The sequence below is a fragment of the Schistocerca piceifrons genome, chromosome 3, assembly GCF_021461385.2.
Source record: "Schistocerca piceifrons isolate TAMUIC-IGC-003096 chromosome 3, iqSchPice1.1, whole genome shotgun sequence".
NCBI lineage: Eukaryota > Metazoa > Arthropoda > Insecta > Orthoptera > Acrididae > Schistocerca > Schistocerca piceifrons.
Genome location: NC_060140.1, coordinates 957,271,006 through 957,559,363, shown reverse-complemented (window position 1 = coordinate 957,559,363; position 288,358 = coordinate 957,271,006). Strand labels below are relative to the sequence as shown.

The following is a 288,358-nucleotide window of genomic DNA, read 5'->3' as shown; positions in this document are numbered from 1 at the left end:
GAATGTGGCTCTCCAGCAGGGATACGACTTCCTCAAATCCTGCCCTGAAATGAGATCCATCCTTCATGAAATCCTCCCCACTCCGCCAAGCGTGTCTTTCCGCCGTCCACCTAACCTTCGTAACCTGTTAGTCCATCCCTATGAAATCCCCAAACCACCTTCCCTACCCTCTGGCTCCTATCCTTGTAACCGCCCCCGATGCAAAACCTGTCCCATGCATCCTCCCACCACCACCTACTCCAGTCCTGTAACCCGGAAGGTGTACGCGATCAAAGGCAGAGCCACATGTGAAAGCACCCACGTGATTTACCAACTGACCTGCCTACACTGTGATGCATTCTATGTGGGAATGACCAGCAACAAACTGTCCATTCGCATGAATGGACACAGGCAGACAGTGTTTGTTGGTAATGAGGATCACCCTGTGGCTAAACATGCCTTGGTGCACAGCCAGCACATCTTGGCACAGTGTTACACCGTCCGGGTTATCTGGATACTTCCCACCAACACCAACCTATCCGAACTCCGGAGATGGGAACTTGCCCTTCAGTATATCCTCTCTTCTCGTCATCCGCCAGGCCTCAATTTGCGCTAATCTCAAGTTGCCGCCACTCATACCTCACCTGTCTTTCAACAACTTCTTTGCCTCTACACTTATGCCTCGACTGACATCTCTGTCCAAACTCTTTGTCTTTAAATATGTCTGCTTGTGTCTGTATGTGTGGATGGATATGTGCGTGTGTGCGAGTGTATACCTGTCCTTTTTTCCCCCAAAGGTAAGTCTTTCCGCTCCCGGGATTGGAATGACTCCTTACCCTCTCCCTTAAAACCCACTTCCTTTCGTCTTCCCCTCTCCTTCCCTCTTTCCTGATGAGGCAACAGTGTGTTGCGAAAGCTTGAATTTAGTGTGTATGTTTGTGTTTGTTTGTGTGTCTATCGACCTGCCAGCGCTTTTGTTCGGTAAGTCACCTCATCTTTGTTTTTTTACTAAATTCTTTGCTTTGTGAGTCAACTTTGGTAAAAACAGACCTACATTTGCCGCTTGACTCCTTAGGGTTTCACTCTGGTTATTTAACTGAGAATGTACTCAGTCTAGTTTTTCACTTAGTCGCATTTTGAGCATTTAAAGCTGTACTCTGGGCATTTGTTTGAGAATGTACTGAACCTGGTTTTTCACTTAGTCGCATTTAAAGCTGCTCTTTGGTCTTTGATTAAGTTTACTACCTCAGCCCAGTCTGGCACGTCTTTACTAACTCTCATGGCCATAGCTGGTTCTTGAGTTTCCTCGGCTTGTTGTATGTTATCCATATTATTGCAAGCTTTAGATCTTGTAAGCATGTAACTAACTGTAAGTATGGTAACTACCCTAATAAAGTTCACTGAACAGTTTGTACCACTTTGAACTAAAACAATAAAGTTCTGTTTTATGCTCACCCTGCGGAGAATAAGCGCTGCGTTGGTGAGCGGATGTGGAGGCAGGTCAACACTGGTGAACAGCAGCTGGTGTCGGCAGCGTGAGAAACACACTGGAATCTTCTTCTCTGTTTCTCAATTCAGAATTTTGCCCCTTTAAATACTTGAGCATGTTCCCTTGTTTCGGAGTAAATTCTTTGTTGTATTTGGTTTAGTAACTATGGCAACATACAACAGCTTCTTTCCTCATTTTTTGGTCAAAGAATTCCTGGTTTTTCAGTCCTGTTTCACTGGTCGCCATGTTCTAACGTTTTGTGATAACTTTCTTAATAGGAATTCTCTTCTAAAACTTTGCTCTTTTGGCAACACTGTTGGTATAGTTGCCTTTCAAGCAGAATAAAATTCTTACTTTCAATATGCATATATAACTTTCTGTAAGTACCTCATACTGTCGAACATTAGAAACAAACTAATTTACAAGGCTAAGACAAAAGTTTTTCTCAAGAGTACCTTCTCAGCTGTTCTCGTTATTACAACAACAGTAACTGACACTATTATCACAGAGTTACGTAAATACTCCATGGTACTCTTGTATGCACTTTCACTAAGACTTCCATGGATCGCCCGACAGGTAATCGTTGGTGCCGTTCGACTGCCGCGTCTACATTCTCTTCCTGCGACTGAATTTAAATGTGCACACACAGACATGTGACACACAGTAGGTAGGATTCTATAATCCCACACTCACGTCTAAAACACTGCGTGTTCGAGATGGTAGGAGGCTGAGTGGTTTTAGAAGTTAAACAGAAATTCTCGAAAAACTAAAAGACCAAGAGATGAATACAGTAAGCATGCTCAAAAGGATGTAGGTTGCAGACAAAGAGATGAATACATAAACAGATTCAGAAGGATGTAGGTTGCAGTAGGTACTGGGAGATGAAGCAGCTTGCACAGGGTTGAGTAGCATGGAGAGCTGCATCAAACCAGTCTCTGGACTGAAGACCACAACAACAACAGCATGAAAAGATTGGATTCAGAATACAGCTTTCTCCTCCAGTTACTTGCACAACAGAGCCTTGTCTGAGCAATGACATCATACAGGGTACAAGATGTTATGTCATCTGTACAGAGTCACCACAGGCAGCTAGTCAAGTTGCAAAATCCCAATACACCACACACTAGCCAGTGAAGATATTCACACACAGGTCAAAACCAGACAGAGCTACTACTAAATCTGCAGTCAAATGTTGCATTAACAGTTGTAAATAAATCAGAGCTGCAGTTACAGAATAAACATTTGCTAGTACATAAATGAAAATAGTGAATTCTCGAAAATGTATTTGGATAGATGAAAACGCAAGGTGCCGGGTGAATTTTCTATAACTCTCCTTATTTCCTAAACCTCACCAGTCCTTTTACTTCATATTTAGTAAAATATGAGTCTTCATGTATCAAGTCTCAAAGGTTACTTGAATAAAAGAAATATCTTTACACCCTGGAGAAAAGAATGAAATAGAAAGAAGTAAGAATTGTTTAGGAACAGAATCGTAATCCTTGTAAATACTTTTTTAAAAGAGAAATAAATGACATTAATGGTGTAAATCAAAAAATTTACTCACCAAGCGTTGGCAGGAGAAGACAAACATGAAAGGAGGTTATACTTATGCAAGCTTTTGGAGCCAGTGGCTCCTCCTCCTGGCTGAAGGGTTCAAGGGGAAGGAAGAGGACTGGGGTGGATTAGAAAGAGGGGTAGATTTGAGAAGTGTCACTCGGAACTGTGGGTCAGGGGAGACTTACCAGATGGGATAAGGAAAGACTGTTGGGGACTCCACCGGACAAGTTGAAAACCTGAGACCTTAAAGGTGGAAGACAGGGTAATATGCTAAACAGAGATTACTGCTAAAACATCATGCATAGACTAATAAGAGTGAAAAGCTAAGTGCATTGTATGTAACAGAAGTTGGAGGGGGATGATGAAAAATAGACAGGTCATAAAATGCAAGAGGTAGAAAGCTAAAATGGAGTTAAGAAACGAGAAGTTCCTGTGAAGAAATGGTTATACAGAAGAAATTATCGTAAATTAAGGTCAGGTGGATAGCGAGAACCAAGGACACGTGTTAGTGCCAATTACCACCTGCAGAGCCCTGAGAAACTGGTGCTGGGGGAAGATTCCAGATGTCACGGTGATGAAACAGGCACCAAGGTTGCCGGTAAATGTCCCCCACCTATGCCCATTCATCCTAACTTCACCCCTCTTCCTTCCTTTTCAACCCTTCTGCCGGAAGAAGGAGCTACTGGCTCTAAACGCTTGCATAAGTATAACCTTTTTTTTATGTCTGTGTTCTCCTGTCACCGCTTCCTTAGTGCTTTCTTTCGTTTTCAGTCCAGTTACATTATATTGTCAAAAATTATTTTCATTGTTATACTGTTATAAATTGTAACACCAATGACAGCTATGCATCCTCACTGGAAGCAGGAGCAGTGGTGAAAGTCTGAAACTTTTTAGGATCAGATGTCCTTGCTAAACAGTTCAAGCGTACTATGTTGTTATACACAGGCTGAATCGGAGATATGTAAACCATTGTATTTAATTTATTGTTGTTTGTTGTAATCTTCAGTCCAGAGACTGGTTTGATGCAGCTCTCCATGCTACCCTATCCTGTGCAAGCTTCTTCATTTCCAAGTACCTACTGCAACCTACATCCTTCTGAATCTGCTTAATGTAGTCATCTCTTGGTCCTCCCCCCCCCCCCCCCCCCCACGATTTTTACCCTTCTTGCTGCCCTCCAGTACTAAATTGTTGATCCCTTGATGCCTCAGATTGTGTCCTACCATCCGATCCTTTCTTCTAGTCAAGTTGTACCACAAATTCCTCTTCTCCCCAATTCTATTTAATACCTCTTCATTTGTTATGTGATCTATCTATCTATCTAATCTACAGCAGTCTTCTGTAGCACCACATTTCGAAAGCTTCAATTCTCTTCTTGTCTAAACAGTTTATCGTCCATGTTTCACTTCCATACATAGCCACACTCCATACAAATACTTTTAGAAAAGACTTCCTGACATTTAAATTTATACTCGATGTTAACAAATTTCTCTTCTTCAGAAACACTTTTCTTGCCATTGACAGTCTACATTTTATATCCTCTCTACTTCGACCATCATCAGTTATTTTGCTCCCCAAATAACAAAACTCATCTACTACTTTAAGTGTCTCATTTCCTAATCTAATTCCTTCAGCATCACTTAATTTAATTCAACTACATTCCATTATCCTCACTTTGCTTTTCTTGTTGTTCATCTTCCTCCTTTCAAGACACTATTCATTCTGTTCAACTGCTCTTCCAGGTCCTTTGCTGCCTCTGACAGAATTACAATGTCATCGGCGAACCTCCTCAAAGTTTTTATTTCTTCTCCATGGATTTTAGTTCCTACTTCAAATTTTGCTTTTGTTTCCTTTAGTGCTTGCTCATTTTACAGATTGAATAACATCGGGGATAGGCTACAACCCTGCCTCACTCCCTTCTCAACCACTGCTTCCCTTTCGTGCCCCTCAACTCTTATAACTGCAGTCTGGTTTCTTTACAAATTGTAAATAGCCTTTCATTCCCTGTATTTGACACCTGGCACCTTCATGAATTTTAAAGAGAGTACTCCAGTCAACATTGTCAAAAGCTTTCTCTGACTCTACAAATGCTAGAAAAGTGAGTTTGCCTTTCCCTAATCTATCTTCTAACATAATTCATAGGGTCAGTATTGCCTCATGTGTTCCAACATTTCTATGGAATCCAAACTAATCTTCCCCAAGGTCAGCTTCTACCAGTTTTTCCATTTGTCTGTAAAGAATTCTTGTTAGTATTTTGCAGCCATGACTTATTAAACTGATAGTTCAGTTGACACCTGCAACACCTGCTTTCTGTCTGATTGGAATTATTATATTCTTCTTGAGGTCTGAGGGAGGGTATTTCGCCTGTCCCATACATCTTGCTCACCATATGGTAGCGTTTTGTCAGGCACGGCTCTCCAAAGGCTATCAGTAGTTCTGATGGAATGTTGTCTACTCCCAGGGCCTTGTTTCAGCTCAGGTCATTTAGTGGCCCTGTCAAACTCTTACATGCAGTATCATATCTCCCATTTCATTTTCACCTAAGTCCTCTCCCATTTCCATTATATTGCCCTCCAGTTCACCACCCTTGTATAGACCCCTCGATATACTCCTTCCACCGTTCTGATTTCGCTTCATTGCTTAGAACTGGTTTTTCCATCTATGCTCTTGATGTTCATTCAAGGGTGTCTCTTTTCTCCAAAGGTCTCTCTAATTTTCCTGTAGGCAGTGCCTATCTTACCCTCTAATAGTATATACCCCATCCTCTTTAAATTTGTCCCTAGCCATCGCTGCTTAGCCATTTGGCACCTCCTGTCGATCTTATTTTTTGAGACGCTTGTATTCCTTTTTGCCTGCTTCATTTACTGCGTTTTTATATTTTCTCCTTTCATCAATTAAATTCAATATCTCTTCTGTTACCCAAGGATTTCTTCTAGCCCTTGCCTTTTTACCTACCTGATCATCTGCTGCCTTGACATTTTCATCTCTCAAAGCTACGCATCCTTCTTCTACTGTCTTTCTTTCCCCCGTTCTTGTCAGTCGTTCCTTAATGCTCTCAATGCTCTCACTGAAACGCTCTACAACCTCTGGCTCTTTCAGTTTATCTAGGTTCCAGCTCCTTAAATTCTATCTTTTTGCAGTTTCTTCAGTTTTAGTATACAGTTCGTAACCAATAAATTGTGGTCAGAGTCCACATCTGCCCCAGGAAAACGTCTTACAATTTAAAACTTGGTTCATAAATCTTTGTCTTACCATTATATAATCTGTCTGAAACTTTCCAGTGTCTCCAGGCCTCCTCTACATCTGGCATAATCCGTATCACTTCAGGCGGTGGGGGGGTTCCTTCGTAGTCTTGGATGTTATTGAATTTAGCATATGTTAAAATTCAGGGTAGGTAAGAAACGTGTATTTTTTTTGTTTTCTCCAAAAAAAATTCCTGCCCTGTGATATAGGCCTCCAAAGATAAAACTGCGAACACCATTTTGAAGATGCGGATATCAGAAAAAAACTGATTGACTGATCTGGCCGTGTAACACTAACCAAAACGGTCTTGCTGTGCTGGTACTGCAAATGGCTGAAAGCAAGGGGAAACTATAGCCGTAATTTTTCCCAAGGGCTTGCAGCTTACCTGTATGGTGAAATGATGATGGTGTCCTTTTGGGTAAAATATTCCGGAGTTGAAATAGTCCCCCATCTGGATCTCCAAATGGGGACTACTCAGGAGGACGTCGTTATCAGGAGAAAGAAAACTGGTGTTCTACTGATCGGAGCATGGAATGTCAGATCCCTTAATCGGACAGGTAGGTTAGAAAATTTAAAAAGGGAAATGGATAGGTTAAAGTTAGATATAGTGGGAATTAGTGAATTTCAGTGGCAGGAGGAACAAGACTTTTGGTCAGGTGATTACTGGGTTATAAATACAAAATCAAATAGGGGTAATGCAGGAGTAGGTTTAATAATGAATAGGAAAATAGGAGTGCGGGTAAGCTACTAAAAACAGCATAGTGAACGCATTATTGTGGCTAAGATAGATACGAAGCCCACACCTACCACAATAGTACAAGTTTATATGCCAACTAGCTCCGCGGATGACAACAAGATTGATGAAATGAATGATGAGATAAAAGAAATCATTCAGATAGTGAAGGGAGAGGAAAATTTAATAGTCATGGCTGACTGGAACTCGATAGTAGGGAAAGGAAGAGAAGGAAACATAGTAGGTGAATATGGAATGGGAGTAAGGAATGAAAGAAGAAGCTGCCTGGTAGGATTTTGCACAGAGCATAACTTAATCGTAGCTAACACTTGGTTCAAGAATCATAAAAGAAGGTTGTATACACGGAAGAAGCCTGGAGATACTGGAAGGTCTCAGATAGATTATATAACGGTAAGACAGAGATTCGGGAACCAGGTTTTAAATTGTAAGACAGGGAGCGAAAGGCTATTTACAATTTGTACAGAAACCAGATGGCAGTTACAAGAGCCGAGGGACATGAAAGGGAAGGAGTGGTTGGGAAGGGAGTGAGACAGGGTTGTAGCCTCTCCCCGATGTTATTCAATCTGTATATTGAGCAGGCAATAAAAGAAAGAAAAGAAAAATTCAGAATAGGTATTAAAATCCATGGAGAAGAAATAAAAACTTTGAGGTTCGCCGATGACATTGTAATTCTGTCAGAGGCAGCTAAGGACCTGTAGGAGCAGTTGAACAGAATGGATAGTGTCTTGAAAGGAGGATATAAGATGAACAACAACAAAAGCAAAACGAAGATAATGGAATGTAGTTGAATTAAATTAAGTGATGCTGAAGGAATTAGATTAGGAAATGAGACACTTAAAGTAGTAGATGAGTTTTGCTATTTGGGGAGCAATATAACTGATGATGGTCGAAGTAGAGAGGATATAAAATGTAGACTGGCAATGGCAAGGAAAGCGTTTCTGAAGAAGAGAAATTTGTTAACATCGAGTATAGATTTAAGTGTCAGGAAGTCATTTCTGAAAGTATTTGTATGGAGTGTAGCCATGTATGGAAGTGAAACATGGACGATAAATAGTTTGGACAAGAAGAGAATAGAAGGTTTCAAAATGTGGTTCTACAGAAGAATGCTGAAGATTAGATGGGTAGATCACATAAATAATGAGGAGGTATTGAATAGAATTGGAGAGAAGAGGAGCTTGTGGCACAACTTGACTAGAAGAAGGGATCGGTTGGTAGGACATGTTCTGAGACATCAAGGGATCACCAATTTAGTACTGGAGGGCAGTATGGAGGGTAAAAATCGTAGAGGGAGACCGAGAGATGAATACACTAAACAGATTCAGAAGGATGTGGGTTGCAGTAGGTACTGGGAAATGAAGAAGCTTGCACAGGATAGAGTAGCGTGGAGAGCTGCATCAACCCTGTCTCTGGCTGAAGACAACAACAACAACAACATCTCTGTAACAGTTTTAGATACTTTGTTAGAATTGTTTTATTTTAAAGATAATTGCAATGATTACAACAGTATCCTTCCTATGGACATATCTGTCAAAGTTCTTTTACTGTCGCCTTTTGAGTTTTTTTATAATTTACGGAAAAAATTTTCTTTTGAGATACGTCAATCCAGAAAGTTAGATTTTTTTTCTGTTGATTAGTACCATGTAGTGCTATATCCTCTGTAAAGAAGAGCTTCCACTTTTACATTTTATAGGTTTTATTTTTAAAATATCATTTTTTTTAAACTTTCAGCGGTAATGTATGTCTTCGCTGAAGTCGTTTCTTACTAATTTCTTTGTTACAATATTTATTTTTATTGTCTTTGTTGCAGTTATTTCTTTTCACTTTCATTGTTGCAGTTATTTCTTACAATTTGTTTCTTGTCTCTTTTTTTGTTGTGGTCGTTCATTGCAGCTTTCTGTATTGTAGTTGTTCAGTGCTAATTTGTTTACTGAAGAGGCTTCTAAGGAATCTGAGACCGTCCAGTAAGTTGTGTGTTTTCGTGAGGAATTTGTCAGTTGACACAGTTGCAGTATGTTTGGTGAAAAGGACCGTTTGAAATGTCTTCTGACTGGGGCCACTGGAGTGTGAAGTGTGCTGACTATTTGCATATCCATGAAAGAGTGACATATAAGACAAAGGGAAAAAAATAGACTTTGTTCAGGTTGAGAATAAGTGTTCTCATTTGAAGACTCTGTTTCAAAGTGTAGATGTTTCCAGTGATGATTTTCTGTGTTCCAAATGTTTTGACAGAATAACGACTGTGATAGTATCTGAACGAGGTGAAGCCTCTTGTGGTGCAGATGATATAGATTTTGCATCAATAGAGGAAGAATTAAATACCCTGAATCAGTTAACTACGGAGGTAGGTATTAGTCCTGTTAAGAAACCGTGATCAGTGAAGTCAAGTCATAAGCTCTGTGCATCAAGAAAGCACAGAGAAATTGCTAAATCTATGGATGAATACACTACAGCAAAACTGACAACACTCTTCAAAGTAGAAATTTCCACTTCAGAAGAAAATGAACCATAGCACTCTTGCACCTCTTGCCGGGAATTTTTCATGAATATTGATTAAGCTGTTAAACTTTCTGCAGCTTACAGTGAAAAGGTGCAAGTTTTAACTATTATTCCAGAGACATTTTCAAAGAAAACAATTTTTAATCACGTTTCATCAGTATCAAAGTACATTGTAGACAAATCAAGAAATGTGAGTTCTGTAAAAGGAGTCTTCGGAAGACCAAATCCCAATTATGGTCATCCTGTAGAAGCAGCTCAAGTTCAAATAGTGCAGTCATTTTATCCAGCAGATCAATGGGACTGTTTTCACCAGAGTGCCAATAAAAAAAGACACTATAACTGTAACAGTTGAAGGTCAAAAAGTTGTGAAAGTGAAGAGGTACACGACTCACAATATTAAAGAAACTTTTGCAATTTATAAGAGCAACTATACAATTTCACGTATTGGAAGATCAAAATTTTACGCACTACGACCCAAGTTGGTTGTTCCAAACCCACCTAGAGATGTCTGTTTATTTGCGTACTGCACGAATCTTGAACTTTGTGTGGTAACTTTGAAGAACTTACTGGAGCACGTGACATATGACATCATGGTTGGGTGTGTGAAGCCATTAGTAGTCTGTGACATAAAGTGAGAGACTTGTTTGTTTCAAGAATGTGGTGACTGCCCTGGAAAGGGAGGATTGTGTGAAACTACTGGATAATCTTTTCGACGAAGACACAGTGGAATTATTCCACCATGCACTCATAACCACGTGTTACCAGTGAGGGGACAAGTTTTACCAACAGGTGGATGGAATCGCTATGGGGTCCCCATTGGCACCATGTATTGCCAATCTGTGCATGGAATACTTCGAAGATATCGCCTTGGAAACAGCACGCCTTAAATCCAAGGCCTTTTATCGGTACTTGGGAGATACTTTTGTGGTCTGCCCACATGGCGAGGACACTCTTAACGGAATTTCTCAGCCATCTGAACAGCATACATGAGAACATCAAGTTCGCAGTGGAATTGGAAGAAAGTGGGTGCCTACCCTTCCTCAATATCTTGATAAAGAAGAAAACGGACGGCACACTGGGACACTCGGTCTACCGAAAGAAAACACACACAGACCTGTACCTCAACGCTAACAGCTGCCATCACCCAGCACAACGGAAATCTGTACTCACTACTCTTGTCCGCAGAGCTCATGACATATGCGACAAGGACGGTTTATCTACTGAGATTCAGCACCTGAAGAAAACCTTCCAGAAGAATGGATACACCAAAACGCAGATGAGATGCGCCCTCAAGATGGGCAAGAAGAAGAAGAAGAACAAGAAGAAGGAGAAGGACCTTCAGGAAGAAGAGAACAAAAAAGGTCTGGTGTTCCTCCCGTGTGCAGGGCCGCCCATGGCCAAGATTGCTAGGATACTGGAGAAGAACAAGATAAAAACTACCTTCCATCCTCCATCAAAAATCAGAAATATGCTGGGCTCAATGAAGGACAATTTGGGTCGACAGTATTTCCTGTGAATGTGGGAAACAATATATCGGACAGACTCAGCGTTGCATAACACAACGCATCTCTGAACATCTGAAAATCATCCGCCTTGGACAAAAAGAAAAATCCGCTGTAGCGGACCACAGCCTCAGTGAAGAACACACATTTCAATTTGAAGAAACCAAGAGACTGTGTCGAGTGAAAGGTTTCTGGGACTCTATTATTAAAGAGGCAGTGGAGATACGGGTCAGTGACAACCCGGTCAATCGGGATAGTGGCTTCCAACTCAGCAGTGCGTGGAACACAATATTATCAAGAATCAGACGAGAGCGCACCAATGGAGGCAGGTCGGTGGCGGAGGATGGAATAAACAGGCTGCATTGGGACGAGACGGCAGGATCCAACGCCCACCCCCTCCCCACCACCACCACCACCACGCGCTGCCGCGCCAATTCTGCTCGGGCCGGATTGGCCCGACTGCCGGCGAGGATGCAGAGAAGCCTGTGGTCCAGCGGCTATAAAGATCTGGACTTTGCCTGAGGATAGCAAGTAAGAAACTTGATGAAATGTTGCTGGAGAACAGCACACTGACTCCGCTGTCAACCTGAGAAGATTCTGTCATCAAGATTTGGTGAGAAAGTCTGCATTCTCATATAAAATTATGTTAAATAATTCTAGATTTTGATTTTTATGAGCCTGTTATGTGATAATGTGTTAGTGAAACAGGTTTTATGTGTGGCAGAAATTTCAGTTATTTATAAAACCTGTTCAACCTAAAAGTGGAAGCTCTCTTTTTCAGGGAATGTAGAACTATTTGGTACGAACGAACAGAAAAAAAATCAAAATTTTATGTATTGGCATTTTTGGATAGAAAATTTTTTTTTCCTGTACATTATAAAGAACGTTCAGAATGTTATAGTAAAAGAACAAAAAAATACTTGTTCCTTATGTAGTCCTTCATATTAACACATGCTAAATCCAGTAACATCAGAGACTATGAAGGTAAGATTTTTTCCTAGCCTGCCTGAATTGATATGGACCATGCTGTATACAACCTTCTTTCATGATTCTTAAACCAAGTGTTAGCTATGATTAAATTATGCTCTGTGCAAAATTCTACCAGGTGGCATCCTCTTTCATTCCTTACCCCCACTCCATATTCACCTGCTACTTTTCCTTCCTCTTCTTTCTCCTACTATCGAATTCCAATCCCCCATGACTATTAAATGTTCATCTCCCCTCACTGTCTGAATGATTTCTTTTATCTCGTCATATGTTTCTTCGACCTCTTCGTCATCTGTGGAGCTAGTTGGCATATAAACTTGCACTACTGTGGTAGGCGTGGGCTTCGTGTCTATCTTGGCTACAACAATGCGTTCACTATCCTGTTCATAGTAGCTTACCCATGCTCTTATTTTTTTTATTCATCATTAAACGTATTCCTGCCATTATCCCTATTTGATTTTATATCCATTTCCCTTTTTAAATTTTCTTACATACCTGCCTGATTAAGTGATCTGACTTTACGTGCTCCGATCTGTAGAACGCCAGTTTTGTTTTTCCTGATAATGACGCCCTTCTGAGTAGTCCCCGCCGTGAGACCCGAATGGGGGATTATTTGACATCCAGAATATTTTATCCCCCATTCGGACCTCCGGGCGGGGACTACTCAAGAGGACGTCGTTATCAGGAGAAAGAGAACTGGCGTTCTACGGATCGGAGCGTGGAATGTCAGATCACTTAATCGGGCAGGTGGGTTAGAAAATTTAAAAAGGGAAATGGATAGGTTAAAGTTAGATATAGTGGAAATTAGTGAAGTTCGGTGGCAGGAGGAACAAGACTTTTGGTCAGGTGATTACAGGGTTATAAACACAAAATCAAATAGGGGTAATGCAGGAGTAGGTTTAATAATGAATAAAAAAATAGGAGTGCGGGTTAGCTACTACAAACAGCATAGCTACTACAAACAGCGTAGTGAACGCATTATTGTGGCCAAGATAGACACAAAGCCCATGCCTACTACAGTAGTACAAGTTTATATGCCAACTAGCTCTGCAGATGATGAAGAAATTGATGAAATGTATGATGAGATAAAAGAAATTATTCAGGTAGTGAAGGGAGACGAAAATTTAATAGTCATGGGTGACTGGAATTCGTCAGTAGGAAAAGGGAGAGAAGGAAACATAGTAGGTGAATATGGATTGGGGGTAAGAAATGAAAGAGGAAGCCGTTGGTAGAGTTTTGCACAGAGCATAAGTTAATCATAGCTAACACTTGGTTCAAGAATCATAAAAGAAGGTTGTATACCTGGAAGAATCCTGGAGATACTAAAAGGTATCAGATAGATTATATAATGGTAAGACAGAGATTTAGGAACCAGGTTTTAAATTGTAAGACATTTCCAGGGTCAGATGTGGATTCTGACCACAATCTATGGGTTATGAACTGCAGATTGAAACTGAAGAAGCTGCAAAAAGGTGGGAATTTAAGGAGATGGGACCTGGATAAACTGAAAGAACCAGAGGTTGTAGAGAGTTTCAGGAAGAGCATAAGGGAACAATTGACAAGAATGGGGGAAAGAAAAACAGTAGAAGAAGAATGGGTAGCTCTGAGGGATGAAGTAGTGAAGGCAGCAGACGATCAAGTAGGTAAAAAGACGAGGGCTAGTAGAAATCCTTGGGTAACAGAAGAAATATTGAATTTAATTGATGAAAGGAGAAAATATAAAAACGCAGTAAATGAAGCAGGCAAAAAGGAATACAAATGTCTCAAAAATGAGATCGACAGGAAGTGCAAAATGGCTAAACAGGGATGGCTGGAGGACAAATGTAAGGATGTAGCGGCTTCTCTCACGAGGATAGATACTGCCTACAGGAAAATTAAAGAGACCTTTGGAGAGAAGAGAACCACTTGTATGAATATCAAGAACTCAGATGGCAACCCAGTTCTAAGCAAAGAAGGGAAGGCAGAAAGGTGGAAGGAGTATATAGAGGGTTTATACAAGGGCGATGTACTTGAGGACAATATTATGGAAATGGAAGAGGATGTAGATGAAGACGAAATGGGAGATAAGATACTGCGTGAAGAGTTTGACAGAGCACTGAAAGACCTGAGTCGAAACAAGGCCCCGGGAGTAGACAACATTCCATTAGAACTACTGATGGCCTTGGGAGAGCCAATCATGACAAAACTCTACCATCTGGTGAGCAAGATGTATGAGACAGGCGAAATACCCTCAGACTTCAAGAAGAATATATTATTCCAATCCCAAAGAAAGCAGGTGTTGACAGATGTGAAAATTACCGAACTATCAGTTTAATAAGTTACAGCTGCAAAATACTAACACGAATTCTTTACAGACGAATGGAAAAACTGGTAGAAGCGGACCTCGGGGAAGATCAGTTTGGATTCCGTAGAAATGTTGGAACACGTGAGGCAATACTAACCTTACGACTTATCTTAGAAGAAAGATTAAGAAAAGGCAAACCTACGTTTCTAGCATTTGTAGACTTAGAGAAAGCTTTTGACAATGTTAACTGGAATACTCTCTTTCAAATTCTGAAGGTGGCAGGGGTAAAATACAGGGAGCGAAAGGCTATTTACAATTTGTACAGAAACCAGATGGCAGTTATAAGAGTCGAGGGGCATGAAAGGGAAGCAGTGGTTGGGAAAGGAGTGAGACAGGGTTGTAGCCTGTCCCCGATGTTATTCAATCTGTATACTGAGCAAGCAGTAAAGGAAACAAAAGAAAAATTCGGAGTAGGTATTAAAGTTCATGGAGAAGAAGTAAAAACTTTGAGGTTCGCCGATGACATTGTAATTCTGTCAGAGACAGCAAAGGACTCGGAAGAGCAGTTGAACGGAATGGACAGTGTCTTGAAAGGAGGATATAAGATGAACATCAACAAAAGCAAAGCGAGGATAATGGAATGTAGTCATATTAAATCGGGTGATGCTGAGGGAATTAGATTAGGAAATGAGGCACTTAAAGTAGTAAAGGAGTTTTGCTATTTAGGGAGTAAAATAACTGATGATGGTCGAAGTAGAGAGGATATAAAATGTAGACTGGCAATGGCAAGGAAATCGTTTCTGAAGAAGAGAAATTTGTTAACATCGAGCATAGATTTAAGTGTCAGGAAGTCGTTTCTGAAAGTATTTGTATGGAGTGTAGCCATGTATGGAAATGAAACATGGACGATAACTAGTTTGGACAAGAAGAGAATAGAAGCTTTCGAAATGTGGTGCTACAGAAGAATGCTGAAGATAAGGTGGATAGATCACGTAACTAATGAGGAGGTATTGAATAGGATTGGGGAGAAGAGAAGTTTGTGGCACAACTTGACTAGAAGAAGGGATCGGTTGGTAGGACACGTTTTGAGGCATCAAGGGATCACAAATTTAGCATTGGAGGGCAGCGTGGAGGGTAAAAATCGTAGAGGGAGACCAAGAGATGAATACACTAAGCAGATTCAGAAGGATGTAGGTTGCAGTAGGTACTGGGAGATGAAGAAGCTTGCACAGGATAGAGTAGCATGGAGAGCTGCATCAGACCAGTCTCAGGACTGAAGACCACAACAACAAAAAATTGGAAACAACAACTCGGCAGAAAACGCGGAAGCACAAGGTTACAAGGTTAATGCTTATAATATAAACTTTGTTTTATTGAATGTAGATGCTACTGCAGTAAAATGGTGGCAAAAGTCTGATATGATGTGTTGTTGTAAAGTAATATAATCTTTACTTTGTGTAACTTCATTTAAATCTTGAATGTTCATATTAATACAAAACTTGAGACCTAATGTTTATATGCTTTTGAAAAAAAATATTTTATAGCCCGAGTGAAATATACTTGTGACTTGGCAATGTATGGGGCAATGTTGCCAGGCAATATATAATATTCCGTGTTCTCCAAAGGTTCCTAATAATGCAAACATGGTGATAATAGAAAGAATGTTGTGCTTGCAGATTGTTCTCACCACAGCCTGTCGGCAGTGGGGGTAACAGCAACAGCAGTAGCTGTAGTGATTGTGATGCATATATATCAGTAGTGAAACGATTTGTTGAAAGAGAAGTATCAATTTCACATACTAAATATCTTGAAATAACAAATAGCCTATCTAGAACTGTAGCCAGAGTGTAATGAAATAACATGTAGCTCAATGTCATTTTCAAATACATAACAATTCCCTCACATTTTCATTACATCTTACTATGTGTTGAACAATTTTATGCCACTAAGATAAAGCTTCTCAGTTGTTTGAGTTTTCCAACATATGCTTTGTAGTATTCTTTCTTTCGTAGCCCTCAATTTTATCCCATTCAAGGTCTGTGCAGTTAAAATGGTGTGACACAGTTGCAGTCTCAGAAACCTGTGACCAAAATTTGTGCCACTTCATGTGTTACATATAGAGGCGACTGTCGGCTATTCAGAGCTAGGAGGCCCAATCATTTGCCCTTCGTATAGTTGTTTGGTATGGGAGGGCTTTTTAGTTTTAACCAGCCAATAATTTCCATTTTCTAGAGGCAGCTGTAGATGTCTTTCAGGGATGGTCAGATTTTATGAGTCATTATTCCTCACAGTTATGGAAGGGGAAAAAGGGAGATTTGGATTTACGGTGATGAAAGGCATGGATGTTCTGATGATTCTCATTTCAAAACTCCTTTTTTTGCTTAGCACTCCTGTGGACGGGTGTATTATCCTGAAGGCATATAATACTGAAAAAAAAAATTCATTGAGCATTTTCATACAATGTTCAGAATTTACAGTAACTGGACTTTGATTGTGGTGATGTTAACCATTTCAGGTAACGCAGTGCAAAATTTCATTACCAAAGGGAAACTGCTTTGAAAACTAAAGTAATAGATTTTTGTAACAGCTGTTTTATCTTAATTTTAAATATGTGGACAGTTCTGATTCCCAACTGCTAAAGTGCTGATGGATGAGTAATACACCCCCCACCCCTCTCTCTTCGTGTCGTGTGTGTGTGTGTGTGTGTGTGTGTGTGTGTGTGCACTTTATAGTGAAAGTAGGCACTGTGATTTATGATTCTTGCTTTCAGATGTGTCAACTGTGCGGTTTCTGCGACTACACTGCACCGTCTGTGATACCCATTTAGGATGTAAACCAGGTTCTGTGCTCATGAGGCATGTTCGCTTGGGAACACTCTTGTGTAAGGACTGCTTTACATTTTATGGTGCAGGTGAATTTCCAGTTGCAGAAGATGGAAGTGAATCATTCTGTTGCTGGTGTGGCCAAGGTGGAAGTGTAATTTGTTGTAGCAGTTGCTCAGCTGTCTTTTGCAAGGTTTGTTGTATGATCTGATTCAGTGTATGTTGTGCTTGTGTGGGACCTGTGTCTGTGGGGTCAATTTATTGACTTGTTTTACTCAAGCTATTCATTTGTAATCATTATTTATATGTTGCTCGCATAATGTCAAACTAAAAGGAGTAAAAGGACTGGAAACTGTTAGCAATGCCCTCAGATTCATGTTGTATACTTACCAGTATCTATCTTTGGGTATTTTATTATATTTTTTGTGTACTTTATTATAGACTTCTATATCGATTTTTAAATTGTTAGGAATTTTTAGACTTGTTCATTATGAGTGCATAACAAATACAGACAGTAAGTTTGTTAATCACTTGTTTGGTTTAAACCACAACTTTGATAGTATACAGTAAGCTCTAATTCTACTTCTCATTTAATATAAAATTTTGAATCATTCACAGGCATCTAAAAGAGCAAGACATCAATAATTGAACCTTATAAAACATTCTTTGTGATTTCTTGCCATATAGGCCGGCTGTATGGCCGAGCAGTTCTACATCCATACTCCGCAAGCCGCCTGACGGTGTGTGGCGGAGGGTACCTTGAGTACCTCTATTGGTTCTCCCTTCTATTCCAGTCTCGTATTGTTCGTGGAAAGGAGGATTGTCGGTATGCTTATGTGTGGGCTCTAATCTCTCTGATTTTATCCTCATGGTCTCTTCGCGAGATATACGTAGGAGGGAGCAATATACTGCTACACTCTTCTGTGAAGGTATGTTCTCGAAACTTTAACAAAAGCCCGTACCGAGCTACTGAGCGTCTCTCCTGCAGAGTCTTCCACTGGAGTTTATCTATCATCTCCGTAACGCTTTCGCGATTACTAAAGGATCCTGTAACGAAGCGCGCTGCTGTCCGTTGGATCTTCTCTATCTCTTCTATCAACTCTATCTGGTACGGATCCCACACTGCTGAGCAGTATTCAAGCAGTGGGCGAACAAGTGTACTGTAACCTACTTCCTTTGTCTTCGGATTGCATTTCCTTAGGATTTTTCCAATGAATCTGTCTGGCATCTGCTTTACCAACGATTAATTTTATATGGTCATTCCATTTTAAATCACTCCTGATGTCTACTCCCAGATAATTTATGGAATTAACTGCTTCCAGTTGCTGACCTGCTATTTTGTAGCTATATGATCTATCTTTCTAGTATTCGCAGCACATTACACTTGTCTACATTGAGATTCAATTGCCATTCCCTGCACCATGTGTCAATTCGCTGCAGATCCTCCTGCATTTCAGTACAATTTTCCATTGTTACAACCTCTCGATATACCACAGCATCATCCGCAAAAAGCCTCTGTGAACTTCCGATGTCATCCATAAGGTCATTTATGTGTATTGTGAATAGCAACGGTCCTACGACACTCCCCTGTGGCACACCTGAAATCACACTTACTTTGGAAGACTTCTCTCCATTGAGAATGACATGCTGTGTTCTGTTATCTAGGAACTCTTCAATCCAATTACACAATTGGTCTGATAGTCCATAAGCTCTTACTTTGTTCATTAAACGACTGTGGGGAACAGTATCGAACGCCTTGCGGAAGTCAAGAAACACGGCATCTACCTGTGAACCCGTGTCTATGGCCCTCTGAGTCTCGTGGACGAATAGCGCGAGCTGGGTTTCACACGATCGCCTTTTTCGAAACCCATGCTGATTCCTACCGAGTAGATTTCTAGTCTCCAGAAAAGTCATTATACTCAAACACAATACGTGTTCCAAAATTCTGCAACTGATCGACGTTAGAGATATAGGTGTATAGTTTTGCACATCTGTTCGACGTCCCTTCTTGAAAACGGGGATGACCTGTGCCGTTTTCCAATCCTTTGGAACGCTACGCTCTTCTAGAGACCTACGGTACACTGCTGCAAGAAGGGGGGCAAGTTCCTTCGCATACTCTGTGTAAAATCGAACTGGTATCCCATCAGGTCCAGCGGCCTTTTCTCTTTTGAGCGATTTTAATTGTTTTTCTATCCCTCTGTCGTCTATTTCGATATCTACCATTTTGTCATCTGTGCGACAATCTAGAGAAGGAACTACAGTGCAGTCTTCCTCTGTGAAACAGCTTTGGAAAAAGACATTTAGTATTTCGGCCTTTAGTCTGTCATCCTCTGTTTCAGTACCATTTTGGTCACAGAGTGTCTGGACATTTTGTTTTGATCCACCTACTGCTTTGACATAAGACCAAAATTTCTTAGGATTTTCTGCCAAGTCAGTACATAGAACTTTACTTTCGAATTCATTGAACGCCTCTCGCATAGCCCTCCTCACACTACATTTCGCTTTGCGTAATTTTTGTTTGTCTGCAAGGCTTTGGCTATGTTTATGTTTGCTGTGAAGTTCCCTTTGTTTCCGCAGTAGTTTTCTAACTCGGTTGTTGTACCATGGCCGCTCTTTTCCATCTCTTATGACCTTGCTTGGCACATACTCATCTAACACATATTGTACGATGGTTTTGAACTTTGTCCACTGATCGTCAACACTATCTGTACTTGAGACAAAACTTTTGTGTTGAGCCATCAGGTACTCTGAAATCTGCTTTTTGTCACTTTTGCTAAACAGAAAAATCTTCCCACCTTTCTTAATATCTCTATTTACAGCTGAAATCATTGATGCAGTAACCGCTTTATGATCGCTGATTCCCTGTTCTGCGTTAACTGTTTCAAATAGTTCGAGTCTGTTTGTCACCAGGAGGTCTAATATGTTATCGCCACGAGTCGGTTCTCTGTTTAACTGCTGAAGGTAGTTTTCAGATAAAGCACTTAAAAAAATTTCACTGGGTTCTTTGTCCCTGCCACCCGTTATGAACGTTTTAGTCTCCCAGTGTATATCCGGCAAATTAAAATCTCCACCCAGAACTATAACATGGTGGGGAAATCTACTCGAAATATTTTCCAAATTATCCTTCAGGTGCTCAGCCACAACAGCTGCTGAGCCAGGGGGCCTATAGAGACATCCAATTACCATGTCTGAGCCTACTTTAACCGTGACCTTCACCCAAATTATTTCACATTTCGGATCTCCGTCAATTTCCTTCGATACTGTTGCACTTCTTATCACTATAAACACGCCTCCCCCTTCAACGTCCAGCCTGTCTCTGCAGTATACATTCCAATATGAGTTCAGGATTTCCTTACTGTTTACGCCTGGTTTCAGCCAACTTTCTGTCCCTAGTACTATATGGGCATTGTGACCGTTTATTAATGAGAGCAGTTCTGGGACCTTTCTATAGATGCTCCTGCAGTTTACTATTAGTACATTAATATTGTTATTCCCTGTTGCATTTTGCCTACTCCTACCTTGCCGCGTCTCAGGAGGCGTCTTGCCGGGCCTAGGGAGGGAATTGTCTAACCTAAAAAACCCACATGTGCAGCTTCAGTCCAGAACCGCGCTGCTGCTACGGTCACAGGTTTGAATCCTGCCTCGGGCATGGATGTGTGTGATGTCCTTAGGTTAGTTAGGTTTAAGTAGTTCTAAGTCTAGGGGACTGATGACCTCGGATGTTAAGTCCCATAGAGCTTAGAGCCATTTGAACATTCTTGCCATATAGAGGATGCTTAGTCCATTTATGAAGTATGAAAACAACATAACTTCCTAGGAATCAGTAAAGAATGCAGTACAGTGCCAACAGACCATTAACATAGTGGAGATATGAGCCTCAAGAAGCTACAGACAGATGACATTGTTCACAACATGAAAACACAAGGAAAACAAAATACTAATGGGACCTTCACATTAATAGGGGTTTTCGGTTGGGAATGTTGTTATTAGTACCTTGAAACACATTAATAGCTTGAAAATACCAGACCACAGTGGAAAAATGGAGATTTTTGGTGGAATGTGATTGTAAGTATTGAATACTCATTGTATTTATGTATTTAAAAAATGTTGTGACTCATGAGTTTGGTTTGCCAACTCTCAACCAATGTATCACGTAGCTGCCCAACGTAGACCTCAGGCTACGCGATAAACCAATCTGTCACCACAAGTGACAAAAAAAAAAAAAGGGTAGAGAACAGAACAGCACTGTCGATATCTTCAGTAAACAATACACCCGCCATCCGTGCTAGAGTACGTATGTATAGTATGCAACATGGTCTAAGCTGCACCTGCAATAAATAAGTGACATCAAAACATTGCATGTGATTTTGAAGTTTTCTAATTGTAATGAATATTCCTGGAGGTTTTGAGGTGTCTGACCTAAAAAGTGCAGGGTGTCTCGCATAAAACCAGTACTCCTAACGTCCCGCTTACCCACCTCTAGTCGAATTGCTTGTGAAGTGGCCTGGATGCCTATATGGTGAGTAGCAATCTGTCCTTTTCATAATATTGTCATTATTCCATCCTGGATTTTTCATAGTTTAAGCAGATAACTACACGTTTTTGAACATTACTGTTATCTATCCTTTTTTTGGTTGTTCATTGTTGCTTGAATCTCGGGCTTGAGGTGTACCGGTTTTATGTGGGACATACTGTATAATAACAAAGGCTTGTTTTGTTCACCAGAGCGATTTCCTGTATTACTTTCCGTAAAAAAAGAAGTAAATCACAGATGAACTGAATAATTAATATGGTAAAATGTAATGTTTCCAATACAGTGTTATTACTGACATTAATTTCTGGGATAAGTATTAGGAGATTTCAACTGGTGTTATTTTGTCTTACTGGAATTTTATAATATGGTCAGTGTTTGTATGAATAGATGACTCACACGCTCTTGAAACCAAACTATGACAGCTATGTATTCCATTATTTAAGCAATGAGTTTATCAACCCATCTCACTTTGTTTAAACAGTGTAAGTAGAATGACAAACTGATAGTTAACATTTGTGAAAGCTATAAAAGCACTCTTCTTGTAGCTTTATGTGTTCTTATTAATGAGATCTGAGAGGTTTTAAAAATTTCATAAATTATAATTTATCATCTACTTTTGACTCATTACAAACTATTGCTTCGGCATCGTAATTGACATATGCCTGCTTCCCTCTCTGATGGGTTGAATATTGATGGCACATTAAATTCAGTTGCTGGTTAAATATGTTTAAGTCTGATTATTCATACATGTTTTCGGAGTTGAATGATTCAGCAATTTCTTTCTAAATTATGCTACAAAATGTGACTTATGCTAACAGTCATACAGGTATGCACTAATTTATGATGTCATGTCTCCTGAACCATGCATCATAAAATGATATAATTTTGCACTTAAATTCAGCGCCATACGTATGTACATACTGTCTGTGAAAATAGTACAGTTGGTAGTAAAGGAGTAATACATTTAACATCATGCGTCATGAAGTGCCTTTACTTCATGAACAGGGGAAAAGAAGTAAGTCCTTGTTACATATTGCACTACTAATAACAGAATAATTCAGCCACAGTACATTTCAGTCTGAAACATCAGACCATTGTCTTTATATAAAAAATATATTTAATTTTCCAACTACAGGGTGTATGTTGAATTTGGTTCTCACTGTACATTTAGTGACACATAATTATATTTGTATTACAAAGTAGTTACATTTTTCATCAGAGGATTTAGAACCACAAACTACTCATCAAAGACTTTCTGTTAACTATAATTAGATGAATACATGTATTTTTATTTTCATCTTACTGATTTAAAGAGATAGAGGGGCTGGCCAGTACTTACCTCAGCTCAGTACAGCTGATAGATACACAAAACAGAACAGAAAATTTACATTCCTAGCTTTCGGAACTTTATTCCTTCATCAGGGAGGAGAGAGGGGGAAAAAAGGGAAGAAGGGAAAGTGGATTCAGTTGCTCACAACCCAGGTTATGGAGCAATAGGGAAAGGTAAACAGGGAGGGTAGTAAGGATGGAGGCATGGCCGTCAGAGGGAAGCCAAAGATATTCTACTGCAAGTACTGTGCCTGCTTCAAACCAAAGAGGATGCATACAGAAGTAAAGAGGTATATAGTATAAAGATAAACACAACTATGTAGGAAGAAAAGATGCGTGAATGGCTAAAGAGGAGAGGGAAAAAGGAGAAGACTGAAGAGTAAATGGGAGTGAGGTTCGTTAACGGAGGTTCAGTCCAGGGCGATGGCGGGATGAAAGGATGTGTTGGAGTGCAGGTTCCCATCTCCACAGTTCCGAGGGACTGGTGTTGGGTGGGAGAAGCCAAATGGCACGTATGGTGTTGCAGGTTCCTAGGTCCCTAGAATTATGCTGGAGGGCATGCTCTGCTACTGGGTATTGGACATCTCCTAGGCGGACAGTTTGTCTGTGCCCGTTCATGCGCTCAGCCAGTTTAGTTGCCGTCATACCGATGTAAAAGGCTGTGCAGTGCAGGCATGTCAGCTGATAAATGACATGTGTTGTTTCACATGTGGCCCTGCCTTGAATTGTGTGTTTTACCAGTAGCGGGGCTGGAGTAGGTGGTTGTGGGGGGATGCATGGGGCAGGTTTTGCAGCGGGGTCGGTTACAGGGGTAGGAACCGCTGGGTAGAGAGGATGCCTCTTTATCTACATTATTCCGTGATTTATTCAGTTTTCAAATTTATACTGACTTTTTGATCACCCGGTACTTACAGTAGAATATCTTTGACTTCCCTCTGATGACCATGCCTCCATCCTTATTATCCTCCCTGTTTACCTTTCCCTGTTGCTTCATAACCTGGGTTGTGAGTAACTGAATCCACTTTCCCTTTTTTCCTTTTTTCCCCTCTCCTCCCTGATGAAGGAACAAAGTTCCAAAAGCTAGGAATGTAAATTTTCTGTTCTGTTTTGTGTATCTATCGGCTGTACTGAGCTATGTACTGGCCAGCCCCTCTCTCTCTTTATTAATATTTGTATTACGATAGTTTATGAAGTGGTATGATGAGTATAACATACAGTTAAGAAAATGGTGGTGTTTCTGACAAGCACTCTGGAAATACTTGTATATGTATTCAATTTATTAGTTCGCTATTGAAGGACCACAATAAGATTACAATTATTATGACAGTTATTGTCATTTTTTCCTGTTTAAGCCAAATGTTTTGAATTTCATTGTGTTCAGTGCATCGTTCACCCTTGCATTTGGCATCAGTTGTCCATTTACTATCTCGTAAAGTCCAAAATGTCTGTTCTGAAAATATTTCAGTTTTGTGCCTTCTGGTGAAATACGCAATTATTCTAGATATATCTTTGCTGTCGATATACCAAGGAAACTTGTTTTAAGTCAAAGATGTTGAAGATGTGTTTTGTCCATGTGGAGTCATTCATTCTTCATATGTTGACATAAATCCGAAGACTACATTTGTGTTTTTCTCCCTCCCCCCCCCCCCCTTTTTTTTTTTTAGGAGTAATTAACATTCACATACACAAGACTGGAAACTTCGCTAACTTTTGACAGACTCTCTCTCTCTCTCTCTCTCTCTCTCTCTCTCTCTCTGTGTGTGTGTGTGTGTGTGTGTGTGTGTGTGTGTGTGTGTTTTCTTCCCCCCCCTCCCCCCTCCACACACACCTCTGTATGGTAACAGCGTGTCGGCAGAATACACTGTGCTGTGCAATTTTACTGATAGACTGTGTTGATGGAGTGTGTGTAGGGAGAAAGAGGGGTCCATGAGGGAGGATTGGAAGGGTTGGGGAAGGATGGCTCATGGCTGGGAGGAAGATGCAAATAAATGTGAGGGAGGCAGAGGCAGCTGGTGCATGGGATATGAATGTAACACGGCTACTAGCCCTGATGAGCTTCTGCAGCTTGATGTGTGGAGGAGCAGATTGGGAGGAGATGACAGAGCAGTGTATTAGAGATCTCAGGGAAGAGGGTTAGGGTGTGCAGGATGAGTGAAGCTAAAATACTGGGGTAGGGTTGAGTGGATGTGAGGCAGGGGGCTAGCAGAGATTGAAGCCAGGATGATTACATGAATGATGTGTTGCAAAGATGGAGAGGGGGGCTGGGGGGGTTGGAGGCAGATGGCATGGGTTGTGAAGCAGCCATTGAAATCGAGCATGTTGTATTCAGCAGTGTGATCTGCCACTAGTTGTGTATACTGCTCTCGGCCGTAGTTAAGCTATGGTCATTAATTTGGGTGGGTAGTTCCCTCCCTTATCGCAAGGGTTGAAGAGTGGGTGTTGCATAGATTTCAGGGAGGGGTGGGGGGGGGGGGGCAGCAGCAGAACTCCACTTTTAGAGAAGTAGGAAGGTTTGCGTGAAGTATGTTTCTTGTTTCCAGGCAAGACAATAAATAGTCAAAGCACTGACAAAGGAAATGATTCAGTTACACAGTCCAGGATGAAATCAGCCGAGAGATGGAGCACTCCTGGGCAGTAGTTTCTTGAGGGGAGTAGAAGGATTAGGGTTGACTGGGGATATGGTCTGGGAAATTGCACTTCATGGGGATGCCCTGGTGCTGCTATGATAAACATACACTTTATTATGATAGAAAAAGCAGACTATACTTGTGATGATATATTATTTTGTAATTACTATTCCACCTGCTTTACGTAATGTACACAAAAGAACCAGTGATTCTTACGGAAAGCCAAAGAAAAGTAAAGTGAGTCTCAGATCGATGAAAAAGCAACTTATAACCAGCAAAAGAAACAGTATTACTTCTTCCAGTAACTACTGAATTCAAGCATTGCTCAAATGGTACAATTTTGTCAATCTGACATTTCTTTATGGGTTAACTGATATTTTAGCATATTTCCTGATAACTTTGAATAATATTTTTTAATTTCACTCAGTCTTACATTTAGCGTCTATAAACATCTTCTCTTTGGTATATTAGTTAATATTTCATTATTCCGTATGTTACGGATAAATTGTGCTTTTCCACTTCTCAACCTTCATTTATCAGTTAAACTTATGCAACAAATCGACAATATAATTTTCTTCAGAGATAACTCGCTCTGTATCATGTTGTATCCAATAATTTTATTTGTTAATTTACAAGACAGTGTTCCTCCATCATGAAAGAAATTCCTTTACATAATGATTTCCATCACACAGTTGACTTAGTAACTAACTTTCCCAGAATACTGGAATTCAAATTAGTCTTTCTATAATTCTCCTTCAAACAAATAAATTTCTTTTGATACTTCAAATAAGAAATCAAATATATAACATTCATTTATTATCAAAATCTAATATTAAATCTATTTTTGGGGTAAATAACAAATCGTGTTTCATGCTGTAATGCAATATTAATTTTCTTTTTCTTTCAGTAGTTCATAAGTTTTGACCTTTCATGAAAATAAAAAATTAGTTGCTACTGCCACAGGCGTTTTACTTTTTAAACATTGAAGGGGAAGAAAGAAAACAACTATGCACTTCAAACATTGGCATATCATTACTAGTAAATATCCCAAATAACTGCTTATAAATAGTGGTTGATATTTGAAGCAGCCTATTCTTTAAGTGGTAAGTAATGCTGTTCCTTGATTCATAATGGAATGAGCATGAATGAACTGTAGTAGAGGAGGCGAATGATTGAGTTTGATTTATTGGGAATATTTTAGGAAAGTGTCGGTTGTCCCTAAAGAGACAGCGTATAGAATGCTAGTGTGAGTCATTCTAGGGTACTGCTCTAGTGTTTGGGAGTTTGCCAGGTTAATTTGAAGGAAAACATCGAAGCGGTTCAGAGACGAAGATTTGTTATTGATAGGTTTTAACAAAGTACAATTACTATGGAGATGCTGTCGAAACTCAAATGAGATCCCTGCAGAGAAAGCAATGTTCTTTCAGAGGAACACTTGAGAAAATTTAGAGCGCCTGCATTGTAAGCTGAAGGCAGTACGAATCTACTGCCACCGACGTACATTTCATGGTCCACAAAGGTAAACGAGAGAAATTAAGGGCTTTCACGAAGACATATAGACAGCTTATTTTTCCCTCATTATATTTAGACACGAAACAGGAAAGGAAATGCCTACTATTGGTACAAGGTACCCTCCACCATGCACCATACGGTGGCTTGCAGAGTGTATATGTAGATGTAGATGTTCAACCATGAGAAATTTTGAGGACCTTCGAGAAATGAAAAATACTGAATAACAAGACATGGTTTGTGGTTGCGTTTGAACTGGGAACCCACAGCACGCCACTGACACTAACCACTAGGTCACACTGCATGCGGCACAGCTCGCAGCATCAGTATCAGTGTTAAAAGTAACCATTTGTCTCTTCTCTCCTAAACTTAGAGAAACCGGAAAACCAAAAACTATATTAACACTTTGACTGCTGTGGAAGAGTTAACTTGCCATGCTCCACTGGTCTCCATTGCGTTGAAACTCAGCCTCTGGCTTTTCTTTGATGTCAATTGACGATGTCAGTTGACATGTTTATGCACTTTTTACAGTGACCCTCTCACCGCTCTGTATGAGTTGTTTACATATCTCGAAGAATAAAAAAGTTTTGATTGTTTATCATGCAACATTCATGCCTCTTTGCATGCTCTCATTTCCAAAAAACCTCGTTTCGATATCTTGAATTGTTTATGAAATATGGTGATAGTTACGGCCACACGATTCCTGATGCCCTGGGATGGATTGGGCAAGCAAGGCGTGACTGTCTGCCAGATATAAAAACTAAGAAGTTGAACAAAGTGAGATATTGTTCTGGTTTCTGTTTTAAATAAAATTTTGACATGTTATCTACATTTCATACACAGAAATGTTTGAGCTAAATCACATGCAAAGTTTGTACAATGCGTTTTTACCTCTTGCAACTCTTCACAATTTCGTGCTGTGCTTTATTTAATTTGATGCAGCACAGTAAATAATATGAATAATGAAAAGAGATTGTCAATTATCGAGTGAAGGTAACAGACTGTAGGAAGTGCAGACATCAAATTTTTACACTGAGTAGGTTTCTTAAAACTGGGTAAGTAGTTTGTAGCAGCCAGAATGCTGTCTCTTGGCACAGATAGGACCATAAGGCAAGCACCAAAGTTTTCAGTCTTGTGTATTTGTCTGTTGAAGTCTTTACTATTCAGTGCACTGTTACCGTTACAGGTAAATAATTTATATTCTGCAAGAACTTTTGATTACCAAAATTCGTCACAAAGACTGTGTGCTAATGGACCAGAGTGTTTTATCAGCTCTTGAGACATGTTTAGTAAAAAAGTTAAAATGAAAAGAGAGAGAGAGATCTTACACAGTATTCTATGTCTAATTTATAGAACTGGTTCTACACAAAAATCATTCTTAAAAGACTGAAGGGGTGACATCTTTAGCCTAAAACTGAAAACCGGTTTCCTTGCTATATGAACATCAGAACATAATGTTTAGGAGAATAAATTTTTATTCAACCAGGAGATACAAAAACCGGGTGGCGCTTGTTATGGAGTACCTGAAATTCTCAGGGAGTTACATTTTACCTAGAAAAATCAGGGAAATCTCGGGGAATTTCAGTCATTTCATAAAATGTCAGGGAATGCTGTGTTTTTTAACCCAGCATTGGAATTTAATTTTGTTTAGTTTTATAAATCACAAATTTAAAAAAAAAATAATCTTCCAGCGTGTGTTAATTATAGGAATATGCATATAAAGTATCGATGTTTAAAAATTGTGCTCAAGCTGCTGGTAATGACCAGTATATCTCAGCCGAGAGGAAACAAAAGTCGTTATTGTGAGATGCCCGCTCCCTTCCTCCTTTCCCCTCTATCCAATGTATAAGGACCTTCTTATGACACTATCTTGCTCCTCATACCTGGAATTCTTGTGTTTCTTTTCCAAGTTTGAATAGCCACCCTGCAAAACTGAACAATTTTCCGAACAGTTACAGTGACATTTGCAGCTTTATGAGATATTAAATGGACAACTGGTGCCACACTCCCTGCATATGGTGAATTGCGGAGTTTGTATGTAAATCATGACCAGATAAACACAGTGCTGGACACAATGAAACAATGGAAAAACCATGTGGCTTAAATGGGGGGGAAATGAGAATAATTTCATAATTGTAATTTTATCATGAGTTTTAGATAGCCAACTAATGAAATAAATATTCAGGCACTTCCAGAGTGCTTGTCAGAAACACTCCGATTTTCTTAACTGTATTTTGCCCCAGTCATACTACTATTCTATTGTAATATAAATATTGGGAGTAAACATGGTTTGTTCATGTTCTGTGGTAACATTATTAATGCTCAACTTTCTTTGTAAAGAAAATTCTTATGAAGAAAATGAAAATTCTTGTGCTCATACGTCAGCTGTTAGCTGGAAATCTTTGATGAAAATTCTGTGGCTCTAAATAATTTCGTGGGAGGTGTAACTTCTTTTGCAGTGGAAACATAAAACTCTCTCTCTTCAGATACATTCAGGACCATTGGCGATTTTTCACATCTGAGTGCTCATGTTCATTAAGTGTGTGTGTGTGTGTGTGTGTGTGTGTGTGTGTGTGTGTGTGTGTGTGTGTGTGTGTGTGTGTGTGTGTGTGTGATTTTGATGGTTACACTATCATTATCAAGTAGAAAACCTATTTCACATATCTATTGTTACATGACAAACAGTTGTCTTGATTGATGTGCCATGTGTACAAATTGTGTGGCCAAATTAATTTATTAGATGGAGTGCAAGACATGACATAACCTCGTGCCCATTTCATATGCTACTGCAAGATATAGTTAATGCTTTCCTCTAGCAACATTATGTAAAATAGGTTTTGCACTACATAGCAATGTTTTAACAATCAAAACTCATAGAGAATAAAATCAAAATGCTTGTGACTGTAATGACAGAATGATGAAAAGTTGCCAAGAATAAAAAGAAAAGAAGGAAGGAAAAATCATCTAAGCATGAATATTAGGTGTAAGCCTTGTAACTTAAGTTGATGCACACAGTGCATGCCGTTTTTATCCCCCATTAAGATGTCACGAGTACTGGGAAACTGCACTGATTTCACACTCACTGGTTATGAATTGAAAGTAAAAAGTGATACAAATCGTGTCATCTATGAGCAAACGGCCACAAACACTCTATATAGAGACCCTCAAATGCCAAGCAAGGTAGAGTTAGAATTCAAGAGTTCCAGCAGATGACAGCAGCCTGGAATGAATGAGCCTGCAGCAGATATATGTAAGTGAGCATCGGACTCGATTAACTTTTTGCACAAAAAGAAGGGCTTGAAAAAACTTGCCTGTATGTACCACTGGACTTCGGTTACTGCTTTACATCATAACATTTGCCTACATGTACCTATGTCTTTGTGTCACTTTTATTGTGACAAGCACTTGAGCCTAAGGGTTCAATTGAAACAATAGGATGTGGCATTCATAGCTCGTGATCAGTTACTGCGTCTTGACAAAGGGATCAGTTGCTTTTCACCATATAGTGGAGGTATTGAGTCACAGACAGGAACAACGAAAGGACTGCTAAACAAGTAATCATTCGGTCAAAAGGCCTTCTTTTGACTTAGATAACATAAACATGTGCCCCGCCACCCATCTGTGTCAACTGCGGAGAGCACCATTCGCCTTGCTCACCAGACTACAGGATTCTCCAGAAAGAAAGAAAATCGTGGAGTACAAGACCCTGGACTGAGTGAGCTCCAATGAGGCTAAGAGAAAATTTGAACGCCTGCATCCTGTATGTATGACATCGTCTTATGCCACTGCTACAACAGTTCTGGCACCATCAGCTCCGCCAACCCCAGTCACCTCTCAGAGTCGGAAGACTACACCTGTCTCCTTGATGGTGGGGGGCATTTCCCTCCATGTTTCTCCCGCACCACCTACTTACCATCAGGGACATCTGTCCCCACTTCTAAGCCAGAGAAGCGTAATTCTTCTTCGGCTTCTCTCACTAGGAAGGGGTCCCTTGGGTCATTCCCTTCCCAGGTTTCTGCTAGTAGGAAAGATGACACCCGCCAGTGGCTGAAGAGCCCAAAAGCAGCTGGTCACAGGGCTTCACACTCATCCTCAGTCCCTGAGACTGAGACTGAGCCAGTGAAGTCCTCCCAGCTAGGGAAACCCAAGGAGCAGTGAGAGAAATCAAAAAAGAAGACCCCCAAGACCAAGGAAATAGCAGCGGCACCCACACCACCGCTACCTACAAACTCTGCATCTGAGGATGGGGTGGAGATTCTGGCGTTCGCCATACCCTTAAGACACAATGGATGTAGACTGCTCAGGCAATAAGTCTGTGGCAGCAGGTGACTCCGAGGTGTAAACTGCTGCATTAAATGTCCCATGACTTACCAGTCCCACGATGACTTCATCTTTCAGTGGAATTGTGGCGGTTTTTTCATCGCCTGGCTGATCTACGCAACTGTTAAGCTTTACACCTGCTATCTGCATTAATCTCCAGGAAACCTGGTTCCCAGCAATGCGGACCCCTGCCCTCCGTGGCTATAGGGGATATTACAGTAACCGTAGCGACTATAATCGAGAGTCAGGTGGTGTTTGCGTTTATGTCCTAAACTCAGTCTGTAGTGATGCTGTGCCCCTTCAAACCCATCTTGAGGCTGTGGCTGTCAGAATATGGACTACACAGGAAATAACTGACTGCAATGTATATCTTCCTCCAGATGGTGCAATATCCCTGAACGTATTAGCTGCACTGATTGATCAACTCCCTAAACCTTTTCTACTTTTTGATCAACTCCCTAAACCTTTTCTACTTTTGGGAGATTTTAATGCCTATAACCCCCTTGTGGTGTAGTACTGTGCTTACCAGCCGAGGCAGAGATGTCGAAACTTTACTGTCTCAGTTCGACCTCTGCCTCTTAAATACTGGAGCCGCCACACATTTCAGTGTGGCTCATGGTAGTTACTCGGCCATTGATTTACCAATTTGCAGCCCAGGACTTCTCCCATCTATCCACTGGAGAGCACATGATGACCTGTGTTGTAGTGGCCACTTCCCCATCTTTCTGTCACTGCCCCGGCATCAAGCCCATGGACGCCTGCCCAGATGGGCTTGAAACAAGGCTGACTGGGAAACTTTCACCTCTGCTGTCACCATTGAATCTCCCCCGCACGGTGACATCAGTGTGATGGTTGAGCAGATGACCACAACAATTGGTTTCTGCGGCAGAAAACGCGATCCCTCACTCGCTAGGGTGCCCCCGGTGTAAGGCAGTCCCTTGGTGGTCGCTGGAAGTCGCTGAAGCAATTGAGGAGTGTCGGTGAGCCCTACAGTGGCAGTGCACATCATAGCCTTTAAACGACTCCGTGCCCGCATTCGCCAACTTACCAAATGACGCTAGCAGGAGTGAAGAGGTACGTCTCGACCATTGGGTGCCATGTGTCACCTTCCCAAGTGTGAGCAAAGATCAAACGTCTCTTCGGGTACCAGACCCCAACAGTTGTCCCTGGCGTTACCATCAGTGGTGTGCCATGTACCAATGCAAACGTGGCCGAGCACTTTGCTCGAGCCTCTGCGTCGGAGAATTATCCCCCAGCCTTTTTGCACTCTCAGATGATGGCTGGAAGGGAAAGTCCTCTCATTCACTACACGCCACAGTGAATCCTATAATGCGCTGTTTACAGAGAGGGAGCTCCTCAGTGCCCTTGCACGTTGCCCCGAGACAGCTCCTGGGCCTGATCAGATCCACAGCCAGATGATTAAACATCTCTCATCTGTCTACAAGCAACATATCCTCGTCATCTTCAACTGGATCTGGTGCGATGGCGTCTTTCCATCGCAATGACGGGAGAGCACCATCATTGCGGTGCTCAAACCGGGTAAAAACCCGATTGATGTAGATAGCTATCAACCCATCAGTCTCACCAACGTTCTTTGTAAGCTGCCGGAACGTATGGTGCAGCAGCGGTTGGGTTGGGTCCTGGAGTCACGTGGCCTACTGGCTCCACGTCAGGGTGGCACCCACCAGGGTCGCTCTACCACTGATAATCTTGTGTCCCTCGAGTCTGCCATCCGAACAGCCTTTACCAGTCGCCAGCACCTGGTTGCCGTCTTTTTTGACGTACATAAAGCTTCCAACACGACCTGGCGACATCATATCCTTGCCACATTGTATGAGTGGGGTCTCCGGGCCTCGCTCCCGATTTTTATCCAGAACTTCCTGTCGCTCCGTACTTTTCATGTCTAAGTTGGTGCTTCCCATAGTTCCATCCATACCCAGGAGAGTGGAGTACTGCAGGGCTCTGCACTGAGTGCCTCTCTATTTTTAGTGGCCATTAACGGTCTAACAGCAGCTGTCAGGCCCTCTGTCTCACGTTCTCTGATGCAGACGACTTCTGCATTTCGTATTGCTGCTCCTGTACTGGTGTTTCTGAGTGTTGCCTACAGGGAGCCATCCACAAGGCGCAGTCATGGGCTCCTTTCCACGGCTTCCAGTTTTCCGCCATGAAGACGTGTGTCATGCATTTCTGTCGGTGTCGTACCGTTCATCCGGAACCAGCACTTTACCTTCATGATGATCCACTCACTGTAGTGGAGCCATTTTGATTCTAGTCTGGTTTTTGATGCTCGTTTGACTTGGCTTCCTCATCTTCGTCAGCTTAAACGGAAGTGTTGGCAGCACCTCAATGCCCTCCGCTGCCTGAGCAACACCAACTGGGGTGCAGATCGCTCCACACTGCTGCAACTGTACAGAGCCCTTGTTCAATCCCGCCTTGACTATGGGAGTTTGGTTTATGGTTCGGCGGCGCCCTCAGCATTGCGTTTACTCGACCCATTGCACCATTGCTGAGTTCGACTAGCGAGAGGGACTTTTAGGACGAGTCCAGTGACAAGCGTACTGGTGGAGGCTGGAGTCCCTCTGTTGAAGATCAGACGAGCACAACTGCTTGCCATTTACATTGGACACATTCATAGCTCTCCTGAACATCCTAATTACCGTCTTCTTTTCCAAACCACGACGGTTCACCTCCTGCGTAGGTGGCCCAGGTCAGGGCTAACGATTGCAGTTCATGTGCGATCGCTTCTGTCTTGAACTGGAGTCCTTCCCTTCACCACTTCTCCTCGGGGTCAATTCACATACACCTCTGTGGTGTAGCTGTAGGCTAAAGCTGTGCCTGGACCTTTCGCATGGCCCTCAGGACTCCGTTAACCCTGCCACTCTCCACTGTCACTTCCTCTTGATTGTTGATGTGTTCCGGGGCTCTAAAGTGGTTTACACCGACGGCTCGATATCTGATGGTAATGTTGGCTTCACCTTTGTCCACAGAGGCCATATTGAACAGCATTCCATGCTCGATGGCTGCAGTGTATTCACTGCAGAGCTGGTAACCATATCTCGTGTACTTCAGTATATCCGTTCATGATCCGAGGAATCGTTTCTTCTGTGTACTGACTCCTTGAGCAGCCTACAAGCTATCGACCTGTGCTTCCCTTGCCATGCTTTGGTAGTGTCCATACAGGAGTCCATCTATGCCCTGGACCGGTCCCATTGTTCAGTGGTGTGTGTGTGTGTGTGTGTGTGTGTGTGTGTGTGTGTGTGTGTGTGTGTGTGTGTGTGTGTGGACCCCAGGACACGTCGGCATCCCAGGCAACGAACTTGCCGACAGGCTGGCCAAACAGGCTACGCAGAAGCTGCTTCTGCAGATGGGCATCTCTGAACCTGACCTGCGTTCTGACTTACACCATAGGGTTTTTCGGCGTTGGGAGATGGAATGGCGTAACAGTATGCGCAACAAACTGCGTGTCATTAAGGAGATTACGAATGTGGGGAAGTCTTACATGCAGGCTTCTTGCAGGGAATCTGTTGTCCTCTGCCGGCTCTGCATTGGCCATGCTTGGGCGACCCACGGTTACCTCTTGCGCCATCAAGACCCGCCTCAGTGTCGGTGCGGTGCCCGGTTGACAGTGGCCCATATTCTGGTGCACTGTCCCACTTTGACTGCCCAGCGATGAAATCTTGGGTTACCGGACTCGTTGCCACTCATTTTATCTGACAGTGCCTCACTGGCTAATTTAGTTTTATGTTTTATTTGTGAGGGTGGGTTTTATCATTTGATCTGAGTTTTAATGCGTGTCGTTTGTCCCTCTGTCCGCCACCCAGTGCTTTTAGGGTGGAGGTTTTAATGTGTTGCGGAGTGGCTGGCTTTTCCTTTTTATTCTCGTGATCAGCCAGCCACATTAATGTGCTTTCTTGTTTTACTCACTTCTGTTTCTAGCGTCTCTGTTGTTTTCTTGTCCTCTTTTGTTACTTTTAGTGTTCGTTGCTTTTCCTTCGTTCTTGTGGTTTTCCTTTCTTTACATTTTGTGTTACATGTCTCGTCTGTTTTATTCTCACACTTGTGGCTTTGTTTTATTAGGACAAGGGACCGATGACCCCGTAGTATGGCCCCTTCCCCCCTCTTTTAAATCAACCGACCAACATGCACAGTTGCTTGCAGTCTGCTCTTGGCAGCAAAAGACACTGGCCATCTGTATGAGAGTTATGTTTAAAATAGAGGGACACATTCCACGTGGGAGTAAAAAATATATATATATATATATATATATATAAACAAAGATGCTGTAACTTACCAAACGAGAAAGCGCAGTTTTGTAAGGTTTTTGGCCATTTAAGATTTCTATTACTAGTTCAGAGTCCAGGATATGCACTGGATGCTGTACTTAACAGCAAAATAAAATTGATTTTAATATGTTCCCATTTGAATACCCTTCATAACAAAAATGGTACTCACTTTGAAATTTTAAGAATTAGAGAAAGAATTGGTTTCAGGAAAATTCAGCATTTTTATGAATTAGGTCAAGTAGTAAAAAGTGCCAATAATTGCACAATTTACACAAATTAAAAAAGCAAGAACTCAAAAACGAAAGACCCAAAAAAAAGTTAGAGATTTTTCATAGAAACAGCAATTACTATCATTGTACAAAAAAATTGACCCACTCTGAGCTGTCGACAACCAGAGTACTGGCTGACTTCACATCGACTTACCAACATGCATGTCAAAAAACACCCACGAAGACAAGGAAATGTTAAATCGAAACGTTCAGGTTTGGATGTTATGTGCAACATTATTGTTGATCTTCTTGTATTCTTGTACACTGATTAGTATTTTTATTAATTAATTGTTGAATATGTCATTATTGTGGCATCAGTGAAAGTGAATGAAAATACAATTAAGATTTGTGTTCCGTAAGAGTATTAGTGGTCGATAAATACAGAACCACAATTCTATTTATCTTAAACCTTTCACTGCCGTGTGCTGCTACACTATTCCTCAGGAGCTGTGGATGTGTCTATGCGTGCAATTTTAAAATTCATTCACTGTAGTGTATGGACTAAAATCAACCATACACAAAGTGCAATCCATTTTTACCTCTGCAAAATCTTTAAAATTACGTGCAATGTTGTACTTAATTTGATGCAGTGCAGTAACTATGGCTTACAATGAAACAAAATTCAGTTCTTTGTCGAGTGAAGATATTACGCTGTAAGATGTGCAAAAATCAAATTCCTTTCACCGAAAAATTGGGTGGTAAATACTTCATATTGGCTGGAATACCATCCCTCAGTTCAGCCACCAGTGTTTCGTTAGCAGAACAGCCGTAACATAAGCTGCCCTCAGCATGGAATGCAGAGAGCACATCTGCAGCAGCGAAAGTGTTAAGGTCTAGAACCATGAAATGTGCGAGAAATGCCAGTGTGTTGTAGTCAGTAAAGTGGGCATGGGCTGTGTCATTTTGGGTTTGCTCCTCAAGCTGTGTGCTGCGGTTCTGTGCCAGTGGGATTTTAATGTGTACCAAGGCTGCACATATGTACCTGCAAACAAACAAAAACTTAACCGCATATCTTTGTTTTCAGGGTGGTAAAATTGGATTACTGCCCCTCATATGTTACTATTCTTAATAGGAAACTGTCCAATAGAGTAAAATGTTACTACACCTGGTGTGGTCAAAGGAAGACAATCATAAGACATTGTTTCTGTGTAGAATAAATTAAACAGTGTAAATAAGCCACCAACAGAGATTCATCAGCAGTGGCACAAGTTTTGAAACGTGATCAGTTATTTTAAAAATGCTAAGTTATTAGTACTATATTCATTCAAAGTGCTGGCATACACCTGTGTTCCATATGACAATTTGTTGTGAAAACAGATGTCTTGCTTCTCGTGTTACTGAGGTGGTTTAGTCTTCTCGGATGCAATTCTCAATGCACTGTTAGGGCAATCGTTTGTCTCTTGTCTACATAATTTTAGTTGTTGTAACATAAAATATTATGCATTGTTTGTGGTAGATAAAACCCCATGTTACTGTAGATGAACGGTGTATGTAATATAGGATTACTTGAACATCTGATATTTAAGTGTGCCCGTGGACCTCTTTGCCACCATATCATTTCTCTGCTCGTGAGTTGCTCCCTGTCCTCATTACTTGTTTGTTATTGCCCTCCTATAATTTCCACTGTTGTAATAGGTATTATGTTCTCTTCACAGAAATGCATCAAACTAAATTATACCAAGAGTACTATAAAAGAAATTGAAACGAGCCCTGAATGGATGTGCTTCGTTTGTAATTATCGTTCGTTGTGGGAACACCGTGCAGTTTGTCGTGCAGCGATTACATATGAATCCTCAGATCATGTCTCCTTGTAAGTTGCCATTTATAATATTTTACTTCTGTAATTTTTATTCTGATATGCTGATTGCTAAATTAACTCTGTAACTGCTGTGCAGAGCCAACTTTGTGTGTGTGCGTGTGTGTGTGGGTGCGCGGGCGCATGCATGCGTGTGTGGGCGCGCGTGTGTGGGCGCACGTGTGTGCGCCCGCAATGGGACATTTTATTGTATTACCAAAAGTATTTCACACATTTTATTACACTGTACACATAGTGGAGACAGTAAGACGTTAAGCTCTCATTATAATTTTACACTGTTGTGTCGACAGTTTCACTGCTGGCACAGAATGATGAGTGCTTGTAACCACCAGTGTCAGGAAAATTCAGGAGCCGGGTTGACGTGTAGGTTGTTGATATGCTAAGAATGAAATTGATTTAGGGCTCAGCTTGGCATTTGTTTGTTGTTGCAGTGACCTACTCATGTCATAGCATTTGGCTGTTCAGCATCTAGGGGAAAGTTGGTGTTTCGTGATTGCAGGGTGAAGGAAAATTTATTTGGGAATGCAGGGAAGAAATAAGGCATTGGTGGCGGCAAGCCAGACGAGTCAAGCAACAGTCTGCCGTGACACGTTGAACGGGAAGGCATTTTTAGTCCAAGAAATCGACATTAGAAGTGAATCTAGCATATGCTGTAGGTTTTTCTGCAAGTTAGCTGCATGGCACCTAGCTTTAAATGTAGAAAAATGTAAGTTAATGCATATGAATAGGTAAAACAAACCTTTAATGTTGTACGTGGCGGTCATGACGTGTAAGTGGGCATCCAGGGCTGCCTTTAAATGACAGAATAGAAAATTGGGTGGAAGAAAGAGGATATATTTCGATGTATGGTATACAAGGGGCATGCCTAGGGTTGGAAGTTGCCAGGTTTAGGCCACTCTGGGAGATTGAACAACTAATTGAAACCGGCAATGGAAGGGGAGGCAGTTCATGTTGATCGATGTCAGTGGCCAGTCGTGGAACACACAGCCATAGGCTCTGCCTCGTAAGAATGTGTCTGTTCTGCTCGAGGTGTGAATCACAAGAGAGAGAAGAAACTGTGTTCTGCACTGCAGAATCTTCCTGCGTCCACACACGTGACCTGTATCTCGTGCACGCTTTCTGCTAAAACTGATGGTGTGAATTTGCTAGTGATATCAGCAGAGGGCTGAGGGCTTCTCTTGTTAGCAGCTTTAACTGGACAGAACTGCCTCGGTTCTGACAGGCAGGCAGCTTTGTCACATCGGCATAGCAGAAGTTGCCCTGAGAGTTGACTGGGCCTATGAAATAAAGTTTTGTAAACCAATTCCCTGAAATATTCCTTGACTGGCTGCCACCATGTACATTTCTTCCCCCTTCCAGATGAGTGGTGACTCACATTTTCACAAAAGGATGTAAGTCACTCCCCGGAAAGACAGTTTGCCCTAGTAGGGGCCTTAATGCTGCGGGAGGGATCTGTTACAATATTTCATTTAGTGTAAGTGGGAGGGGACTTAGACCTTTTCAAGTTTATCAAATTTCATGAGTTAAGAAAATAGTAAAATATTAACAGTTCAGATTTTGTGCAGAAATACAGTAACTTCTGGAATAATTGAAATCATTGTTATCCAGATATCATCAGATCTTATGATAAATGAAGTAAAAATTGTGCCAGAGTGTTTCACAAAAGAGGAGTGAACTATTACGGTTTCTGTTAGGTTGAGGTAAAAAAATCTATTATTAATTTGCAGTAGCAGTGCTAAACTCAGTGCCATAGAAAGTAGATGCTGGCTGAACTGAATCAGCACTGATTGTGCAATGGTTTCCAGGTGTTGTTAGTATTGTCTGGCAAATATTAATCTTGTTGCTACATAGTGGAACTAATACAAAAATAAAAATTTCAACATCAACATAACAAAATACAATGGAAAATCCAAAATTATAAAAGAAAAAAAAATTCTATGATGATCAAAATATTTGGGTAAAAACGTAATAAATCAGCTTACTGCAGAACATTAACATCTGTCTTGGGTTAGAATTGGATTAAGTACATTTGAAAAGCAGTGATAACCTAAGTAAAATCTTGCTGCTTATTCTGGCTATATTTTTGCAGATACTAGTTGCACAGATTCCGCAGGTTACAAAATATTAACGCTGTTATAGTTACAAGTGGAATTCAGTTATGAAGACTGATAGATGATGTACCGTAAAACATAAAGACATTTAACCATATTAACCCATATTAATATACAAGTACAGAACTTTTCTTATACTGATAAAATACTGGAATTATGGATGAAATCGGGGGATAGCAAAGGCTACACATCAAAACCCATGAATTTCTAATATTAACATTCTACCCACTTAATTTAAAATACCTTAAATTACTTCATAGAGCAATCGTCCTTCAAAACATGGCATACTACAATACGTACTCAGTAGTTTAATCGAAACTGGGTAGCTGTAATCGATATTTTTTGTAAGTTAGTGCTCAAGATCCCACAATATTGTCCAATTTGCCAAATGAGTATCTGGTATGACCTCAGGTATTTGTGGGGTGAATGCACCTAGTATAAGGGCTTGCTAGTCATAATACAGTTTTGACATTACTCATTACTTGCAGAAACTACATGAACTTTTAAATGGTTATCCATGGTGTATACAACCCGGGAGATCTGGGAAAAACACGGGAATTTTTTCATCTGGGAGAAAACCGGGAAGAACCCGGGAATTTTTTAGAATTCCGGGAATTTTTCATTGTTTTAGTTTTCTGATAAATTTTTGTAATTTTGACTGGGATGAACAGATACTCTAAAACAAGGATATTACTTTATCCGCTACTGCAGAATAATATTCAACAATAAAACATAAAAGAGAGAAAAAACGAAACTAACTTAAATTGCAAAGGAAATGCGCCATATACAGCAACGACACACAGTGCTCATGCAAGCGTCTGCCAACCTCAAAATGTGTCAAAGGTTTTAGGAAGACTATGGAATGCTTCGTAACAACAAATTGCCTCCGATGAGCGTGAAGTCACAAATGTTTACATTAGATTCATTTTAGCAGTTACGAGTGGGCTCATGCACATGCGCAGTTGAGTCGCATTTGAATAGTAGATTCTCCCACTTCTGTCTACAGGAATATGGCTGTTAGCTGTGCAAGCAATCACAACAAGCAGCTAGATGATACCGGGAAAAGGTGGTGCCAAATTCATATTATTGAGGAAAAAAAACTTGTTTCACAAAGTGCCTAGCATCCAGCGGACGTTGTTCTATTGGTTATTCATATTATTTTGAAATACATCCCTGTTGGTTTTTGAACATTTTTGAATACATTTTAAGTTAATTTCTGAATGAATCATTAGTTGATTTTTGAATGAATCATAAGTTGATTTTTGAATGCGTGCATAGCGTACGTGATGTGTCTTGTCAGGAGAATACTCGTCGCATCTAGAAATAAACTTTTCGAAGACAGACGAGGACGGGGCTATATGAGCTGAGCGGAATAAAGCCTAACGGATGGAATGCCAATCGCTATCTGATTATGTGGTTGATTGGGTTTGTGACTGATCAGCGTTGTTATAATTATTAGTGAAATCCATAGATTCAGACTCCAGAATGGAAATAAATGACTAACAGGAATAACAGGTGAGAAAGATTACGTATTATCTTCTCGGTGTACCCAAGAAGATGAAATTTTGACAAAATTTTTGGCCAGATCGCTACACTAGTAAGGACCAGTTGTACAGTCCCTGGCTAGCAGCAGCATAAGTTATATTCTGGAAGTAATGTGGACAACAGGTTGTACGAACACGTAATAACGCCTAACCGGAGAATAATCGTGGAATAGTTAAACCTGTGATTCCTGCAGGGTTAGTGAAGTCAATCGGCGAACAAATTTTGAAAATGGCAGGAACAGCTACAGAATTGGTGGTGATTGTTTGTTAAAACGAGGAAGGAGAAGAAACAGGGACATCACTCAAATTATGGAAGAATAAGACGATTGCAAATTTATATAAAAATTTCGTAACACTACTTTTCGATCTCATGCTTGAGAAACTGGTGCGTATGAATGAAATGTGAAACTATTTCCTAACATACAACTTTTTGCTTGTAGTATGCCTAAGAGGCATTTGATATTGGTACTTTGTGAATTATATTCTGTCGTATTATAAAAATGACCATTTGTGCCAAAACAGTATCGTTTATTTGTTATGTGTTACAAATATTAGAGAGGCCTATTTTGTTTTATCTAGCAGATAGTGATAAAATAGACGTAATCAGATTGAGAAACCACACCAGTCTTGGGTATTATTTGTATTAAGAGCTTTTTCAATATTAAATAACGATATTTCGATTTTTCAGGTAGCAAAACGTTGGACGATCTTTGATGAGGTAATAGATTCTTTCGCAGAAAGGAAAGCACGCCATTTAAAGCTGTAGCAAGATTAGGGGGGGGGGGGGGGGGGGCGATGCTAGGATCTAAGGATTGAAGAAATGTGTACTTTCTGTTGTCTGTATTGGTTTTATGTATCCTGTATTTAACTTTGTCACACAAAACAGCAAGTTATTACCTAATAGGCAATAAAAAGTGCAAATTTCTTTGAAGAGTTCTTTTTCTCCTGATTAGAAATAATCCAATCCGCTATTAATTGCTAGATTTTTTTTTAAAGAGGGGCAGGCTGTCATACCGGCCGACTGGGAGCAAAAGAGGCACCACACGACATTTCAATTTCCACTGTCCTGAATATAGTTTGATGGCATCCATTACAAGGTATACATATTTCAATTCCACAGGGCGAAATACAGTGATGTGCGATAGAAGAATGCTGTATGAAGAGGCATAGCACTGCATTTTGTCACACTTAAGACCAAATAACATGTCTTACATTTCCTCAAACACGCATGTTTAATGCTTCAGACTTTTCAGAAAGATGTGCACTACAAAATGAACATATTTTTGAAAATTCGATTTTTTTTTTTTTTTTTTTTTTTTTTAGTATTGACCTGTTTAGCAAATATCGTAGATCCGGGGTTGATGCGCAGAGCATTATGAGTTATAGGGGGTTAATCTCCATGTGACCCGTTAAACACATTTAGTGATTTTGCTGTTTCCCCTTTGTTTACTCTCAGATCAAATGAAAACAAAATGGATTTCTGTGGCTAGGAGCTATCAAGTGAATTAAAATACATTCACATAATTATGGAAGGGTAATATATGTTATTAGTTTCAGATTTTACTTTGTTTCCACCTTTCTGACAGTCAAGCATTAATCGCCTTGCAGAACAATGAAGTTAATTTTGTCTGTTTGCTAAAGAAATTTGACTTTTATAACCTTTTCCACAGAGGCGGTCAATGTATTTGAAACAAAATGTTCAATTCCACAGTACTGTCTAGTTTCCACTGTTCCCTGCATTTCAAGTGCACGTTTTCATCTTCTAGCACGTATGGCATTATGCCATAATAAAGAACCAGACATGGTATAATACAGTACTGCTGCTCCAAGAAAATTTACATCACGAAAACCACACTGCAAAGCTTTATATCTGGTCGAGGTCTACTTCATTGGGAATCTGGCCATATGAATGTGCACTTTAAGTATGCATTTTAAATGTGCACAATTTCGTATGGTTCACGAAACTCCGATGCCCTTGGAGTATCCTCTGATGTCTTGTTTCTTTTATGACATAATATATGATCTTTCAATGTTTTACATGTACATATATACATACATACAAGCCTCCTACGTCATGGTAGCTGCGTAAGCACGGTGTCGTCTGTTATCCGCGCTCTGTGACAACTGCGGAAACAAACCTATTTCTAACAGGTCGCAGGAAAATATTGCGAATGGTGGTTTGAAAAGCGTTACTTTCAAAGTAAATATCCTCTTGCGTAAGTTGAACTATGTGCGAGAATGTACCATGGATTTCTTAAATCACAGAGTGTTTGACTCTCATTTAAAAATCAACTCTTTGATGACGAGCCATTTAGAATAATTTTGAACCCTGAAGATCAGACATTTATGTCATTATTAAAAATTTTACTGGCACATTTGTGTGCTATATCTTAAAGTGTAACACGCACGAAAAAGATCAACATATGCGAAAGCTTAGCTTCTCTTGCAGCTTATTAACCTGAGAGACCAATATTATATTTTCTTGTAGCAACACTATGTATACTAATTTAAACTATTAACTTTCCATGTTTGTGTGTTCGTACTGCTTAATAATGATGTTGCTGTTGGCTGACTGCATCACATGTCCTATGCTCGGAATATCCGCTGTCATCGGCTGGCGAGACCACGTGACATGAGCTATGACTGGCTTACAAAAACGCATCGAAATCTGATTTCAATGATTTGGAAGGTAACATTCGGTGTTTGGTGGAATTCCAATGTATACTTCCATAATACGAAAATATGCAGCGTACATGTTGCTGCAGATCAAAGATATTTCCAAGAGTTTCGTTTTCTAAAGTGGCGGGAAATTCTATGCCTGTGTATAAAACCGTATCCATTCAAAGGATTGATAGCTTTGCAGTTCTCAGGGAAAATATGCTGTCACTTAAAACGGAAAAAATGTATTTTCACCCGGGAGAAAGTGGATTTTTAACCAGGAAATCTGGGATTTTTTTTTCCCTTGTCTGCGTATACACCCTGTTATCTAATTCCCAGACCCACAAAATAAAATCATCAGCGTGTGTCACATCATTACATCACAATTATAAAAAGAACATAAGGCAAAAAGTAGAGGTAACAGATATGTGATAAATTGTTAATATCCATTATGTTGTGTAAAAATACTACTCATTAAGGGGCTCCGGAACGCCCTATACTTGCAATGTTAAAATAACGCTTATAAATTACATCTTCCCTCACAAAGTATTTGAGGTAGGAAGTTGAACTTTTTACAGATTCTTTATTGGAATATGGGCTACAACTTAACACAAGGATTTTACAAAATTTTAGTTTAGTTATTAAAGATGATTTTTTTCAATTGTAATGAAAATTCACAACATTTTTTTTGCAATTTTTTATTTATATATTCAAAAATATACAGTTTTTTGGAAAAAGGCTGTGTTAAATTATGCAGAACGTACTGTGTAACATTTACTGAAAGTTTGAAACAAATATGTTTGGAAGATCCTTAGAAAACATGTAATTAGTATGAGAAAATAAAAGTTTTGGGTATCGAGTGACAAAGATTGGATTAACTTTTTAGTGCATTCCAGGTCCATAGGATGGATTATCTTCATCCTCTGCAAACTCCTCCTCCAGCTTCCTCTTGTTCCTCCTCCTGTGTACTCTTGCTTGTATTTCTAGACTCTTTACAGCCCTGTCTGCAGCCCGAAGGCGTTCCTTGTCTAAAGCAAGCATCGCTCGTTGTTGTGTTCGTAGATTTTGCTACCATTTTCTTCAGTTGCAGTTACTGCAACACTGTTCCAAAAGGTGGTCATGTATGAACACTTATCACATTTCAGTTGTATTTCACTAGCAAGTCCTACGTGTTTTATTATGGAGAGTTCCAGACCAACTTCACTACAATGAATACATCTTACACAGTTTGAAAAAATTCCTTTGAGAACCGACATATCAAATATTTCATTCACATCCGATTCGCCCATAAAACATTCATAGTTTTCACTCATTGAACCAAGCTGCTTCTGTGAAGTATTTTCTTTCCCACTTTGACTGCTATGGGCAGGTGTACTTGAGAGGTTAGGTTCACTCACTTGGTTATCGTCTTTATTGTTTACAGTAATAACACATACCTTTGGCTTTCCAACATTTCTCCTTTTCTTAAAAGCCTTCAGAGGATTTCTAATAACTTTACTTTTACTCATTATTATACTTCAACAAAACAGAGACTCAAGAAACAGAATTAATTACGAATATTTTCGAGATAACAACAGAGTAAATAAACATGAAACAATCGACAATCACACCAGCGATATATATTGAACCATCACAGGTTAGCCACAACACATACTTTATCTCACATCACTAAAATGTACCTGATGAACACGGACGTTAATAATAACACCATTTGACAGCAGTTTAACAGCGCCACAGTGGGTCACGCCCATGTAGAACACATTTCAAAAAAAATTTAAAAATAGTTGTAGTCTTCGGAATTGAATAAATTATATATCTATTAAAAGGTAATAGTCTGCAGATTCAGAAAACGCAAAAAAGTAAAAATTGAACTTTTCATGATTTTGAGCCTTTCCGGAGCCCCTTAACTCATCAAGACCATGGTCCACTCTAAGTCCCTTTTGCATGAAACACGTGAAAAATTAATAGTCCCCAGTATCTAAGAAGGTAAAATATGAAAATGCTCCAAGAAAGTACAAGATCTAATGTTCTGGATAAAACACAAGTTTAAAGTTTTTCCCAGTAGTGTCAGTCAACCACTATGTTCTGCAAATACGTTACAATAATTATTAACAAACTGTCTTCTATAACTAAACCTACAACTAGAAATTCAGGAGGACAAGACCAGAAACAGCACTTGGATTGTCAGTTGAAAATGAGGATCGATTACAACCTTATTTTTTCCTTTAAAATGGCAGATTTCAAGAAAAATGGCTATCCTGTCAACTGTGTTAGAGTTTACAGTTTTCAGATTATCGGAGGACCTTCATTGGCGTAATATAAGCTTGTAAAATAAAGTTACAGGCATGGAGAGACAGAAGGCAAAAATCTAGAAAAGATAATTAAAATGTGTGTCCCCAGTGACAAAACAGTTAACAATATCCTCGTTCTGTTGGTAAAATTTCATATAAAAGAAGTGAAAGAAAGCAGTGAGTTTATAATCAGTTCATTAAGTATGAAAATATTCACAGCCAGAATGTGGTTCTGCATGACAGAAGCACACACTCTTTTTGTAAACAAACTTCCAATTGATGGAGCACGACGGGGAAGAAAATATACACGTGTGACGTCGACAAATTTTAATGGCGCTTCTCTCTCGTAGGGTGATGGAGGGGGGTATTTTCTGCGGTGTAATGGATGTCTTACAGAGGGTGAAGGAGTGGAGAGGTAGGCAGAAGGGAGGAGGGAGGGCGAGAGTGGTGAGGGGGAGGTGGCACTTTCAGCACTCAGCACAGCACACATATGCTTGCTAAAGCGATCTTGAAGAAAACGTTTTTTGAAGCACAGCTTGTGGCATGTACTGGCGGTATAAAACTAAGAACGCGCAAAAACAGAGTAAGACAATGCCGTTTGACAGCAGGTTAAACAGCAAGTATAGAGTGACACCAAATTTGTGCATGAAAGGCTCTTAACTTCTGTATGACAAAGAGAGAGAGAGAGAGAGAGAGAGAGAGAGAGAGAGAGAGAGCGAGCGTTAGTTGGGACCGCCGGTACAGGACTTGTTTTAAATTTAAAACAGAAACAGGGTGGCAAGAGTGCACCTCTGTGTTGAATTGCAGCAAACAGAACATTCAGAAAACATTGGCCAGTCATTTTAGGAATTTGTTGTCTGCATAAAAACTACAACAGAATCGCCTCAAAGTGACAAAAATTCTGATACGTAATGGTCAGAGCATATGATAAGAGTACTGCAGGACTTAATGTAGCATGTAAAACACACAGATAAGAAAAAAGTAAATGTTAATTTCACTGGACACAGGACAGGAAAGTTTTGTAAAGAGAGACCGAAGGGAAACAATTCAGCGGACTTGGGAATGAAAAATGCACACTCATTTTTAGCTCTTAGTGACAGGTTGAAAGAAAACGGAAATAAATGCTTATAAATCAGCAGTGGAATTAGCTCATGTGCAAAGCAGTGGAATAGTAGAACATTAGTTCCTAAAGTTAGGTGAAAATTTGAAGTATCATCGTGCTTTGAACAATAATTCTAGGTTTGACAACAAATGAAAAATTCGAAGACGTAGGCTTGTAAAAAGTAGCATTGTAGAAAAACATAACTAAGGTAAACTTAATGCATTCTTTTGAAAGACAGAAGAAGATCCTCGTCAACAAGAGATTTACAAGTGAAATGTAGTAAAACTCCAAAATTCTACGACAAAGTGGAACAATGCAGATAGCTTAATTCATCACATGACAAAGACAATACAGTAGTTGGGAGAGGGTACCTTCAAACGCCTCAAAATCTTCAAAGTACCTAAACTTTCTACATAATACAAATTGGCATCCTTCTTACAAAAAATATTAATGGTTACTTACTACCACTTAATATTTATGCTCTATGTAATACTCAAAACCTATGCAATAAATGACTTAAAGTCAAATGAAAATTAGACATAATTTATGACAGATCAGATGAAGAGGGAGCGAAGTGCTAACATGTGGAGGCGTGTCTGGCTTATTGAAATGCAACAGCTGTGCCAGTCCACATGTTTGCACCATGCAGTGTCTGCTTATAATACACTATGTGCAAAAGTATCCGGACACCTGGCTGAAAATGACTTACAAGTTCGTGTCACTGTCCATCGGTAATGCTGGAATCCAGTATGGTGTTGGCCCACCCTTAGTCTTGATGACAGCTCCCACTCTCACAGGCATACGTTCAGTCAGGCACTGGAAGGTGTCTTGGGGAACGGGAGCCCATTCTTCATGGAGTGCTGCACTGAGGAGAGGTATCAATGTCGGTTGGCTAGGTCTGGCTAGAAGTCGTCGTTTCAAAACATCCCAGAGGTGTTCTGTAGGATTCAGGTCAGGACTCTGTGCAGGCCAGTCCATTACAGGGATGTTAATGTCATGTAACCACTCCGCCACAGACCACGCATTATGAACAGGTGCTCGATCGTGTTGAGTGATGCAATTGCCATCCCCGAATTGCTCTTCAAGCAAGAAGGTGCTTAAAATATCAGTGAAGGCCTGTGCTGTGATAGTGCCACGCAGAACAACAAGGGGTGCAAGCCCCCTCCATGAAAAACATGACCACACCATAACACTTCTGGCTCCGAATTTTACTGTTGGCACTACACACGCTGGCAGATGACGTTCCCCGGGCATTCGCCATACCCACACCCTGCCATCAGATCACAACATTGTGTACTATGATTTATCCCTTAACTCAACATTTTTCCACTGTTCAGTTGTCCAATGTTTACGCTCCTTACATCAAGTGAGACATTGTTTGCCATTTACTGGCGTGATGTGTAGCTTATGAGCAGGCACTCAACCATGAAATCCAAGTTTTCTCACCTCCCGCCTAGCTGTCGTAGTACTTGCAGTGGATCCTGATGTAGTTTGGAATTCCTATAACCCTCTTCAACTGTCGGCTGTCTCATGTCAGTCAACAGACGAGATCGGCCTGCACGTTTTTGTGCTGTACGTGTCCCTTCACGTTTCTACTTCACTATCACATCGGAAACGGTGGACCAAGGGATGTTTAGGAGTGTGGAAATCTCACGTACAGACATATGGAGTACCTGGCAGTAGGTGGCAGCACAATGCACCTAATGTGAAAAATTTATGTTTTTGGGGGTGTCCGGATACTTTTGATCACATAGTGTAAGTGTTTACTAGTATAGCCTGCAATTTAAACTACTCCAAAAACAGTATTTCAACTGGAAACTTGCTGCATGGTAAAATGAATCATGGTTAGCGGTTCTGCTCTGTCCTCTGGGAGCGACAGACCATTTAACGTCACTGAATCATCTTCTCTCATACATTCAGCTACATAATTAACATTCATTATATCCTCCTCAGCTTCCACAACAAAACATTATCTGTACAACAAAAATAACATCACTTACAACAACTGATACAGGAACTCTTTCTTGCACATAATTATCTCCAACCACATGAAAGACAGAACCTCTTGCCTGCTCACAAATAACCTCAGTACAACCACATCATACATATCTTCGTATCAACAAAACTTCGCTGCCCTCTGGGGGATAACAACTGGAAGTCGTCATATCCTCTCTTATCAACTTTCAGTGATACAAGAGATCGATTCTCTTTTCATTCATTATAACTCTTATCACGATACAGCACCTAATACATCGTAAATTCTTGCATTGAGTTAACCAGTTAAGCAACTGCCAATTTAAAAAGTATAAAAGGTCGTGAAAGAGAAAGTAGAGTGATGCAGAAACAAGAGAAAAAGAAGGCAGAACAAGTTCATTCCTTTCGTTCCGCAGTCTGGCACATCACACAGTGTCCTATCGGTTTCGGCAACACAAGTGCTAATCATGTAATTAAGGCTGTGTTTGCTCTTGGGGCCTCAAGTTGCCTAGTACCAATAGTAAACTATAGACAGTACCAGGATTGTCAGAATCCACAGTTTGTCGCTTTTCTTAGAAGGACTAGACGCTGATTTTGCATCTGTGCCTGGTCTTAAAATGAAAACAAACTCCCATCAGGGTAAAAGGATTTAGTCCACCAACAGTTTCGGAAATCTTTCAGACGTTGTTTGGAGGTGTAGGGGGTTACAGAGCCCTTAAGGCACTCAACTCTGTGGGGCAAGGTGTAGGAACCTACTTTCATCAGAGGGCACAGAAATTATGCTTACAGGAAAGATAGGAAAAAGTAGAAAGGTTCACGACACGAAAATGAAATGGAAGAAAATGTCATAACGGCTGGGAGACTCTGTGGTTGCCAAACACATTGCGCAAGTTGCACATGCCTGGAGATTAATCAAAAGCTCTCAAAAATATACCTTAAAAGACTTTTCATCGAAACAACTGAGCATGAGATACTTCGATGACAAGAGAGTCTAAAACAAGTATAAGAAATTTATTGCAGTACACATGTTCAATGGAAGAATGTGTCTTAATTACACAGGTTTAATTAACCAACCAACAAACATCTTAAGTGCTTATCTACGAACAATTACACATTCAGCTTACCTCTCAGTAACTATACTCATAAAAATTTGAAATTCAGATCAATATGATAAGTAATGTTGCTCCACCAACAAAAAGCAATAACTGCATAAGGTGCAAAAGTCAACTGTATACTATAATTTACTGATATTTGAGTTCTTCTCTGAACAAATGGCTGCAGTGCCTCAGTACATATCAACACTCACAGTGCAGTCGTTGCATTGCGATGTGTGCAGTACCTGCGCAGCAGCATCATTGGGGGGGGGGGGGGGGGGGGGGGGGGGGGGGGCAGCTGGCTGCACGGTGGTGAAACTTCGTGCCTGGACGTTGAGGCCAAGACCCTAACGGAGATGGTGTCAGGGAGCCGACTGGCGACGAATGTGGGGCGGTTCCTCTGCACTGCGCGGCGGCAGGTGGGCCGCGCAGCTGGGCGACAACAGCTGAGCCTGCAACACAGACATCTTGACCAGTGCGTGGCAGCAAGGATTTGTGGCCTGCCACACTGTACTCGGTAAAGTGGTGTCGTCAGTTGGTGGTGACCTTGGCATTGAGTAGCACACCCGTGCGCTCAGTGCAAAATGCGAGTGGTTCGAATGCAACTTGCGATTTTCTTTTGTGCCTCCGCACCCTGCTCAGAATTTGCTGGTGGATACGGAGAAGCTGGACTGGCTGCACTATCAAATGGGGCTGCTGTGCACGCAGCACACACGTGCGCTGTGAGGTGCAGCTCAGCATACTCAGCATGCAAGCATTGGTGCGGCACACTGTGACAGGCAAGAAGTAGACTTTGCCCCGAGTGCCGGTATGTGCAGATGCAGTGTCTGGGCAGCACCGTATCTGGTGCACTGCAGCACCCGGGCTCGTCTGGTAGTGGAATAACAGCCGTGAATAACGACTAGCTACACATCAAACATGAACCAAAAGTGAACGGCCACCCTATGGACTGAATGGTGGGAATGAAATGCATTTCTGGCACCAATGCACATGGGCAAGGAAACAATAGAAGGTTGTTACATTCAGCTTATAACGACCATGTACGGGAAGTCAAGCAGTCATCACACTTGTAAGTAAGTGGGCATCCAGGGCTGTCGTTAAATGACAGAACAGAAAAATGGGTAAAATAAAGAAAATATATTTCAGTGCACGGTATACAAGGTGCGTGCCTAGGGTTTGAAGTTGCCAGGTTTAGGCCAGTCAAGGAAGTCGAACAACTAATTGAAACTGGCAATGGTAGGGGAGGCGGTTCACTTTAATTGATGTCATTTGCTGGTCCATGGAACACAGAGCCGTAGGCTCTCCCTCCTAAGAAGACATCTGTTCTGCTCGAGGTGTGGATCACAAGAAAGGGAAGCAACTGTGTTCTGCACCACAGAATCCTCCAGTGTCCACACACATGGCCTGTATTTTATGCATGCTTTTGGCTAAACCTAATGGCGTGAATTTGCTAGTGATATCAGCAGAGGGCTGAGGGTGCCTCTTGTCTGCAGCTTTAACTGGACAGAACTGCCTCGGTTCTGAGAGGCAGGCGACATGGGCCACATAGGCACAGCAGAAGTTGCTCTGGGAGAAAACTTATGATGATTTGACAGGGCATACGAAATAAAAAAATTTAAACCAATTTCCTAAAATATTTGTTGGCTGGCTGCCACCATGTACAATGTTCGGATGCAGCATAAGTAGTGTTCTGCTTGACACAGTCACATTGTTTAACTACCTGAGGCGTAACGCTGCAAAGTGATACAAAGTGTAATGAGCATGTGAAGATTGTGGTAGGGAAGACGAATGGTTAACTTTGGTTTATTGGGAAAATTTTGGGAAATTGTGGTTCATCTGTAAAGAAGACGGCGTATAGGACACTAGTGCGACCTGTTCTTGGGTGTTGCTCAAGTGGTGGAACACATACCAGGGCAGATTAAAGGAAGACACTGAAGCAGTTCAAAGGCAGTCTGTTAGATTTGTTACTGGTAGGTACTGCTACGAACATACATTTCACGTAAGGAATGTGAAGACAAAGTACGAGAAAATAGGGATCATATGGAGGCATAAAGACAGTCATTTTTCCCTAGCTCTATTTGTGAGTGGGAACAGGAAAGGAAATGACTAGTAGTGGTGGGGGGTACCCTCCGCCAGAAACCGTACGGTGGCTTGGTGGAGCATCTGTGTAGATGTAGACGTTACCAATGGCTTACATACATTAATCAGTGTCACTGAAAGCTGCTTATGTAAATAAAATTCATGAACAAAAGATATTAATATTTTGCAAGCCTTTCTGTTGAATCCTCAACATCCACATTAAAATCTCCGGAATGTTGAAATACTGGTTTTGCAGGGAGATATTAGTAAACAGGTCACTCCTGTTGCAGTACACGGCATCAATATGCAACAACATACTGGCTGTGAGTGTACACACATGGCACATTATGCTTCACCCCTCAATTCTGGTGGTGATGTTACTAATGTAAAATGCTGGACAATACTTGTAATTCAGCTGGAAGATGCAAATGTATGTGTTTCCAGATTATGTTCCTTTGATTGCATCTGTTTTGTAATGGGAGATTTTAAAATGTTATTTGTATTGCCAATAGTGAGACATGAAAATATTTAAGCTGTCTGCATGGGGAAGCACAAAAGTAGATGAAAAGGTTGCGGGAGTATCACAGAGTTAGTTGTGTGTGTTTCAGTAGTTAGATTGAAAGTGAAAGGGTACCCTGTAAGGAGTGGAGATAATTTGGTTTGATCCCATTTCGGCATGTCCTATAGAATTCGTACTGTTTGTATAGCAGCCCATTAACAGGTAGTTCATGTTGTTAGAAGTGTCTGAAGTTTAGTGGAGCAACATAATTAAGTCTTAAGAATACTTCCAGCCCATCAACTTATCTGGATCTCAGCCAAACTCAATATATTTGGGGTACTTTGTCACATTTGATCTCTAAATTCCTCCTCCTCCTCCTCTTCACCACCACCACTATTACCATTACCATTTCCCAACTCCAGTTTCACAGTTGTACAAGTGCTCACCCTCTCCTGTTGGCTTCATTGGTCTTTTGTTCCTGGGCATCTTCCCACTGGAATCTTCACTCCTCCAGGTCTAATTTCACTTTATCTATCTAGCATTTTCTGTGCCTTTCACGTAGTCTTTTGTCTTGGTTTCAAAATGTTTTCTGTCTGATCTTTTCTCATCCATTCTCATAATGTGTCCATACCACTGCATCATGCATTTCTTTGTTGCACTAATAATAGGGACTTTGATCCCAGTTACATTGCTGTTTGCCTCATTTTTTTATCTTATTCTTTCTAGTAATTTGGTTTGTAGTTTTTATACCTGTAGAGCAGTATCTTCTGTGACGGACACCAATTGAAGAAGGGCTATCACCCCCTCTCTGACCAAATCCACAAACTACCACCACCTTAAACCTCGACAACAATCAGTTGCTGAAGGATGTGCGAACTTTGGGTTATAAGACAACGTGTTCATCTTCAGTTCCAGAAACCCACTCTGACATTTCCCAACTGGAGATAAAACCCCACAATGAAAAGAAGAAAAATGAAGAAAAGAAGAAACCAGGGGGAAAGATGGACCTGATAATCTTATTGGACCTGGATTCCCAATGTCACTTAATAGAAATGACACCGATTGACAACAATCCCTCGCAACAGGTGATATCAGTAGATACTGAATTGTAATATAAAGTTTCCCTGCTTTCACTTGCTATTCCTTGATGTTAGGGGACATTGGGGTAGTGTGGTCATTTCAGTATCTTTAATTCCCAGGTGTCCTTTTTGATCACCTCTTTCACTAAATGATTGTCTGGATTTCAACATGGCTTGGGGCCTAGAGAAATAAAATCAACCTTCTGGTCATTTGTAACTCAGGAAAGAGTCCTGAATGAACGAATACGAAAAAGAAAGTCATGAATGGACTTATATCAGTGGGTGTAAGGGATAGCAGTGAGCTATAGCTTGTAAACTATTCAAAGAATCACTGTAAATTAGAAAAGTCGCATATGAACAGATACAGATGTGTTGAAGAGCCCACGTAAAGACTTCTTCTTCTACACTGAAGACACTACATTCTGGGATTAGGAATTATTGTTCACTGGGACTTCATTCACAACCAATCAAAGTAGTCATGACAGAATAGATTGGTCTGTGTATCTTTTGGACTGAGGGATAAGTCTAGATGAAGTTGTGTGCTATGGATAATGCAATGTGCTTGTGGGAATTATCATGTAAAATACTTAAGGTGTCCCACCTTCGGCCACTCCCGGTGGAGGTTCGAGTCCTCCCTCGGGCATGGATGTGTGTGTTATTCTTAGCATAAGTTAGTTTAAGTAGTGTGTAAGTCTAGGGACCGATGACCTAAGCAGTTTGGTCCCTTGCGAATTCACACACACAATTTGCCCCAACCCCAACCCCAACCCCAACCCCAACCCCAACCCCAACCCCAACCCCAACCCCAACCCCAACCCCAACCCCAGCCCCAACCCCAGCCCCAGCCCCAGCCCCAGCCCCATCCCCATCCCCACCTCCACTTCCACCAACTGCCAGAAATGCCTGAAATGACAGTGAATTGGAACTATAATGGCTGTATCAGTCAACTTGAGGGTTTTAAACAGCTGATAACACTCAATCCAGTGAATTGAACTGTGCTGCATCAAAACTGATTCCAAGCAAACTAATCCCATATTCTTAGACTCCATGTAATCTCACAGCAGGTGATAAGACGACCCTTTCTGAATTTAGTCATATTTCATATATGGACGCCTACATGTCTTAATTGTAATACTGTCAAATAACACTGTCCTAACTCTAACCATTTTTGATAAATTCAAGTTTGAAAGATCAAGGTTGTGTCCCAGTCATTAATCAGGCACCAGTTTCCCTATCGTCTGAGAGCTACTACTGAGCTCACGTGAGGCAAACTTAGGAGCTACTTGATTGAGAAGTAGCGGCTCCAGTTTCAGAAACTGACATACGGCTGGGAGAGCGGTGTGCTGACCACATGCCCCTCCGTATCCACATCTGCTGACGCCTGTGGGCTGAAGATGACACAGCGGCCGTTAGGTACTGCTGGGTCAGCCAGGGCCTGTGATGGAGTTTACTACTTATTAATGAGATGACTTACAGACCTCAACTATTTATGCATTTAGTATATAGCCCACTAAGTTGATACAATTTATAAAAATTAAACGTCATTCAGATTCTCATGCCTAAAATATCTACCTTTCTCCTTTCCATCACAGCCACTATCTCCTCCACCTTCCCTGTCATATTCTTGCGCTTTTCAATCACATCTGGCATGAGGGTGAGTTTACCCCATGTTGGTGTGAAAGCATAGTTACTCTAGTTTTGAAATTGGTAAGGAACATCACCAGGTGAACAACTATTGCCCCATTTGGTTTCACAAATGTTTTATCTGAGTGGATTGAATGATGTGTGTGATTTGGACCCTTGAGACTAAACCAGTTCAATCTTAGCTTCAGTGTGGATCTTTGGAGGACTAGCCTGCAAGCAATTACATAATTCACATGGAATCTGCCATCAGAACAGCCTTCACCCACTGTCAGCATCTTATTGCCATTATTCTTGACCTACGAAACCTTTTGTGGCATCATTTTATTAATACTCTACATGGGTGGGCATTCCGTGCTCTCAATTTTTAGCAGTAATTTCTTTTTATCTTCAGTCCTTCATCCTTCTGTGTTCAAGTAGGCACTTTCCACTGTCTTCACTACACCCAGTAAGAAATTGCCCCATGTGGCTTCATTCTGAGTGTAACATACAGTTGCCCTTGATCTTACAGTCTCACCTTCCCCGTTTCTGGATAATACATCATTTACTCTTTTACAGGTTTTCAAATGTGAGAAAAACAGAATGCTAACTGCAGGGGACCATAAAAATGCCCACTGTTCGCCATCAGTCATGCTTACCAATTTACTACTTCCAAAACGTGTGTAATCTGTTATTACTTAACAGTCACCCACACTGTGACCTATATTTACGTGATGGGTTACTTAAGGTAGTAAAGATGTACTTTTTCTGTGATCATCTCTTGATGCTAATCTTGCATTGTTAATTCATGTATGCCAGCTTAAACAAAAGTGTTCGGCAAAAACTGAGTGAGGTGACACAGTGATTTAGGTTTTCCGTGATTTCCCTAAATCACTTCAGGCAAATGGCGGGATGGTTCCTCTGAAAGGACACGGCCGATTTTCTTCCCCATCCCTCCCTAAACCGAGCTTGTGGTCAGTCTCTATTGACCTTGTTGTCGACGGGACGTTAAACACTAATCCCCTTAGTTAGGCAAAACTTAATACTCTACCCTACCTCAGCAATACTTTTTGAAGTGCCGATCACTTCAGCTTTGCGTTACTTTGCAGAGCTCTTGTACTCTCCTTTATGGGATGTGGGAACACGGTGTATGAATCAGCATTTGTTATATGTCTTTTAGGCCCAGTTTATCAATGTGAGATGCACAACTGGATGAGCCTCATGCCACCTCCTCCCCCCTCTTACAGCTTTGCTTAACTGCATTGTCCATGTATGCTGCGTCAGAGATCCTCTGACCACCATGTTCTTTTCCTGGATGAAAGGACACAACCCTCGCAAAAATGCTCTCAATCCGGTATGCCAAAATTGGCTATTCTGTGATCCGTCCTCTCTGTACTGCACAAGACATTTCTAAAGACCTCTACATCATAATTACCATAAACATCTTGGAGGTTCCCTTGCACACAGTTTCGTGTAGATTTAGACATCAGCCCAAAAGATATATAGACCCATCTAATCTACGATGACTATTTTGTTTGATGGTGGATGAATTCCTGAGTTCAAGAATTATTTACACTTTATGGTGTGGCCAAATGAGTTGTGCCTTGACACAGGCAAGTAACGGTGAACAACATCCCAGTTAACAGAATTAAGTGTCTTCAGTGCAAAACTGTTATCCATTACGATGGGATTATGGTCCAAAGTGCAGAGCTCAACGCTGTAGTCACCAGAGACAAGCACAAGCCCTGATTGATCAGCGGTATGGAAGGGAATCGGCAGACACCTCACAGAAGAAACCAAACCAACACTTCCTTTCAGTCACTAAGAAAAATCGCAGAAAACCTGAATCAGGAAAATCCTACACAGCTCTTCAACACATTCACACATGCTCACGTGAGACTTCTTGTCATCTATGTCATCCGCTGGTATTCATCCATTCAAGAGCTTTTTCTGAGGTACAAAAGACCAAAGATCAGTCATATTTATCCAGACCTCCAGACATGTTGGAATCCCAAGGGACTGTATGTTATTTGGTTATGGAGTTGAACAAAAGGGATTCCTTGAAGTTAACAATACTGAATCCTGATTCATGGACAACAATTCCTGAACGACTCATAGGCTCGTGGAATAGAGTGGTATATCGTAGCTCCCAGCAAGTTGTTATGTACAATAAGAGATGCTACAAGTGCACAGAAGTCTTCATACAAAATGCCCTGTGAGGAATCTACAGTTGTATGTTGACTCTTGCAACCATTCCTGCCTGAATCAGCACATATCGTCATGCCCGACATGAGTGGAGCACTTCCAACTCTGTTACTTACCATGAAAGCAAGCAGACATGATACTTAACTTAGTGCTCAGTGAAATCAAACAGTGTAATTAGTATCTTCAGACTTAAAAGTCCGTGCTTTACATGAACATGCATAATGGATTTAAATTTTCATAAATAAAGTCGGCCATTGATTTTAAAAATCTTGAAAATTTATTCAAGCTTCTTTCTCAGCATATTTCTCAAAGTTACGAAATTTGTAAACATTGCCCAATATCAATGCATAGGGAACGTTTATATAATGAGTCTCTCTTCCTAGCCCATCACATCAGCATGTCCCCATAATAGTTTGACACCATACGTAACAAGGCCAAGTGCAGGTCGACTGCTTTTGTGGTACCAATGTGCTGGTACTAAAGTTGCAAGATGGCCACTTCTGCCCCAGAATGGTGTGTGCAAGGGCTGTGGGATGGAGTCTTCCAGTACTGCAGGTAGCGTGGAGTCAAGAATGCTTACTCGTCGTCAGCACTCTCTATTAATTGTTGTGTACATACAGGAGGTCAGTGACTGGGCAGGGGCCAGCTGCTGCTAACAGGTAGTGAGTGAGTACATTAAGGCAATGCGTAATACTGGGACAGCATAACAGCTGCGGATTTTCTGATGCAAGACATGTGTCAGTTCTGCAACAGGCATGGTAAAACTGCTGAATGATGAACGCTGCCTACAGCACAAGGTGGCTGGCAAGGATATGCAGATGCCCCACGTCAAACCCAGCATTCCCGGAGATTGGAAGGAGCATCCGGTGATGGCACCCAATGGTTGGCAAAATCAGTTCAAAGCCTGAAATCGCCAAGGCTACCCGACGGCTCGTAGAACAACTGCTTCGCCTGGTTGATGATGCTGCTTGATGAAGCTGTAGCTGCTTGGTCACATATTGGGCTGATGACCATTGCAGAGACTGTCACAAAACCATTGGAAGTCTAAAATCTCGCTAATGGTTGAGTGGGGAGCATTAATATGTGCTTGGACTGGGTGTGTTATGAGCTTGCCTCCTGTTACGTAGCCGGCTGCAGAAGTGCAACGTTGTGCTACTGCGTGTAGCAATCCAATGCACCTTTCTGGTAAACAGCTGCATTGCAGAACAGTATGTCAGCATTATTTTAGTGCACACCTGCAGAGGTATGTGGGTGGCTGCCTGCCTTGCATACCATTTCGCACGTTGCAATCACCTGCTTGAGGAGGCTGATGCTGCAACAATCCCTGCCCCTCCCCCTCCCCCTCACCAGAGGTCTGCCAAAATTCAGGTTACCTCTGAATCTGTGAACTACTAAAACAGTTTGGTAACGCTGTGTCTACATTTTTCCCTGCACCTTGTGATGTGCTGTTACTGTAATGAATATCTGTTTGTTATGATGCATCCATTGTACAGATGTTCATCAGTTCTGAGTGAAATTGCTAGGCAACGCCCACTTTCATAAATTTAAAATTTTGTTGTTTAGGTTGTTATTTTGCTGGTCACGTTGTCTCTTCTGAGGGGTATGATGGTAGAGTTTTACCCATACAAAGATAATCTGTAATTTTTTAGGACTAATAGGATTGTTGGATCATTCCAACTACAAAATAATAATAATAATAATAACAATAACAATAACAATAGTTTGTCCTTTCATCCTTTTGTATTTCAGAATTCTTTATGTTTGTTATATATGTACAAAACATATCTGACCGTTTTAGTTAACTTCACAAGACACTTTTCTACAACTACCCTTCCTACCAAGCGAGAGAGAGATCAATGATTACTTTTGTAGAGTTTAAATTATTTACATCACATTATTTAGATTAACTGATAAATATTATTTACATAAATTTAGGATAACCTTGTAGAAAATAAATTTACATTTATTGGTGTTAAATAACTTTGGAAATAGTCTAATCACATAAAATGTAAACAGCAATGCATGAAATGTTGCATTTTCGTACATATGGTTTTGAATGAGGTTATTGCCTTACATATGAAATTATCGATACCCTCCGATATCAGTGTGTTCACAATGTACATTAGGCTTGATTACATTGCAATACTTCCCAGGAATCCCATACATAAACATTTATGGGTGGGGTTCTACTAGCAAAGTGATGCAAACAAGCAGATAGTAATGAAATTTTAATAAAAGAATGAAAAATGCAGGATGGAATGTAACAATATTATGAAAAGGATAGTTGCTACTCGCCATTTAGTGGAATCGCTGGTAGACACAACAAAATTACTGTCAGAAAATGAGCTTTCGGCCAACAAGGCTTTCATCAGAAATAGACAACATACGCCCACACACTCGGCACAAATGCTGCTCACACACACGTGACCGCAGTCTCTGGCTGGTGAAGCCACACTGTGGGCAGCAACGCATGATGGGAGGACCAACTGGCTGGTGGGGGTAAGGAGGTGGCTGGGGTGGGGAGGGAGGGGTAACATGGTAGGGGTGGGGGGTGGTAAAGTGCTGCTTGTGGGAGCATACAGGGCCGAGGTGGAGTGAGGGTGGAGCAGCTGGGCGCAGTCGGGAAGTTACACGGAGGGCAGGAGGGAAGGACGGAAAAGGAGAGAAACTAAAAACATTGTGGGTTCACTGGTGGATCAGAAGGCTGAATAGTGCTGCAATGGGAACAGGGAAGGGGCTAGATGGATAAGGACAATGACCAACAAAGGTTGAGGCCAGAAGGGTTACAGGAATGCAGGGAGAGCCTACCACCTGCACAGTTCAGATAAATTCAGATAAGCTGGTGTTGGTGAGAAGAATCCAGATGGCACAGGCTGTGAAGCAGTCATTGAAATGAAGAACATCGTGTTAGGCAGCGTGCTCAGTAACAGGGTGGTCCAGCTGTTTTCTGGCCAGTTTTTCGGTGGCCATTCATGTGGACAGACAGTGTCATGCCCATGTAGAATGCAGCACAGTTGTTGCAGCTCACCTTGTAGATCACACGACTGGTTTCACTGGTGGCCCTGCCTTTGATGGTATAGGTGGTGCTTGTGACTCTAGTCTGGTCAAAGTGGATTCTTCTGACCAGCACCATCTTACCTAAACCGCTCTTGCGAAAACTCTCCCTGCAACATATCCTACATTCCCAAAAGCCTCCTGGCCTCAACCTTCATTAGTCATTGTCCTTACCCATCTAGCCCCTTCCGTTTCCCCATTCCAGCACTACCCAGCCCTCTATTCCACCAATGCACCTGCAATCTTTTTACTCCTCTCCTTGTCAGCTGCCTCTCTTCCCACACTCCGTTCATCTTCTCGACTGCATCTGTGTATGTGTATGTTGTCTATTTCGGACAAAGTCATGTTGGGCGAAAGCTCACATTCTGATCGTCCTTTTGTTGTGCCTGTCTGTGACTCAGCATCTCCACTATATGGTGAAATTTTAATAGAATTTTCTTCATTATCACAGAAATAGAAATGGAGAAGTTTTCTAAAGTGGAGAATTACTAGTTTGTACAGTAGATACGCCGTTATTTTTTTAATGTCTTGACTCATGATTGCTTCTTCTGATCACAGTTTTGCCAACATAAGTGGTCATTACTTTATTCTTCTGTCCATTCTGTCGTCATAACTCCATTGTAGTGTCCAACTGCTTAACTATAATGGTAGCAGACTTTTACCTTATCGACTTACCGTCAATTTTTACCTGTAAATTACACTCTTAATACTAGAACCCAGAACCACATTCCCCTATCACATGACAAAATAGACACAAAATAAAGCATCAAACTGAAATGGTAGTGTTAAAATTGACAGTCAAACGAACCAGAGAATTTGAAGTGAGATTTCATAACAGTACACAACTTATTCTACAGCAATACAAGCAGCATTATCAACAATTACTAACCTGAAACAAATTTCATGTATGAAGTTAGGTTGTTTCAGATAACTGATTAACTGTCTTTACAGCACAGTGTTAGGTTTATATCTTTTGTGAAATTGTTTAAAATGCAACAGTCGACTTTAGTCCGTGCACATTCAAGGTTAACCTCAGCTTGGGTGGAAAACTCTTAAAATTCACTATATAGCATGCTATTAGATTCACAACAGTTGTCTACAACAGTCTCAGTGAGAGTACAAGTGTCAGCACTAATCAGTGTCTGTAAGTACCTACATAAAATCACAAGATGTCATTAAACTGTAATCGATTGGATGATCAAATGACAACTAAACAACTACGAGTATACATACATGTTGTATACAACAAACATAGCGTTGTAAAAAGTTGGTGTTTATACCAACTGATAAGTTGAAAGAACCACAACAATGTATTGACATATATCAGGATGTGAACACTGATCATTTAAATGCATTTCTCAACGTTCAGGTAATCTGTTCATACAGAATCAGTTTAATACAGCAAAGCTTTTTCCTATTTTTTCAGTACTTTGACCCTCCACCTTCTTGCTACATCTTTCGTGACAGTCATCATTTATATTTGCCAAAATTTTTTCTAAATTATTATAGGATGATAAGACTGATCAGCAGCTGATTACATTATTTTTGGAATAATCCTCCTGGGTACAGTATCCAACATGTTTGCTGCAGTGAAATTGTCAGATTTTTTCTGTACATTATAATACCAAAAGAACCACAGTTAGATTACTACAATTCTCTGTTGTCATTGGTCAAATATTTATTTCCTTACAATATTATCAACACCTCTCTTTAATTACATTCCATATAATCTAATGAATATGATATACTTCGTTTAGTGACTTTGAATCCTTACCCCTATCCCCATCATTTCCTTCACCATAATACAACTATGCACATACCTTCTCACAACTTTCCAATATGTAACATTGCAAGACATTATCATCATTGTATTCCTTGAGCACTAAATTCATGAAAAATCCCTGCATTCCAGTATATTCCTCACATCCCATGAAATTAGTACATTAATATCCACTACCTGACCAGCCATTCTAGAAAACCATAAATATAACTTTTTCCATATATTCAGCGTCGCTACCACCAGATTATGGACCGAACACTCATAGCTTACTGCATTTAAAGATTTTCATTTTCACACCATGTGGTCTGATTTGCAGCAACCTTTTTTTTCCAATTTTGCAGTTGTATTCTAATATGAATGTAGTACTCCTTACAGATAGCTTCTGTTACATGTTCTTGCACCAATTTTGACAAAACTTCTGTTCTTTCCACATATGGTTTATCGTGTATTACTGGCTTATTTATATATGCTTATTGTAGAAACTATGATTGTCATAGGTTCCATTTACAATCAAGTAAGTTGACATAATTATAGGATTAAAGTGCATGTCATAATATAATCAAGTGAAAACCTGAATGTTTGCTGAAATGAAATGCCATGTTACGCAAAATATAATCACGTTGCAAAAGAATTTGTTAGCTGACACAAGTAACATAATAGGAAAATTGTAAATGTATAATTGCCATCTCAAAACAGTGGACAAGTTGTCTCACAGGGGATGAGAAAACAAGCTTTATACTGTGTGAGGAAAAATGGGAAAGCCTATGCAGAACAATAGTGAACAGCATATTATAATATGTAACTAAATACGAGGGTCATTCAATAATTAAAGAGACAAACTGGTCTGGGGAAAAAACTTAATTGGTGCAAGTTTGGTACTTTTCTGGCTTTAAGTTGGCATCACAGGGATGGACCCTGATCAGCTGGTGTATCAACATTGTTTTGTTTATAACCTCAAAATTACATTTCAAGATGGCAGGTCCACTTGAAACGTCCACATTATTTGAGCAATATTCTGTTATTCGAGTTTTACTTGCTGAAGGCGAGAAAACAATGAATATACACTGTAGAATATCTAAAGTTTATGGTGAAGGTTGTACGAATAGTGCAAATTTTTACAAGTGGGTATAGCAGTTCAAAAATGGTCGTGACTCAGTGACTGACGAACGCCGTTTTGGCCGACCAATTGCAGTTTCAATTCCCTCATTTGAAAGTCGCGTTGATGGCGTTATTCGTGCCGACTGCCATGTGACTGTGGAAATAATAGTTGATAGGGTTCAAGTTAGTACTGGTACAGCTCATAACATTATCTGTAACAAGCTGAAGTAACGTGAAACATGCGCAAAAGGCTCCTAAAGGAGTTGACATAGCTACACAAAGAAACTAGGTTGAGAGTGTGCACAGAGCTAAAGGAACATCATGAAAGGGAAGGTGAGCACTTCCTCAACAAAATTTTAATGTGTGATGAAACTTGGGTTCACTATTATGAGCCAGAATCAAAAAGAAAGCATGGAGTGGAAGCACACCAACTCACCTGTCAAGAAAAAATTCAAAACGCAAGCATCTGCGGGAAAAGTTATGTTGATGGTGTTTTGGGATGCTGGAGGTCCTGTTGTTTGTAATTGTATTGAAGAGCAGTGTTCAGTGAACAGCCAATGCTACTCGGATTTGCTTTTAAACAAAGTGAAACCAGCCATGAGAGAGAGACTTCATGGATCTCAGAGGAGAGTTGTGGTTCTCTAGCAAGACAACACATGTGCTCATATTGCTCAACTAACATGTGAAACCATCTACAAAATGGGCTGGGAAGTACTGCCTCGTCCCCCTTACAGTCCTGATTTAGCACCTGGTGATTTCCATTTGTTTGGTGCATTGAAGGAGGCATTACGTATGAAGAGGTTCCAGGACAATGAGGACATGAAAAGTTTGCGGGGAAATTGGTTCAAACATCAAGAGACAGAGTTCTTTGCAGTCTGAATAAAGAAGCTTGTAGCCCGTGGGAGCAATTGCACAAATGTTAAAGGGGATTAAGTTGAAAAGTAGATAAAGTACTGTTTTGTAAAAATAAACGCTTTTTTCTCCAGACCAATTTGTCTCTTTAATTATTGACTGACCTTGTATACTGACAGTCATATCAGCGCATAGTAGAAATAATCAAAATTCTAATAAGTACAAATTTAAGTAAAATATAAATCTCAGTAACCACTACTTCCCACGATCCATAAGATAACGCAATAATCAATCAATATTGTTTGTAAGTATTAATTACCCGAACAGTTTTCAAAGATTAGATACGTGTGTGTGTGTGTGTTTATACAGCACAGTCAAGCCAGTATAATGACAGAGCATTAATGCTGAGTCATGCAGTATGACAGAACACACAAGCTTAATATTTCACACAGCATAAACAAATATTAACATTCAGTAGTTCAAAATAAATAATAAATATCATCAGAATGTTATTGAAAGTGTAAATAATCACCAGTGTTCATCATGTAGTGAAATCTCATAACATAGTATAATTTCAGATTCAACTCAGTGGTGTGTGTGTGTGTATCTTAATTGAATAATGTAACGAGTACCTCCCTCCAGGAACATAATTTCATGTATAATTTCATGGTTCATAGTAGTGTAGCTGAGTTTGATTATAAAACAAAGTAAATAAGGATCCCTCACTAAGAAAGTATGATAATATTGATAGAGAGATAAAATATTGACTGTTTGACAGGGCAGAAGAAGAACAGATGCAGCACAGAAAACTAAGGTAGAAATAGTGACACTACAGCGAGACCCCTGTCTCCGCCACAGGACATGAGATATAAATAGTGTTTGCCCTCTGAGATAAAAGGGTGCGTGTCCCTCTGAGGTTTCCTTTTCAATATGACAAAATACATACACAACACAAATTACTAATGCAATATGAAACAGTATATTTGTAGGTATTGAAACAACTACATCAGTACAGCTAGAAACTGGCACCACATGCAACGTTTATCACCACTGTACATTTGCTGGGACAAAACATCAGAAAAGGCCACTACATGACTCCCTCTTTAGTGCTAATGGTAGCACAGGTTGAATTTAACGTGCGTTCCAACCCCCATAACTACTGCTTGCTCGAAACTGGGTGGTGCACCATGTGAGTCAGTGGTTCTAACAGGAATGGAGTAGTAATTCTCGACGTCAGTCTCAGCGATGCAGTGCCTGGTTCACCGTGGTGGTCATCGGGTACAGGAACACCTCTTGTTGCTGATTCTTCTCTCGTCTCAAGTTTGCATTCCATGCTCTTTGTTATATTTATTGCATCCAGAAACACTGGCTTGATACAATCCAGTGCGACTGTCGCGGGTGTGCCGTTGATCATTATGCGGAAAGTATCGCTGCTTCATACTGATTATCAGATATGGTCCATTGTGCGGTGGCTGCAATGGCTTACAAACTGTACCATTGCGTAAGAGCATGTGTGCACTCATCTCACTTCACAATAACATTTTTTCGTGGTTGGACTCCGAACTGGGCAATCCAACCACGAAAAAATGTTCGCGCTACAGTTTCTGCCATGATGTCCTTAATTGGAGATGCTTCAGGCTACCTGGTGAACCTCAGGCAATAACTATAACCTGCTGATTCTGTGTGTGGGCCTATGATACCAGCAGGCAGTTGCATTCAAAACACTGAACATTTTTTCGTGGTTGGACTCCGAACTGGGCAGTCCAACCATGAAAAAATGTTCGCGCTACAGTTTCTGCCATGATGTCCTTAATTGAAGATGCTTCAGGCTACCTGGTGAACGTCAGGCAATAACTATAACCTGCTGATTCTGTGTGTGGGCCTATGATACCAGCAGGCAGTTGCATTCAAAACACTGATTTGGTGGAAGAAATTCACCTAATGGTGCTCAGACGTGATTTTATTCCTCTGGCACACCACCCATCGCTTTACAAATGTTCTGCAGTCTTTATGCATATGTGGCCATAAAAAGCTCCATTTGACTAATCTGACAGTGCCCATTACTTTTGGGTGCCAGATTGTGCATTGATGCTATTGCTTGTGCTCTGAATTGCTGTGGCTCAAATGGGCGTATCTTTCCTCCTGCTGCGTCACAGTATAACTCTACATTTGCCTCAGGTAATGTCACAAGCTGTAACCTCGAACCTTTTGATTTTTGTAGTATGCCACATAACTCACTATAAATGTGTTGCACATGTGCAAGGATGTTGTAATCAATGGCACTTGTCACTGCTTCCACATGTGAGGTGTCGTCTGCTAGCTCTTTCACTGTTTCTACATGCGAAAGTCCGTTAGCTGTTTTGTGCTAATTTTTAACTCACTTCTGGAAGCATCACTGCTTTTAGCAGTTTGACTGTTCATTTCAGCAGTTTTATTGTTCCAGAAATTTGTTTGTTTGTTTTGGAAATTTGATCTAACTCATTTTTGATCACATCGCTGTTTCTTGCCCAGTCATTTTTAAAGAGTTGTTTTCGGAGATTCAATTGTTTGTTCCAGCCATATCATTTTTTACAACTATTAACTTCATAATGTCCCTCACAAACATTTCTAATGATCTTTCATTTCCCGACTCTTTCTAATTATCCATAGTCTAATTTAATCCTAGTCCTTAATCGTTCCCTTCAAGTAATTCCCGAACTTTTCTCTTTTTTGACGTCATTTTGAAAGTATTAATAATGGAAATCTTAAAAAAAAGTTTTGCTTGCAAAAGGAGAGGCACAACTAATAAATTTAAACTACTGTTTTATACAGTGATGAAATACTCTGAAGAGCCAAAGAAACTGGTACACCTGCCGAGTGCCGAGTTCCCGGGTTCGATTCCTGGCGGGGTCAGGGATTTTCTCTGCCTCGTGATGACTGGGTGTTGTGTGCTGTCCTTAGGTTAGTTAGGTTTAAGTAGTTCTAAGTTCTAGGGGACTGATGACCATAGATGTTAAGTCCCATAGTGCTCAGGGCCATTTGAACACCTGCCTAGTATTTTGTGGGCCTCTGTGAGTACACAGAAGTGCCGCAACACGATGAGGCATGGACTTGACTAATGTCTGAAGTAGTGCTCAAAGGAATTGACACCATGAATCTTGCAGGGTTGTCCAGGACCTTTTTCCGGCCGCAGCGATGTCAGAGATTTGATGTTTTACCGGATTCCTGATATTCACGGTACAGTCGTGAAATGGCCGTACAGAAAAATCTGCGCTTCATCGCTACCTTGGAGATGCTGTGTCCCATCCCTCGTGCACTGACTATAACACCACGTTGAAACTCACTTAAATCTTGATGACCTGCCATTGTAGCAGCAGTAACCGATCTAACAGCTGCGCCAGGCACTTGCTATCTTATATAGGGGTTGCTGACCGCAGTGCCCTATCCTGCATGTTTACATATCTCTGTATTTGAATATGCATTCCTGTATCTGTTTCTTTGGTGCTTCAGTGTAATTAACCCTCCGGCAGGCGTGGTTTTTTTGGCACAAGCAGTTGCGCAGCACATTTTGTGCGCCACTTTCACTGCTCAGTTCAGTAGTTATTTTCATATGCTCTCACACTAGTATTTATATTAATTAGTTTATTGTTTTTAAGGTTAGCTATAGTATCACTCATAATTATATTAATAATATTGAAATAACAAATTTTATTGTGCAATTAATACAGATAACTTATTATGGGCACAGTGGAAAATACTAAGAAATAAGAATTTATATCTAGCCAAGAAATGTCTATACACTGTTGCTCACTTATAGTGGGAAAGAATGTTAAGTTATTTAACGTGGCTGTTAGTTATACTTTATTTAGAAAAGTTGATATACATCAAAGCACATAAATGACATAGTTCTGAAAATGTATTTTTCGCTATCGTAGTTGAAAATTAATATATTCATAGTGAATACATACGGAAACCATATTATAACAGCTTACAGATAGGCCATGTTCACTACTTAGCAATTTAAGAGATGTCAAGATTCAAATCACTAGTCATCTGAGTGTGCAGGTGTAACTTGACACTTTTCACAGGTGTAACTAACACTCGTAAACTTCCTGCAAACAAAACTATTACAAGAGTCACACTTTACTGTTGTGTTAATATTCTTGGCCTTTCCACAAATAGCACAGCATCCCCGTTTCTTAGCAGAATGCTTCTCAGCTTGCTCAGATGTTGTCTGATACCTTTGAAGGGACAGCGATACGTCTTTTGGAAGGCTCTGAATTTTGGCTCTTTCTATTAGATGTGGTTTCGTGAGGTCATAAGCCAGGTTCTTCAGAAACACTCGTCTCACAACCTTTTGATTTTGTAAATTTGAGTAAAAAAGGTTCTGGTCATTGATACCAGCAATGTCCATTAGAGCAAAAAAGATTAGCAAAGGCCACCTTCTTGTTACACGAGCCACAGAATGTGTGCCACATATCTGGGTGACTGTTTCGGCACCACCCTTAGTGGCATTGTAATCTAACACAATCTATGGCTTTCGAGAATCTTCATCGATAGTACCTGGATCATGCATAGTTGACAACAACCACCTTGTTCTTCTTTGCTACATTCGAAACCAACGTCAAATCGTTTTTATATCCGAAGAAAGGTACTTGATATTTCTTAGGCAGGAACTCCAAGGGAATTTCTTGTTTATTCTTTCTGAGTGTTCCAATACATGTAAGCCTTTTACCTAATAGCGATATAGCCAAGGGGCAACTTGTATACCAATTGTCCATAGTTATATTACTGTTGGATCCCTCAATATGACTTACAAGTCTGTGAACTATTTCCAACACTGAATTTGATACTGCACGAGGTCCTTCGGGCTGCTTTGCACAATATAACTCAAGGTTGCTTGTAAAAAATATTTTTGCATCACAAAGTGCAAATATCTTAATGCCATGTAACGCTTCAGGCATTTCCGGCAATCTAATAACATCTTGGGTTGTCAGGTGTTGTGCCGGATATCAGCGTCATTCTTGTGCGAGAACAACGCTGACACCCATCAGAACACCTGACAGCCCAAGATGTCATCTTAATGCCATATTTGGCAGGTTTGTTGGGGATATATTGCACAAATCCAGAATGGCCATAAAAAGTTTGAGGTTTCTCATCAATGGTTACAAACTCACCGATGCTGTAGGCAATTTTGCAATTGGTTACAAACTCGTCCAGAATCGAACGTACTATGGCTAACTTATCAGATCTTCTCCTATCTTCGCTTGTGCTTTTATCGTTGAAACGAATACAATGCAGCAGGTATAGAAACAGCTTGTAATTCATCACAGCTCTTCCAATTTCGATTCCCAATCCATCGGTATTCCACAGTTCCATTACATTGGTGTGGTTAGCTTTCCTCATTCCAAAGAGATAAAGCAACCCAAGGAGTGATAGTATTTGACTCCTCGTCATTTCTTTTTTGTCTCTTTCTCTCTGATAATCAGTAATTCTGGTTTGAGCTGAATATATTTGTTTGTATATTTCACTATAGTATCGATCATTTCCTTATTGATTATCTTGGGGTATCCAGAAATCTCGGTTGTTACATTCCTGGCAATAGCCTTGGGTCCAGGAACTTGTCATATATTATTATTATCTTGTGTGTGTGTGTTGGGGGGGGGGGGGGGGGGGCTCTACTACTCCTAATACATTAACAAACAACTGGGTGTACACGACCCCGGAGATCCAGGAAAAAACCGGGAATTTTTTCATCCGGGAGAAAACCGGGAAAACCCGGGAATTGTTTAGAATTCGGGGAATTTTTCATTGTTTTAGTTTTCAGTTAAATTTATGTTATTTTGACTGGTAAGAACCAATACTCTAACAAAGGATATTACTGTATCCCGCTACTGCAGAATAATACTGCAACAACATAACATGAACAGGAGAAAAAGAAAGAAAGAAAATAAAAAATGAAGTTGCAAAGGAAATGCGCCGTATACAACAACAAAACAGTGCTCATACAAGCATCTGCCAACAGCAAAGTGTGTCATAGGCTTAAGGAAGACTACGCAATGCTTTGTAACAACAAATTGCCTCCGATGAGCGTGGCGTGACAACTGTTCAAATTAGATTCGTTTGAGCCTTTGCGGGCGCATGCGCAGTTGAGTCACGTATGAGTAGTATCTTCTGCTTCTTGTTACAGATGTGTGGCTGGGCGCCACTACTTAATATTGCCCCGGTTCGGAAATTAGTAAATCTGGGGCTGATGCACAGAGCAGTCTGAGTTGTGGTGGGGCGGTGGTTGAAACGAAATGTTTAATTTCACACTATTTGCTAGTTTCAACTGTTCGCTGCATTTCAAGTGCACGTATGGCATTATGCCATAATAAAGAACCAAACACGAGATAATACAGTACTGGTACTCCAAGAAAATTTGCATACGAATGTGCATTTTAAGCCGAATTATGTGTTTTAGTATGGTTCATGAAATTCCGACGCTCTTGAAGTATCCTCTGATGTCTTGTTTCTTTTATGACATAATGTAAAATCTTCTAATGTTTTACACGTACGAACATATGGGCTTCCTGCATCATCGTAGCTGCGCAATTGCGGTGACGCTTGTTATCTGGCGCTATCTTGCAACTGCTAAAACGAACCTATTTCTAACAGGTCGCGGGAAAATATTGCGAATGGCGGTTTCCTTTTATGTAAGATAAGCTATGTACGAGAATGTACGATGAATTTCTTAAATCACCAAGCGTTTGACTCTCATTTAAAAATCAACTCTTTGAGGACGACCATTTAGAAGAATTTCTGGCCCAGAAGATCAGACATTTACGTCATTATTAAAAATTTTACTGGCACATCTGTGTGGTGTATCTTAAAGTGTAACAAGCGCAAAATAGATCAACGTTATATGTGGAAGCTTAGCTTCTCTTCCAGCTTAGTAATCTTAGAGACCAGTACTATAGGTGAATGCTATGTATATTAATTTAAACCATTAACTTTTCTTACTTGTGTGTTTGCGCTACTTAAGAGTGAGCTTGCTATTGGCTAACTACATCACGTGTCCTGTGCTGTCATCAGCTGGCGAGATCATGTGACATGAGCTATGACTGGCTTACAAAAGCATGTCGCAATCTCGATTTCAATGCTTTGGAAAGTGACATGCAGTGTTTGGTGGAATTCGAATTTATACCTTCGTAATATGAAAATATGCAGCGTACATGTTGCTGTACATCAAAGATCTTTCAAAATGTGTTTTCCCCCCTGAGTTACGTTTTCTAAAGTGCCGAGAAATTCTACTCCGGTATATAAAACCATTAACATTCAAAGGATTGATGAGTTTTACAGTGCCGAATAAGAGTATACTGTCACTTAACACGGAAAAAGTGTTTTTTCACACGGGAGAAAGTATTTTTAACCGGGAAATCCGGGAAAAACCCGGGAATTTTTTTTCTTTGTCCACGTATACACCCTGAACAAATTATTTTCCTTTTTAACCCACAGGAGTTGCCCTGTACCTTGTGGCATGTTGCGTCACGAGTCGATTCAAAGAGCCCCTGCACACAGATTAGGTGGCTGTGTGGGACCTGCTTTGCAGAAGTTCATGTCCTCGGCTATAGAACATAGATGGAAAAATTTACATCCAGTTCAACTGTGTCCATTTCAAATAAACTTCAGCATGACCCTAAGATCGCACAGTAACCCTCACCTATACCTGGCAAAACTTCCATACAAACCCAGAAATTTTTTGCCCCAACCCAAAAACTAAAGTACCATTGAAAACAGTGAATGTATTGTTGTGGGCCCAACCTCCTTTTCCCCCATGAGGTCCACTGACACCTGCAAACCTTTGTAACTTAATGCTACCTTCCATCCAATAAGCTATCTGATCAAAATTATGCTACTGCACAAGATTTTGCTGTGTTTATATTCACTGGGAGCACTAAGCAGTCGCTCAAGAACCCCCATTTTGGTTTAATGGTAAGCTGCTATTCTCGTCCTATGTTCACCTGTCACACCCCTTGTTAGGCTTTCGCCTACAATCTCTTTCCAGGTGCCCTATTTGTCCACATTACCTACATTGTCTCTCAACGCACATCCAGCATATGTGCATTGTTTGTCTACACCTGTAACATTGAACATTCACAGTTAAAATTCTTTTTCTATCCTGAACTCGGATCACTGTGTCAATCTCTTCCAGTAACTTCGCAGTTGCTGTGGGTTCAGCTAATTTCTTCGGAAACCCTGCCTGTACTTTTCTTGACACATTGACTAACACCACCATATAAAGATTTTATTCAGTGCCCTCTATTGTGCCTCTCGCAGAAGGAGCCTTTTGGTGTTATCGCTTTCCGTCAACTCCTGTGTATTTACAAAGTTTTCAAGGGTTTCTCTCTGTTTTTGTGATGTTGCTCAGCTGTTCCCTATCATATCTACTGCAATTTCTCTTCTTTATAAATATGCCAAGCCGCCCCTCCTCCCAACCACACACACACACACACCTCAGAATTTCAAATGTCAGCTTTCTCAAGTAATCATGATACATTCCAAACGTTCCATCATCTTCACCATACATAATTTTGCCATATTCTAAAGCTGTTCCTGGGTCCAATTCCTCAGCTTAGCGGCAGTTAGAAAGTTCTCTAATAAAGCTAAAATAACCTCTCCTGTCTTTACAGTAAAAGCAGGGTATAGGATGGATACTGATATACTGGGTGGGAACCTGTCTTGTCTTAATGCATCTAACTCCTTGCGCATCTCCGTAGTGTTTTCCTACGTTTGTACCATCTGATTCAACAAAGTCTGAACAGCCTCTACAGAGGTAAACTTATTCCACCCATGTTTTGTCCATTGCAAAGTCTGAGACCACAGTAAATTGGAATAATACAATAGGAAAGGAACCAACACGAAGTGATGCTGCAGATCATCACTCTGTGATGTTACTCATATTGACCAGCTCCTCTGACACCACTTGTAATGTGGTTGTGTGTGTGTTCACTCCTTTGCTGATGCCAGAGCTGCTAGATGCACATGTCTATCATAGAATTAATGTGTGGAAGCTGTGGGGTGGAACTTCCAGTACCTTGGCAAACACAGGATCAGGAATGCTTACTGAACAGTAGCATTATTTTTTATTTGTTGCTTCAATACAGAAGGTTGATGACTCCGGTGAGTGAGTATGTTGAGACAGCAGAATGCTGAGACAGCATAACATTGGCTGGGGACATGCGGCCTTGGTGATGCAAAATGGGAGTCAGTTCTGCAGCAGGTATGGTGATACTGCTCAGTGGTAAATATTGCACACATGTCTAGATGACTGGTAGGGGAATGCAGATGCCTCATTTTTGGCCCAATGGGTGACCTGCCTTGGAAGTACCTGTTCGAAGTCCAGGTTCATCAGGACTAGCTGATGGTTCGTAGAACAGTTTGTTCGCCTAATTCGTGCTGTTTGCTTGATGAGGCTTTAGTTACTTGGCCATGCATTTGACCAATGACTGATGTGGAGACTGAAGACGCTGTTGAAAGTCTGAAGCGTTGCTAATGGTTGAGTGGGGAGCATTTATACTTGTTCTGGTGGTGTGTATTGTGACAGGAAATCACTTTCCCATTATGTAGCTGGCTGCAGAAGCACAGTGCTGTGCTACAGTATGTGCTATTCAACCCACCGCTACAGTAGATGGGTGAGTTGCAGAATGTAGCATTACTGTTTTTAACAGAACAAGGAACTCTATTTATGCAGGTTTTATGATACTTTAATGTCCACTTTTCCCTGAAAACGAATTTTTAGTTTTTCTATATTGTTTCAATATTACAAATAACCAATTAGGATGTTAGTGTCAGTAGTTTTGAGAATTAAGTGTGTTTTACTATATGAATTTAGACACAATTTCTGTGTTCAACGACCAACATAACTGTTTCAGTGACTTTTTACAAACTTGTAGCTTCTGAAGCTAAATATTTTGTCAGATTATGTATCAATCTGTATTATGTAAGAGTCTAGATGGCTTTTCGGTTTCTTTCTCAGGATATCATAATTAATGAAGCAAATGAGGTATTAGTCACTATTAAACTGCTTCTCAAAGTGTTATCTTTCATATTTATATGTCACAAACATGCTTTTAATTACAGTTTTAGGGAAGTTTCCTGACTTTATTAAATCATGAGAATATAAGCTGAACATTATTAAATTATATAAGTACTCTCTGTCTAACCTCTGCCTAACATTTCCCCACATGCTCTCAACTCCTTTGTGGGTACTTGTGTGGTGAATGTCAGAGCCCCAAATCAGCTTTGACTTCCATTTTTCCCTCCAAAAATTTTACTGTAATGTGGGCCAACAAAAGACTCTTTTGAGACTGGTAGAATTAGGTGCTCGAGCTTCTTGTGAAACACAAGTAGCTCTTTACTCTCACAAAATGTTGAGTGCTATCAACAGGGGATTGCAAATTGATTTCGTATTTCTAGATTTCCAGAAGGCTTTTGACACCATACGTCACCAGCAGCCTGTAATAACATTGCATGCTTATGAAATATCATCTTAGTTACACACTTGAATTCGTGGTTTCCTGTCAGAGAGATCGCAGTTCATAGTAATTGATGGAAAGCCATTGAGTAAAACGGAAGTGATTTCTGGCATTCCCCAAGGTAGTTTTATAGGCCCTCTGGTATTCCTTATGTATATAAGTGGCTTAGGAGACAATCTGAGCAGCTGTCTTAGGTTATTTGCAAATAATGCTGTCGTTTATTGTCTAGTAAAGCCATCAAAAGATCAAAGCCAATTGCAAAATGATTTAGATAAGATATCTGCATGGTGTGAAAGTTGACAACTGACCCTAAATAATGTAAAGTGTGAGGTCATCCACATGAATGCTTTTTTTGTTGCACAATCAATCAGTCAAATCTGAAGGCCATAAATTCAACTAAATACCTACGAATTACAATTATGAGTAACTTAAACTGGAGAGAACACATAGAAAATATTGCAGTGAAGGTGAACCAAAGACACCCCTTTCCCTCATTACCAACTCTTCCTTAATGCCTCAGAATGTGTTCTAGCAAGCAATCCCACCTTTTAGTCAAGTTGTGCCTTAAATTTCTTTTCGCCCTTATAACTGCAGTCTGGCTTCAGTACAAATTGGATATAATTTATTCCCTGTATTTTACTCCTGCTACTTTCAGAATTTCAAAAAATGTATTCCAGTCACCATTGTCAAAAGCTTTTTCTAAATCTATGAATGCTGTAAATGTAGGCTTGCTTTTTTCCAGACAATCTTGCAAGATAATTCATGAGGTCAGTATTGTCTTGCGTATTTTTGTATTTTTCCAGTCTTTTCATTCTGCTGTAAAAAGTTGATGTTACTGTTTTGCAACCATAACTTATTAAACTGTTAATTCAGTAATATTCACATACATCAACAATCAGCACTTGTCCTCATTGCAGTTAAGTTTATGACATTATTCTTGAGGCCTGAGAGTGTTTATCTGTATCATATATCTTTGCATGTCAGATGGAATAGTTTTGTCACCTTATATTCTCCCAAGGATCCCAGTAATTACGGGGAATGTCTTCTAAGCCAGATGCCTCATTTTGGCATCTGTCCGACCTCCGTCAAATTCTTCTTGCTGTTTTGATTTCTCCTATCTCATCTTCATCTACTCCGCATTCCCCTTCTGTAGTATTTATTATCTTCCACTTTTGTATACTACCGGCTTATCATCTGAGATCTTGATGATCATACAAATGCTTCCCTTTTCCCCAAAGGTTTCTTTAATTTTCCTATATGTAATATCATAGTCGTGTCCGTCTACAACTTAGTGTTTCTTCTTTAGCCATTCCTGCCTACGTTTTCTTCTTTAGCCATTCCTGCCTAGCCATTTTGCATTTCCGTCAATCGCTCTCTTTTTACCTTGTCTTTCTGCCTATTTGATCCTCTGCTACCTTCACTATTTCACCTCTCAACACTATCTATGTATCATCCGTTGTATTTCTTTTCCCTGTTTTGATCAATCATTGCCTAATGCTTGCTTTGAAACTCCCAGCAGCCACTGGCACTTTCAGTTTATCTAGTTTACTCCTTAATCTTGTACCATTTTGCAGTTTCTTCAGTTTTAATGTGGAGTACATAATTAGTCACTCCACATCTGCTACTTGAAGTGTTTTGTAGTTTAAAAATCCGATTTCAAAATCTGTTTCTAACATTGCATAATGTGTATGAAACCTTATTCCATCTACAAGTGTTTTCCATGTAAACAATTTTCTTTCATGATTCTTGAACGTTGTGTTAGATATGATTAAATTTTTTTATGCAAAATTCTGCCAGGTGTCTTCCCCTCTATTCCTTTTATTCCCCTTTATTCCTTTTACCCAGTCTGTGTTCTCCAATTTTTCCTTCTCTTTCTTTTCCTATCATCGAATTTGAGTGCCCCATTACAATGAAATTTCTGCCACCTTTAGTGAATTAAATATTTCTTTACATCGCCATACATTCATGCAATCCTTTCATCATATATGAAATCGTTAGAACGTTCAGTCCCACTGTGAACAGTAGTGTGTACCTGTGACCAGTTGAGGATATCTCTAAGGCTTGGCCTTCAGACTGTTTCCGTAAGGAATAATGGACACTATAGTGCCTTAGCCACCTCCTAAAAGTCTGGAAAATAGTTTTAACATATCAGTAACTTTCAAAATGCATAGGATCTGCTGAAGAGTGACACCTTTATCCTGGAGGCCACTCATAGGCTGCAGCTAAGCTCTGTGATATTCTGTCTTCCAGGATTGCTAAGTGCACAAGAAATCTTTCGTTGTGAAGACTGGAAAGTAGAAGAGTGGTACCGGCAGGAATGAAGCTGTGCCATCAGCTAACTTAGTCACTCAGAGCATTGTTTGCAAAAGACAAGGTTCTAGGTTAATGCTACAGTCTAGTATTCAGTATTAATTTTCAGTTGAAGGAGACACAGTGATCAGTATTATTTATTATAAATTGTAATGGTTTTGTCCCCTGTGTTATGTCATAACACTAGAAGATAACTGGCTTTGGTTTACTAGAAACCATCTTCAGATCAAATTTACTCTATAAGTGGTGTCTAATTACAGTGTTAACAACAACAACATTGCTAAGCATAACTTGTAAATATCTGAAGAATGACTGTTAGCATACGAGTAGTCTCCTACTGGTTTTATACATTAACAGTCACACTTTGATAAATCTTTGTATATTACCCAAGTTATGCTTTGTGGTTAACAATGTACTCTGAGATGTTACAGTGACACACTGAGTGAGGTCGCGCAGTGGTTAGCACACTGGACTCGCATTCGGGAGGACAACGGTTCAATCCCGTCTCCAGCCATCCTGATTTAAGTTTTCTGTGATTTCCCTAAATCATTTCAGGCAAATGCCGGGATGGTTCCTTTCAAAGGGCACGGCCGATTTCCTTCCCCATCCTGAGCTTGCACTCCGTCTCTAATGACCTCGTTGTCGACGGGACGTTAAACACTAACCTCCTCCTCCTCCTGTTACAGTGACAGGCTATTTCACTGTCCACACTCATTTCTGAAAGAAAGAAAGAAAGAAAGGGGAAAAAAATGTAATCCCTGAAGTTGATTGAAAACATAAGTTGATTTATCATTGGTTGTAAAATATACTGCAGGAAGTTTGCAACTGGTTGATGCTATCCACATCTGAACTCAACTTTTGGTTTGAGTGTTATGGAATTTTCAGTCAAGGAGAACAGCAGAATCCTGGAAGGGTGCAAGGCAGCTATGTTTGGCCATCGTTACATGAGGAGATGAAGAACGGCCACAGGAGAAGTGGGTGGAAGCTGTGTCACAGAGAGGGACAAAAGTGGTCTCTCGAATGTTATAGAAGGTTGTCATAGGGACACCTCTGGCGAAACAAGAAAGTAAAACACTGTGTAAGGGGAGAGGTACCCTTTGGTCCCAGCAGGATGAACTCATTCCTGTCCCTGAAGGGGCAAAGAAGCAAAGCTCTGCCTTCTGACATTAACGGACCAGCCACAATCGACCGATGGCCGTGTCATTCTCAGCCAGTGGTCTCATTGGATGCGGTATGGAAAGGCATAGGGTCAGCTCACTGCGCTCCCAGCTGTTGTCTGCTTTTCACTCAGACAGCTCCTCAGTTGAATCACAAGACTGAGTGCACCCCATTCCAGTCCTCCCACCAAGGAAAAATCCCAGCCAGTATTGGGAATCAAACCCGGGTAAGTGTAATAGTAGTGGAGAATCTTTTGTGAATGGTGCCAAGCAGTACATCGATATCATACCATATGAAGTCCTGCTGTACAGAATCTTTTTTTGGAGGCATCATTGAATGTGTGGTTGTAATGCTTGCCTGTTTCATCTCCCACTGGTGTCATTAGTTCATACGGAGCAAGGTGAAAAGATGTCTACTCGCAATTATTGGCTCCCATGAAAGCTCCTTGAATTCTGGTGTGCTGCACATACCTCTTTATTTTGAACAATAAGTTACAGGGCCTCAATTGTATAGTCTGTTTTTATCAGAAAAGTTTAGTACTTCTTTGCTGGCCAACCAACCTCTTCCTGGCATATCATTTCATTCAAAGTGTATGCATGTACCATCTGTGGGTGTGCGGATTCGTGCAGCAAAAATTAAGCAGGTGAGTTTTGCAGTCTACAGCATCACTAAACGTGCCAACTTGGTGACCAAACAGATTGATTTGTTTTAGAGTGTGATTGTGTGTGCCTGTATCTCATCCAGCCACCACGCTGGAGAGTTTTTTATTTTATTTTTTTAATTTTTTTTAAAGAGAAATCATGTTTTGTAGTTTTCACGTAAATCAGTGTAAAATTGAGACACACTTGAGTTAGTTGCCCTTAGCTGCCACATATAGTGAATCATGATCTGAGGATGGTTACTCAACTGAAACTGGTTATCATTTAGTGTTATTACATTATATTACAATTAAGGCCATTAAAATTTGTAATGTATAGTTTTAATCAATCATGTAACAATATTAGGAAGAAAAGTTGCTACTCACCATACAGCGGAGATGCTGAGTTGCGAAAGAACAACAAAAAGATTCACACAATTATAGCATTCAGCCATTAAGGCCTTTGTCACAATACACACACACACACAAAAAACTCTCTCTCTCTCTCTCTCTCTCTCTCTCTCTCTCTGTGTGTGTGTGTGTGTGTGTGTGTGTGTGTGTGTGTGTGTGTAGTGCTGACAAAGGCCTTAATGGCCGAAAGGTATAATAGTGTGAATCTTTTTGTTGTGCCTGTCGCGACTCGGCATCTTCGCTGTATGGTGAGTAGCAACTTTCCTTCCTAATATTGTTACTTTCCAGCCTGGATTTTCCATTGTTTCATTTAATCAATCATGATGTTTTAGTAGCATATATGGTAATGATTGCATATTAGTGGTGGATCTTTTCTTTGTTTGTAGTTGTGGGAGGAACATGTGGTGAAAATACGAGGTGTATTCAAGTTCTAAGGCCTCCGATTTTTTTTCTCCGGACTGGAAAGAGATAGAAACATGCGCATTGTTTTAAAATGAGGCCGCGTTCATTGTCAATACGTCCCACAGGTGCCAGCACCGTACGGCTGATGGAATTTTACCGCCAGCTGCGAGAATGATAACTGTTTTAAATACTTAAAATGGCGACGTTTTCCTTACTTGAACAACGTGCAATCATTCGTTTTCTGAATTTGCGTGGTGTGAAACCAATTGAAATTCTTCGACAGTTGAAGGAGACGTGGTGATGGAGTTATGGATGCATCGAAAGTGCGTTGGTGGGTGCGACAGTTTAATGAAGGCAGAACATTGTGTGACAAGAAACCGAAACAACCTCGGGCTCGCACAAGCCGGTCTGACGACATGATCGAGAAAGTGGAGAGAATTGCTTTGGGGGATCGCCGAATGACTGTTGAACAGATCGCCTCCAGAGTTGGCATTTCTATGGGTTCTGTGCACACAATCCTGCATGACGACCTGAAAATGCGAAAAGTGTCATCCAGGTGGGTGCCACGAATGCTGACGGACGACCACACGGCTGCCCGTGTGGCACGTTGCCAAGCAATGTTGACACGCAACGACAGCACGAATGGGACTTTCTTTTCGTCGGTTGTGACAATGGATGAGATGTGGATGCCATTTTTCAATCTGGAAACAAAGCGCCAGTCAGCTCAATGGAAGCACGCAGATTCACCGCCACCAAAAAAACTTCGGGTAACCGCCAGTGCTGAAAAAATGATGGTGTCCATGTTCTGGGACAGCGAGGGCGTAATCCTTACCCATTGCGTTCCAAAGGGCACTACGGTAACAGGTGCATCCTACGAAAATGTTTTGAAGAACAAATTCCTTCCTGCACTGCAACAAAAACGTCCGGGAAGGGCTGCGCGTGTGCTGTTTCACCAAGACAACGCACCTGCACATCGAGCTAACGTTACGCAACAGTTTCTTCGTGATAACAACTTTGAAGTGATTCCTCATCCTCTCTACTCGCCTGACCTGGCTCCTAGTGACTTTTGGCTTTTTCCAACAATGAAAGACACTCTCCGTGGCCGCACATTCACCAGCCGTGCTGCTATTGCCTCAGCGATTTTCCAGTGGTCAAAACAGACTTCTTTAGAAGCCTTCGCCGCTGCCATGGAATCATGGCGTCAGCGTTGTGAAAAATGTGTACGTCTGCAGGGCGATTACGTCGAGAAGTAACCCCAGTTTCATCGATTTCGGGTGAGTAGTTAATTAGAAAAAAGATCGGAGGCCTTATGCACCTCGTAGATGAGGTTGTTTCAAAATGAACTTGGTACCAAAGAAGAGGAGGAGACCTGCCTTGTTCTGAAAAGTTGTTTGGCGTGCTTGTTTTTTTCCAGTGCTCATGAACTTAAATGAAGATTGTTTTGGGGCACCTCTCTCTGTGAGAACTTTATTGAATGTTGATTATAAAAGATGATGCCAGTTTATTCGGGCAAGGTCCTTTCAAATCAGTTTTTGCACATGTTGAATACATTTACTGTATTCTTATTTATCTAGCTTATGCTAGAATTTACTGTCCCTGCAAGGGACGAGCAAGGGCATTGCAGTGCTCTCTCCAATGTGTTGTGGTGAGCACTACGTCTTACTGTAATTTTTTTTGTACACTTCTCCATATTTTCATTCAAGGGCACCCTGAAGTGTGTTACAAAAAATATGTACTTTCACAGACAGCAGTAAGTACTCATATTTTCTGATAGGCTGTGCGTGGTTACATACTTTTTTTCTATAATTGGTCACTCTGTTACGAATCTGTCACTGTCAGCTTATTATTTCCTACTTGCCTGGAAGATTGGGAAGTTTGTGTGAGACACTTTGTACACATAGCAAGATGTAGTGTTTGCTCATCCTTTATTTACTCACAATAGATAATATGAGATGACCTGAACTCGAACAGAAATATGCCTGTTGCAGCAATCAGTAACACTGTTCTTTTGTGGTTCCATAGGAAAGGAGATGAAGAGAACGAAACCCCAGGTCATAATCAAGAATTCTGCTGCGGACCTACTGTCGAGCGGCGGATACCCCGTTTAAAGAGCAACATGCCTAGTGAGGTTACATTTGGAGAATATATCAAAGCAGGAAGAGTCAAGGCATCTGTAATGAAAATGTTGAGGAACATTACTGTGGACTCAAATGAAGATTTTAAAACTGAAAATACATCAGCTGACACACAAAAAACTCTTACTCACAGCGCAGCTTCTGAAGAAATAGTAAGCAGTGAACAAACTGGTGCTGCTAGCAATTCAAACAAAGAAAGAGTACATGCTTCTATGGCTTCTCATAACATCTCATACATTGGTGTAGGTCCACTCATCAATCAGGCTCATTTTTCCAGTATTAATTCACAACCAACAGCAGGACTTCCATTTCTTAATCATGGCATAAGACCTAACATTCTCAGTAATAATCAGATTATACCTAGTGGGCGAGTAGTTGTGATGCCACCTGTCCATATCCCACACCGTACTTCAGTTATAAGATTCCCTCAGCAGAACTCGCCAGCTGATTCACTATCTTTAGGTGCACTTCTTAACAGTAGTCCCCCAGTTGGTTCAGTATCACAACAACCAAATCCAATGTTTCGTTTTCAGAGTGGAACATCCCCTTTGGTAGTTGTAAGGAAGAGTAGTGGCGCATATGTGCCCGTGTATGTAAATAATAGTGCCAGCCTTCACTATATACCAAAGGAGTCGAGTCAGATTAGTGGAGTACCACACTATGTACAGAATCACGATACCAATGCAATAACAAGTCAGCCCAATCAACAGCAAGAAAAACCTGAGAACAGTATTAAATTTGCCCATAACAGCACCATAAACAACGCAGCCCCACATCAATCCAACATAAATGGTCATACTTCTGAAAATATGTCGGCAACACTTGCATGTACAGCAAAAACATATGCAAAATCTACTGTAAATACAAAATCAAAAACGCAAAGTAGGTATATTCAGGTGAGAAGTCCTACTGCATTGCAGTCTGTTAGAGTATCGGATATTGAACATAGTCCTTTGGCAGTGAGTGAATCACTTAGTTCTGTAAGTGCTGAACAGCAGTCCATACATAACTCTTTATTACCAGATTGTCCATCAGGAACAGTTCCTTCAGCGCCTACATCGTTGGCAAGGGACCAAAGCATGCTTAATAGTTTGCTTACAGATCATCATTCAAAAAAATATCCACAAAATAAACCAGTAAGTGGGCTCACTTCCAGTACAGCCAGTTTAGAGGCTACCAGTGTGTTAAAAAACATATTAACTGATGTGTTGCCAGATTCCTCCAATCCAGTTAATGGTACTTCTTCGAACACAGAAGTTCCGCAGGCTGCTGATATGAATCAGACCTGTCCAGAGTTGCCTTCGAGGAGAGAAATTCCACAGGCTAAAGCTGTGAGTGAAACCTGTCCGGAATTGCCTTTGAGGAGTGAAATTCCACAGGGGCGTGTTGTGAATCAGACCTGCCAAGAATTGCCCTCAATGAGAGAGACTCCACAGGCTTGTGTTGTGAATCAGACCTGTCCAGAATTGCCTTCAAGTAATATAGATGCCATAGAGATAAACTGGTTCAAAGAAAATCTGTTGGCAGCAGAGAATGTTGCAAAATACATGTTAACTCGCATAACGTGTATTCAAGAAGAATTAGACAGTAAGCCTCACCAGAAACAAGCGTATGATGACATGATTAATAATTTTAATAAATTTTTAGAGATTGCCAGCAAGAAACTTACAGATGTGAACAGGAGTTTTACTGCCAATCTTCAAAGGTGGAAAGCACATTTACCATCCTCCAATATAAGCGTTTCACAGGAGTTGTGTGCAAACACTGATAAGCAGAGCAGTGGAGAAAGTATGAATGGACATAACAACACTCTTTCTCATGAAGATGTTGAAGTAATTTCTGAAAAAGTGAGTGGTAAAAGGAAAAGATCTAATTCAGGTCTAGAAATTTCTCTTCCAGTTACAAGTACAGTGAATCCACGTCCGGGCAGTGCCGTTGTGCAGGATGCGACGAGTAGCGACACCTGTACAGATTCATCACAGGCAGCTACTCAAGTTGCAAAACCTATAAACACCACTTACCAGCCAACAAGGATGTTTACACGTCGTTCTACAGCCACTAAATCTGCAGTGAAATGTTGCAGCAGTTGTGAGCCAGATCAACAGTTACACAGTAAACTGGCAAATGTTAAGCAGAATATGAGATCTTCACGTATTAGGCCTGAAAAGCTTGAGCAAGATAAATGTATTCATATCCCAGAGAAGAAACGGAAATTGAAAGATTTAAGAATAGTGTTAGAACGGATACAAAATCCTGGTAAAATAGTTTTTAAAAGAGAAGAAAATGACAATCATAGCACCAATGACAGCAGTGCACAGTCACTCGAAACAGTGGCAGTGGTGAAAGACCAAAGCCATTTAGGAGTAGATGACCTTGTTAAACAATTGAAACCTTGCTATGTTGTTATACATAGATTGAATCAAAGTGATATAACCCAATGCATTTGATTTCCAATGAGGAAACTTAACTTAGTGTCTTAAGCTTTGGAGCACTCGTGTATCAGAATTTTATGCGCTTGTGGTGAAACTTTATTTAAGTATGTCTGGCAGTTTCATTGTAACTTAAGGGGAAAAAGTTGTAGCTATAGTGTTACATACACTCTAATTAAGCAAATTTCCCATTCATTTCTTTGTATGGACATTCTCGTATGTTTTATTGAATCACATTCTGCAACAACAGAGCATTGTTGAAAGTGTAAGTGATACTTGTGTTGGGGGAGATTTGGGCTGAAAACAGGCTAGTGTATATAGTGTACAACCAGAATTTGTATGAGGAGTGTAAAATAATGACAAATTTACATGCAAAAGTAAGAAGTCAGTGTGTGATGCACCAATGAAGATGTGGCATGTGTTGCTCAATCTCCTGTAAAGCGCTGAACCTTTATTGCTTCTACTATGAGAAATGGAAATTCCTTTGTGTTTACTCTAATTATTTGAATCACACCATTTTCTTATGTTCCTTCTTAAAGTGAGCTAACATATTCATTCAAAGTTTGAAGTATCATATATTTTTACTTTCCAGTGTTCTACAATTTTGTTTCTGATTTACTGAAAGTAAGTGGTAGTGTAAAAGTGAAACAGAAGTCTGATCTGATGTGTTGTTATAAAGTAATCTACTGTTTACTTTGTGTAACTTCATTTTAAACTAAATGTTTATATTAATACAAGACTTAAGATCTGATATTTATACGCTTTTGAAAAAATATTTTATAGCCCAAATAAAATATCTTTGTGACTGACCAATAACAGTAGCTAGGGGCGATGTTAGCAGCTGATGCACAATGTTCCACATTTTCCTATGATACCTAATTGTGCTTGCATGGTGTCAAAAACGAAAGAATGTGGTGCTTACAGATTGTTCTCATCATTGTCTGTCTGCAGTGGCAAGGGCGACAGTAAGGGCAGCAGCAGCAACAGTAGCTGAATTAATTGTAATAAATACATTACTATTGTAATTATTGACTGAAAGGAATGCTTACTCTAGAACTGTTGTCGGAGTGTTATTTTGTAACATATGACTCACTGTTATTTTCCAATACAAATTCATCCTCTCACCCTGTCCTAATATGTATGTCGCACAATATTATGCCACTCTGATGATAAATTTTCTCAATCGTTCAACTTTTTGACCAGAAATTTTATAGACAAAGGAAAGTGTAGTATACAATAACAAGAATATTATGAGAACAATAGATTGCTACTCACCATACAGGGTAGACTTGCGCCACAGGGTGGTGGGGTTTCGGGTACCGCTGGATAGGTCAGGAGTCCACTACACACAACAAGCGGCTACACGGGTAGCAGGGGTTGTGTGGTGTGGGCTGGGCGGTTTTTTAGGTTAGATGGCCTCGGGCAAGTACAGAAAGGGCAACACCCTCAAAGGGTGCGGGGCAAAGTCAGGACATGCGGGGACCGGGCAGCAATCGCTATTGTAATTGTAAACTGTCGAAGCTGCATTGGTAAAGTACCGGAACTTCAAGCGCTTATAGAAAGCACCGGAGCTGAAATTGTTATAGGTACAGAAAGCTGGCTGAAGCCAGAGATAAATTCTGCCGAAATTTTTACAAAGGCACAGACGGTGTTTAGAAAGGATAGATTGCATGCAACCGTTGGTGGAGTGTTTGTCGCTGTTAGTAGTAGTTTATCCTGTAGTGAAGTAGAAGTGGATAGTTCCTGTGAATTATTATGGGTGGAGGTTACACTCAACAACCGAGCTAGGTTAATAATTGGCTCCTTTTACCGACCTCCCGACTCAGCAGCATTAGTGGCAGAACAACTGAGAGAAAATTTGGAATACATCTCACATAAATTTTCTCAGCACGTTATAGTCTTAGGTAGAGATTTCAATTTACCAGATATAGACTGGGACACTCAAATGTTTAGGACGGGTGGTAGGGACAGAGCATCGAGTGACATTATACTGAGTGCACTATCGGAAAATTACCTCGAGCAATTAAACAGAGAACCGGCTCGTGGAGATAACATCTTGAACCTCCTGATAACAAACAGACCCGAACTTTTCGACTCTGTATGTGCAGAACAGGGAATCAGTGATCATAAGGCCGTTGCAGCATCCCTGAATATGGAAGTTAATAGGAATATAAAAAAAGGGAGGAAGGTTTATCTGTTTAGCAAGAGTAATAGAAGGCAGATTTCAGACTACCTAACAGATCAAAACGAAAATTTCTGTTCCGACACTGACGATGTTGAGTGTTTACGGAAAAAGTTCAAGGCAATTGTAAAATGCGTTTTAGACAGGTACGTGCCGAGTAAAACTGTGAGGGATGGGAAAAACCCACCGTGGTTAAACAACAAAGTTAGGAAACTACTGCGAAAGCAAAGAGAGCTTCACTCCAAGTGTAAACGCAGCCAAAACCTCTCAGAAAAAACAGAAGCTAAACGATGTCAAAGTTAGCATAAGGAGGGCTATGCGTGAAGCGTTCAGTGAATTCGAAAGTAAAATTCTATGTACCGACTTGACAGACAATCCTAGGAAGTTCTGGTCTTACGTTAAATCAGTAAGTGGCTCGAAACAGCATATCCAGACACTCCGGGATGATGATGGCATTGAAACAGAGGATGACACGCGTAAAGCTGAAATACTAAACACCTTTTCCAAAGCTGTTTCACTGAGGAAGACCGCACTGCAGTTCCTTCTCTAAATCCTCGCACAAACGAAAAAATGGCTGACATCGAAATAAGTGTCCAAGGAATAGAAAAGCAACTGGAATCACTCAACAGAGAAAAGTCCACTGGACCTGACGGGATACCAATGCAATTCTACACAGAGTATGCGAAAGAACTTGCCCCCCTTCTAACAGCCGTGTACCGCAAGTATCTAGAGGAACGGAAGGTTCCAAATGATTGGAAAAGAGTACAGGTAGTCCCAGTCTTCAAGAAGGGTCGTCGAGCAGATGCGCAAAACTATAGACCTATATCTCTGACGTCGATCTGTTGTAGAATTTTAGAACATGTTTTTTGCTCGAGTATCATGTCGTTTTTGGAAACCCAGAATCTACTCTGTAGGAATCAACATGGAATCCGGAAACAGCGATCGTGTGAGACACAACTCGCTTTATTTGTTCATGAGACCCAGAAAATATTAGATACAGGCTCCCAGGTAGGTGCTATTTTCCTTGACTTCCGGAAGGCGTTTGATACAGTTCCACACTGTCGCCTGATAAACAAAGTAAGAGCCTATGGAATATCAGACCAGCTGTGTGGCTGGATTGAAGAGTTTTTAGCAAACAGAACACAGCATGTTGTTATCAATGGAGATACGTCTACAGACGTTACAGTAACCTCTGGTGTGCCACAGGAGAGTGTTATGGGACCATTGCTTTTCACAATGTATATAAATGACCTAGTAGATGGTGTCGGAAGTTCCATGCGGCTTTTCGTGGATGATGCTGTAGTATACAGACAAGTTGCAGCATTAGAAAATTGTAGCGAAATGCAGGAAGATCTGCAGCGGATAGGCACTTGGTGCAGGGAGTGGCAACTGACCCTTAACATAGACAAATGTAATGTATTGCGAATACGTAGAAAGAAGGATCCTTTATTGTATGATTATATGATAGCGGAACAAACACTGGAAGCAGCTACTTCTGTAAAATATCTGGGAGTATGCGTGCGGAACGATTTGAAGTGGAATGATCATATAAAATTAATTGTTGGTAAGGCGGGTACCAGGTTGAGATTCATTGGGAGAGTCCTTAGAAAATGTAGTCCATCAACAAAGGAGGTGGCTTACAAAACACTCGTTCGACCTATACTTGAGTATTGCTCATCAGTGTGGGATCCGTACCAGATCGGGTTGATGGAGGAGATAGAGAAGATCCAAAGAAGAGCGGCGCGTTTCGTCACAGGCTTATTTGGTAACCGTAATAGCGTTATGGAGATGTTTAGCAAACTCAAGTGGCAGACTCTGCAAGAGAGGCGTTCTGCATCGCAGTGTAGCTTGCTCGCCAGGTTTCGAGAGGGTGCGTTTCTGGATGAGGCATCGAATATATTGCTTCCCCCTACTTATATCTCCCGAGGAGATCACGAATGTAAAATTAGAGAGAGATTCGAGCGGGCACAGAGGCTTTCAGACTGTCGTTCTTCCCGCGAACCATACGCGACTGGAACAGAAAAGGGAGGTAATGACAGTGGCACGTAAAGTGCCCTCCGCCACACGCCGTTGGGTGGCTTGCGGAGTATAAATTTAGATGTAAATGTAGATGTTGAGTCACAGCCAGACCAATGAAGGAGACTGCTATACAGCTAAGCTTTGGGCCAGAAGGCCTTCTTCTGAAAAATACACACAAGCACAACTCGCACACGACACTGTTTGGCTGCTGTGGCCTTTTCAGCTAGAAGTCTCTTCAGTTGAAGTTCTATAGGTTGTAGCAGGAGCCAATGATGGTAATTCATTATTCAAATTCTTTTCAGAAGAAACTTTTACGGCAGCAAAATGCCTGAAAGTAATGAATGAATGTGTGATAAATGTCTCACATGAAATGCCACTGGCACTTCTGTCAAAGCCGCATTTGCACAAAATACACCTTCCTTTATATCAGTCAAAGCCACAATTTCCACTCCTGGGGACACACCTCTTTTGTGAGTATGTGCTTGGCTCACATGGAGCCGCTGCCCTAGCAGCTATCCTTCCTTTCCATGCTGCGTGTCTGTCCTCCTCCTGTTTTCTCTCCCTTCCCTTGGGGACCATGTGTTGTGTGCAATCAGAAAACAGAAGCTTGCAAAAGTCGGATGACTTGCAAGGAGAGATTCCCAGCAGTGGGATTGACTTCTTGAAACAATCTATACAGTTACATAGTTTAAGACCCCAGGTATAACACACTGCAGCCATTGACCCTGGTGGGCTTTTATTTGGGAGTAACTGATGAAGAAACAAAATTCAAAAGTTTTTATTATACTTAGCAGCATTAAAAAAGTGTTATTTTGTGAATCTTCACCTGTGTTATTTTGTCCATAGGAATTTAGGCTGTTTTTTAAATGTTTCTTTGACACTTGCCATGCAAAAAAATTGCACATCTTGTAATGAAAAATACATTTTTCACACCATTGCACAGTCAATATAAATATATTATTTTGTCTTTTGCTTTTTAATCACTAAACAGGAATGTTCAAATAATCGGTTAGTGTAATAGTTAAATATAATTAAATTCACATTCACAAAAGTGCCATGTAAAGAAACTAATATAAAGAAAAATGAAACAAATTTAAAAGTTCATATGGTGATTAAAATGATGTGACAAAGAAATAGGAATAAAAATTACATTTAAACCATGTAATTGAATAAAAATAATAATCGAAGTAATTTTGATAAAGATTTAAAAAATTAAAAAAAAAAAAAAAATCATGCACCTAGTGAGATTCAAACCCACAACCTTTTTCATGTGAAACCCTTACCGTGTCCATAACTTTTTTAACGCTATTGAGTGTGCAAAATTCCGTTCCCCCCACCCCCAGAATTATTCACAAACGAGGGTCCAGAATGGTGAATGGCTGCAGGGCGCGACAACTCGGATCGTAACATACATCACTGTATATCTGGTTTCAAAAAGTTGTTCCCATCACTGGGGGCCTCTCCTTGTTGGGTGGGTTTCATTTCTCTCTCTCTCTCTCTCTCTCTCTCTCTCTCTCTCTCTCCCCCCCCCCCCCCCCCCCCCCCCCTCTTTCCCTCTCTCCCTTTATTTTTTGACTTCCTCTGTCCTTTCTCCACTTTGGCATTTGAGATCTCTCTTTTTGTCTTCTTTCCTGTGCATGCCTGGCTGACTCACGTGCTTGACACCAAAGGGCCACAGGGTAAATGCTTATCTCCCAGCACCCAGGATTGACAGGTAGGGCATGCACGTACTCCTTGGTAAAGGCTAGGTCCTGGGAGAGGCGGTTGCCTGGTACAAAATTATCTCTTATCAGGGCGTAGCCGCAGTCAATTGCGATATGAAGAGGATTGATGTGCCTATCCACACCCTTTTCTTATCATGTGATTAAGTGGAATTCCACTCGAAGGCCCAGGCGGGCTGTGAAGTCATTAACATCAGACCCTACATACCGGACCCAATCCATTGATACCAACGCCAGCATTATAACCACACTCGCATGTTATGAAAAAACTTAGCCAAATGCGTGACTTGTGGCAGTGATGTTCACGAGGGAGATTGCCCACCTCTTCCTCCCCACTGCAACAAGTACACTATCAACTATGCCACTTCATCTCTTGAATTGCCCGGTGTACCTCGATGAGTGAGTCGTTCAGGTGATCCATATGAAGGAAAAGGTACCTATCAATGTTGCTCGCAAAATGTTAGTTAGCCGAAAGCCTTGCATACCTCTATGTGGCAGTTACAGTACCTTTGTTGCTATGTCACGTGAAAATTATGGCCATGCAGACATGCAACTTCCATTTCGGTGCTGCGGTTGTGAAATCACCTAGTGATAATGTGACGTCCTTATCTCCACCTACTACAGCTGTTCAACCCAATAAAAACTTTTGCCTACTCATATGTAGTCCCTTCTGATGCAACCAGGCAAACAGAAATTTCAAAAGGAATACTCCAGAGATGACTTTTTCCACACCTCAAATCAGCAAACATCTGGGTCCGTGTCTGACAAACGCAGAGGTACTGGGAAGGCAAACGTTCTTCCCTTCTCCAACTCGGAGATCCTCTACAACAGTGAAACTGTGCGACATCTCTGTCCAGCCAACCTCCATTTCACTGGTGAAAGTTACCAACCGATCCTCCACCCTGGTGTCATGTGACCAACCCGGGTAGGTTACTTGTACCTCTGACAAAATTTGGAACAAGATCCTCCGGCCCCAGAACCCTATACTAGTATGCAACCAAAATGTGGGGCTCAGCAGCCACTGAAGTAATTAGCCATTGCAAGAGAAATATCTCCTAGCGTCTAATATGGCTGTTCTCCAACGGAACATTTGTGGCATCAGATCCCACAGGGCAGCAGGGCAGACTTACAGCTGCTATTGCGATTGTAATGCCCAGTTGTTTTATGCCTTCAAGAAGCAAAGTTACGCCCTCAAGATCCCTTTGACCTCTTCAATCCACTCCAGTCCGTTCCCAGAGGAGTCATGATGCACATTCGGGATGACATCCATAGCCAAACCATTTCATTGAACACAGAGCTACAGCTGTTGTGTCTATCTTGATCTCCTCAGTTATATCTATTCTCTTCGTAATATCTACATACCCCATCATTTTATCTCACCAGGACAGACATGATGCCTTACCGCTCAGCTCCCTCAACCCATATTGCCACGTGGAAACTGCAGTGCCCACCATCCCATTTGGGGCTCTATGAGAACCTGCCTGAGAGGCTCTCTACTACCGGATATTCTCTGCCACCTTACTCTCTTTTCTCTTAACACTAGTGAACCACATTTCTTTCAGATTCCACACATACTTTCATGCACCTGGATCTCTTGTTCTGTATTGCACGGCTTGCACACCATTTAGAGTGGTCTGTACTCTCAAAACACATACTCAAGTGACCATTTCCCATGTGTAATTCATGTGCTAACTTGTGTCCCATCTGTGCGCAAGACCAACTAGCAGCTTTCTAAAGCTGATTGGAGGCTCTACCCTTCAGTGGCAACCTTTGATGAACATTTCCATAGCAGTGATGATCAGATAGAGTGCCTTACGAATGTTATCCTTTCTGCTGGAGAATGTTCCGTCCCCCAAACATTTTCGATACTGTGACGTGTCCCAGTCCCCAGTCCCCAGGTGGACTCAGAAATGCCATGATGCCATTCGCATTCAAAGTGTCATCACGTTATCAGAGGTAGCTAAAAACCTAGATGGATTTCTTTTTCTAATTCTTTTAACCATTTTACTCTCTCACTTGTTTGCAGTAACCTACATTAGATTTCTGGAAACAAGGTACAGCTCCTCATTCCTGGATTGACTGCAGCAAATGATGCCCTTGTGGACCCTATTGATATTTCTAACACCTTGGGTTGATACTTTGCAGTGATTTCAAGCTCTGCCCATTACCATCCTGCCCTCCTACCTCGAAAATGAGTGGGGAAGATTTGGGAGATATTTTTCTTCTGTCAGAATCGTGAATGTTACCATACCGTTTTTACCATGATGGAGCTCAAACATGCTGTCACCTCGTCATGATCCTCTGCTCCAGGACTGGATGATATTCACATTCAGATGTTGCAGCACCTACCTCTTGATGACATTGGTGTGAAACTAGTGTAATCTCCATACCCAAACCTGATAAGAACAAACATCTTCCATCCAGCTATCACCTAATTTTCCTCACCAGCTGTGTCTGCAAGGTGATGGAATGCATGATCAGTGGTCGGTCGGTATGGTGGCTTGAGTCTCGGAATTTGCTTACAGATGCTCAGTGCGGATTCGTAGGCATCACTATGCAATTGGTCATCTCATCAACCTTTGTAATGAAAAATTTTCTATGGAAATGCCGGACTGTAGCTTGGTTTTTTGATTTGGAGAAGGCTTACAGTAGCTGTGGAGATGGGGTCCTCCGTACAATGCATATGTAAGGCTTCCAAGCCTGCATGCCTCATTTTATTCAGGTGTTTTTAAAAGACCGGGTTTTCAACGTACATGTTGAACTCTTTTATTCTGGCGAACGAATTGCCTCAGGGCTCTGTGCTTAGTGTAGTCCTATTTGCCATAGCAGTCATCCCTATCACGAACTGTCTTCTGTCCGGCATCTCAGGCTTCCTTTTCATCGATTACTTTACAGCCTTCTGCAACTCTCAACTTACTTTGTTGACTGTCTTTACTCATGGAGTATCAACAAATGTTTCGATTTTTCCACATAAAAAGCTCTCTCTCTGAACTTCTGGTGGTGTAAGGAGTTTGTTCCACTGTCCTTACCGTATTTACTCGAATCTAAGCCACACTTTTTTTCCAGTTTTTGTAATTCAAAAAACCGCGTGCGGCTTAGAATCGAATGCAAAGTAAGCGGAAGTTCTGAAAAATGTTGGTAGGTGCCGCCACAACTAACTTCTGCCGTGGAATATATGTAGCGCTACACAGGCATGCTTTGCAGGCACAAAGATAAATACTGGCGCCAGAACCTCTGCGTCAGTAAATAAATTAAAAGAAGAGGTAGAAGAATGTAAACATTATGCCGTGTATTCTTTCGTGTTTGCTGCTATCTCATTTAAATTCTGTCTGCCTAATAAACTACGAAACTAGAGTAGGACAACAGCAAATGTGGAAGAATATACATATCATGTCACGTTTACATTCGTATTATCCTTATGCTGAATAGTGATACAGTCAGAAATGAAGCATGGCAACTGACTAGATTTTTAAATCTAAGATGACTCTAATTTCTGTGCAGAATGTAATGTACTAAAGAGGCGTCTGCATAGATTTTCAAACGGAGAAAATTTTTTGCTAAACTCTCGTTCAGAACGCCTTCAGCAGTCTATTATTTGGTTCTTGTTGGTCATTATCAAAGAAAGCAGCAGTGTAAGTAACAAAAAATAGCATTCTCTTGCCATTGTTTCGCTTATGAGACAATTCCTCTCTCTTTTTTTTTTTTTTTAAATTGTAAGCCTTGGTAGCGTGCACAAAAGCAAGCCATGCCGCAAGCGGCAACAGGTCGTAAACACTCATTATCAGAATGCGACAAACAATGCATGACACAGTACAATAATGCATTTTCATCTTAGAGTGACTTAAACACCTATAACAAAGAGAATGGCACTTATCAGATCAAAGCAAAATAAGCAATTGATTCAAACCAGACGAAGCACGTGAAAAAGGTAGGGTACCCGTATAAATACGGACGGAGCGCCTGACACATAGCAATGAATTTTTAGACAACATAGTTGCGTGGAGATAGCAGCGATTTCTTGTACATGATTACTTACTAATATCATAACTTTACAGTGTAAATTGCCCTGAAGATGACCCCATCGCAGGTTGAAACCGGTTGGCGACTAAATAAATAATGTGATTGTGACTGTCATTTTGATTAATTGACATAGAAATGGCTACTTGGTAAAGCTTAACTGTTAAGCTTATGACTCGGACCAAACTACTGTAGCTGTATCTTCATCCATTCGACCTCAATCGTGTCTCATGTTAAGGTGGTCTAAAACTTTTCTCTCCCCTTGAATTTCGAGTCTCAAATTTCAGGTGCGGCTTAGCTTCGGGAAAATTTTTTTCCCTTGATTTTGAGTCTCATTTTTCAGGTTCAGCTTAGATTCAAGTGTGGCTTGGATTCAAGTAAATACAGTACATCTTGGTCCTGCTGCTCTTCCATTTGTCGAAACTGCAAAGTTCTTGGGACTCACGCTCAGTGGAAAACCCTGTTGGTCCTTCCACATATCTTATCTGGCAGTACGCTGTAGCTGATCCCAAAATATCGTAAAAGTTTTAAACGATACTTCATGGGGAGTGGTTTGGAAAATCCTCCTCCGCTTATACAATTCATTGTCTGCTCAAAAATGTACTCGGGATGTCTCCTCCTCAGGGGCTCAGCATTCATTTGCTAAGTATGGGCTTGGTGACCCTGGAGTTCCTGAGCTGGGGATTGGTAAGCACCGCAAGTCCTCTGTCACCATAAGCTCTGGGCATGCTTCAGCGATCACCGTTTGGTACAGCAGTAGAACGTTGTGCGTCACAGGGAACAAGGATCTTGGCTTGACTGTCCGGATTGTAAGAATGATAAAAACCTCTTAAAAAAAAAACCCTCAATCCTAAGGTGTGTTGCGTGCTGACGGCATGTGTGGCTGTTGAGGCGGAACAGTCATTAGTGGGTGACTCTGGGGTACCTGCTACACCTCAGTTGTACAAGGCTTATCCTGGCAAGGGGCACTCTATCTTGGTGGACATTTGTTCCCTAGCTGCACTTGGGACGACAATGGAGCCTCTTAATTCTTCAAAAACTTCTCAAAGTGGATCAAGTGGGCCACTGGTGAGCACTGTTACCTATCCCAACAAGAGAAGCTACGAGGGTACCTCTCCTGAGCATACTCCTCAGGAATGCAGAATCAGTTAAAGTAACAGAGACTTCTAAAAGCAACTGTGTTGGGCGACTACCCTATTACTGTTGAACAGCATAAAACCTTAAATTCCAGCCGTGGGGTGGTAATGTGTGAAGACCTCATGGATGAGGATATCAGTGCCTTATAACAGGAATAGGCAGACGACAGTGTTACAGAATTTCAAAATGTGAAGAAGAGAGTGAATGGACAGCTTTTACCTTTCCATACTTAAGATCTGCCCAGCCACATTAAGGCAGGTTTGTTACACTTACTGGTTCACCCTTTTTTTGCAAATTGTATGTGATGTTTCAAGTGTCCAAGGTCGCTCATACAACCATTGTGTGTAAGGGTCGTGCTACCTCATGGAACTGTGGTCAAGCAGCTCATGAACCAGGTGTGGAATATTCATCTCCATCAGTGTGTGTGAATTGCTCTAACTCACATCCAGTCTGGAATAGAATGTGCCCCTCTGTAGGGACGACAAGAAAATTCAAGAACTTTTAAGAGTTACATGTCGCAGGTCATATGTCGAAGCAAAGAAGCTTTTTAAATCAATGCGGCATTGATCATTCACTACCTCATTTGCATCAGCTGTGAAACAATCCATGTTAAAGTTAGTGTGATGACACAAACAGATGTGGCAGCTGCCACTACCAACAAGTGTTCCTGTTGCTGCACAAGCCAACAGCGAGGCTCCGGTAACATTGCTCTTGCCAAAGGCTCAGTTTCACAAACTTCTCAGAGTGACGCTGTGGAGCCATTGACCCCCACAGGAAATGTCACACTGGTGCCAACTGGTACACTCATTCAAGGATCTTCCCATGTTTCATCTCAACGAGAAAAAGCTACCACAAAGACCAAGTCAAAATTCAGTGGAACAGTCCCTAAAGCACCGGCAGTGAGACCAGCTGCTGCTATTGACGATTTGACAATGGATGTGGTTTCAATCGGCGACCCACCTAGTCCTACTAGTCCGTCACCAGTGACCTCACGTTCCCCACCAAGGTGCAAAGAGAAATCGAAAACAAGCTTTCCTAATCGATAATGGACCTCTTGCAGTGGAATTTAAATGGTTTCAAAGTTCCCGTGCATGAACTAAAGTTCTTCACACAGACCAGACCCTTATATGTGTGTGTCTTCAAGAAACACATTTCAAGGAATCCGATACCCCTGTGTTTAGGGGTTACTGTCTGTATTGAAAAGATGATCTTCAAGGTGGGAGAGCTCAGGGAGGACTAGCAGTGTTTGTCAATAACACAGGTTACTCCTCCACTGTAACCCTAATTGTGAGACTACAGGACGGTTGCTGTCACTGCATTTTGTGTCCTTTCAGGTAATCTGTTCCCACTACTTTCTACTACAGGCCCCACTAGATGGCGAGGCACTTTCCGAGCTGATCGACCAGCTTCTGCCCCCCCCCCCCCCCCCCCCCTTTCCTCTAAGGGGATTTTAATGCCCATAATATTCTATGTGGTAGTCTCTCCACCTGCCCAAGAGGACGAGCGGTTGAAAGTGTATTCCGATTTTTACACCCTGTGTCTCCTGAATATGAGGGCCATGACACATTTTTGCACAGCAACAGGGACATTCTCTGCCATTGATTTGACAGTTTGCTCTCCTGCTCCTGCGGACTCTGTTGAATGGAAGATTGGAGACAACCTCCAATCCAGTGAACCGCATTCGTATTACAATCTGCCTTTTATAATGAATGGAGTGTAGGGGAACTCCACCCTAGTTCCTGCTATCCAAGGCGAAATGGACGCTTAATAGCCAGCTGGCTGTGCTTGAGCACAGGGACAGAGTGCACGACTGGGTGGGTCACATTACCGATATAATCCATGCTGCTGCTGACGCATCTATACCTAAATCATCAGGCTGTCACAGAAGGCAATCTGTTCCTTAGTGGAACGATCAGTATCATTGTGCTATAGGAGACAGGTGGAGATCGCTGCGCAGGTTCCGGCATAGTCCAACAGCAGGGAACCTTTGAGCCTCTTGGTTAGCGAGAGCCTAAGCCTGACGGACAGTGAAGGAGAGCAAGAAGCAATCGTGACACGAGCTTCTGAAGTCCATTAATCGGTCAACTTCCGCCACTGCAGTATGGGAATCTGTAAGGAAGATATTTGGGAAACAGATGACACATCCATTTGGTGCCATAAAGGGCAATGGAGTCCTGAAAGTAACACCCGCCGGTATCGCTAACACCATGGCGTGATACTTTTATGATGTAACATCATCCATGAGTCCAGTTCTGGGTTTTCAAGCGTGTCTCAAAGTTCGAGAGAGGGAATGTCTTGCTTTTTTTTCTCCAACAATGATGAGGCCTATAACTTCTTGTTCTCCATGTGGGAATTGGACACAGCATTAGCTGCAATTTGCGAGACCGTTCCTGGAGCAGACTTTATACATTATAGTATGATACAGCATCTTAACCCTGCATCTAAGGAAACCTTACTTGCTCTATTTAATAAGATATGGGGAATATCCTGTCCTTTGTAGAGAATCCATAATGGTCCCCATTCTTAAACCAGGGAAGGAGCGCACACTGCTTGGCAGCTATCAGTGTGTCGCTCTTGCCAGTAGAGCGGATGATCAATTCCCGCCTAGTCTGGACTCTGGAATCTCGAAATCTCCTCAGTCGTTTCCGATGTGGATTTAGAAGATACTGTTCCACTCGTGGTAACATCATCCTACTTGGAGATAGCTATACAGGAGGCATTCCTAAGTGAAAACAGCATTTAATACCCATCTTTTTTGACATTAAAAAAGCATACGACACTTCATGGAGACACAATATACTTTATCAGGTACACGAATGGGGCTTTCGTGGCTGCCTCCCCATTTTCCTGCGCTTCTTTCTTGCTGAAAATTACTTTCCGTACAGAGTCAGGAATACTTTTTCCGATAGACTTCCTCAAGTTCGTTGTGTCCCACAGGTGAGTGTTTTAAGCGTGACTTTGTTTGCAATTGCGATCAATGGCATATCGTCTGCAGTGAGAAGTCTTGTGCACTGCTCATTGTTTGTGGATGGTTTTTCTGTTTTCTGTCCCACTTATAGTCTCATATCTTCCTCTCTTCAGTTACAGCTGACACTTCAAGCAACTGGAAGAATGGTCTACTCAGACAGGTTTCAATATCTGCACAGAGAAAGCCGCATGTTCTGATTTTAATCGATATTGTTCTCTTTTTACATCTCCAGGACTAAGGCAGTGGGACACTGTTTTACTTTTTAAGGAGGTGGTGTGATTTGTAGGTCTCTTATTTGATAGCAAACTTACTTGACTGCCACATCTCAAGGAGCTCAAATAATGAGCTCTTAAAGTGCTCGATATCATGATGTGCTTGAATGCGAAGAACTGGGGTGCAGATATCCTGTTTGTTGCAGTTCTATAATGGTTTCGTGCAATCGTGTCTCGATTATGGCTGTACGGTCTACGGCTCGGCACGACCAACATATTTAAAGATGCTGGACCCGGACGCCACGAGGGCATCAGATTGGCCACAGGTGCCTATAGGATGAGCCTTATACCAAACTTGTGTGCAGGGGCAGGAGAGCCGCCATCAGCTGCTCAGCGGCGGTTCCTTGTGGCTAAACAGGCGCTCAAGCTCCGGTCATTTCCAACTTCACCCTGGTTGTTACTGAAACTAGAATGATTTTAGATTTGACAGAGTGCAACAAATTGTTCACTCCAGACTACAATTTTAGGAATAAATTTCTTATCATTATAAATGAGCCCCAGGACTGGAATGTGGTATACATAGGTGGGTCCAAAGTGGGGGATGCTGTCAGTTGTTCTGTCATTTTTCCTGCCTATGTCTTTCGATTTCATCTGCCTTGAGCGGTTACTATCTCTGATGCCAAACTTTACCAATTCCTCATCTGTTTTGACTCATTTAGTGTACTGCAGACAATCCGGTCTGTGTACCCAGCAGATAGAAATGTCCAAAATATCTACGACACCATCCTGTACTTACGACTGCAAGGAAAGGAAGTCTCATTCTGCTTGGTACTAAGACATGTGGGAATGAGTTGGCCGATACCACGGCCGAGGGGGCATGTGTGCTTCCCGACTTAACTGACTGCCCTATCCCTCTGTACACTGCACTGTTATTTCTGCGGAGATCTGTCATGCGTGTTTGGGAGGAAGACTGGCTGGGCGTGACGGAAAGTAAGCTGCAATCAGTAAAAGTGACTTTGAGGCCATGGTGTCCCTCCTTCCGTCTAGTTAGAATTGACGAAGTCTGTTTAACGTATCTTCGGATAGGATACAACAGCCTGACCCATGGCTTCCTTCTCAGACGTGAAGAACCGCGTGTCTGTGGCACATGTGGTGTGCTGGTTAAGGTTCGCTACATTTGCACCGACTGTATTTTATATAATGACGAGAGGGTTCAAACTGGTTTACCTACAGACCTGCCCTCAGTTTTAGGTGATAATGAGCTGAATGTGGAATGAGTTTTACAATTTTCTGTTCATCTTCACTTCTACCTAAGCTCTTAGGTCGATGATTTTAGTATGTTGGAGAACAACTGGCTCATCCCGTTGCTTTTTTTATGATCCGCTGATCTTCTTTTCTGGACTTGCCTCTCAGTGGCCGTCCAGATCAGATGTCATTGTTGGTAATGGTCTTCCTTGACTCACTTGCTCCATTGTACTGTTCAGAGGAGTCGTGTGTGTTCGTGTACAAAAGGGTACAAGGGAGCGTATGCGGTCCAATGTTGTGTTTTGGGCTATCCTCATTTTGTATGCTAAAGCCCCATTCACCTCAAACAGTCAGCATACGGGCGCTAATGAATGCGATGTTGAGTGCCCTCCAGATGCAGCCCCCCCCCCCCCCCCCCTTTCCACACACACACACACACACACACACACACACACACACACACACACACACACACACACACACACACACACACTGGTGTCTCATCTGCACGACAGTCTACTTTACTCCGTCTCAACATAATCTACCACGAGGCATGCATTTGCCCACTGGAGCTTTCTACACTAGCCCAATCATGAGTCTCTACACAGATGTTGCTGAACTACCTCTGTCATTCCAGCGTGATGTTATCCTCAGCATCTGTCCTCTATGCCCAACCATGAATTCTAAGTGTCCTTATTTAATGGCTCCTTTGACCACCAATATGCGGTAAGCGCATCTTCTTGTTTGCCTCGCAGAATTTGCTTCCATATGCTGTTTGGAAGTTTAATCTTACACAACTTGCCACATTCCCGATGGGTGGAGCCCTCCATTTCCTTGGCTTTGTGCAAAGGTCCATATTCATCTTGGACTTAGTCAACTTCCCAAAGACACTATTCTGGATTTGAACTACTGCTGTAAGTTTCTCGAACTAACACGCTTTTTGGAGGCAGCAAATTTGCCTACACTGATGACATGAAGACCGACTGTAGCCTCAGATGTGCCTTGTTCACTGGCAACAAGCATACTAGATATCCGCTTCTAGAACAGTGCTCGAATTTTACTGCAGAGCTTTCCACCCTCTATCGGGCCACACAGTACATCGAGGACACAGGCTTCTCAATTATGTATTATGTTCTAATTCACTTAGTGCCCACCAGAGCCCGTGTCTACTACACGCATGCCACCCCTTAATACAATGAGTCCAAGAATGCCTTCACTGGCATGCTGACAATGGAGATAACGAGATTTTCACGTGGTTCCCTGGTCAGGAGAGTTTTAGGTACTAAAGCTGCGATGCTACTGCCAAAGCTGCAGTGAGATTACATAGGCCTCTTAGCTATTCGGTTCTGGCATGAAGACAGGTCTTCTCTATATGAGAGCAAACTGCTTGGATGACTTCCTCTGGCCCCTCTCAACAAGAGGAGATACTTTTAACTAGGCTGTGTGATGGGCACTGTCATTTCAGTCACCGTTATTTGTTAATTGGAGACCCCACACCACTCTGTGCTTACTACAAACAACCATTAACAATGCACAGTTTTCTGAGCCATTGCCAATTTTATGAGATGGAATCAAAAATTTTCAGGACTGGTGCTGCATCTAGAAAGTAGAAGTAGTAGATTTTTGGACTGCTAGGTGGGGAAAGCTGCTTATCTGATGGGTCAGTGTGCGGAGTGGCATTCAGCTGGGAGGACATGTTGCATGTCCACAGAGATTTCCATAATACTCTATGTTTGGTGTGTGGCGATTTTATGATGGATCCACGAACAGAACAGCGCGTGTGTGTCAAATTCTGTGCGAATCTCCAACCTTCTTGTGATGGGTTATCACGAGGGGCAAGAGCTGGATTTACGGTTATGACCCAGAGACAAAGCAGCAACGTCCCAGTGGAAGAGCCCAGGCTCTCTAAGACCCAAAAAAGTGAGACAGGTGAAGAACATTGATCATCGTTTTCTTTGATACCAAGGGAATAGCGCACAAAGAATTCATCCCACCTAACCAAACAGTGAGTTCTGCATACTACTGTGACATTTTGCGATGGCTCCGTGAAAACGTGCGGCGACGACGGCCCGAACTTTGGCGTCAAGGGAACTGGCTGCTGCATTACGACGACACGCCCTGTCACACATCCTTGCTCACCAGGACTTTTCTGGCAAAAAAACAACATTGCAGTTGTACCCCACCCACCGTACTTGCCAGATTTGGCACCTTGCGACTTCGCGCTATTCCCAAAACTAAAACTCAAGTTGAAAAGCCATCAGTTTGACACTCTAGAGAGGATTCAAGAACCATCGCTGGCTGTGATAAACACACTCAAAGTACAGGACTTCCAGAACGACATTTGACCAGTGGTAGAAGCACTGGGACTGGTGTGTACGAGGGGATGCGAACTACTTTGAGGGTGATGGTTAGCATTAGTCCAAAGATAAGGTTTTCAACAGATGGCTGCACCAGTCCCAAAAATTTTGGATAGCACCTCGTATAACCATTTATGTTTTAATATATATTAGGCATCTAAATTATCAGATATTTTGGCCGATACAGTGCGTGCTGTAAATCACATTTTACTTTTTATTCGTTGCAGTAATATGGCAACGAAAATTTAACTCTCAACTGTTTAAGCAAACTCCTCAAAGAGGAAGTGATAGATTTTAGCTCTCCCTCTACTCTTAGTCAGTTAGTCTCTTGAGTACAGGATGTGATCAATAAGTAATAGGACTGAATTAATTTAAACCAACTGATACAAATCCTTAGTGTTCCTCAAAGTAGCACCTTTGCGCTTTGGCACAACATGTATAACGTGATTCTCACTGCATATATGCCTGTTCCAACACCTGCAGCATGCAGTGGCACAGCGCGTTGTCAAGGTGCAGCTTCCAACAAGTGATGATGTCTGGTTGCACTCGGAGGATGCGTTAGTGCAACCTTTCAAGCAGTTCCACATAAAATTCAGGATTCACAGTTTGTGCAGGGGGCACAAACTCCCGGTGAACCACAACGACGGCCAGAAAAGTAGATGAGCATAGTTTCGACCCTTGAGTTGCTCATTGTGGCTTTCTTCAGAGACAGAGAATTGGCGGTGAGCCACTCACCGCTCTGGAATTTGGTCTCCGCGTCGTACTCAAAACAACACAATTTGTCACCGGTAATCACATTGTGAAGAAAATTTGGGTTTTCTTGGAGGACACAGTTCAGAATTCCTTGGGAAATTTTCATACGATTCATTATTTGTTCGTAACTCAGACTTTTTGGCACAAACGTTGTGCACGCCTTTTGCAAGACCAAATCCTCGGCAACAGTTTTTTGGATGGTACCGTACGAAATCTCCAACTCATCAACCATCAGATGCATATTTAAGTGCCATTTGGAGCTCAGGAGTGCCTTTACTTTGGCCACATTTTCATCAGTATTTGAAGTTGATGGGTGACCAGCGTGCTGGTCGTCTTGACGAGCTTCTGCCCCTCCCGGAACACCCTGTGCCACTAAAACAGTGTTGAACGCCTCACGGCCGCACCCTCATAGGCGTCCTTAATCAATCCGACGGTCTCCGTTGGGGTTTTTCTGAGTTTCATGTAGAATTTGATGGCGTAGTGCTGCTCGAGATTTTTCCCCTTCTTGAATCTCATTCGGGAGGGCGACGATTCAATCCCGCGTCCAGCCATCCTAGTTAGGTTTTCCGTGATTTCCCTAAATCGCTTCAGGCAAATGCTGGGATGGTTGCTTTGAAAGGACATGGCTGGCTTCCTTCCCAGATCCGATGAGACTTGATGACCTCGCTGTTTTGTGTCTACCACCAAATCAACCAACCCATCTTGAAACGCGACTGCACTACTGAATGGACGACCACAAAAATCGACGAGCTCACTCTCTGCTCCGCTGCAGGTGATTGGAAAAATGTCTGTCTCTCCGGAAGGCTCCCCACTATCACATGCAGGTGGTCCAACCCCCCTCCACCGCTCTGTTCACGCTACAGAAATTCAGTCCTACCACTTATTGATCACACCCTGTATGATTACACAGTCAATTACAGGTGCTTATGACCTCATCTGGTTTGCCCTTTAAAACAACAATAAATTAACCACAGTTTCCAGTTTTTGAGCCATGTTATAGTCAGTTTAATTGAAACTGCACTTCCCAGACATCTTGTAAAATTTATGGATCAACCACTTCAGTTTTCAGTATCTGAAATGAAAAGGCCATTAACAATAGGTTTGTAAAAAAATGTATTCATGGAAACCTGTTAATTACACTGCATGCAGTTGATCCGTGTGCAGTTAGCAGAGGGCTTAGGTTTAACCTGTCACCGCGTAAGCATGGAAAAATGAACACGACTACAAATTCCATTTTAATGGAGAGGTATAACCCTTTCCCAGGAATAAAGTAATTACCATAAACTGGGGCTACTTTGGGACTAATGGGGTAATATTAGGACAGTGACACTGCAGTTCAATTTTAAATCTCCTGCGGCTGCAGCTTGCGAGATCCAGGGTCTCTGCAAGCTCTGTTCTTTGCTGCCATCTATTGGCCATCTCTAAAGTTTCCACATACCACCTGTGCTAGGCAGTGGCGATTTTCATATTCGTGCCAGTGGTGACAAGTGGTAAGTGTGCTGCAAACTTTCACACATGAAAGCGGAACCACATTTGGACCGTGAGAGACAGGTAAGTATAACAAATGATAAATGTTTTAGCTAACATTTCTATGAATGTGGAAAAAAATCTGATCCCTGTAACTGGTTTGTCTGCTTTTGTCAGTAATGAGATTTTCATGAGGGCAACTTACCCCACAGATATGTTTAACTAATTTTGATTATCTCTTTTGTTTTAGGAACCATCCAAGTATAGTACAGAAATATAGACAGGTTCTGGGGTTGAGAGAATACAGGAATTATACTGAGGAAAATGCAATTAAAGTGAAAACCCTGGTGTACTGGTAGGTGTCTCAAAGGTATGAAATCCCAAAGTACACAGTTCTAGTTAAAGTTAAAGAAAGGCATGGAGGAACAGTTGACAGGAATTGTGTATTTAGAGTCAGAAGAGGAACAGTGAGTGCTTTGAAGTTTGGTGTATCCGGTTACCACTGCCTACCTTGAGATCAGAAGGTGGTGTTAAGCTTATTATAGGCGACAACATGAGCTCACATATCAATCTTGAAGTGCAGCAGTTGTGTGAAGAGTACAGCATTAAGCTCATTGCACTGCCACCAACAACTTTTGGATTTCCCATGCAGACATTCAACCTCCGGTGTGCAATAAAAGTGTACCTTGACGGATATGGCAGGAAGGAAGTCAGATTTAAAAGCAACTTCTCAGGAAGAGACTGGGTAAGACAATTTATACAAAAGCACAATGCTCATTTGACACACAGCGTGGCGAAAATATCACGTTTGCAAGAGTATCAAACGACAATGGAATTTTGAGTGCATTCTTTGACAATTTAGATGAAAGGTGTTGCACCTGAGAATGTGTGGAATTACAATTAAACCAATTTTGTTGATGATCCAGGGTGTGCAAAAGTAATTGCTGAAAGGGGAACAAAGTACCCTGAACAAATACGGAAGTCGTCAAAAGTGTAAAATCCCCTAACTGTGTGCGGTACTTCAGTGAGAAAACTCGCCCACTTTCACGTAAATTACAAAACCAACCAATCGTGGGACACATGGATGGAAAACAGGCCACTGGGAGCCGGAATAACAGAAACAAGAGTGGGTGGTTTGACAGTGAGTGCTTTGAAGTTTGGTGTATCTGGTTACCACTGCCTACCTTGAGATCAGAAGGTGGTGTTAAGCTTATTATAGGCGACAACATGAGCTCACATATCAATCTTGAAGTGCAGCAGTTGTGTGAAGAGTACAGCATTAAGCTCATTGCACTGCCACCAAATGAAACCCATTGATGTTGCATACTTTCAACCTTTCAAAGTACAGTGGCATAAGACCCTTGGAGACTGGAAACAAACGGCAGTGGGCAGCAAGTGCAGCTCTGTGCCCAAAAACCAGTGCCCCTCCATGTTCAAGCAGCTGTGGGAATGCGTGACCTCAAGAAGAGATAACTTGAAAGCAGCCTTCTGGAAAACTGGCATCTACCCCTTGAATCACCAAATTGTGCAGGAAAAGATTCTGTCATTCATGATGGCTTGTAAACAAACCTCACTGCAGTCATCGGAGACACCTTCATGGATCAGCTCGTGCAGAAGAGAAATGAAGGAATGAAGTAGTGTCAAACAGTGAGGTGTAAAAGGATAATGTACCCACAGGAAAGAGCATTTCTGCAGAAGATGGTTTTGCTACCAGGATGAACAAGCCATCCACTTCAGGAGAAAGAACCAACACTGCAGAGAGAGCTCCTCACGTGGCAAAGATGATGGTAAACAAAGAGGACACAGCCGTTGACACTGTACCTTATACAGAATCAGATGACACTGTAATCGTGGATGCTGAGTATGAAGAAGATGAATCCAAAGACACTGATGAGTCTTCACCAGCCCACTTGGTTACACCCTATGTGAACGAAACAGAGGCTGTGTAAGAGGGGATGTATGTATTTGTCACATATGAAAGCAAACTGTACCAAGGAAAAAAAAAAACAACAAAGGGTTACGTGGTGTCCGTCATGGAAAAATGTGGAAACAAGTGAAAGGATCATCCAGAATATGTTGCAGATGATGTCCAAATCATCATCCCACCAAAGCGGTATTTTTTATGTTAAGGAGTTTGGGCTGTGTACTCTGGACTGTTCGTAGTTACTAATTTCTCAAATTCTGTAATGTGTTTAATCTATCAATTTTTCTCAGAATTTATATGTTGTTATTACTTTTATGCCAGTACTGGTCCAAATAAGTGTTAGTAGTCTAACAGTTGGACATTTTTTAAAAAAAAAAAAAAAAAAAAAAAAAAAAAGCCTGAGGAATGACTTGTCCCAATGTTACTCCAACCCATGGGGTAAAATTGGGATAAAATCTGAGAGACTCATATTGCAAAGGAATAGTTAAAGAACAAAATTCACTTCATATTCAAAAAGAGGAAAGTTAAATCTATCAAACAAAGTTACATTTAATATCCAAAAACTTTTCAGAAATCCAGGAAAATTCTATAACACATCCCAGAGCAGACCCAGTTTATGGTAAATAATACTTTTTTTTGTTATAGACACTGTTTTCACAGGATTTAGCCTATCAATGAGCATCAGTATGTCATAATGCCCTATGCCTGGATTATCAGAGTATCTTAAATTGCATAAACTCTGTACTGCCATTGCAGAGTACTGAATAATTAGTGAAATTATCAGCGAATTTTTTAGAGTGGTGGTGAAGGAACTTTTTGCAGCAACTATGAGGGTCGTTTGAAAAGTTCTCGGAATCACCACGAGAGGTCAGCACTAGCGCAATGATTTGTTCACGTGGTATTCATTGGATTGTTGTCTGTAAACACATGCCGTGTCAGTGCTCTTTGAAGAGAGTTGTGGCAGTGATGTGGCTCTGTTGTTCCCGCGCAGTGATTTGCAAAGATGTAAAAAATCAATATTCAAGCAGTGATAAGTACTTCTTAAAGAAAGGTATGAAAGCAAAGGACATTCATGCCGATCTCCAGAATAAACTGTGGTACTCTGCTCCCTCATATTCAGCTGTTGCCAAGTGGACAAATAAATTTAAATTTGGTCAGGAGAGCTTAGATGATGATCCGCGCAGTGGTCAGCCAAGACGTGTCACTACTTATTTCAAAAGTGCACAAAATGATCATGGAAGAATGCCGATTGAAAGTACATGAAATTACTCATGCTTCCCAGATGTCATCTGAAAAGATATATCACATTTTAACTGAAGTATTAGAAATGAGAAAATTATCTACATGATGCGTGCCGTGACTCTTGATGCTGGATCATAAACACATGAGAATGGACAGAGCGGAACAATGTTTTACCCGTTTAAGGTGAAACAAACAAAATTTTTTGTGCCGGTTTGTGACCACAGATGCAACTTGGATGCAGTTCTATACCCTGGGGTAAACAACAGTCAAAGCAGTGGAAACATACTGATTCTCTGCCACCAAAGAAGAACCAAAGGCAATTCCTTCGGCGGGAAAGGTCATAGGGGATTCTGTTTGAAGAGTATTTCCCCACTGGGCAAATAATTGCTGGAGAACACATGATAACCTCCTGGACAAATTGCAACAAAAGATACACGAAAAAAGGTCAGGTTTAGCAAGGAAGAAAGTTATCTTCCGTCAAGACAGTGCGCGCACCCGTGTGCCAACGCCATGGAAAAATTACACAAACTAAGGTATGAATTGTTGCCACATCCACCTTATTCACCTCCGTCAGACTTCAGTCTCTTCCCAAAACTGAATATTTTTCTTGGTGGACAAAGATTCACTTCAAATGAAGAATTGATAACCAGACTTGACAACTATTTTGCAGGCCTGGAGGAAACTCATTTTGGAGATGGGATCGAGGCACTCGAACATTATTGGACCAAGTGCATTAATCTACAAGGAGACTACATTGAAAAATAAAGAGAGTTTCAGTGATGTAAGTACTTTTTTTCTATTCCGTTCCGAGAACTTTTCAAACCATCCTCATATTATCTCAAGTTTACCATCCATCATCCAGAATATTTTGACGCATAAAGTTTTTGTAGCATGGGGATTTTGGGTGGAAAGAATTTGGGACACACTTTGCATTGTATTCTTAAAAGGAAGCAAGATTGTTTCATAGGAACCATCCCAGCATTTTCAAGGGAAATCAAAGAAAATCTAAATGTGAACGGCTAGACATAAGTCCATTGATGGAGCTTTTTTTGTTGTATCGTTCTGCCAGGTTCTTGGTTTTTCTGGTTATCAACATTGGTACACATCATTTATTTTGTATACAGTGTGTACCAAAAAGAATCATCCAATTTGGCTCATCTATGTTTCTGAAACTAATAAACAAATACAATGAATTTTGTTTTTCGATGAACAGAAAAAACTGAGGTATTTTTTCCCCCCCATATGTGTTCAATACACCCTCGCTTGAGATTCGCAGCATATGTCGCTGTGGTATTCAGATTGTTCCCACACTGCAGTGAGCATGTCTTGAGTTACAGCTTCCACAGCTGCTGTTATGTGATGTTTCAGTCCATCTTATATAAACCCCTACGAGGAATAATCACATACAGTCAGGTCCGGTGACTGGAGGCCAGTAATGTAAGACTGAATTGTTTGGTTCAGTACGACTGACCCATCATTCAGTAATTCTTTGATACAAATTTCCCGTACTTCGAATTGCCATTGTGGAGGTGCCCCATCCTGTAGGTAAATGAAGACGTTTGAACCAGTCTCCAACTATGGGAAAAGAAAGTTCTCAAGCATATCGAGATACATGCATTCTGTGAAGGCAGATGCATTCGACATCTGTGTCAGACACTCAGCCAACAAGCCACCTTCATAGATGTTGATATCCACCTCAAAGATGGCTACATCAGTACCTCCGTCCATATCAGACTTACTAACCACCGGCAATACCTTCACTTCGACAGCTGCCACCTGTTACATACTAAGAAGTCCCTTCCGAACAGACTAGCAGGGACGAGCAGTCCCTCTTGAAATATGCCGAGGGTCTCACTGAAGCCTTCACTGACTGTAATTATCCTCCCAACCTTGTACAAAAACAAATATCCCTTGCCTTATCTTTCCAGTCTCCCACCACCACCCAAAGTCCCACTGTCCGGCCACAGAGGAGCATTCCCCTCGGTAACTCAGTACCACCCAGGACTGGAGCAACTGAATTACATTCTCCACCCGAGTTTCGATTACCTCTTGTCGTGCCCAGAAATGGGAAATGTCCTGCCCACTATCCTTCCCACCCCTTCCACAGTGGTCTTCCGCCATCCACCGAACCTACACAATATATTTGCCCTTCCTTACACAACTCCTGCTCAAGGCTCATACCCCTGTAATAGACCTAGATGCAAGACCTGTCCCATACATCCTCCCACCACCACCTACTCCAGTCTGATCACTGACATCACCTATTCCATCAAAGGCAGGGCTACCTGTGAAAACAGTCACGTGATCTACAAGCTAAGCTGCAACTACTGTGCTGCATTCTATGTACGCATGACAACCAACAAGCTATCTGTCTGCATGAATGGCCACAAACTGTGACCAAGAAACAAGTGGATCACCCTTTTGCTGAATATGCTCCCAAACACGATAGCCTTCATTTGAATGACTGCTTCACAGCCTGTACCATATGGATCCTTCCCACCAATACCAGGTTTTCTGAACTGCACGGGTGGGAACTTTCCCTGCAATACATCCTTAATTCCCGTAACCCTCCTGGCCTCAATCTTCACTAGTCAGTGTCCTCAACCATCCAGCCCCTTCCCTGTTCCCATTCCAGCACTACACAGCCCTCTATTCCACCACCACAACCAGTCTTTTTGTTCTTCTCTTTTTCCACTGCTCCCCCCCCCCTCCTCCCACCTCTCCCCTGTCCTTCGTCTGACCTGCAGCACTTCACTGTTTGCCACCCCCACCATCACCATACTATCCCTACTCACCCCAGTCTCTTCCTTACCCACACCCAGTCGCCACTCCCATGATGCATTGGTGCTGCTGCTCACAGTGTGGTTTCAGTTGCCTGAGACTGCGGTCGTGTGTATGAGTTGCATTTGATTGAGCGTGTGTGTGTGTGTCTGTGTCTAGTGTTGACGAATGTCTTAATGGGCGAAAGCTTTAATTGCGAGAGTCTTTTTCGTTGTGCCTATCTGCGACTTAGCATCTCCTCTGTATGGTGAGTAGCAACTTTCCTTCTCATAATATTGTTACATTCCATCCTCGATTTTCCATTGTCTGATCATCCTTAATACCTTTTAAATGAATTTAAAATTGCAACAGTTTTGTGTTACTAAAAATTTAAACAAAAATGCCTTTCCAAAAAATAATAGGGTTGGGGGTTAGAGAGATTTAAGTAGATGATGGGGTGAATAGAATTAATGTAACAGCTCTTCTAACTTTTACTGGAACCAATCTTTAACTGCTTCTTGCACCTTGTCATCCGTTGCAAAGCACTTGCTGCTGAGGAACTACTTTATATGTAGTGAAACAAGTGAAAATCACTCGGCTCCAAGTATGGACTATACAGTGGGTGGACAGTCAGTTCCCATTCAAAAGATCTGATCAGATTTTGGGTGTGAACGAAGAACGGGGCCAGACATTGTTATGCTAGAAGAAATCTCCAGACATTGGAGAAGGACATGTAGCTTGTTCTGTATTGCCTGTCGAATGTTAGTCGTAATAGCATGGAAAGTAGCTGTGTTTATCGTTGTCTCTTGCTGCATAAACTCAACGAAAAAGACTCAATATCTGTTCCAATAAGTGCCATAACCATGTATGTTGAGACAGTTTGCATGTCCTCGATTTTTAACTGGTATTTTTGTGTGGTAGCATTACATTGAGTGACGTTTAGACTGTGGAGCTATGTGAGAAACTCACATCTCATCTCTTGTGATAATGTTCTCTAAAAATGGATCACCTGCCTTATGATATAGGTCCAAAAATCAAGAACACAAGCCATTCTTTCTGTTTCATGTTTCTGAGTAAGCAGCATGGGAACCCAGTGTGTGCACAGTTTGCAAAACTTCAGCTCTCTGGAGACAAAATTTTGGCAGTGGTGTTCTACCCACATTGGGCAATTCCAGGGCTAAAGTTGAAATTGTGTATTGCCATGTTCACCAATCGATTTGTCCATGGCGTTGACCAGCTCTTACATGATCACTGACGGTCAGCTTCATAAAAGTGGTCCATCATGGACATTTTGCTGTCCATCCTCGAAAGCTGCTTCTACACTTTGCTATCACTCATCACATTGGGCCCATATGCCTCATTTATCTGTCAATGAATTTCTGCTGGTGCACTTCTCTTGCTGTCAAAATCTGAACCACAGTCAGCAGGCTGATCAATTGTTTTAAACATTTTGAACTGAGACTGTGCTAGCTTTACAGGGGTTGGTGTGCATGCATGTTTTCAATGTTAGCACGATATTCAATTAGCTACAGTGATTCAGAGCTTATTTTCTGAATAACCCTTGTATAACCTCCTGAGGCCCATGGTCCAGTATACTGGACTTTGATTTATAATATTTTTTCCGCCAGATGTCACAACTGTACCATGCATTGCCTGTTGTGGCAAGGCAGACCTGACATCTAACGGTCAGGCAGTGAAGTTTTTGGAACTCTGAAGTCACATTCTGGATTATTTTAGAGAAATAACATCACAAAGAAGGAAGTTGATGCATGAGCACATAAGAACTAAGTAAAATATAAGTTATTTCAGGTTGAAATTGTTATGTTACTGCACACACAATTACAAAATGTATATGCTTGTTTTGAGTTACTAAAACAATTTTTATATATGAAACATTGTCCCTGGTAACAGGCTACATGTCGAAATCCAACATCGTCATCCTGTTATTCTTAAATGTTGTAAGTTATAGTTAGTAATTTATTTGGGGAATTTTGTAAACTGATTCCAATGTTCAGTAAACTTTCAGTTGATGATATTGAGAAAATGCATCTCAATAAATATTATGTTTCACTTTTTGACAGAGAATAATTAATTGATCCAGATAACCCAGAATATAACACATCCATTATTGCTGACACTCCATTTCCTGTAGATGAAAGTGATTATGATGATGATGATGATGATGATGATGAAGAAGAAGATACCTCTCACTGCATTAACAACACCAACACTGATCCGACAGCCAACACCATGAACATCAGCAACTTCTTAATTACAGTGGAAACGGAAGAGATGTTTCCCATTTGAAAATCCAGAGATTTCCCAGCCAACTTTATCTCCAATAGACACAAGTGAATTTAACTCTTTGTGAACAGTACATTGATGACACAATTTTGGAATTAATAGTTGAAAAATCAAATCAAACATACATATTAAAGAAAGACCACCCTCTTAAGTTAAACCTCACAGAACATAAAGTTTTCGTTGGCCTTAGTTGATAATGAGTTACTTACAATATTCCCACATCAGAATGTACTGGGAGAATAGCTGACGTGTTTGAGTGATTAGTGACAACTTGTCATGCACAAGATTTTTCACACTACAGACATCTCTGAAAGTGGTGTTTGATGAAACAGTTCCAGAGATTGAATGTAAAACGGATTGTCTTTTGGAAATTATGACCATTTTTTGACAGACTCAGGAATGGATGTCTGATGTGAACCAGGGAAAAATGTGAGTGTGTGTAGATGGGATGGTGCCTGTTTCTTATGTGTGCAATCTCAAACAAACTTTTTCTGAACAAACCCAATTGGGCTGAAAGTATTTGTTTTAACCAATCCAGATGGGATTGTATTAGATTTTATTTTCTACCAAGCCAAAAGAACTTTCCCTGAATTAATAGCTTCTGAGTTTTCATTGGGAGGTGCTTCTGTACTCAAACTTACTGAAGTCTGACACCTGGTCACAGTGTTTACCATGATCACTATTTCACAAATGAGAAACTAGTCAGTGAGTTTCTGAATTGAGGATGTTAATCTGCGGTACAATAAACAACCGTAGGTTTCCAAAAGAAGCATGACTAAAAAGTGATGAAGAAATGAGAAAAAAAGGTAAGAAGTTCCTGTGATATGTTGGGTTTGACAAGATGAGAAAATTGCATTGTGAAGCGGCTGGATAGAAGAAGTGTGACCATGATGTTGTCAGTTCATGGAATTGAACCCGTGGATTCTTGCACAGGATATAAGAAGAAAGAAAAAAAAGAACTGAAGTTAAAAGACCAGCTGTTATCAAAAAATGTAATAGAAATGTGGGTGGAGGGGACCTTGCTGACAGAATTGTCTCATTGTCCCACGCAAGCAAGAACTGGAAAAAAAAGAGGACAATTAGGACCATGTGACAGCATCTGGATCTATGTATTGCCAGTTCACGGCTGCAACATTGACAGGACAAATGGCGTCTAGGAGTTTATAGAAAGAAGATTCCACAAATGAGAAAATACAAGCGTTCTTTGGGAGAAATGCTAGCTACCGCAATGCAGAAAACACCCTCGAACCAATTGAAGATCCAGAAAATGAAAATGGACTTCAAGAACCATCAGCCAGAAAGAGGTGTAATCCAGTTCCTGTGCCATGTGACAGCAAAGAAGTGGTATGGATCATGTGCCAGAAACATCCGATGTAAAGGACCCGAAAAAGTACAGGAAACCAGGCTATGAAGGAAAAACCTGACCATAATGCCAAAGGTGCAGAGTTTTTCTGGACTGGTATTTAAGTGAAACTTCTTTGCGGAATTCCACCTGGACAATTGAGTGTGATTTGAACTGCAATTGAAGTTCCAATAGTTTATATTGTAAGCATTTTTTCCTATGATATCATTTGTCCATGTAATATTTGAGTAGTTTTGATTAATTTAGATTCCAATATGGTAAAATGTTAAGAAAAATATGTTATTTAAGTGTACGTGTATAGAAATGTAACTGTCAGCATTTCTGATCATAAACAATAAATTTAGTACAAAAATATTTTTTCTGTGTAAATGGCATCTTATTCTCTATCATTGACTGGATGAATGTTACTTAAAAGGTAAAGACTTTATTTTGTACTTACCTGAATGTAAAATGTATGTGCACTATGTAGATATATTTCCTTAATACGCAGAGAAATATTGTTTGACTATTTAAAAGTTTCTTGCAGAGCTGAATAATAGTAAAGCGTTTGAATGGACATATCAACACTTGATATCTTGTTGTCTCTTGACTATTTTAGTTTTGAAGCTGAGGAAAAGGATATATTACCGTAAAGATGACACATTTGAGTTGCAGACAGGCACAACTGAAAGACTGTTAAGATTTAGCTTTCGGCCATAACCTTCTTCAGAAAAGAAAACACACGCACATTCTTTATTAGAAACATGCACCAGAATAGCTGCTTATAATAATTAATTTTTATTAACGATGGACTGTTTTGGCATTTATTGCCTTTGTCAAGCACATCTAGAATGACGTGACGTCTATTACATCATTAATGAACTGTCTTATAACTGTCAGTGTTTTGATTGGATTGCAAATGACGTGAATATACTGAAAGTAATACATTAATTGTAGTTTGACAAGGCACTGGTGCACCCACATTCTGGACGATACCTCGGATCATATGTGGATGGATGTTGTAGTAGTTGTTGTTGTTGTGGTCTTCAGTCCTGAGACTGGTTTGATGCAGCTCTCCATGCTACTCTATCCTGTGCAAGCTTCTTCATCTCCCAGTACCTACTGCAGCCTACATCCTTCTGAATCTGCTTAGTGTATTCATCTCTTGGTCTCCCTCTACGATTTTTACCCTCCACGCTGCCCTCCAATACTAAATTGGTGATCCCTCGATGCCTCAGAACATGTCCTACCAACCAATCCCTTCTTCTAGTCAAGTTGTGCCACAAGCTCCTCTTCTCTCCAATTCTATTCAATACCTCCTCATTAGTTACGTGATCTACCCATCTATGGATGGATGTACACAGAACATTAGGCAAGAACTTTCTTTTTGTATAGATGGATCTTCCCCAACCATTATCCTGGACTTTGCCCATGTGGATCGGCCCCGAAAAATATCCTGGACAATGTTCAATGCTGGATTCAGCCTGAACCATATTCCATGACGTACTACATGCTGGATCCAGTTCATACAATATTCCTGTATGTAGCACAGGCGGATCCACATTTCAGATGCTGCTCCGAACCCATCACGGGACACTGTAGCAGCTGCTGCTGCCTCTGGTGTTGGTGGAGGGAGGATCAGAGCACGCTTACCTCTATACTCATCGAGAAAAACTACGGACTCCAAGGGTGTTGTGGTATAAACAATTTTTACAAATAGATCACTGCATCTATATCTTGAGCCCTGGAAACAGCAATGTATTTACTACTACACTGATCACATGATCATTAACTTGAAATTCTGTAGGTGGCTCTGTACATGGGAGTGGCATCAGATGCCTCGCTTCTCTGCCCGCTTCACACCTAAGTTGCTACACCATTGGATACAGTGGGTTGTACCAGCATGCCAGGATTAGATGTTTACTACCTATCGTTAACAGAGCATAGATTCAAATGGGTATGCTGGTTGCCTGACACATGACAGCTCTATGAGAAAATGACACACAGTAGTGCAATTAAGCTAGGAGTTTACAATTAGACTGCAAGTACAAGCAAATTTAGAAGGAATGAGCAGAAGATTGCACGATCAGAAGTGGTGCCGTTTGTGATAAAAAAAGAATGTAAAAGGAGGCTTCTATGGTAGTGGAAAGTATTAACATGTCTTCCTACCATGTGCTAAATGCACCTCAGCTATTAGGGAGGAAGAAGGGACCAACTGAGCAATACTGGTTTGTGGTTATTACTCAAGAACATTAACAATCTTGTTACTGATATAGGTAGTATAAATTACACAAAAAGTGGCACACTTCTTAGCAAAAAGAATTTAAGGGTGTTTACAACTCTTACAGAACTGTTTTGTGCTAACATTATTGTGGTTAAAATCAACAGGACTTTAGAGAGCAATTGGAGGAGGAGCAGTCTGTAATGTTAAAGAAAGAGATGTGCAAATCATTTAACTGTTATCTCCAAGTTCGCAACTGCGATACATGGCGTTAAGGCGAAGCTACCTTACCGGAAACCTTTTTGAGGAAGTGACTGTATCATATAAAGTGGAATTAGGCGACATTAAAATGGGTGCTCTAAAGGAAGAACTGCCTAGAATATTGCAGCAGCTTAATGAAGATGACTATTACCGTTTGGATTTGAGAGGAGATTGTCAGGGAAACAGGTGCGATTGTGGACAACAATAAGACAGTGGGAATAGATTACTTAACACGACTGACATCCAATTCTAGAGTCAAGATCTATAATAAACTTGTATGTCAAACTACAGGTCTGGGAGTAAACAAAGGTATTGGTAACCACCTTATAGGTTTTACGATGTATCTGTACACGACTATCGGAAACTTTTACATCTTGTGTGGCTAAGGGGCACGTATTACCAGACTGGTGACTACAGTATACAAGTACGGAATGGATTGTGTGTTTGACCCTGCAGTAGACTGTTTAAGTGTACTGGTATTAGGAGCTAACAAACTGTGTTTACAATGTGGTCCCCTGCACTCTGTGCCAATCTGGTCCATGTGGTGCCAGCTAACTAATAACTTTCAGAACAGTGCTGAGTGGTGTTTAACAACGTTCTGCAGTTTGTCTACTGTGGTAATAAACATACCTGAAAATTGACTGGTGTACAAATAAGTTTTTCCTGATACTTGAGGCAGAAATAAGCATATAAATTATGCTCTGTTGGCATACAATTTTAATTATTTACCCGGAAAATACATGGAGATTCTTAATACTTGACTCCAACAAAGAAATTGGAAGTATTACACAGAAGTGCTATACTAAAGCAGGGGAAACGCATTTGTCTCAATTCAGGAAACTGTTCTCCACAAATGCCGTCAGATATAGATATCACTCCATTAGGGGCAGTGCCTATAAACCATGTTATCCCCCAAGTCCTAAGAAAAAGAGTAAATACATTACAAAGATTAAATCATTCCCCATGGCTGTAGTCGAAAAACAAAAACTGGAGTATATGGTGAAGACAACTGCCGTAAAAGAAAAATATAAACTGGAATTGGAAAAAGAAAATGCTATTGCAAATCTGTAGGCAAGGGCTACACATTGCTTTAAACACTATATGAGGCTCTTTGCCTGCAACTGGGAAATATAAAATAACCGTATTTACTGTCAACAGCACAGGTAAGTGGTCGTATGTTGGAGTTCAAGCCGAAAATGATGGACTGGAGCATGTTTACTATATTAAAGGACACACCAAAAATCTGTTTACAAAGATCCATTCCTACATGTGTTTGCTTACAAAGTATGGTTACATTTGTGGCGTCGATGAAATCACGAAGGTAGAATTTTTACCTCCATGGATGAAATCGACACCAACATCGATTCATTCATCTTTGAACTAAGCTAAGATTATCTTTGTCCTCTTCCGCCATGTCAGTTCTTTGTGAGCCTTGCTTCTGTAAAGTGGTGAATAAATTAAATACTGTTAAATGGGGGTTGTTTGATGTAACTAACCCTAACTTCTCCCTCACTGGTGACCCCGAGTTGTAATGTCTTCCGTTTTTGCTGTTTTACTGTGTCCGCGACCTCCGCGTCATTTATTTTCGCGTGTATTACATCGACACAGCATTCGAACAATGACTTCGGTCCACGCCTAACGCTGGATTTTGTGATCGACATGCATCGTGTTGCGGGCGATGAACACTCGCCAGGACTGCAACAAGATGCCTCTCACTCGACTATTACGCTGATTTCGCTGGACGTTTTCGAGCCTGCAACAATAAGTGAGGTTAGGAGTGCGCATGACTCCGGCTATCAAACGCCTTTGTTCCCACCACATGGGCCCTCCCTCTTCGACGGTCTCTTACGGGTCTCTGTGCAGTGCGGGATCAATGCCAATTTCTGCAAATGCTTCATTGGGCAAAGTACCACCACCAGGACAACGATTTGCCACGTCGCAATCTGTGCAGTACCACGCGGATACCTGCCACGTGGCCGGAACTACTTCGTTCACAAGTCAGCTCCTCAGCATCCGACCACGCCCGCGCCTGCCTCGGTTCAGTATCAGCACATGCCTTCCTACTTCGATACCTCAGCCTGCAACAGGGACAGTAACTTGTTATCTGTGCCTGACCTCCACCTCCGTCCCACTGCTAAGCCTCAGTGTTTTGTGCCATGACATTCACCTTATCTGCACACCGTTTTGAGTGGAGTGACTATGAACAGTGAACATTCACACATTACGTCCCACATTCGACATCATTTCCCACACCGTGCTTCTGGACAGCCCGCACCTCCACAGCCTCCCTGCAACACAGGTGGCCCCGGATCTGATCATACGCTGAGCTTTCCACAGACTGACACATGTTCTCTAACTTTGAAGTTCTTCTCACCTGTCGCCCCCGCACCGGCTCCAGTCGACGTTCCGCTACCATTCTCGGCACATCTCGGTGCCTCATCTGTGTCGGTCATCCGTGACGTGTCAATCCGAACACTCGCAATGTGTAGAGCTTCCGCAACCGCAATCGACACATTACGGTGTCTCACCCGCGTGACAGATCGCGCTCAACCACAACATGTCACCTTCATGCTGCCACTCGACAGCCGTCGTTGCCACATCCCCTGGAGGCACACATTCCTGGAATACTACAGCAACAACAGCTTGTTTCAGGCAGTGCTCCAACCAACTCAACTCAACCTGTTCTTCCGAACATTCTACTACGCTTACCGACGCTGCCACCGTTTAATCCCGACAGAGCTACAACCTGGTTCAAAATTGCGAAGTGTTCGACAATTACAAACTCGACGAGTCAACCAGGTTTCTGTGCCTCATGACCCACCTGCACGACCAGGAGGACTTGATTGCTGACCTGGTAGACGCTCCGGCCTCATCTACCGGGTACACTCTAGCCAAAACGACAGTCATACGTCAGCTTGCACACTCAACTGAGGCAGCAATACGGCAAGTGCTCCACGTCGAGCAACTAGGCAACGACACACCTTCCCAGTTCTGGAGACGGCTACGTGCCCTGGTCAGAGTCAATCTACTCTCTGACACAGCTCTCCTCGCCATCTGGTCAGATAAACTATCTCCTCACATCCTCTTTGCTCTGGCTCAAAGGTCTCCTGAACCTATCGAGCAAAGAATGACATTTGCTGACAAGCTACACGATGCATCACTGCTCTATTTCGCCAGCCGCTGCCTATCTGATAAGTCTCAGGTTCAGGCTTATCGTCCTGCAGCCAGGGCAGCACTGCACCAACTGCTCTGCTCGCTCCAGGAAGCAGTAAACAAGCTACTGGGACATCACCAGCTCCGCCCACAGTCATGGCCCCTCCTGCAACCGAACCTGCTGCAGCCACCGAACCTCGGCCACTGCCACTGACAACGAATGTTCCATAGGAAGTGCAACTGCACTACCCATACTGTTAGTTCCACACACGGTTTGGTGAAGTGGCATGGAACTGCAGACCACCCTGCTACTTCCCAAACGCCAATCGCAGGTAGGTCCGGGTGCCACCTCCTGCACACAACATGACAGGGAGCCCCCCAATGCTCCATTCTGTCTGGGAACGACCAGATAATTGCGGACGACTTTACATTAAAGACATTTCGTCGGGATACCTTTTCCTAGTGGACACAGGCGCCAATGTTTCACTGCTGCCTACGTCCTTAGCGTCCTCAAACATTCGTTCTCATACTTCACTGCAGGCCGTGAATTCAGCTAAACTACAATGCTCGGGTTCAACTTCCCACGTTTTCTCACTATCCGCAAACTGCAAACTCGAGTGGACTTTTTTAGTGTGCGAAATTGACAAACCTATACTAGTCATTGACTTCTTGCGACGCCACAAACTTTCACTGGACCTAGTGCGAAACACTGTTTCATCACCCATCCAAGACTAGCTTCCCCTGTGCTCTGTCGAGCATAAACCCACCCATGACACATCGGTTCGGGCTCATCTCATCGGTACATGCTCGTCTCTGTCGACGATGTTACAAGAAACAATGCACAAGTGCCTTTTCGAGCTTGAAAACGTCGCTCGCCTACACAAGGAAAACTTCGAGCTATCCCCCGGCTCCACGAAACTCAGCCCCAGCTCTCCGATGCAGCAAAGAAATTAGAGTCAGCCCCCAGCTCTCTGATGCAGCAAAGAAATTACAGACACTACAGCAAGGACAAGGCAAGGTCAGTAAATGCGCCGAATCTGCTTGCAGTCCCAGCAATCGAGCCTCCGTGTGTTTACCTCCCAGTACCCGTCGCAACTGTGCTGTCAAGACTGTCGTAACATGTACTGACAGCTCCGCAGGGTCACACCCTCCTAACACGGCAACGTTTGACACTCGGCCGGACGCAAGTGCACATGTGCGATGAGCGTTATGTGTTCCTGAACTGACAGCTCCTACCCTACCCCTCGTGGACAGTACCTCAAACTATGCAACTTTGGCTGCTACTCGCTACCATGCAACTGCCACTGACAACACAAACAGTGCACTCATGCCAAATGTTTCGTCTGCAACCATGCTGCCACAGGCCACACTCTCGGACAATGGACTCACTAAAGTCTACCAAGCTCACCCGACCACGGTGCCACTGCTTCGGGCTGGCGGGCATCTAGTCATGTTGACTCCGGGGACACAATGCCGCCTTGGCTCTCGTCGCATCCGCCGAGTGGCTTCGAACACGATGACTATGCCTCGCCTGCCCCACCCACCACACATTGTAAAAAAACCGCCTCCCGTGCTGCCGGCAACATTTCCGTCATCACCAACGGCACAGTTCACAAGCTTCGCCTCACGCCAGGTCCCCCAATCTCCAGTAAACCACGTCGACTTTGTTCCGAGCGCCTCTCTGATCTTAAAAAACAGATTTCGGAACCAGTAAGCTCCGTGTCATTGAACCCTCTGCCAGTAGCTGGTCTACGCCCAAACACGACACCCAAGAAAGACGGGTCCTGGCGCATGTGCGAAGACTACCGTCAACTAAACGCACAAATAATTATGGACACCTACACCATACCCAACATTGCCGACTTGACCAGTTCCCTCGCAGGTGTGACCACATTCTCTGTCACTGATTACAAATGGGCCTACCACCAGATCCCGATGGCTGCTGAAGACATCAAGAAGACAGCAATCACCACCCCAATTGGGTTATTTCAGTTTCGATTCATGCCCTTTGGTCTGAAAAACGCAACCCAGACCTGGCAACGCTTCATCAATGAAGTGCTATTCGAACTAAAATTCTGCTTTGCATATCTTGATGGCATTCTTGTGCAAACTGTTATGGACGCTCTCGGAGCAGCAGGCATCGAGACCAACCAAGACAAATTGCAGCTACATCAACCCGCTGTCACTTTTCTTGGTTTTCGGGTCTCTGCCGACAGCATTTCACCGCCCCCTGAGAAAGTACAAACAATACTAAACCTACCCAGACCTTCATAATTCAAAGAGCTCCGGCGCTTTCTGGCGACGGTTAATTATTATTGCCATCATCTACCTCAGACTGTGGAGATTCTGGCTCCACTGACGGATACCTTGGCAGGCACCAAGACTTCTGTATCTCGGCCTGTTCCATGGACCCCTGCTATGACTGACTCTTTCACTACCCTCAAAAATCTTGCCGAGGCGTGCATCATCGCGCATCCTCATCCCAATGTGCAGCTTTTCATCACCACAGACGTGAGCGATACTGCCATCGGCACTGTCCTTAGCCAGGCAGTTGATGGCCAAACTTAGCGTCTGCAGTTCTTCTCGCACAAGCTCACCATTACACAACTGAAGTGTTCCCCGTTTGACAGGGAGTTGCTCGCGGTCTACGAAGCGATCAAGCATTTTAAGACCGACATCGAGGGACGCCCTTTCTATGTTTTAACAGACCACAAACACCTGGCTGCGGCCATTTCAAACCCGCCAGCTGACCCGCCTCCTCACTGTTTCAGATACATGGACTTCATATCTCAGTTCACCACCGATGTCAGACACATAAAGGGTGCTGACAATTTAGTTGCTGATTTCCTTTGATGAGTCGACGCTGTTTATTTGCTGTTAGACCTCTCTGAACTGCTTAGCCTCCAACCCGCTGACGAGGACACACAAAACCTGATTTCAGACTACCTCTTCACTACACTTCGTCCACACCACATCCCTGGCATTTCTGATGAGATCTGGTGGGACGACAGTAGGGACACGTTACACCCCCTCATCCCAACCACGCTCCGTCGAGCTGTCTTCAACACACTGCATAATTTAGCCCACCCCGGTGTTCATGTGTCCGCCCGCCTCGTAGCGGAGCACTTTGAGTGGAGAAATGTCAACGAGGACTGCCAGCAGTGGGCATGCTCGTGTTTCGCGTGCCAACACTGCAAAGTACACAATCACACTTCAGCCCCCATCGGCGCCTTTTCGATCCCTCCTGGACGTTTTCAGCATATTCACATTGACATTGTCAGCCATCCCCCCCCCCCCCCCCCCCCTAATGGCTTTCGTTATGTTCTCTCGTCTATCGACTGAACAACTCGCTGGGTCGAGGCTGTCCCCCTCCCTAATATCACAGCAGAAACTATTGCTCGAGCTTTCGTCGAGACATGGGTACTGCATTCCGGATGTCAAGCCATCATCACGACGGACCAGGGCAGACAATTTGAGTCGACCCTGTTCAATGAGATTTGTAACATTTGCGGCATCCGGTGCATCCATAACACAGCACTGGCACCGCACTTTCCAGGCGGCTCTTCGATGCCATGACTCTCTTTGGACAGAGGCCCTTCCCCTTGTGCTACTCAGCATTCATGTGATCTATAAGGAAGACCTCTAAGGCATAATAGCTGAGTTCGTATAAGGCCAAAACGTTGTTCTCCCTGGCGAACTTGAGCCCTTCCACTTCTCTCCCGCAGTCTGACTTACCTTCCTTCATGGACCGCATCAGACGCCACTTCATCAACCTCCACTTCCCTCTGCCTGCCAGCCATTCCCGCCCTAAGGTTCACGTCCCGAAATCTCTGAACAATTGCGAGTACGTCACGCTTCGAGATGACAATGTCCGTGCTCCCTTCCAACCTCCATATACCGACCTGTACCGAGTCCTCTGGAGCTCAGTCAACACCTATGACATGCAGATAAAAGATTCAGCTATTACAGTCTCTCTCATCAGACTTAAGCCTGCTCATGTCGAGCCCGCTTCAACCCCCCTTCAGGCCATGACCACGCCACCCACTGTCGTGGCTCACGACACTCCGACCATTCCCTCCATGTCGGACTTGCTCACTCAGTCGAGTGACTTCCAGCTCCAATCGTTGAGCTCTTCTCTGACCTCGCCCTCTACTCCGGTCTCACGCACTCCGTCGAATGATCAGAAGCTCCCCATGTTGAGCTTACCTACGATCACGCCCTCGCTACCGGGCCCTTCGCCGGTCCCTTTGACCTCTGGCCCATCGCCTGCCTCACCCTGTCAAGGTTTCTCACGTCCCCCCATCTTGAACGTACCCTTGCTCGAGGTGTTTGTGCCTGTCCCCCCGGACATAATCCACGACATCTCTATAATACTATGCGATGACACACTGTTCGTTGTGTGTTTCCCTTCATCCAGTGCTCATGACACAACCTCCGCCATTCCCTGCCACCTGGTGAAATGTGTTCCCCTCTCGCCCGACGTCGTCCTGGACATGCTTCGTGTGTTCGCCACACCTACCAGAGAGATTGTCGTCATCGGTCCGTTCCTCCCGCAAGCCCACCTGTCGCCGCACGACCATCATGTCCAGTACGACGCCCAGCGCGCTTCAACGACTTCCAGGTTCGGTGGCCGGACCTTCCTTTACGACATCTACCCACAGAGCTCCTCGACGACGCTGTCGAGTTGACCGTGGTTCGGCTCCCGCGGACCACCCCTGCCGACGCCATAGTCATCCCCCCCCCCCAGCCTCCCAGGAGTACTCCATCTATGTGGCGCTGATGAGATCAACACCAGTATCGATCTGAGCATCATCTTTGAACTGAGCAAAACATTATCTTTGTGTAGTTCCGCCATCCAGTTCTGTGTGAGCCTTACTTGTGTGAAGAGGTGAATAAATTAACTCCTGATTATAAGGTGTTGTGTGGTGTATCTTACCCGAGCATCCACCTCAGTGTGAAATAGAATGGCTTCAGAGTATTTATGTACATGCATATGTAGAAGAAGATAAAACAAGTAATTTATGTACAGTCTATGATCTGAGCTTGTTGCTAAGTTAATATTAGTTATTACCACAAAAAGTAGCAAAATATGCATAAGAAATGAAGAAGCCAGTAGGCTCATAGGAGGTACAGCATTTGCTCTTGTGATTTCCATTTGAGAAATGCCTTTTCTATTACAGGAAATGCAATGTAGAGAGACCCATTGGACAGTGCTGAGATAGTGGTAACAGATGACTTTGTTGTGTTCCACTTTGGGAGTATCTTTTACATGGGAAAGACTTCCCTGCAGCCAGGCTGAGAGGGGCAGAAGCAGCCAGACACCAGTGACAGTGAACAGCTGTGGTTTTTGGTACACTCCATAAAACGTGTCGCTTTTTGCTAACATCTGCACAAAATATTGGAGGAAGACCTCTAATAATACTCCTGTATTAAACAAAGTTCTTTCTAGTAATTATTACTCATGGTTGCAAGAATAACAGGCTGAATTATGGGTTTGTAGGAGTTGCACAACTTTTCTTCAAACATGCCAAATATGTGTAGCCTTGATAATGCCACTGTCATATTGTTTTAACCAGAGATGTGAAGAATTTGCAGGAGTGTTTTGGCACATCATCATCAACTGCACTGCAATTAATAAGGCAAGCTACAAACTTTTTAACTGTCATTAATGTTAAGGAGAGTCAGACTTGATTCAACTCTTTATGTTATCAACTGTGTTTTGTTCGATACATTGTCATTTATAGCGATAGTATTACTGTTGGATTTCAAAACTGACTTTGTTTCCTTAAATCTTACTTTCAAATGTAAATTGTAACAGCAGCTGCAGTGTTTTTAAAGTTAAAGCACTGGAACATTATGCATTTTTGTTGGTTTGCTTTGTTACATCACTTAAGTATAATTCATTGGCATAAAGACAGTTTCTTAAAGCTTCCAGAGTAAAATTTTATCCTGGTTCTCAAAAGCAAATTAACTTTATTTAAAAATAATTTGAATAACTGTTCTACATTGAATGAACATATTTAATTTCCAAATTAGTTCCTTCAGAATGTGGTGACTGTATACCATAAACTGAATCATTAATTTCAGGATTAATTTCACAAAGGTCAATATAGTCACAGTTCCTATTCCAGTAGTAATTGCAGTCACTATGTTTGGTGGAGAACTGAAATCAACGTGAGCAGTGAAGTGCATCAAATACTTCGTAGCTACTTTGTTTCTACTAAACACTTCAGAAGTTTGATAGACAAATTAAATTTCAGTTAGATAAACATGTGGTCAAAATTGGATGAAGAATGTAGTGTTGAAATACAGTTAAGTAGCCCTATAGTGTTCAAAGTTGTTTGGGTTTGTGATTATGCTTTTAGACCTTATGTCAAAGACCAAAGTTGTAGCAAGATTGTGCCGCTTCACAGTTGCAAAGTGACCTTCCAGGAGTCCACCTATGCCCTGGAACGGTCCAATCGTTCAGTGGTGTTTGTCTGGACCCCAGATCATGTCGGAATCCCAGGCAACGAACTTGCCGACAGGCTGGCCAAACAGGCTACGCAGAAATCGCTTATGGAGATCGGCTTCTCTGCAACTGACCTGCATTCAGTACTATGCCACAAGGTTTTGAGGCTTTGGGAGACAGAATGACATAACCTCAGTATGCACAACAAACTGCTTAAGGATACTACGAATGTGTGGAAGACCTCCATGTGGGCCTCTCGCAGGGACTCTCTGGTTCTCTGTCGATTCTGAATTGGCCACCTTTGTGTGACACATGGCTACCTTTTGCGCCCTGCTGACCTACCTCAGTGTCGGTGTGGCACCCGGCTGACAGTGGCCCATATCTTGGTGAGCTGTCCTTCTTTGGCTGCCCTGCAATGGACTCTTCAGTTGCTGAACTCGTTGCCATTACTTTTAGCTGACAATGCCTCATCGGCTAATTTAATTTTACGTTTTATGTGTGACGGTGGGTTTTATCATTCTATGTAAATTTTCGCGCATGTCCTTTGTCCCTTTGTGTTCTCCACTCTAATGCTTTTAGGCGGGACGTTTTAATGTGTTGCAGAGTGGCTGGCTTTTCCTTTTTATTCTCGTGGTCGGCCAGCCACGGTCACCTGCTGTCTTGTTTTTATCCCTTCTACGTGTTTCTTGCTTCTCTCTGTGGTTTTCTTTTCCTGTTTTGTCCATAGTAGTCCTGTTATTGTGCTGTATGTCTCCTTTTTCTTCTTTCCCTTGTGTAATTATTTTACCGGGAACAAGGGACCGATGACCTCGCAGTTTGGTCCCTTCCCCCCCTCCCTTAAACCAACCAACCAACCAACTTATGCAATTTAGCAGTAGAAAACGTTTTATTATGGGAAGAGAATGATGTCTAAAATGACAATTTTTATCACTGTGTATACAAATAAGTGACATCTTGATAGACTTTGATACAGAAGCCCAAAGTTTTAGTCATGAATTCTTGGTGGTACTGGACTAAATCACGAAAATAATTTTGGGGATTATGTGTCTCATTAAACAACAAGTTGAAATTGACTGTGGTAGAAAATTAAAAACTTCTGTTGTAAAGAACCAGTCATTAAAGGCGTAATTCGGTGGAATAAATGAAAGGGACGTACATCAGAATGATCCAATAACGGTTATTCATTCTATTGTGAATGATGGTATAGGGAATGTTCAGAGCAAAACCACGTATGTAAGAACATCAAAAATGATATCTGAAATAGTCACACAATGCTTGGACTGTTGTCGATGGTTCATATAATCTGCCCAAAGAAACATACAATAATTTTGCACACAGCAAGTTGGTTGCAGCCTGGCAACAGGCCAATGAATTATGATATTGTCAGTTGAAGATAAAACTATGCAGCATATTATGAACCGGAACATGTCAAAAGAAATGTGGGACAAGCTAGTGTATATTTATAAACAAAAATCCGGAGGCGTTGTTTACATATTACTGCAGATTGGCATAGTTTGCAAAAGAAACCAACTGATGGTGCAATGACACATATTGCTAAATTTGAAGATTTCACACATTGCTTCCAAATTGTAGGTGAGCAACTACCTGAGCAGATGGTTGTGACAAAAAATCTGATGACTCTTCCAGTGTATACAAATATTTTGTCAGTGCATGGGAATATATGCAGTCATGCTGAGGGGGATGTTCGGATTAGTTACACCAAACAACCCCCATTTAGCAGTAGTTCACTTATTCACCCAAACACAAGCAAGGCTCACAAAGAACTGGACATGGCCAAGGAGGCCAAAGGGCCAAAGATATTCTTAGCTTAGTTCCAAGATGGATGCATCGATGTTGGTGTCGATTTCATTAGTGCCACAATATCGATGGACGCTTAGCAATACACAAAGCTCCCCCCCCCCCCCCCCCCCCCTCGCAGTACTAAGTACTCTTGAGAGGCCGGGGGAGGGGTGACTATGGCGTCAGCAGGAGTAGTCTGCTGGAGCCGGACCACAGTCAACTTGACTGCGTCGGCAGGGAGCTGTGTGGGCAGATGTCGTGAAGGAAGGTTCGGCCACTGAACCTGGAAGTTGTTGAAGCGAGCTGGGCATCATACTGAGCATGCTGCACATGCTGGTTGTGCGGAGACAGGTAGGCCGGCAGTCTGGGGGTGGAACGGAGCGACAACGACAACGTCTTCGGTGGGCGTGGCAAACAACTGAAGCATGTCCAGGTCAACGTCAGGCGCGAGGGAAACACATTTCACCAGGTGGCAGGAAATGGCGGAGGTTGTGTCATGAGCACTGGATGAAGAGAAACACACGACAAACAGTGCATAATCGTGCAGTATTATTGAGATGTTGTGGATTATGTCCGGGGGGACAGGCACAAACACCTCTAGCGAGGGCACGTTCAAGACGGGGGAGGGGGGGGTGAGAAACCTCGACAGGGGGAGGCAGGCGATGGTGGAGAGGTCGAAGGGACCGGCGAAGGGCCCGCTGGCGAGGGCGCGATCATAGGTAAGCTCGACGTGGGAAGCATGTGGTCACTCAATGGAGTGCGTGAGACCGGAGTAGAGGGCGAGGTCAGAGGAGAGCTCGACGATTGGAGCTGGAAGTCACTCGATCGAGTGTGTAACTCCAATGTGGAGGGAGTGGTCGGAGCGTCGTGAGCCACGACAGTGAGTTGCGTGGTCATGGCCTGAAGGGGGGTAGAAGGAGGCTCGACATGAGCAGGCTTAAGTCTGTTGAGAGAGACTGTAACAGCTGAATATTTCATTTGGATGTCATAGGTGTTGGCTGAGCGCCAGAGAACTCGATACGGGCCGGTATATGGAGGTTGAAGGGGAGCACGGACAGTGTCATCTCGGAGCATGACGTACTCACAATTATCCAGAGATTTCAGGACGTGAACCTTAGGGCGGGAGTGACTGGCGGGCGGAGGGATATGGAGGTTGATGAAGTGGCGTCTGACGCGGTCCACGAAGGAAGGTAAGTCAGACTGAGGGAGAGAAGTGGAAGGGCTCACAAGTTCGCCAGGGAGAACAACGTTCTGGCCATATACGAACTCGGCTATTGTGCCTTTGAGGTCTTCCTTATAGATCGCACGAATTCTGAGTAGCACAAGGGGAAGGGCCTCCATCCATAGAGAGTTGTGGCATCGAAGAGCTGCCTTGAAAGTGCGGTGCCAGCGCTCGACTAGCCCGTTACTTTGCGGGTGATATGCTGTGGTACGGATGCACCAGATGCCGCAAATGTTACAAATCCCGTTGAACAGGGCCGACTCAAATTGTCTACCCTGGTCCGTCGTGATGATAGCTGGACATCCGAAAAGCGATACTCGTGACTCGACGAAAGCTCGAGCAACAGTTTCTGCCGTAATATTGGGGAGGGGGACAGCCTCGACCCAGCGAGTTGTTCGGTCAATAGACGAGAGAACTTACCGAAAGCCGTTAGAGGGGGAGAGAGGGCCGACAATGTCAATATGAATATGCTGGACACGTCCAGGAGGGATAGAAAAGGCGCTGAGGGGGGGGGGGGGGGGGTGAAGTGTGCTTGTGTACTTTGCAGCATTGGCACGCGACGCAGAGGAGCGTGCCCATTTCTGGCAGTCCTTGTTCACATTCCTCTACAAAAGCGCTCCGCTACAAGGACGACGGACGCACAAACACCAGGGCGGGCTAAATTATGCAAAACGTTGAACACAGCTCGACGGAGCATGGCTGGGATGAGGGGGCGTAACGTGCCCGTGCTGTCGTCGCACCAGATCTCATCAGAAATGCCAGGAAGGTGGTGCGGATGAAGTGTAGTGAAGAGGTTGTCTGAAATCAGGTTTTGTTTGTCCTCGTCAGCGGTTTGGAGGTTAGGCAGTTCAGAGAGGTCTAACAGCGAATGGACGGCATCGACTCATGAAAGGAAATGAGCAACTGCATTGTCAGCACCCTTTATGTGTCTGACATTGGTGGTGAACTGAGGTATGAAGTCCATGTATCTGAAACAGTGAGGAGGCGGGTCAGCTGGCAGGTTTGTAATGGCCGCAGCTATAGAAAGGGCGTCCCTCAACGCCAGTCTTAAAATGCTTGATCGCTTCAAAGACCGCAAGCAACTCCCTGTCAAATGCGGAATATTTCAGTTGTGCATTGGTGAGCTTGCGCGAGAAGAACTGCAGAGGCGAAGTTTGGTCGTCGATTGTCTGGCTAAGGAGACCACCGATGGCAGTATTGCTGGCATCTGTGGTGATGAAAAGCTGCACATTGGGATGGGGATGCACAATGGTGCAGGCCACAGAAAGAAGATTTTTGAGGGCAGTGATAGAGTCAGTCATAGCAGGGGTCCATTGAATGAGCTGAGATCCAGAACTGTTGGTGCCTGCCAAGGCGTCTGTCAGTGGAGCCTGAATCTCGGCAGCCCAAGGTAGATGTCAGTGATAATAATTAACCGTCCGCAGAAGGCACCGGAGGTCTTTGAATGACTAAGGTCCGGGTAGGTCTAGTATTGTTTGTACTTTCTCAGGGGGCGGTAAAATGCCGTAGGCAGATACCCAAAAACCAAGAAAAGTGACAGCAGGTTGATGTAGCTGCAATTTGTCGTAGTTGGTCTCGATGCCTGTTGCCGCGAGTGTGTTCATAACAGTTTGCACATGTCGTATGTTGGCCTTGACGGAGGAGTTGAACACAAAAATGTCATCAAGATATGCAAAGCAGAAATTTAGGTGGAATGGCACTTTGTTGATGAATCGTTGCCAGGTATGGGTTGCGTTTTTCAGACTGAAGGGCAATAATCAAAACTGAAATAACCCAATTGGGGTGGTGATTGCTGTCTTCTCGACGACTTCAGGTGCCATGGGGATCTGGTGGTAGCCCTGTTTGCAATCAATGACAGAGAACGTGGTCTCACGTGCATGGGAACTGATAAAGTCGGCAATTTTGGGTATGGGGTACGTGTCTATGATTGTTCATGCGTTTAGTCGACGGTAGTCTCCGCAGATGCACAAGGACCCGTCTTTCTTGGGTGTCAAGAGGGTAGACCAGCTACTTGCAGAGGGTTCAATGACGCCGGAGCTTAGTAGTTCAGATATCTGCTTTTTAAGGTTGGAGCGGCGCTCGAGACAAAGTCGACGTGGTTTACTGGAGATTGGGGGACGTGGCGTGAGGTGAAGGTTGTGAACCGTGGCATTGGTGATGACAGAAATGTTGCCGGCGGCACGGGAGGCGGTTTGTTTACAATATGTGGCAGGCAGGGCAGGCGAGCCGCGGTTGTGGTGTTCAGAGCCACTCGGCGGATCCAATGGGAGCTGAGGCAGCGATGTCTCAGGAGTCAATGTGAGTAGATGGCCACCAGCCCGAAGCAGTGACACCGTGGTCAGGTGAGCTCGGTAGAGCTCGTGAGCTGTTAGTGAGTCCATTGTTCGAGGGTGCAGCCTGTGGCAGCACGGTCACGGGTGAAACGCTTGGGGTGAGTGCACTGTTTGTGTTGTCAGTTGTGGTCGCATGGCGGCGCACAGGAGTCGAAGTTGCATAGTTTGTGGTGATGTCCGTGACGGGTGGGGTAGGAGTCGTCAGTTCAGGAACACGTAACGCTCGTCGCGCATGCACGCTCTTGTGTCTGGCTGAGTGTCAAATGCTGCCATGTTAGGAGGGTGTGACCCTGCGGAACTGTCAGTACATATTATGGCAGAATTTATAGCACAGTTGCGAGGGGTAGTGGGAGGTAAACATACAGAGGCCCGATTGCTGGGACTGCAAGCTGATTCGGCACACTTACTGAACTTGCTTTGTCCTTGCTGTAGTGTCTGTAATTCCTTTCCTGCATCGGAGAGCTGGAGCTGAGATTCGTGGAGCCAGAAGGAGAACTCGCAGTTTTCCTTGCGTTGGCGAGCGACGTTTTCAAGCTCCACAAGGCACTTGTGCATTGTTTCTTGTAACGTCGTCGACAGAGACGAGCATGTACGGATGAGATGAACCCGGACCGATGTGTCATGGAGGGGTTTACTCGACGGAGCACAGGGGAAGTGAGTCTTGGACGGATGATGAAACACGGTGTTTCGCACTAGGTCCGGTGAAAGTTTATGGTCTTGCAAGAAGTCAATGCCTAGTATATGTTCGTCAATTTCGCCCACTAAAATATTCCACTCGAGATTGCAATTTGCGGAGAGTGAGACGACGTGGAAAGATTAGTAAAATTCACAGCTGCTCGAGTGAAGTATGAAGAGGGATGTTCAACGACACTAAGGACATAGGTAGCAGTGAAACATCGGTGCCTGTGTCCGCTAGGAAAAGGTATCCCGACGAATTGTCTTTAATGTAAAGTCGTCCGCAATTATCCGGTCGTTCCCGGACAGAATGGAGCACTGGGGGGTGGATGTCATGTTGTGCGCAGGAGGTGGCACCCAGACCTACCTGCGATTGGCGTTTGGGAAGCAGCAGGGTGGTCTGCAGTTCCGTGCCGCCTCACCGAACCGTGTGTGGAAGTAACAGTAAGGGTAGTGCGGTTGCATTTCCTGTGGAAAGTTCGTTGCCAGTGATGGTGGCCGCAGCAGATTCGGTTGCAAGAGGGGGCGTGACCGTGGGCAGAGTCGGTGACGTCCCAGTTGCTTGTCTACTACTTCCCGGAGCGATCGGAACGGTCAGCACAGTACGGCCCCGGCCGCAGGGCGATGAGCCTGAACCTGAGACTTGTCAGGTAGGCAGTGGCTGGCGAAATAGAGCAGCGATGCATCGTGTAGCTTGTCAGCAACTGTCATTCTTTACTCGACAGGTTCAGGAGACCTCTTGAGCCAGCGCAAAGCGGATGTGAGGAGATAGTTTATCTGTCCAGATGGCGAGGAGAGCTGTGTCAGAGAGCAGATCGGCGCTGACCAGGGCACATAGCCGTCTCCAGAGCTGGGAAGGTTTGTCGTAGCCTAGTTGCTCGACGTGGAGCACTTGCTGTATTGCTGCCTCAGTTGAGCATGCAAGCCAATGTAGAACTGTCTTTTTGGCTATGGTGTACCGGGTAGATGAGTCTGGGGTGTCGACCAGGTCAGCAATCAAGTCCTCCTGGTCGTGCAGGTGGGTGATGAGGCACAGAAACCTGGTTGACTCGTCGAGTTTGTAATGGTCGAACACTTCGTCCACAATTTTGATCCAGGTTGTTGCTCTGTCGGGATTAAATGGTGGCAGCATCTGTAAGCGTTGTAGAATGTTCGGAAGAACAGGCTGAGTTGAGTTCGTCGGGGCACTGCCTGAATCGAGCTGTTGTTGCTGTAGTATTCCAGGAGATTGTGCCTCCAGGGGATTTGACGAAGATGGCTGTTGGGGTGGCAGTGTGGAGGTGACACTTTGTGTTTGAGCGTGATCCGTCGTGACGCAGAACGCCGACGCGGGTGAGACACCGTAATGTGTTGATTGCAGTTGCGGAAGCTCAACAAGTTGCGGGTGTGTTTGGATTGACGCGTCGCAGAAGACCGACGCGGATGAAGCACCGAGATGTGCCGAGAACGGTAGCGGAAACTCGAATGGAGCTGGCGCGGAGGCGACAGGTGAGAAAAAGTTCGAAGTTTGAGAAAGCGTGTTAGTCCACAGAAAGCTCGACGTATGATCTGAGCCAGGGCCACCTGTGTTGCAGGTAGGCTGCGGAGGTGCGGGCTGTCCAGAAGCACAGTGTGGGAAATGATGTCGAACTTGGGACGTAATGTGTGAATGTTCACTGTTCTAGTCACTCCACTCAAAACTGTGTGCAGATAAGGTGAATGTTGGGGCACAAAACACTGGCGTGGCGGGACGGAGGTGGAGGTCAGTTACAGATAACAAGTCATTGTTCCTGTTGCAGGCTGAGGTATCAAAGTAGGAAGGAGTGTGTTGATGCTGAACCGAGGCAGGTGCGGGGTGGTTGGATGCTGAGGAGGTAGACCTGTGATCGAAGCAGTCCCAGCCGCGTGGCAGGTATCCGCATGGTACTGCCCGGATTGTGGTGTGCCAAATCATTGTCCTGGCAGTGGTAGGTTGTCCAATGAAGCATTTGCAGAAATGGGCATTGATCCCGTACTGCACAGAGATATGTAAGAGGTAACTGCACCGTCGAAGAGGGAGGGCACATGTGGCAGGAACAAAGGCATCTGATATCCTGAGTCATGCGCACTCCTAACCTCACTTATTGTTGCAGGCTCGAAAACGTTCGGAGAAATCGGCGTAATTGATGAGTGAGAGGCATCGTGTTGCAGTTCTGACGGGTGTACATCGCCCGCAACACCATGCACATGTCGATCACAAAATCCGGTGTTAGGCGCTGGGCCGAAGTTATTGTTCGAATGCTGTGTCGATGTAATACACGTGAAAATAACTGACGCGGAGGTCGCGGACACAGTAAAACGGTGAAAACGGAAGACGTTACAACTCGGGGTCACCAGTGAGGGGGATGTTTGGGTTAGTTACACCAAACAACCCCCATTTAGCAGTAGTTCATTTATTCACCTAAACACAGGCAAGGCTCACAAAGAACTGGACGTGGCGGAAGAGGCCAAAGATAATCTTAGCTTAGTTCAAAGGTGGATGAATCGATGTTGGTGTTGATTTCATTGGCGCCACAATGTCAATGAATGCTTAGCAATCTCCATACTTGCCACTAAGGAAAATAGAATGAACATAGTGATGAAGGTAAAAGTCAGCATATGCAACATGCAACAGCTTTCATTAAAATGGTGGTAAAAAAACACTAGCATTTTGCAAAATCAGGCATTTATCACTGTTGTCACAAGCTAGGTCACTGGATCTATGACTGCAAAAAGTGATAAACACCACCTACAAACCAGTCTTCACCCAATGGAGAAGCTCTTATTGGAGAAGCAATGTTCAGTGCAACCGATTCAGATAAAACTAGAGACACATGGCATATGGGTTCAGAAGCAACTGATCACATGTCCAATAAATATTCTTGGTTCACAGACTATGCAGAATTTCCAGAGATGAAACCTGTTCATGAAAGGTGATGGAACATACGTTTATGATCTTGGATCTGAAGACAGTTAAAATTCTGGCCTACACTGGAAATTAATGGAAGAAGAAGTATGACTTTGTGTGATCTCGAGTTAACCTACAATCTCTTCTCCTTGGGTACAGCCCTTTAAAAAGCTATGACATCAGAAGTTTCAGTGTGAGGAGTGTATTATCAGTAAAATTTGTAAACTGTTATTTCCATCCAGTTACACAAACTCAAAACAAATAGGTGAGCTTATATGTGCAGATTTTTGTGGTACAATGCAAGAAGACTCTATGGGTGATGCAAAATATTTCGTGATGTTGAAACGTGACTGTAGTCACTGGAGAATGGTGTACTTCACCAAGAATAAATCAGACACAGCTGAACATTTGAGAAATTTCTTTAAACTGAATAAGGAACATCTGTGCAGAGACATAAAAACATTAAGAACAGATAATGGAGTAGAGTTTTGGAATCAAAAAATTAACAATTTCACTAGCTAGCTTCGAATTTTTCACCAGAAAACAGTGCCATGCAGTCCATAACAGAGTGCAGTGTGTACCAGCTGAAATGTGGGCAGAAGCTGTGAATTATGCAGTATTCACACTCAACTGGACTGGACTGGAACAAGTAAAGAAGGGCAATTTGTGTCATATGAGGTGTAGCCAGGGAAGAAACCAGGCTTAAAAATCCTCACAACATTTGGTGAAGAAATTTATGCTCATGTCCCTAAAGAGATGAGAGAAAAATGGGATGCAAAGGCAGAAAAGGGGTATTTTGTTGGTTATAGTCAAAACACAAAATGTTATTGTGTGTGATTTCTAGACCAATGAGATGCTTTTATAGGAAAATTCTTTAACAACAACTGCAGCACACATGAAACATCAACACCGAGGGCAGTGTACTTTTTCCTACCTGAAAATAAGTTATCGTCTGTAGAAGGCAACCTTCAGAATATTCCTGTGATGCAGGATTCTACAAAAGTGTGTGAAGATAGAGAAAATTATGTACATTCTGATGATATCCGTCTACAGTAGGCAGTAACTAATGAAACTGTTCGATTGTGTCAGTTTAGAGTTAAGATCATTATGGCTGCCAGCAAGATAAGAGAGTCAGGTATCTGTTTTAGATATTGTTGAACCAGAAACATGAGGCAGAAAAATGGAAAGCTACAGTGAATGATGATTTCTTCCTTGCAAGTTAACCAAACCTGGACATTAGTGGATCTACCTGCACTTCACCAAGTCACTGGTAACCATTGGGTGTTCAAAATCAAGTATTCTAACAATAATTTCTGAGAACGTTTCTTAGGCTCGACCAAAAGAAACCATTATTTTTATGGTTACCAGTTTCAGTCTGTTACTGAATATCTTCAGACCTCCTACGATATTGGTAGGCAGTGGTGGTGAACGGAGTGGCATTATGAACTCCACGAATGTCAACAGCTCAGCAACAACTGACTGAAACTGGTAATCACAGAAATAAAGGTTTATTGCAAGTGAGATTGTTTACGTTCATTTGTTCTAAAGTGATGATGCTCCACATTTCATAGCTAGACTTGTGGCTAGAGACTTCAAGCAAGTTGGAAGTATAGATTATCTGGAAACTTACAGTCCAGTGATTAGATCTGACTCAGTTTGTAAGCAGCATCCAGAAACATGTGTCTTGAACAATTTTATGTCCAGACTCCTTTTCTTTATGGTAATTTTAGTGGGAAACATTTGTATGAACCAATCAAACGGTTTTGAAGAGAGGACTAACCATGTGTGTAAGCTAAATCAAAACTTGTATGGCTTGAAAACAAGCTTTCAGGTGTTGGAACCAACATTTCACAGCAGTTAATGTAAGGTTGGATTTCAGCCAATGAATGCAGTTCCATATGTATTCACCATTCAGAGCACAAATAATCTGTTACTCTTGCTAGTACATGTGGCTGATTGTATGATGGCTGCTAAATGTCCAGCTACCATTAACTTTTTGCTGTTTGAAGTACAAAGTGAATCTGGCATCACACACAGAAAATTGGGTACCTACTTGGGCCTGCAAGCAGCACAATTAACAGATGGTTCTATTTTTCTACGCAACGATGCCTAAGCCATGAAGATTCTATGCTGCTTCAGGATGGAGGATAATAACTCCATAACAGTACCTGCAGATCACCACCATCAGATGTGTGTTGATATGCATAAAAGGAGGGAGAAGGATGTATCCAGTAAGAATCTGTTGATAGGAACATGGCCAGACATTACTTTTGCAGTCAGCAGTGCCAATCAGCACCTTGAAAAACCAATGAAAACACATTGGTGTGCTGTAAAAAGGATCCAGAAATATGTTAAAGGCACTATGGACTTCTTTTTTCCCTAAAACTGGAAAATCACCATCATGCCTACAGTGATGCAGATTACACTGGTGATGTGGAAACTAGAAGATCCACAAGTGGTGTGCTGTTAAAGCTCAGTGAATTCACTATTACATGAGGTTCAACAACGCAGAAAGTGATAGTGCTTTCTGCAACTGTGGCAGTATACACTGCAGCCAATCAAATAGCGAGAGAAATTGTTTGGGTGATTTGTTCAACTAAATAGAGAGAACTTTGAAAATTGACAATTTAAGAGCAGTGAAACTTATTAAAAACCCATAGGTCCATCAAAGAAGTAAGCACATAATAAGAAAGTAGACTGATCACAAAATGATCATACGAAAGGACGCTTATTAAAGAAGACAGACCTGAAAGGAAAGGTATGTGATGCCGATGAAATCGACACCAACATCGATATGCATTCATCTTTGGACTCTAAGCATTATCTTTGGCTGTTCTGCCATGTTCAGTTCAGTTCTTTGTGATCCTTGTATGTGTTAAGGTTAATAAATGAACTATTGCTGAATGGATTTGATTATTGGTGGAACCAACCTGGTTATTCTCCTCACTGGTGACCCCGAGTTGTAACGTCTTCCGTTTTCGCCATTTTAGTGTGTCCGCGACCTCCGCGTCTGTTATTTTCGCGTGTATTACATCGACACAGCATTCAAACAATGACTTCGGCCCAACGCCTAACGCTGGATTTTGTGATCGACATGCATCGTGTTGCGTGCGATGTACACCCTCCAGGACTGTAACACGATGCCTCTCACTCGATGATTCCGCCGACGTTTTTGAGCCTGCAACAATAAGTGAGGTTAGGAGTGCGCATGACTCCAGCTATCAAGAGCCTTTGTTCCCGCCACATGTGCCCTCCATCATCGACTGTGCAGTTACCTCTTACGGATCTCCGTGCAGTGCGGGACCAATGCCGATTTCTGTAAATGCTTCATCGGACAATGTACTACTGCCAGGACAATGATCTGCCACACCACAATCCGGGCAGTACCATGCGGATACCTGCCACGCGGCTGGGACTGCTTCGATCACAGGTCTACCTCCTCAGCATCCAACCACCCCGCACCTGCCTCGGTTCAGTATCAACACACTCCTTCCTACTTTGATACCTCAGCCTGCAACAGGAACAATGACTTGTTATCTGTAACTGACCTCCACCTCCGTCCCGCCATGCCAGTGTTTTGTGCCCCAACATTCACCTTATCCGCACACCATTTTGAGTGGAGTGATTATGAACAGTGAACATTCACACATTACGTCCCAAGTTCGACATCATTTCCCACACTGTGCTTCTGGACAGCCCGCACCTCCGCAGCCTACCTGCAACACAGGTGGCCCTGGCTCAGATCATACGTCGAGCTTTCTGTGGACTAACACGCTTTCTCAAACTTCGAACTTTTTCTCACCTGTCGCCCCCGCGCCAGCTCCATTCGAGTTTCCGCTACCGTTCTCAGCACATCTCGGTGCTTCATCCGCGTCGGTCTTCTGCGACGCGTCAATCCAAACACACCCGCAACTTGTTGAGCTTCCGCAACTGCAATCAACACATTACGGTGTCTCACCCGCGTCGGCGTTCTGCGTCACGACGGATCACGCTCAAACACAAAGTGTCACCTCCACACTGCCACCCCAACAGCCATCTTCGTCAAATCCCCTGGAGGCACAATCTCCTGGAATACTACAGCAACAACAGCTCGATTCAGGCAGTGCCCCGATGAACTCAACTCAGCCTGTTCTTCCGAACATTCTACAACGCTTACAGATGCTGCCACCATTTAATCCCGACAGAGCAACAACCTGGATCAAAATTGTGGACGAAGTGTTCGACCATTACAAACTCGACGAGTCAACCAGGTTTCTGTGCCTCATCACCCACCTGCACGACCAGGAGGACTTGATTGCTGACCTGGTCGACACCCCAGACTCATCCACCCGGTACACTGTAGCCAAAAAGACAGTTCTACATTGGCTTGCATGCTCAACTGAGGCAGCAATACAGCAAGTGCTCCACGTCGAGCAACTAGGCTACGACAAACCTTCCCAGCTCTGGAGACGGCTATGTGCCCTGGTCAGCGCCGATCTGCTCTCTGACACAGCTCTCCTCGCCATCTGGACAGATAAACTATCTCCTCACATCCGCTTTGCGCTGGCTCAAGAGGTCTCCTGAACCTGTCGAGTAAAGAATGACAGTTGCTGACAAGCTACACGATGCATCGCTGCTCTATTTCGCCAGCCACTGCCTACCTGACAAGTCTCAGGTTCAGGCTCATCGCCCTGCGGCCGGGGCCGTACTGTGCTGACCGTTCCGATCGCTCCGGGAAGTAGTAGACAAGCAACTGGGACGTCACCGACTCTGCCCACAGTCACGCCCCCTCTTGCAACCGAATCTGCTGCGGCCACCGTCACTGGCAACGAACTTTCCACAGGAAATGCAACCGCACTACCCTTACTGTTACTTCCACACACGGTTCGGTGAGGCGGCACGGAACTGCAGACCACCCTGCTGCTTCCCAAACGCCAATCGCAGGTAGGTCCGGGTGCCACCTCTTGCGCACAACATGACATTCACCCCCCAGTGCTCCATTCTGTCCGGGAATGACTGGATAATTGCGGACGGCTTTACATTAAAGACAATTCGACGGGATACCTTTTCCTAGCGGTCACAGGCATCGATGTTTCACTGCTGCCTACGTCCTTAGTGTCGTTGTACATCCCTCATCATACTTCACTGCAAGCAGCTGTGAATTCTACTAAACTACAATGCTTGAAAACGTCGCTCGCCTACGCAAGGAAAACTGCGAGTTCTCCCTCTGGCTCCACAAAACTCAGCTCCAGCTCTCCGATGCAGGAAAGGAATAACAGACACTACAGCAAGGACAAAGCAAGTTCAGTAAGTGTGCCGAATCAGCTTGCAGTCCCAGCAATCGGGCCTCTGTGTCTTTACCTCCCACTACCCCTCGCAACTGTGCTATAAATTCTGCCATAATATGTACTGACAGTTCCGCAGGGCCACACCTTCCTAACACAGCAGCATTTGACACTCTTCACCACAAACTATGCAACTTCGACTCCTGTGCGCCGCCGTGCGACAAAACAGTGCACTCACCCCAAGCGTTTCACCCGTGACCGTGCTGCCACAGGCTGCACCCTCGGACAATGGACTCACTAACAGCTCACGAGCTCTACCGAGCTCACCTGACCACGGTGTCACTGCTTCGGGCTGGTGGCCATCTACTCACATTGACTCCTGAGACTTCGCTGCCTCAGCTCCCGTTGGATCCGCCGAGTGGCTCTGAAGACCACAACCGCGGCTCGCCTGCCCTGCCTGCCACATATTGTAAACAAACCGCCTCCCGTGCCACCGGCAACATTTCCGTCATCACCAATGCCACGGTTCACAACCTTCACCTCACGCCACGTCCCCCAATCTCCAGTAAACCACGTCGACTTTGTCTCGAGCATCTCTCCGACCTTAAAAAGCAGATTTCTGAACTACTAAGCTCCGGCGTCATTGAACCCTCTGCAAGTAGCTGGTCTACCCTCTTGACACCCAAGAAAGACGGGCCCTTGTGCATCTGCGGAGACTACCGTCGACTAAACGCATGAACAATTATGGACACGTACCACATACCCAAAATTACCGACTTTACCAGTTCCCATGCACGTGAGACCACGTTCTCTGTCATTGATTGCAAACAGGGCTACCACCAGATCCCCATGGCACCTGAAGTCGTCGAGAAGACAGCAATCACCACCCCAATTGGGTTATTTCAGTTTTGATTATTGCCCTTCAGTCTGAAAAACGCAACCCATACCTGGCAACGATTCATCAACAAAGTGCTGTTCCACCTAAAATTCTCCTTTGCATATCTTGATGACATTCTCGTGTTCAGCTCCACCGTCGAGGCCAACATATGACATGTGCAAACTGTTATGAACACACTCACGGCAACAGGCATCGAGACCAACTACGACAAATTGCAGCTACATCAACCCACTGTCACTTTTCTTGGTTTTTGGGTATCTGCCTACAATATTCACCGTCCCCTGAGAAAGTACAAACAATGCTAGACCTACCCGGACCTTAGTCATTCAAAGACCTCCGGTGCCTTCTGCGGACGGTTAATTATTATCACCGACATCTACCTTGGGCTGCCGAGATTCAGGCTCCACTGACAGACGCCTTGGCAGGCACCAACAGTTCTGGATCTCAGCTCATTCAATGGACCCCTGCTATGACTGACTCTATCACTGCCCTCAAAAATCTTCTTTCTGTGGCCTGCACCATTGTGCATCCCCATCCCAATGTGCAGCAATTCATCACCACAGATGCGAGCAATACTGCCATCGGTGGTCTCCTTAGCCAGACAATCGACGGGCAAACTTCGCCTCTGCAGTTCTTCTCGCGCAAGCTCACCAATGCACAACTGAAATATTCCGTGTTTGGCAGGGAGTTGCTTGCTGTCTTTGAAGCAATCAAGCATTTTAAGACTGACGTTGAGGGACGCCCTTTCTATGGCTGCGGCCATTACAAACCTGCCAGCTGACCCGCCTCCTCACTGTTTCAGATACATGGACTTCATATCTCAGTTCACCACCAATGTCAGACACATAAAGGGTGCTGAAAATGTAGTTGCTGATTTCCTTTCACGAGTCGACGCCGTCCATTCGCTGTTAGACCTCTCTGAACTGCCTAACCTCCAACCTGCTGACGAGGACAAACAAAACCTGATTTCAGACAACCTCTTCACTACACTTCGTCCGCACCACCTCCCTGGCATTTCTGATGAGATCTGGTGCGACGACAGCACGGGCACGTTACGCCCCCTCATCCCAGCCATGCTCCGTCGAGCTGTCTTCAACGTTTTGCATAATTTAGGCCACCCTGGTGTTTGTGCGTCCATCCTCCTTGTAGCGGAGCGCTTTTGTAGAGGAATGTGAACAAGGACTGCCAGAAATGGGCACGCTCCTGCGTCGCGTGCCAATGCTGCAAGGTACATAAGCACACTTCTCCCGCCCCCCCCCCCCCCCCTCAGCGTCTTTTCTATCCCTCCTGGACGTTTCCAGCATATTCATATAGACATTGTCGGCCCTCTCTCCCCCTCTAACGGCTTTCGTTAAGTTCTCTCATCTATTGACCGAACATCTCGTTGGGTCGAGGCTGTCCCCCTCCCCAATATTATGGCAGAAACTGTTGCTCGAGCTTTCGTCGAGCCACGAGTATCGCTTTTCGGATGTCCAGCTATCATCACGACGGACCAGGGTAGACAATTTGAGTCGGCCCTGTTCAACGGGATTTGTAACATTTGCGGCATCTGGTGCATCCGTACCACAGCATATCACCCCCAAAGTAACGGGCTAGTCGAGCGCTGGCACCGCACTTTCAAGGCAGCTCTTCGATGCCACAACTCTCTATGGATGGAGGCTCTTCCCCTTGTGCTACTCAGCATTCATGTGATCTATAAGGAAGACCTCTAAGGCACAATAGCCGAGTTCGTATATGGCCAGAACGTTGTTCTCCCTGGCGAACTTGTGAGCCCTTCCGCTTCCCTACCGCAGTCTGACTTACCTTCCTTCGTGGACTGCATCAGACGCCACTTCATCAACCTCCACTTCCCTCCGCCCGCCAGACACTCCCGCCCTAAGGTTCACGTCCCAAAATCTCTGCACAATTGTGAGTACGTCATGCTCCGAGATGACACTGTCCGTGCTCCCCTCCAACCTCCATATACTGGCCCGTACCGAGTTCTCCGGCGCTCAGCCAACACCTATGACATCCAGATGAAAGATTCAGCTGTTACAGTCTCTCACAACAGACTTAAGCCTGCTCATGTCGAGCCTCCTTCTACCCCCCTTCAGGCCATGACCACGCAACTCACTGTCGTGGCTCACGACGCTCCGACCACTCCCTCCACATTGGAGTTACACACTCGATCGAGTGACTTCCAGTTCCAATCGTCGAGCTCTCCTCCGACCTCGCCCTCTACTCCGGTCTCACGCACTCCATCGAGTGACCACATGCTCCCCACGTCGAGCTTACCTATGATCGCGCCCTCGCCAGCAGGCCCTTCGCCGGTCCCTTCGACCTCTCCACCATCGCCTGCCTCCCCCTGTCGAGGTTTCTCACCCCCCCGCCCTGAACGTGCCCTTTCTAGAGGTGTTTGTGCCTGTCCCCCCGGACATAATCCATGACATCTCAATAATACTGCGCAATTATGCACCGTTCGTTGGTGTTTCTCCTCATCCAGTGCTCATGACACAACCTCCGCCATTCCCTGCCACCTGGTGAAATGTGTTCCCCTCTCGCCTGACATCAACCTGTACATTCTTCGTGTGTTCGCCACACCCACCAGAGAGATTGTCGTCATTGCTCTGCTCCTCCCGCAAGCCCACCTGTCGCCGCACGACCAGCACACCCAGTACGACGCCCGGCGCGCTTTAACGACTTCCAGGTTCAGTGGCCGAACCTTCCTTCACTACATCTTCCCACACAGCTCCTCGACGACGCTGTCAAGTTGACTGTGGTTCGGCTCCCGCAGACCACCTCTGCTGACGCCATAGTCATCCCACCCCCCCCTGTCCTCTCAAGAGTACTTCGTACAGTGGGGGAGGGGGGTGTGGTTGCTATGTGGCGCCAACGAAATCGACACCAACATTGATATGCATTCATGTTTGGACTCTAAGCATTATCCTTGGCTGTTCCGCCATGTTCATTCTTTGTGATCCTTGTATGTGTTAAGGTTAATAAATGAACTATTGCTAAATGGGTGTGATTATTGGTGCAACCAACCCGGTATTCCTCCTCAGGTACATAGTTAAATTTGGGTTCAAGATGGGGCAACGTAATTAACAAAAATAGAGATGAGGTATATTATCATGCTGAAAAATGTAACGCTTTTTGTATAAATTTAACAAAGTGTTCATAGTTTTTATAAATGTCTAGTTAAGTAAGGTAATATGTAACTTTTAAGATAATTAAAGAAAATTAGTTATTTATGTGATTAATACAATGCAAGTTTACAAAATGTTACACTGAATAAAAAGAAAACACCTTCACCTCTGAATGTTGTGTACACAAAGATACTGATGTATAAAGTTTGTGCATTAATAATTAATGTCACAATTCTATCACAACACTACTATCAACACGAGAAAAAAATTTTTTTGAAGCAAGCCTTATAGAATATTTCAAGAAAATAGGGGCATGTGTAACAGAATAGTGTTATTGTGCATGTAAGTAGAGTGCTTATTTAGTATACTTTGTGAAATTTTAATTACAGTGATAAACACACAATTAGATTATTGTTCTAAATTTAAGATGGAAAAAAAATGATTTATAAATGGCCTGAGTTGTCTCTAACCTAATGATATTTATTATTGCAAAAAAGTAGCAAGACACGCATAAGAAAGAAGGACACCATTAGGCTTGCTGGAGAACCATCTTCTGCCTTGTTGTTTCAATTTGGGAAACACATTTTCTGTAAGAGAATAGGCAACCTAACATCTGCACAGAATATTGGAGGAAGATCATTATTAATACTTCTGTATTAAAAAGTTGTCTCTGGTAATTATTACTCTTGGTAGCAAAAATTACCAGGCTCAGTTATAGGTCTGTAGCAGTCACATCACTTTTCTTCAAACATACCGAATATGTGCAACCTTGACAATGCCATTGTCATGTTGTCTTAACCAGTGACATGAAGAATTTGGAGAAATGTCTTTTGGTACATCATCAACTGCATTGCAGTTAATAAGGCAAGCTACAAACTTTCGCACTTAAAGCTTTCGGCCAATAGCCTTTGTCAACAGTGAATGGGTGGGGGGAAAGGAGGAGGGTGGGGTGGGGAAGGGAGGGATAGTATGGTGGGGATGGCGGACAGTGAAGTGCTGCAGGTTAGGCAGAGGGGAGGGGAGAGGGGGGGAAGTAGCAGAAAAGAAGAGAAATATAGAGAAGTAAAAAAAAAAAAAAAAATAAAATAAAATAAAAATACAAGGGCTGGACAGGTGAAGACAGCAACTAACGAAGGTTGAGGCCAGGAGGCTTATGCCTGGTCCACACGCAGTGATCTATCTGCGCAGACATCGGCGCAGATGTCTGTACATGCAAAAGATCGCTGCAAATGTGGTGTGTTCGCACGACACAAACCCCAATCTACTACTCGCCCGCCATCTGTCGGTGTAGAAAAGAAATATCAGTGGCAAGAGACTACGCTCCCCGTAATTTAATTCACTTATTTTGAAATATAGAAATGCAGGAAGTTCTGTTGTGGTCTGTGTTCACAAATTGTGTTACAAAAAACATTCAGGCCAACCGCAGGAAACAGGGAAAGCGGTCAAAATGGTGTAGACAATGGCTGCTAAAGCGAAAGCAGTTTTCTCAGGTAAATTTACTGCGAGAGTTGCAGGGCGAACCTAACGACTGGCGAAATTATTATGGATGTCGAAACTTATAATTATCTCTTTTAAGAAAGCCAAGCAGATCAAAATACCATAACGTTGGCTGGTATACTTGATTTACTCCTACACCAGATCTTCTAGATTTCTGAACTTTCGACAACTCTTTTCGGTAAACAGTTCGCAATGATTTTTTTTTTTTTTTTTTTTTTTTTCTCCTCTGTTTGCCGAGGCGTCAACTGCCCACAATTTTTCAATTAGAGCATTGTATGCTGCTTTCTTTTTGTCTCAGTCACTATATTCTTTACTTTTAATCTCCCACAAACATGGGTGGTTCCTATATATTTCAATGAATTCACTTACAAACTCTCGAGAACACTGACGAGTATCAGCCATTTTAATGCCCTGTGCGCTCAAATACAAACACTAGACTGAGCAACCAGCTGTTTCGCGCCAGGTCTGCGGCGATCTGCTGTCCACACGCTCCAACTTGTCTGTGCAGATCTGGTTTGAACCCACAGATTTGAGAGGTTTCGCTCAAACCTCCAACTCCAACTTCCAGGTTTGCACACACCTCAGGTTGGTGCAAATCTTCTGTCCACACGCAACGATCTGTCTGTGCAGATGTGATGTGCGCAGACATTTGCGCAGACAGATCGTTGCGTGTGGACGGTCCCTGACGGGAATGTAGGATGTATTGCAGGGAAAGTTTCCACTTGTGCAAATCAGAAAAGCTGGTGTTGTTGGGAAGGATTCATATGGCACAGGCTGTGAATAAGTCATTAAAATGAAGGATATCGTGTTTGGCAGTATGCTCAGCAACGGGATGGTCCACTCATTTCTTGGAAACAGTTTGTGGGTGGCCATTCATGCAGGCAGACTGTTGGTTGTCATGCCTACATAGAACGCAGCACAGTGGTTGCAGCTTAGCTTGTAGATCACATGACTGGTTTCACAGGTAGCCCTGCCTTTGATGGGATAGGTGGTGTTAGTGACTGGACTGGAGTAGGTGGTGGTAGGAGGATGTATGGGACAGGTCTTGCATCCAGGTCTATTACAGGGGTACGAGCCATTAGGTAATGGATTGGGAGCAGGGGTTGTGTAAGGATGGACGAGTATATGGTGTAGGTTCAGTGGATGGCAGAATACCACTGTGAGAGGGGTGGGAAGGGTAGTGGGCATGACATTTCTCATTTCAGGGCATGACAAGAGGTAATTGAAACCCTGGCGGAGAATGTAATTCAGTTGCTCCAGTCCTGGGTGATACTGGGATTACGAGTGGAATGCTCCTCTGTGGCCGGACGGTGGTACTTTAAGAGCTGGTGGGAGACTGGAAAGATAAGGCACAGGGGATTTGTTTTTGTACAAGGTTGGGAGGATAATTACGGTCAGTGATGGCTTCAGTGAGACCCTCGGTATATTTCAAGAGGGACTGCTTGTCACTGCAGATGTGATGACCACGGGTGGCTAGGCTGTTTATAGATAATACCTTAAAAGGAGAAGTAATTATGTGTGAGGATATAGTTGATCATGGTGACTAGGAAGGAGGTTGTTGGTTTGGAATCTATCGGGCGTTGGGAACTTCTCATTTGAAGGCATTACCTACAAACAAATTCAGGGAACGGCTATGGGTACTCGCATGGCACCATCCTATGTCAACCTATTCAAGGGCCATCTAGAGGAATCCTTCCTAAACACCCAGAATCATAAAACCCTGAGGTCCTCGCAAAAGCTCAGTCCCCACACTAGCTCAGTTACATCAGGACCCAAATTCCGACCTTGTCCTTCAGCTCCACCAGGCCCCTGGCACAGACCTGCACACTTGATGTGACATGCTTTCTAACTCTGCGCACACTGACAGCATCTATCCTTACCACTCACCCCCCCCCCCTCCCCCCTGCGGGTCCTCACCTGCTGTGTACTGTGCCAGTGCACTAAATTGGGCTGTCATGATCACACGCCCATTGTCCCAATTCTGCCTGTCGAGCACCGGTTCTTCCATGATCACATTGGCATTGTTAATCCTCTGTCATCCTCAGATGGGTGCTGCTATCTTCTCACAATAATAGATCAGTTTATGTGCTGACTGGAAGCTATGTGACATTCCCCTACTTTATTTCCTCATTGATTGTCCTCAGTGTCAACGTACTGTGTTGCTACACTGGCTGAAAAATGGGGGGGGGGTAGTTCAACACTGACTACTTTAAATGATGTAGCCGACAGGTGCACATTTGTGTTTCACAGTTCTTTACTTTCACTGTTCACAACTTATCAATAACACACAGTTACATGGCCAGCGCACTATTGTTTAACTTTCTATAAGCCTCATTAACAGGTTGCAAGCAAACATTAACGTACTGCTACAAAGTTTACTGTTGAAAATCTGTGAGCAGTAAAAACCTAACCACACAATTCTTGCTGCATAATACAGTACATATTGAACAAACACTGTCACTGTTTTAGCACAAGGTCTATTACACTTATTTCACATTTAAGTGGATACATTGTTGTTGATCTAACCTATATGGGTTCCTTGTCTGAAGCTTGGCTGTGGACAGAGTGCCTCGAGACCAAAAATCTGGCCATTATATATCATCACAATGATAGGCATTGTTTGATGTTTACTTTACAGAAATTACAATTAAAACATAACTCATTAAATTAGCAGAATACATCGAAAAATTCCTTCCTTTTAACAGTTTCTTCTACTACAAGGGTTAGGACGAATTATTTGTTTGAATGATGAAATTAACAGATATAGTTACGTAAACAATACTTTTACAAAACTGGTAATTACTTTGGAATTAAGGAGGGGCTAGCTTTGCTAACATATTTTTGAATAGAGCCAAACAGATACCTTAAGATTACTAGTATTTCGTCTTCCACATGTTTAGAATTAGTACAGGATTTATATTTGTTTATAAGTCAACAATAGAATTTAAGTTATGTAACAATTACTGATTTCACCCTATAACAAAAGATATGAACTAGGCAGAGTGAAAATAAATTAGAAAATCAATTACATACATAAAACTAAGCATAAAATTAGATATGGTGTTATCTTCTTTCAAACTGAGGGCCAACCTTTCTCTTTCATGAAAATGCAATGATATTCATGTATGTTAATGTTAATGAGTCAAACATGAAAAAATGAATTTTAAGGAGGCGGATGGCAAAATGAGGGGAAGTAAAAATATCCGAGCTTGCTTTGTCGCATGTCCCCATGCCGGACATTTTTGTCAAAACAGTTTCCGTGGCATTCATCAACACCAGGGTTTTGCGTTTTTTGCTGCCCCAGCCACATAACATCCAACTGCAGGCGCCAATTCAATTTCTGTTTATTCAAAACCCTGTCTCAGACCTGCTGCACCCCCATTTATTTTACCACCAGCTACCTCCCTGCAGCCAATGGCATGGTGGAACATTTCTGTCACAGCTCAAAATCTGCCCTTACCTGCTAACACACAAAATGGTCCACCACTCTGCCACTGGTTCTGTTAGGTTTGCAGCTGGCCAACAAGGCCGACTTGGAAGCATCTGCCACTGACCCGGTATATGGGCAGCCCCTAGACCTAACAGGTGACTTTATTGAGCCGCAGCCTCTCTTCACTGCTCCCTGTGTCCCAGCTTACATCCAGCAGCTTCAAGACTGTATGGACTGTCTCCAGCTTCAAGACTATGGACTGTCTCCAACCAATGCCATCACAGCACCATGGTGAGTGCAAGACTTTAGTGCACCGTGACCTTATGTCATGCACTCATGTAAAGCTACACATTGACACCTGCCAGCCTCCATTCCAACCCACAACACTTGGGTCCTCACCTAGTTTTACAATGAAATGACAAAACTTTTACTGTGTGTCTCCACGGTGCTCCTTTGGTTGTGTCCATTGATAGGTTAAAGGCAGCTTACATCCACACTCTTGACAACATCCGGATGCTGCTGATAGCTGAGGTCTCCCTGGCCTTTGCTGAGGCCACACCAACACCAGTGACACTGCAGACGCCACACCTGACGCCATCCCTGCCAGCACCGCGGAATGACAGGTTGGCCCCCGGGACACAGGTGCAACCCCATCACTTTCCCTCCTGCACCTACTTCTCAACATTTGGAGCCCAACACTGAGCACGCATCACCTGACGCCGAGCCTAAGGCCTCATCTCTGTCACCAGATGGAGTTGCAGGCAACGCTTCTCCAGCACCCTGTAGTCAACATCACACCCTGCCACTACGCCACCTTCTCACTAGGTCATATGGCAGACAGCAGCAACACCAGCAGGAGCACTCGATGCAAGTGTACTCCAGTGCATGCTACATCAGATGTGTCAGCCACACAGTACACATCCATATGTGACCTGCCTGCCAGAGTGCCCACCCCCCATCCTGCACTCAGCGAGCCAGCGCTGCATCAGGATTCCTCATGCTTCTCGGCTCCTCCTCTGCACCTGTCGCTCTGCAATGCGGCAGTTTCTTTCCCAAGTTTCAACTCCAGCCATGTTGCACCTCACCAGTTGCACCTTCGTCCATGCAGAACAGTGTGCTACCCTGCCAGTTGTAAGTCACGTATTCTGGACTACCGCCTGCCTCCACACACAGACAAATCAGCATCATATGCCACCACTGATGCTGCACTACCCTTGCACAGCCAGCCATTTTCACCCACTGTACACTACACCCTGCTGTCAACACGGCGGCTGTTAGGCAATACGGACCTTGCTGCCCACGCCATTGCCACCAACACTCACCTCTGCAGCTCCTCCGATAGAGTTGAGGGAGGAAGGGGCAGGGGCTGTGTGGTACCTCCCTAAATTCTAAAATTTTGTTAGTCCCACAGTCTGCCATGGCAGACAACTTTTCCCTTGCAGTTGCACCTAGACCCTCTCCAAAGCACCTGTGCCACAGTGGACACCTATCGAATGGAATGTCTTTTCCCCCACTACTGCAATCTGCCTACTGGTGCTTCTGCCTGGAATTCCTGTCTGTATGCGAGGTAAGCATTCTTTGGCATGTGCTAGTGATGAACAGTTGATGCAGCATCAGTGCAAGTGCTCCTCCTTTCACTTATGAACCAGTGCTTCCATTTTATGCTTTCAACAAGGACTTGTCGCACAATGCTTTTTTGAGGACAAATCTGCTGAATCGGCCTTGTGCACTGCTTCGAGCTGATAGCTTTTTGAGCAGGTCCAGTCACAATCCAGTGATTTATGGCATACACTCCTTTCTCTGAGTCTGTCTGGAGATCTGCCTTCAGATTTCTGAGGTATTTAATTCTACGTGCAGTGACACACACAAATGTAATGTACATTGTGTTGCTTTGTGTCAGTGCTGAGTACCCACATGGACCATCCCATTCAATTATCATACAGCTTTGCATCTTCCTTCATGCACGACAGTGCCTCACCACAGTGTCCCCGTTACTTTGTCATTATCTGCGGCCTCTGGTGAGGACAAACTTTTGAGCTTGTATGGTCCTTAGTGAAGGCTCCTGCTGAACAACTTTAAACATGTATTTGTTCCTGTACCGGAACTAATAAACTGAGAACTTTCGCTGTGCAAGTCGGACATACAGATTGTAAATTTCACTTTTTGGTTTTGTTAAATAAAATGTAGTAGTTTGTCAACCTTAATAAATGAAAGCATAGGGAACAATGCCATCATCAAATTGAAGGTCAATGAATATGTTTAATTAACACATATTCCTCTCTGATTTTCCCAATAAATAGGTTGGGGAGAACTTCCTTTAGGATAGCTGAAATGTGGCATCTTCTCACCTGGCTCATCTTTCAAGTCTGAATTCATCACTTTTCTAATGAAATCATTCCATAATTTCATTCCTGATTTGCAGGTTGTCAATTGTACTATATCCATTTCTTAATAAATACTTTGTGTTGCCAAAAATTTATTGCTTTGCTTTTTTGTTGCTTCACTGGAACATGCGGTCCATGTCGTTTCCTGCCTTCTCATTCTTTTCTCGTTAACATCTCTTGCCCGAAAGTTGTGATGTGCATTGTGCAGTGAAATATTTACGGCACTGCCAGTGTTACCACAGGCTCACCAACGGTATATTTTAAGTGCTATGTGATCATTATTCTAAAAAATCAAAGACCCTTTAAAACTTGAGTTTGCACATACTGTTGACTGCACCAAGCATTTGGAAATGGTGTAAACACGGAACTTGTTTGGAAAATCTAGTCCTTTACTTGCTCTTAGGCCAAGTCAGTGGCAGCCAGAAACACTTTCATTTCAATATCATCTGTATCCCTCCACCTTGGGAGGAATTTTTTGACACTAGATTTAATAAATAAGTGGAGGAAAACATTTATTTCAACTCTTCACAATCGTTCAGGCAAACATCATAGCCAGACAAGTGATTCACCACATCTGCACTGATTATCTAGATATTATGATCAATCATCACTATGGTTTCAGAATTTTAGCTGAGCTCCATTCAGCTATAATGGAAATGAAGTGGCATTGTTTTTTATGTTCTTTGGAAAGACACCAGATATATTATTTTGATTTCTGCTTCAGAGCCAAGAGACATTCTTTTTTGAGAAACGTACACCCACCACTTTTTCTCCTCGATGTGAGTCCTGAGAAATGCAGACCTTTATGTTTTTGATCACAGTTCACACTGACACCACCTCTAGGTGTTGATGATCTGCTGCCAGTCTTCAGCAGGCCACAGTGCGCTTCTTGACGGCCTTCCCATTCTCATCTTCCTCCCTGTGACTTTTCAACAACTGGCTGGAGGGGTGATAGGATGTTCAGTGATGTCAGAACTATGATGGATGCCACACTGAGCCCACAGTGCGCTTCTTGACGGCCTTCCCATTCTCATCTTCCTCCCTGTGACTTTTCAACAACTGGCTGGAGGGGTGATAGGATGTTCAGTGATGTCAGAACTATGATGGATGCCACACTGAGCCCACAGTGCGCTTCTTGACGGCTTTCCCATTCTCATCTTCCTCCCTGTGACTTTTCAACAACTGGCTGGAGGGGTGATAGGATGTTCAGTGATGTCAGAACTATGATGGATGCCACACTGAGCCCACAGTGTGCTTCTTGACGGCCTTCCCATTCTCATCTTCCTCCCTGTGACTTTTCAACAACTGGCTGGAGGGGTGATAGGATGTTCAGTGATGTCAGAACTATGATGGATGCCACACTGAGCCCACAGTGCGCTTCTTGACGGCTTTCCCATTCTCATCTTCCTCCCTGTGACTTTTCAACAACTGGCTGGAGGGGTGATAGGATGTTCAGTGATGTCAGAACTATGATGGATGCCACACTGAGCCCACAGTGCGCTTCTTGACGGTTTTCCCATTCTCATCTTCCTCCCTGTGACTTTTCAACAACTGGCTGGAGGGGTGATAGGATGTTCAGTGATGTCAGAACTATGATGGATGCCACACTGAGCCCACAGTGTGCTTCTTGACGGCCTTCCCATTCTCATCTTCCTCCCTGTGACTTTTCAACAACTGGCTGGAGGGGTGATAGGATGTTCAGTGATGTCAGAACTATGATGGATGCCACACTGAGCCCACAGTGCGCTTCTTGACGGCCTTCCCATTCTCATCTTCCTCCCTGTGACTTTTCAACAACTGGCTGGAGGGGTGATAGGATGTTCAGTGATGTCAGAACTATGATGGATGCCACACTGAGCCCACAGTGCGCTTCTTGACGGCTTTCCCATTCTCATCTTCCTCCCTGTAACTTTTCAACAACTGGCTGGAGGGGTGATAGGATGTTCAGTGATGTCAGAACTATGATGGATGCCACACTGAGCCCACAGTGCGCTTCTTGACGGCCTTCCCATTCTCATCTTCCTCCCTGTGACTTTTCAACAACTGGCTGGAGGGGTGATAGGATGTTCAGTGATGTCAGAACTATGATGGATGCCACACTGAGCCCACAGTGCGCTTCTTGACGGCTTTCCCATTCTCATCTTCCTCCCTGTGACTTTTCAACAACTGGCTGGAGGGGTGATAGGATGTTCAGTGATGTCAGAACTATGATGGATGCCACACTGAGCCCACAGTGTGCTTCTTGACGGCCTTCCCATTCTCATCTTCCTCCCTGTGACTTTTCAACAACTGGCTGGAGGGGTGATAGGATGTTCAGTGATGTCAGAACTATGATGGATGCCACACTGAGCCCACAGTGCGCTTCTTGACGGCCTTCCCATTCTCATCTTCCTCCCTGTGACTTTTCAACAACTGGCTGGAGGGGTGATAGGATGTTCAGTGATGTCAGAACTATGATGGATGCCACACTGAGCCCACAGTGCGCTTCTTGACGGCCTTCCCATTCTCATCTTCCTCCCTGTGACTTTTCAACAACTGGCTGGAGGGGTGATAGGATGTTCAGTGACGTCAGAACTATGATGGATGCCACACTGAGCCAAGACTTCACTTTGGAGGCAGCAGCATGACAATGACAGTCTCATTCAAACCATGACTGCAATACAGTGCACGTCACATTTTTGTGTTCCATTGCCTTTTGTTGTTTTTTTCTGTTGTTCTTGTTATCATTGCTGTTTGTTCTATCTTCAATCAGGAAATAGGGCAATAATGTGTGGAAGAGTGAAGCTAACAACACAGGGGGTAGTGCAGCACCTGTTACACAAGGCAACAGGGATACCCACAATCCTTCTCGTCCCTCCCAAAGTGGTATTCCACAGTCCACTCAATCTATGCACTATCCTAACCCATCCTTGTGCCACACTCACTCCTAACCCTTTGCCACATGGGACACAATTTCGTGGAAGATGTAGAGACAAGACCTATCAGATATTTCCATCCAGCACACCCCATCACAAACATATTCTATCCTATCAGAGGCAAGTCAACCTGTGAAAGCAGACATGAAATACACCAGCTCTATTGCAAGAATTTTATTTGCGCATGACCACCAACTGTGTACCAGAATGAATGACCACTGTCAAACTGTGGCCATCAGTTGACTGCAACATGCTCAATTTCAATGGTTGATTCACAACTCGTGTCTTCATGATCCATCTCCCCCATGACAGCCTCTTTGAATTACACAGATGCGAGTTGTTTTTGCAACATATCCTTTGATCCCATAATCCTCTTGGCCTTGATCTCTCATAGCCCTCTACTGCACACTCATCTCCACCTTGCCCCAGGACCCTAACTTTACTCAGCCTGCACTCACACCCTTTTCCATGAAGTCTCCCATTCCTCTGTTGTCTCCTCTCCAAATCTATTCCTCCATGTCATTGTGTGCTCCACAAATTCACCTACTACAATGTATGTTCTACATTTCTATCCTCTGTATTTGCTACCTCTTCCTTCCAGCAGCCGACCACCCTCCCCCAAGCCTCCCTCCCAGTCTTCACCTCACTTCTCCCCTTGCCCAAGCTAGTGAACATAACCCCTCACCCTAGTTGAGCTGCAGTGCCAAGTCAGCTAGCGTATTGCAGCCATACAGTCTGTTGTGTGTGTGTGGTGTGTGTGTGTGTGTGTGGGGGGGGGGGGGGGGGGGGGGGGGAGAGAGAGAGAGAGAGAAAATTAACAGTGGCAGTGTGAAAAGTGAGGTGTTTGTCTCTGTTTACATTCTGGTGTACGATACCCAACAATCATACAAGCTGATATGTATTAAATCTGATTTCACGACAACCAATAGAATATTTAAATACAATGCCATAAGGTTAATGCATAGATATCCACTAAAATTATCACAAACTATGCAGAAGAAAAATTAAATTTTAATATAAAAAAAGGACAAGCTGGCCTTGGAAGTGGATATAATGCAATTGGCAATCTGCAAATGAGGAATGAAATTATGGAATGACTTCATTCGAAAAGTGATGAATTCAGACTTGAAAGGTGAGCCAGGTGAGAAAATGCCACATCTCAGCTGTCTTAATGAAAGTTTTTCCAAACCTATGAATTGGGAAAATCAGGAAGAAATATGTGTTAATGAAACATATTCTTCCACCTTCAATTTGATGATAGCATTGTTCCCTATGCTTTGAACCATGAATGAAAGATCTTAACAAAGTCAGAAGGAAGCCTGAAAATAAATTATACTAAGACTAAAATATTATATAACCACCATATCAAAAAGGAGATAGAACAAATTCATAAACGAGTCATAAGACCATAGCTGCTATCCTCGAGAACAGGCTGTCAGTAATCCCATTGCAAATATGGATGAGGATCTCGGTCGTCCTATTTCCACCCAGAAAATTTTAAAAGTTACATTTAGGCCTTTAAATGCTACATTTCAGACATTTTCTGACCCTAAGTACAGAAAATATACTTAATTGATCATATAATAATTTTTTCATATTAAAATTAATCAAAATTATTATTTTCAATGAAGTAAATGTCTTCGCCCTCAATGCCCCTCACACTTCCAATGAATATGAAATGGGAATGTGCAGTTGATGATCGCCTACTGACTGGTGCCTCCTACACAAATTCATTTCTGCCTCACTGAAAGCCCCTTTTTTTCTTTTTTCTTTTCACCACCTGTTGATGTGGTGGGAACTCATTAACTTAAGACAACAATTTTTTCCAAACTCAGATATTGAATTCTGTTGTTGCTGCGATGCTGAAAAATGAGGGACTTAATTGTTTAAATGTATTTCACTGCTGCTGGTGCAAAGCAACACAGCATTTTTTGTAGAGAGTCATGTTTCTGTTTAATATTTTTATAACTATGACTTTGAACATTCGAGAGGCAAGTTTATAAATTGTTCTTCTTATCCATTCCATTTTGTAAAGGAACTCACATAGACAATGTACAATACTACAGAGACAGCAAAAACAAACACCACTGCTGCTACACAGTGATAGCAGGCTGAGAACAATGTTTGTTTGATCTGTACCTTCACAGCTGTGGAACACTGGTTTTGCATTGCCAATATGTTGACAACATGTTTTGAATAGTGGTAATCCAGTACTAGCTGTGAACAATGTTGCAAACAGTCTTACAGAACATGTTTCAAACTCAGTGAAACATGCCTCTAGTAAGCTGTGGTGACAAAATCATTCTTAGATGGGTTTACTGCATACTTGGGAAAGAAATCATTACAATTTTGGGGACATCAGTACTACTGATGTCACACACCAAAGAGTCGCCGCTCTGAAGTGGGATTTCCATGGGACTGGAGATCAAAGACAATCTAGTTTCAACCTATGTGTTATGTAGATGTCGTATAGGTGTTCTGTAGTAATAAAGTGGTGTTATCTATTGATAACCATGTCAACTGAATCATTGGTATGCACACCCACACCTGTAGATCGATCTACCACATTGGTGATGCAAATTTTTCTATCAAACCTTGTGTGACAAATGGAGTGGTTGTTGTAGAAATCTGAAGGAGGGGGTGTTATGCTTTAATTGAGGCAAATGTAGCGGCGAGGAAATGGGGCTCTTCCATGGCAATGTAGGTTATGTAGAAAGTCCAGAAAAATCGCTGAACAGCAAGCAAAAATTTGTGCCCTTAAGGCTGAATCAGAAAATGAAAATTTGGAATTATGTAGGCTAAGGGAGGAAAAAGGGTGAAAAAGGGAACTGTTGAAAAAACTTTTTAAATTGAAATTCAGTTAGTAAATCAGTTCGGCTTGCTATCTGAAGTAGTGGAGGAAGAGACTCATCCAGATGCAGTTGAATGCAGAATATAACTTAAAGAAAAAAAGACAGGTCGGGATCAAATCAGAATAGGAAAAGAAGAATTCTGCATCTAGGTAGCAGTCATGAGACGGGTGTAGGCCAGCAGCTTCAGGAGAAACTACATGCAGGGTGCCAGGCCACAAGTTTTGTGAAACCAAGTGCTAGCCTTAGCCAGGTGACAGAAAACTTAGTTCGGCTATGCAGGGACTTTGAGAAGGAAGATCAGGTAATTGTAGTTGGGGGAGCAGGAAACAGCCCAACTATGACTACATGGTAGGTGGGGATCCACTGCTCTTGGCCTACACCTAAACAGGAAGGGGAAAGATAAGTTACTTCTTTTGTATATAAAACTGTCTTTTCTTGCTGCTAGCAAGAAAAGAAAATAAGTATTTATATGCTTACTTCAGAGGATGGCCAGGCAAACAAACTTGTTAAAGGTAAGTTAGCATCTCTATTAGCAGATACTGTAAAGGGGACCACAGTCACACAAGGGATGATCCCTGTAGCTTCACGTACAGTAAATAGGGATAAAGTTAAGAGTGGTATCAGCTTACTTCATCAAAATATCAAGGAAATAAGAAGTAAAATAGATGAGCTGTTAATGACTTTAGATGATCTCAAAAATAAGAATGAGATTGATATACTTTGTCTGTCTGAACACCATGTACCTTTGGGGATGGAAAGTGTCAGTATAAATGGGTATAATTTAGCATCTTACATTTGCAGATCTAGCAAGGATAATGGAATTGCCATTTACACAAAGCAAGGTTATAAATACAACGTTGTAGAAGTAAGGCAAATTTTGTGACGATCAGCACGTTGAAGTTTGTGCTTGTGAACTACAGGGCTATATAATGTAGTGTTGATATTAGCAACAGTGTACAGGCCCCTATTAGGAGACTGGGAGCTATTCACAAAAAACTTTGACACCCTATTATGCTGTCCGTCAGACAAAAAGAAGAAGTTATTAATCTGTGGTGATTTCAATGTAAACTTTCTAAGCAATTATGATAGGAAAAGTGGAATAGAATTGTTATTAATAACATTAACTTAGAATCAGAGATTCATTTCCTTACACGTATTGCTCAAGACAGTAGCACTCTAATACAGCAAGAGGATGTAAAACTAACACATGCTTTCCCTGTGATAAATGGGTCATCAGACCATGATGCACAATTGATTAACTTGCAAAACCTAACCGGATGTACAGTTCAGAAACCATTATGTAAAAGTGTAAGGTTGCTCAACCTGGTATCTATATAGCACTTCAGAGAAAGTTTAAGAAATGTTAATTGGGGAGATGTATATAATGGACCAAATGCTAATCACAAATGCAACATATTTCGTGATAAATTTATATCCCTTTTTGAACATTGTTGCCTAAAAAAATTACCAAATGTAGTACCAAACAGTTTTCAAAGAAACCTTGGGTTACTTCAGATACTGGAGTGCCTTCAGAAAGAAAAAGAAAACTGTATGAGATAGCAAGACCCAGAAATAATTTTACACTGCAAAAATTATTGTAACATAGTGAGAAAAGTTGTCAGAAAATCAAGAAATGTGTATGTTAGAGATGAAATTAACAACTTGGCCAGTAAAATCAAATCAATATGGAATGTTGTTAGAAGGGAGACAGGAAAAGTAACCGCTGGAGTAGGTAGTATTACTATTAAAGAGAATGAAACCATCTTAACCAACAGTACACAAGTAGCTAATGTATTCAAAAACCATTTCTTAAGGGTAGGTGAAAAAATTGGTGAGAACAGTTCAGAAGATGAAGCCAAGCAATACATGGAAGCGTCAGTTTTGATAAATCTAAGTCAGATTAATTTTCACCTAACAACCTCTTGTGAAATAAGGAAACTCATTAAATCTTTGAAAAATAATTGTTCTGATGGGGTAGATGACATCTCTAATAAGATATTAAATCAACCTGGAGCAGTTACAGCTGATGTTCTGAGTCACATATGTAATGCATCACTAACTCGAGATATTTTCCCAGACAGGTTAAAATATGCCATTGTCAAGCCTCTCTACAAAAAAGGGGACACCACAGATGTCAATAATTACCAGCCATTATCCTTGCTTACAGTATTTTCAAAAACCAGTGAGGAAGTAATGTACTCAAGAGTGGTTAGCTATCTCAACAGTAATGGGATACTTAGTAAACCACAGATCGGATTTCAGAAACACTGTTCTGCTGACACAACAATATACAATTTCACTGCCCACGTAAGAGAGTCTTTAAATTGTAAAATGTCACCACTAGGAATTTTCTGTGCCTTATCCTAAGCATTTGATTGTGTGAATCATAACATTATGTTAAGAAATTACAATTCTATGGTATAAATGGAACAGCATATGAGTCATATCTACAGAACAGGTAGCAAAAAGTTTCTTTATTTGGTTTAAGTGATTTAAGAAAGTTTACCACTTCATCTAATTGGGGTGAAATTAACAGTAGATGTTCCACAAGGTTTGATCTTGGGTCCTCTTCTGGACTTTATATATGTGAATGACCTCCCTTCTTATCTGAAACAAGAAGCTAAACTGACACTATTTGCTGATGATACAAGCATCACTATTAATCCAGTAAAAGAAACTCCAATAGAAAATGATACAAAATAATGTCTTAGGAAAAGTTATTAATTGGTTTTCTGCAAATGGGCTTGCTCTGAACTTTTAAAAACACAGCACACCCAATTTTCTGCTGCAAGGAATGCATTTCCTTTAATAAATATAACACATAAAACAGAAGTCAGTAGCCTGGGTAGAGGATACTAAGTTTTTGGGTGTACGTATAGATGAGAATGTTAATTGAAAAATTCATATTTTGGATCTCCTATGGAAACTAGATTCAGCAACTTTTGCAGGATAATTGCCAGTTTTGAGGATACAGAAATTTGTAAGCTAATGCAATCTGCAAACTTTCACTCTCTGATGTCATATGGAATAATTTGGGGTAATTCAACATTAGGCAAAAAGTATTCACTGCTCAAAAGAAAGTGGTTAGAATAATGTATGGGGCCTCATAGTCGCACATCTTGTAGGCATCTGTTTAAAAGGTTAGGAATTCCTACAACAGTCTCACAGTATATTTACTCAGTAACAAAATTTGTTCTTAACAACATGGGTCAGTTTAAAAACAATAGTGACATTCATGATTATAATACCAGAAGAAAGAAGGACGTACACTATCTCCTACTTAACCTGTCTCTGGCATAGAAAGGGGTAAAATATGCTGCTGTAAAATTCTCCGATAGATTACCAGATGAAATAAAATGTCTGACAGACAGCAGTAATAATTTCAAAAATAAATTGAAATCTCATCTCCTTGACAACTCCTTCTGTACCATAAATGAATTCTTTAATAGGAATAAATAAATCTATAGGTATAATATATGCCTTCTGTGCCATTTAAGGGAATGGGGTAGGTAATAAAATTTTTAAGCTTTTTTAAAAAAAGAACCTTGATTCATGTGTGCATTTCTTATGCAGTTGACATGTTCCACATTAGAATGGTCTCTTAGAATAGTTACTGTGAGATTGATCAATGGAACATGTAACTAACTAACTATGCCAGATGTCCCACTTTTTTCTACTATGTATTAACAATGCAGCCATCTCCTGCTATGCCATACACATCAGCTGCTCCACTAGAGGACACCGTATTGATTCTGCCTCCATATATGCGCTGTCAGTGCATGGAGTCCTTTCATCGACAAACAGTGATTAAATTGGAGCCATGTTTGTGCATGCAAATGATGCAGCCCCGAGCTCTTACAGCTGCCATATTACAACAGTGCCTGCCATCATCCAACTTATTATTATTAGACTTTCCACATGATCCAGTGCTCCACATGCTGCTTCTGGGACATGATCTTTAACACTTTTGCTGCGGCTGACACTTATAAGGGTCACAACAAGCCACGAGCCAGTGTGGCTGACACTTATAAGTGTCCGCGCTCGCTGTCATATTACGCAGTCTAGTTGCAGCTTCTAAGCTAGCATAAAAGTGTGTACACCTTTGTGTGGTCAGTTATCGAACATATATTGTTCGTAATGGAGACTAATGAACAGACACCTGGACCTTCCAATGTGAAAAAGAGCGGGAAAAGTGTTAAAGTGACAGAGGAACAGTTACTTAGTGTACTAGACGATAGTGATTTTCTGTGTAGTGAGGCCGAGACATACCACGGAGATTATCATTTAGAGGCTGCAGAAGAATTGCAGAGTGATGATAGCATGGAAGCACAGCTTTCGAATCCGTTTCATGACAGTACCTGCCGTTTCAGAGTGTTACCGGCCCGCACTCGCACATTGCCGGGCCGCACTGGAGAGTTGCGCGCCTGCTCCGATGCCGCAGTGAAAGTGTTAATGTTTAAACGTTGTCCAATTCTGAGCTGACTGTGTCAACCATGCCAGCTGCACTGTGAATTTCATCCATGCACACTGCTGCACTGGACAATATATGACACCAGTGTTCTCCTCCACCAGACACTGTTAAGTGTTCTACTTCCACTCCGCTAGTGCTCCAGGATACTTAAACAATCATTCTGCTTAATGTGTTTCATGGACAATCACAACTGGATGTCATAACTGCCATCCAAAGACTTTCTAACCAACCTAAACTGCCTCCATTCAACTCTGAGCAATCAGCCCTATAATTCGCGTTGGCAAAATGCATATTTGCATCACTAGGTATATTGGACGACATTTCTAAATTCATCACATTAATCTTACACCTTGCCAAACATGCTGACTTCATTAGCAGTGTCATCCTCATGCCCCCTGTGCATTATAAATAACCTAGAACAAAATCTGACTATGACTGACACGTACCCAGAACAGTAGTTGCGACAGACCGTATGCAATGAACATCTGGAAGATAAAAATTCATCACAGTTGTGGTGCTGACTGTGAACTTTTTACATGCAAACCTTATGCCACACAATACATACACTCTGATAGACAGAAAATTTGCCCCAGTGGACAGGTTACATATCAACAGCAGCACTGTATGAAGTTTCCAGAAACTGTACCACCAAAGCACATCAGAATGCCACAACGTAAGAAGACATGCTCCAGTCCGCCTCGAACGGAGCTGAGAACAGTCGACAGTGACATCACCACCACAACCTTGGGCATTCCCTGGCCAGCTGCAAACAGCACCACTGCTGTGGCTCACAACACTGTGACACCCAGTCTCACTGTCACTATTAACACAGCTGCGCTGGCACCACGCACAATTTAGTGACATTGTGCGCAATTGCTGAATTCCCTACTTGCACTCAAAATGCCACGTGCAGACTGCACTAGTCGCATTGTGCCACATCATGTTCAATAAACTGACTTTGCACATATCGAACTTGACATGCATACTCAACAATGGATAAACTATCACACGGCCGACTTTATATACTAGATCACATCTGGAGCACAACTTCCTCATGGATACTGGTTCAAATATTGGAAAAGTTCCCATGGAAATTTTCACAAACTTTAATAACTCATCAGAAGTTCAACCTCCACCTACCAACAACCCTGTGATCTCAGTACACAGAATGGTTGATCATGCGTTCCAACTTGGCAAAAATATTCACTGGCCTTGGATATTCCTTGCTACCAACATAAATGAACCGGTATTAGGCATTGACTTTCTTTGACATTTTTGCCTGTCGAGCAGCTTGCCTCTGCCAGTGCACTCTCTCTCAGGTTCAGCTGGTTCAACTAACAACATTAATGATGAACCCTCAGCTATCATCTAAGATTGTGAGACAGCCATCAACACGATCACGGTGACACAGCAACAATATCTCGACACTCATCAACAAGCAGAGATTCTCTGAGGTATAATGAAAACCTATTTCTTCATCTTCACAATGTTTCGTGAGATCTCATGCACGTTCTTGAGCAACAGAAGACGCTAGGGGTCAATCCACCCACATGATGGCCCCACCCTGCTGGATATCCCCACCAAGCAGATGTGCTGCCAATGCAAATAACTCACCATTACAAACACAAGATAGTCCGGTGCTTTTGGCCTCACCTTTCAGTTCACCAACGCTGCAGTCCACCTTCACCATCACGAGGACAAATGCTCACCTATGAGCCATTCACAATGGCAGAATGTATACCATCAGCACACCACAAGGCATGTCGATTAGCTCCTACTCTCCTGCAAGCAGGCAAGATGACAATCAGTGACCACTTTCAGCCAGAGATTATTCACCTTTCTGACAGCTTGTGAGCTTGCCCACTAAACTCATCCTGAAAAAGATCGGTTCTCTCTGACTTCGTGATGAATACAGATGGATTAATTCTCGAAATATACAAAATAGTTATCCCATCACCAACATATAAGATTAAACACACTCCTCGCAGGTGTGATGGTCTTCAGATACTGATGCATCTAGAAGACATTGATAAAATAGTGATCATTACCTTGTTCAGCCTGTTAGAATTTCAATTCATGCACTATGGTCTGCAAAATGCTGCACAAATTTGGCAGAGATTTGTTGATGGTATCCTCTTTAAATTAGACTATTGTTATGCATTATCTCAATTAGATCTTGATTTTCTCCCACTAAATGAAGACCATTAGCGTAACCTCAAACCAGTTGTTTCTACTCTTCAAGAGACTGGGGTCATCATAAGTGAAGAAATGTTTCAATTGCAAAAATCAAAGGTAGCCTTTCTAGGATACACTCTAAACATTGACGACATTAAACCCACCCTAGAACAGACTGAATTAGGGCAACAGCTACAGCCTCCAAAAATGTATCACGATTTACAATTCCTTGGAATTCCCAGTTTTTACCAATGCCATCTGTCACACACAGCAAAAATTCAGGCCCCATTCACCAATGCTCTTGCCAGACCGAACACACATGGCAAGAAGTTGGTATGGATACTGCGAATGCAAACTGCATTCGAACAAGTAAAAGCTAATCTCACACAAGCAGCAGTGCTTGCCCCCCCTCGCTCCCAGATGCACCCCTCACAGTCATGACGTATGGGAGCAAGACAGTTATTGGTGCAGTCCTTCAGCAAGTAGTAGACAGTGAGATGCAACTCCTTTGTTTTCTTCAGAAAAAACTTAAAATCTCACAGTCAAAGTGGTCCACATTCGACCAAAAACTCTACACCGTGTACGAATCAGTATGATACTTCCGCGAAGACATCAAGGGAAGACAAGTAGCGATATATGGACCATAAACGTGTAGCAGATGCAATATGCAGCCTGTCCAAGGACATCAGCCAGTCACCTGGATCTGATCTCTCAGTATGCTACAGACATTTGATATCTGGAAGAAGCTGATAACATTGTTGCAGATTACTTATCATGCATTAACACTACACTACCCTCGCTCATGACCGTGTGCTCTAACAGCTGATTGCCAATCTCATCAACAACAAAACATCAAGCTTACACAGTGTGCAGCATATTTTGCCCGGCACCAACATTCGCTTACTGTGTTATGTCTCAGAAAATATAGTGATATCCCTCATACCAGCCTCCATGCACTGTGCACTATTCAACCAAATTCACAACTTGGCTCACCCAAGTGTCTAATCAACAATGCGACTGATGACCAAATAATTCCTGTGCCTAATATCAAACAGGACTGGGTGCAGGCCTGTCTGCAATGCCAACACAACAAGACAAGGTGTCATGTACAACTGAGACTCGGGTACTTCAAGATACCATGTCCCTGATTCCAGCATTTGGATCTGATATGCCCACTTCATGAATTGAAAAGCTATTATTACATACTCTCAGTATTGACTGTATATCTCACTGGGTTGAGCTGGTACCCACCAAAGATATTGTGACTGAATCCAAAGTCCATGCATTCATCAATATGTGGGTATTCCACTTTGGCTGTCCCTGAGACAATTATTACTGACAAAAGATGCCAATTTGAGTCACACACTTTGAAGCCCTGTCACCTCTGCGGCATGACAGAAATGCTGAAGACTATACTCATGTGCCACATGGAAAATTGGACAGAAATACTACCCTGGGTCTTGCTTGGCACCCATACAGCCTTTAAGAAAGATCTTCAGTCCTGTCTGGCCAAAGTACTGTATGGGGAAACCTTCATCCTTCTAGCAGACTTTTGTACTAGCAGCAACTACATATGTGCTCTCCGAACTCCCAGCTCTGGTACAACATGTGAAACAACACATCTGTAACTCTCAAGTCCCATCCTCAAACGCACACACAATATCTAAAAAATTTGTGCACAAACTGCTGTCGGAGTGTGAATTTGTGATGTTCCATGATGATAGCGTTTGACCTTCATTACAACCTCCTTACATGGAACCATTCCGAGTCATCAGACAAGGGCCGCACGACACACCAAGGTAACTACAGTATCCCTCCACAGACTTAAGCCAACCTGGATGTTGTGGGAACTAGCTGACACTGACATGGAGAATGCAAATGTGCCATCACTTCACAATGTTCACACACTATCAAAATCTGCACATTTCAGCCAGAGGACCTCACTGTGAAAATAGTCAACAATGATCTCATTACTGATGCATGCCGAGATCTTCCAAGCACATTCTCAATTCAGTGCATTCATCTACTATCACAATGCTGTCAACAACCCTCTCATGTCAAGTGCAAGGCCCGCTTATTGCGCCAGTCCTTGAATGGCATCTTCACCTACCCACATCCGCAACACCACCAACATTGCTCTCCTCACCTGGAGTATCTCAAAAACCACAGCAACAACCACTGACATGACCTGCTCCACCACATTTGAGGCTCGGCTGCACACTATGACCACTGGCCCCTGTGGCTCTGTATCCATCACATCAAAGACACAGTGAGAAAAAGTCCTGATAGCACATCTGGTCGCATGCGGCTGCACCCACACCGCAACACAGTCAATGTGGGCCAGTCACCTCTCCCTTTAGTGCTTCGCCCTAGGGGAGGGAGGGAAGGGGGGCTCTGTGGGGACAACAGCACTATTGATGTCAGAGACTAAAGAGTCACAGCTTCAATGTTTGACTGGAGACCAAAGACAGTCTGGTTTTGGCGTTTGTATTGTACAGATGTTTTGTATGCGTTCTCTAGTAATAAAGTGTTATCTATTCATAACCATGTTGACCGACTTATTGTTTCTTTCTCCCATATCCGCATCGGAGATCTACCACTAAATCTATAGCACATTCTAGCTGCATATGTTTAGTGAAATGTAAACAGTTACTTTTTCAATCTTTCTTTAAACATCAAATTGTTAAATGGCTGCTTGCATAATTTTTGGTAACTTCCTGTAAATCTGTAATTAAAGTGATACATCCGTAAAAATTATGGACAATCCTTAATAGTTGGCAGCCATGTAAGACCAGAGAAAGTCAGAACTGAAAGACAAGTCAGGTGACAAAGTTTCACATCTCAAAAGTTCTAAAGAAAGTTTCTGACCATTAACACACATTTCATCCTGATTTTTCCAGTTCTAGGATGTGAAATAGGAAATGAGACACTTAAAGTAGTAAAGGAGTTTTGCTATTTGGGGAGCAAAATAACTGATGATGGTCGAAGTAGAGGGGATATAAAATCTAGACTGGCAATGGCAAGGAAAGCGTTTCTGTAGAAGAGAAATTTGTTAACATCGAGTATAGATTTAAGTGTCAGGAAGTCGTTTCTGAAAGTATTTGTATGGAGTGTAGGCATGTATGGAAGTGAAACATGGACGATAAATAGTTTGGACGAGAAGAGAATAGAAGCTTTCGAAATGTGGTGCTACAGAAGAATGCTGGAGATTAGATGGGTAGATCACGTAACTAATGAGGAGGTATTGAATAGAATTGGGGAGAAGAGGAGTTTGTGGCACAACTTGACGAGAAGAAGGGACCGGTTGGTAGGACATGTTCTGAGGCATCAAGGGATCACCAATTTAGTATTGGAGGGCAGTGCGGAGGGTAAAAATCGTAGAGGGAGACCAAGAGATGAATACAATAAGCAGATTCAGAAGGATGTAGGTTGCAGTAAGTACTGGGAGATGAAGAAGCTTGCACAGGATAGAGTAGCATGGACAGCTGCATCAAACCAGTCTCAGGACTGAAGACAACAACAACAACAGGATGTGAAACTTTCTATAGAACTGCTAAGATATGAAATTTTCTTGCTCAACTTGTCTTTCATTTCTGACTTTTTCTCTTTCCTAATGAGGTGATCTATACTTTCATTCATGTGTGTTGCCAGTTTTGGTGCACAGCAGTGAGATGTGGACATTGCGAAAACCATTTAAAAACTGGGTATTGGTCCATAAGGTATGGAGAGATGTGTTACAAATTACTAGGAGAGTTAGAAAAGCAAACAAACAGATCAGGGAATGTACATGAGTGGAAGGTATAATTATGACTCTAACAAAAATGGAGTGGAGATGGGCAGTGCATGCCATTTGAATGGACAGAATGGATGAAGAAAATTATTTACGGCATTTCAAGGGATAAGAGAAGACTGAAACGGTGAACCAATTAAAGCTGAGCACCTGACAGGAAATGTATGGGAGCAACAGAAATGCATATGACTGAACAATGTAAAACATGGATAATTCTAGAGGTAGATTTTGTCCAGTAGTGGATATCAAATGGCTATTGCTGATTATGTTTCATAAGTGCACACACATCTTGCTGCCACTGATGACCATTTGTATAAATGCCCCAAATGGTTCAAATGGCTCTGAGCACTATGGGACTCAACTGCTGTGGTCATAAGTCCCCTAGAACTTAGAACTACTTAAACCTAACTAACCTAAGGACATCACACACATCCATGCCCAAGGCAGGATTCGAACCTGCGACCGTAGCGGTCATGCGGTTCCGGACTGTAGCGCCTTTAACCGCTCGGCCACTCCGGCCGGCCTAAATGCCCCACCAACTCAATGAAAAAGAAATTGCTTGTACAAGTAAAAGTTTTTTGTACTCAACTGAATTAAAATTTCAGTTTGAATTCCAAAACACGAATAATAATCAACATATTTTATAATGAGCACATACTGCAATTATTAAGAGAGCTTTCATCTGACAGGTATGTATCTTCTCTTTCAGAAACTTCTACCTTTTATTCTGGATCACTAGTGAAATATCTTTGATTTCTGGTTCGGCTTACTGCTCACAATTTCAAAATCATACAAAGCTGCAAAATACTTACAAAAGTATTACTACTTTTGCCATTCTGTGAACTGTGGACAGACTCAAGTGGCTTATTTGTGCTGTGCTCTAATGGCTCAAATGGCTCTGAGCACTATGGGACTTAACATCTTAGGTCATCAGTCCCCTAGAACTTAGAACTACTTAAACCTAACTAACCTAAGGACATCACACACATCCATGCCCGAGGCAGGATTCGAACCTGCGACCGTAGCAGTCCCGCGGTCCCGGACTGCAGCGCCTAGAACCACAAGACCACCGCGGCCGGCGCTCTAATGGCAGAACAAAATAGTTCTCAAGGCAGGCTTCCCCAAAAATCCCATGAAGATGCAGCTGATATTTTACAACTTAACACCACAGAGGAGAGTATTGATTATCTCTTACTCAAATGTATATAAGCCATATGCTTGTCTGGAATTCCAACGCATATTCACTCATATCAGCATCATGTTGTAAGTGATAAAGAACATACACAGACTCCAAGGACCAGTTTACAGTACAGTCACATTAAAGGAAACAGGAGACTGTAGTGCCTAATAATGCTGTGATAATCCACACACAGAAACTGAGATTTATTAAAAATATCTTTTTATTTCTTTACTTATTACCAATGTAGCATGTTAGTTATTACCTGTAAATGTGATTAACTGTAAAAAGAAGCATAAAATAATCCTTTAGTTATAATTACAGTTTTTCCATAGCTCTGTTTGATGCTTTACCTAATATTTTGTTTTCTCCATCTTACCTCACAATTCATGCTCTCATTGTGTTCAGTGCTGTGCATTCTGTTAAAATAATGAAAAGGAGGAAAGGCAATTTATATTAAATGTCATTGGAAAGCATTGTAGATTAGTGTGGACTAATGACACTATATTCTCAAAAGTCAAGACTAATTATAACATTATTTTATTAAAATGTCAAATATAAAACTACATGCACATTAAAAATTATAAAGTATAAAACTTTACATTTTGCACATAAAATACAGTTAGTTCCTGAGAGATGCATGGAGACACAATTTCATCACAAAATGGATTTCATCACTGAATTTTAAACATTGCATCTGTTGCATTTTTGTCGTGACTTCTCAGCTGAAGAAGGTTGAATTTTCTGGAAACCTGAGCAAAATTCCCATGTCAACAGTTTGACAAACAAATAAGCAAATGAAAAACAAGAAAATTTTATCTAATGTCTGAATGTGAAACTTACCATCAAGGTCTGTGCCACATGTAATCATCCTACTTCTCACAGACTCTTCAGACTTAACAGAATTCTCAAATGCCATACATGCTATCCTGTAGAACAACTCTTGAATACCTTCACCAGTGCTCGATGAAACTGCCCAAAATTCTGCTTTCAGATCCATGGCCATTTTGATTGCATATTTCTCGACTTCCTTATATGCAATGGACGACTGAAATAAAAAATAATAGCCCTGGATTAGTCAGAATGAAACTAAAAAAGAAAAAGTGATAGACCTCTAGGTAAGTGGAAGATATGGCCAAAGTTATAATAAAAAAATGGACCCACAACAGAGAGAAAGACACACACACACACACACACACACACACACACACACACACACACACACACACACACACACACACAGAGAGAGAGAGAGAGAGAGAGAGAGAGAGAGAGAGAAATACTTTTGGGACAAACAGAATTTCACACCCTTAGATTTTGGGAGAGGAACCAACCAAAAAGGTGGAGTCTGGTTCAGATTTTCAGCAGCAAATATGGTTTGGTACAACTTATATGTCAGGCAAGAGGCAATGACAGCTTGTTTGAATCCTAGGGATGTGCTCTTGGGATGCTACATCCAGTATTCACTTTGCTGGATGGCGTACAGCATACTCCAGGCATTTCCTTCACTTGGGCATGTCCCTGGAGTCGACAGTGCACACACAAAGTTTCTATTCATTGCATAGTGGTTGTTCATGGAAGGTAGTTTGTAAAATAATTGAGGATGTAATTTATAAAATATGTGATGTTATTCAATTTACAGAAAGAAACATTATGAAGTGACTTCCCCCCCCCCCCCCCCCCCCCCAAAAAAAAAAAAAACAGCAAGCTGATACTTTTCGGTTCAATGGAGATGTGACTGCAACCATATCTTCTGATTGGGCATACAAGGTGATATGCACAGTCTTCTGCCCCTAATTATAGGGAGAGGTGATAAGTCAAAGATCTACAACACAGGTACAATTGAGGGGCCGAGTGAAAGAGAGAGCTATCCCACACATATGGGGGAAAATGTGTTTTTGGGACACTTAGCTCTCCATGTCATCAGTTAATAAATGTCAGAATACATAGTTGGTTGTATATCCCAGCTGCTATACATATCCATTTGCACTCACTTTGAGTTGATGTGAGTCTCAGTCCCAGATGGACTTATCTCACATCTAAGGGCCTGGATTGTAAACTGTATTTACACCGATGGACCGACATCTTGAGCTATGGTATTTATTATCAATTCTTTAACATTAAAATGTACACAATATGTCACAACTTCTTGATTTCAACATTATTTTAGAGCCTTAATGTAATTTCCGTAATTAATCATATCAGTGAAAGCTAGAATATGCACATGTTAGTTTGTGTGTATAAACTGGAAGTAAATGCTTTAGTTGGTGTTTGGAAGATAAAAAAATATCTAGTAATAAATGCAAAGACAGGAAGTCTTACTCACAAGCAGGATACTGGTTATGTGTGTAAGATTTATGTAGCTAGTTCTAGTGTTGATTGGTGCTGTTGTGCTTCATTAGAAAACTGAATGGGTATAATACTCAGAACTAATTTTTATCAGGATTGATTTTACAGACAGAGTGTACTCATGATCACAAATGTGACTATAGTGGTCCTTCAGTAAGGGAACAAACGTATTCTTTTTTAGCGTAAGGTGAAACTACAAAGTAATGAATATGAGACAGTCTCCGTGAAATATTTTGTATTTTCAGCATTTCAAAAAAGAAACTTTCCACAAATACCAGGTTGTGTGAAAATGATAGACAGGATGATGATCTCGGTAATGAATAATGAGGAAATTTCACATCACCTTACTTTTATCAGAAACGTAAGCATGCACACATAACAAAAGTGTCTTGGAATCTAAATGGGATCGTGTAAAAAGTTCCCATTGCACATTGGTCATTATTCTTGAAGTGACATTACTAACAGAGTGTATACAAAAATACAATGAATTCTGTAACTGAGACGTATCATCTATGGGAAATGGAATGCGAAGACAGGCATAAAGACTGCATTACTGTATACAGCCCACACTCTTTAGTACAGATTTCAAGTAAATTATTTTTGTCCAAAACCTGCAAAGGATGCAATGAGTGGGCTGCTTCAAAAAATGAAGGTTGAAGCTAATGCAGCTCACACCTTACTGAAACAGTAGTAACTGGGTACAAAAAGTAATGAATATTGTTACAGCTTGGTAACGTATGAGTTACAGCAAACATTAGCCAAAATTACTGGCTGAAGCAGTCTATGATGCCCAACACTTTTTTGCATACAATCTTGGCATTCATGTATGAGAAACAGTCATTGTGTATATTTGTATCTGCCCACAGAGTACAGACCCATATGGTCTTCTGCCATGGTGTGGTGTTTGCAGCAGAAAATGTGTTTCATAAATGGAATCTGGCTTTATTTCCAGATTCATGTTCAGGGCAGAACTAAAATAACTGTTTTCATCCTGTACTAAGAGCTTGTTGGCTTGGGTATGAATGATGACATGGGGCAATATTTCTTCATATTAGGGCACACCTGCCTTTCTAATGAGCAGTAATGTGTGTTTGGTGCTGCTGTGGTAGTGTACGGGAAAGTGTCATCACTGAATGACAGCAGGAGGATACAGAATGACTTGGATAGAATTTCTATTTGGTGTCATCAATGGCAGCTTGTTCTAATTGTGAAAAAATGCAAGTTAATGCAGATAAGTAGGAAAAACCATCTTGTAATGTTTGAACGCAGTATTTGTGGTGTTTGTTTAAAACAGTCACACCTATTAAATATCTAGACGTAACACTGCAATTACATAAATTGGAATGAGTATGCACCATCAGCTGTAGTGAAAGTGAATGGTTGATGTTGGATTATTGGGTAAATTCCATGAAAGAGTAGTGCATTTATTAAGGAGACCATATACGGAACACTTGTGCGACCTGTTCTTCAGTACTGCTCGAGTGCTTGGTATCTCCACCAGGTCAGACTGAGGTAAAACATCCTGGCAGATTTCATTAACATGTGTGCATTACAGAAATGCTCCAGAATCTCAAATGAGAATCCCTGGAGGGAAGAATTTACTTTTATGAAACAATTTTGACAGAATTTAGAGAACCAGCATTTGTGACATACTGCAGGAGAATCCTATTGCCAATGAAATACATCTCACCTAAGGATGGAAGCATAGAGTCAGTCATTTTTGTCTAGATCCATTTGAGTGTGGAGCAAGAAAAGGAAAGACTAACAGTGGTAAAAGGTACGCTCTGCCATGTACCTTATGGTTGCCAGTAGAGTATATATGTATGTGGACGTAGAAAACTTCTTAAACAGTTTAATGACTTATTTTTGAAATTATCCATTTATAACACTACTATGTTGTTTGTTGTTGTAGCTGTTGTTGTGGTCTTCAGTCCTGAGACTGGTTTGATGCAGCTCTCCATGCTACTCTATCCTGTGCAAGCTTCTTCATCTCCCAGTACTTACTGCAACCTACATCCTTCTGAAACTGCTTAGTGTATTCATCTCTTGGTATACCTCTACAATTTTTGACCTCCACGCTGCCCTCCAATGCTAAATTTGTGATGCCTTGATGCCTCAGAACGTATTCTGCCAACTGACCCCTTCTTCTAGTCAAGATGTGCCACAAATTCCTCTTCTCACCAATTCTATCCAGTACCTCCTCATTAGTTATGTGATCTACCCATCTAATCTTCAGCATTCTTCTGTAGCACCACATTTCAAAAGCTGCTATTCTATTCTTGTCCAAACTATTTATCATCCATGTTCCACTCTCCTATACAGGTCTACACTCCATACAAATACTTTCAGAAAAGACTCCCTGACACTGTGGGGCAGCGGGTGGAAAATTTGTTCTATTGTTGCTGTTCTCAACACAGGCTCTCTAACTACAATGTTGGCAACCAGAAAGTTATTAGCAAAAATGTGATGCCTGTAATTAAAGTTCACTGTGCCCACTCTGATGGAGAAATAAAGTTATTGATCATTGAAGTTCATTATGCTGAGGATTTAGGATGATGTCTGGGATTCACAGAAAATGCAGTTTACTATAACAATTTTCACTATATTCTGAAAACGATAAAGTGTAAAATTTCAGACAAATGTTTACCCAAGCAATGCTACTATCAGCTATTGTACTATCAGAGCTGTTCAGAGTCCATTGCGCAGGTCCTATTATTCTTAGATAACGACACTGTTCAATAATCGTTATCGATGTAAATGTTCAAAGTGAATGGTCGCCAAAATTTGATGTTAATACTCATCAAATGCCATGCTAGTAATGGTACAGGGTCTGTCCTTCGGTGACACGATGAAAATATGACATACACAAACTGAGAATAAATCACTGAAGTCGTTCTGCAGTTAACACTTTACCACAATACAAACTCATTGTTATGTGCATACCGAGTTACATAATACGGCATCCAAGGCTGTTCCTTGCAATTGCACAGACATGATGCGGCTTCTGCGACGGAGTGCGCGCTGATACGAATCTAGAAGAGAACTTGGGCCTGACTCTAGCTCGCAGCGCTCTTATTTATACAGCCGCGGTGCAGACTGCCGAAGGTGCAGCTGAAAACATTTGCCTTCCTGACTAGCCGCTGGGGCTAGCAGAACACCACTTCAAGTTACTAAATAATTAATTGCTTCATTCGCTGAAGTCCAATGACGCTCTCAATTTAATTGTGCTATCAGCACACAGGTAAGTATCTGTAATAAAATTCTGATGTGGCTAGGTTAAACACTTTTGGCGAGAGAATTATTTTAGTTGCACTGCATGCAATAGATAAGCTCTGAACTTGCCCTTTGGAGAGACGCTACAACTGTAGTTTTATAGCTACCTTTTGGAAACTTCTCACATCTTTGTTGTTATAACGTATCTGCATTCTACCTAAATCTAAACATCCTAGCTTTATTTAATCACTTACTTAATCTATCTTGCTTCCGTACTTTTAGGACACAAAAACAGAAAATCATGAATTTCAACCAAAATATTACTCTGAGATCCCGCATGCTGTTTCCATTAAATTACAGTGAAAAAGGAATCAGAATATAAATTTTGAAGTTTGTAGCTCCTTCTTGTTGCGCCGATGATTTTTACGTAAAACATCCAAATTTCGAAAACTGTTAAAGTTACTAAACTGAAACTTAACACATTATTATTTTAGCATCACTCCTGACATGCTATTAACTTTTCAGATCACTTACTTTACTTTTAAAGTATTGTGCAACATTCGTGACGTCATAGCCAGTTAGAGCGGACTAGGCTGGCACACAATGGAAAGCATATGAATTCTAAATGGCATGAGTAGGCTGCTTCCCTACAACACTTAAAGCTATACTTTATGTTAACAAATTTCTCTTCTTCAGAAGTGCTTTCATTGACATAGCCAGTCTACATTTTATATCCTCTCTACTTTGACCATCATCAGTTATTTTGCTCCCCAAATGGCAAAACTTATTTACTACTTTAAGTGTCTCATTTCCTAATCTAATACCATCAGTATCACCTGATTTAGTTCAAATACATTCCATTATCTTGTTTTGTTTTTGTTGATATTCATCTTATATCCTCCTTTCAAGACACTGTCCATTCCGTTCAACTGCTCTTCCAGGTCCTTTGCTGTCTCTGACAGTATTACAATGTCATCGGCAAAGTTTTTATTCCTGATTCATGGATTTTAATTCTCACTCCAAATTTCCTTTACTGCTTGCTCAATACACAGGTTGAATAACATTGGGAGCAGACTACAACCCTGTCTCACTCCTTTCTCATCCACTGCTTCCCTTTCATGCCCCTCAATTCTTATAACTGCCATCTGGTTGCCATACAAGTTGTAAATAGCCTTTCACCCCCTGTGTTTTAACTCTGCCACCTTCAGTATTTGAAAGAGAGTATTCCAGTCAACATTGTCAAAAGCGTTTTTTAAGTCTACAAATGCTAGAAACGTAGGTTTGCCTTTCCTTACTCTTTCTTCTAAGATAAGTCGTAGGGTAAGTATTGCCTCATGTGTTCCAATATTTCTGTGGAATCCAAACTGATCTTCCCCGAGGTCGGCTTCTACCAGTTTTTCCATTTGTCTGCAAAGTATTCGCATTAGTATTTTGCGGCTGTGACTTATTAAACTGATAGTTCGGTAATTTTCACATCTGTCAACACCTGCTTTCTATGGGATTGGAATTATTATGTTCTTCTTGAAGTCTGAGAGTATTTCACCTGTCTCATACATCTTGCTCACTAGATGGTAGAGTTTTGTTAGGGCTGGCTCTCCCAAGGCTGTCAGTTGATCTAATGGAATGTTGTCTACTCCTGGGGCCTTGTTTCGACTTAGGTCTCTCAGTGCTCTGTCAAACTCTTCACGCAGTATCATATCTCCTATTTCATCTCCATCTACATTCTCTTCCATTTCCATAATATTGTCCTCAAGAACATCGCCTTGTATAGACCTTTTATATACTTCTTCCACCTTTCTGCTTTCCCTTCTTTGCTTAGAACTGGGTTTCCATCTGAGCTCTTGATATTCATACAAGTGGTTCTCTTTTCTCCCAAGGTGTCTAAATTTTCCTGTAGGCAGTATCTATCTTACCCCTAGAGACATGCACCTCTACATCCTTACATTTGTCCTCTAGCCATTCCTGCTTAGCCATTTTGCACTTCCTGTTGATCTCATTTTTGAGACGTTTGTATTCCTTTTTGCCTGCTTCATTTACTGCATTTTTATATTTTCTCCTTTCATCAATTAAATTCAATATCTCTTCTGATACCCAAGGATTTCTATTAGCCCTCATCTTTTTACCTACTTGATCCTTTGCTGCCTTCACACTTTTCATCTCTCCAAGCTACCCATTCTTCTTCTATTTGTATTTCTTTCTCCCATTCTTGTCAATTGTTCCCTAATGCTCTCCCTGAAACTCTCTACAACCTCTGGTGCTTTCAGTTTATCCAGGTCCAATCTCCTCAAATTCCCACCTTTTTGCAGTTTCTTCAGTTTTAATCTACAGTTCATAACCAATAGATTGTGATCAGAGTCCACATCTGCCTCTGGAAATGTCTTACAATTTAAAACCTGGTTCCTAAATCTCTATCTTACCATTATATAATCTATCTGATACCTTTTAGTATCTCCAGGCTTCTTCCATGTATACAACTTTCTTTCATGATTCTTGAACGAAGTGTTAGTTACGATTAAGTTATGCTCTGTGCAAAATTCTACCAGGCAGCTTCCTCTTTCATTCCTACCTCCCATTACATATTCACCTACTACGTTCCCTTCTCTCCCTTTTCCTACTATCGAGTTCCAGTCACCCATGACTATTAAATTTTTGTCTCTCTTCACTATCTGAATAATTTCTTTCATCTCATCACACATGTCATCAATATCTTTGTCATCTGCGGAGCTAGTTGGCATATAAACTTGTACTACTGTGGTAGGTGTGGGCTTCGTATCTATCTTGTCCACAATAATGCGTTCACTATGCTGTTTGTAGTAGCTTACCCACACTCCTGTTTTTTAATTCATTTTTAGACCTACTCCTCCACTACCACAATTTGATTTTGTATTTATAACCCTGTATTCACCAGACCAGAAGTCTTGTTCCTCCTGCCACCGAACTTCACTAATTCCCACTATATCTAACTTTAACCTATCCATTTCCCTTTTTAAATTTCCTAACCTACCTGCCCGATTAAGGGATCTGACATTCCATGCTCCAATCCGTAGAACACCAGTTTTCTTTCTCCTGGTAACGACGTCCTCTTGAGTAGTCCCTGCCCGGAGATCCGAATGCGGGACTATTTTACCTCCGGAATATTTTACCCAAGAGGACACCATCATCATTTAACCATACAGTAAAGCTGCATGCCCTCGGGAAATATTACGTCTGTAGTTTCCCCTTGCTTTCAACCGTTCGCAGTACCTGCACAGCAAGGCCGTTTTGGTTAGTGTTACAAGGCCAGGTCAGTCAATCATCCAGACTGTTGCCCCTGCAACTACTGAAAAAGCTATTGCCCCTCTTCAGGAACCACATGTTTGTCTGGCCTCTCAACAGATACCCCTCTATTGTGGTTACACCTAAATATGGTACGGCTATCTATATCGCTGAGGCACGCAATGGCAAGGTCCATAGTTCATGGGGGGATTTATCTCTTATGTTTATAAATTGACAAAAAGCATTATTTACAATGCACTGTATTAATGCATATTAATTACAGTTTATCATAACAAAATTAGGAAAAAAAGTATTTTTAATAAAACAAAGTATCCCAACCTGTCATGAATTAGCAGAATTATACACTTATGTCTTCGAAATAGACTGTATTATGTTCAGTCCACAGTAATACCCAAGTGCTATATTAAATTTCATGTGTGTTTTCCTGTTTAATATGTTTCATCTCACATTTTTGTAAGTGTAAGCTCATTCACTCTATAGCACAGTAGTTGCTCATTTGTTTTGTTTTGCTTTGAAGGCAACCGTCCATTTGTAAGCCAGTCAGTCAGGCTCCAGCTCTCAGCTGATATACATCTACAGAGCAACAAATTAACTATTTATCTGCAGCACTGTTCCCAGAGTTTGATCGAGGTCCTCTTGTTTGGAGCCAAGTAAAGGGTCTAAGCCAAAGGCTTCGTCAACTCTGTGACATTCTTGGCTGCAGATTTCTAGACCTGCATTATCGTGAGGGGATTTGTAGGACTCCTCTTGGTAGGTCAGGGGTGCACTACACAAAGGAAGCAGTTAATCGAGTACTTGTGGAGTGCAGTAAATTTAGATGCTGTGATGAGCACTTGCCAGTCAATGCGAAGCAAGGAAAGTCAGACAGTGTTCAGAATAAAGACACTTCGACTGAAAATTTTATTAGTAAACTGTCAAAGTACTCATAATAAAGTTCCACAATTTACTACCCTCCAAGAAAGTTCTATCGCCCAAAATATTTTTGGGACTGAGGGCTGGCTGAAACTCATGGAGAGCTCCGAGATATTGAGCGAGTCATGGAACATATATTGGAAAGACAGATTAGAGGCCACAGGAGTGGGAGTATTCATTGTGGTTGACAAATACACTCCCTTATTGAGGTTGAAGTTGAGTGTGACAGTTCTAGAGTCATTCAAAGAAAGTCTAAAGTCAGTAAGCATGTAAATATCCATATCATGAACCACTACATGGAGGGGACTTTAATCTACTGAGTACAGACTGTGTTGTCTATGCAAAATACTTTTGTACATGTTTTCTGAAAACTGTCTTGAGCAGCTAGCTCAGCAGCCCACACACAATAGAAATATATTGTAGCTACAAATAGACTGGACCTTATGGAGAATGTCAGTATAGAAATGGGGATTAGCGATCATGATACCATTATAGCAACTATGTTTATGAAAGTTAATAAATCAGTAAAGATGGCTAGGACAGTGTTTCTGCTGGATAGAGCAGATAAGCACTTGTAAGTATCTCACTTAGAAATAAATTGACGTCAGTTAGCTCCAGTGCAGAGGAATTATGGACAAAGTTTTAAGCAGATTATAAATCATGGTCTGGACAGTTATGTGCCTAGTAAGTGGATAAAGGACGCAAAAGATCCACCACAGTTTAATGATGAAATTTGGAAGATGCTGAGGAAGCTGAAGTAGTTGTCTTCTCGGTTCAAAAAACAATGCAAAATGATGACAAGTGAAGGTTAATAGAGATTTGTGCATCTGTGAAAACATATGTGTATGAAGCATACAGCAGCTATCACCGTCACACCTTAGCAAAAGATCTGGTAGAGCACCCTAGAAAATTCTGGTCCTATATAAAATTGCTAAGGAGACCTAAGGATCCATTCAGTCCCTTGTTGACCAGTCTTGTGTGGCAGTTGGAGACAGCAAAACAAAAGCCAAAGTTTTAAATTTCACGTTCAAGAAATCATTCACACAGGGGAATTGTGCAAACACAGCATCATTTGACCATCGGACAAACTCCCGTATGGAAGACATAGTAATAATCATCCCTTGTGTAGAGAAACAACTGAAAGATTTGAAAGCAAATAAATCTCCATGTCTGGATGGAATCTCAATTCAGTTTTACAAACAATAATGTACAGCATTGGCCCTTTACCTAGCTTTCATTTAAAGTGAATCTCTTGCCCAGCACAAAATCCCAAGTGACGGGAACAAACTGCAGGTGTCTCCAGTTTATAGAAAGGGTAAAAGAACTGACCTGCAAAATTACAGACCAATATCCCTAACTTCAATTTGCTGCAGAATCTTTGAATGTATTCTCAGTTCAATTATGATAAACTTTCTTGAGACTGAGAAGCTTATATCCATAAATCAGCATGGTTATAGAAAGCATCGCTCGTGCGAAACTCAGCTTGCCCCTTTCTCACATTATATATTGTGAACTATGGATGAAGGCAACAAGCAGATTCCATATTTCTAGATTTCTGGGAAGCATTTGACACGGTGCCCCATTGCAGGCTGTTAACGGAGGTGTGAGCTTATGAAATAAGCTCACAGATATGTGACTGGCTCGAAGACGTTTTAAGTAATAGAACCCAGTATTTTGTCCTTGACATCGAGTGTTCATCAGAGACAAGGGTAGCCTGGAGTGCCCCAGGGAAGTGTGATACAAGGGTTGGGTTGGGTTGGGTTGTTTGGGGGAAGAGACCAAACAGCGAGGTCATCAGTCTCATCGGATTATGGAAGGAAGTCGACCGTGCCCTTCAAAGGAACCATCCCGGCATTTTCTGGGGCGATTTAGGGAAATCATGGAAAACCTAAATCAGGATGGCCGGACACGGGATTGAACCGTCGTCCTCCCGAATACGAGTCCAGTGTACTAACCACTGCGCCACCTCGGTCGGTGTGTGATAAGACCACTGTTGTTCTTTATATATAATCAGCAGCAATATAGTATCCCAAATTATATAAAACAGTCTGACAATGCTTAATTAGTTTTTTGACTTCATGCCTGTTGACAGAATGTTTGTTAGGTAGCACTTCATTGTCTTGCAAGTTATGCTGCATCAGAAACAGCAAAGTTGTGCATTTCAACTTAATGATAAGGTGAGGGGTCTCACGAATTCTGTCAAGGACTGCATATTTTACTTTCTCCAGTTTTAAGTTTTTTTGTGATTCCACTTCATAAATTTGTGGCGACGATGAAATCGACACCAACATCGATATGCATCCATCTTTGGACTCTAAGCATTATCTTTGGCTCTTCCGCCATGTTCAGTTCTTTGTGATCATTTTATGTGTTAAGGTTAATAAATGAACTATTGCGAAATGTGTGTGATTATTGGTGCAACCAACCCGGTATTCCTCCTCACTGGTGACCCCGAGTTGTAACGTCTTCCGTTTTCGCCGTTTTACTGTGTCCGCGACCTCCACGTCGGTTATTTTTGCGTGTATTACATCAACACAGCATTCGAACAATGACTTCAGCCCAGCGCCTAACGCTGGATTTTGTGATCGACATGCATCGTGTTGCGGGCGATATACACCCGCCAGGACTGCAACATGATGCCTCTCACTCGATGATTCCGCCGGACGTTTTCAAGCCTGCAACAATAAGTGAAGTTAGGAGTGCGCATGACTCCGGCTATCAAATGCCTTTGTTCCCACCACATGTGCCCTCCCTCATCGACTGTGCAGTTACCTCTTACGGATCTCTGTGCAGTGCGGGACCAATGCCGATTTCTGCAAATGCTTCGTCGGACAACCTACTACCGCCAGGACAACGATTTGCCATGCCGCAATCTGTGCAGTACCACGCGGATACCTGCCACGGGGCCAGAACTGCTTCGTTCACAGGTCTACCTCCTCAGTATCCAACCACGCTCACACCTGCCTCGGTTCAGCATTAGCACATACCTTCCTACTGCGATACCTCGGCCTGCAACACGAACAATAACTTGTTATCTGTGCCTGACCTCCACCTCCATCCCACTGCTAGACCTCAGTGTTTTGTGATAAGGTGAACCTTATCCGCACATCGTTTTGAGTGGAGTGACTATGAACAGTGAACATTCACACATTCCGTTGCACATTCGACATCATTTCCCACACTGTGCTTCTGGACAGCCCTCACCTCCGCAGCCTCCCTGCAACACAGGTGGCCCCAGTTCTGATCATACGTCGAGCTTTCCACAGACTAACACGCATTCTCAAACTTTGAACTTTTTCTCACCTGTCGCCCCCGTGCTGGCTCCAGTTGAACTTCCGCTACCGTTCTCGGCACATCTCGGTGCCTCATCCACATCGGTCTTCCGCGACGCGTCAATCCGAACACACCCGCGTGTTGAACTTACGCAATCGGAATAGACACATTACGGTGTCCACCCGCATCGGCCTTACGTGTTGCGACGGATCACGCTCAACCACAACGTATCACCTTCACGCTGCCACCCGCACAGCCGTTGTCGCCACATCCCCTGAAGGCACACTCTCCTGGAATATTACAGCAACAACAGCTCGATTCAGGCAGTGCCCCGACGAACTCAACTCAACCTGTTGTTCTGAACATTCTACAACGCTTACCGACGCTGCCGCCGTTTAATCCCGACAGAGCAACAACCTGGTTCAAAATTGTGGACGAAGTGTTCGACCATTACAAACTCGACGAGTCAACCAGCTTTCTGTGCCTCATCACCCACCTGCACGACCAGGAGGACTTGATTACTGACCTGGTCTACACCCCGGACTCATCTACCCAGTACACTCTAGCCAAAAAGACAGTTCTACGTCGGCTTGCACTCTCAACTGAGGCAGCAATACGGAAAGTGCTCCACGTCGAGCAACCAGGCAACGATAAACCTTCCCAGCTCTGGAGATGGCTACGTGCCCTGGTCAGCGCCGATCTATTCTCTGACACAGCTCTCCTCGCCATCTGGTCAGATAAACTACCTCCTCACATCCGCTTTGCTCAGGCTCAAAGGTCTCCCGAACCTGTCGAGCATAGAATGACAATTGCTGACAAGCCACACTGTACATCACTGCTCTATTCCGCCAGCCACTGCCTGCCTGACAAGTCTCAGGTTCAGGCTCATCGCCCTGCGTTTGGACGCGGCCGGGGCCATAATGTGCCGACCGTTCCGCTTGCTCCGGGAAGCAGTAAACAAACAACTGGGACGTCACCGGCCCCGCCCACGGTCACGCCCCCTCTTGCAACCGAACCTGCTGTGGCCACCGAACCTTGGCCACTGCCACTGGCAATGGACCCTCTGCAGGAAATGCAACCACACTACCCGTACTGTTACTTCCATACACGGTTTGGTGAGGCGGCACGGAACTGCAGACCACCCTGCTGCTTCCCAAACGCCAATCGCAGGTAAGTCCGAGTGCCGCCTCCTGCGCACAACATGAGATTCACCCCCCAGTGCTCCATTCTGTCCGGGAATGACTGGATAATTGCGGACGGCTTTACATTAAAGACAATTCGACGGGATACCTTTTCCTAGTGGACAAAGGCGCCGGTGTTTCGCTGCTGCCTACGTCCTTAGCATCGTCGAATATCCACCCTCATCATACTTCACTGCAAGCCGTGATTTGAACTACAATGCTCGGGTTCAACTTTCCATGTTGTCTCACTCTCCGGAAACTGCAAACTCGAGTGGACTGTTTTAGTGTGCGAAATTGACGGACCTATACTATGCATTGACTTCTTGCGACACCACAAACCTTCACCGGACCTAGTGCAAAACACCGCATTTCACCATCCGTCCAAGACTCACTTCCCCTGTGCTCCGTCGAGCAACCCACCCGTGACACATCAGTCCGGGCTCATCTCATCCGTACATGCTCGTCTATGTTGACGACGTTACAAGAAACCATGCAAAAGTGCCTTTCGAGCTTGAACACGTCGCTCGCCTACGCAAGGAAAGCTTTGAGCTCTCCCTCCGGCTCCACAAAACACAGCTCCATCTCTCCGATGCAGCAAAGGAATTACAGACACTACAGCAAGGACAAAGCAAGGTCAGTAAGTGCACCAAATCTGCTTGCAATCCCAGCAATCGAGCCTCTATGCGTTTACCTCCTGCTACCCCTCGTAACTGTGCTATTAAGACTGCCATAACATGTACTGACAGTTCCGCAGGGCCACACACTCCTAACACGGCAGCGTTTGGCACTCAGGCGGACACGAGTGCGCATGCGCGACGAGCGTCACGTGTTCACTAACTGACAGCTCCTACCCCGCCCCTTGCGACAGCACCTCAAACTATGCAACTTCGGCTCCTGTGCACTGCCATGCGACCGCCACTGACAACACAAACAGTGCACTCACGCCAAATGTTTTGCCCACGTCCGTGCTGCCACAGGCCATGCCCTCGGACAATGGAGTCACTAACGGCTCACAAGCTCTACCAAGCTCACCTGACCACAGTGCCACTGCTTCGGGCCGGCGGCCATCTTGTTGCGTTGTCTCCTGGGACACTTTGCCGCCTCGGCTCCCATCGGATCCGGCGAGTGGCTCCGAACACCACGACCACGCCCTGCCTGCCCCGCCCGCCACACACTATAAAGAAACCGCCTCCTGTGCTGCCGGCAACATTTCCGTCGTCACCAATGGCACGTTTCACAAGCTTTGCCTCACGCCAGGTCCCCTGATCTCCAGTAAACCACATCGACTTTGTCCCGAGCGCCTCTCTGACCTTAAATATAAGATTTCTGAACTACTAAGCTCATTGAACCCTCTGCCGGTAGCTGGTCTACGCCCATACATATGACACCCAAGAATGACGGGTCCTGGCGCATGTGTGGAGACTACCATCGACTAAACGCACAAACAATTATGGACACCTACCCCATACCCAACATTGCCGACTTTACCAGTTCCCTCGCAGGTGCAACCACGTTCTCTGTCATTGATTGCAAACAGGCCTCCCACCAGATCCCCATGGCACCTGAAGACATCGAGCAGACAGCAATCACCACCCCAATCAGTTTATTTCAGTATCGATTCATGCCCTTCGGTCTGAAAAACGCAATCCAGACCTGGCAACGCTTCATCAATGAAGTGCTATTCGACCTAGAATTCTGCTTTCCATATCTTGATGACATGCTTGTGTTCAGCTCCTCCATCAAGGACAACATTCAACATGTGCAAACTGTTATGAACACTCTGGCAGCAGCAGGCATCGAGACCAACTAGGACAAATTGCAGCTACATCAACCCACTGTCACTTTCCTTGGTTTTTGGGTCTCTGCCGACAGCATTTCACTGCCCCCTGAGAAAGTACAAACAATACTAAACCTACCCAGACCTTCGTCATTCAAAGAGCTCCAGCACGTTCTGGGGACGGTTAATTATTATCGCCGACATCTACCTCGGGCTGCGGAGATTCAGGCTCCACTGATGGACATCTTGGCAGGCACTAACACTTCTGGATCTCGGCCTGTTCCATGGAACTTTCACTGCCCTCAAAAATCTTCTTCCCGAGGCCTGCACCATCGCTCATCCTCATCCCAATGCACAGCTTTTCATCACCACAGACACGAACGATACTGCCATTGGCGCTGTCCTTAGACAGACAATCGACGGCCCAACTTCGCCTCTGCAGTTCTTCTCGCACAACCTCACCAATGCACAACGGAAATATTCCGCATTTGACAGGGAGTTGCTCGCGGTCTACGAAGCGATTAAGCATTTTAAGACTGACATTGAGGGACGCCCTTTCTATGTTTTAACAGACCACAAACCCCTGACTGCGGCCATTACAAACCCGCCAGCTGACCCGCCTCCTCGCTGCTTCAGATACATGGTTCTTCATATCTTGCCGCCGGGCCCTTCGATCTCTCCACCATCACCTGCCTCGCCCTGTCGAGGTTTCTCATGCTCCCACCCATCTTGAACGTGCCCTCGCTCGAGGAGTTTGTGCGTAGCCCCCCAGACATAATCCATGACATTTCAATAATACTGCGCGATTGTACACTGTTCGTCGTGTGTTTCTCTTCATCCAGTGCTCATGACACAACCTTTGCCATTCCCTGCCACCTGGTGAAATGTGTTCCCCTCCGGCGGCTATGTGGGGCCCATGAAATCAACACCAACATCATCGATATACATCCATCTTTGGACTCTAAGCATTATCTTTGGCTCTTCCGCCATGTTCAGTTCTTTGTGATCCATGTATGTGTTAAGGTTAATAAATGAACTATTGCGAAATGGGTGTGATTATTGGTGCAATCAACCCGGTAATCCTCCACAAATTCATAGCCTCTGTGAAAAACCCACAAGACCAGTGCTAAAAAAGAATCCCTGATTTTACATTTCTTCCTAGCAAGGTTTACCTTGTTCTTACTCGATTCTTATTCGACTCTCACTTGAGTTTGTTCTGTTTTCTTCCTATTAACATTTTATGTGACTGAACAAGTTATAAGTGGCACAAAAGAAAGATGGTTTGTACCATGAGTGGTGGCGGTATTAAGGGAATAATTAGGCCATTGTGAGAGAGGAAATGCTGACATAATCCGTGATAGACCGAATGATTTATCTGCTCCACTTTGCTTTGAGTTGTGCTTGCTGGTTGTTTCCTTTTCTTATTTTGAAATGAGTATAGAGAGCAATCTTGTTCTGTCACAGGGTTTGAATATGACTTTCACAACACCAGATGGAATCAGTGATCCAAATGTCCTTTATTACATTGGTTCTGCCTTCCCAAGAGTAGAGCTTCAAAATACGTAGCAGGAATGGTATTAGAAATCCATTCATTGCTCCTTTTTGTTGGCAAATAAATCTGTCACTCTCAAATTGAAATCTTCAATTTTACACACAAATGACTTTTCACAGGATAGCATCCCTAAGGCACTTAGTTGTTCTTCTTTCATGGTGCTTCATAGGAACCTTTTAATTCTCTTGAACATTCGAAAGCACCATGCTCAGATTCTGATGTCAAGATAGGCATCGTGATCAGCAGTTTCAAAACTTTAACAGTCTCATCGAATGTGTCACAAAGTTCATCCTCTAGAATTAGTGAAAGAAACGGAGCTGCAACAGAAACTGCTCTCAACTCAGGCCTAGCACAGAAGACGTGGAGCTCACCCTTCACCTTTCTTTTTTTCCAGAAATATACATACGTCTGTAATTTCAAGGTATTTGTCTGGAAAACTTGTGATGTATTTGTCAAACTGATTTACATAAAATAAGTTGGCTGCAATGAGGTGTCCAGTGAACTTAAAACATAGTTTTATTTCAGAAAGGATGGCATTGCACACTTTCAAAGCATCTCTTTTTTTTGTTCATCGAGAATCCATGTCTTCTTGGCAGGCATCGTTTTGTCATTTTCTAAACAGATCTCGTTAAGGATGGAGTCAATGTCACCTCTGTTGTTTTGCGTTACCACTTCAAATTTATGGTTGTCTTGCTTTGCTTTGGTCGGTTCTGCTATCTTCTCCTGAAGATGATTAAAAAGTATGTCTGCATGAGCCAATATCTTATAGAAAAATGAAAGCCAGAAAATTAATTAGTTATCTTGCAGTCTTTGTTTGTATGAACCAGCTTTTTCAATAGTAGAAGGTAGTTTTATGCCCTCACTTACTTCAATGACTTCCACAACAGTAATAAGATTTTCCCTGTTTTCAAAAGCATCTTTTACTACTCACGGATGGTAATTCCATCTTGTGACATACACATGGGGCAAGCTTTATTGAGTAAGGCTATCCAACACTTTTGACCTCTGTGGCGAGTTCGAAAAGAATGAAGAAATACCTGAAAGGTGTGCAAAAAAGATCCGGGCTTTGCAATTAACAGAGGCTGCCGTAGACATAACAATGGACAAAATTTGCATTTGGGTGTTTTTCTTTAGTTAATTTCTGAACCCCATTCGACTTGCCACTCAAAGCATTTGCACCGTCATAACTCTGAGCTTTTAGTTTTGCTCGGACATCACCAATTAATGGTTCAGTTTTTTTTCAGGACACTGTCAGCGTTAGTATGAGCATTCTGACTTTCTGGATAAATGAAGTTCCAGAATCTTTCAACAGGTTTTCCCTCAACGACATAACGCAAAACAATAACCAACTGAAATTCACAATACACATCTGTAGTTTCATCTGCAATTATCGCAACACAATCAGCACATTTTATTTCTTTAACAACTTCATCATGATATGCTTCCAACATGCATTGCAGTAGTTTGTTCTGAACAGTCTTAGAAATGCCTTTGAACACTGATGCTTGACTGAGATGAACTTGAAGATTTTTATCCAGTTCTTGTTGTGGCTGTCAATACTTTGTCTATATTGCAAATCTAATTTCCGGTGAATGTTGGTTTTGCCTACAAATGAAAGACTAGGCATGTTATTCATGTGTCACTTTGACATTTCATGTACTTTCATTTTAGACCACTTATGCCCGATATGAGTTATTCTGGTCTTACACCAATGAACATATCCTCCAAATAACACACAAGGAAAACAAAAAACAGCAATTGCTTTCTTCACAGCCCCAAATACATTTGTTCTTCTGGTAAATTTCTGGACTGAACTTACGCCATCAATTTTTTGTTTGCTGCTGAAGATTCAGATTCGGGAATGGCCTACCTAGTGTGTTTTGTCTGAATTTTTTCCCCGAGAGTCCTGTTGCTAAATGACATTTTTAATAAATTATTTATTTTGTTCATGTCTGCTGTTTTCACAGTCAACTGAATTTTCCCTTACAGATAACACTGTGCACACAGCTGTATACGGTCAGTTACCTTACCGCACAATAAGTACAATGTTTTACTGTATTACACGTACGTAACGAGTATAAAGAGAAATACTACACTGCTGCTTGGAAAACAGGTGCTCAACACGTAGTGAACATGTTAGTTTTTTTGTTCTGTAGCAATAGCCTTGCTGTTGTGAAATATACCAATATTGAAATAATGCCTCTTACTTTCAAAATCTAAGAGCATAACTATATTTAAATTATGTATAGCTATTTGTAGCGATATTTATGTGTATTATTACTGTATTCATTTAGGAATGCATTAGCATTAACTTGCAGAAAGATTGCAAAACTGGATTACACCGTTCTGTTAGTCGCGTCAAGGCTGCCGTGATGGCGTTGAGTGTAACAGAACGTAGCGCACGTTGCGAGTGGTGAAGCTAGTAAGTCTGTGTTAACGGTGTCGCACCCCTCGGTTGTAACACGCATCGTGGTAGTTGGAATGAAGTCGCAGACGATCGGTCGGAGACCATTGCTGCGTGGGATGTTTCTGTGGTGTGCCCATAGAATTAGCAGTGTGTTGTGTAAGCATTGTCTGCCGGATAAATTCATGGTAGATTGTCGGCCCACGTGGTGTGAGGTTCACTGCAGGCATGGCGGTGATGTCTGGCTCAAACCTGACGCACTTCGTTGTCAGTGTGGGTGGTATAGCAGTCATGGCATAATTCTGATACCCATTTTGTGGTCGTGGTGCTGTTGATGCATCTTTTGGTGGCACAACTGCAGCTGTTGATGTGTGGTCATGGTAAAAGTCGTGTCATGCATCCGTGCCAGCATGCAGTAGGCATCAGCATATCCTGGTGTGAGCTGGGGTGTGGGGAGTGGTGCAGCCGGTGGGGTCATGACACCATGCCAGAGGTGTACCGTGGTATGTGGTGTGGCTGCCGTGACGTCACCCGCGAGATGTGAGAGAGCAAAAGCGGTTTGCAGAAATATACCATTCTGTTCAAAATCACTGTTAACTGGCATTATCTGTCCCTGAGACCACCAAATACACTGACCTGCACGTTTGTTTGTTTTCAGTGATTGTTCGGCATTTGTTATGTCACTGTGGTTGGTGTCTGTAATTAGCCTGTCAATGCCTGAAATCTCAATTATGGTAGAGTCACTTTGGTTGATAGGGAGACTTGTGAGTACCTAGCTGAATGCATATCAATTGGAATATTGCATTCGAGGATTGTGGGGGTGGCAGGGTAGCGCCATTATTCATTACTGCTGATCATCATCGCCCCTTTGTTATGTAGTTTGACGAGGTTAGTGTACACATAAGCACTTGTAAGTTGTTACATAAACACTCACAACACTTGCTATCATTGACTGTATCTGGCTGACTGCCGGTGTGTGTAGGAACAATGTTAGCAAAGCAAGGTGTTGGATTCTCATGTCAGATTGAGGTGAGCAACGTGACACACGAAAATGTCGCGGCTCGGTTGTCAAAATACTCTGGGTCACCAATATAGGAACTGGGTAATGAACATGATGCTCTTGATGTGTAATGACTGTCAATGTTACCAACTGACATACACAATATTTACTAATGTGCATTATATGGACAGATAACACTTAAACACTTGGTGTCTCAGAATACGCTTCCCTGGTCCAGAGATACTGTTCTTGCAGCGATATTCTTGCGGACAGAAGTCCGTAAAGCTTGTGTCCCCACAATGTATTTTCCACAGTAATCTCCATCAGGGCTAAGTATATTTCAGTAAATCTCTTTTCATCACTATAATCTTTACTGAAGAGCTGCTGAACATAGATTCCTTAAGAATGAATTATATTTCCTTGGGATTGCTCCAATAAATCTCAGTCTGTTGTCTGCTTTTACTTTAACTAGTTTTATGTGGTTGTTCCACTTTACATCACTCCTGACACACATTTCTAAGTATTTTACAGTTGTTAATGATTCCCATAATGTAACTGAAAAATAAAGGATCTCTCTGCCTATGTAAGTACAGGGTGTTTATAAATGAATATCAGGGTTTTAACACTTTGTAATATTTATTACATTAAACATACCATTATAAGTGATATGTCAAATGAAAGAGCAATCAAACAGTTGTGTTTGGCACCAGTGCGCACATGCAGCGCGCAATGTTTCCGCTGCAATCCGCTAGATTGGTTTAACTTCACTATACCCAAGCACTGGATAGGCTGCAAGGGGCCCAATGACAGGGCTTGCTTTGCATGGCCTCCACGTTCACTCGACCATGTGATTTTTTACTTTGGGGCTTCATCAAGGATCGCGTGTATGTGCCTCCGCTACCAGCAGACCTTCCTAAATTAAGAAACCGGATTGAAGCAGCTGTTGCTACAATCACTGAAGACACACTTATCAACGTTTGGGAAGAACTCGGCTATAGACTTGATGTGTGCTGTGTGACAAATGGTGCTCACATTGAACATTTATAAGGTTCTTGGTAAAACTGTTTGAGTTGCTCTTTCATTTGACATATCATTTATAACTGTAGTTTAATATAATAAATATTATGAAGTGTTAAAACTGCGATATTCATTTATAAACATCCTGTATATAACTTTACATTTTTTATGCTGTGTGGCAACTGCCTGCCCTGCCTCAATAATCAATTCTCTGCAGGTTGTCTTACATTTTGCTACAATTTTCTAGAGTTGGGACTTCCTTATATGAAGCAGCATCTTCTAAAAACAGCTGCATGATAGCCAATAACCAAAGATTTGAAGGAAGCAGTTAAAATGACATTCTTGATTGGGGGTTGTCAAGTGATCTTTGAGCTGCTGCAATAACCTTTTAGTTTTGATTAAGGAAACAATGGTCCATTAAGATTACTTGTAGAGATCAGATCAATGAGCACTATTAGTATTTCAGAGAGTTGATACAGGCCATTACAAGACATTCATACATATTATAAAAATGTATGAATGTATGTGTGTGTGTGTGTGTGTGTGTGTGTGTGTGTGTGTGTGTGTGTGTGTGCGCGCGCGCGCGTGCATGTGTGTCTGTAGAAGACATTCATACATATTATAAAAATATATATGTGTGCGTGTGTGTGTTTTCCATATCTCCTCGTAAACCACTGGACCAATATCAACCAAACCATGTGCTACACACATGCCTTACTGTCAGGTAACAATTGCTGTCGGGGTAAGAACCACCTACCTTTCATAATCCAGAAGATATGATGTCATAAAAAATGAGATGCGTGAAAAACTAACACATCATCCATGACATTTAAATGTATTGCTTCCGTGTTACTAACTGCATTCACAATAAATTTCAGAGGTAATATCCACAAACGCTGCTCATTGGACCTACACAAATATAGCATTGTACAACGCATAGTTCAAGATGTGTAACATGATAAACACTGTATCTGGGGGGAGCGGGGGGGATGCTGCATCATACTTTAGGTTTTAATACATTTATTCTTTACTGTTAAGACACTCCTACATTCAAGTCAACTTAAGAAAATCACTGAAACGTGGCAGCACTTTTGACAGCTTCAACTGTGAAGTGCAAACAGCTGTAGGTGAAAACGATAGCCATCTATAGAGCTATGAAGAGGCATTGCCATAGAGATGTTTACAAAATCACATTGTGGACACGTGAAGCAGCTGTGCCCAGTATACAGATACTATTCGGGATCATGTTTCTCAATTTGGATATTGTACTTATACATTTGTACATTATGCATCTCTCTTTGAATGACTGTTTCATAATTTCAAAGGTGTTCTCATGAATACAAGGAACTGAAATTTTTTCAATACTTCATTACAAAAACAGTTTTTTTCCTTTCCTTATATAAAACTGGCAAAATGAATACCAGAGCAATGCTGGGTTTGTCAGCTAGTCTTACACAAATTGGAATATTTAATATTTAAAATATCTGTCAATAGCAGATATGGTTATGAGTCACTGACAAATTTACCTGATTGACAAATGACAAAAGTATACAGCTTTTCTGGTAGACAATTAGAATATTATTCAGGTGATGTGAGGAAAGACTAACTGTAGGTCATTATTCAATCATTTTCAAAATGAAACTTTTAGGTTGGACAGACAGTTACTATCCTGAACTGCGCACTCTCTCTACTGTTCTTCATGTTTGTAACTCAGTGTAAATGTGTCCTTTTACCAAAACTAGATTCAGAAAGTGATTGATAAGAGCCAAAATTTACACAATTAGCCAATAACCAAAAGAAGCAGGAAGTAAGGTGAGAGCTTCAACTTCCTGTTGTGGTTATCAGAGATCAAACATGATCATGTGTTGGATAAGTGGAGGCATGTTTGTTTTACCAAAGAAATTTTTGTTTGCCTGTTTTCAAGCTCATGACACTTAAGAAAAAGATAATAAAACAGATAATGAACATTCACAAATTCATTGAGTTTCCAATACTCCATAAAGTGGAGAGAAGATTTCTATTTCCCTAAAAGAGAAATAAAATTTCTAAATGAGTTCTGTGAAAAGAAAGAAAATAAAGATAGTGTTATAAAATGCAGAAGTTTGGCTACAACTCAGTTTGTTCATACACCATCTTGTTGTGGGATATACATACACAGACCAAGTAATTTATTAAAATAACAAATGATTTTAAACATAGTTGTTACAGAAATAGTTCTTACCATCAGATCTCTCTTGGTTCCGACAAGGTATCTCTGTGGATTGCCTGAATTTACCTTTGTTGCTTCCTTGAGCCATTCAGGGCTATGTGATAGTGACATGAGACTTGTCAAATCAAATACAATGACAATAGCTGAAACACAATCAAAAGAGATGTAGTTCCGAAAAACCATTACAATTGGTTTATTTGATAAAATATGCATGTATTATCAATTATTGTGTAAGCATTTCGCTAATGTTATGTAACCTATTAATAGAAAAAACAGCTTATATTTATTGACAAATAAAATAATTTAGTGCAAGCATTTTTTTAATTTCGCTCATTGCATATTACAGAATGTGGAAGAAATATTTCCCGCTGTCTAACAACATGACTGTTTTGTCCTGAATTGTGTACCCATTTGATTAATAACACGATAGCAAAAAGGTGACAGAAGCTACAGGATCACTAGTAACATGCCTATTCTAAATAGAATCAGTGTGAAAACACTTTTTCTATTAGTAGAATACTCCTGATTGTGAGGCTCTGAGTCAATAACTAAGCTGAATAACACAAAAATGATAGAATGTTTAATACTGCACAGGAAAATTTAAAATCTATAACATAGTGACAGGAAAAAAAAGCTACACCAGACACTGCTGTAACCTACAACAATAAATAAACACTTTTACTATTACAGTATTTACTGGCCATTTAATATTAATACAGATTGAATTGCTAGACTCCTGTATCTAGGAAAAATTAAAGTCAACAAGAAAATAAACAAAGTAGAAGTAACTGACACCTGAGGTTTCACAATTTTGGCATCTCTAATGGAGTGCAACTTGTGACACTTGATAACAACAACAGCAAGTTCTATATATTCCACATGACATAGGCTGTAGTTGCACAGACATCTAAGCAAATGTTTCTGAGTCTATCACCTGTAGTCAGGCACAACTGGCAGAGTCAGAGGCCCAAGGCAGTACAGTTGGGTGGGACGACAAATCTGACAGAGTCTAGTGGAGAAGAGCAATGTCATACTTGGAGTCCAGTGACAGCGGTAGAGAGAAGACAGCAGCTTAGTGTGGCTGGTGATAACCTGCATGAGTTGGCTGCACGAAGAGAACTAATGGAGGACATAGTGACAGACATCACTGGGGTTGTGAAGCAGCTGAATGGGTTGAAAGTAAATAAATCGTCAGGTCCTGATGAGATTCCAATTCGGTTTTACAGAGAGTACTCTACAGCATTGGCTCCTTACTTAGCTTGCATTTATCGCAAATCTCTTGCCCAATGTAAAGTCCCGAGTGACTGGATAAAAAGCGCACGTGAAGGGTAGAAGGACGGATCCTCAAAATTACAGACCAATATCCTTAACATCGGTTTGTTGCAGTATTCTCGGACATATTCTCAGTTCGAATATAATGAATTTCCTTGAGACAGAGAAGTTGCTGTCCATGCATCAGCACGGCTTTAGAAAGCATCGCTCCTGCGAAACACAACTCGCTCTTTTTTCACATGACATCTTGCGAACCATGGATGAAGGGCATCAGACGGATGCCATATTCCTTGACTTCCGGAAAGCGTTTGACTCGGTGCCCGACTGCAGACTCCTAACTAAGGTACAGACGTATGGGATTGGTTCCCAAGTATGTGAGTGGCTCGAAGACTTCTTAAGTAATAGAACCCAGTACGTTGTCCTCGATGGTGAGTGTTCAACGGAGGTGAGGGTATCATCTGGAGTGCCCCAGGGAAGTGTGGTAGGTCCGCTGTTGTTTTCTATCTACATAAATGATCTTTTGGATAGGGTGGATAGCAATGTGCGGCTGTTTGCTGATGATGCTGTGGTGTACGGGAAGGTGTCGTCGTTGAGTGACTGTAGGAGGATACAAGATGACTTGGACAGGATTTGTGATTGGTGTAAAGAATGGCAGCTAACTCTAAATATAGATAAATGTAAATTAATACAGATGAATAGGAAAAAGAATCCTGTAATGTTTGAATAGTCCATTAGTAGTGTAGCGCTTGACACAGTCACGTCAATTAAATATTTGGACGTAACATTGCAGAGCGATTTGAAGTGGGACAAGCATGTAATGGCAGTTGTGGGGAAGGCGGATAGTCATCTTCGGTTCATTGGTAGAATTTTGGGAAGATGTGGTTCATCTGTAAAGGAGACCGCTTATAAAACACTAATACGGCCTATTCTTGAGTACTGCTCGAGCGTTTGGGATGCCTATCAGGTCGGATTGAGGGAGGACATAGAAGCAATTCAGAGGCGGGCTGCTAGATTTGTTACTGGTAGGTTTGATCATCACGCAAGTGTTACGGAAATGCTTCAGGAACTCGGGTGGGAGTCTCTAGAGGAAAGGAGGCATTCTTTTCGTGAATCGCTACTGAGGAAATTTAGAGAACCAGCATTTGAGGCTGACTGCAGTACCATTTTACTGCTGCCAACTTACATTTCGCAGAAAGACCACAAAGATAAGATAAGAGAGATTAGGGCTCGTACAGAGGCATATAGACAGTCATTTTTCCCTCGTTCTGTTTGGGAGTGGAACAGGGAGAGAAGATGCTAGTTGTGGTACGAGGTACCCTCCGCCACGCACCGTATGGTGGATTGCGGAGTTTGTATGTAGATGTAGAACTTCCACCTCCCTGCAGCCAGTTGTATTGCAGATTTGATGACCGGCAGGTAAGTGGCATAGTTAACACTGCTTGTGGCAGAGCTGCTAAATCTGTGCTGTCCATAGTCCCTGCCACTGATGCATCTTCATCTATTAATGGCAAAGATATAAGATCTCACAACCCCAATGATGCCGGCTATGGCTGGAACACTCATCATGTTGCATGTGGTTGATGCAGTCTGGAGTATGGAGGTACTGGTATTGGTATGGCTGCTGGTAATTAGTGTGATTAGTATGTACTGCTGTTTTCCATTGATGCTAGTGTTGCTTCCTTCTTCCACTGGGAGTGGTTATGGATGGGTGCGGCTGCTTCTGCCATCCACGTCTGGACACATGAAAATCTCCCATGCTGCTGGAGCTGATGGGCTGGCTTCTAGGTCCAGTTGCAACAGTAATGGTGGTGGTTATCATGCTGTCGCTAGTAGGGACAGCGACTTGCCAGGCATGGAAACCCTTTGACAACACATCTGGTGATGGGTCTCCAAACCATTGCTGCCTCGGTTTGTACAGTGACCATCACTGTACCCTACAGCTTAATGACCATGCCCAGGGGACAAAGAGATTGACTCCCAAACCCATTGTCAAAGAATATATCTTGATCTCAGAAGGTATGCTGGGGCTGAAATGCCATCACTGGTTGTCTACCACAAAGCTGGACTTCTCCATTAGTGGTTGCAGTATGATACATACTTAAAAATGTGGTCAATATTGTCCCCCAATTCTCCTCATACATGGTTTGGGCAATGTGTGTCTTGAACATTGAGGTGGTTATTCCTTGTTGTGGGTTCACTTTAAGTGATAGATATGTTGCAAGATACCTAGTCTTTACTTGTTCCCATGAAACAACAGTTACCTTCTTTTCCTAATTTACCAATCACCATCCTATTTTCTCTTGATGTCGTGGTCATGCTATGGAGTGCAATGCACTTAACCATTGACTTCATCTCCAATTGTAGTGGAGCAAGGGCTATAGGAGAGGTTCTACCTTTAAATAACTAACTTTGAAATCACAAAACACTGCTTCCATAATTCTTGTATATTCAAACAAGTTATCAGCTCACAACATCTCATAATTAACGAAGCTTTTTAGATAACATGTTCATTCATTGTGCTTCACCAAAACCATGAGTTTATATTTAAATCGAGATAGCATGGCATATAACTTTTTATTTTTTTTTTTTATTTTTTTTTTTTTTATTTATTTATTTTTTTTTTTTTTTGCTTGACCCTTTCTTCTTTGGAGTCCATAGCACTCTCGAAACATGATTGCAAAGTGCAAGTGAGCCCTTACTGGCCAGTCCACATTATACAGCTGTCGTCGCTTTCTGTGATGTGCCCGCATTTTTCTTCTCATATCTGCAAATAAATTCCAACAAATGTGGGAGCAGTAGGTGCTCTGCACTCTACTACCAATTAAAGCCACATTCTTCACATGCACATGTTTCATCGATCTAGTAAAAGGAAAGTGAAATATGTTGTTATACTTTGTAGCAACCTCTACCACTATAACATCCATACCACATGTCCTACTGGGACAATGGAAGGAGGTTGTAATGGAGCAAGTAGAAGGTCCTGTATGTCACTGACAACAGAAAAGTTTGAAAAGTTTTGGGATGGGAATTGGGGCTCATTGTCCTAGACAGTGACATTAGGGAAGCCTTTTATTGCAAATATGCGGGCTTATGCCTGATTGGTGGCTTCTGCTGAGGTGAAGGACATTTGTCCCACACACGGGAGGTATGAATAGGCATCCGTTGCTACCATCCACATGTGTAATAAATATAGTGCCACAAAGTCTATGTGGACATGGTCCCAGGGATCCTGTAGTGGTGGCCAGAAATGAAACTGCTGATACAATGCTGTCTGGAATATGATGCATACCTAACAGCCTTCAAACATCTTAATGATGTGTTGATTTATACTACGCCAATATACATACTGAGATGCAAGTTGTTTGCACAATGTTACACCCGAATGACCTTGATGGAGGACTACTAGCACCTCCGACTTCAAGACTTTCAGAATAATCACCCAGATGCCTTCTGCAGCTGCTAATAAAAGAAGTACTCTCCTCGGTCCATTTTAAGATGGTGGTGGCCACCCAATTCGTTTGAAATCCCAAAAATGCATTTGCCAACAGACCATAGGGAGGCATAAAACACATTGTCTGGAACTGCTGGTAAATGGGATGAGGCATCTGCATAGACATGACAAGCTGTGAATATATATATCAGTGGTAAGTACTGAGAGACAGTGACCAGCACTACAGACAATGGGCTGTGCGTTTTGGGACGTGCCACTCGGGTGCAAATATTGCTAGCAGTGGCTTTTGGACTGTGACCAACTCAAACACTCTTCTGAAAACATTCTTGAGAAATTTTTGTGTACCACAGATAATAGAGTTTTAGATGCACACAGAATTGGATGTTCAAACCCATTGTTAGTGCTGTGACAAAAATGGGAGGCATCTCTTGCTGGGATGGAGAGCATTCAGCGTAAAAATGGGTGGGGCATGGAGCTTACACTAGACAGTGCTGGTGAGTGGAGAACACTTGCTTACATTCAGAAGTTCACCTACTTGGAGGGAAGCCGACTTTCCAGAGTCTGTTCAACAGTGCACTTATCATAATAGCATTTGGAATTATTCGTCTGTAATATTTTACAAGTATTGACTGATGTTCTTTCAGATTGCTTGGTCCATATAGTTTCAGTAAGGCTTGTAGATGTGGTTCTACTGGTCTCTCACACTGTCTTATCCTATAATATGTCCAACATACTTTACTTCTGGCTGAAAAAATAAGCACTTTTGCAGGTTTCAACAGAGGCCTGTTCGCTCCAACAGTGTGACAACTGGCTGGAGGCCTTCTTTATCAATTTCAGTTATATAATGTTCAAATAATTTGAGCAATGGGATATATGTCTGCAAAAATTTCTCCATGAACCTTTGAAATTGCTGGGGCACTTGATACACCAAATGACCACCTACAGTACAAGTGTCATACAAATGATGTATTTCTGATAATGAAAGTCTGAGACTCTGTATCAAGGGGAAGCTTGAAGTATGCTTCAGAGATATCGAGCTTTGGGGTGCGACCACAGACTTGACAGAATTCAGTGCAGAGTATTCTGGGCCATATGGCGACTGAATATGTTCTGTAGAGATTATTTGACGGCATAAGATATAGGACAAGTGTGTCTCAACATATGATGAAAACCATTTTGCATATCCTAAACCTTGCTGAAACAATAATGGAAGATTGTTAAAGATGTTGTTGATTTCTTGGAAGGGAATGATTTCTGATATCATGCGAATGGTGTCTATAATCATGAAAAGGAATTATTTAAGAGTCCATGCCAAATACATTTGGGACATACTTCAATATACAGCTGAAACAGTAACTAGTAGCCAGCATTGTGAAGGTGTCATGGAACCCATCCTGCATCTTGTGGACACAGTCCATCTTATGGTTTTGTAACAGATGGCAATGCAGTGCATGTGACCAAAAACTACTAAACAACCCTGCAATGGGGACAGGTGTTGTGGCTGTGGTGGCATAAACACTCTGGGCAGGAGGGCAGCTCTTTTCAAAGCTGGCGAGCCAGGCCAGCTACCTGGTGGATGGTGATGACAGTTGTAGTTTGAGTTGTGAAGGCTACACCCATCCAATACAATGTCAAACACTGCATTGTCTGTGTTATTTCAAATGATTGTGTAATGGCTAGGACTTCTTCCAAAGTAGCATCTGTTAACTTCAGAGTGCCGATCTGAACTTGATGACCTGATGCACCTTGAACTCATCTATTTTGTATCACTTGAGCACAATCCTCTGCTGTACAAGTGAATTATAGTGTTGACTAATGCCTTGGAGTTTTATGGTACATTGTAAGTATGTCTGCCCTCATTGTTTAGCACAGCGAAAGAAACACAGTCATTCTGATATTACATACACTTGGTGGTCATAATATTGGGTCAGTTTATCCAAGAGCTCATCCAGGTGAAGGCTAAAGGCCCTTGCAGAAGAGTGATCTTCTGTACCTTCTGAAACACTTTGAGGAAGTAACTTGTGAGACGATGGAGCAGATGTGCTGCATACAAACACCATTCCATGTGGCCATTGTTGGACACAGGAAATGGGACACTGTGGGCTACACAGGTGGGGCCATCTTGGAGTGAAACAATAGTTGCTTAACACGATGCATTTTTTGCTGTTGGATTTGCTACCGCTGGTACTTCTGGTACTTCTGCAGCTATCATTTTGCATGTAGTTTCAGTTATTTTTGCTGTTGTTTGATGAGTTTAACAAATGTCACCTTCATCTTTGACACACTACCTTGTCCTAATGAACTGGCTATATCTAGATACTGTTCTACACAAATAGTGTTTATGGTAACTGATATTGTAGCTGTCTTACACACATAATGTATTATTGCCATTTGCTGTAACTTGTAGCAATAAATAGCTTAGTTACTTTTACAATTACAGTATATATTGGCCATTAAATATTAGTACAACTTAAACTGCAGGGTACTTGTATCAACAAGAAAATAACCAAAGTAGAAGGAACTGATACTGGAACTTCCAGAAGTTCAGCATCTATCACAGGATGTAATCAGTCATACCTGACAAGTTCAGAGTTTTCCACATGACATAGGCCACTGCAGCATAAACGTCCAGAGAAAATGTTCCCAAGCATATCACCTCCAGTCTCAAAGAGCTAAGTCCCCCACAGCACTGAGGAGTGATGAATTTGGCAGAATCTGGCAGAGTGTGGTGATGCATTAAGAGTTTGGTGATAATGGCAGTGGCAGTGGTAATGAGAAGATGGTGGCTTAGTGGATCTGGTGATGATCTGTTTGACACGGCTTCTGGAAGAGAACTCACTTCTGCTTGCACTGTGATGTGATATATTGCATATTCATAGTTCCTCAGGTGGGCCAGTTGCATGGCCGGCAGTCAAGTGGCATAGTAACTGCTGGTAGTGGTGGAACTACTAAACCTGCACTGTACATGGACTTTGCCAGGGGTGCATTTTCATCCGTCAATAGCGAAGGTGTAAGACAGACATGATGAATGTACGTCTGAATTTGATAATGCAAAAGCTCATAGCAATAATTTCTTTTTCTAACACTGCATGATCTGAAATTTGGTACTAACCTATAAAGAACTGGGAGGGAAAACAAAGGGAATTAAGGTAAACTATCCATGTTTTGCAGACAATTTTGCAATGTATTTAGGAAATCTGACAGATGAAATTGAGTCTTCTGGAAAGAGAAGCAAATAAAACTGGTCTCACAAATTCAGCTGAAAAAACCAAAAGTCCATGACAAATACGAAAAATGCACCAAAATACACGGAAACACAAACAGGTAAAATAGGGTGAGCTAGTAAATTTAAATATCTTGGAGAAAATATACAGCAGAAAGGACTAGAAAACTTGACATTAGCTGCAAAAATTAGTAAGATCAAACAAGCAAACAGTTTGACATAGCTGGAGAATCAAAACTAAAATACTATACCACAGTAGTAAGACCAGAATTTATATGCATGTAAATGCTTAAAAATGAACTATAAGCTGAACAGAAACTGGAAGGATAGATTACTGGAAAAAGAATGGATGCAAAACAAAATATAGATGTTGGGAAATTAGAAGTAATAAGAAGGCATATGAAAATGCAGAGAAAATTTGAGAAATAATGGCAAAGCAGAAATCTGTATTGTTTAGGAAAGTTGGAAGGAGTATATAGAATGTCTATACAAGGGAGATGTACTTGAGGGAAATTTATAGAAATGAAGAGGATGTAGATGAAGATGAGACGGGAGATATGATACTGCATGAAGAATTTGACAGAGCACTGAAAGACCTAAGTCGAAACAAGGCTCCAGGAACAGACAACATTCTAATAGAACTACAGATAGCCTTGGGAGAGCCAACCATGACAAAACTCTTCCATCTGATGAGCAACATGAATGAGACAGGTGAAATACCCTCAGACTTCAAAAAGAATATAATAATTCCAATTCCAAAGAAAGCAGGTGTCGACAGATGTGAAAATTTCCCAACTATCAGTTTACTAAGTCTTGGTTACAAAATACTACCACTAATTCTTTAGACAAATGGAAAAACTGGTAGAAGCTGACCTAGGGGAAGATCAGTTTGGATTGTGGAGAAATGTAGGAACACGTGAGGCAATACTAATCCTACGACTCCTCGTAGAAGATAGGTTAACGAGAGGCAAACTAACATTTATATCATTTGACAATTTTGCCTGGAATACTCTCTTTCAAATTCTGAAGGTGGCAGGGGTAAAATACAGGGAGCGAAAGGCTATTTACAACTTGTACAGCAACCAGACAGCAGTTATAAGAGTCAAGGGGCATGAAAGGCAAGCAGTGGTTGAGAAGGGAGTGAGACAGGGTTGTAGCCTATCTCCGATACTATTCAATCTGTATATTGAACAAGCAGTAAAGGAAACAAAAGAAAAATTTGGAGTAGGAATTAAAATCCATGGAGAAGAAATAAAAACTTTAAAGTTTGCCAATCACATTGTAATTCTGTCAGAGATAGCAAAGGACCTGCTCAAAAGGAGGATATAAGACGAACATCAACAAAAGCAAAACGAAATTAATGGAATGTTGTTGAACTAAATCAGGCGATACTGAGGGAATTAGATTAGGAAATGAGACACTTAAAGTAGTAAATGAGTTTTGCTATTTGGGGTGCAAAATAACTGATGATGTTCGAAGTAGGGAGAATATAAAATGTAGACTGGCAATGGTGAGAAAAGCATTTCTGAAGAAGAGAAATTTGTTAACATCGAATATAGATTTAAGGGTGAGGAAGTCTTTCCTGAAAGTATTTGTATGGAGTGTAGCCATGTATTGAAGTGAAACATGGGCGATAAACAGTTTAGACAAGAAGAGAATAGAAGCTTATGAAATGCAGTGCTACAGAAGAATGCTGAAGATTAGATGGGTAGATCACATAACTAATGAGGAGGTATTGAACAGAATTGGAGAGGAGAGAAATTTGTGGCCAACTTGACTAGCAGAAGGGATCGGTTGGTAGGGCATATTCTGAGGCATAAAGGGATCACCAATTTAGTATTGGAAGGAAGCATGGAGGGTAAAAATCATAAAGGGAGACCAAGAGATGAATACAGTAAGCAGATTCAGAAGCATGTAGATTGCAGTAGTTACTCGGAGAGAAAGAGGCCTGCACAGGATAGAGTAGCTTGAAGAGCTGCATCAAACCAGCCTTTGGACCGAAGATAACAACAACAACAACAACAACAACAGACACCTCTACTGAATGGATTAGAACAGGCTAATGAAACAAATATTCCTATTTTTATGGAGAAAAAAAAACTGACTATATTTCAATGATCACAGAAATAAGAAAATAACTAGAAAAGAAACAACATTAAAAAATTGTAAATAGTAGAAAGGAACTGTTTTGAGAATAAAATACTAAATTTAGAAGGCTTTTAAGTCAGAAGAAATAATAAATTAGAATACACATAAGAAAGGAAAAGACAACACGAAGAGAAAGAAAGAAGAGGAACTGAAGTTGTTAAATTATCTTAGTTGGTCAAGATATACTTCCATGAATATGCCCTACCTCTACCAGCACCAAAGTCACTAAAATTTGTTTTCACATGGGAAAAAAATATCCTCTGCATAAATATATTATATTGCTGAGTATTACTAAGATAACACAATAATGCAGTAGCCCTACGACTAACACATCCAGTGTTCAAGTATTACTTCCCTCCACCTTACGCTTCATATGACCCTCTCGGAAATCTGTGTAAATATTAATGAAAATATCAATTTTTGAAAATATATGAAATTCTATAGATAAATAACTACTCATCAAGTGCTGGAAGGAGAGACACTTGAAAAAGTTAAGGAAATCTACATCTACATGATTACTCTGCAATTCACATTTAAGTGCTTGGCAGAGGGTTCATCGAACCACAATAATACTATCTCCCTACCATTCCACTCCCGAACAGCGCGCGAGAAAAACAAACACCTAAACCTTTCTGTTCGAGCTCTGATTTCTCTTATTTTATTTTGATGATCATTCCTACCTATGTAGGTTGGGCTCAACAAAATATTTTCGCATTCGGAAGAGAAAGTTGGTGACTGAAATTTCGTAAATAGATCTCGCCGCGATGAAGAACGTCTTTGCTTTAATGACTTTCATCCCAACTCGCGTATCATATCTGCCACACTCTCTCCCCTATTATGTGATAATACAAAACGAGCTGCCCTTTTTTGCACCCTTTCGATGTCCTCCGTCAATCCCACCTGATAAGGATCCCACACCGCACAGCAATATTCTAACAGAGGACGAACGAGTGTAGTGTAAGCTGTCTCTTTAGTGGACTTGTTGCATCTTCTAAGTGTCCTACCAATGAAACGCAACCTTTGGCTCGCCTTCCCCACAATATTATCTATGTGGTCTTTCCAACTGAAGTTGTTCGTAATTTTTACACCCAGGTACTTAGTTGAATTGACAGCCTTGAGAATTGTATTATTTATAAAGTAATCGAATTCCAACGGATTTCTTTTGGAACTCATGTGGACCACCTCACACTTTTCGTTATTTGGCATCAACTGCCACCTGCCACACCATACAGCAGTCTTTTCTAAATCGCTTTGCAACTGATACTGGTCTTCGGATCACCTTACTAGACGGTAAATTACAGCATCATCTGTGAACAACCTAAGAGAACTGCTCAGATTGTTACCCAGGTCACTTATATAGATCAGAAACAGCAGACGTCCCAGGACGCTTCCCTGGGGAACACCTGATATCACTTCAGTTTTACTCGATGATTTTCCGTCTATTACTACGAACTGCGACCTTCCTGACAGGAAATCACGAATCCAGTCGCACAACTGAGACGATACCCAATAGGCCCGCAGCTTGATTAGAAGTCGCTTGTGAGGAACGGTGTCGAAAGCTTTCCGGAAATCTAAAAATACGGAATCAACTTGAGATCCCCTGTCGATAGTGGCCATTACTTCGTGCGAATAAAGAGCTAGCTGGGTTGCACAAGAACGATGTTTTCTGAAACCATGCTGATTACGTATCAATAGATCGTTCCCTTCGAGCTGATTCATAATGTTTGAATACAGTATATGCTCCAAAACCCTACTGCAAACCGACATCAATGATATAGGTCTGTAGTTCGATGGATTACTCCTACTATCCTTCTTAAACACTGGTGCGACCTGCGCAATTTTCCAATCTGTAGGTACAGATCTATCGGTGAGCGAGCGGTTGTATATGATTGCTACGTAGGGAGCTATTGTATCAGCGTAATCTGAAAGGAACCTAATCGGTATACAATCTGGACCTGAAGACTTGCCTGTAGCAAGCGATTTGAGTTGCTTCGCAACCCCTAAGGTATCTACTTCTAAGAAACTCATGCTAGCAGCTGTTCGTGTTTCAAACTCTGGAATATTCCATTCATCTTCCCTGGTGAAGGAATTTCGGAAAACTGCGTTCAATAACTCCGCTTTAGTGACACAGTCGTCGGTAACAGTGCCATCGGCACTGCGCAGCGAAGATATTGACTGCGTCTTGCCGCTTGTGTACTTTACATACGACCTGAATTTCTTCGGATTTTCTACCAAATTTCGAGACAATGTTTCGTTGTGGAACCTATTAAAGGCATCTCGCATTGAAGTCCGTGCCAAATTTCGCGTGTCTGTAAATTTTAGCCAATCTTCAGGATTTCGCGTTCTTCTGAACTTCGCATGCTTTTTCCGTTGCCTCTGCAACAGCGTTCGGACCTGTTTTGTGTACCATGGGGGATCAGTTCCATCTCTTACCAGTTTATGAGGTATGAATCTCTCAATTACTGTTGCTACTGTATCTTTGAATTTGAGCCACATCTCGTCTACATTTGCATAGTCAGTTCGGAAGGAATGGAGATTGTCTCTTAGGAAGGCTTCTAGTGATACTTTATCCGCTTTTTTAAATAAAATTATTTTGCGTTTGTTTCTGTTGGATTTGGAAGAAACGGTATTGAGCCTAGCTACAACGACCTTGTGATCACTAATCCCTGTATCATTCATGATGCTCTCTATCAGCTCTGGATTGTTTGTGGCTAAGAGGTCAAGTGTGTTTTCGCAACCATTTACAATTCGCGTGGGTTCGTGGACTAACTGCTCGAAATAATTTTCGGAGAAAGCATTTAGGACAATCTCGGAAGATGTTTTCTGCCTACCACCGGTTTTGAACAAGTATTTTTGCCAACATATCGAGGGAAGGTTGAAGTCCCCACCAACTATAACCGTGTGAGTGGGGTATTTATTTGTTACGAGACTCAAATTTTCTCTGAACTGTTCAGTAACTATATCATCAGTGTCTGGGGGTCGGTAGAAGGAGCCAATTATTAACTTAGTTCGGCTGTTAAGTATAACCACCACCCATACCAATTTGCACGGAGTATCTACTTCGACTTCACTACAAGATAAACCACTACTGACAGACACAAACACTCCACCACCAATTTTGCCTACTCTATCTTTCCTGAACGCCGCGTGAGACTTCGTAAAAATTTCTGCAAAACATATTTCAGGCTTTAGCCAGCTTTCTGTACCTATAACGATTTCAACTTCTGTGCTTTCTATTAGCACTTAAAGCTCAGGGACTTTCCCAGCACAACTACAACAATTTACAACTACAATTCCGACTGTTCCTTGATCCAAGCACATCCTGTATTTGCCATGCACCCTTTGAGATTGCAGCCCACCCCGTACTTTCCCTAGGCCTCCTAACCTAAAGAACCGCCCAGTCCACGCCACACAGCCTCCGCTACCCGTGTAGCCGCCAGCTGAGTGTAGTGAACTCCTGACCTATTCAGCGGAACCCGAAACCCCACCACCCTATGGCGCAAGTCAAGGAATCTGCAGCCAACACGGTCGCAAAACCGTCTGAGCCTCTGATTCAGATCCACCCCCTGGCTCTGCACCAAAGGTCCACAGTTGGTTCTGTCAACGATGCTGCAGATGGTGCGGTCTGCCTTCATGTGCAAGCTTTTGGAGCCAGTGGCCCCCCTCTTCTGGCAGAGGAGTTGATGGGGAAAAATAATAATGTATGGAAAATTCTGGTTGAGAATAATTATTTAGAAATAAAGGTGGCGACTCACCTAAAGGCACAAGCGCTGTTTTGTCTCAACAGATACACACACAAAAGGTATACAGGTTTACTTTGTTAGCTTTCGAAATGGAATTCCTTTCTCAAGCTGCAGGAGAAACTGAGAAACCTGCACACACACACACTCACACACACACACACACACACACACACACACACACACACACACACACACTATTTGGTGGGGTGTGGGGGGACAGCGAGTTACCTTAGGTTTAGGCCAGGGAGGTTGCGGGAGCAAAGGATGTGCCCAATATGTGTCAGCTAGCTGTGTGCTGCCATCTTACGGTCTAGTGTATAAAAGCGAACGCAGCCGTCTACCTCATGCCTCTCTACCTGCACCCCTAGCTAGCCCATGGACAGCTCCCAACTATCTCAACCCCTCCTCACTTCCCCCACCCCCTCCCTGCCTCCCACCTCTCTCCGCATCCCTCACCCCACCCTCACCCCAGCACACTCACCGTGGGCCAGGAAAGAGCTGGCAGCCAAATGAGCACAATGTAGGGAGACAGCCATGTGTGTGTGTGTGTGTGTGTGTGTGTGTGTGTTTCTCCTACAGCTCAAGAAAGGTATTCCATTTCAAAAGCTAGCAAAGCAAAGCTCTGTATCTTTTGTTTGTGTATCTGTCGATGACTCAGCACGTCTCGTCTGCCTTTAGGTGAAGGGGAAGAAAGATGGATGAAAGAAAAGGACTGGTGAGGTTTAGGGAGTGGAGAGTGTTGTGGAAAAGTCAGCAAGGACCCCCAAGTCAAGGGAGACTTATTGCCTGGGATGAGATGGAAAGACTGATTGATGGGGACTGCACCAGATGAGATTTGAAGATCTGAGAGCTTATAGGTGGAAGATAGGGTAATAACATAACAGAGATTACTGACAGAACAGTGTGCAAGATTTAATTGGACCAGAAAGCTAAGTGCATTATATGGGGTAGACATATGAGGTGACCGGTGCACCAAAAAATTGACATGTCAGAAAATGAAAGATATAGAAAACTAAAAGGGTGCAAAGAAAGGAATAATTATCCTCAGTGGGAACTGATGGTTCAATATGTATGTGGTTCTTGCCATCCACATGGCTTTAATTTACATTAATTTCTTCAGTCTCAGCATTTCTTTTCAGTAACTATTTCTTTCCTCACTCAGTTTTAGTTTTCTATACCTTTTGTTTTCTGACCTGTAGTTTCCCCATCCTCACATTTCTACCGAGAGTAATGCACTTAGCTTTCCACTCTTGTTAAACTTTGACAGTGTTTTGTACACTATTTTCCACCGTTAAGCCCCAGGTTTTCAAATCTCATCTGGTGGATCTTCAACAATCAGTCTTTCCTTCTCATCCCATCCAGTAAGTCTCCCTTCACCTGGAGTTGTGGGTGACCTTTTCAATTTTCCTTCACTCCTCTTCCTTAATCTTTGACCCTTCTGCCAGGAGGGACCACTGCCTTCAAAAGCTTGTGCATTTCCTTAGTTTTCTGACGTGTGTTTTCTCTTGCCGCCACTTGGTGAGCAGATTTTTTATTTATCCAGTTACATTGTGTATATATTAAATATTACGCCTTGGACTTCACATTGGAGCTTTGACCCCTCATTTAATAACTTGTTGAGATTATTTTGAGGTTAAGGAAAAGAGATTTTCTTGTCTTATTAAAACTTACTTGGATTCACTGCTCCATCTTTGAAAGAAGTGCAGTTTATTAAACACATGTAAGTTAAAATAAATGTAAAGTGTTGAAATACAGAATTATGATAGATGTGCCTCACAAAAATGGTATTTGTAGATCAGCAGAACTGATCTTCGGAAATACAGAGAAAAAATTACTGTTTTGACAGTATCCTGAGGAAGCAATGAAGTAAATGTGTTTAGTTAATGAAGGTATGCAATTGTTTTTTTGCACAAGAGACTGCATATTTTAATATAACTTTCACAAATGCACTCTTGTGATAAAGAGATTGAATGACTTGTAGACGACTAAAGGCAATGTTTATTTTGACATTGCCCGTCTAAATGCTTCTAGGAATGGAATAGCCAAAATACTTCTTAATGCAATGTGAGATCGAGTAGCTCATTTCTTTTCTGGATAATCATTCCTTAAATTAAAAGGGAAATAGAAGAGGTAGAACTGGATAAAGAAGAGACCCACCAACTTTCAATGCCAAATAGACAATTTTCTTTTTTACTTTAAAAAATCTTGCTTTATGAATGTTTAAATGAAAACTACCACCACCAAACTATGGGATTCTTCAAAATTGGAGCAAAATATATCCTCTATGTCTGTGAGAAGTCTGAATTTCTGCTCTTAGCACATCAGCACTTCTAACGGATTTGGTGCATGTCTGTAGTTACTGACAGAGTGTTTGGCACTTCTTCTGTTCTTCATTCTCTCATCCATACATGTCAGCCTTTCATCTATCTACTACATTTCAACATATATCTATCTTTGCCTTACTTCCAATGAATAAAAATTAACCAAAAATTGCAATATTCATCCTCTGAAACTAATACGAAGAACATGCCACGGTTTCATAATAATGTACAGTAACAAACAGATTTTTTAAAAATGAAAATGTTTATTGTCAGAATTGTTCCAGCTTCAACCTACTTGTCATGCTTGAAATGAGCCAATGGTTTGTATAATTCTGCATCATTATTAATATAAAGAGCATGGCAGAAGACATTTTTATTGTATGATACATTAGGGCTTCTTTCTATTCCATTCATGGATGAAAAGTAGAAATAGTTATTGTTACAGTACTTCTATGCAGTTATATTTTACATTACATAAATAATATTCCACATATTCAATGAAAAGATTCTCTGGATGTGGACAACAGAAATATGTATTTCATTTAAGTGCAATACAACAGAACGACTTTGATTTATGAGGTGACACCAGTATATGTATAGGTCAAACAGAGAGCTCAGTTCTGCCTGCTTTGCACTTAGAAATCTCTCTCACTGTGCTATGTGCAAAACAAGCAGCTAGAGTACTTCTATACATTCACTCAATATTGTCCTATGGTACAATATTCAATATGACTAGCAATGCGATGGAGATGCTGACACCTGGAAATATCCCACAAGAAAGTGTCATAAATGTGCTAAAATTAGTCTATCATGCATATTAATGTAAATATAATGTGAATGAGACTGTTGTGTAATAAAATTATAATGTAATTTTCACTGGAATTCCTAGTTCGTATTACTTTCCATTCATACATTCTTATTTTATCTCATAGACCTGAGAGGATTCAGGAATTGTGAGTGTTGAATTTTGTGATTAAATCTTTTTAGTATCATTCTAATTGACTGGTAGATAGTCCCACACAAAATGCTAGTTAAAAAAATGGAAAATCCATTTTGGAATGTCAACAATGTGGTCAGAGATAATGGTCATGTGTGTGTGTAAGCTTACTTGTGTGAATGTGTATGCATTTTTTTTTTTTTTTTTTTTTTTGGCCGAAAGCTTATCTATAACAGTCTCTTCATCATGTCTACCTGCAACTCAAAAAGCTAGTTCATTTTGAAATTTTATATTTTCCCCTTTTCTGTCATGGAAATGTTGGCATTAGTATGCCAGTATGTCATTCTCAACTACAGACTCAACATATGTTCTGGGTCTTCTGTTAGTTTTGTGTGGTTTAAAACATCCTGGCTTTAAATGTTGCCATCATAGTTTTCAGCAAGGTGACATTAGTGTGATATTACAAAATACCTTTGTCTTTTGAGAAAATGTCACATTGTGAATTGTGTTTTATTCATCTCATGGTGTACACTTGCAATCCATTTGGTTTGCGAACAGGAGACATGTCAAAAATTTATAAAACAATTACAATGATTTTTACATTAATAAATAATAGCACTAAAATAAATAACGACACTATAAGGATAACACATTGTACCCAGCTCAAATTTCCAGTTTGTCACGCATGAATTCATCCACTGAGTAATAACACTTCCGTGTCAGTACCTCATATAGCTTTCTTTTAAGTGAACCTAAATTCATCTGCATCAACTTGTTCCTTTTAATTTATTACAAATTTTCATTCCCATGTATTGAGTTCCATGGGCATATAGTCTGAGGCGGTGGGTGGGGAGCATAAAATTTTCTTTGTTTCTGGTATCATGTGAATGGACAAAATGGTTTCCCTCAAATAACTGATGTCTGGTGTACAAAAATATAATAATCTCATATATGTATAAGGATGGCAGAGTTAATATTTTAAGTTTTCTAAATAATGGTCAACATGGTTCTTTGTGATTTGCAGTGCAACATATTTCATACAATTTTTTTCTGTATTTTTAGTATCCACACTATGTTTGTTGAGTTACCCCCCAAAAAAGTACGATACCTAGTAATGGATTTGAAGTAGCTTGTATATGCTACTTTTTGTGTGTCCATGTCAGTTGCAGTTGACAATATTTGCTACTCAGTTTGTTTGCCAGGTATTCAATGCATGCCTGCCACCTCAAATTTTTATCTACATTTAAACCTAAGAATTTGACTGAGTCAACTTCTATTGTACCTTGGTTTTTTGTGTTCAATCTTAATCTGCTCACATTTTGATTGTTTGGTTCTGAACTGCATCATGTGAGTCTTAGATATGTTTAGATTCAACCCATTTAGCTGAAACCAAGTTTCTAAAGTACTGAGGGTATTGATCACAGATTTGGGAATTTTTCCCGAGTCCTAATCTTCAACTAAGACAGAAGTATCATCTGCGAACAGAACTGATGGGGAGCTGATATTTAATGGTAAGTCATTAACATAAAAGAGAAATAGGACTGGGCCTAATATGGAGCCTTGTGGAACACCCTGAGATATTTTTTTTTCCACTCAGAAAAATAATATGTGCCATTTGAGAAAATGCTAACTCTTTGCTTTCTGTTGGACAGGTAGGAGTTAAGCCATTGTAAGGCACTGCCGCTAATGCCATACTTCTCAAGTTTGTAAACAAGCAATGCATGGTTTATGGAATCAAATGCCTTTGTGGGGTTGCAGAAAATTCCTGCCACCTTATTTCTCTTGTCTAATGATGTACTTATTTTCTCAGCGACACTGTTTACTGCATCAATGGTGTTGTTACCCTGCTGAAAACCAAATTGATTGTTTAGAACAACAGAATATTTTGCAATGAAGTTTTGGATTTGTGAAACAGCAAGTTTTTCAAATATTTTAGATAGGATTGAGAGAATAGAGATAGGACGATAATTTCCCATGATCTCTCTCGATACCTTCTTGAAGAGGGGTTTGACTTCAGCATATTTCATTACCTCTGGGAAACAGCCCTTTCAAAACATTGATTTATTATCTGAGCTAGTGGGTTTGCAATTCTATTGTGTACCACTTTAATAACTTTGGTGGGTCATCCCAACCTGCAGATTTTTTGTTTTTTAATGTTAGAATAGCATTTTCTACATCCTCCACAGAAACTTTTGAGAATTTTGTAAAGTTTTCAGTTTTCGCCTAGGCCAAAGGGATTTACTTTGTTGTGATAATCTGTTACATCTACATCAGACTTTGCTACATTTATAAAGAATTCATTAAAGTACTCTGGTATTTGAGTTGGATTTGCAATAGTATTTCCTTCAATGTCAACTTTTGGAATTTCTTGGTTACAGGCTTTAACACCTAACTCAGGTTTAATGACTGACCACACAGCCTTTGTCTTATTTTTATGATTTAAAATTAGCCTGTTATTTGCCAGTTGTTTTGCTGCCTTGACAACTGTTTTGCATATAGTTTTATAGAATCTAACATATTTAATGAAATCAATATCTTTATTATATTTTAGTTCTCTGTGCAGTTGCCTTTTCCTTACACTGGAAATTTTTATGCCCTGGGTAATCCACTTTACTGTATTTGTTATTTTACTGCTGCTGAGTCTAGGGAGAAATGCTTCATTAAAGTCTCCAAGAAATCTATTTAGGAATTTCTCAAACTTTTCGTCACTTGAGTTACAATAATCAAAAGTCCATGTTTTCTCTTTTAGCTTCTCACTAAATGTTAGAAAGTTTTCTTTGCTTAAGTTCCTGCTCATATGGGTTCTCATACTGAAACATTCCTGTCTGTCTGTGGCAGCTCAATGAACAATGCACAATGATCTGAAATACCTAGATCTAGACAAAATTTATACACATCTTCATATACATAATTAGTTAGAACATTGTCAATGCATGTTGCTGATTGCCCATTGTCTCTGGTAGATTCAAAGAAATTCAATTGGAAACCACATTTCTTTACTAAGTCAGTGAAACTTGAAGCGTGGCTACTATCACATTCCATCAATTGAAAATCAAGGTATCAACCGGCAGAATGTTACACAATATAAGAATTAATTATGATATTAAACTTCTAAAAATAAATTCTAATGGTGTATTTTCATATTAGAAAAAAATTACTGAAAACTTTGTTGGCTGCATTTTATATATCATTCTACCAATGCACATTTTAGATGAACTGCACCAAAAATTTCTTACCATGAGCACCACGAAAATAGGATGACGCAATTGCTTTGAATCTTTCTTGTCCAGCAGTATCCCAACTGAAAGACAAATTATTTAAAACAAAGATTTAGTCTTTTACTTTACACAGTATGCAAATTGTTCACATCACTTTTCTCCTAGCCAAATGAAGATCCCATTTTGGCATTCACATCTGGTGTTGCATCTAAAATGTGAAAATATCAGAGAGAGAGAGAGAGAGAGAGAGAGAGAGAGAGAGAGAGAGAGAGAGAGGGGGGGGGGGGCAGGGGAGTGGGGATGAGAGGAGGGAGTGTAGGGGGAGGAGAAGAAGAAGAAGAAGAAGAAGAACAACAACAACAACAACTTGTATGGACTGACAACAATCACCTACAGAATTATTTGTATTGTACTACTTTTGAAATACAAAGTTTTCATCTCATTACAAATGTACTCTGGTTATAGGTGTGCCAACAACAAAACAGGTGCCTCTCTTTTAGTACTTGCTTCTCCTATAATGCTGACAGTGGTTTATTTTCATATGGAGACCTACTGTGAGTTCAAAGTCTGGCAAAATAACATATGTGCTATTGCTCATTACATCTGTAACTTAATTGATATTTAAGGTAAAGCAGTTGCAAATCATGTGCCACATTGAAACAAACAATTTGCATCAACTGCATGCTGTATTTACGTCTGACTACTATATAGGTTAGCAGAAGTGTTTAGGACAAATGTAATACTATACATAGATTTGTACCATTCTAACCAAAATAAATGCTCCCAAAACAGGTATCTTCTCTTTGAAGGCAGATGGGACATTTTTAATAACAAATGTTACAGCATCCTGTATATATTTTTTTGGGAAATAAAAAAAGCCATAGTAATCCAGCTGTTACTTTACTACTGTGTTCTGACATGTAGCGGAACAGTAATTTTTTAGATGAATGTATTTTTCCTCATTAGACAACATGGATTCCAGAACCAATAACTATGAATAACTAAATTTACTTTCATACAAAATACTGCATTCTCCACCCTTTCCGACCCCATTTTGCACTGACCAACCAGGATGAGTTTGTACTTCAGTTTATCTCTCTTATTTTTGTTCTGATCCTTTCAATATTCTCTCATCTTCTCTGCATATTGTCCCCCCGCCCCCCCCCCCCCCCCCCCCCCAAATCAATGTTGCATTACACGTTATCAGTGCACCTGCCACATTAATTTTCTATGAGGATCCGAACTTTCCACAGTATTTGCCGTTGTCCTTGTCAGCTAAGCAACTTATTGTGGGAAAACTAACAGAATCACATGGATGTAAATGATGTACTAATGCCGTATGTGATAAGAAATTATACTGATGCCAATGTTGAAACATTGTCTGCAGCATCTTCGTTTCCATCATTAAGTCTAATATGGGACATACTGCTATGCAGTCTCTTGGTATAAGTGCCTTCTTCCATGGACTGCTGAGTGTGTAAATTCTATTTCTATTAAATCTGTTGACACACATTCTCATTTCCACAACCTCTTTGATGATACCGAGTGAGATGATGCAGTGGTTAGTACACAGGACTCGCATTTGAGAAGATGATGGTTCAGACCTGCATCCAGCCATCCAAATTTAGGTATTCCATGATTTTGGAAAATTGCTCAGGCAAATGCTGGGATGCTTCCATTGAAAGGGCAAGGCTGATTTCCTTCCCCATCCTGAACTTGTGATTAAACCCTAATCTTCCTTTCCCTTTGATGACTGAATCCCAGTAGTTCAAAGCGTGCACCTGAATGTGTCTGTTCAAACAAGATTTTATGTTTATTTCACTGATTTCACTGGCAAAAGCAGATATTACATAGCCAAAAGATGGTTGTAATCCAATGATTTGCTTAATTTCATTAGATGTTGCTCTGCAAAATGAGAGGAACATAGTGTGCTGTTCTTGATGTGTTACCTGGTTGAATATGGGTTTGGGTTTTCCAAAGAGAGCTGAGTTTATTTTAGTGCCCAATAGCCATTTCCTCTGAACACAGAGGTTAGATGGTTTATTTTGGCACCAAGAAAGTTTGCGTCCTACATACTTTTAGCTCTTTCTATCAGAGGGCTCAGTGCAGCCTCTTTTGGGCAAGATGGGCACTGTACCAAAAATCAGTGGCACATAAAATACAGAAATCCAGAAAAAATCTGTTGCTGCTAAAGCAAGCCTTATGAACAAGCATAAGACCTTTTGAGAGGAGACATGGTGGATTTTGGCCGATACTTCAAACTACTGGGACACAATTATCAAAGATGCTGCAAAAATTAGAATGTGTGTCAACAACTTTTATGGAAATGTAAATTACACACTCAGCAATGTGCTGAAGTGGGCAGTTGATATCAAGAGACTTCATTGGAGTCCCATATCACACATCGTGACGGAAAAAAATGTGCTGCAATTTCACTGTTAATTTTAATGTAATATCTCATTACTGTGGACACCACTGTATCATTTACATCTACATGATTCCATTACTCCTTCAACAGTCCATTGCTTTCCTGTTGAAGAAAATGGTGTTGACTGTCGAAAAGTTGGCTTTTTACAGAAAATTAATTTGACAAATGCACTGAGAACATTTAATACAGCAAATTTAATACAGAAGACTTATTGGGTTGTCAATGCTTCTGTTATCTTGGCTTCCTTGGCTAGCAATCCTAAGTTCCAGCCTTTTTTCAACAGAATTTTTTTTCTATTATTTCTGGTCCATAAATATTACACAGACTACCCAAAAGTAGCCTATATTTGACTACAAGTAAAATACTGGAATAATTAAAGCAAATTTATTAGAAAAATCTTAAAACTTCTCTGCACGGCCAAAATTCAGACTTAAGCATTTGTCAAACATTAGCCACCACTTTCCCAGTTGATAAAGTCTGTTATGCTTTTTATGGGTTGTTGGACAAGGCAGTATGAGACCACATCATTGACTGCCAAAATTCTCCACATTAGCGTAAGAAACTTGTGTCTCATCACTGACAATGATTCTGTAGTATTCCTTCACCTTCTGCATCCTGACAAAAAGCAAAATCCAGAAAAGGAATTATGGAACCCAACGTGCACAGAAGTTGTGGCACCCTAGTTGTTTAATGATCTCCTGAAAAACACCCCAATAAATCTGCAGAAAGTGGTCTGACTGTGAAACAATGATTTTCAAAATTTTTTTTCATAAATCTGCTGTGCCAGTTAATTGATGACTACAGATGAATAGCCACTTCTGTCATTTTTATGAACGTTCATCCTTCCACTCACAAAAAGATGATACCATTGACACACAACACCTTTACTCAACACGTTAAATCCATATACAGAGCAAATTTTGGTATTTTTGCCACCAGAAACTTTATTATCAAATTGACTTCACATTTTGTAGTTTTCCAATTGCAATGTCTGCTCTGAGTGGCTACTGTAGGCAAACGAGATGAGATGTGCCTTTCTTGCTATCAAGTCTCTAAGCACACTCACATACTGTGTGAGTCATTATAGTGACTTATCTTCCTCCTCAATTCTTCCCATGCTACTTTACTGAGTAGGCCTCACATTCATTTCCTGATCTTTTTTCCGTGGCTATCACTGATTTTTTTTTTTTCAGAGTTATCTGAATATGTGTTTACTTATTGGGTCCTCACTTGATATTTTATTCTGTCTGTGAATAAAAAGAACTAGCTCTGTACCTTTCCTCCCTTGGTACTGGATTTTGGCCATTTCCAAAGTGCCAGACTATAGATCCAATGGTCACAGGTTGACCCCTAGTAAGTACTAAGATTTTTATTGCTCAGGGGTCCACCTTAAACTGTAGGTCCCTCTATAAATGAATTAGCAAGTCAGTTCAAAAGTTGGAAGACGGCAATGGCATTCCATCAGGACCAAGCCTGGTAAAGCACCGTGGTGTTTGAACCAATCTTTGGATTGATTATAGCTTTATTTTTTTTTTATCATACCACTATCCAATACATTTACATATTTATTTTACTACATATTTTATTAGATACTGTTTTAAGCACCATCCAATACATTTACGTATTTATTCTGCTACGTATTTTATTAAATACAATTTATAGAAGATATAGTTAGGAGCAAATGATTACACAACACCCTTAGAAAAAAGAGTAACATACGGTAAATGTGTATACAGAAATTAAAAAAGGAATACATATTTCACAAATCATAAACGTAATGTCTTTAGATAAACCAAAAATCTTAAACATCACATTTAATACCAGTCTATAATCAAGAAATGAAAGCAAGAATGTAACCTATGTTTCAAAAGGAAAACCTGCACTAACCAATGCTCAGATAAAATATGTTTGATATGTGTGATATATATAAGTACAATTTATGTCAGCTGGGTGAAAATATTAACAATTCAAGTCTACTTCTGCACTGCATAAACTGCATATATAGATTCCATCAATCTTATTCATAACACGTAGGTTGAATATGTGCCTTGGTTTAATTATATGTGTGTAACCATTATGCATCAACTGCATCAATTCTACTTGGTAAACCATGGAAATGATGTCAGTTTTGGTTACAACATATCATTGTGTCTGCCAGTCATTCTTTAACCTCACAATTTCCCGTAAATAAATGCTTCACTAACAACATCACTAAAGTTTATTGGTCCACTGTCCGCCCCAGTAGCTGAGTGGTCAGCGTGACGGATTGCCGTCCTCTGGGCCCGGGTTCGATTCCCGGCTGGGTCGGAGATTTTCTCCGCTCAGGGACTGGGTGTTGTGTTGTGTTCATCATCATTTCATCCCCATCCGGCGTGCAGGTCGCCCAATGTGGCGCCGAATGTAATAAGACCTGCGATATGGCGGCCGGACCTGCCCCGCGAGGGGCCTCCCGGCCAATGACGCCAAACGCTCATCATCATCATTGGTCCACTGTCCAGTTTCACTACAAGCATCACAACTACCTTCCAGACTTCACATAAAGTTTGTTTCTATTCTTGCCACCTTATGAGTAACAACTTTTTTTTAAAAAAACTAATGGCTATAATTACAGATGACACAATATTGTACCATTAGGGATTTTAGAGCCTCTTTGAGGTGGGTTTAGAATAGTCAATATCAGAATTTCATTCCATGTGCAAGATCTCCCATACTTCACACTTACTTAATTGTGATGGCTTTCCTATTGTAGACAGCTGCCTCCTTAGTAAACAACACAGAGACTGAACATTTTGTGTTGGATTATGTACTGCACATATTACTTTGTCGCCATCTATGATCTTTGATCCACCATAAATTTTTGTTAATTTCACAAAGACAGTAATAAACAATGTTTATTTTAAAGTTTAATTTTAAAGTGTCTTTATAATGGATTATGTTGTTGTTGTTGTGGTCTTCAGTCCTGAGACTGGTTTGATGCAGCTCTCCATGTCACTCTATGCTGTGCAAGATTCTTCATCTCCCAGTACCTACTGCAGCCTACATCCTTCTGAATCTGCTTACTGTATTCATCTCTTGGTCACCCTCTACGATTTTTACCCTCCACACTGCCCTCTGGTACTAAATTGGTGATCCCTTGATGCCTCAGAACATGTCCTGCCAACCGATCCTTTCTTTTAGTCAAGTTGTGCCACAAACTCCTCTTCTCGCCAATTCTATTCAATACCTCCTCATTAGTTATGTGATCTACCCATCTAATCTTCAGCATTCTTCTGTAGCACCACATTTCGAAAGCTTCCATTCTCTTCTTGTCTAAACTATTTATCGTCCATGTTTCACTTCCATACATGGCTACACTCCATACAAACACTTTCAGAAACAACTTCCTGACACTTAAATCAAGACGCGATGTTAACAAATTTCTCTTCTTCAGAAACGCTTTCCTTGCCATTGCCAGCCTACATTTTATATCCTCTCTACTTCGACCATCACCAGTTATTTTGCCCCGCAAATAGCAAAACTCCTTTACTACTTTAAGTGTCTCATTTCCTAATCTAATTCCCTCAGCATCACCCGACTTAATTCGACTACATTACATTATCCTCGTTTTGCTTTGTTGATGTTTATCTTATATCCTCCTTTCAAGACACTGTCCATTCCATTCAACTGCTCTTCCAAGTCCTTTGCTGTCTCTGACGCAATTACAATGTCATCGGCGAACCTCAAAGTTTTTATTTCTTCTCCATGGATTTTAATATCTACTCCGAATTTTTCTTTTGTTTCCCCTCACTGCTTTCTCAATATACAGATTGAACAACATCGGGGATAGGCAACAGCCCTGTCTCACTCCCTTCCCAACCACCGCTTCCCTTTCATGTCCCTCGGCTGTTATAGCTGCCATCTGGTTTTTGTACAAATTGTAAATAGCCTTTCGCTCCCTGTATTTTATCCCTGCCACCTTCAGAATTTGAAAGAGAGTATTCCAGTCAACATTGTCAAAAGCTTTCTCTAAGTCTACAAATGCTAGAAACATAGGTTTGCCTTTCCTTAATCTTTCTTCTAAGATAAGTCGTAGGGTCAGTATTGCCTCACGTGTTCCAACATTTCTACGGAATCCAAACTGATCTTCCCCGAGGTCGGCTTCTACCAGTTTTTCCATTCGTCTGTAAAGAATTCATATTAGTATTTTGCAGCTGTGAATTATTAAACTGATAGTTCGGTAATTTTCACATCTGTCAACACCTGCTTTCTTTGGGATTGGAATTATTATATTCTTCTTGAAGTCTGAGGGAATTTCGCCTGTCTCATACATCTTGCTCGTCTGATGGTAGAGTTTTGTCAGGACTGGCTCTCCCAAGGCTGTCAGTAGTTCTAATGGAATTCATTGAAAAAACTAAAATCTTTTTAGTTGAATAAATCTTGGAATTCTATTAATATTTTGCATTTGTGTATTTTAGTTTCACAAGAGGTCTGCCATCTGAGTGATTTCATAACCAGAAGCATCCATTCCCTGTGTAGTAACATTTTGCATGTTTGAGAAATAATTCATTAACATGTTGATGGGCTGTTTGTGAGATTCATTCAACATGAAATGTTCACAAATTTTTTTCCTCCTGATACTCAACACTGTTTGTCTGCAATATGTGGAGCATTCACTGGTGAGAACTTCATGACTATGATACATGTTCAAATACTGAAACCCAGTGAGGTGGTACAGAAGATAGCACAATGGACTCATATTTGGGGCAAATGAAGTTTGTAGATTGTAGATTGTATTTTATTGGTCCTGTTGTCTACATAGCAGCTTATGCATAAGACATTGGACAAGTCAAGTTATAAATATACAGGCTGAAAGTAATTTCAAGGCATACATATTTAAGCTTACAATAATACACTTTACACGTAAGTATTTATATAACACATTTCATGAATTTAAATATTCTTCAATGGAGTAAAAACAGTGGTTTCTCTAAATTCATTAAGGTAAATGCTGGAATGAAGTTCAAACATCTACTAGCTACAAAGAGTTATTTTCTGTGGTTTCTCTAAATTCATTAAGGTAAATGCTGGAATGAATGAAGTGATGTGCACTGGCTGTAAAATACTTCCTAAAAGTCACAACAGGTTTTGCATCAACTGAAGATACGAAACTGGTTGTTAAAGACACTGAGGATTATTTCATCCAAAATGTGGAAATTTGGCTGCTGTTGCCTGCAATTTGAAATAAAATGTCGGAATGCTTTCATTAAAAAGAAATCAGCTGATTTTCCTTTGCCAACTTTGGCCAGGTTGAACTTGTGCTCTGTCAATAATAAATTCACTGTAGATATGGAAAAAAAAAAATCCTAATCTTCCTCTGGAGTGTGGAAGTCTGTCCAATGTGGCGATTGTCTGCATTATTGTACAAGCTACAACTACCATATCAATTGATGTCTGAATAACATTTTTATATTAACAGTCGAAATTGATTCCTGTAATTTTGAAAGCAGTTTGCCAAAGAAAGGTGATTACCTGTCTTCCCACATCTGATAATATTAACTAATTAACTGATTTACAGATATAGCAGTTGCCGAGACAATGAACATGTGCCTTTGGTACTAAATATTATACATCAATAAACCTGTGGTATTGACGGCATCTTCCTCGACCGGACCAGACGTGCTGCTTACAGCTATGCTAGGGACGGCACTTTTGAACCTCTCAACAGTCTGTCTCTTGGTGAGATTGCTTTCCATCACTTGCAGTTTGCTGAGGGGTGGCACCAAACCTACATGTCACCAGAGGATGAATTGAGATGATCTCACTGCACGCAACTCCGAGTAGCCGGCACATCTTTTTAAGCAGCTGCAGTTCAGAGGTCCCCCAGATACAGTGCATCTATAGATTATCAACATTAGTTTGGAAAACAGCAGTGAGGATAATACACTCTCATAGCTCAACACCACATATGCATTGCTAATTTTCAGAGTTATGTAAGTGTATTAGCATTCAAGACTATTTGGTTCTACCAAGAACATTGCTCACCTTATATAACTCAGGGCCACAGTATTACCTATGGGCACTGGAAGTTACGTATAACTCCATTACTATGTGTACATAGTTTAAATAAACTTATTAATGTATTACCTTTTTGTAGATGTATAATTGTATTTATTGGCCACCTCAACCACCGATACAACAAATCAATGGCATATAACCAAATATAAAGGACACTTCAGTGCTCAACAATTAGAAGAGTAACTGCAAAGCAGAAGCATGTGTTCTCTCTCTCTCCCTCCCTCCCCCCCCCTCTCCCCCCCCCTCTACTGCTCCCCCCCTTCACCCCCCCCCCAGCCCTTCTTTCTCCCAGAGCTGGCTCTGCAATGTAACTGAGACGTGTCCCAAATGGGCTCCTGCAATGGGAGACAATATATCAATTGAGTATAAAATATTATAAAAATAATCAGTAAAGAAAAATAAAAAAAAAAACAAAAAACACTACACTCTATCTTCTTTATCTATGCCTGGCTTTGAGCTTCTACATTTTCCAGTACCATATTCTTCTTTATTATATGCATTCTGCCCTCAAGCTACTAAGCTGCTGACACTTTCTGGCAAAGGACTGAAGATGTCTTCATGTGCTTATACATTCAGCTTACAGAAAAATGTTGATGTAATTCCCAACTAAAGAAAATGGGTTTTTAAGGAAACTGAGCAAAACGTACAACCAAAGGGAAGATTTCTGGAGAGGTGTAATGCACCACATGGATGGCATACTAACCACAGATATCGATGTTAAGCCTACAAATATTTCTCAGCAATTTCCTAACATTACCGCATACTGATGATGCTCACATCTACTGTAAGAAAGGCAGTTTGGGCTGATGCACTAAAAGTTGTATTCCAAAGTCTCAATGTGATGTGTGATAACAGGTATGAAAAGTAGCAGTATTATTAGTCAATATTCCTGTTCCGATGACATATGATATGTGTACCTTATAATGCCAACACGAATCTATACAATTTTGCACCTGAGTTCCCTCACTGTAAGGAAGTTGGTAACTTTGGTATTAACTGTCACTGGTCATGGTGTTGATCAAACCATAGCTGGGGATGGGTTTTCAAAGTTTTGAAGGCAATGGAAGGCTGGCACAGAGAAAATGCAGAGGGGCCAGAGCAGCCATCCTTTTACAAACTCAGTAAGATCTGGTAACCCTGCTAAGTTTTGTGGGTTCAGAAGTGTGGCAGATGTGATTGTGAAGGCAAAATGTGTGTGAGAGAGAGAGAGGCATGAAAATGTTGATAGATACGGGTGCTCGGGTGACCCTGGCCAAAAAGGAGGCACTGAAGGTGCACACTGACAAATTAATGGTTTGGGGACAGAAATGATAAATCCATTGGGGATTCGCCATGTTGAGATCACAATTGGTGGGAGAAGGTATGTTTTTTGAGATGGTGGCATTAAGAAAAAGAAGACAGGGTTTTGATATCATTCTGTGTTGCTTTAAGGGTGTCACTGACTATAGGTCATACACTGTCCAATTCAATAACGCAATACACTGCTACAAAGATGTGAGAAACCCATGATGAATGACCTATTTACTGAATTTCTGTTGAACAGTGTATCTTGTGTTAAAAATCAGTGCACCTGAGACCATAACTGGCGGTTTGAGAAAGAGCTATTGGTGGCAAACAAAATCTGAGAACCCAGTACAACTGTCATTCCAGATTATATGCTCAGCTAGAATGAAGTTTTAGATTGCCTCATTCAATAATTGGATTTCTGCCAGTTATTCGTGTCTTTCCTGCTCAATACTTCAACTGGGTGATTTGTAGTATCAGACAGTGCCTTAAGAAGACTGCGACTCAAAAACTTCAAGAATCACAGCTTATGTAAACATCATAACTGACAACAAAAGCACAGATATTAAAGAGCCCCATTCTTGGTACATATTCTTTGAATGTATTCTTGATGAAATATCATGTTTGTACCTGTAGATATCGAGCTATGCATGGATGCATTAAAACCAATCTGCATATGATACCATTAGCTGTACATAGAGAACTTTTAAGTGGTAACAGGTTGGTGTTAATTGGCCATGATTTTTTATAAAGGAAAATTTGGTAAAGAACTATTAAGAATTTTTATAAAATGTTTTTAAAAAAATTTAAAATGATATAAAAAGGTTTATGTATAAATTATGTTTTAATAATGTTGTAAACAATTTTATAGACAATTTTTCTTAAAAATGTGGAATACTGACATGGCTTATATGTTATGATAATAATTTAAGCACATGCAATTATGTGGAACAGTAGATCTATGCCTTATTCTAATATGAGATGATAATTTTGATTCATACTACCACTGTGCCATCTGCTGTACTTATGTATGTAGGAAAAGATAGATTGCTATTTACTGCAAAGGTGACATGTTAAGCAGCAGTCATGCTTAAAAGACACTTACGTAGAGGTTTTGGCCACAGTCTTCATCAGTAAAAGAGAGACACGCACCATTCACACACACAAGCAAGTACACATCATGTACACATGACAGCCACCTCCAGCATTTCAGGCTGGAATACAACTATCACACGTGATGCAATCTCGATGGGGCAGAGAAGGGGAAGGGATAGTAGTGTATGGGCGGGGAGAGAGACAAAAATGTCTGGCTGAGTATGCAGGGACCAGGAATGCCAATGGGAACAGCATCACGAGGTTGTGGGGCAGGGAGGTGTGGGAAACGGGAGCGAGAAAGGAGAGGAATGGGCAAGATGGGTGAGTGCATTGGAAGAGGGCAGCCAACAAAAAGAGGGTGGGATATGAGATTGGGGAGGAGATGACAGGACAGACAGGGTGGAAACTGTTGGGTGGAGGTTGTGGGGACAGCATATTACCATAAGTTGAGGCCCGAATAGTTACGGGAGCTGAGAATGTGTTATAAGGATAACTCCCATCTGCGCAGTTCAGGAAAGCTGGTGGTGGAGGGTAGTGAAGCAGCTGTTGAAATGAAGCATGTCATGTTCAGGTACATGTTGTGCCACAGGCTGGTCTACTCTGCTCTCGACCATAGTTTGGCAGTGGCCATTCATCCTGGTAGACAGCTGGCTGGTAGTCATACCAATATGAAAAGTAGTGCAATAGTTGCAGCAGAACTGGTAAATGACAAGGCTGCTCTCACAGGTGGCCTGACCACTGGCAGAAGGCCCCCGCCAATTATCTGACTCTTCTACAACCTCTGCCAGAGCGATCCCATCCCAGAAGTCCAACACAACCTCCAGTCCCTGCTTAAAGCCTTAGGCCCTTCCCAGAACATCTCCCCTGAATCCATTTCCCTCCTCATCCCTATGACACCCTGTACACCCACCTTCTACATGCTCCCCAAAATCCAAAAACCCAACAATCCCCATTGTGGCTGGTTATTGTGCCCTCACTGAAAGAATTTCGGCTGTCACTGAACAACACCTCCAACCAATTGCCCGTAATCTAGCCTCCCACATGAAAGACACCAACCACTTCCTTCACTATTCCCACCCCTTTATCTCCTGCATCCGTACTCGTCACAGTTGATGCCACCTTGTTACACACAATCTCCTTAATACCCACGGCCTTACTGCCATTGAACACTACCTGACTCCAAACCAACTGCCTCATTCCTCACACAGTTTACTAACTTTATCCTAACCCATAACTACTTCTGCTTTGAAGGGAAGGTACACAAACAAATCCGGGGCACAGCCATGGTCACCCGCATGGCACCTTCCTATGCCAACCTGTTTATGGGCCATCTAGAGGAAACCTTCCTATGGTATCTTCATGACCTGGACTCAGCGCCAAGATACCCTATCTCCATTCCTTCACAACCTCAACACATTCTCTCCCATCCATTTCAAGTGGTTCTCCTCAACCCAGCATGCCACTTTTCAAGATGTTCACCTACTCCTCTCTGATGGTTCCATCTGCACCCACCAATCACCAACAGCTGTCATCCATTTCACACCAAAAAATCCCTCCCATAAAGCCTGACCACCAAAGGACTGTGTGCTTGCAGTGACAAGAAATTCCTAGCTCAGTATGCTGAGGGTCTCGCCAAGGCCTTCAAAGATACACATTATCCCCTGGACCTAGTCCGCAAACAGATCTTCTGTGCCAATTCCGCCCCCCCCCCCCCCTACCCCCAATCCTCCCACCATTTCCAAGAACCAGCCACAAAGCAGTGTCCCTTTCTTCACCCTGTACCACCCCAGAATGGATCAGTTGCACCATATTCTTTGTCATGGCTTTGATTACCTATCATCATGCCCCAAAATGAGGGAGATCATACCCAACATACTTTCCACCCCTCCGAAAGTGGTGTTCCATCACCCACCCCACCTCCCCAACATCCTAGTTCATCCCTATGCCACTCCGCAATCCCAATCCCTTGCCACAAGGGTCGTATCCCTGTGGAAGACCCAGGTTAAAGACCTGCCCAACCCACCCACCCAGCACTTTCTATTCCAGTCCTGACACAGGTTTATCATACCCCATCAGGGGCTGGGGCACCTGTGCAAGCAGCCATATTATCTATCAGCTCTGCTGCAATCACTGCAGAGCTTTTTATGTTGTTATGACTGCTAACTAGCTGTCCACAAGGATGAACGGCCACTGCCAAACTTTGGCCAAGACCAAAGTACACCACCCTGTGGCGCAACATGTAGGTGAACATAACTTATTCGATTTCATGGCTGCTTCACTGCTCAAGCCATTTGGATCTTCCCTTCCACCACAAACTTTTCCAAACTGCGCGGATAGGAGTTATCCTTACAACATATTCTCTGCTCCTGTAATTGTCCCAGTCTCAACCTATGGTAACATGGTGTCCCCATAACCTCCACCCAACAGTTTCCACCCCCTCTGAACTATCATCTCCTAGCTTTTCTTTTTCTTTTTTTGATTAGAACAAGAAATGTAGAGGAACTCTTGGCAGCAGGTGGAACAGGAATGCTAATAATTATTGCTACATGAGTTACAAGAGGTTTTTGTTTCTTCTATGCTGTACACAGTTTGATGTGATGGAAACAAGAAATGACAGGAAAACAACTGGTAAGCTAAATGCAGTTCATACCGTACTGGAAACTTTTGTTGCTAACTGACAAAGTTTGTACAGGCTGAGTGAATTCACCACAAGTGTGAGACTGCTATGAATGGATTCAGTACATGCCCAATAAATCAGCTAAATATGGGATAAAAATATTTGCGCAGTGTAATCAGTGTGTATACGTGGAAGACGAAAAAAAAATTCCGGATTTCCCGGTTAAAAATACACTTTCTACCGGATGAAAATACATTTTTTACGTGTTAAGTAACAGTATACCTTTCCTCGAAACTGTAAAACTTATCAATCCTTTAAATGGTTGTGGTTTTATACACTAGCGTAGAATTTCCCGGCACTTTAGAAAATGAAACTCGTGGAAAAAACACGTTTTAGAAAGATGTCTGATGTGCAGCAACATGTACACTGCATATTTTCGTATTACGAAAGTATAAATTCGAATTCCACCAAACACCGCATGTTACTTTCCGAAGGACTGAAATTGAGATTGCGATGCGCTTTTGTAAGCCAGTTGTAGCTAATGTCAAGCGATCTCACCAGCCGGTGACAGCGGATATTCAGATCATAGGACACGTGATGTAGTCAGCCAATAGCAACATCACTGTAAAGTAGCGCGAACACACTAATAGGAAAAGGTAATGGTTTAAATTAATATACATACATACACAGTGTTGCTACAAGAAATGAAAAGCTTTAACGTTTAATATTGGTCACTAAGATTAATAAGTTGCAAGAGAAGCTAAGCTTTAACACATAATGATCATTTTTGCGCGTGTTACACTTTAAAGATACATCACAAAAATGTGACAGTAAATTTTTTTAACAACGACATAAATGTCTGATCTGGGCTTGAAAATATTCTAAATGGTCGCCCTCAAAGATTTGATTTTTGAATGAGACTCAAATGCTCTGTGATTTAAGAAATTCATCGGACATTCGCGCGCACAGAGTTCATCCTGCGTAAAAGGATATTTACTTTGAAAGTGATGCTTTCCAAACAACCATTCGCAATATTTTCCCGCAACCTGTTAGAAACAGAATCGTTTCAGCAGTTGCCAGAGCGCGCCAAATAACAGGTGTCGCAGCGCTTGCGCAGCTACGATGCCGCAGGAAGTTTGTACGTTCGTACGTGTAAAACATTAAAAAATCTTACATTATGTCATAAAAGAAACAAGACATTAGAGGACACTTTTCATTTGAAGTGAGAGCAATAAATGAAGAGGAAACAGCAAAATCATTTAACGTAAACACGGGTCACATAGACACTACCACCTCCCACTACAACTCAGACTGCTCTGTAAATCAGGTGCGGATCTAGGATATTTCCGAACCGGGGCGATATTAGGTAGTGGCGCTCCCCCCTCCCTTGAGCATTTGAGGTAGGACGCCAAAAATTTAAAAATCCACTTTTCAAAAATATCTTCATTTTGTAGCAAACATCTTTCTGAAGAGTCTGATGTATAAAACATATATATTCGAGGGAATGTAAGACGTGTTATTTGGTCTTAAGTGTGGCAAAGTGCAGTGCCACGCCTCTCCTCACAGCATTCTTCCATCGCACGTCTCTTGTATTTCGCTCTGTGGAATTCAAACACGTAATATTTTGTAATGGAATGGGTGCCACCAATCTATATTCAGGCCAGTGAAAATTAAAATGTCCTGTGGTGCCTCTCCTGCTCCCAGTCGGCCGGTTTGACATCCTGCTCCTCTTTATTGACAACCTGCTCCTCTTTAAAAAATTCTCGGAATTAATACTGGTTGGGATTATTTTTAATCGGCAGAACAAGAACTCTTCAGCAAATTTTCAGTCTTTACTGCCTATTAGCTAATAACTTGCTGATTTGTGTGACATAAAATTAAATATAAGCTACATAAAACGAGTAAAGACAAGAGACATGCAAGACTGTACACGTTTCTTCTATCGTTAAGTCCTAGCTTCTTTTCTCTGTAATCTTGCCACAGCTTTATATGGCGTACTTTCCTTTCTGGGAAAGAATCTACTACCTCATCAAAGTTCGTCAACGTTTTGCTACATGAAAAAACTAAATATCACTGTCTAATATTAGAAAAGCTGTTAATGCAAATTGTACCCAAGACTGGTGTGGTTTCTTGATCTGATTACGTGTATTTTGTCACTGCTATATAAAACAAAATAGGCCTGCCCAATATTGCAGCAGTTGTTACACACACCAAATAAATGAGATTGTTTTGGCACAAATGGTCATTTTTATAACACGAAGGAACATAATTCACGAAGTACCAATATCAAATGCCTATTAGGCCAACTACAAGCAAAACGTTTTGTGTTAGGAAATAGTTTCACATTTCATTCATAATCTCTAGCTTCTGAAGCATGAGATCGAGAAGTAGTAGTACTAAATTTTTTAATAAATTTCGAATCGTCATATTCTCCTGTAATTTGTATGAGTCCCCGTTTATTCTCCTTCCTCTTTCTAACAAACAATCTTATCATTAATTCTGTAACTATTTCTGCCAGTGTCAAAACTTATTCTCTGGTTAATTTCGTCACTGGTTTTGTTATCCGGTCGGGCGTTATTACGTGTTCGTACAACGCGTTTTCCATGTTACTCCCAGAATAGAACTTTAGCGGCTGCTAGCCAGAGACTGTATAACTGGCCCTTAGCAGTGTAGCAGTCTGGCCAAAAATTTTCTGTCAAAATTTCATTTTCTTGGACACACGGAGGAGACAATACGTGATCTTTGTTGCCTGTTATTCCTGTTAGCCGTTTTTTTCCCACTATGGAATTCACTAGTAATTATAACAACGCTGATCATTTGCAAACCCAGTCAACCACATAAACAGCAGTCGCTGTTTCCTCCGTTCGGCTTTATTCCGCTCAGCTCATATAGACCCGTCCCCATTTGTCTGCAGGAAAGTTTATTTCTAGATGCGACGGGGATTCCCCTGGCAGAGACATCACGTACACTATGCACGCATTCAAAAATCAACTTATGATTCTTTCAGAAATCGACTTAGAATTTGTTCAAAAATGTTCAAAAACCAACAGGGATGCGTTCAAAATCATATGAGAAACCGATAGACCAACGTGCGCTGGGTGCTAGGGGCTTTGTGAAACAAGGTCTTTTTCCTCAATAATATGAATTTGGTCCCCCCCCCCCCCCCCCTAAAACTATCGCCCAGGGCAGATAACCCGGCTTGTCCCCACCCCCTAGTTCCGGGCCTGTTGCGCATACGTGAATCTGGCAGCTTAGGCGCACCAGTAAAATTTTTCCGGACAGCATCTGGCTGCTTGCTGCTATTGCTTATAAAGCAAACTGCCACACTTCTGTAGCCAGAAGCAGGAGAAGGTACTACTCATACGAGACTCAACTGTACATGCGGATAAGCTCGCTCGCAACCGCTCAAACGACCCTAATGTAAAGTTGTGAAGTCACGCCCATCGGAGGCAATTTGTTGTTATGAAACATTGCATAGTCTACCTAAAGCCTTTGACACATTTTGCTGTTGGCAGACGCTTGTAAGAGCACTGTGTTTTGTTGTTGTATATGGTGAATTTCCTTTGCAACTTAAATTTTATTTTTGTTTCTTTTTCTCTCATTCGTTTTTTTATTGCTGCAGTATTATTCTGCAGTAGTAAGATACTGTAATATTCTTTGTTAGAGTATTGGTTCTTACCAGTCAAAGTTACAAAAATTTAACTGAAAACTAAAACAATGAAAAATTCCCGGAATTCTAAATAATTCCCGGGCTTTTCCCAGTTTTTTCCCAGATGAAAAAATCTCTGGGTTTTTCCCGGATCTCCCGGTTGTCCCGGGTCGTGTACACCCTGGTAATGCAAAAACAGTTTACTGCAGTACTCTGGAGGTTTCAAAAATGGTTCAAATGGCTCTGAGCACTATGGGACTCAACATCTTAGGTCATAAGTCCCCTAGAACTTAGAACTACTTAAACCTAACTAACCTAAGGACATCACACACACCCATGCCCGAGGCAGGATTCGAACCTGCGACCGTAGCAGTCCCGCGGCTCCGGACTGCAGCGCCAGAACCGCACGGCCACCGCGGCCGGCACTCTGGAGGTTTATTACGGTATACAACCAGAAGGACAATATTGAGTATGTAATGCTCCTGAGGGCACAGTGAAGAGACTTGTGGTGCCTATGCCTGCAGAAAATTCTAATAGGAAACTGACAACTGGTACACAAGCTATCTCCTTTCTGAACGTTTGTTGCAGAGGAAATCACCTTTACTGGAACAACAAGGAAGATCAGACATGAAAATTCTCCAGAATTTGTCCAAAACAAAACAAGAGAAATCGGAAGAGCAATGTTTGGATTTCAGAAGGGATAAGGCCTTAGTTTCATAAGTTCCTCATAGCAACAATGCTATCAACTTCTGTCTGCTATGAATGACACAGTAATAGTTGATGAAGAAACACACAAACCTGAAATAATAATTGACTACAATGTGACAAAAAGTGGAGTTTACATCGTAGATAAAATGTATGCCTGTAACCCAATCCCAAGAATTACACAAAGGTGGACATTTGGCTATTTTTTCACTTTTTTGAACATGGCTGGAATTAATTTACAAAGCCACAGAAAACTACACGAAGGCACATCTGTCTGAAGAAGCTAGCAGCAGGCCTTATGAAAGAACAACTCATAACTGGAGCTCAACTCAAATTGTCGCCAGCCGATCTCAACATATTTCTTATACAATTTTCTGCTGAACTATCAGCTTCCAAAGATCAGAGCCTTGAACCTCCAATGAAGACATGTGGGACCTGTATCTGTTATGGACATGACAATATTCATCCACTTCAATTAAATGTGATAGAAGTATGAACATTACTTGTAAATGGCACACTAAGAAACAAATTGTCCATGAAAAGTGTTAGGAAACTGAACGTATGTCAGAATAACTGGCTAAAATGTTGCCTAAAGAACTAGAAGAGATAAAGTTTTTGTTATAATAGGTAATGATAGTGGATGTGAACTGTTTTCTTCAATATATTTAATAGTTTCTTCAGCACAGGCTTGCTTTTGCTTAAAAATATCCATGTTGTAAATTTTACAGCACATGCCAACCTATATGATAACATTACACACACCTGCTACAAGGTTAATAATCTGAAAGGAACCTAACTGGTACACCATCTAGCCCAGAGGATTTCTCTCTATTAAGTGACTTACATTACTTTCCTCCACTGAGGGTACCTACTTTCAACTGGTCCATGTTGATGGCTGTTCATGATTCAAATTCTGAATATTTACTGCATCTTCTTTGGTGAAAGAATGTCAAAACTATGTTCAGTAACTCCACTTTAATAGCACTTTCATTAGCAACATACAATTGCTATTGTGCAGTGAAGGCACTGACTGTGTCTTACGGCTGGTATACATGAAACCATAATCTCTGGATTTTCTGCCAGATTTTGAGACGAGTCTCTTTACGGAAACTCATAAATGATCTCACATTGGCATCTGCAAATGGGACGGGTGCAGTTCCTTGTAGAAAGAGAGAACAGGTAACAGTGTTCCTGGCTAATCCAAGCTACTGGAGTGAATATCTGTGGTCAATTTTACACACAGAAACTGGTGGATACTACCATGTCCATAGCTGCACAATGAGCAACATACTGGATAACATAATAATAATAATAATAATAATAATTCTGCAAACAATTAATCAACTGAATCTTTTACTCTTACTCTGGATTGTAGCTACAGAATACGCTAAGCACAGCATGCTAAGCATCTTCCTTTCCCCATTCTCTCAATGAACATCTATATTTGTGGTGGTGGTGGTGGTGGTGGTGGTGAGAGGGGGAGTAGTAACTTTTCACTAGTTCAGTGCCAGGATCAGACAGACAATAAAGAATGAAACAACACATTCAAGTTTCAATTGTTAGTTTTAACCATTTCTTAAGTTTTTTTTTCATATCTGAAGTGAAGTGACTCCTAAACAATATCAGTTACCGTTATTTTCAGATGAAAAGTATTTTTAACAACCTCCACTATGGTACTTACATTTGTAGATTGAATGGCACATTCAGTATATCAAATCGTTCTACTTCAAAATCTACACCAATTGTAGACTTGTAGTTTGCATCAAATCGCTCGTGACAAAACCTGAAACATCATTTACCATGGAATGATTCTTAACACTGCAGAAACTTAACACTATTATCAGTACAAAAATAACAAGTTCATTTTTTTATGGGTTACTTTAACTTTTTTTACTATGTCTTTCAACAGGACAATAAACTCACCCACTACAATTTTTCATAGTCCTAGTGGAAAATTCTGTCTAAAACTATGTATGTTTTTGAGTTATCTTAAGAATATTATGGGTAGGTTTTAATTATTGATCAATACACAAAAGAATAATTTCAACTTTTTAACAAGGAGAGGTCGCCAGCAGAGCGATCAATGTTTTGAAACTATCTATATGGTGATGTAGGTTAAGATCCCTTGTATCACACACTGCGGCCATTCACCCTGGTGGGCCCTCGATTGCGAGTAATTGACAAAAAAAAAAATCGGAATTTTGTGTGACTCAATAGCATTACAAAAAGTGTATGTTTTTTAGTCTGGTTGTGTGGTGTAATGGATAGAATAGGAGCTTTACAAGCAGGAGGTTGAGGGATCGAATCTTATTAGCCACAGTTAGTTATTTTTGTTTTTAAAACTTTATTGAAATGATTTTCATCATTATTTTTAATCAGTTAAGAGACTGAAATGTAATTTCAAATTCATTTCCTTTGTCACATAATTTTAATCATAATATCAACTTCTTCACTTTCTCTAATTGTTCTTCCTACAATTCTTTTTCCACTTGAAATCTTTGTTCATGTGTTTTTAATTAATTTTGATTTAATTTCTTTTGTTTTATCACCCTATTTTTTCCATCCGCCATTGCTGCGTTCATTATATCTATTTCTCATTTTGCTAGAGTTTTGTTTTACTTATAAATCCATCTTTCATTTAAATTTTAATCTGCATTATATTGTCAATTGTGCAATAAGTATTTAGATTATGTTTTAAATGTTTGTATGAGGATTACCTTGCAAAAAAACTGCATGTATGATAATAAAAATAGATTTGTCAAACCACTGCACAAATATAAACAGATTATTTTGTCTTTTGTTTTTTAACTGATACATCAGAACTGTAAAATAATTGAATATTGTAATATGACTATAATAGGGGGAAATGTTCCACGTGGGACAAATATATATAAAAAAACAAAGATGCTGTAACTTACCAAATGAGAAAGTGCAGGTATGTTGATAGACACAATAAAAAACACACAAAGACACACAAAAATTTCAAGCTTTCGCAACCCAAGGTTGCTTCCTCAGGAAAGAGGGAAGGAGAGGGAAAGACGAAAGGATGTGGGTTTTAAGGGAGAGGGTAAGGAGTCATTCCAATCCCAGGAGCGGAAAGACTTACCTTAGGGGGAAAAAAGGACAGGTATACACACGCGCACACACACACGCATATCCATCCACACATACACAGACACAGACAGACATATGTAAATGCAAAGAGGTTGGGCAGAGATGTCAGTTGATGCGGAAGTACAGAGGCAAAGATGTTGTTGAATGACAGGTGAGTTACGAGGGGTGGCATCTTGAAATTAGTGGAGGTTGAGGCCTGGTGGGTAATGGGAAGAGAGAATATATTGAAGGGCAAGTTCCCATCTCCGGAGTTCTGATAGGTTGGTGTCAGTGGGAAGTATCCAGATAACCCAGACGGTGTTTAGCCACAGGGTGATCCTCATTACCAACAAACACAGTCTGCCTGTGTCCGTTCATGCGAATGGACAGTTTGTTGCTGGTCATTCCCACATAGAAAGCTTCACAGTGTAGGAATGTCAGTTGGTAAATCACGTGGGTGCTTACACATATGGCTCTGCCTTTGATCGTGGTCACCTTTGGGGTTACAGGACTGGAGTAGGTGGTGGTGGGTGGGTGCATGGGACAGGTTTTACACCGGGGGGCGGTTACAAGGGTAGAAGCCAGAGGGTAGGGAAGTTGGTTTGGGGATTTCATAGGGATGAACCGAAAGGTTACGAAGGTTAGGTGGACAGTGGAAAGACACTCTTGGTGGAGTGAGGAGGATTTCATGAAGGGTGGATCTCATTTCAGGGCAGGATTTGAGGAAGTTGTATCCCTGCTGGAGAGCCACATTCAGGGTCTGTTCCAGTCCTCGAAAGTATCCTGTCACAAGTGGGGCACTTTTGGTGTTCTTCTGTGGGAGGTTCTCGGTTTGAGGGGATGAGGAAGTGGCTTTAGCTATTTGTTTCTGTACCAGGTTGGGAGAGTAGTTGCGGGATGCGAAAGCTGTTTTCGGGTTGTTGGTGTAGTGGTTCAGGGATTCAGGACTGGAGCAGATTCGTTTGCCACGAAGACCTAAGCTGTAGGGAAGGGACCGTTTGATATGGAATGGGTGGCAGCTGTCATAGTGGAGGTACTGTTGCTTGTTAGTGGGTTTGATGTGGACAGATGTGTGAAGCTGGCCATTGGACAGATGGAGGTCAACATCGAGAAAAGTGGCATGGGATTTGGAGTACGACCAGGTGAATCTGATGGAACCAAAGTAGTTGAGGTTGGAGAGGAAATTCTGGAGTTCTTCTTCACTGTGAGTCCAGATCATGAAGATGTCATCAATAAATCTGTACCAAACTTTGGGTTGGCAGGCCTGGGTGACCAAGAAGGCTTCCTCAAAGCGACCCACAAATAGGTTGGCATACGAGGGGGCCATCCTGGTACCCATGGCTGTTCCCTTTAATTATTGGTATGTTTGGTCTTCAAAAGTGAAGAAGTTGTGAGTTAGGATGAAGCTGGCTAAGGTTATGAGGAAAGAGGTTTTAGGTAGGGTAGCAGGTGATCAGCGTGAAAGGTAGTGCTCCATCGCAGCGAGGCCCTGGACGTGCGGGATATTTGTGTATAAGGAAGTGGTATCAATGGTTACAAGGATGGTTTCTGGGGGTAACAGATTGGGTGAGGATTCCAGGCGTTCGAGAAAGTGGTTGGTGTCTTTGATGAAGGATGGGAGACTGCATGTAACGGGTTGAAGGTGTTGATCTACATAGGCAGAGATACGTTCTGTGGGGGGCTTGGTAACCAGCTGCAATGGGACGGCCGGGATGTTTGGGTTTGTGAATTTTAGGAAGTAGGTAGAAGGTAGGAGTGCGGAGTGTCGGTGGGGTCAGGAGGTTGATGGAGTCAGGTGAAAGGTTTTGTAGGGGGCCTAAGGTTCTGAGGATTCCTTGAAGCTCTGCCTGGACATCAGGAATGGGATTACCTTGGCAAACTTTGTATGTAGTGTTGTCTGAAAGCTGACACAGTCCTTCAGCCACATACTCCCAATGATCAAGTACCGTGGTCGTGGAACCCTTGTCAGCCAGAAGAATGACAATGGATCAGTCAGCCTTCAGATCACAGATAGCCTGGGCTTCAGCTGTGGTGATGTTGGGAGTAGGATTAAGGTTTTACAAGAAAGATTGAGAGGTCAGGCTGGAAGTGAAAAATTCCTGGAAGGTTTGGAGAGGGTGATTTTGAGGAAGAGGAGGTGGGTCCTTGACGGAGGACAGAACTGTTCCAGGCAGGGTTCAATCTGGATAACCAACTTCCCTACCCTCTGGCTCCTACCCTTGTAACCGCGCCCGGTGTAAAGCCTGTCCCATGCACCCTCCCACCACCACCTACTCCAGTCCTGTAACCCCAAAGGTGTACACGATCAAAGGCAGAGCCACATGTGTAAGCACCCACGTGATTTACCAACTAACATGCCTACACTGTGAAGCCTTCTATGTGGGAATGACCAGCAACGAACTGTCCATTCGCATGAACGGACACAGGCAGACAGTGTTCGTTGGTAATGAGGATCATCCTGTGGCTAAACACCGTCCGGGTTATCTGGATACTTCCCACTGACACCAACCTATCAGAACTCCGGAGATGGGAACTTGCCCTTCAATATATTCTCTCTTCCAATTACCCACCAGGCTTCAACCTCCGCTAATTTCAAGTTGCCGCCCCTCGTACCTCACCTGTCATTAAACAACATCTTTGCCTCTGTACTTCCGCCTCGACTGACATCTCTGCCCAACCTCTTTGCATTTACATATGTCTGTCTGTGTCTGTATACGTGTGGATGGATATGCGTGTGAGTGTGCGCGTGTGTATACCTGTCCTTTTTTCCCCCTAAGGTAAGTCTTTCCGCTCCCGGGACTGGAATGACTCCTTACCCTCTCCCTTAAAACCCACATCCTTTCATCTTTCCCTCTCCTTCCCTCTTCCCTGATGAAGCAACCTTGGGTTGCGAAAGCTTGAAACCTGTGTGTGTGTTTGTGTGTTTTTTATTGTGTCTATCAACATACCAGCACTTTCTTGTTTGGTAAGTTACAGCATCTTTGTTTTTTATGAATATTGTAATAGATAAACATAATTATATTCATATTCACAAAAATTCTGATTGGAATAAGAATGATGTAAAGAAAAATGAAACAAATGAAAAAGTTAATACAACGATTAAAATTATGTGACAAAAGAATAGAAACAAAAATTGCATTTAAACTAGTTAATTGATAAAAATAATGATCAAAGTAATTTCAATACAGAGTTAAAAATAAATAAAAAAATTGCGCACATGATGAAATTCGAACCTACAACCTCCTGCATGTCAAGCTGTTTTCGTACCCATTACACCATGCAAGCATGCTAAAAACTGTAACTTTTTAATGGTATTGAGTATCTTACAAAATCCCAAAATTTTTGTCCATTTCTTGCGAACGAGGGCTCATTGGGGTGAATGACTGCAGTGTGTGATAACTTGGATCTTAACCTACATCACTGTATAGATAGTTTCAAAAAGTCGATTGCGCTGCTGGGGACCTCTCCTTGTATGACCACACATCAGTCAGCTACATGTGAGCTGCTGATTTTCCTTTAATTTATATATTGTTCCATTCAAGAATTTCCATTGTTATTACAGTTCACTTACGTGCATTCAGAAAATGCTTGGACAACATACAACATCTTCACATGTAGTTTCAAACAGAGTTTGTTCTGTCTGAGAGAAAGTATCTGTGATCATGTAAGCTAGGAGAAGAACCTCTACTAATCCTTGATCACTGTCTAGCTGATATGTTGCAATCAGATGATGGAAAAATAAAAACATAATGGCATTAACTCAGCTGCTCAAACAATCAAGGTGTGTGTATTTAAGGCTCATTACTGCTATAACTGCTACATGAGGAAATGGAAATGTTCTTGAAATCTATAAATCTGAAGATTGTTGTGTACTCAGTACAACAGGGTAAAGCATCAGTCTGGGCACTATTACGGACTCCTAGGACAAGTGTTCTAGTGAAGAAAATGTAGCAGATACACTGCTAATGACAGAAGTTGAATGCATTATTGATCTTTAAGACTGAATTGCCTGGCAGTCATTGACAACAAGGAACTGAGTTCAGAGATCATAGATGACAAAGACATCACTGATGCTGTATGGAATGAGAGTGGTAAAGTGTTTGGAGATGAAAATGAAAAAAGCATAAAAGATGTTTCCAGTACACATGAAATGTTGGATAATATAAACAAAGTCAATTCACTTTTAGCCTCTCATAAAGATAAAACAGTATGAACAAAAGAAAATACATAATGACTCACCAGAAAAAGCTGACTGATTCATTTAAAGCAGTGGAAAACTGAACCTCCAGTAGTTTGCAGACAGCATTGTAAATAGTTCCGTGTTTTGTAGTATTTTATATACTGTAGTGCAATACGATATTTCATTTGGAACTACTGTAGTGTTACTGTTAGGTTGCTGTTCGAGTATAAGTTTATTTAATTGCAGCATTTGATAACTTTTTAAAATGTTTTACTTCTAATGTTCTTTAAATTTATTAAATTTAAATACTGTAAAATATGTAGTTCACTGACTCATCAAATAGGAGATAATGACATGAGATATGATTATGATATTGATGATGATGACAAAAAAACTTAGTACAATATAACAATACATTACATGCTCTTTTAAATTTTCCATGCATAATTTTTCATTTCATGTCTCACTCATGATGTACAGTGGTAACAATACAAAGCAAGGGTGAAGCATACCCCAAGTTGAAATGTTCAGTGCAGTGCAAGAACACACACTAATCTAATTCAGCAAGCTTTCTTAGTATATTTTATGAGACAGTTCATGTGGAATATGTGTTGTATTGCTAAATACAAACTGTTTGAGGAAGTAAATTATCTATTAAATGCAATACTACCCAAAAGGGATTCCCCATATAGTTATATGTAAGAAAGTCATATTTTCTATTTTTATAGTTTCTGCGCCCAGTTATAATGTTTCTGCATAATGTTCAGGTTAACAGACAGTTTCTTATTGCAATAAAGTTAACACCAGTGTCTTCCTAAAAGTTATTCTGAATTATTCAAAATAAAGTGAAACACCACGGTTTTTGCTGCTTATGTAAAACAAGGAAAATGGATAAAAGCCCCTTTAACCTCTCAGTTATAGATATATCATATTAAATTTTTGTGCCTTTTTTTGTGGTTGCCTTATGGTGTACTTTCCAACCTTAAGTATTTTAAATAACTTTCCCTAGCCCTGGAGATCATTCTACCCAGGAAAAAGTGCCAGTACACAGAACATTTTCTGCCAAAAGGTTTTAAACCAGCTAATGAAAAAACACCACCTCAGAGAAATCCCAAAGAGTAATGTGCAGTAAAATTCTCACTGTAGAGTGTAGGAACTCTGAAAAACGTCTCTCCTATGAGCCATCAGGTGTATTTTCTGTGGTGTTTCAGCATATATTTGCACTTTTATTTTTGTGATGTGTAGCTGGAGTCAGTCCAAACAAATACTGCCCATCATGTCTTCCATGTGAAAACCCACTGTCAACAGAAAGCATTGGCTTGGTTGGTTGATTTGTGGGGGTTGGAGGGACCAGACTACAAAGGCCATCAGTCCTGCATTGGCTTGTTTCATGTTAACAACAAAATAATTTTTAAAGCAGACTTTCATATACCCATTCAATAGGGCAGTCCCAAATTTGACTAGGGCAAAATCATTCACTTTATCAATATTTATGAGGGGCATTCAATAAAACTCAAACACATTCTTTTTCTCAGCCAATTTCAGTTGGAAAAAATGCAGAATTTGTTGTTGGACATCGTGAAGTATTCCTGCTTCAGCCTATATGGCTTCATGAAGTGGTGAAACTTTACATAGCCTCGAAAATGGCTTCATAGTGGAGGTGATGTCACTGAGTTTCTTTTGGCAGAAAATCAGAGCATCACACAAATTCATAGGTGCCTGCAGAACATTTATGGCGACATGGCAGAGAACAAAACATGGTGACTCATTGGGAGAGGCACCTGTCATCATGACGAGAAGGTCGCACAATCCTGTCTGATCTCCCGCGTTCCAGCCAGCTACACACAGCTGTGACTACTGCAATGTTGGAAATGATTTCAGCTTTTTCAGTGCCATAAAAATGCAAATGAACTTCTCCTTACCCATGACAACGCAAGGCCTCATACAAATCTGTATACCCAAGAGGAGCTTCACAAAACTTCATTGGACTGTTTGTGAGTTAACGGGAATTTCGCTCTCATTTAAGTATATGGCTGAGAGAGTCAACCCTCAAGATTTGTGAAATGAACCCTGTCGCCGAGGACCATGTATCACAAAGGGCGCAGATTAACTATGAGATGGGGAAATTCATAGGTGTCTATTGTCTATTGAGGCCTAAGTGCTGTAGTGTGAGAGTGAGACAGATGAGTACCTACATCATAGGGAAACCCAACAGAAGGCTTTTGTGGCCAAGGAGATGTAGCAGTGTTAAACATTGCAGACCTAAGATCGACCATAAAGGGAAACATTTATGAAAACTATTTAATTCTGTAGTAGTGCAGGGAATGAAGCCACAGTAATTTTTATCTCCCATCCTTCATAAAATTTCATGGTGATCCCAATAAAACTTGAATATTGATCATATCTATAATAGTTTAGGATTTACTGTTAAACTGAAATTAACATGTTTTGTAACAAAGACCTGAATGCTAGAATCTGAACACTTTGATCGATCTTAACAATCGACATTTCATATAGAAGCTCATCATTAAAATGATAAATGTTGTAAATATCAACTCTGTGACTTTATTTGTTTACAATATATAGTAAATTTAAATAATCAGTATTTTCAGTTAAGCATCAGATCATCATTTCCTCCACACAAAACACATTGAACGATGGCAGCATGACACCTTTTGAATCATTAGGTAATAGAATATTTGTTGTAAAGTTTACTGTGTAATAGTTACTTTTGTTCTTTATTTATTTATCAGAAAGCACATTGATGCGAGGCTACTGGCCATGAAATTCAAAGTAGAGAAGGAAACTGTATTCGTTTTATGTAAAAGAATGTAACATTTATTATGTAATGGATATTACTGTTACTTTATTTAGAATGTGAAAGTGGTCAAACTTTGATTATTTAAATATGTAAAAATGTAAAGTAATGTAGAATAAGCTGTAGCCAATCAGTTGGACGGCTTCAGGAAAGGGAACTTCGCTAGTCAGTTGAGCAAAGATGTTCGGCGTGCGGGAAACGCAGTTGAAGACAGGTAGGGGACAGTGCTGGTTGAAACACCCATGGGGACAGTTCTGGTCTAGACACCAAAGAGTACAGTTCAGATGTAGACACCAAAGGGTAGAGTTCATTTCGGATTGAGATGCAAAAGCGGACAGTCAGTCTTTAGGCAGCTTCACACAACTTAGAAAATTTCGCGTTGTGTGGTATAACGGGACTTAGTCTCTGAGTGGTGAGCAGCTGCACGCCTGGTGTGAACTCTAACATTTCGAGTACTTAATGAGGTGGACTTTTAATTCGCGATGAGATGGTGAATGATCGAACTGTATCAAATGGATATACGCTCGAGTGCAACAGTAACTATAATGCCACCACTTTTGCTATTAGTTTGCTTTCTGAATAAACATTATTCTAACCAAATTGCAACTGTGTGGCCTACATCATTTATGGGTCATTAATTTAGTTCACGATATTATTATTACTGTTATGTTAACACTGTATTTTGCAAACTTGCCATCAGCCAGACAATTCAACCAAAGGGTCACAAGTGTCTAATTTAGGGCATGTAATGCAACACGTGCGGTTCAACCCTTAGACGAGTTAGAGTTCATTTTGATGAAGAGGAACTGCAGAGCGGTACCATGTGGGAATAAGGCTGTCGCTCTGAACGGAGATTACGCTGAAAAATAGTGTTTTGTATCCAAAAGAATGGGGAATAATATGATGTATTGGAATCCTGAATAGAACCAACCTTCTTTCAGAAAAAATTGTTGCATTACTTATTGAATGCCTCTCATATTAACAGTGACTGTTAAAAATGAATAATAACCATTACTCCAGCAGCAGTCCTTGCCCAATTTGATCTGTCTCATAACGCCATGCAGTGCACTGTCTCTTACTACTATTCGGCAGTGCTCAGTTGCTGCTGATGTACTGATAATTCTTCATGTTTTACGGCCCCTATTAACATATATCGCTAATCCGGATATACGCCAGACTAAATTGGGACTGCTCTATCAAGTGGGCACACAAAATTATGCTTTAAAAATTATTTTGCTAGTACCAGGCAATACACTCAAGTTTTATGTTGAAACTAGGTGTGTCATGGAATATATTATGAGTGATATTTATTTGAGCCAATTCCATCATATTGCAAATATATGCCAAAACATCACAGAAAATTTGACGAGATTTTACTGGACTGGCAGGGTCCGCTAACCAAGTGCACTGCACCTCAATAGTACCTCCCCCAAACCTTAAGAATGAGTATCTCTAAGTGGAGAAAGATATTTTGAAACTGACTCAGGAACTTTAATTTCGCATGGACTACACTCTTTCACACGGAGCAGATGACTTTATTAGAGGCAATACACATTGCATACGCACACTGCGGAGTGCCTACATCTTGCTGCCTCTTAGGGGCATAACCAATAGTAAAAGACAGCTTGTGTCATCAGGAAGTGTCAGGAAACATTTTGTCTTTGACGAAAGTTGTTCTCCATGACATGATGTCTTTAGACATCTGATGCAAGTATGAAGCACTGCAACAACAGCCAGAACAATAAATGAAAATCAAAAGTGTTATAGATTTGTTTCAGTACATGGTTTATCACTCAACTTAGGAAAAAACACATAATCCATTCAATTCCATACAAGGTAAAATATTTCATCAATAACAATACACGATAGAGAAAGGAAATATATACAACTGATTATTCAAAATTTCTGAGTGTGAATACTGATCAGAGCTGATTTGAAGATTTTGGCGATGAAAGCATTACAAAAATTAACTCAGTTTGCATACTTCCACTCACTGTTCTCATATGGAATGGTTTTCTAGGGCAGTTCCACACATAGGTACAAAGTATTTATTCAAAAGAAATGGCAGTAAGGGTATTTGGTATCCATTCTTGAATTTCATGTCAGCAACTATTTAAAAAATTAAGCCTACTGCACTAACAACACCCTTTCAATACATTACTCCCTTATTAAATTTCTCAAGAACAATCAGGTACTATTTGAAAATAATAGTAGCTTTTGGAGTTGATGGCTCCTTCTTCTGGTCGAAGGGTTGAAGTCGAAGGAAAAAAGATGAAGGAACGGGACTGGCACAGTTTAGGAAATGGAGAAAGTTATGGAAATGTTGCCCAGAGCCCTGGGACAGGGGAGACTTACCCAACATGATGAGAAGGACAGACTGATGGAGACTGTACTGCATGTGATTTGTAAACATGGGAGCTTAAATGTGAAAGGCAGGGTGATAAGCAAGACCGAGATTACTAACAAAACAGTGTGTAGGAGTTAATAAGGGCAGAAAGCTAAGTGCCCTATATGTGGTAGGTGGGTAGGTGAGGGAGAGGGGGAGCGGGAGGGGATGGACAGTGCTGAAAACAAAGGATATAGAAAACTAAAAGGTTATGTAGGAAAGGAATGGTTACTGAAAAGAAATGCTGAGACCAAAGAAAGTAATGTAAATGTAGAACAGGTGGATGTCAGAAAGGACCAAGGACATATTGTAATACCAGTTCCCAAACCATCTCTAATGCTCGAAACCCTCCTTTCTTACTGCAATGAATCCAATCACATATTATAATCAGTCCTTTTGAAAACACACTTTTGCACTACCCAAACCAAGATCCCACATTCTGTTTCTTGAAACCGCTTGTCCCTGGGAGTTACCCCCAAAGCCCTAACATTGAAAGTCCCTGTTTCTGGATGTAATCCTACTCTTCACCAACCCCTTTTACAGTTTCAAATACAGCAATCTCCTGCACTTACCTGGCTAATCTGTGATCTATATACCTCATCTGCCAAATTAGACTCCACCAGACTTGTCTTCTTTTACAAAATCCTGCAGTTATATGCTCCACATGTGTATGCGGATGGTACCGTTCACCACAGCAACTTTAAACTGCAACGACAGGCCAAACTTCACTGCAAAACGCTATCCTATCTTCTACTAAACTACTTCAACAGTGGTGTTTCCATTTCTGTCTCTGTCCCACTCCTAAATGACCACATCATCAACCACCACTCCTCTCCTACTAATTGAACTTGACCAATCTCCTTAACACCCCCAGCCTTTAACACTGCCTCCCAGGACTATGTAACTCATGATCACAAGAAGCAGCCACAACAGCACAGTGTTCTCAACCTCTCATCTAAGGTCCTCTCCCCTCCAGAGTTACCTGTATTATCCAAGCGTCTCATTATCAAGGAGTCTGTAAGCGAGGGTCCACTCAAGGTTTCTGACACTTCTACAAACAGCATCTGTCACCGAGATCCCGTCCCTGTGATAACTGACATACAGTCCCACCTTGAAATCTCAGGCCCCTGACAAGGACTACCACATCACTCCATATAACTTCTTACCCTACCAAACCACACAATCCCACCTTTTACCTTCTTCCTGAGATCCAGAAACCGAAACACCCTGACTCTTCCATAGTCGCTAGCTTCATAAAACACACTGAACGTATATCTGCTTTAATTGATCGACAGTTGCAACCTACAGTACAAAGACTCCCCCTATTATAAAGACACCAACCATTTCCTAGGTTGAAACTTCCTGGCAGATTAAAACTGTGTGCCCGACCGAGACTCGAAGTGCTCTTAGTAGAGCACCTGCCCGCGAAAGGCAAAGGTCCCGAGTTCGAGTCTCGGTCGGGCACACAGTTTTAATCTGCCAGGAAGTTTCATATCAGCGCACACTCCGCTGCAGAGTGAATATCTCATTCTGATTTCCTAGGTTGTCTGAAATCTCTGCCCGTTCTACTCCCACCATATACCTTGCTTGTCACCACTGATGCCACCTCCCTCTGCACCAACATTCACATGTACATGGTCTGTCTGCTGCTGAACATTATCTCAACCAACACCTATCTGATTCCAAAGCATGATGTTCTTCCTGCTTATCGTCACTAACTTTATACTTACGAACAACTACTCTACCTTTGAGGGGCAGACATACAAACAGATCAGGTGCACCGCCATGGGGACCAGGATGGATTCTTCCTATGCCAACCTTTACTGGATTACCTGCAGGGGGATTTCGTAGGATCCATAAGCCTTCTTCACCTGGATCAGTATAGGTACATTGATTACATCTTTGCCACAAGCTGACTTGTTAAAATTTTTGGAATCTCTAAGTGCATTCTCCCAATTAAATTTCACATAGTCCTATTCTCAATCCCGTGCCACTTTCCTTGATGTTGACGTCATTTCACCAAGCATCAGTTATGCACTTCTGTTCAAATTAAACCTACTAACAAACAACAGTACTTACATTTAGTCAGTTGTCACCCTTTCCATGCCAAACGTCTCCTCCCTTGCAGACTTGGCTTTCAAGGCAAACATATTTGTTCACCACCATTCTCACCTCGGCCTTCACAGGATATAATTATCCCACCAGTCTAGTTCAAAAGCAGATTTCCTGGGCCATCGCATCCAATTCTGGTACTGCCAATGCCTCCAAAAAATAACTCGTCACTCAGAATTATCCTGGGTGTCGAATGTATTAATCAACTATTTTGATAAGGCTACGACTTTCCAAAATGATGCCCTGAAATAAGGTCCATTCCTCACAAGCGAGTTCCAATCAAAATGTGTGCCTACAAAGTATCATCTCAGTTGTGAGACTCGATTCCTGATTTCCTGTTAGTAATTGATAGAAAGTCACTGAGTAAAACAGAAGTGATATCTGGCGTTTCCCAAGGAAGTATTATAGTCCCTCTGCTGATCCTTATGTACATAAACAATTTAGGAGACAATTTGAGCAGCCCTCTCAGATTGTTTGCAGACGATGCTGTCGTTCATTGTGTAGTAAATTCGTCAGATCAAAATCAATTGCAAAATGACTTGGACATGATATCTGAATAGTGTGAAAAGTGGCATTGCCTCTCAACAAGGAAAAGTGTGATTTCACCCACACAAGTACAAAAAGAAATCAGTTAAATTCCGATTACACAATAAATCACACAAATTTAAAGCCAGAATCTAACAATGGAAAATTCAGGATGGAATAATGATGATATTAAGAAAAGGATAGATTGCTACTCACGATATAATAGGGATGTTGAGCTGCAGACAGGGACAACAAAAAGACTGCTAAATAAGTAAACTTTCGGCCAAAATGCCTTCTTCTGAATTAGACAATACACACACACACCATCGCAACTCACACACGCATAACCACTGTCTCTGGTTACTGAGGCCAGACTGTGAGTCACAGGGAATGATGGGAGAAGCAACCTGGCTAGTGGAGGTAAGGAGGATGGGGGAGGATAGTAGGAGACAGTAAAATGCTGCTTGTGGTATCGATGAGGTGGGGAGAGGGTAGGGGAGCTAGGTGCAGTCAGGAGGTTATACAGAGGGTGGAAATTGAGAGAGAGAGAGAGAGAGAGAGAGAGAGAGAGAGAGAGAGAGAGAATACTACTATGGGTGCATTGTTGGAATAGAAGGCTGGGAAGTGCTGGAGTGGGAAACGTGAAGGTGATAGGTGGGTGAAGGGCAGTGACTAATGAAGGTTAAGCCGAGGAGGATTATGGGGTGTAGGACATATTGTGGAGAACAGTTACCACATGTGCATTCAGAAAAGCTGGTGTCAGTATGAAGAATCCAGACGGCACAGGCTGTGAAGCAGTCACTGAAGTGAAGAACATTGTGTTGAGCAACGTGCTCAGCGACTGGGTGGTCCAGCTGTTTCTTCGACACAGTTTGTCAGTGGCCATTCATGAGGGCAGACAACTTGTTGGTTCTAGAATGAAATTTTCACTCTGCAGCGGAGTGCGCTCTGATATGAAACTTCCTGGCAGATTAAAACTATGTGCCAGACTGAGACTCGAACTTGGGACCTTTGCCCTTTGTGGGCAAGTGCTCTACCATCTGAGCTACCCACGCACGACTCATGACCTGTCTTCTCAGCAAGGTAAAAGGTCCCAAGTTTGAGTTTCAGTCTGGCACACAGTTTTAATCTGCTATGAAGTTTCATATCAGCACACACTCCACTGCAGAGTAAAAATTTCATTCTGGAAACATCCCCCTGGCTGTGGCAAAGCCATGTCTCTGCAGTATCCTTTCTTTCAGGAGTGCTAGTTCTGCAAGGTTCGCAGGAGAGCTTCTGTGAAGTTTGGAAGGTAGGAGATGAGGTACTGACAGAACTAAAGCTGTGCAGATGGGTCATGGGTCGTGCTTGGGTAGCTCAGACGGTAGAGCACTTGCCCGCAAAAGGGAAAGGTCCTGAGTTCAAGTCTCGGTCCGGCACATAGTTTTAATCTGCCAGGAAGTTTCAACTTGTTGGTTGTCATGCCCACGTAAGACATAGCACAGTGATTGCAGCTTGGCTTGTTGATCACATGACTACTTTCACAGATAGCCCTGCCTTTGGTGGGATAGGTGATACTTGTGACTGGACTGGTGTAGGTGATGGTGGGGGGATGATGTGTGGGACAGGTCTTGCAGCTAGGTCTATTACATGGATATGAGTCAAGGGGAAAGAGGTTGGGAGTAGGGGTTGAGTAAGGAAGGACAAGGAGATTGTGTAGGTTCGTTGGGCAGTGGAGTACCACTGTTGCAGGGATGAGAAGGACAATGTGCTCAGTAACTGGGTGGTCTAGCTGATTCTTGGCCACAGTTTGTCGCTGGCCATTCATGAGGACAGACAGCTTGTCGGTTGTCACGCCCACACAGTGCTCAACACAGTGATTGCAACTTAGCTTGTTGATCACACGACTGCTTTCACAGGTAGCCCTGCCCTTGGTGAAATAAGTGATGCTTGTGGGTGGACTGGAGTAGGAGATGGTGGGAGGATGTATGGGACAGGTCTTGCAACTACCGTATTTACTCGAATCTAAACCGCACTTTTTTTCCGGTTTTTGTAATCCAAAAAACCGCCTGCGGCTTAGAATCGAGTGCAAAGTAAGCGGAAGTTCTGAAAAATGTTAGTAGGTGCCGCCACAACTAACTTCTGCCGTCAAATATATGTAGCGCTACACAGGCATGCTTTGCAGGCACAAAGATAAATACTGGCGCCAAAACCTCTGCGTCAGTAAATAAAGTTAAAAAAAAGGGTGTAAGACGAGCTTTTTTCTCCGCCCCAAGTTTCGACCACTGCATTTTCATACATTATCCAACGAAGTAAATACAAATTCTGTGTTGTTCATCTTCGAATGTAGCATCATTTCAATGTACTACGAAAATCCGACTGGCAGACTGTTTGGGATGTTTGTCAATTTGGCCAACTCTACATTCTGAATTTTTTCCTACCTGTGAGAAGAGATGGTTGCTAATAGGAACCTGATGAAATGTGAATCACATGCAGTATTCTCTTCACTATAAGAATAATACGAATATAAACATTTTGCCATGTATTCTTTCGTGTTTGCTGCTATCTCGTTTAAATCCTGTCTGCCTAATAACCTACAAAACTAGTGTGAGACAGCAGCAAATTCGGAAGAATATACATATCATGTCATGTTTATATTTGTATTATTCTTATGCCTAATAGTGATACAATCAGAAATGTAGCACGGCAATTGACTAGATTTTTAAATTTAAGATGACTCTAATTTCTGTGCAGAATGTACTGTACAAAAGAGTCGTCTGCAAAGATTTTCAAACGGAAATTTTTTTTAGCTAAACTCTCGTTCAGAACATCTATCATATGCAGTCTATTATTTGGTTTTTGTTGATCATTATCAAAGAAAGCAGCAGTGTAAGTAACAACAAATAGCAGTCTCTTGCCATTGTTTCGCTAATGAGACAATTCCTCTCTCTCTCTCTCTCTCTCTCTCTCTCTCTCTCTCTCTCTCTCTCTCTCTCTCTTTTTTAATTGTAAGCGGCGGTAGCGTGCACAAAAGCAAGCCATGCCACTATCGGCGACAGGTCGTAAACACTTATTATCAGAATGCGACAAACAGTGCATGACACAGTACAGTACTGCATTTTCAGCCTAGAGTGACGTAAACACCTATAACAAAGAGAACGGTACTTATCAGATCAAAGAAAAATAAGCAACCGATTCAAACCAGACGAAGCACGCCTGACGCATAGCAATGGCTACATGGTAAAGCGTAACTGCTTAGCTTAAGACTGGAACAAAACTACTGTAGCCGTATCGTCATTCATTCGACCTAAATTGTGTCTCATATTACAATGGACCAAATTTGTTTCGATTTAGAGGTGTGGCCTAAAACTTTTCTCTCCCCTTGAATTTCGAATCGCAAATTTCAGGTGCGGCTTAGATTCGGGAAAATTTTTTTTCGTTGATTTCGAGTCGCATTTTTCAGGTGCGGCTTAGATTCGAGTAAATACGGTAGGTCTATTACACAGATATGAGCCATGAAGCAAGAGTTTGGGAGCAGGGGTTGAGTAAAGATGGATGAGGATATTGTGTAGATTTGGTGGGCAGCAGAATACCGGTGCGGGCGGGTTGAGAAGGATAGTGGGTAGGACATTTCTCATATCAGGGCTTGATGAGAGGTAGCCAAAACCCTGGTGGAGAATGTGATTCTGTTGCTCCAGTCCTGTGTAGTACTAAGTCACGAGGAGAATGCTCCTCTGTGGCCGGATGGTGGCACTTCAGGAGGTGGTGGCTGAGTGGAGAGATAAAAGCACAGGTGATCTGTTTCTGTACAAGGTTGGGAGGGTAATTACGATCTGTGAATGCCTCAGTGAGACCCTTGCTATATTTCAAGAGGAAATGCTCATCACTATCGATGCGACGGCAACTGGTGGGTAGGCTGTATGGAAGGGACTTGTTGGTGTGGAATGGGTGATAACTATCAAAGTGGAGGTATACTGGTGGGTTTTAGGTTTGATATGGATGGAGGTACTGATGTAGCTATCTTTCAGTTGGAGGTCAGCAACAAGGAAGGTGCTTGCTGGGTTGAGGAGGACCATGAGAAACAAAGGGGGAAGAAGGTGTGAGATTCTGGAAGGATGTGGATAGGGTATCCTCATCCTTGATCCAGGTCATGAAGATATCGTCAATGAATCTAAACCAGGTGAGGGGTTTGGGATTCTGGGTATGTAGGAAAGATTTCTCTAGATGGCCCATGAAAAGGTTGGCATAGGATGTGCCATGAGGTGCCCATTGCCCCACCATCGATTTGTATGTAGGTGATGCCATCAAATGAGAAGTCATTGTGAGTGAGGATATAGCTGGTCATGGTGACCAGGAAGGGGGTTATAGGTTTGAAGTCCATTGGGGACTGGGAACGGTAGTGCTCAACAGTAGTGAGGCCATGGGCATTAAGGATGTTAGTGTAAAGGGAGGTGGCATGAATAGTGAGTAAAGGAACAGGAACTGTTGAGAGTTGGTAGAGGAAATGGTTGACACCTTTTATATAGGAGGGTAGGTTGCGAGTAACAGACAGAAGGTGTTGGTCTACAAGAGCAGAGTGTCTCTCAGAGGGGGCATAGTAACCACCCACAACGGGGCATCCTGGATGATTGGGTTGACGACGGGCTGAAGATCCTGATGGATTTCTGGAATGGGCCACTGTGGCAGACTTTGTAGGTGGGCAAATTGGACAGCTGGTGGAGTCCTTCTGACAGGTAATTCTTGCAGTTGAAAACCACAGTGGAGGAGCCTTTGTCAACAAGTAGGATTATAAGGTTGGAATCAGTTTTGACTTGGGGAATGATGGTGAGGTGCAAGATTCAAGGTTAAGACATTATGGAAAGTAACAGGGGGTGATCTGAGGGCAGGGGGAATATCATGGCTGGATAGAGGAGTAAACTGAGTCGGGCATGGTTCAACATTGGTCTCTGGTTGAGTCTGATTGGTAGGGATGGTGGCGAAAAAATGTTTCCAATGTAGGGATTGGGAGAAGGAGAAAAGGTCTGTAACAAGTCCAGCATGATTGAATTTGGGAGTGGGGTAAAAGGTAAGGCCTTTTGAAAGGATTGATACTGCCATGGGACTGAGGATTTTGGAGGAAAGTTTCTACATGAGCATGATAACCAACAAGCTGTTTGTCCACATGAAAGGCCACTGACAAACTATGGCCAAAAAATAGCTGCACCGCCCAGTTGCTGAGTACATTGCCCATCACAACGTTCTTCATTTCAATGACTGCTTCACATCCTGTGCTATCTGGATTCTTCCTACCAACATCTGCTTTTCTGAATTGCACAGGTGGGAACTCTCTTTGCAATATATTTTACATCCCATAACCCTCCTGGCCTTAACTTTTGTTAGTCACTGTCCTTCACCCACCATCACCTTCACTGTTCCTACTCCTGCATTACATAGCCTTCTACTTCACCAATGCACCCATACTATTTTTTTTTTCTTCTTCTCTTATTTTCCATTCTCCGTCCAACCTTTCATGTGCACTCAGCTGCCCTACCTTCTCCCCACCTCATCCCTGTATGGTACCACAAGCAGCATTTAACCGTCTCCCACCCCTATCCTCCTATCCCTCCCTCCTTACACCAGCCTCCTTACTCCCACCACTAGACTGCTTCTCCCATCGAGACTATCTTTTTCATACTAATGCCAGATTCAAAGGTTGTGAATTTACCTAGATACTTAGAGATTACTTAGAGATTGGAAGAACACTTAGACTGTTTAACACATCTACTAAAGAGACTGCCTACACTACACTTGTCCGACATTTTCTGGAGTACTGCTGCGTGGTGTGGGATTCGCATCAGACAGGATTGATGGAGAACATCAAGAAAGTCGAAAGAACAGGAACTCATTTTGTATTGTCAGGAAACAGGGAAGAAAATGTCACAGACATGATATGCAAGGTGGGGTGACAATCATTAGAACAAAGGCATTTCTTGTTGAGGTGGGAGCTTTTCAAGAAATTTAAAATATTAACTTTCTCCACTAAATGCAACAATATTTTATTTGTGCCCATCAATGCAGGGAGATATGGTCATTGTAATGTAATAAGAGAAATCATAGCTCATATGGAAAGATTTCAGGGTTCTTTTATCCTCCGCACTGTTAGAATGTGGAAAGGTAGATAAATAACTTGAAGGGGTTCAAAAAACCCTCTGACAGGCACTTAATTGCAAGCCGCAGAGTAGTCATGGAAGTACAGGTGTAGATGTGACACAATGAATCTTCTAGAGTATATTGAGATCCATATACATAAGAACACTTTTCTTCGGCTAATTATGAGTGAGCAAACAGAGTCATCCAACATTGTTTAATTTAATATTTTTACTCTTTTGCGTAAGAACAATACAAATTGCCTATACCTTTATTGTAACTCCCACATTTATATGGTATTCATGGTCTGATATGCAAAAACATAATAACTTATTTCTTACATTATAAGTGGCCAATCAGTGAGTTGTATCTCATTACTATTTAAAGCGTAGGTTGCAACTTTAGACCTGATGTTCAAACTCATTTTTAACACTGTCCACCCCCCCCCCTACCCCCCAAAATCTTACTGATCTCTTTTAATGTATCAGTCATCCAATGCCCATGTTCAATCTCATTCTGTTCAGTATACTAAGATAGCAGCATATCTCATATGTTTTAACTAGGCAATCAGTATAAAAGAATCATAATGCTATTTATTTTATAGAATGCAACTTTAGATTAAATTTTTATACTCAGTTTTACTATTGCAACAACAAAAGATAAAAAAGTGTTATTGTGCTCTTGTATTTTACATAACGTTTATCATCTGATGCCCAAGTTCAATGCTGGTTCCATTCAATCTACAAATACCTTAACTATTCACAATGTAACATATATTAGATCTGGTTAGATAGTTCACACAAACCAACCTTCCATTGTTTATACACAGGGTGATTATAACTAAAGTTAAACTTTCGAAATGCTGTAGAAATAACACCATTGGTCAGAATGATGTCAAACTGCAACGGAATATTATCAGAGAAAAGGGGGGGGGGGGGGGGGGGGACTGTGAAAATTGATCAATAGATGGTGCTGTGTGTGTCAGAATACGTAAATGAAAACACCTGTCATACACACGACCCATTGAAGTTGGTATAAACACGCCTGGTACACAGCTTTTTCTCTTTTCGCGTCTGCGAGATTCGCCATGACTATCTCAATGCAGGATCGCGCTCTGCTTGTAAAGCTGTATAACAAGAATGATGACTACACACATTTCTCTGCAGAAGTTGTGGACACTGAAGGGTTTGAAAAAAGGTGTTGGTCCAATGACTGCTGTGGGTCTGGAGAAAATGATTCGGAAATTCAAAAAGATGGGTTCTTTTGGCATGCAGCCTGGTAAAGGGAGGAAACAAATTGATTCAACTTCAGTGGAAGCAGTGGCCACAGCAATACAGAAGGAGATGAGGGGTGGTGTGCAAATGTGTAGTGCACGGAGAATTGCCCGAACATTGGACATATCCTTGAGCATGGTGTGTAAAATCCTACGAAACATCCTTCTCTACTATCCATTCAAAATTACCCATGTGCAAGAGTTGCTTCCTGTTGACCTGCCAGCAAGAGAGACCTTTGCTTTAGAATTTCTTGCTCGCATGGAAGTGGGCAGTGATTGGCCATGGAAAATTTTGTGGACAGATGAAGCCCAACTCCACCTGACAGGATATGTCAATACACAGAATTGTCATAAATGGGCAATGAAAAATCCATAAGCAAATCAATCAGTGCCACTTCACCTTGAAATGGTCACTGTGTGGTGGGTTTACGGCATCATTTATTATAGGGCCATAGTTTTTCGAAGAGACAGGTGCTTCTGGTCCTGTTACCTGTACCATCACTGGTAAGTGCTATGAGTGTCTTTTGCGCAACGACATCATTCTGTGATGAAGCAAGTTGGGATAATTTTACTTCCCCTCTTGTTTTGCCATCTGCCTTCTTAAATTCGTTTTTTCACTTTCAACTAATCGCTATTAACAAACACGCGTATAATCTGCATTTTCATAAAAGAGAAAGGTTGGCCCTCAGTTTTAAAGAATAGAACACCAGATCTATTTTGTGCTTAGTTTTATGTATATCATTTGAATTTATAATTTAGGTGAAATCAGTAATTGTTTCATAACTTAAATTCTATTGTTGGTGTATAAACAAATATAAATTCTGTAATAATTGTAAACATTTGGAAGACAAAATGCTAGTATTCTTAAAGTATCTATTTGGTTCTAGTCGGAAACATGTTAGCAAAACCAGCCCTTAATTAATTCCAAAGTAATTAACAGTTTTGTCAAAAGTGTTGTTTGCGTAGCTATATTTGTTAATTTCATGATTTAAACAAATAATTCAGCTTAACCCTTGTAGTAGAAGAAACTGTCAAAAAGAACCAATTTTTCGATGTATTCAGTTAATTTAATGAGTTAAGTTTTAATTGTAATTTCTGTAAATTTAACTTCAAACAATGTGTAGATTCGGTAGCTATTTTTGTGATGATATATAATGGCCTTATTTTTGGTCACAAGACATGTCAGTCCACGGCCGAGTTTCAGCTGAGAAACCTGTGTTGGTTAGAACAACAACAATGCTTCAACTTAACTGTGGAATAAGTGTTAAACAATTAGGCCATGTGTAAAAACAATGATAATGCCTGCTCCATACGTACTTTCTATTCTTCAAGAACTGTGAATTCTGTGGTTAGGTTTTTACTGCTCGCAGATTTTCAATAGTAAGCTATTTTAGCAGCATGTGGACATTCGCCTGCAACCTAATAAAGAGGCTTATCGAAAGTTAAACAACAGTGCATTGGCCATATAGCGGTGTATTATTAAGGGTTTGTGAACAGTGAAATTAAAGTGCTTGGAAATGCAACTGTGCAGCTGTCAGCTACATTATTTACAGAAGTCAGTGTCGGAATCAACAACCCATTTTTCAGCCAGTGTAGCAATGCAGTATGTTGACACCAAGGACAACAATTGAAGACTTAAAGCAAGCAGAACCATCACAATTCCAGCTCTCCAACAGCATGGATGCATCGATGGGATCATTCTTATGCAAGATGGCACACCTTTGTACACTGCAAGTCCAGTTAAGCAGCTGCTGAAACGCCATTTTGGAAATGCTAGAATTATCAGCAGCCATTTCCCTACAGCCTGGCCATCCCAGTCACCTGATCTTAATCTGTGTGACTTCTGCATGTGGGGCTATTTGAAAGATGTTGTGTTCAGTGTTCTGATGGCAAACGTAGCTGCATTGAGGGCACTCATTGCGCAACACGTTCATTTCGAACAGTTGTGGAACATGCTGTTTCTCGATTTCAACTTGTTGCAGAAAATGGTGGACAGCATACTGAACATGTTTTGTGCCAGTCACACAGAAATTAATAATCTGATTTGATTTCCATTGATGCTTTTTATGAGGCTGTCGGCCTCAAGACAATTAAAAACCGATGTGGTTGATGCTTTTTATGTGGTCTTTGGACCCAGGACAATTGTAAACTGATGTGAGTGATGCTCGAGGTGATATTACCTTGTCGTGATGGATAGGCTTATGTAACTAACAGTATCACACCTGTACACCCATGCACACTGAGTAGTATAGTCTGTTTTAATGTCAAACATACACCTTAAGCATTGTTGTACAATTCATTTGTCATTTGCAGTCGACCACTATTAAATTATGATGCTTACAGTGCCATCTACTGCTATATTTTGTAACTATTTATTTTTCTTCTGCCATATGTTTTCCCACTTCTCCAATAATATTCGGTTGCAATTTGATGTCATTCTGACCAGTTGTGTTATTTTACAGTGGTTTGAAGTTCAACTTTAATTATAATCACCCTGTATAATATTTGTTTTTGTAATCTTACCCATTCAATAGAATGCCATTGTACAAAGTTTTAATCCTCTATTTGACTTTTGAAATTAATGTCATCGCTCTAGCAAAGACTTATTTTACTGTGACTACACACTCTTTACTAGTCTAACATCTTTGAAACTATTGTCTATGTCACTCAGGTGAAGCTAGACAACATTTTGTAAATGGTGAGCATGTGTGCTGTCATAAAACATAAAATAATTCATGTTAAAGCACTTTACAGAGAATTAAACAGCACTCACATAGTGCAAGTGAAAAAAATGTGTTAATTTTAAAAGCATAATACACAAGTATAAACCATGTAAATTTTTGCCACATTTAATGTTTCATTGACATGAAAATCATATCTCGATTTTTCTGTGAAAAAGGGAAAAGAAGAAGAAAAAATCTCTTCTAAGTTTATCAAATTGTGAATGAAAAATGTTTTGCTTGTCTTAGTGCACCAAAACAGTAAATGAGTACAAATCAAGGCCCCAGTAGAAAGCACTTGAGGCCGAATTTTTAATAATTCTGAAACCTGTAATGGTCTGATTTAAATAAACTTTTTAAAACTATACATGAAGCTAGTTATTGTTTAAATTACAAACTTTGCAACTGTACTACAGCCAGTGTTCTCAATACACCAGCTTATCAACTTCCAGCAAGATAGCTGTGCTACCTTATTCCAACTCCTACTACTCAGCTAACAATTTCGCTTTGTCATATTTCCCTGAAAACATATACATTCTTCCACTTTCCCTTACACTGATTCCAAAAGTTATCTCAGGTAGATTCTCTCCTGCCATGCCATCCAAACATCGAGGGACCAGGTGCAGTATAATGACGATGACACAGCCAATGACCCATCTCACATCTATGTGGTATCTCAGCACCTTAATATGCTGTTTTGAGCCATTGCTGCATGATGAGTAGACGATAAACCAAAACCATAAGATACTGTTAGAACACTGATTAATTTTTATTGGCACTGTATCATGGCTTTGGAGATAATGCAGTCTTCTCCTGGGGATCTGTTCATTTTAGTTAATTTGTGTATGAATTTGGTACTTTTTTCATGAAGTGTAATTTTTCTTTAGGTTTGTTGCAGTTGATAAGTTTATCAAGGATCCTTTTTTTTTTTAAATTCCAGTTTTCTTTACTAATTATTTCTAGAAAATCATCTCTTCTTTTGAAGCAGATATTTGAAGGATGATAACCCTCTGTGTTCTCTCTGAATATTCTGTAGAAATTTCTCACGTTATTTCTCTTGAACTCTTCTTCGATTTCATTTAGTCTACTTTTGTTGTATGCCCTTTCCACTCTTCTAATATCTTTCGAGGATTGTTTCTGAACTTTGTAGAAATTCTGCCAAGTTCCTGTTGTTCTGTTACTCCTAAACTACTTCTATGCCTGGGTTATATGTTCAATGGTCTGAGGCACGGAGGTTGGGGGATGGGGACAAAAAGAGGGAGACCAAGGGTTGAATCCTGTCAGCAACTTCAAATGGATATAGGTTGGGTAGTTATGTGGAGGTGAAGAGGCTTGCACAGGACACACTAGCTTGGAGAGCTGTATCCGATCAGTCTTCAGACTGAAGACCATCACAACAACGAGAAGCTAAGATTGCCCGATATCTTTGCTAATTTGAAATTTACCAGCTCAGGGCTGAAGATGAAGATGTTTTGACTTTCAAGACATGATAATGATGGTCTACAAAAGCAATGAAAATTGTTCACTCAAAAATGAAAGAAACTGGCACTTGTTATCAGTAATAAATTACATTAATAATTTTTCTCTTCATTTGGAAATGCTACTAGTCAACACCTAAATTATAAAACCATTTCCAGCAAATTATAGAGTACAATTCACTAAATATTATTTATCTTTTGTTTTTATACCACTACCCTTCTTAAAAGCAACACATAAATCACAAAATGTGTGTGAAATCAAACTTCATATTTAAAGAACATGCCACTAATTTTTGGAAAGTGATTCTTCAAGTAACGAAGTGTGTGTGTGTGTGTGTGTGTGTGTGTGTTAGAGGTGCTCAACAACAAGGTTTTCAGTTCTCATATGAAATTAGGAGAAATGAATGTAGTTAAAACAGAGGATATGTGAGAAAAGACATAAAGAGCAATCTGAGACAAAATCGCACTCACTCTTCCCCAATCTCACTCATGATCACCTGTACAATCACACTAGTTCACATCATGGACGACAATGTTAACATTGTTTAGAAGTTCTAAAACTGTTAAGTAAATCTAAGAAAGATATGTGGAAAACTAAAATAGATTTACAGGAATATGTGGCTGATTGAGCACTTGCAAAAAACATGGATGGCTAGCTCTCTGATAACATATTAAAAACATAGCTGCAATGTTTTAGGGAGCAAGTAGGTCAATTCACAAAATCTTAAAGTCGCACCACCTTTGTTTAGTTGTCAATTAAAATAGAGGACAAATCTGTCGTTAAATGATCTGCTCAAGTCTAGTGAAATGTGGTGCTTTGTAATCTGTAAACCACTAGCACCGCACATTGGTGAGTCCTCTCGCCGAACAAGAAGCCATGAGGGCTGTGCCTATGTGAAGGCGAGCAAGGAGGATCTCATTCCACCTGGGTGGCTGGAAAGAGGTATGCCACGGCTGCATTCTGGACTTTACTAGATGCAGCCACTCTTCCTCCCACCGGTGGCTGGAAAGAGGTATGCCACGGCTGCATTCTGGACTTTACTAGATGCAGCCACTCTTCCTCCCACCAACACTTGACTTTATACCTCATAAGAACAGCAACAGCAGGTAGGAGGATGACACACTGAAATAACTGAGGATCATATTGGACCTCCTTGGCTGCTACATCTGCCCTTTCATTCCTCTTAATACCCATGTGGCCTGGCACCCAACAGAAAGATACCTCCTTGCCCAGCCTTTGTGGACGAAGGAGGCCATCCTATGTATTCTTGACTATTTTATCTACTGGGTACAAGTGTTGTAGAGAGTGAAGGGCACTCAGGCACTCAGGTAGTCAGAACAGACGAGGAATTTAGCACTCTCAACACATCTCATCTGCTCCAGTGCTGCAAGTTGTGTATAATCCCACAATGAAGACAGTAAAGTCTTGACGCAATTGTATCTTGAGGACACGATCAGGGAAAACTATGAAGCAACCAATGGAGTTTCTCTGTTTAGACTCATATATAAATACAGCTACATAGTTGTGATGATCAGTTAACCCATTTCATTAATTCTGTTTGGAAGGACCAGTGGCATTCGTGCAAAACAACAAATGCTAGTGCAAAGCAGAGACATCTAGTGGTGTGCTGACGAACTTTTATGGCTCTGCTTCTTCTAACCAGTGACTCAGAGCTTTCATGGGAACAGATGGCACCCAGTTATTGCTAGCGGTTGTTGGTGATTTGTTTTTGCTAAACTTCGTGCTATAATTTATGATATAATTTACTTCAAGTGTACTGATCATATTGAGGCGGTAACTGACAGTCAATGTAAGTATGCTGGAAATTTTTTTACGCTAATTTCAATTTGTGGCATAGGTTTTATTGGTGATTTCAGTCTGAAACCACTAGGACAGTATGCTGTTCCATACATTTTGTACTGTAACATGAAATTATTACATGTTGTGATAGGTTTGCTGCTTTTCATGGAGCACTTTTATTTGTTTTAGGCATTATGATTTTGTGGAGGTACCGAGATGACACTCATTACCTCATAACCGGTATTTTAGTCGAAATTATGAGACGTGTAGATTCTGACGTATCTGAGACAGACAGTGACTCCGAGGATGAAGCTTCTCTGAGTGGTCCACAGTCATGTACCTCAGCACCTTTGCCACATTCTGAATTACTCACTGACAATGGAGTTGATGAGGATAGTGATGGTGACACTAATAAGGAAGATGCAATAGTAATAAATTCACAAACAACGCGTCGTACGTCATACAAATTACCTATTATGTGTGACTTCTCTGCAGAATTTGGACCAAGTTTTGATGACATCTGTGACTCTCCTGTTGTAAACTTATTTCCAGGGAAATTTATTTCGAAACTTGTATACTGGACTAATTTTTATGCCACCAAAAAAAGGAGGGAATACCAATTTTTCACCTGCAACAGAAGAGGAAATGAAGATCTTCCTTGCACTTAACGCACTAATGGGAGTAAAAGTTCTTCCAAGCTACAACGATGCTGGTCTTCAGACCCTGTGCTACGAGACAGATATATTTCATTGAAAATGTCTCAAAATGGTTTCATTTGGTACTTATCAAATCTCCACATCAATGATAACATCTGCCAGCCACAACATGGAAGTGACAACTTTGATAAGTTATATAAACTTTGTCCCCTACTAGATGTGCTAGCTAGGACTTTCTTAGATTCCTACAAACCTACTAAATGTCAGTCTGTAAATGAATCAATGCCAAAATTCAAAGGACATTCTAGCTTCTGCCAATATATGCCTCGAAAACCAATACAAAAATCAGAATTCCAGATTTATACAGGAAAAACTGGTAAATGTCCAGAAAAACAATTGGGTCAAAGGGTAGTGGAGAAATTTACTCAGAAAGTGGTGAACAAATATCATAGATTTATTTTGACAGTTTTTTCACTTCTGTTAGCCTAATGAAAAATCTTCATGATTATGGTGTGTATGCTTGTGGGGCAGTAAAGAGAGGTCAAAATGACTTGCCCAAAGATTTGGAGCCTGTTTCTTCAGTATCGTGAATGTGACTGCAGATGCACAGAAGAAGGCATGTCTGCACTGATATGGAAGGACAGGAAGGGAATTTTATATCTATCTAATTTTCATGATCCAAGGCAGTCAACAACAGTGTTTCAAAAACAAAAAGATGCGTCAGTAATTGAGATCTCTTGCCCCACACTTGTTAAACAGTACATCCATAAAACAGACATGCCAAAATCTGTATGAGAGATTGATAGGAAAAGTAAAAGACGGTGGCTTAGAATTTTTTACCATATGCTGGATGTCTGCATTGTAAATGCATTTTTGTTGTTCCAAGAAAGGAGTGATGGGGCAGTAATGTTTTTGAAGGAGTTCCGGATTGCGGTGGTCCATGAACTTATCGGCACAACAAATGGTACACCATCAAGAACATGCACGATTCAAATGCAAACAAATTCTAAAAGACGGTGCCTCAAGGACTGAGGGAAACCAAGTCTGAATACATGCTAATACAAGCAAGATCTCGTCGTTGTGCACACTGCAGCCCAAAAGCTGAACCCCACATAACAAAATGGCATTGCGATGTGTATAATGTCGAATTGTGCCTGGGGAAAGTCCAAAACTGCTATAAAAAATGCCACTTGAAATTATACATGGTTGAAGACCATGTGTCCCAGTGGTCTGGCAGTGAAACCACCTCTATTAAAGAACTAATTTTTAAATTTTTTTTAAATTATTGTATTCATCGCTTATGACACTAATAAAAGCAACTTTTGTGAAAATTATTAGAAGTTTAATATGAATATAATAGAGGGAAATATTCCATGTGGGAAAAATATATCTAAAAACAAAGATGATGTAACTTATCAAACGAAAGTGTTGGTATGTTGATAGACACACAAACAAACACAAACACACACACAAAATTCAAGCTTTCGCAACCCACGGTTGCTTCATCAGGAAAGAGGGAAGGAGAGGGAAAGACGAAAGGATGTGGGTTTTAAGGGAGAGGGTAAGGAGTCATTCCAATCCCAGGAGCGGAAAGACTTACCTTAGGGGGAAAAAAAGGACAGGTACACTCTCACACACACACACACATATCCATCCGCACATATACAAACATGACGTCTGCTTGTGTCTGTATATGTGCGGATGGATATGTGTGTGTGTGTGAGAGTGTATACCCGTCCTTTTTTCCCCCTAAGGTAAGTCTTTCCGCTCCCGGGATTGGAATGACTCCTTACCCTCTCCCTTAAAACCCACATCCTTTCGTCTTTCCCTCTCCTTCCCTCTTTCCTGACGAAGCAACCTTGGGTTGCAAAAGCTTGAATTTTGTGTGTATGTCTGTGTGTCTATCAACATACCAACGCTTTTGTTTGGTAAGTTACATCATCTTTGTTTTTAGATATATTATTAGAAGTTTACTTATTTTTGACATATTGGGACTCAAAGGGTTAAAGTATAATGAAGTAATGCATTAAAAATATGCAGGAATGCAGCATCTTCTGTGCTACACTAAATCTAAAATTAATCTGGGCCTTTGCAGCAACTAGGGTGGAAGGCGGTTAAAACCCTGGATTTGGGTTTGCGTTCACTCCACAGCAAGTGACTCCAGCACGTGTTGCACACAAATTAAAAATGCCCTGTCGCTCGTGGACAACTGGAGCAAACACATTTGAGAGAGAGAGATGAGCAACAGTATGGTACATTGGTGAATTTGGAGCACAGAGGAACTTACAAGCCTGACGTACCAGCTGCCACTCGATGGTGAGTGGTGCTTCCCTAGCCTCGGCACAGAGACTAGGTATGAGGCAGGTCCTATAGGCGCCCATGACCAGCCTAATGCCCTCAAGATGGATGTTACCAATAATCTTCAGATATAAAGGCCTCACTGATCCATACACAGCACACCCATAGTATAGCTACAATCTCACGAAAGCCTTATACAAATGGGGCAGACATGCTCTGTCTGTTCCCCAAGACCTGTGACTAAGGCACTTTCAAGATGTTCAGTGCCTTCTGCATCCTGGCTTTTAGGTCCCTCAGATGTGGTAATCACAGCAGTATTCTTTGCAAAATACATTACTCCCAAAGATTAAACTTCACGAGTGTAGCTGCATTAACTTTATTTCTTCTTCTTCCAACAATTCAGTCATGTACATCTGGGTTATCTTCAGGGTGAGCTGTCAGTCTGAAGCTACATAGTTGTTCCACTATTTTAAACCACAGAAAATACAAGTGCTGGAGATGTCAATTGGTAGCAAAAGTATGCATAAGCTGAACTTGTGGCAGAGTGGTTGATCCATGCTGAGACATTGATGTGTCAATACTAGTTGCACTGTAGCTATATTTTTATGAGTTTGCAGTTTAAATTCATTTGGCAAAGAATTAAATTAACAAAGACAGTGGTTTCAACCTAGACAAATCATGGAAGGGAGAAAGACAGGCAGTTGCGTTGGCAGAAGATGACAAATAAAAAAGCTGGCAGATGAGAATGGAAAGGAGATGATAGAACAGAGGGGGTATAAACTGTTGGGTGGAAGATGCGGGGACTGTATGTTACTGTAGGTTGAGGCTTGGATAATTACCGGAGCGGAAAATGTGTTGTAAAGAAGAGACAAAGTTTATGGTGGGAGCACTTCTGAAATTTAATGGATTAATTCTTATGCTACCAAAACATCAAGATACACATTACTCCAGTTTATATAATTTCATGCTCATTAAACGTGTGACAATGTCGATAAACTTTGGTGCAGCCTCTTTTTGCTTTTCTTTTGAAGAAAATGAATAAGTAAACTATGTTCAGTTTTTGAAAACAAGGGTGTTTCAGAACAACATTTATATTTCATGTGTCAAAATAAATTAGAGGTTGAAGTCTATCGATAAAATCTTTATTTATTATTGAAATATACAGTTTAGGAATTTACTTCTTAAAAATAATATCATTTAAATGCAATCCAGCATGCTTGTGGCACTCATTTAGACAATGAACAAAATTTTGCATGACAGTTCGGCATGTAGACACTGGGATGGCTGCCACTTCGCTACAGATATTTTCTTTAAACTGCTCCAGAGAAGTCGGACTGTTGACAAACATCTTAGATCTGAGATATCCCCATAAGAAAAAAATCCATGGGGCTGAAATCTGGACTGTGTGGGAGCCAATTTATGCACCCCTCCCGGAGATCCATTTGTAAGGGAAAATTTCATGAACTTTCAGTATAGACACATTGCACGTGTATGTTCTGTGGCTGCTTCTTGCTGAAATCTTACTCTTTGGTTATAATCGGAAACATTTTGCAATCCAGGCACAGAAAGGTATTTAACATTGTCTCAAAATTTTCCAAATTCACTGTAACTGCACAACTGCTGTCGTCCTCAGAAAAGTACGGCCAATTATTCCTCGAGCTGACATCACAGCCCATGCAGTAACTTTTGGTGAATGAAGGGGTTTCTCATGCTTCTTTCTGTTTACGAATCGTTGCATTCCACTAGCGGCAATTTCGCTTACTGATGTGACTTTTCAGGTGAAAATCAGCCTCATCAGTAGACAAGACGTTATCAAATGAAAGGCACTCAGTCACATCAGTAATGTCTAGTATCCTGAGGCTTTAATTCTTGCACTAATTGGATTTTTTAAGGGCACAGCTTAAGGTCTTTTTGCAGACTTTGGTGCAGTGATGATCTATACACATTTAAAGAACTTGCATGCTTAGGATCATCATGAGCAAAAAGATTTACACTTTAAATGGATTCACCCATTTCTGATGACCTTGGGTGCTTGGACTTCAGTGTGACCAGTGTTGAACTGGTCTCCTAAAATATTTTGATCCCTTTCTGGATACGGGGAACACTTGGAGCATCATTTACATTATGCAATCCATGACCACTGCAAAATTTTCTCCATGCTGCAGTCACCAAATCACTGTTTCTGTAAAATTCTCTCACAAAGAATATTTGGAATGCTCCTGAGAAGTGCTCCATGTCAACTGAATTCTTATAGGCGAAGCAAGCAATGAACATCCCTACACTCCCCTCCCATTTGTTACGCATGCGCAGAGAGCTCTTCAAGCACAATTAAAGGACACTTACACAAAGCTTTCAGCCACAGCCTTCGTCAGCCACAGAGAAACACACACCATTCATACCCACAAGTGAGAGCACTTCACGCACACATGAGCGCTAACTCCTGCAGCTCAGTCAGAATGTAACTATTATATGGGATAGCAACAGCAGTCTGGAGGGGATGGGGAAGGGATAGTAGTATACAGGTGGGGACACAGAGGAATGCTGTCTGGCAGAGTGTGGAGGGACTACAATGCCAACAGGTACAGTGTCAGGAGGTTGTGGTGCAGGGAGGTGGGGAAAAATGAGTGAAAAGAAGAGGAGCAGGGAAAGATGGGCAGGTGCATTGGCAGATGGCGGGAAATAGAGTCTGGGAGATGAGAATGGAAAGGAAATGATAGGACAGAGGGGGGTGGAAACTGTTGGCTGGAAGATGTGGGGACAGTACATCGCTGTAGGATGAGGTCAGGATAATTACCAAGGCAGAAAATGTGTTGTAAGGAAGAAACAAAGTTTATGGTGAAAGCACTCCCGAAATTTAATGGAGTAATTCTTATGCCACCATAAATCGAGATACACAGTACTCCTGCTTATATGATTGGATGCTCTTTAAATGTGCGACAATCTTGACTAACTTCTGTGCAGTTCAGAAAAGCAGGTGGTGGAGGGGAAGATCCAGATGGTTCGCATAGTGAAGCAGCCACTGAAATAAAGCATGTTATGCTCAGCTGCCAGTTGTGCCACAGGCTGGTCTACCTTGGTCTTGGCCACAATTTGGCGGTAGCCATTCTTCCTGGTGGAGAGCTGGTTGGTAGTCATACCAATATAAAAAGCTGTGCAATGGTTGCAGCAGAGCTGGCAAATGACATGGCTGCTTTCGTACGTGGCTCGGCTCCTGATGGGAAAGTATCTCTGGTAGGATGTCCCTCACTTCAGGGCTTGATGCCAGATAATCAAATTCCTGGCAAAGGGTGTGGTTCAGCTATTCCAGTCTGGCGTAGTACTGGGTGATGAAGGGAGCACACCTTTGTGGCCAGTTCATGGCGTGTGTGTGTGTGGGGGGGGTTTGAGGGGGAAATGACATGGAAGACCTGTTTGCAGAATAGATCTGGGGTAAGCACCTGTCCGTGAAGGCCTTGGCGAGACCCTCAGCATACTGAGCAAGGGAGTTCTTATCATTACATATACACCGTTCCCTGGAAGAGCTTTTTGGTCTGAGTGGGATGACAGCTGTAGAAATGAGGGCACTGTTGGTGCTTGGTGAGTTTAATGTGGACAAATATGTGGATGGAGCCACCAGAGAGGAGTGGGGCAATACCTAGGAAGGTGAGACGCTGGGTTGAGGAGGACTAAGTGAAGTGGATGGGAGAGGAGGAGTTGAGGTTGTGAAGCAATGAAGATAGAGTGTCTTGGCCCTGGGTCCAGATCATGAAGGCATCATCACTGAACCTGAACCACACTAAGGGTTTGGCATTTTGAGAGGCTGGGAAGGTCTCGTCTAGATGATCATGATAGACAGTCATTGAAGAGTACTGTGATGAAAAATAAGAGGATGACAGTTGCAAAAGTCACTGCAGAACTGAATGTCACACTTTTGAACCCTGTCAACACCAAAACAACATGGAAGAAGTTCCATAAGCACAGAACGGCAGTGCAAGCTGGAATTCCAGTCATTCATCAGTGATGCAAATGCCAGTAATAGGAAAATGTGGAGCAAAAGACATAAAACCTAAACTATACAGCTATGGAAGAAAGTCATTTGCTTGGATGAGTCTTCTTTCACAATGTTTACAACTTATGGCCGAGTTTATGTGCCAAACTTGGTGGGGGTTCGGTGATGATTTGGGCAGCCATATTATGGTATTCTGTGAGCCCCATAGTTACTCTGCAAGCTCACATTACTGCCAAGGATTATGCGACCATTTTGACTGATGAGGTCCATCCCATGATACAATGTCTGTTCCCCAGTGGTGATGCTGTGTTCCGAGATGACAGGGCCCCTATGCACACAGCTCTCATCATCCAGAACTCATTTTGTAAGCAAAAGGATGAACTGTGATGTTTCCCTTGGCCATCACAGTCGCCACAATGCAGAATTATTGAGCCTTTTTGGTCTACTTTGGAAATAAGGGCGCATGGTGGCTATCCACCTTCATCACCATTATCTCAACTTGCCACAATTTTTTCACGAAGAACGATATAAAATTCCCATAAACACCATACAGGACCTGTATTTAACCACTCTGAGATGACTCGAAGTTGTTTCGAATGCCAATAGGTTTCCTACATTGCGTTAGGCACGGTAATGTGTTGTGCTTTTGGTGTTTTTATCCACCCCTGCGTTATGCTGGTATTTGGCTAACACTACACTTCATAGTTAATGAAAATGCTGTCACTGCTGCTCTCCACTAGCAACATGGCAAACATGAACAACCCCAAGCAACTGTAAGAAAGATTGGTATTACTGTAGAATGCACAAGATCCAAAGTGATGTACTGCACATGACTGGTGCTGACCTGATTGTTCCCCATTTTTAAATGTCCATTCAAATGAAGTAGGACATGGTATCAGCAATGGAAATGTTGAGTATGTTCAAAGAAAAGGAAAACAATGACCATGATGGGTTGAAGTTGGCTTCAGCATTAAGGCCCAAAACTGCAAGAAAGGACAGTCAAAGAAAATTCCCCTCCACCAAAGATACAGCCAACTTCTGGGAAAGTTACATTGTCTTTTTTTATGGATTGTAGATGAAGTATCTCCGCTGACTATGCAAGAAATGAGCAGACCATTACTGATATTAACAGTATCTTATGACCAACCTGCAGCTTGAGATAAGCAGAAGAGGTAAGGAACAATCGTGAAAGATGAGCAAATCATGCATGAAAATGTACCTGCCCCGACAGTCCACGGAATTGTGGCTATTTGATTACACCCATGCTATGTTTAATCTTTCCACATCCACCCACTTATTTCTTCCTCTTTTGGAAACTTTAGGGACAGCTGTATTGGCAATACTTCATCAGTGATGCCAAGGTGAGGAGTTCAACAATCGTGGCACACAGCAGATTGACATCACTGGGAAAAACATATGAACTTATGGGGATCTCATACAGAGATGTACTACTGTACTAATTAACGTGTCAAAGTTGAGATTTCTATCTTTTTTCTACCAAATGGTACAAATTTCATGAGTGCTCCTCGTAAATATGAAGTTATTTACTACCTATATCAATTTGTTTTAATGAAATTTGCTAGAATAACTAATTGGCAAGTGAAATATTCTGTTAAAGTTAGCCATTTAGTTGCATCTTCCCTCTCCTTGTTTTCTAAGTATTAAACTTGGTCACAAATATCAGAATTAAACCTGAAGCCATGCAGGTTTTTATATATATATATATATATATATAAACTGAAATCTCAAAATATAATAATTACCTGTTGATCACACAAGTTTTACCTACTGCTACATCCCCAATGAAAATAGCTTTGGATATTTTCAACCCAGTAGTAATGGAGGCATTAGACTTGCAAGCTTCTCTTACTTCGAGGCTGAAGTCAGTCTGTCGATAAGGTGTAGCATCAGTATTGTATGGTGGTACAAACGAGTTTATTTGTCTGTCCTTGTATGCCTTATCACGTAACATTTTGAAAACAGCTGATCGAGATTCCAACATTTACCTGTAAAACAACCATTTCTTTAAAATATAACGAACAATCAACATAGATACATCAACATAATATCTAGTATTCTTCTGCTGCTAGCACAGCCTATATAGTTAGCCACATGCTCCACGGATTATTTTGCATGATAAATCATAATGACATGAAATGAGTCACTATACGTTTACATTGCAGATTTATTTTTAAATATGAACACATGCTGAAAATTTATATATTTTTTCAAACATACAGATGTGAGCTAGTAATTCCCACCTACCACCTTCTACACATTATAACAGAAATTCTTCAACAGAATAGGAGTTCTAAACGTGAAACTTTTTTGTTTTCAAATTTTACTTTGCTGTTTGTCAGGCATTTTATATCACTATTTAAGTGATCAGAATTTTTTGTTGCAGCACTGTGTACCCCTTTTTGTGCTGAAGATAATCTTAAAGTGGAGTAATGAATGTCATTTTTCCTTTTGATCTTGTAATTATGTATGTTATTGTTCTTTTTAAACAGCAGTGGATTATTCACAATAAATGAATACTACATCATCAAACTCTACAAATAAATTTCACTGGAATAAATATGGTGACCAATATTTCCTTACGATTTTTGCATATTTTAATAAATTTTTTTATGTGTCTGTTTTTCCTCTTTTGCCCTGCTCTTTCGTCTTCATAAATTAGCTGCTTCAACAACTTCTTTTTATACATTTTACTTTCCTTTAATTTAATGTCTTTGCATTATTATATGTTTTTCAATAGTTTTAGCTGCAATCTGCTCACAACACCACACGATCTGTCATTTCCTTCTGTCCAACAAACCTCTTCAGTTTTCTTTTTTCCTTGCTGTTTATAAACATGACTTTTCAAGAATTTAATTTTAATTCTCCCAATTTTTCTGTCCCCACAAGTTGTCTTATCTTGTTATGTACAGTTTCTCTAGCCTACAACTGCTGTACCACAGAATCATTCCTTTCCTCATCACACTTGCTTCTTAAAAACTGAACAGTTCATCTGCCATTCACGCCACCCAGGAGGAAACAATAAGCAAGACTTAACAGTAGCATGATAATAAAAGCAAACACACCTACAGTATGAAAACAAACCTATCAAACGTAGCCAAGGCTACAGTTGTAGCGGAACATCAGTAATTTTTAGGAAACTATTTTAACTCTTACTAATCTCACTACTTACAGTATAATGCAAACGTCAAAAACTAATAGTGACTTGTGAATATATCCCACTGCTCTTGCTCACCATATAGCTGATTCTTACTTCACTCTTGTAATTCTATTCCTCACTATACCCATTTTCACCATCAGTCTTCACCTCTTTCAGTTTTTGCCAACTCACTACAGGCAAGACCACAACACACTCCCAGATCATAGTCAGGTGGGAGGGGAGGGAAAAGGAGGGGGAGAGTGAGGGATGTGTGTGGGGGAGGGGGTGCGCAAGCATGTGCATATGTGTGCGCATGCTATGATAAAATACATTACCATCAGCAATTGAGTTTTTTTTTCTCCATGTAATTATATACAGTTTAAATCCTGATCTATACAGCAAGTAGTTGATCTTCTTCATATTAGAATTACACTGTCACTATAAACATGTGTAAAATTTCCTTTTATATGAGACAATGAACTGGTTAGCTTTGACACAGAGATAGTTCTCTCTGGGTTAACATGGAAACTAAAATAATACTACATATTTTGTATTTTCACTGCCTGTCATCTTACAAAATAATCTGCTGTGGCAAAACAATAAAAATCAGTATAGCTTTCGACTGTAACTGAGTGTCATGCTTCATCAAGAATTTTACTATTTCTTAATTCTTATAGCTTTACAATTATTCCTTTCAGGAGTTTGTTTGCCAACTATTAGTCAGCTAGTAATAAAAATTAAGTTTGGATCAACTTTGGCATGTATAATTTTTACAATGGAATTCATGGAATGTGGTGGTTAATGTGAAGAAAGTAGTAGGCTAGTTGCTATGTATTTGTGTCTAGTTGCCATTTTCTAACAGACCAGTGCCAGCAGTCCTCAAAACATAAGTACCATCCTAATTGTATTTAACGTGTGAGGCTCAGGCATATTTAATTTGGACCTAGCTCGCCCTCTTTTTAATCCGACAGTAATTGTGATTATTTAGGCCTAAGCATACCACACAGAGATGGAAGCTCTGAGGAATTGACGACTCCTTCATATATAAAATACGAATTATTCTCTGATAGGCAGAACCTTCATTCAATGTATCTATCTAAATTAACATGCATCAAATTGTGCACACATTCCTAAATAAAGATGAAAATCACACCATGTGCTGCCCAATTATTTACTTAATTTATTATTTGCGTAAGTAATTGTTAAACACATTAGAGAGATAATTATGGTATGTGCGAACGTTATGCTGATCGAAGTACTGTAAAAGTACCGGTACCGAACATTTGACCAAATTTAAAACAAAAGTTTTATTAAATGAGTAAAAATTTTCACCTATTGCGCCGCCATAAACAAATAGGCATAATTCTATATTATGTCATTATTTCACTACTCGGCTTACGAATACATTTCATTACTGAATGCCCAGACAGGTGATGGGATGGTCCTGAAATTTCTGTTCGTGCCATGTTCTATATATTTACATTATTGTTGATATCAGGACATATTGACAATCATATGTCAACGCATTCCAAATTCTGAAACTGACTGTTAGAGCAAAACATAGCGAGTTTTTTTAGTGTTAAAATATCAACAGGTGATATGAAAAATCTATACCGTACCGTACTTACTTTTTCTGCAAAGAAAGCCTTATGAAAACTGCCGTCAGCTGATATAGATTATATGCATCTTCTGACCGTAAGCTTTCTGGTACAATTGCTATTTATTATCAAGTTAATTACTTTCAGTATGCGCCGATCACCATACAAGACCACCGCTAATCCCCTAAGCAAGACGCTGAAACCATGGCAACACGAGGTAAATAACCGTTGCCAACATAGATACGCTAAACAACAAATGCAGTTTCTATTCTGGGCACTGTTCCGTTATTTAAGTTTATTGTTATATCAGTGCAGAAAGTTTTTACAATAAAAAGAAAACTCTACTTTTATAAACAATTAGTAATCTGTATATTGCCTCATTACGAGCAGGCAGTGCCCTGTGGTCATGTCGTTATAAAATTTTAAGTTGCCTACTCTGAAACCAGAACAAAGCGGTTTGCTTGAAATGATGTCTGGAGAAACATTGTCTTTAATTGTAATAGGCCATCATAAAATGGAACCGAATGTATACAGAATATATGTCATTACTCTCTGAATCGTTGTTGCCTCGTGAATCAAACTAAAATTAACAAATGTTAATATTTCTCGAGAGATTCGTAGCACAGCAGATTTCAACAGATTAGACGTAAAGGATGCTTCCGTAGTAACAACAGCATTTATACTGTTGCGTAAAAAAGTTAATACTGTTGCTCCGTGAAATGTTTCAAGCAATACGTAATCAACTAAAAATGGTTAACGATGAAAGTTCTTTCATCGAACCAGTAACAGGTGTAGTACCTTCTGAAACGAGCTGCTTTTCATTGTAACTACAACAGTAGATTAATATGCAGTCGTGCTAATCTTTACTGCCAATAGATAAATTTAAAAGTTAAAAAGCTGTTTCTAAATTTCGGTACCACTAGTACCTTAATGGGGAACTGATAACATCTCCGACAGCAAGGAATGTTTTTTTTTTTTTTTTTTTTCTCCTCACTTTTAAATGTGTCTGTCGGCAGTGACGGAATTTCGGTAACTGAAGGTAACTACGAGTACAGCCATTCAATCTTTTGTAATTCTATAGTTTTCTCAAGTGGGTATTCCTTTAATTTCTATACATATAATTATTGTAATTATGTTTGTGTAACTGTTTTAACTTAGTGTACTTTATAATTCTGTGTGTGAATGTAAAAAGAGTGAAGCATGCGACTTTTTATTTTAAACACTATTCTTGTGTAACAACTATTTTCCTTATGTTTAAGTATATATGATTACTATATATCAAAATTGAATGAAAGTGAGGATATATTTACTTCTTTGTACATTTACGTATAAGTATCACAGTGTTGATTAAATCTTAAAATAATAATAAAAAGAACAATTTATGGAGTTGATTGGATTTCCTCCAGTATTTTTCTCACAGTGTTCTTAAAGGCATAGGCATAAATGTTTCCTGGAATAACAATGATTGGAAGGCACTTTGGTGCAAGTCTATATTGTGTATAGGCACATCCCTCTGTACACTTTTCTCATAATGACTGTTTCATTGTTGTATTGTTCTCTGTCTCCAATATTTCTGTTATTGTAGTGATGGTACCAGTACCTCACTATTTTTATGAAACTGGCAAATGTTTTTTTTAGTGTGACCTAAAATTTTATACACACACATATTTCACATATGTTGTGGGTAAAATGTTTAACAACTTGAATTTCATTCTACATCTTTGCCGTTTCTCATTGTACACTACACGGATATATTATTTTCTGTATGATGGGTTTTGTCACCACACTTTTGAACCTCTGCATAGGTGGAACTCCTAAAATAAATTACTTCGGCCACATTTTCACTTAGAATCATTGCAAATCTTGCGGAGGGATGAATCATTAAGTTAACATATTTAGCAACTTTTCATTCCTTAATGTCATATGGAATAATATTCTGGGGTAATATGAAATTATTAAGGCTTTTGTGGGTGTTTGTCGACAAACTGCCTGTTGGCTTCTGTTGTTTTTGGTTCTTCACCTGTCATTCGTGTGATGATTTTTCTGATGTTTCGCCAGCATGAGTGGCTGGCATTGTCAAAGCTTCACCTTCAGTTGCTGGTGGTGGACTGGGTCCGAGCGTCATGTACATATAGTCTGCAGCTGCAAGCTCGAACGTTGGCTGAAGAATCTGAGACAGAAGGCAACAGGCAGTTTGTTCTGGGGTAATTCTGGGAGAATAAAACAAACCTGAGCTAGTTGGAAGAGCAAAATTTTTGGTTCCACATGTAGATGATAAAACGATAGGGTAGAGCACATCAGTGGCATAAGTCATTGCTTAAGAAAGAAAGTTTTCATCACTCAAAAACATGCTGTAAGAACAATATGGGGTGCTCACCCATGATCATCTTGTAAACAGCTGTTTAAGGAGTTGACCTTGTGACTACTGCTTCTCAGTATATTTAGTCCGTCATGAAGTTTGTTGTGTATAATCCAGAAGGGAAAATGACATTCATTACTTGGCATTAAGGTTGTCTTTAATGCAAAAGGTGTGCCCAATGCTGGAACAAAAATTTTTGATTAATTACCTAGTGATATAAAATACCTGATAGACAGCAAAGTAAAATCTGAAAACAAATTGCGAAAGTTTCTTCTTGATCACTCCTTCTGTTCCATAGAAGAATTTCTATTATTGTGAAGCATACAAGCTAGTGAGTTGGATTCACTAACTCACATTTGTTTCTTTTTTCTTTCTTTTTTTCCTTTAAAAAAAGAGGGAGCACTTATAAATGTTCAGCAGGTAGCCATCTTTACAAATTAACTTGCAATGTGAATGTAAACTGACTCGTTCTGCATCATTATGATTTATAGAACAAAATAATCCATGGAACATGAAACAATTGAAGATTAAATTTAATTTATGACTTAAGACCCATAACCATGCCAACTCTGTGCTCTATTCTGTCATGTTATGATCTATTGGCGACTCAAAAATTTTGCTCTTCCAACTAGCTCAGGTTTGTTTTATTCAGTGGTTTTTAAAGTCAACCTGTCTGAGTAGCTGTGTGTGTTACAGCATCTCTTCTGGGATGGGGAGATGTGCCGATCATGGATTGAATTCTCCCAGAAAATTAATGGTGGGGTTGGTGTGCCAGCCAACCTGGATGTGTTTTTTAGATGGTTTCCCAAATCCTACTTGGTGAATACTAGGCTGGTACCCAAGACCCGTCGCAGATACACGATTCTATACTCACTTTCACATGAACAACACTGCACGCAGACAGTTGGGCTAGACACATTCCTTAGAGACGGTGGGGGGTTAACAGGATGGCAACAGGAACGGCAACTGGCCACCCCTTAAATTAACCATGCCAAATCCATCCATAACGATGCCAACTCTATGCTGATACAGGATAAAGGCTAAAGAAAAAGAAGTTGTTATTAAATGTATCTTCCACCAGACCTAGACCTTAAGCTATACTACAGGTTAGTCTGTCATAATTCTCAAACTTGATAGCGTTGGACAGAATGTAATAAAGTTATAAAGCTTTTGATGCATGAGTTTTATTTCTTGTTAGAAAAAGACATATTAAAAACAAGAAATAGAAATTTAAAAATGGTGATAGGAAAAGGGTAAGTAATGGAATAAAAGACAGTATGTCTGTTAAAAGTGCCAATGATAAAAAGCGAGTAATACGTCAAACACACTAAAACATTATTTATGTGTAGATATTCAGATTTAATCTGCACAAAAAGCTTCACTACACGGCACTCCCATCTTGCTTGCCGGTGTGAAAGACACAATTGATAATGATTTGCAATTTGTTTGAAATGTTTTCTTTTGAATGTGTTTTTGTGAACTTGTTAGCTAATTGATCTACTGATCTAACATATGAAGTAGGAATGAAACCATCTGTTAATTTCTCACAAACATAATGGAACTTCATTTACGTCTTTGTGTCTAGCCCCTTTTGTGGTGTTGGTTAATTTCATTAATTGTAGTACACTAGTTGTCCAAGGAGTTAAGCTGAGATTTTCTCTGTAAACACCAAATTCCTATAAGAAGGTTTGAAGCCAGGTTGTGACAGAGCAAGCTGCAGCCATCCATTTGTTCTTATCCACTCCGAGTAATAATATAATTTTTTCTATCTTTTTTCCTTGTTCTGAAAAATTCCTGTGGAGACCTTGACTGTAAATAATGGTAAGGGAAAGTCAGTGAAACAGAGTTATTGCATATAAAACATGGTATGTGACATGCTTTATTTATATTAGTTGATAGTTCCATGATAAACCAAGAAATGGCATTTCTCTCTCTAATTTCAGATTCTCACTAATGACAACTTTATCAGGATGTGTGCATGTAAACAGTGGAAAATGCTGAAACTTGGCTGTTAGTAGTTGTAATGTGTGCAGTGTTAAAGTCAAGAAAATGCTTTTCATGGATGATTTGTACAAATTAGAGGATGAAGTGGATAACTAAGATTCAGATAGATATCCTGCTCATATTCCCAAATGCAAATGCACTTCAGAAGTTGTTGCTAATCAGGTAAATGTGAATAATTCTTCAAGTAAGTAAACAACATTAAGTCGTGTTCCCATCATTGTTTACATGAATTTAAGCGACAGTGTGATGGCAGAAATATTAAGGACAATTCTCAACATTGTTTACTTGCTGTAATAAGGTGACAATAAAATTAATTTTATATTTTGCTGAATCATAGATTACTTTCTGAGTTTGTTATTCTTCATTATTTCAAAAATTGGTAATTCGCATCTTAGGCTCATAAGCTGAAACAATTTGGATCTTTTAAATTTGTGTTTTTAAAAGGTTTCACAGTAACATATTGTCAACTCACCCAGCAAGTAAGCATTGGTAAGTCAATGCTGACTCATGTCAGGTACACTCAGTTTGCAAGTAAACATTGTTAAGCACCAAGTGACGTATTTTTAAGAACAAAATTTTGGATAGAATATGCAGTTTAAAAAAAATTTGTGAACAATGACTTACCTGAATAAAAAATCACAGTGGATGTGCTGGTACTTGAAATATCTTTGAGATTTTATTAAATCTGAGTATATGTTCAAGATTTAAGACTCAGAATGGAAATGGTGATGGAATTTGGAGAGAGAGCTAGTAGGTATTGTCATACATCATTTGAAAGCCACTCAGTTACTCTTTAAGATTAACTCCCATTTCCAAAAATTTTCTCTTTCAAAATTTATTTGTAGTTAAAGTTTTCATCTTTCAGAATATTGCTTCTCTCTAAAATTCTGTTACCTAGTTTTTTAGGCTTTATTTTTGTGAATACAAAAATGCCTGCATTTACTAGAAAAAATTTGTTAGTTTGCTAATTATTCAGTGTACAATAGTACATAAACTAGCCAAACCTTGCAGGAAAGGGGAATCCCTGCGAGAGTATAAATGGTATGATTAATACAGGGTGCGGCAGTCAAACCTGCATTTATTATTTGTGTTCGGAAGAGTAGGAAGTAAGGGGGTGTCGAGTAACCATGTTCACTACTGCGTTTCCCAACACAAAGCATTTCAGTAGCTATGGAGCAGTAGATTAAGCAACAACGGTCGTTTGCAGTGAAAGGGTTCTACCAAAGCGGTAGCTATGTAGCCGTTCAGTGTCGTTTCCGGGTGCATTTTCAAATTAATCGTAATAGGGCAGTACTTTCAGTTCACTCAATAAAAACTTGGGTCGAAAACTTTGATAATGTTGATGAAACAACAAGGAAAAGAGGTGGACTGTCCGAAGGATTTTGAGGTTAGACTTATGTCACCACCCATACAAAATCCAAGTGGTTAACGGTTTGAATAATATCAACTTCGTGGTCTGACAGCATTTCTGCGAAAGTTTTTTGCAAATAATTGAAGAAACTTAGGAGCTTGTTCACAACCTCTGGATGAGTGACGAGGGAAATTTTCACATCAGTGGACATGTGAATAAACAGAACTTCAGACATTGGAGTGATTAGAACCCTCACCAACTCCATGAAAAACCCTTGCACCCAACCAAGGTAACAGCTTGGTGTGCAATGTCCTCATCAGGAATAATAGGCCCTTATGTTTTTGAGAATGAAAAAGGGCAGTCTGTTACTGTGAATACTGAGCACTATTCATCAATATTAAGGACATCCTTCAGACCTAAACTTCGTCAATATGCAGTGAGCATTAATGTTCTCAATGAAGTTTTCCCTTACCGGGTGATTTCCAAGAGTGGAGTGATTGCTTGGCCCACCTGTCCACCCGACCTCACAGCTTGTGATTTTTTTCTTGTGGGGTTACTTTAAGAGCAAAGTGTATGAAGAAAGACCTCATAACGTTGGTGATATCAAAGCAAGAATCCAGCTGGAAATCGAGAGAATTCCTCAGGGTATGCTCCGTCATGTGATGGACAGCTCTGTACATCACCTGTATGAAAGCTGTGATCGAAAAGGATGCCATCTTGCTGATGTTATTTTCAAACAATGAAAAAATGTGTTGATGTTTCTTAAATGCTTTTTAATGTAGAATAGGACTGTATGGATAAAATTTTGATATCTGCATCTGTGTTTATTTTACACTCATTTAAAAAAAATGCAAGTTTGACTGTTACACCATGTATAATCCATACATTTTGATCAGTTTTCCAGTCATGCAGTCCGTAGGTAAACTAGATTATTGCTTGCCTCACTTTGTTTCCATTGGCACTAATTTTGACCTTTTCCACATTATAAATTAAAATCTATCTATAATATCCAATAATTATTCATATGTTTGTCTGTGAGTAGAAACCCTGACAGTGATTTAAGCTGTTCAAGTTTAGCCCCCAACACGCGAATATCTTCTTGTCAAATTTTTTTGTAAAATTTCTGGAACTTAACTCAGCAAGTAATTAATAATAAACAATCATCATTTAAATTGTTTATGGACATTTAATATGTGGAGAGACATGGATGCATAGTTCATCATTGAAACTGTTCCTTAATTATGTTGCCACTGTTAAGACTTTGTGGCGGCAGCCAACATGTGCCAACCACCACTTCTGTCAGGATGAACTCCTTTGGCTTGTTTTGTCAGCATGTTCATCCATGTTTTGTACATTATTGTTATTTTTTGCTGCAAATGTTGTGTAAAGACACTGCTAATAAAGTGTATCTAAGTAAAAAGTGTGTCTTAGTATTTTCTACTACAACGTAATACCGCAGTACACGCAGTGGTGGCTCTCTTATTCTGCACTATTACGTCACGTTGACATTCTTCAGTGATTATCGCCATTTGTTGTGAACAATGTTTCTCACAAGTACCTCCTCATCGTATTACACACTGAATGTTGCATGGCAACCCCTATATTCAAGTGTAGTACAGTGTGTTGCTGCAAGTGCATCAAACATTGTTTTCCACTCTGATTTCACATCTCCTGGTCGGGTTCTGCCGCCTCCCCTGCCACCCCTCCCCATCCTCTTGATGGCAGTCATCTTGGACACTTCAGGTTATAGCACAACGAACGCCCAACTCGAACAAATGGTGATCAAACAGGATCCGGGCATATTATCCCTGCGTCAGACTGTGCAATACGTAAGCATATACCTCTCGCTGCTTATGCCATTTTTTTGGCCCTCGGGCAATGCCACCTTGTCCGCTCAGTTCGGGAATTCTGGATCCTTTCATGATATAACAGCCATGACCATTCTTACCATGCTGGTTATCTCCTCCGCATTCGCACCTGCATCCACATCTGCCGCGATGTGTCATGCTCCAAAGTGGGGCTCCCTGCCACAGCCGAGACGTTGGGCACCATACTGCTGTCACACGCTGCCCTCGGCCTGTCGCACGTACTGCCCTCGTCCAATACACAGTTTTGTGCTCTGGTGCTGGCTCTGGCCACACTCCCAGGCCACTTCCCTAAGCTGCCCCCCCTCCCTCAACAAGGATCACTCTCTCACGTGATTCGCCCTGTTGGGCTCCATTCTGGACATTAGCATCATGCTTTGAATGCTCTGATGGACATTTACACAACAACTTGGAATTTATCAGCAATATCGTCCTGACCCCCACCTTCCCCTCCCCCCCCCCCCCCCCCCCCCACCACGGTCGGTGACAGAACCACTGGAACAAAGGCTTCGGCATGTGGATCATCTGTGTCAAGTTGTGTCTTCTGCAAGACCGGATTCTGCTTCCTGCATCGGCAATCCTGCTTCATTTTCTACTACCCCTTCTTGTCATCCACTTGGAGTAGGTCATGCGAGGTCTCTCACATCATGCGATGGAGCTGTGCAGCCACCTAGTGCCAGACCAGCCACACATCGACACTTCCTGCTCCCCACTCCTCACTTTCTGCTCTTGTCGACTCGCAGTGCAGTGGCAGATGTCAGAACTTCATGTCCTGCTCCCCATCCCACCTGTTCGCTGTGTTGGTTCCATGCGAACTTTGAGGATGCTGCTCATTAATCCCCCCTCCCTGTGTGCGATGGAAAATTCGTCACACGGGCTGCAGTAGGTGCCATGTCCTGCACTTCTCCAGGTCACTGCCTTCGACATACATCATCCAATGATCACCTCACATCTGGACACCTCCATGTGCTTGACAGTTTAACCAATATGCGCTTCCTGATTGACACCAGAGCGGATGCAAGCATTATCCCACCAGCTTGCAGTCTGTCAAGCATCCTGTCCTAGTTTGGACCATTCTGCACAGCTAATAATTCAGACATGAAAGACTATGGCGCAGCCGTGCTACAGATGCAGCTCACTTTTGATCTGCAGTTCCCGTGGATCTTCCACATGGTGGATGTTGAGAGTCCTGTCCTCAGAATTGATTTCCTCCGGCACTTTTCCCTCACCCTTGACACCCAGTCTACTGTGCTGCTGCTTCTGGCACACACAAAACAGGTTCCTTCATTCCACTGGCTACAGACCCAACGTCTACCTGTGACATGCTCATCCATCCATCATTCAATTGTGTACTTCTGCCAGCTCAACTCACTTACTCCCTCACTGAGCTCTTGCCCAATGTCGTGACATCGACACCCTCTGTGCCAGCAACAATATGCTCAGTCAGCTGGTTGCGGCCCTTTTCTGTATCAACATTTAATGTGACGTTCCCTCCCGCTTTGTGTGCCTTGTGGCTTATTTCCATTGGCACCTGTCATAGGCTAATGACCATGGAAGGCCCTCCCGTCTGTTACAAGGCTAGGTGTGTGACAGCTAACAAATTGCACCATGCTAAGGCCGCTGTGCAGGAGCTGTTACACGCAGGTCTAGTACACACATCTTCTAGTGACAGGTCTTCATCTATCTACCCGGTCCCTAAAAAAGACAGTATCTACAGGCTGTGCAGAGAATAACACGAACTGAATGCGTTCACAATAATTGACAATTATCTCATTCCACACATCAAAGATTTCGTGCAACAGCTGCATGGCATGCATGCATTTAGCATCATAGACTGCCTAAATGGTTACCATAAAATGCCTATGCTTGCCGATGGCACCCGAAAACGGCCATCATTGCACCATTTGACTTATTCGAATACTTTTTCTTGCCCTACAGACTGAAAAAGTGCCATCCAAACTTGGCAGCCCTTTTTGATTCTCTATTTTTCCTGCTGCCATTCTGCAATGCGTATCTGGACGACATCATTTCCTCTTTCAATGAGGAACACGAGAAATACCTATCGCATGTGTATGTACTCACAGACAGTGATGTTGAAATTAATCATAATAAAACTCAACTCTGCTGCACTAGCGTCACCTTCCTTGGTCGTGAAGTTAACTCCAAGGGCATTCATCCAACTACCAATGACATCGCCTTCATATCCGACCTACTGCTTACATGAAACATGTCGTGATCCTCTCAGGTTCCTAGGTATGGTAAACTTTTTCAGGTGCCGTATACCCCATGGTGTCTCACTTCAAGCCCCTCTCGTGAACGGTTTAGCAGGCAAGAACACTTCCGGATTGTATAGAGTGAACAGGTCTGATGCTATGTTACAAGCTTCTGAAAATCTCAAGGTTGCACTCTTCAATGCTGTCACACTCACACACCCTGATGCCAATGCGTGAGTCTCTATTACCAGGGATGCTAGTGACTCCTCTGTTGGCCCTGTGCCTCAGCAACATATAGGCGACATCTCATAGCCTCTTCTCCAAGAAATTGTCCTCCTCCCAGTGCAAATAGTCGGCTTTTGACAAGGAGCTATACACAATTTATGAGGCAGTGAAATACTTCCCAGAAGACATTGAAGGTCACGAGGTTAATATTTTTTAAGGATCTCCACCCCCTCGTGGATGCATTATGCAACCCTACTGCTCATCTCCCTTCTTGTCGATTTTGGCATGAGTCTTACGTCACAGGGCACTGTGGATGTCCATTACATCAAAGGTACTGACAGTATCACTGTGGACTGAATGTTGAGAATTAACTCTATTACTTCGCCACTTGACCTGGAAGAGTTGACCCACTTACAGCAACAAGAACCCTGATGAAAAGAACTTGTTAAAAGACTTGTCTACATTCCTTATAGTGGATTCACGACTACTACCTGGATTAGCTACTCCAGTGTTGTGTGACACTTCTACCGACACGCTGCATACCATTGTTCCTTCAGTGCTGTGATGCACAATTTTCAACACCATTCAAAAAAGAACTAGTCCACTAAGGCATCAAAGTCCACACGCGCTTGCTTATTGAGCGTTTGTTGGCCAAACATCAAAAGCAACTGTCACACCTGGGCGCACCGTCCCTTCCCTGACAATGTACCAAGGTCAGTTGACATGCGATACCTTCTCTCAAACACTTAGACATCCCAAAAGGACATTTTCGCCATGTGCATCTTGACCTGATTGGTCCCCATCCTCCTTCAGAAAACTTCAAATACATTCTTTCTACGATCTATTGGACTAGTAGGTGGGTGGAGGCTGACCGCTTCGCCGAGTCAGCTGACTCGGTAGCCCGTGCTTTCATTCACACTTCACTGGTTCGCTTCGGCTGCCCGTCATCTATCACTATAAATCACTCTCTGTGGCGGCAGTCGGCTCAGCACACATTGACCACCACCTCTGTGAGGATGTACTTTGACTGTTTAGTCAGTGTGTTCTTTTCAGCCTTGTTTTGTACTTCTTGTTGTTTTCCAATGTGAACGTTGTGTAAAGCCACTGTTATTAAAGTGTCTCTAATACTTTCTGCTACAACATAGAATTGGAGTATCCTCAGCTTGTAAAGTGTAGCTTCTGGCCTCTGTTGTGTGGACTGTATAGAAATTTAATGATAGAAGCTGATCATCATAAGGTTTCTTGAGAGTAGTAAATATGTAAAGTTTTCAAGTTTAGGCTGTGGTCTTCAGTTCAAAGACTGGTTGATGCAGTTCTTCAAGCTACTCTATCCTTTGCAAGCCTCTTCATCTCCAAGTAACTGCAGCAACCTACATCCCTCTGAATCTGCTTGCTTTATTCATCTCTTGGCCTCCCTCTACGATTTTTACTCCACATGCTTCTATCCAGTACTAAATTGGCGATCCCTGAATGCCTCAGAATGTGTCCTACCAACCAATCCCTTCTGTTGCTCAGGTTCTGCCACAAATTTCCCTTCTTCCCAATTCTATTCAGTACCTCCTCATTAGTTACGTGATCTACCCATTTAATCTTCAGCATTCTTCTGTAGCACCATATTTCAAAAGCCTCTATTCTCTGTTTATCATCCATGTTTCACTTCCAAGCAAGACTACACTCCATACAAATACTTTCAGAAAGGACTTCCTCACCCTTAAATCTACATTCGATGTTAACAAATTTCTCTTCTTCAGAAATGCTCTTCTCACCATTGCCAGTCTACATTTTATATTCTCCCTACTTCGACCATCATCAATTATTTTGCGCCCCAAATAGCGAAACTCATTTACTACTTTAAGTGTCTTATTTCCTAATCTAATTTTCTCAGCATCACCTGATTTAATTCAACTACATTGCATTATCCTCATTTTGCTTTTGTTGATGTTCTTCGCACATCCTCCTTTCAAGATAGTGTTCATTCCATTCAGCTGCTCTTCCAAGTCCTTTGCTGTCTCTGAAAAAATTGCAATGTCATCGGCAAACCTCAAAGTTTTTATTTCTTTTCCCTGGACCTTAATTCCTACTCCAAATTTTTATTTCGTTTCCTTTACTGGTGTTTCCTTTACAGACTGAATAACATTGGGAATAAGCTACAACCCCGACTCACTTCCTTCTAAATCACTGCTTCCTTTTCATGCCCCTTGACTCTTATAACTGCGATCTGGTTTCTATACAAATTGTAAATAGCCTTTTGCTCCCTGTATTTTACCCCTGCCACCTTTAGAATTTGAAAGAGAGTATCCCAGTCAACATTGTCAAAAGCTTTCTCTAAGTCTACAAATGCTATACATGTAAGTTTGCCTTCCCTTAACCTATCTTCTGTGAGAAGTTGTAGGATCAGTATTGTCTTGCATGTTCCTACATTTCTGTTGAATCCAAACCGATCTTCCCTGAGGTTGGCTTCTGCAAGTTTTTCCATTCTTCTGCAAAGGATTTGTGTTAGTATTTTGCAGCCATGACTTATTAAACTGATAGTTTGGTAATTTTCACACCTCTCAGCACCTGCTTTATTTGGAATTGACATTATTATATTTGTCTTGAAGTCTGAGAGTATTTCACCTGTCTCACACATCTTGATCACCAGATGGAAGAGTTTTATAGTGGCTGGCTCTCCCAAAGCTATCAGTAGCTCTGACGTAATGTTGTCTACTCCTGTGACCTTGTTTTGACTTAGGTTTTTCAGGGCTTTGTCAGATTCTTCATGCAGTGTCATATCTCCCTTCTCATTTTCCTCTTCTTCCTCTTCCATTTCCATAATATTGCCCTCAAGTGCATCCCTTGTATAGACCGTCTATATACACCTTCCACATTTCTTTCACTTCTTTGCTTAGGACTGGTTATCCATCTGAGCTCAGCTCTTGATATTCATACAGATGGTTCTCTTTTCTCCAAAGATCTTTTTAATTTTCCTGTAGGCAGTATCTGTCTTAGCCTAGTGATATACGCTTCTAAATCCTTACATTTGTCCTCCAGCCATTTCTGCTTAGCCATTTTGCACTTCCTGTCAGTCTTATTTCTTAGGCATTTATATTCCCTTTTGCCTGCTTATTTATTGCATTTTTATATTTTCTCCTTTCATCGATTAAAATCAACATATCTTGTGTTCCCAAGGATTTCTACTAGCCCTCGTCTTTTTACCTACTTGACCCTCTGCTGCCATCACTATTTCATCTCTCAGATCTACCCATTCTTCTTCTTTTGTGTTCCTTTCCTCTGTTCTTGAGTCGCGATAGGTACAATGAAAAGAATCACACAATTGTAGCATTCAGCCATAAAGGCCTTTGTCAGCAGTAGACACACATACACACACTCACGCAAACGCAACTTGCACACACATCTGCAGTCTCAGAGAACTGAAACCACTGAGACTGCAGATGTGTGTGCAAGTTGCATTTGCGTGAGTGTGTGTGTATGTATGTGTGTCTACTGCTGACAGAGGACTTTATGGCCGAAAGCTACAATTGTGTGAATCTTTTTGTTGTGCCTATCGTGACTCAGCATCTCTACTCACCAGTAGCAACTTTCCTTCTCTGGTATTGTTACATTCCATCCTGGATTTTCCATTGTTTGATTTCCTCTGTTCTTGTCAATTGTTCCCTAATGCTCCCTCTGAAACCCTCTAGAAACTCTGGTTTTTTAAGTTTCTTCAGGTCCCATCTCCTTAACTTCTTGCCTTCTTGCTCCAGTATATTTTACCCAAGAGGATGCCATCATCATTTAACCATACAGTTGAGCTGCAAGCCCTTGGGGCAAATTATGACCGTAGTTTCCCCTTGCTTTCAGCCGTTCACAGTACCACCACATCAAGGCTGCTTTGATTTATGTTACAAGGCCAGATCAGTCAATCATCCTGACTATTGCCCCGGCAACTACTGAAAAGGCTGCTGCCCCTCTTCAGGAACCACACATTTGTCTGACCTCTCAACAGATACCCCCCTGTTGTGGTTGCACCTACAGTATGGCTAACTGTATTGCTGAGTCACAGAAGCCTCCCCACCAGTGTGTATATCCATGGTTCAAGGGTGGGGGGATGTTGTGTCCATCATTTAACAATTGGGTTACTATAGCAACTAATTTCAGGAAGAGAGATGACAAAGAAGAAATGTTGCCGAGGAAGAGCTGTCACCAAAGGGCAGTATGTTTTCAAGATGGGTGCATCGGATGCTGTAACATACGCTGTTTCTGCTGTAGATCTGGCAACATGCTTTTCCCTGAAAAGTGACTAGGCAGCAGGTCCACTGGACAATACCCTGACACAGCTTGTTGTTGAACAATGTGTACCAATCTTCTTCTTCTTGTACACTTTAAGGCTTTTGCTCTTGGGCCTGTTCTGTCTTCACTCTTCACTGCTATTTCATTGTGGGTCTTATTACATCCCTTCTTTCTCTCAGATGATATATCATGGTCAAATGTGAGATTCTCTGTGAACTCATTCTTTGTAGGTGATGTTTCCATAATGTTTTTGCTATAACCCTCTATACAATACCTGGATACGCACTGCAGCAGCATACCGCTGGTGCACTGCACTTCACATCATCTGCCAACATGGAGCAGTTCCACCTGCTTTTTTTTTTCTTCGTTTGTTGTCCTCGGTGTCAACGTACTACATTGCTACACTGGCTGAAAAATGGGGTTTAAGCCTCATTAATACACGACTGGCCATTAAAATTGCTACACCTCAAAGATGATGTGCTACAGACACGAAATTTAACCGACAGGAAGAAGATGCTGTGATATGCAAATGATTAGCTTTTCAGAACATTCACACAAGGTTGGCACTGGTGGTGACACCTACAACGTGCTGACATGAGGAAAGTTTCCAACCAATTTCTCATACACAAACAGCAGTTGACGGGCGTTGCCTGGTGAAGAGTTGTTGTGATGCCTCGTGTAAGGAGGAGAAATGAGTACCATCACATTTCCGACTTTGATAAAGGTCGGATTGTAGCCTATCGCGATTGCGGTTTATCGTATCGCGACATTGCTGCTCGCGTTGGTCGAGATCCAATGACTGTTAGCAGAATATGGAATCGGTGGGTTCAGGAGGGTAATACGGAACGCCTTGCTGGATCCCAACGGCCTCGTATCATTAGCAGTCTAGATGACAGGCATCTAATATGCATGGCTGTAACGGATCGTGCAGCCACGTCTCGATCCCTGAGTCAACGATGGGGACATTTGCAAGACAACAACCATCTGCATGAACAGTTCGACGACGTTTGCAGCAGCATGGACTATCAGCTCGGAGACCATGGCTGCTGTTACCCTTGCATACATATACTGAACAACAAACCTATGTGCACGAATGGCAAAACGTCATTTTTTCGGATGAATCCAGGTTCTGCTTACAGCATCATGAGGGTCAAATGTGTGTTTGGCGACATCGCGGTGAACGCACATTGGAAGCGTGTATTCTTCATCACCATACTGGCGTGTCACCCGGCATGATGGTATGGGGTGCCATTGGTTACACATCTTGGTCACCTCTTGTTCGCATTGATGGCACTTTGAACAGTGGATGTTACATTTCAGATGTGTTACGACCCGTGGCTCTACCCTTCATTCGATCCCTGCGAAACCCTACATTTCAGCAGGATAATGCACGACTACATGTTGCAGGTTCTGTACAGGCATTTCTGGATACAGAAAATGTTCGACTGCTGCCCTGGCCAGCATATTCTCTAGATCTCGCACCAATTGAGAATGTCTGGTCAATGGTGGCCGAGCAACTGGCTCGTCACAATATGCCAGTCACTACTCTTAATGAACTGTGGTATCGTGTTGAAGCTGCATGGGCAGCTGTACCTGTACACACCATCCAAGTTCTGTTTGACTCAATGCCCAGGCGTATCAAAGCTGTTATTATGGCCAGAGGTGGTTGTTCTGGGTACTGATTTCTCAGAATCTATGCACCCAAATTGCGTGAAAATTTAATCACATGTCAGTTCTGGTATAATATATTTGTCCAATGAATACCCGTTTATCATCTGCATTTCTTCTTGGTGTAGCAATTTTAATGGCCAGTAGTGTAGTTTGCAGGTGAACCTCCACATACTGCTACAATAATTTACTGTTGAACATCTACGAGCAGTGAAACCTAACCACAAAGTTCACAGTTCTTGAAGAACACATCAGGTATGTATGGAGCAGACACTGTCACTGTTTTTACACACTGCTTAATTGTTTAACACTTATTCCACAGTTAATTTGAAGCATTGTTGTTCTAACCAGCGCATGTTACTTATCTGAAACTTGGCCATGGACTGACTGTCGTGTGGCCAAAAATCGCAACCTTATATATCCTCACAATAATAGGTACAAAAA

General features: G+C 41.5%; 2 protein-coding genes across 3 annotated transcripts in view; one reads left to right on the top strand and one right to left on the bottom strand.

Annotated features, from left to right (window-relative positions):
- The window catches only part of LOC124787731, a 101,988-nt gene extending 16,188 nt beyond the window's left edge, over positions 1-85,800 (top strand). For both annotated transcript variants that reach the window (XM_047254579.1, XM_047254578.1), the window contains 3 exons: positions 17,059-17,303; positions 37,637-37,791; positions 82,274-85,800. In XM_047254579.1, the coding sequence (XP_047110535.1) occupies positions 17,059-17,303; positions 37,637-37,791; positions 82,274-84,833 (2,960 nt within the window). In that variant the 3' untranslated portion in view covers positions 84,834-85,800. The remainder of the gene's footprint in view (positions 1-17,058; positions 17,304-37,636; positions 37,792-82,273) is intronic.
- Positions 85,801-170,079: 84,279 nt separating this feature from the next.
- Positions 170,080-272,139, bottom strand: LOC124789906 (ras-related protein Rab-34-like). Its single transcript, XM_047257424.1, has 7 exons — positions 271,991-272,139; positions 268,969-269,211; positions 233,454-233,555; positions 213,959-214,023; positions 193,640-193,770; positions 170,308-170,512; positions 170,080-170,216 (listed from the first exon to the last, which is right to left on the bottom strand). The coding sequence occupies exons 2-7, from the start codon at positions 269,205-269,207 to the stop codon at positions 170,149-170,151; spliced, it is 810 nt and encodes a 269-aa protein (XP_047113380.1). The 5' UTR covers positions 269,208-269,211; positions 271,991-272,139; the 3' UTR covers positions 170,080-170,148.
- Between the last annotated feature and the right edge of the window lie 16,219 nt (positions 272,140-288,358).

Excerpts from the sequence above, each read along its gene's own strand:
- LOC124789906 (XM_047257424.1), bottom strand. The coding sequence starts at position 269,207 with ATGTTGGAATCTCGATCAGCTGTTTTCAAAATGTTACGTGATAAGGCA. Across the intron at positions 193,771-213,958 it reads CTATTTTCGTGGTGCTCATG|CTATTGTCATTGTATTTGAT; the intron begins GTAAGAAATTTT and ends ATTGTGTTTCAG. Across the intron at positions 170,513-193,639 it reads GAACCAAGAGAGATCTGATG|TCGTCCATTGCATATAAGGA; the intron begins GTAAGAACTATT and ends TTTTTATTTCAG.